This window comes from Pithys albifrons, chromosome 14 (genome assembly GCF_047495875.1).
Source record: "Pithys albifrons albifrons isolate INPA30051 chromosome 14, PitAlb_v1, whole genome shotgun sequence".
In the NCBI taxonomy this organism is placed as follows: Eukaryota; Metazoa; Chordata; class Aves; order Passeriformes; family Thamnophilidae; genus Pithys; species Pithys albifrons.
The window spans coordinates 1288671-1562134 of record NC_092471.1 but is presented as its reverse complement, the minus strand read 5'-3'; the positions used below and the strand labels follow the sequence as shown (position 1 = coordinate 1562134).

At 55.0% G+C, this 273464-nt stretch overlaps 15 protein-coding genes across 24 annotated transcripts; 7 read left to right on the top strand and 8 right to left on the bottom strand.

Annotated features, from left to right (window-relative positions):
* The first annotated feature begins 15401 nt into the window (after positions 1 to 15401).
* On the top strand, positions 15402 to 22761 carry CYSLTR1 (cysteinyl leukotriene receptor 1). Its single transcript, XM_071569272.1, has 2 exons — positions 15402 to 15433; positions 19699 to 22761. The coding sequence occupies exon 2, from the start codon at positions 19745 to 19747 to the stop codon at positions 20780 to 20782; it is 1038 nt and encodes a 345-aa protein (XP_071425373.1). The 5' UTR covers positions 15402 to 15433; positions 19699 to 19744; the 3' UTR covers positions 20783 to 22761.
* A 14862-nt stretch (positions 22762 to 37623) lies between these two features.
* On the top strand, positions 37624 to 83839 carry LOC139678392 (fibronectin type-III domain-containing protein 3a-like). The gene is made up of 27 exons (XM_071569185.1): positions 37624 to 37681; positions 43357 to 43472; positions 55734 to 55855; positions 58844 to 58919; positions 59762 to 59838; positions 61698 to 61941; positions 64128 to 64400; positions 65285 to 65340; positions 66482 to 66636; positions 66902 to 66961; positions 68893 to 69031; positions 69883 to 69936; positions 71054 to 71175; positions 72430 to 72604; positions 72819 to 72905; positions 73245 to 73383; positions 73905 to 73973; positions 74283 to 74401; positions 74502 to 74607; positions 75155 to 75330; positions 75863 to 75976; positions 76509 to 76658; positions 76987 to 77267; positions 78195 to 78407; positions 78942 to 79108; positions 79826 to 79947; positions 81354 to 83839. The coding sequence occupies exons 3-27, from the start codon at positions 55760 to 55762 to the stop codon at positions 81687 to 81689; spliced, it is 3606 nt and encodes a 1201-aa protein (XP_071425286.1). The 5' UTR covers positions 37624 to 37681; positions 43357 to 43472; positions 55734 to 55759; the 3' UTR covers positions 81690 to 83839.
* A 2130-nt stretch (positions 83840 to 85969) lies between these two features.
* TAF9B (TATA-box binding protein associated factor 9b) lies at positions 85970 to 92761 on the top strand. Its single transcript, XM_071569447.1, has 7 exons — positions 85970 to 86040; positions 86318 to 86399; positions 87097 to 87233; positions 87914 to 88048; positions 89046 to 89127; positions 89666 to 89779; positions 92491 to 92761. Exons 1-7 carry the CDS (start codon positions 85990 to 85992, stop codon positions 92652 to 92654), a joined length of 765 nt encoding a protein of 254 aa, XP_071425548.1. The 5' UTR covers positions 85970 to 85989; the 3' UTR covers positions 92655 to 92761.
* Positions 91825 to 96091, bottom strand: LOC139678555 (PDZ domain-containing protein 11). 2 transcript variants are annotated; one of them, XM_071569448.1, is made up of 6 exons: positions 95984 to 96091; positions 95783 to 95866; positions 95187 to 95243; positions 94724 to 94822; positions 94562 to 94622; positions 91825 to 93573 (listed from the first exon to the last, which is right to left on the bottom strand). In XM_071569448.1, the coding sequence occupies exons 1-6, from the start codon at positions 96068 to 96070 to the stop codon at positions 93539 to 93541; spliced, it is 423 nt and encodes a 140-aa protein (XP_071425549.1). In that variant the 5' UTR covers positions 96071 to 96091; the 3' UTR covers positions 91825 to 93538. The 2 variants fall into 2 exon arrangements, with proteins under 2 accessions (XP_071425549.1, XP_071425550.1); XM_071569449.1 differs by lacking the exon at positions 91825 to 93573 and adding an exon at positions 93580 to 93853.
* A 328-nt stretch (positions 96092 to 96419) lies between these two features.
* On the top strand, positions 96420 to 116053 carry KIF4A (kinesin family member 4A). Of its 2 annotated transcripts, none has more exons than XR_011699067.1 (31): positions 96420 to 96458; positions 96688 to 96818; positions 96908 to 97022; positions 97680 to 97870; positions 98137 to 98229; positions 99346 to 99512; positions 99700 to 99794; positions 99961 to 100080; positions 101183 to 101358; positions 102158 to 102219; positions 102867 to 103002; positions 103453 to 103511; positions 103651 to 103756; positions 104420 to 104485; positions 104762 to 104944; positions 105335 to 105438; positions 105656 to 105800; positions 106254 to 106364; positions 106899 to 106982; positions 107899 to 108012; positions 108154 to 108309; positions 108771 to 108865; positions 109284 to 109413; positions 110167 to 110337; positions 110703 to 110810; positions 111007 to 111075; positions 111166 to 111248; positions 111877 to 112026; positions 113629 to 113739; positions 114761 to 114868; positions 115313 to 115397. XR_011699067.1 is itself a non-coding variant. In XM_071569641.1 (31 exons), exons 2-31 carry the CDS (start codon positions 96696 to 96698, stop codon positions 115493 to 115495), a joined length of 3633 nt encoding a protein of 1210 aa, XP_071425742.1. In that variant the 5' UTR covers positions 96420 to 96458; positions 96688 to 96695; the 3' UTR covers positions 115496 to 116053. The 2 variants fall into 2 exon arrangements, 1 of the variants encoding a protein (XP_071425742.1); XM_071569641.1 differs by having other exon boundaries at positions 111147 to 111248; positions 115313 to 116053.
* A 618-nt stretch (positions 116054 to 116671) lies between these two features.
* On the top strand, positions 116672 to 119692 carry LOC139678666 (PDZ domain-containing protein 11-like). The gene is made up of 6 exons (XM_071569659.1): positions 116672 to 116801; positions 116902 to 116985; positions 117489 to 117545; positions 117819 to 117917; positions 118019 to 118079; positions 118905 to 119692. The coding sequence occupies exons 1-6, from the start codon at positions 116715 to 116717 to the stop codon at positions 118937 to 118939; spliced, it is 423 nt and encodes a 140-aa protein (XP_071425760.1). The 5' UTR covers positions 116672 to 116714; the 3' UTR covers positions 118940 to 119692.
* Positions 119693 to 122931: 3239 nt separating this feature from the next.
* On the bottom strand, positions 122932 to 135972 carry RAB41 (RAB41, member RAS oncogene family). Of its 2 annotated transcripts, none has more exons than XM_071569657.1 (8): positions 135772 to 135972; positions 134194 to 134252; positions 132508 to 132561; positions 127881 to 127989; positions 127568 to 127679; positions 125825 to 125918; positions 124121 to 124187; positions 122932 to 123232 (listed from the first exon to the last, which is right to left on the bottom strand). In XM_071569657.1, the coding sequence occupies exons 1-8, from the start codon at positions 135848 to 135850 to the stop codon at positions 123168 to 123170; spliced, it is 639 nt and encodes a 212-aa protein (XP_071425758.1). In that variant the 5' UTR covers positions 135851 to 135972; the 3' UTR covers positions 122932 to 123167. The 2 variants fall into 2 exon arrangements, with proteins under 2 accessions (XP_071425758.1, XP_071425759.1); XM_071569658.1 differs by having other exon boundaries at positions 127881 to 127986; positions 135772 to 135970.
* Positions 135973 to 136787: 815 nt separating this feature from the next.
* On the bottom strand, positions 136788 to 145174 carry ARR3 (arrestin 3). The gene is made up of 16 exons (XM_071569661.1): positions 145075 to 145174; positions 143488 to 143532; positions 143045 to 143075; positions 142718 to 142778; positions 142312 to 142356; positions 141812 to 142011; positions 141642 to 141701; positions 141336 to 141403; positions 140907 to 141042; positions 140732 to 140816; positions 140537 to 140609; positions 139880 to 140017; positions 139323 to 139406; positions 139022 to 139045; positions 138886 to 138943; positions 136788 to 137195 (listed from the first exon to the last, which is right to left on the bottom strand). The coding sequence occupies exons 2-16, from the start codon at positions 143502 to 143504 to the stop codon at positions 137088 to 137090; spliced, it is 1188 nt and encodes a 395-aa protein (XP_071425762.1). The 5' UTR covers positions 143505 to 143532; positions 145075 to 145174; the 3' UTR covers positions 136788 to 137087.
* A 3177-nt stretch (positions 145175 to 148351) lies between these two features.
* Positions 148352 to 158230, top strand: LOC139678656 (phosphatidylinositol 3,4,5-trisphosphate 5-phosphatase 2-like). Its single transcript, XM_071569642.1, has 26 exons — positions 148352 to 148753; positions 149285 to 149684; positions 150813 to 150876; positions 151479 to 151617; positions 151712 to 151853; positions 151943 to 152083; positions 152253 to 152340; positions 152474 to 152560; positions 152766 to 152873; positions 152963 to 153077; positions 153267 to 153373; positions 153560 to 153662; positions 154094 to 154290; positions 154556 to 154673; positions 154786 to 154882; positions 155054 to 155192; positions 155275 to 155374; positions 155657 to 155745; positions 155990 to 156071; positions 156174 to 156263; positions 156347 to 156463; positions 156547 to 156635; positions 156803 to 156890; positions 157108 to 157263; positions 157401 to 157488; positions 157564 to 158230. The coding sequence occupies exons 2-26, from the start codon at positions 149548 to 149550 to the stop codon at positions 158090 to 158092; spliced, it is 3210 nt and encodes a 1069-aa protein (XP_071425743.1). The 5' UTR covers positions 148352 to 148753; positions 149285 to 149547; the 3' UTR covers positions 158093 to 158230.
* A 1195-nt stretch (positions 158231 to 159425) lies between these two features.
* On the top strand, positions 159426 to 164092 carry P2RY4 (pyrimidinergic receptor P2Y4). Its single transcript, XM_071569644.1, has 2 exons — positions 159426 to 159558; positions 162451 to 164092. Exon 2 carries the CDS (start codon positions 162467 to 162469, stop codon positions 163586 to 163588), a length of 1122 nt encoding a protein of 373 aa, XP_071425745.1. The 5' UTR covers positions 159426 to 159558; positions 162451 to 162466; the 3' UTR covers positions 163589 to 164092.
* Positions 164093 to 164980: 888 nt separating this feature from the next.
* Positions 164981 to 169508, bottom strand: LOC139678660 (diacylglycerol O-acyltransferase 2-like). The gene is made up of 8 exons (XM_071569645.1): positions 169390 to 169508; positions 167774 to 167902; positions 167579 to 167686; positions 167282 to 167352; positions 166987 to 167191; positions 166411 to 166585; positions 166106 to 166308; positions 164981 to 165623 (listed from the first exon to the last, which is right to left on the bottom strand). Exons 1-8 carry the CDS (start codon positions 169427 to 169429, stop codon positions 165469 to 165471), a joined length of 1086 nt encoding a protein of 361 aa, XP_071425746.1. The 5' UTR covers positions 169430 to 169508; the 3' UTR covers positions 164981 to 165468.
* Positions 169509 to 170730: 1222 nt separating this feature from the next.
* Positions 170731 to 176210, bottom strand: IGBP1 (immunoglobulin binding protein 1). 2 transcript variants are annotated; one of them, XM_071569652.1, is made up of 6 exons: positions 176012 to 176210; positions 175105 to 175398; positions 173276 to 173471; positions 172316 to 172401; positions 171548 to 171660; positions 170731 to 171217 (listed from the first exon to the last, which is right to left on the bottom strand). In XM_071569652.1, the coding sequence occupies exons 1-6, from the start codon at positions 176197 to 176199 to the stop codon at positions 171069 to 171071; spliced, it is 1026 nt and encodes a 341-aa protein (XP_071425753.1). In that variant the 5' UTR covers positions 176200 to 176210; the 3' UTR covers positions 170731 to 171068. The 2 variants fall into 2 exon arrangements, with proteins under 2 accessions (XP_071425753.1, XP_071425754.1); XM_071569653.1 differs by having other exon boundaries at positions 170731 to 171214.
* Positions 176211 to 182614: 6404 nt separating this feature from the next.
* LOC139678663 (protein Wnt-11b-like) lies at positions 182615 to 190893 on the bottom strand. 3 transcript variants are annotated; one of them, XM_071569654.1, is made up of 5 exons: positions 190822 to 190893; positions 187985 to 188075; positions 184293 to 184567; positions 183391 to 183683; positions 182615 to 183052 (listed from the first exon to the last, which is right to left on the bottom strand). In XM_071569654.1, exons 2-5 carry the CDS (start codon positions 188007 to 188009, stop codon positions 182878 to 182880), a joined length of 768 nt encoding a protein of 255 aa, XP_071425755.1. In that variant the 5' UTR covers positions 188010 to 188075; positions 190822 to 190893; the 3' UTR covers positions 182615 to 182877. The 3 variants fall into 3 exon arrangements, with proteins under 3 accessions (XP_071425755.1, XP_071425756.1, XP_071425757.1); XM_071569655.1 differs by lacking the exon at positions 190822 to 190893 and adding an exon at positions 189488 to 189526; XM_071569656.1 differs by lacking the exons at positions 187985 to 188075; positions 190822 to 190893 and adding an exon at positions 184969 to 185164.
* A 3705-nt stretch (positions 190894 to 194598) lies between these two features.
* LOC139678658 (transforming growth factor beta activator LRRC32-like) lies at positions 194599 to 197271 on the bottom strand. Its single transcript, XM_071569643.1, has 2 exons — positions 197152 to 197271; positions 194599 to 196581 (listed from the first exon to the last, which is right to left on the bottom strand). The coding sequence occupies exons 1-2, from the start codon at positions 197254 to 197256 to the stop codon at positions 194599 to 194601; spliced, it is 2088 nt and encodes a 695-aa protein (XP_071425744.1). The 5' UTR covers positions 197257 to 197271.
* A 3922-nt stretch (positions 197272 to 201193) lies between these two features.
* EDA (ectodysplasin A) lies at positions 201194 to 267586 on the bottom strand. Of its 4 annotated transcripts, none has more exons than XM_071569648.1 (8): positions 267202 to 267586; positions 226247 to 226352; positions 211688 to 211717; positions 208083 to 208262; positions 206790 to 206824; positions 206646 to 206697; positions 204245 to 204375; positions 201194 to 202407 (listed from the first exon to the last, which is right to left on the bottom strand). In XM_071569648.1, the coding sequence occupies exons 1-8, from the start codon at positions 267481 to 267483 to the stop codon at positions 202156 to 202158; spliced, it is 1068 nt and encodes a 355-aa protein (XP_071425749.1). In that variant the 5' UTR covers positions 267484 to 267586; the 3' UTR covers positions 201194 to 202155. The 4 variants fall into 4 exon arrangements, with proteins under 4 accessions (XP_071425749.1, XP_071425750.1, XP_071425751.1 ...); XM_071569649.1 differs by having other exon boundaries at positions 204251 to 204375; XM_071569650.1 differs by having other exon boundaries at positions 204245 to 204366.
* Between the last annotated feature and the right edge of the window lie 5878 nt (positions 267587 to 273464).

Sequence of the window (273464 nt, the reverse complement as noted above, 5' to 3'; positions counted from 1 at the left end):
CAAGAACCTATTCTGAGCAAAGAACTGTTCTGAGCAAGAACCTATTCTGAGCAAAGAAGGATGTCCCCTGGCATGGAGAGCTGGCCCGGGCCCTGCCCAGGGGTGTTTGTGTGGGTGTTTCCTGGGATACCCAGGCTGGGTGGTGCTGACGTGGCACTGACGCTGCTGATTGTTCTCCAGGTGTGATGCTGGATGGAAGCCAAGGTCATCCCTGCTCTGGGGAGTCTCTTCATGAGGTGTTGGTGGAGAGTGGAGGAACGTCCCACAGACACCTTGGAGAGCAGCAAAGGGACAATCCACAGCCACGAGACCCTTCCCACAGCTCCCAGCCCTGTCAGAGATGATGTCCTGCTGCAGCCAGGACATGACAACAGGGAACTGAAGGCAGTGATGCTGCCTCATTTCTCATCAACAGGGAGGGTTTGCTGCCTGTCCAGCTCCAGTCCTGCCCTTCCCCTCATCGCTTTGATGCCTCAGGGTTTAGTGTGTTTTTTGTAGATTTTGGAACCACAGAAGTTGCATAGAATCTTTTGGGTTGCTCAGATCCTAAAGTCAGTCACTAAAGTTCTTTCCCACAAAATTGGGAGCTTTCTCATGCCCTGCCTTTGTGGGAAGCCACCTGTAGATAGCAGGAAGACAAAATACAAGGAGGCCTAGAGGTCCTGGAAGATCTCCAGGGGCCTGTTCTGAAGCCCCCCATGAGTGGGGCCCAGAGGGAAATGACAATCATGGTTGGTTATTAATATCTCATATGTAAATTACTAGAGAAGTTATAAAAGTTGTAACATTCCTGGTCATGGGGCTGCAGACCTTTGGCTGTGCACCTTGGAGGTTCTAATAAAGGTAACCTGGATATCTTTCTCCATTAAAACTGTTTTTGAGTGTCTGTTTTCACAGGAATAGGCAACAGCTTCTTGAAGGGATGAAGAGCTGCAGAAAGATAAAGCAGCTAAAATTCCAAGTGCCTCAGGGCTCTGGCACTGCTGTCCCACCTGGGGTGAGGCAGCCCAGTGCTGTCCCCCTGCCCAGAGCCCGATGGCACCCCTGGCTCAGCCCGGGGGCACTGCAGGAGAACATCTGCCAAAGCCTCTGGAAAGAGGGATTGGGCTGGTTGGTGATGAATGTAATTTGTGCTTTGATTTAGGTGCATAAAAATTCATGTCTGTGTTTGATTTTATTGAGCGAGCTCTTGCCCGAGACCCTCCGCAGCAGTTTTATGTCTTACAGCTTCTATTATATTTTACAGTTTCTGTTTTATTTCACAGTTTCTGTCACATTTGCTTCTTTTGCTGCCGCCAGGATCCACCAGGAGCCTCAGCTGCACGAGCGCCAGCCCTGCAGACACTGCCCCGCGTTCTCAGCGGCTCAACATTTCCCGACTGCGGAGAGATAAGGATGCCCCGGGCACCACCCGCCCCACCAGAGCGCTGCCCGCGGGCACCCACTGGGTGGGAACAGCGAGAAAATCCTTTCCCTGGGGCGATGGGAGGGTGGGGAGGGAAACCGGAGCTGGCTGTGCCCGTGGGGAGGGCAGGGAACTCCTGAACCTCCCCCCCTCCGTTAATCTTTACCTGGTAAGGACCAGCAGTGCCCACCACGCCCGGGGCTGGGGCTGCGCTGGGACCCCGGCCCTGCCTCAGGAATGCAAACACCTCCTTCCATTGATTTCTCTTTGGTGTCAGGTGATTGCCAGGATTTTTCCATAACCTGTTTGTTTTTGGCTACACCTTTGTTTGTTTGAAGGCTGTGCCAGCCCAGGGTGGGTACAGTGCCCTTTGCAGTTGGGGACTCCTCTTTTTTTCCCCTCAGCCACTGAAATGCAACTGAATTTAATTAGAATTCTGCAATAGGTGAGAAAATTTCTTCTGTCCAAAATACTTCTGAGCCCTGAGGATTTCCAGCACTCTTCTCTTGCTATCTCATAGAATCATGGAATGGTTTGGGTGGGAAGGGACCCTAAAGCCCATCCAGTCCCACCCCTGCCATGGGCAGGGACACCTCCCACTAGCCCAGGCTGCTCCAAGCCCTGTCCAGCCTGGCCTGGGACACTCCCAGGGATGGGGCAGCCACAGCTGCTCTGAGCCCAAACAAATGACAGCATCTGAATCTCTTGCATTTTGAGGCAGTTTGTTTAACAGGCTTCAAGATTTCGAGGAAACTCAGGGAAGACAATTTTCTTTGCAAACAACTCTGCAGCTTGGTCCTGCAAAGCAGGTCCAAACTCCTTCCATTTACCTGTCCCAAAGTGGTGCCATCCCGTTGTGAGCCCTGGGCTGATTTATGGCTCTGGCATGGACAGCCTGTGCTGCCCTTCTCATCTTTTACCTTAATTTTGTTTTCTCTCAGGTTCCTTGAGAAACCAGAGCAATTACTGCCAGATCTTCCTCCAGAGGTGTGACCTGAGTCTGTTTTACAGCTCTCTCAAAAACACAAGTTTCCTCTTTTCCAAAGAGCTCACCAGCAAAGGAAATAATCATCTCACTTGTTTGATTGCCTTTATTCTCCTTTTTTCCTATAGAAAGGAAATTACCTTTTAATGAGGGCAAATTACTGGTGGAATGTTTGTTCCTTTTGGGCAATAATTCCAGCTATAAAACAGGTTTCCAGGATTTCATCAGCCCACTTTGCAGAGCTGGCAGAAGAGATTTCCTTCCAGAGAACCAGGGAAAAGGTTGGTGACACATTCCTTTGTGTCTAAGGTACCAAATCTGTCAGGATTACAGGAAAAATGCATAAAGAGATGCTGGTGATTCATAAAACTGGTGGAATGTGCTCGCTGCAAGAACATCAATGCAACTCTCAGGGTGTTCTGGCTTCCCCCTTTGCTGAATGTGGGAGTCATCCTGGTGATTTGGGATGTGTCCTTCATCCAGGACAGAGGAGCTGAGGAGGAAAGTCCCCACAGCTGCCCATGGCAGGAGCTCTGGGAGTACCTTGAGAGAGTTTAGAAGGCCTCAGCTGCCAACTCCTGTAAAGGGGCAGTGCAGGGAGGGCCCAGGTGGAGCCCTCGGGTCTCTGGCCCTGCCCAGCCCTGCCTGCCCAGAGCCCTCCTGGGTGGCAGCTCATGGGTGTCTCTCTGAGCTGTGCCATGAGCAGATCTCTGTGCCCTTTGGCTTCTGCTCCCCCTGTGGGTTTGTCTCAGTCTGTCGTTGCTGTCCAGGCTCCCATGGGCAGCCAGGCTGGGCTCAGCTGAGCTCTGGGATCGTGCCTGCCCTTGACTCACAGCATTCCTCTGTGCAGCTCATCTCCAGGCATCAGCCTGGCAGGAGTTTCCCTGGAAGCCACTGACTTCCTCAGCGTTCTGCTGAACTCCTGCAGCCTCCCACCCAACTCATGCCCACCGTGCCCCTGCCTGGACTGTGTCCAGCACTGACATCCTCAGGGACCCCCAGCAGGAAGCCACACACAGGCAGTGTTTATCTCACTCTACTTTTTCTCACTTTGACCTCCCCAGTTGTCTCCCCACCCACCAGGATGAAACCAGAGGCCATGTGGGGCTGGAGTTCAACCACGACCTGGTGCCAGGGCCATTTCCACAATGAGGCACCAGCCCAGAGTGGCACAAGTAGAAGTAATGTTGTCCCAGGTCTCCCCAAATGCATCTTGCCCTGGAGAGGGGGTTCTCCAGCCTTTACAGCTCTGTGGCAAGTGGAAGCAGAACTAAAGCTCACAGCAGTGTGGGAGGTAAATGCAGAGTCACTGGAGAGACCCAAAGGAGTGTTTGGGAGTGTAAGAGGTGAGTGAAGGCACAGCTGGAGCGTGGCAGGATTTGAGCAGGAGAAGCCTGTGGGTCTCTGAGAGCTCCCTCAGAGCTGAGCTGGAAATCCCAATCCACCAGCAGCAGCTCTAATGCCACAATCCCTCTCCATCCAGATTATCACATTTCCAGTCATCACATAAAGCAACCCCTCATCCGTCATGAGCTGGAACAAGTGCACAAGGAATTCCTGGCCCTGCCTCCAGGGTTTCCCAGAATTCTTCTCTATGAACATTGACTATATTCAGTTGAAGTTACTTCAAAGACAGAAAAAATTATTATTTCTTTTATAAATAATCTTAAGGGCTATTTTGGGTGTTATTGTTGCCTAAGAGAATGAAAGGAGGAAACAAATTCTGTGCTCCCCCTGCAATTCCCGTCCCAGTGAATGTGTTTGATTTGGACAAATGACAAATGGTTTCCTGGTGGGACCACAGTGAGGGCTAAAAATAACTTCCACAGCAAACCAGTTAATTAAGAGAGAGACATAAAACCTGCCCCATTGCCAAACTTCAGGAGCTCTGAGCAGCCTCTCTCCAGCCTGGGAAAATCCCTGTGGACACACAGTTGTCCTCGGGGGGTTGTTTGGGTCTGTTTATGGATAGAGAGTTCAAACATTGCCAGGATTTCTTTGTGTTCCCATTTCACCTTTGGGATGGGCAGTGATGGAGCTGAGCCTGGGCAGGTTGAACCCACAGCCCCCTGGGAGCCACCCTGGCCCTTCAGGTCAAGCACAGCCCTGAAAGGTCACACAGCAGCTCCTCGTGAGCAATCACAGCTTAGCCAGTCCCCCTGGGCAGGAAGGGCTGGTGGGGATGTCCTTGATGGGTAGGGTGGGAAGGGATTGTTGGTGATGGCTCAGCTGAGGCTGGGAAAGCCAGCCTGGAAGAGGAGAACAGTGGGCCTGGCCAGGTCAGTTGGGATTCAGTGAAGGGGAAGGATAGAGTTGTTCGTGTATCAATTAGTTCTGGCCAAAATTAGTTCTGCCTCTCCAGCACAGCCTCAGTTCAGTTGTCCATGGAGAATCCCTTGCCTGTGTCCCCCCTGCATGTCCCTGCCCTCACTCCCATGTCCCCTGTTCATGTCCCTGCCCTCACTCCCCATGTCCCCTGTTCATGTCCCTGCCCTCACTCCCCATGTCCCCTGTTCATGTCCCTGCCCTCACTCCCCATGTCCCTGCCCTCACTCCCATGTCCCTGCCCTCACTCCCCGTGTCCCTGCCCTCACTCCCCATGCCCCTGGTGCCCAGCTCTGAGGAGAGGACTCTGCAGGACCTGGTGGGAGTCACCCCTCCTGTGGGGACAGTCCTACATAAGGGCCAAGCAGGCAGTGAGAGGTGAGTGTGTTGGCACCTTTCTTGTCTCCCCCAGCCTCTCCCTTTCCAGATTTGCTTTGTCACCTCTTGCCTTCCTTGCTCTCTCCTCTTGTCCTGTCTCTCCTCCCTTTTTGCATGTTGCTATTTCATTCCTTTAGTTTTCAAAGGTTTATTTTTTGATAAAATTGTAATTAAAATAGCAATTAAATTGCAATGAAAATGGCAATTAAAATACTGCAAAGCCCTTTGGTGAGCTTCATCTCCAAGCTGGGTCCTGCCAGGCAGCTCCTGAGCTCCTACCCTTGATGCTTTGCCCACTGAATCCTCCTGTTTTGTGGAACCACCAAAAGACAAACATAAAAAGCTTCTTTCTGGTTGGCAAGGAATTATTCTTAAACCAAATGATTTCTGGAGGGCCTGGCTCAGCCTGGGCCATGGTGTGGGTGGGCAGAGAGGTTACAGGTGGGCACAGGTGCTGGTTACTGGCCTGGACCAGCCCCTTGTGCCAATGGGCTCTGGAGGTTGGGAATGAGCCAGGACCAGAAGAACCCGACCCATCTCCTGGAGTTCCTCTTTCCTGTCCCCATGAAAGGTATTGGGAGAGTCTCAGTGGTTTGATTCTCATAAAAATCCTCAATTCACTGCAAAAACCAATTAGGGTTTGGGGTTTTTTATGGCAAAGATGGAGTTTTGGGCAAGTTGCCTGAGACAGGGTGTTGGTGCTGGTGGGAGTGGAGAAGAGCTTTGTACCCTCTGGGACAGCTGAAGCTCTTGAGATCCTGGGAATTAGAGAGGAAAATGTTGGTTGCTGCTCCCAGAAGTTCTGATCTTAAGAGCAGAGAAAGTTGGTGCCAGGATTTCTGGGGCTTGTTGCTTGGCAAGTCCCAAATTCTGCTGAAGCTGAGAGGATCAAAGCCCTGGAGAGTCTGAGGCTGGAGGAGAAACACGTCTGTTAGATGGGGCATTGCCACAAGTGTGGTGGGGGTTTAGGGCCCCACCAGTGTTTATGAGAAGGAACTGTCCTTCAGTGCCAGTGAAACTGCAGATGGTGCCACCCGTGTCCCCCAGACCCACCCTGGTGTGCCCAGGGCTTGGTGCCTGTGGTTACCCCAAGGTTATCCCCACAGCTGCACAGAGAGGGCTGAGGCATTCCCAGCTTCCTGGGGCTTTACTGGGATTTGCCTTTCCCTCTCTTTGGAAGAGAACAGTGGGATGTGTAAAGCAGGATGCAGGAGCCACCTGTTGCTCCTGGCAGTGGCTGAGGTGGTTGTGGAGGAGCAGAAGCACCAGGAGGGCTCCATGGCAGGGATGGGGCAGGTCCTGGCACAGCCCTGTGGATTTCCTGGAACAGCCAATCATCCCAAACCTCTGCAAAAGAAAAATAAAGGATAAACAACACTGATCCTGGTCCATGGAGTCCTGCTGTGGCTTGGGAAAAAGCATTGTGGGAAAAATCAGAAGGAAAACACAGGATAGAAGGAATAATGCACTAAAGTACAACTAAATAAATAATGAGGGGAGCCAAGAGTTCAGCTGAACTAATGGCTTGTGGTTCCTGCAGGGAAAGGCTGGGAGTTGGGAAAACATCTGCCTGATGCTTTTACAATTCTGTTTCAATTCTGTAGAGGTGGGAATGAGAGGCTGAAATTTGATTTTCGAAGCAATGGGAGGATGTGAATGTGATGGAAAATGAGAAGGCAATGCAGAAATCAGGTTTTAGGGCTGGGCACAAAACGCTCCATGTTCTGCAGGTGTTGCTGTCCCTGACCAGGGGGGTCTCCTGCCCTCCATGGGGACAGGCAGGAACAAAGCACGTGGCACAAAACAACCCTCCAGGACCTGCAGGAGGTTTTGGTGCACAAAGAGCCACAGACTAAACAGACAGAGCTGTCCTGGGGTGCTTTATATCTACATGTGCTCCAGGTGTGCAATTCTGGAACAAAACCTCAGAAAAATGACTTCAGGGAGCTGACAGGAAGTTGGGGAAAGACCAACGAGCTGTGTCCACCTGTGGCACCGACTCAGTGACCTGCATCTCTCCAGCTCACAGGATGGTGGAGCAGAAGCAGCACAAAGAGGGTTTAAGGTGTTCTTTCCCAATGGGTGATGAATTCCAGTGGTCCTCCAGCTCACTGTCTCTTGGCACTTGGAAACCTATTGGAAGAGACTGAAAAGTCACTAATCCCAACAGAATCATGTCCCAGTTTTGCAGAGCCTCACTGATCTCTGGACAGGGGATGTTGCTGGTCATCTCCCCTGTCAGAGTTTCCTTTTCTGGCAGTACTTTTGTATTTTGTGTGATTTTTCAGATGGTTGGACAAGACACCTGACCTTTGGAGCTTAAATCCCATGGCCAAGACTCAGAGTCAAGATGATTATGAAGCTTTAACCATCCATTCTAAAGCCTATTTATGGCATTTTCCATGCCTGGTCTGCACAGGCAGTTGAGTCATGGCAGGAAAACAGCCCAGTCCTCCTCCAGGGAGCATTTCTGAAAAAACCAAACACCAAAGAGCACCCACTTCTCAGAATATCAGATAAGAGCAGTCAGTTATGTAACTGAAGGGCTGACTGACAGCTCAGGGCAGTCACCTCTGTGCTGATAAGGAGCTGGGAGCTGGCCCAGACCAGACACTTCAGCAGAGACACGTGATGAAATCCAAGCAGGATGGATGGCACAGAGCTTGGGGAAGTTTGGAAGCACTGCAGAACAACTGGGTGGGCTCAAACCAGCTCAGTGGGTGCTCCAGGCCCACAATTCCTCTCTCTGAGTGAGAATGTGGATTCTTTTCAGGCAGATCCCCCCGTGACATTCAGGAAGTGAGAGGTGGGAACTATTCAAACCAAGAGTTCTGTTGCATAAAACTTCCTGGCGGTATCTGCCATGATCTGCTCTAGCAGCAGAGACACCCAGGGGCTGGGGGTGGCCCTGGCAGCGGGGGGAGTGCCCCTTCACAGGTTCCTGGCACTGGGGTGCCCTTATCTGAACCTCACAGTGCAACTGGAGCCTCTCAGGGTATCTCACCGCTCATCGGGGAGTTTCTCTCTGCTTTTTTCCTTTGAAATCAACAAAAAAAGAGACAAACCAAGCAATATGAGAACTTGAATGCTCCCAGAACAGGAAATTTCTAAGACTATTTCCTCTGGTGTCTGTCACCAAATCACTTTTCATATCTGATGCCCTGTATCCTCCACTCTCAGGCTGTGTCTGTTCTCATGTCCTTCAGCTCTCGTTGCCTTCAACCCTCAGGCTGCACTTGCACCCCCTTGGTTAGTTGTTAAGGGAACAGAATGTTGGTGGTGTTGTCACTGTGTGCTCCAGTTTATTCTGACTCCAGGCTGAGTGTTTGGGTTGGCATTGGTTCCCCTGGCATCTCCCTGGGTTGAGGAACCCTCTGCACTGGTGTGGACGTGTGTCCAACCCCTGGCACAGCTTCAGTCCTGCCTTCTGCCTCTCCAGGAGCTCAGTTAGGCTCTTGCCATGTTAATTTGGCTATTTTTAAATTATAACTTTCAAAAGTCTTCTCTCTCTTCCCCTTCATGCAGGACCCACTGGTACCTGGGCCTACCTGGTGTGTTCCCTTTGGGAATTGGGAGCCCAGGATGGCTGAGCTCCAACGGTGCCCACCAGTGCTCTCAGCTTGGATGTGGGGCCTTCCCTGGAAGTCAGGAACAGGATCCCCCTGACCCTCCTGAGAGACACTTTATACCTCCTGAATACAGCCCAGAAATCAAGGGATGTTGTCCTAGGAAGAAATAACATGGCACTTGGAGACATGGTTTAGTGGTGGGCTTGGCAGTGCTGGGCTGAGGGCTGGACTCAATGACCTTTGGGGTCTTTTCCAACCCAAATGATTCCCCAAAGCAGGGGAGCTGTGCCCTCCTGCAGGCCTGGCAGAGGCTGCCATCAGCAGTGTGGGCACAGGGTGTTCACTGCTCTCTTCTTTTGGGCTCTGCCACAGAAAACTTTGTGGCAAGAGCACCTTAAAAGGGGAAGTGTCTCCTGGACCAGCAGAGTCCCTGGCACGGACACAGAGCCAGGGCAGGCACAGACACAGAGCCAGGGCAGGCATGGCACAGCTGGGGGCAGGGGCTGCTCTGGGCACAGCTCGGGGCAGGGGCTGCTCTGGGCACAGTTGGGGGCAGGGGCTGCTCTGGGCACAGTTGGGGGCAGGGGCTGCTCTGGGCACAGCTGGGGGCAGGGGCTGCTCTGGGCACAGCTCCGGGCAGGGGCTGTTCTGGGCATGGCAGACATGGGGGATCCTTCCCTGGGAGGGTGCACAGCCCTTGGCACAGGTGCCCAGAGCAGCTGTGGCTGCCCCATCCCTGGCAGTGTCCCAGGCCAGGTTGGACAGGGCTTGGAGCACCCTGGGATAGTGGGAGGTGTCCCTGCCCATGGCAGGGGTGGCACTGGATGGGATTTAAGGTCCCCAAGTTGAACACAACCCTGCAGCCTGAGGATGGTGGTGCAGACAATGACTGGGCCAAAGGACCTTGGTGTGGCAGCTCCCAGGCACACTGAGCCCTTTCCCACAGGCTCTCCTGGGGGTTAAAGGATGAGGGAATTTGCCCTTGGAAGTTGGTCATGTCCTTGTGTTCCTCGTCCTTTTAGGGTAAAGCTGGGAATGAGAACAGATGGGCAGAGGTACCACCTTGACAAAACGGAATTAATTAAAGGGTTAATCCCGTGGCTCTGTGTGTTTGATCAGCAAACATTAGTTCTGCAGGTTTTGGCTGACCTGGTATTTCTCCTTCATACCTTTTAAGGACAATCTGGGTCTGATTTCCGTGGGTGCATCTCTAATCCCTACAGCAAACATGGAGCTGTTCTGCTGCAGGGCAGGATTTGGATCCTGGGGGTGGTTCCCAAGAACAGCCAGTTGGCAGGGGCTGCAGTCCTGTTCCAACAGGAGGGGGTGGATCCGGGCTCAGGTGCTCTGAGGAGTTTACAGGATGTGTTTTGTGTCCCAGATCATTATCTGCCCAGCCCTCACACCGGGCAGCAGCTCTGTGGCAAACCATGGGCTGGAGAAGCACAGGCCCATCAGCTGTAAAACCCCTTTGCCACCACTGGCAAGACTCCCCAGTGACAGTTGGGCTTTGGGGTTCTTTGAGGTCTTTGCCAGCCTTGATAATTCTATGATTCATTAATGCACATGGATTTCCCTTTCAGTTTAGATTTGAACAGATTTCCAAGGAATACAAGCCCTGGAAGGATATTGTTGCCAAAACATTCACATATTTTGATGATGTTTACCCCAATCCCTTCCCAAAAGGAAATGCCAACTTGCACATCCTATTTCTGGCTTCTTAGTTTGCTTTCCCAAAGAAGGTTAAAGCAGAATTTCCCCATGAGGAATGTTTTCCTGCAAATGGTCCCATTTTCCTGGGATAAGCTTCTTTTCTCATCTTCCTGTGACAAAGAACTCGGGTTGTTCACATGCTGAGAAAACTCTGCCATCAAAAAATGAACATCAGAGAATTAAAATGCTGCTTTTGTGGGTGGGAAAGACTTTCAGGAAGGAGGTTGTGAAGGTTGAAGTCACTGGTGACCTGCAAAGACCCTCTCACACAGTTCCAGTTTGAGGGCCAATAAATGCTCCTCAAGTCTGCCCCATTCTGGAAATAAATATTAGAAGGATAGAACAATTTGGAGAGATTTGCATAAAGTACAGAGTTTATATCAGTTCTACAAAGCCAAGAGAATGAGTAGAATTTTCCAGCTCCCGATAAATGAACCTTCAGGGTGGGAAAGTGTTTTCAGGCTGCTTTTGCCTGACTATGTGTCATCTGGAGGAGATGCTGGATGCTGCTTGAGTGGTGTCTCTGTGGTGTGACCCGTGCAGTGATGGAGACCCAGCTCAGCTCCTGCTGTATCTGCCCCATCTGCTGCAGCCTCGTGGCTGTGTGTGCAGAACAGGAAGGGGAAGCAGCACCACTCTATCAGCACAGCATCTCCTGCCAGGCTGGCTCTGCTCTTGACACGTTGGAACCAGAAAATACCCCAAGGAAATGCAGCTTCTCAAGGCAGCACCTCCAAGGGCTTCATGGTGTCTTTAACTTTTCTCTTCTCTAAGGTTGGTGACCACGTGATGGACTTGGGATGCTGATCCAACCCCACAAAGAGACCTGGAGGTGTTCAGGGTCTGCTGAAGCCAATTCCACAAAGAGACCTGGAGGTGTTCAGGGTCTGCTGAAGCCAATCCCACAGAACCTCCAGAAAGGTAAAAATTCCAACCTTCTCTTTTGCAAACCCTCGTGCAGTGTGTGGAGTGTGGTCAGCACATGGGCTGGTTCTCGTGGCTTGCTGAGTTCTTCCATCACCCAAACCACAGCAGGAGGATGTCTTGGAGTCCTTGTCTGGAGTTTTGGCCTCACAAATCATCCTTTGACTGAAACATCCTTTTGGTTTGCACAGTGAAAGGATTGGCGAAGGCTTGAGGGTCCCTAAAATCCCTATTTCCAGAAATATTCCCTGCCAGAAGAGCATGCAATGCCAGTTCTCTGTCCCAAAGGCCCCTCCAGAGCCAGGTGTGGATCAGTCCAGGTGGGAGGGGAACTGCAGGAACCCCACCAGGCACTTTGGAGAGGGGCAGTGTGGGCAGCTCTGTGTCCCTGCAGGTCCCTCTGTCACAGGGCACAGGTTCAGCTCCACTTCTCAGAAAAAGCAGCACAAACTCTCACTGCTGGCTTTGCATTTTGAGTGGAAACCACATGAACACTGAGAGAAACAGAAACAGCCTCATCCCTGGCTGATACCTTCTGTCCTTGCCCAGATTAATCAGCCATCCCCATCCTCTCCTCTTGTGGAGAGACAGCAGTGCTTGGAAAAACAGAATTCTCCAAATATCTGGGCTGACAAGGATGGGATTGGTGGACTGTCCTTGCAGTCCTTCCCTGTGGTAACTTATTTCAGTCACCTCAGAAGAGCAAGTGTTTTATTCCAAAAATGCTGACTAGGGGCAGCACTGAAGGTGTCCAACCATCTCACCCAGCTTCTCTCAGTCCTTTTTCCACAGCAGCTGCTCCAAAAGGTTGGATTTGCAGTAGGACCCAATCAACAGCTTCATGGTCTGAGGGAGAAGGGCTGAGGTTTCCTTCCCAGGAAGCTCCCCAGCTCCATCCTCCTCCCCAGAAATCAGGGAATGGGGAGCTGTGGGTTCCTGCCTGGGATGAGCAGGTTCTCCCAGCTGCCAGTCTGGGTCACTCAGTGATCCCAATCCCTCAAAGCCAAGAGGAGGTGGGGCCAGTGCTGGAAGTGTGACATCAACTCTCTGTGCTGGGTCCAGGGAGCAAACAGAGACAAGGTCTGGGTGACACTGAGGGGTGGGCCCTGGAGAAACAGGTGCCCCCGAGGGAAGGGACCCCTGCAGACACTGATGTAGTGAGAGAGCAGAACAAAATGGGATTCCACATCCTTGGGAAAAGCAGAAATTGCTTTTCCAGGGAAGGGGAAGCAAAGAAGGGGCAGCAGCTGCTGACAGCAGCACTTCTCAGGGTGGTTTGTGTCACCCAAAGCCTGACTCAGCCCCGGGGCTGGCTCTGGGCTCCCTCGGGAGGGGCTGGCCCTGACTGAGCACTTCCTCCCCAGGCACAGAGCAAATCCCACCTGTTTCAGAGTGACTGTGGCTGGCAGGCCCTGGGGCACAGCAATCCTGCTGCTAAAACACTCTTCCTCTCCACCCACACTGGGGTGACAGCTCCAAACCTCCCATTTCCCTCCAGCTCTCCCACCCCTTTGCAGTGGAAGTGCCCACCATTCCTTCACTAACCCCCATCCCGTGCTTTCCATGCCCCTTCTCTCCTTGGATTTCCCCCCTGCTTTGCCCCTGTGCTTTATCCAATCCTCACCCAGGCAGGGATGTGCTGGGCTGATGAGCTGTCCCTCAGCAGAGCACCAGGACCATGGCCACACACTTCCCAGCTGGACCAGGGCAGGCAGAGCCATGCCAGGGCCCCATGCCTGATTTCAGGCACCACCATGGTCCTGCTGGTCAGTGACAATCTGCTGGGTGGCACTGCCAGGGCTGGTTCTCCCCCGGGGCAACACAATCCACTCTGACTAACCTGGAGCAAGTCTGAAGTTGAGTTCCCATCCTCTTCACAGAAGATTCTGAGAGAAATGAGCTATTTTAGGAAGTCCCAGGAGAGGAAGGAAAAAGCAACATGCTCACCAGCTGTTTGTTTCATCATGAAGCACCATCTTTTTGCTTTCACCTCTCCAATAGTCAGAGTGAAAGAAGTTGCCCAGAGCTTTTTCACACAGTCTGCAAACTATTTAGGCTTTTAGGAAGTTGTCTGGAAGTCCTGCAGTGAAGAAATCGCCACCCAGTGTGCTGGACCAAGGACATTTATGACATCTGGTGAAGGCCTCAGCATCTTGGAGTTTGGTACCTGATGGAGCTGCAGGAATTTGGGGTCCAGGAGGAGAAGGCCATGAAGGGTCAGTCAGTGCTAAGTGACAATGTGACCCTTAACCCTACAACCTGCTCAGGCTTCTTCCAGATTTGGGTGGTCCCAGGCAGCTTTCCAAAGCCTGTACCCCTCATCTGTGCCTTTGTTCCTCACTTTATTTTCCTGTGGAAAGGGAGTCGGATTGAGGTCCAGCCTGAGCACCAAATTGCTCTTATCAGATCTTACGGAAACCATTTAATGGGCTTCTTCCTCACCCTCACTCCTCTGGCAATGGATCCTTTTGGGAATCCTCCACTTCCCTTGGTCTCCTCTGGGTGTCTCCCCTGTCCACTCCTGGCATATTCTTGGATCCATGTCCTTCACCCCTCCCGCTGCCCCTGCCCGTTCCTTGTCTAACTGCTCTGCAGTGTCCTCTGGAGCCTTTGCGGGTCAGACCCCGTGTCAGCTCAGCTCGGGTGGACTCTGCCTTACAGGGAGGCTTTGACGAGCCAAGCAGGACAAGGAGAGGGAGGAGGTGACCCTGTGTGGGTGTGAGGGACACTCACTGGTGGCACTGCCTGAAGCCTCAGCACTGAGTGGACTGAGGACCTTCCTGTGCACAGACTGGGGGAGCAGAGTGGGGGTGTCCTGTCCCACCAAGCAGTGCCAGCTGTCCCTGGGGATGGTCACCCCACAGCCAAGGAGCTCTCAGGGTGCTGTGGATCCAGCCTTTCCCTGGAGAGCAGAGGTCCCTGCGGTGCGTGGAGGTGTCAGGGTCCAGCCACCCCTCCCAGAGCACAAAAGGGTCCACGCAGCTCCACCCAGCTGGATCCAGCTCCGCCCAGCTCCTCTGGTGCTGGCATGTTTGTCAGGTACCCCAGTCCTGCCCCTGATCATCATACCTGGACCCCACCAAATCTGTGTCTTCTTGGCCACATCAGAGCTGCAGTTTGAGCTCCTCTTTGGGGTCCAGAGGAAACCCTTCCCTGCCCAGACCTCTGGCTGCATTTCCAGCACATCTGGAGCAGCAGCAGCTGCCTCCTTGAGCCCACACCAACCTCAGCCTGACCTCTCAAGTAGAAATCTGCTGTTCTGGAAATCCAGGGCAGAAAAGAAAAAGGAACAGAAAAAAAAAAGTAGAAGGAGAAGGAATAACAAAACCGAGTAGCAAAAAGCAGAAGGAATGGCCAAAAGAAGGTACCAAAAAAAGCAGAAGGAATGGCAGAATGGGGTAACCCCAAAATGTGCACCACAAGTAAAACGTGCTCCAGCACCAGCTCCCAGGGGAGGAGATTGCAGGTGTGAGGAGCTGCACAGCCTTGGAGGCTCTTGGAGGCTCTTGGACCTCCAATCTTGAAAATCTCCAAAACCTTAATTCCTTCTTAGCATACTGTGGAATGAGCATATTGTACATCCTCAAAAGAAATCCAATATAATTGATTGAAAACACAGAGTAGGACACCCCACACTTAAAATATTCAAAACTGAGAAAATTAACACTTCCTCCAGGGCAGGTTTTTTTACCAAGACTCAGTTCTTTAAAAAAACAATAATAGAAAAATATGCTGTATTTTGGGATTCTGGATGGATGGAGCAGGGAATTTGTGTTTTCTGTATTTTCCCTCTGACAAGAATAACACCAAAAATTCTTATAAGAAAATATTTTAAACCAGGTCAGTTGGCCCAGGTGCAGAGTTGAGTTCACTGCTAGTTCCGAGCAGTGGGAAACTCCCAACAGAGCACGACTGGTGAGGGCACACCAGGCTCGGGTGCGTGAGCACCGCAGGGACGCTCTAAAATCTTATTTTCTGGGAGGGTGGCAACCCCATGGAAAAGCTGAAGTTTTCGGGGTCGGGGTGGGACGGCGGGGCGGGTTTGGGGCGGATTTTGGGGCGGGACCGGGGGCCGCGCCCGGTTTAAGGACGGCGGGGATGCGGCGCGGGCAGATCCGCGCCCGCTGCGCTCCGGTAAGAGCCGTGCGGGGCTGGGGGTGCCCGGGGCGGGGGGTGGGCGAGGGGAGGGTGCTCTGCCCCCGGTGCCCCCCTTTCTGCATTGCCCCGACTGCAGGGAGCGAGTTGAGCCGGTGAGTTCCCCCGGAGCGCACTTACGCTGTCGCCCGCTAATGAGCTGCGACGGCGTTAATTAGTGTTCGCTGGCTGCGGGCATCGCTCCGGGCATCGCTCTGTGCCCGCGCTCCGGTCCCTCGCAGGGCAGTTGATGGCTGGGAGAGGCGTTTGTTGTTTTGGGGCATTCCCGCCCCTCCTTCCCAAAGGGGAATTCGGTTCCTTGGGACCGGTGATGCCTCATCACGTCTGTGCTTGGAACAAACGGCAGCAGCTGCTTTGGGACTGTGCTTTGGGATTGTTACTATATTTAGGATAATCTCCTGGTGGCCCCGGAGCTGCTCCAGGGCTGGAGCCCCTTTGGTGCCAGGCTGGAGAGCTGGGGGGGTCACCTGGAGAGGAGAAGGATCCAGGGAGACCTGAGAGCCCCTCCCAGAGCCTAAAGGGGCTCCAAGAGAGCTGGAGAGGGACTGGGGACAAGGGATGGAGGGACAGGACACAGGGAATGGCTTCCCACTGCCAGAGGGCAGGGATAGACGGGATGGGATATTGGGAAGGAATCCTTCCCTGTGAGGGTGGGCAGGCCCTGGCACAGGTGCCCAGGGAAACTGTGGCTGTCCCATCCCTGGGAGTGTCCCAGACCAGGCTGGACAGGGCTTGGAGCAGCCTGGGCTGGTGGGAGCTGTCCCTACCCATGGCAGAGGTGGGACTGAATGGGCTTTGAGGTCCTTTCCAACCCAAACCATTCTGGGATTCTGTGACAAACTGCAAATCTGTCTGGGCTGCATCAGACCTGGAGAAGAACAGTTGTTTAGGGGTTTGCTTCATTTGGGACACTTTTCTCACCATCACAGCTCCTCTCACTTGTGCTCATTCCCACTGAGCTGAATTCACCAGCACAGAAATAAATGGCTCAGTGAACTGTCATACAAATAAAAAGTGGCAGAGAGAAATTTGTCTTCAATCAGGATGCACACCTGAAGCCTCACGTAGCACTGCTGGTTTGTGGGATTCTTTTTGGTTATCGCACACAGTTCTAGGTGTGAAGTTGTCTCACACTGCAGCAGTTCCCGTCAGCATTGCAACCATCAGCTTTCCTTTTGGTTACAGAGAACATCCTTAATTATGTTTAGAAACACAGTAGTCATCAGGTCTTGCTTGTCTTTTGGACAAATACCTCAAGGGGTGTTTTACCATCTGTTTATGTCTTTAAGATTCACAGCTGAAAGCCTAAAGTTTAGTCCCAAACCGAGGTAAAAAGTTTATCATCCAGCTCAGTGAGGCATTAGGAAATGAGCACAAAGATTAAATCAGGAAACTTATCTGATGGTAAATGATGTTTCCTAATGGCTCTTTGTTATGGCTTAGATAGGGTAGAGAAACTGGCAGCAAGGGAGGGAAATCCTCAGCAGCAGGAATGTCACATCCCGTGCAGCTTTGAAGCAAAACAGGATTATAGAACCAGAGAATGGTTTGGGCTGCAGGGACCTTAAAATCAGGGACCCCAATTTGTCCCGACTTCTGCTTCTCCTTCATCCTGCCCATCCCTGCCTGGAGGAGCAGCCTCAGAGTGCCCCAGAGATCCAGCCTCGAAATCATAAACATCTTGGTTGTGTTTTGGGTTAATTTTTAATGTCTGAGAAACAACTGATACACGATGCCTTGGTAAGTTCAGAGATTTTATCTCCATCAGTTTTCATGAGGTAACTGAGCCAATAATCTCACTGTGTTCCTTCAGTGCATGGCACCAACGGGTCCTGCTCAGCATCAACCCAGCAACAGGAGCAATGGTAGTAATTCCCTGTGTCAGAATATCTTGACAGATAAATCAAGGACTGGGGATCATGCTGTGAATTGCAGTGGCCACAGACCTTCTGTGCATGTGTGACCAAAGTGGCCTGAAAAGTCCATTTGATGTGAAACCAGGTGAACTGTAAAAGGAGATGAATTGGATCCCCTCCCTCTGTTTTCTTTTCATCTCTCTTTGTCTCACCCCCTTTGTTAACCCCAGCTCAGGACCATCCATATGGGAGGACCAGTGCAGGATCTAAGGACTGGTGATCTTTGTTCTCTTTCTTTTCCACCTTTATTTCTCTCTTCTCTTGCTTTGTCTGGGCCAAGTGTGGCTTTCATGTTCTACCCCATATTGCAGTTTGTTGTGGGACTGGGGAGTATGTGGAAGTGTGTTGGGGCTCTTTGCCCAGCACCTTTGAGAAGGTGTTGTCAAATGCAAGGGGGTTTCAGCCAATGCTCTGGAGCCTCAGTCACAGCCTGGCCACTGGAGTTGAGGCAAGTGTGTAAGAAAAGCAGGAGGTCCCTGACCTGAGGGCTGGAGTCTGTTCAGTCTGATGAGGGTTCACAACACACCTCACACCCTCTGCAATGGTTGTGACAGTCCCCTCGCTGGTACCTGCTGAGCTTTAGAGTGTTTGTGGTTCAAACAATGCAAGGAATCACTTAAGAGAACAAACTTCCAAATAGCTGAAATTGGACTGAAACCCAGAAGCCTTGAGCATCCCAGTGTGGTTCTGAATTCCCAGAAAATCCTGGGAAGAGACAGTCTCTACTCTAATGCTGCCAAGCTGCTTTAAGAGATGGAAATATGTTTAACATCAGTTTTGAGCATATTCATGGTGCAGGTTGTGGGTTCTCATGACCAGTCTTGTCTCAGCTGTTGCTTTCACTTTTGCCTTTCTGGAGCCCTGTTGTTTTAGCCAGGACATGTCCTGCAGCTCTGGTCATCCTGGCACAGGCTGCAGGGGAGGGTCTGTGTTTGAACCATTAGAGACTGAGAATTAATGGGGGAAATGGGGAGAGGCAGAACTGAGCAGTTATCAGGGTCCAGGTCTCCTCCCTGTGTTTTAAATTTCATGGTCCTGATGCCACCTCTGGTTTTGCTCCTTTGATGAGCAGCTACCTTGGGTTGTGAGGAGTTAGGAGTTTTCCTGGTATTTCAGTGTACTGAGGGCTTGGCCTCAAGTTGCATTAGAGGAGGATTAGATTAAGAAAAAAATGTTTATGGAAAGGGTTGTAAAACCCTGGAACAGACTGTCCAAGGAAATGGTGTAGTCACTGTCCTTGGGGGTGCCCAAAACCCATGTGGATGTGCCACTTGAGGATGTGGCTTAGTGGGGCACGTGGTGGTGGGTTAACAGTTTTATTTGATGATCTTGCAGGTCTTTCCAACCTCAAGGATTCCGTGATTCTGTGTGTGAAAACGTAACTCTTTCCATCCCCAGTAGCTGGGGCCATGTGAAGAAAGGTGGCTGTAGTGGGTCATTATTATAATAAACAGATCAGATCCACGTCCCTTCCCAGCTGTGTGGGAGAGGTGGCAGGTTTTCTGCTATTTTGTAATGGAATATTATTTTCCTGTGCTGCTTTAAGTGTAAGAAAGATATTAAACCATTAGAGAGTGTCCAAAGGAGGCAATGAAAGTGGGGAAGGGCCTGGAGGGGCAGCGTGTGAGGGCACTGAGGGCACTTGGTGTGTTCAGGTGCCCAAGGCGAGACTGAAGGGAGATCTCATTGCAGGTACAACTTCCTCGGGAGGGGCAGAGGAGGGGCAGGCACTGAGCTCTGCTCTGTGGGACCAGGGACAGCACCCAGGGAATGGCTGGGGCTGTGCCAGGGCAGGGACAGCACCCCAGGGTATGGCTGGGGCTGTGCCAGGGCAGGGACAGCACCCAGGGAATGGCTGGGGCTGTGCCAGGGCAGGGACAGGGCACAGGGAATGACTGGGGCTGTGCCAGGGCAGGACAGGGCACAGGGAATGGCTGGGGCTGTGCCAGGGCAGGGACAGGGCACAGGGAATGGCTGGAGCTGTGCCAGGGCAGGGACAGGGCACAGGGAATGGCTGGAGCTGTGCCAGGGCAGGGACAGGGCACAGGGAATGGCTGGAGCTGTGTCAGGGCAGGGTTAGGTTGGATGTTAGAAAGAGGCTCTTTCCCCAGAGGGTGGTGGGCACTGACCAGGCTCCCCAGGGCAGTGGGCACAGCCCCAAGGCTGCCAGAGCTCCAGGAGTGTTTGGATGACCCTCTGGGGCACAGGAAGTGACTCTTGGGGATGGTCCTGTGCAGGGCTGAGGGTTGGACTCGCTGATCCTTGTGGGTCCCTCCCAGCTCAGCATGTTCTGGGATGCTGTGATCTCACCTGAGCTTTCATCCCCAGGCCTGACACTGGTCCCCAGGTGGTACTGCTGCCCCAGCGTGGCACCATGACGGGGGTGTTCGACAACTTGTCGTGCCACCACACCATTGACGACTTCCGGAACCGCGTGTACTCCTCGCTGTACTCCATGATCAGCATCATGGGCTTCGTGGGCAACGGCATCGTGCTCTACGTGCTGATCCGCACGTACCGGCAGAGAACGGCCTTCCAGGTGTACATGCTGAACCTGGCCGTGTCCGACTTCCTGTGCGTGTCCACGCTGCCCCTGCGCGTCGTCTACTACGTGCACAGGGGCCACTGGTTCTTCGGGGACCTGCTGTGCAGGGTCGCGTCCTACGCGCTCTACGTCAACCTCTACTGCAGCATCTTCTTCATGACGGCCATGAGCTTCTTCCGCTGCATCGCCATCGTCTTCCCGGTGCGCAACATCAGCCTGGTCACCGAGAGGAAGGCCAAGCTGGTCTGCGTGGGCATCTGGATCTTCGTCACGCTGACGAGCGCACCCTTCCTGCGCAACGGCACCTACCAGCACGGCAACAAGACCAAGTGCTTCGAGCCCCCGGAGAACGTGCAGAAGACAAACATGGTGGTGACCCTGGACCTCATCGCCCTGTTCGTGGGTTTCATCTTGCCCTTCGTGGTCATAAGCGTCTGCTACACCATGATCATAAGGACCCTGCTGCGCAACGCCATGAGGAAGAACGAGGCGAACCGCAAGAAGGCGGTTTGGATGATCGTCATCGTGACCGCCACGTTCCTGGTGAGCTTCACGCCCTACCACGTGCTGCGCACGGTGCACCTGCACGTGCTGCGCCTGCGCAGAGCCAGCTGCGAGGACGCCATTTACCTGCAGAAAGCCGTGGTGGTGACCCTGCCCTTGGCAGCTGCCAACTGCTGCTTCGACCCACTGCTCTACTTCTTCTCCGGGGGCAACTTCCGGAAGAGACTGACCACGCTGAGGAAGGCATCTTCCTCCAGCATATCACAAGCCTTCAGGAAAAAGTTCTCTGTGAAGGAGAAGGAAGAGGAACCCTTTGGAGAAAGCCAAAGGCAGAATGGAAAGGAAGTTGTGGCCTCTTCATAAGGAGGTTGACCTTCCCCTGAGATCTCAAGGCACTGGAGATCTCAGAACTCTTCCAGAAGACCTGATGGGGGCTTGCAAGCCTTTGATGTAATTAAATGTATCGTAATGACTGTGGACAGTCCATGGCTTGGTGGTAGAGCCACTGCTGGGACACCCACAGTCACATAGGATGAGTTATCACCACCAGAAAAGTGTTGATCTTCTGATAAACTCCTCGAAGCCTCTATTTGGGCACTTGCTTCATTTCACAGCCCTCCCCAGAGCGTTAATTCTCCCAGCCAGCGGGAAATGTAAACACGGTTTGTTGTTCACAGTGCTGGGGGAGCTCCTGACAAACAGCCAGGGCAGAGATTTCAATGCAGCTTCAAACAGCCACTCAGTTATTTACACAGCAGAGCCTGGGATAATTCCAGCCCTGCTCCAGCTGCTGCTCTTGGGATCTCAGTTCCGTGGGCACTGTGTGTGTGAGACTCACAGAGTGGGTACCTGGGGCTGCAGATGGGGATGGGCCCCTCTCCCACCCCAGAGCAGCTTTGGTGGGCAGCAGATTTGCCAGGATTTTCTGAATTCCCAGAAAAATCCATTCCATGGGATCAGTTTTCAAGTTGCAGTCTCCTCCTGTGCAGGATAACTTGGAATAAGGATAATAAGGAGACTTATTTCAGTGTGACTGGTCCTGTAGGAGTGCAGGGTCTGGGGAATCCCTCCAGCTCTTCAGGAGGTTTTAGGTGAAAGTGGAGCTCTGGCTGTTCAGTGCAGGATCAGATTTGCCTTTCTCAACATTAAGGTTTTTAAAAAATAATAATAGTAAGCAAAGGTCTCTCTGATACTTAATCCTGTTCCAAAGTGTTCACCTTGCCCACACCTTGCCAAAAAGGCAACCCAAGGCTCTAGGAAAGATCTCTAGGAAGAGCTGGAGATCCAGAATCTGAGTTTGGATGAGACTCGATGCTGAAAAATCATTGGGCTGTAAAGGAAAACTTCAAAGTTATGGCCAGAAGGAAACATTCCTGTACTTTTCCAGTGGATCCTGCAGAAAGGTAACGCTCCAGAGCTTGGCCAGAGACGTGCAAGCCAAGACAGAAACTGAAATTCACGTGGGGTTAAGGCTCTTAGCTGGGAAAGGCATTGATGAATGACCAGCAAGGATGTTTGGATATGGTATTTCTCAATGTTATCTTGAATAAAGAAAACAGTTTTAGTAGTGAAGAATAACAGTGAGCAAAAAAGGGGGTTTGGCTTGAGGACAGGGATCTGCTGGAGAAATTATCTGTGCAGATAATTGGAGTGGAAATTCACTCTGTGCACCACAGTCTGCACAGCCCTGGGCCACCTAAAAACCCCAAATTCACCTGCAGGACAAACTGTGGACGGGAATTTTCAAAGTCTGAAACTTGTAATGCAATTTGAAGGCTCAGTTTAGGGGCAGAGCTGCTCCTGCAGAGGAGAGTTCCAGTCCCCTCCAAGCCCATGGCAGGACAGAGCCCCTCATTCAAAGCCAGACCTGCAGATTGTTTGGGGAAAACAGGCAAGAATTGGCTAAAACGTGGTTTCAAGGGTCAGCACTGAGTGTCAAAGTTGTGCCTCCAGGGTTTAAAAGGGATTGTGCAACTGTAAATACAAATCCTCATGGGAAACTGTTCTGGAATATGGAGAAGTAATAGATCCACTCCCAAACTTTCAACACTGTACAGTAAAGCCAAATATGTGTGTATAGATATAAATATCTATATGTGTGTGTTGCTAAGCATTGTACCAGAGTAATTTTTAAACCTTTTGCCTTTTTTATTTGAATGAAACAAGGATTATGGCAAGAGAAATGGCAGCTTTTTTTGTGCAATATGAAAGATTTAAAGAAAAATAATACTGAAAATTAAATGAAAATGTTGCAAGCTGAATTTTAATAGTTATTGTTTCCTGTGTGTACAGTCTCTCTTACACATCCTTCTTGCCTACAATAAAATTTTTATCTGCACCCAGCACTGGAGTCTGGTGTTTGCTTAATAAGAATTGATAATGGTGCAGGGAACCCTCAGAGCAGCACAGGAGCTGCTGAGGGCTTGGGGGGACTCCCTGGCCCGGCATCTTGGGGTAAGTTTGGTGCAGCCCAACCTCCCTGGGCTCAGGTCACCACGTGGAGCTGCTGGTGGGGACCACTGGGAGCCAAAGCACTTCTGATGGCTCTTGGCAGACCTTGCAGAGGAGGAACAGCCCAACAATGAGCAGCTGGGACCTCAATGATCCCAGAAGGTGCATGGAGGGAGGGGATGCTCCAGGTGAGGCTGATCTGCTTGGGTGTCCCGTGTGGCCACGGGTCACACGAGGGGTCCTGCCTGGAGGAATCTGCTGAGAAGGAGGTTTCTCCTTGGCTTTTCCCCCAGCAGAGGAGGGGTCAGTTCTAAAGCTCCAGGTGAGCAGAGGAGGGGTCAGTTCTAAAGCTCCAGCAGAATGGAGGAGGAGGGAACTCTGCCCCGAGTTCCCAGGAGCAGCTCCAGGTGAGACAGGGGCAGTTTGTCCTGCTTGGGGCACAAAAAGTTGTCATCTTGGCAGCAAATCCGGAGCAGGGTTTGCTCAGGAAGAGGGACCTGGAGAGACATTCGTGCAGAGAAAGAGGAATTGTTACTGCGATGACGTGAGTTACAAACTGTGCCGTTTCCATGGGCTGTAAAACGAGACCAGAGCTGGGAAGAGGGGACCAAGTGCCACCCTGGTGCGGGGACAGGAATGCCTGAAAAGGAAAGTGAGGGGGCGGGTTTTTGCTCGAAACTGGACATTTTTCAGCTGCCTGTGCTGCAGCTCATGGTCCCATAGTGTCCCCTAGTGCCGAGCTGTTCCTCCAGCTGCTCCCTCTTGCTGATGAGGTTTCCTCCCTTTTTTTGGTCCAGCTCCAGCTCCTCCCCTGTCACATTGTCCAGTTTCCTCTGGCGTTGGCCACTCAGTCCTCTTCTCCTACTCCTGCCCACATTTTATTTCACAGTCTTTGCATTTCCCTCTTTGGCTTTTGTTTTTCCAGGAGGGGATGGTCCAGCAGGGAAGGACTCAGCCATGGAAGGGAACCCCAGCAGGGAGCAGAGTCCCCTCCTGCCCTGGGCTCCAGCTGCACCCTCTGCTTTCCCTGGAAAATACTGTTTCTCCATTCAAGGACTGTCCCTGCACAGACCGAAAGGCTCTCTTGGAAGCTGGTGGTGAGTCTGGTCCTTGGGCATCACCTCCTTGTGACAAATGTCCCACCAGTCTGGCCTTGGTGTGTCTGGGAAGGTTCTTCCTGATAACACCAGTGGAGCTCTGGGAGAAAAGCTCTGGAACAAAGTGGTGTCCAGCTGGGTGACCCCAGGGCAGTGGAATGGTCCTGCCTGTCTCCTACCAAAAGAAAAGGAGCATCTGCTGCTGCCACATGGGCACAGCTGTGAAGTTCAGAAACTGCCCAGAGGACAGACCCACCCCTGCTCTGTAAACTGTTCTCACATAAAACTCTTGCAGGATGTGAGAAGCCCTTCAGTTAATGAGCAATAAACTCCAAGCACTGGCAGTAAAGAGAGATTTCCTGCTCTGAGCAAGGTGCCTTCTGCCCCCATCGCCCCTGGGCAGGTATTTGGGGGCTGGAGGGTCTCAGTGCATTCCCACAGCCTGGATCCCCCAGCAGGGCTCTGGGCATTGAGATGCTGCAGATCCATTAGCAGGAGATAATTCTCGAGCTGAATCCTAATTTAGCACTTTTTTTCCCTGTTCCCCCTGTGGTCTGACACTGGGAGAGGCATTTCTGCCACGTGGCAGGAGGGTCAACACCAGGCTCTTTATCCTTCACCTGCAGCAGCAGAAGGTGTAACCTCGTCACTTGGGGGAAAATGAAGCTGCAGAAATGAAGGAAAGTCCATTGGATTTTAAAATACCATCAATGTAAGCAACCAAACATCTTAGAAACATTCCTGAAAGCAAAGCTGAGGCTGAAACCCAGCCTGACAGTGGGGGCTGCAGACCCCTGTCGGGGCTGGCAGTGCCTTGGCTTGGAGGAGCAGCCAGTCCCCCTCTGCCCCCTCTGCCCCGTGTCACTCCCAGGAAGCTCAGTGGAGGGTGAGCACACTCTGCCTCCACGAGAGAGGGCTCAGAGCTGCTGCAGGGCCCTTTCACCAAGAAAAATGGATGAGAAGTCCCCCCAAACTGGCCTTGAGCCGCTGCCTCCTGTCAGCAGCATCTCCTCCCACGCTCCTCGTGTCCTTCATCACCCCACTCACTGTGCCAGAGGTTCCCAGGACTCCAGAGCTGCTGTGGGCTCCTCCTCACCCCTTCCTGGTGCTCAGGTGGGAAGGGCATGGCAGCAGCTTCCCTACACACCCAGAGGAGCATCAGCACCCGTGTGGCAGAGCTTGTGGTCCCCAGTTTGGGGCAGCACCCGGGGAGAGGAGACTGGAGCAGGGCTGGAGACCCACAGCAGCCCCAGGGAGGAGGTGACCCACAGGACCTGCCCCAGAGAAGACCCACGAGCCAGGCACAAGGTCTGGGGGGGCCCAGGCTCTGCAGGACTCGAGGGGGACACGGGCTTTGTGCTGAGCTCAGGTGGATTTTCCACTTTTGGATGCAGCATGATGAGTCTGGTCAGGGTTAATCATATCCTGTGGTAGGAAAAACAGACCTCAAGGATGTGAATTACTTAAACAGAGGTGCTGAGAAAGGGATGTCAAAGCCCTGGGGACAGTCCTGCACATCCTCAGGCCCTGGGGACCTTGGGATCTGCCAGGAGCCTGTTCAGGTCCCAGCTGTGCTGCTGATAGCAGCTGATGGCAGAGTTTGCTCTTGCTGTAATTAAAACTAAAACTAATCATTAGAATCTGGGGTTGCTGTGAGGGTCAGCAAAGGCCCCTGGTGCATCTGCACAGGCTCTGTGTTGGTGGCTCCTCCATGGCAGAGGTCACTGGAGGGGCTGGGCAGGAGGATCCACAGCCATAGAAAGTGATTCAACCCCATTAAATGTGGAATTCTGGTAACTCTCTCCAGGGTGAGAAGTCCTGGGGATGAAACAGCCCCAGCTCCTTGAAAACATCCAGTTTTACCCTGAGTCTGCATCAATATGAAGACATGGATCTCCCTCAGTGAGGTGCCCCAGCTCGTGGGCTCCTCCACCAGCACTGAGCCCACAGCAGAGCTGCCCCTCTTGGGTTTTCCCTGTTTATTCCTGGTGGATGTTCCTCAGAAACAGCTGCACTCCCCCGAGAACCACTGTGGGCAGAGAGCAGGGAGGGCACATTTCATGGGTAAAGGGACCCTTAGCAGGGAGCTCTTGGAGGGAATTGGTAGTTGCGAGGGGGCAAAAGGAGAAATAAAGTGTATCAGCCATCAAAGCCAAAAAACCAAGAGAGTCTGACAAACATTCCTCTGCCACAACCCAAGGACAGCGATAAGGAAAAGCTACAGTTGAGAGTTACTCAAGAACTCAGAGCAGAGAAGCACAACAGCCCAAGTTTCAACCCCAAACTTAATTCAGTTACAGAAAAGAGTATGGAAGTGCCTCAAGCCCTGCTTTCCCTGGAAAAATGGAGTCTTTCCCAATTCCCAGCTCTTCATCCAAACTGAAGGATTAGGTCAATACAAGTCTCACTGTCCTGGGGCTGGAGAGACAGGGAGGAGATTTGGGGCTGTTTGAAAATACAGTAAATTGGGGTAATTTGTTGTTTCTTTCAATTTTTTGTTAAATTCTGGGGCTTTTCTCCAAGTTCAGTGCAGGAACACCACAGAAGAGCTTTGCCTTTGCCATCCCAGCTCACACAAACTGTGTGGGATCCTTTGGGATGGAGGGATCTACTTTTAAAGGTGTTCATTAATGGGTTGTGCCTGATTTTATACAGAAATACAAACCTGCTCATGCAAGGGCTGCACAGAAAAGGCTGAGCAACAGCCCCTGATGCTGGTGAGACATTTTCTGTTCCCCTCTCCAAAGACAGAGGGGTCAGGCCCCCCCGGGAGGCTCTGAGAGTGTTTCCTCCACCAGAAGGATGGTTTGAAAGCCACACAAGCTCCACTAAGAGCAGGGGTGCCCAAACCCCCCTGAGTGCCAAGGGGGCAGCCCTGCCCTGCTGAGGCCACGCTGCTGGCACGGCCTGGGGGGAAAGCTGAAGTTCCAGCCCAGAGGGGAAGTGAGAAGCACATTGCTTCACTTTCTGATGAAACAGGAGTGCTGTGGGGCTCTCAGATACGTGTGTTTGAGCAGGAACAGCCCCACAGAGCCCGGGGACACACGTGCTGTGGGGGAAGGACCTGGTGGCTCTCCTGGGGTCACAGCAGGACATTCACAGGTACAAATGCTTCCTTTCTGGAGGTTTCTCTGGGCTCCAGTAGAAATGTTGAGGATGAATTAGAGCAAAGGGTCATTTCAAACTTTCCATTGCATGAGGTGGTGGGAATGTTTTGTTTCCTGAGGTGGGACCTGCACAGCTCCCTGGTGGTCACGTTGGGGTCCAGCTGCCTCCCCTTTGGGGGAACTTTGGGCTCAGGGGTCCCAGATCCACTCCTGGCACACGGGAACTCATCACCCCCCTGCCAGCTCTAACACAAAACTGTCCTTGTTTCTCTCACCCCATTATCACAGGAACAGAACAACTCCTAAAGGACTGGGGCTCTTGACCTCCCTGCTAGGGAGGGACTGACTTACTCCCAAAGTGTACACGATGGACCAGGTCACTCTACACAGCCTTTCCCAGCTGGAATGTTCCCCTGAGATCCCCACCAGCCCAGGAGGAGCACCAGTGGTGGTGAGCAGAAACTCTGCCCAGCTCCAGGGTGTGCCCAGGGAAATGTCCCAGCTCCACACACTGCTCACACCTCACTCCATTCCTGCTGCTTTCCTCACAGATGAGCAGAAAAATCCATCTCTGGAGCATCACAGACACCCCCAGGAGGATCCCCAGGGGTGACCTCAGCCCCCCTCAGAGCCTCCCTCAGAGCCACCAGCCCCTTCCCCAGAGCATGGACACCCAGCAAAGCCAGTGCTCCGTGTTCCTGCCATGGAGATGGGGCAGAGGAGGGGCAGGCACTGAGCTCTGCCCTGTGGGACCAGGGACAGCACCCAGGGAATGGCTGGGGCTGTGCCAGGGCAGGGACAGGGCACAGGGAATGGCTGGAGCTGTGCCAGGGCAGGGACAGGGCACAGGGAATGGCTGGAGCTGTGCCAGGGCAGGGACAGGGCACAGGGAATGGCTGGAGCTGTGTCAGGGCAGGGACAGCACCCAGGGAATGGCTGGAGCTGTGCCAGGGCAGGGACAGGGCACAGGGAATGGCTGGAGCTGTGCCAGGGCAGGGACAGGGCACAGGGAATGGCTGGAGCTGTGCCAGGGCAGGGACAGGGCACAGGGAATGGCTGGGGCTGTGCCAGGGCAGGGTCAGGTGGGATCTCAGGGAAAGGTTCTTCCCCCAGAGGGTGGTGGGCACTGACCAGGCTCTCCAGGGCAGTGGGCACAGCCCCAAGGCTGCCAGAGCTCCAGGAGGGTTTTGGGTGATGCTCTGGGGCACAGGGGGGTGACTCTGGGGATGTTCCTGTGCAGGGCTGAGAGTTGGACTTGCTGATCCTTGTGGGTCCCTTCCAGCCCAGCATGTTCTGGGATTCTGCTGCCAACTCCCCAATTCCAGCAGCCTCCAGCAGGGCACAGCAGAGGGGAAGGCAGTGACAATTATTTGGGGAGGTGGGAAGGGGCCAATTGTTTTTTTTTTCCTTCTTTCTCGTGCACTAAAGTGTCCTCAATCATTTTAGTCACAGGTTCTCTGACAGAAATCTGCTCTGCCAGTCTCACACCTGCTCCTCACACCACAATCTCTCATGGAATGTCCCTGCTCAGACCTTCCCCCTGAGGATGGAAATCCAGACCTGTGACAAGCTCAAAATGCAGAGCATTAGCCCTGAGCAAACACACAGATTGCAGTAATGGGTCCAACATGGAGGGGTCCTCGAGGAGCCAATATCTGTATTTTTCACAGCTGCATTTTCACTTCTTCTGGATGGGTTTTTTCTTTCCTCTTTAGCCTGGAGTGCTCCCGATGGGCTCATGCCATGTGGCTGCTTCTTGTTTGCACCAAAGAACTGATTGGTGGCTGTTGTGCACTTTGACACTTCCCATGTGCTCCTGCAAAGCAGGTCTGCAGAGTCTGGGGTGTGGGGAGTCCCCTCGGAGCTGTGAGGACACTGATCCCACGGGAAGGGGACTGTGCTCCAGCTCCAAGATGTTCATGGCTGGGAGAGGAACCCCCAGTGCAGGGGCCCCTGGACCTCCATCAAGTGAAAAATAAAACATAAAACACAAAAATGGGGAATGGAAACAATCATGAGGAATGGGGTTATTGTAGGAGAGAGCAAGTAAAAGAGGTTGTTTGGGGACAGTGAGGAAAATGCCAGATAGGGAAGAAATAGTGCTCTGAAGAGAGACAATGGAGAGCTGGAGTGGAACAATGGGAAGGCCCTGTGGACAGGGAGCAGGGGGATCACACAGAGCTGCTCCTCCAAAGGTGCAGCAGCTCCCAGCACAGACTGCTCAGGGGATGGGCATCAAACCTTCTGTGCACAGGGACCTGGAGATCTCAGTGCTCGTGTGAGGCCAGAAGGGAAATGGGGTTTCACTGCCTGAAAATTGAGAGGGGGGAGTTACACAGTGGGCAGCAGGCAGGAAAACAGGTGAGGCTGCTCACCTGGGGGAAGGTGGGAAACCTGCTCCACGTGCCCACAGGAGGGAAACAGCCCAAAGGGATGAGCAGCACGGCACAGCACACCCGACATGGGAATATTCCAGGAATATTCCAGGCTGCATCAGCCCTTGGGTGCTGAGGGCTCCCCTGCAGCTCCCCTGCAGCTCCTGCTCTCAAAGCAGGCAAACAGAGAGCAGGGTTTAACTGAACCTCAGCCTTTTGTCTGACGGAATCAAATCAATTCCAAATGTGGAGATTTCAAGACAGGCCATAATTTTGTTACCATTCAGATTTATTCCACTCGCTTTCTTGCCTTTTTGTCCTTCCCCTCCCCTCTGCTCTCCAGAAGTTGGCTCTGATGTCTGTTCTTGCTCTCCAAAGACCCTTCACAGCTGAGTCTGATGCAGCAGGAAAGGAGCCCCTGCCCTGCCCAGGGAGCAACTCAGTCCTTCCAAAGCCCCAGTTTGGGATGAAAACACATGACTCAGGTGCTTCAGCATCTTGGAAGTGTTGTCTTTGTGCAGAGCAGCAGTAAAGCACGTCAGAGATGGTTTGTTAAACAGCCCCACTCTGATTTACAAGAGCTACCAGTGGCCTCCCTTTGGCTCTCTCCTTTCCCCACTGGAGCGAGGAGGAACATCCTGCAGCTGTACCATGTTGAAATTAGGGCTGTTTGAGCATTTCTGGGGAACCAGCTGGGAGGGTTACTGGGAGCTCTGAGCACATTCCCAGGTAAGCAGATCTGAGTGAGCCCCTGGGACCAGCCACTGCAGAACTGTCCCTGGGTCCCCCTGGCAGCGATGACTCCACTGCAGCTCCTGAGCCTGAGCCTTCCCCCTGCTGCCAGCCCCTCTCCCGTGTGCTCTGGGAATGCTGCAACACCAGGGGAGAGGCCAGGATGGGCCTCATCCCCCAAGGAGCTCATGTTTTCCTGCAGTTGTGTGTCCTGCCCTGCAGCAGAAGGTCTGGAAGGTGCCACGTTGCATGGGATGGGATGGGACCTGCCTGTTCCCAGCACTTTCTTGTGGCACAGTGTTCTTCAGCCTGTTTGGATTGGGGGATTTTTCTTCTTGTTTGTTTCTTGGCTTGGAGAAAGAGCTATAAATTTATGGGTAAACACAGCTAGTGTTTGGAATTGGACTGAAACTAGATGTTTGATTGCTATCTGGGCCCTGGCTGAATAAACTGAGGAGAAACCGAGCAGAAAGACCTTGCAGAAGTGGGAAAGGGCTGTGGGAGAGACCAGGCAGGTGGCCCACAGGCTTCCCCTCCTGTCTGGTGCTGGAGAGGAGCAGCTCCAGGCTGGGCTGGAAGTGAGGAACACCTTCCCTGCTCCAGGTTTTCAGGCCAGTGCTGGTGCTGGGGCAGAGCTGGAGGCTGTGGAGCCACTCTGAGTGGGGAGGGCAGGGAATGTTCCCAGCTCTGCTTCACATTAGATGTTATGAATTTTTTTTCCCTGAAAGAGTGGTCAGGCATTGGAATAAGTTGCCTGGGGAGGTGTTGGAGTCACTGTCTCTGGAAGTGTTCAGGAGGCATCTGGATGAGGCACTTGGGCATGTGGTTTGGGGGTGATTATGGTGGTTGATGGCTGGACTGGCTGGTCCTGTGGCTCCTGCAGACAGACAGACAGACACCTTCAGTGCCCAGGGAGCCTCCAGGCCCTGGAGATGCCCTTCCAGCCGCTTTCCCTCCTCGTTTCAGAGGCAGCTGGAGTGCACTTTGTTTGCCATGGCTGGTTGGCACCTGTTCCAAGCTCCCAGAGGAGCTGTGCTGCCTTTCTGTGCTCCCTGGGACCCTCTGGCACCTTTACAGGTGTCCAGGGGCAAGGTGGGAGCTCCAACCCTCCCTCCTGCACAGGAGGGCGAGTTCAGCTTTTCCTCCCTGCCCACAGGGAGCTCAGCAAAGGGCCAGGCTTTAACCCACCCTTCCCACCAGCCCCTGTGGTGTCTCCAATCTGAAGGAAGGGGCAGAGGGAGGTGCAGGTGCAGCTCGAGGTCAGGACACGCCGTGTTTGCTCACAGGCTGTTCCACACAGCCAGGGAGGGAGCCATAAACCAGGTGCTCTGCGAGAAGTGCAAATTCCCCAGCCTGGAACTTCAGCCCTCACCTCTTCCAAGAGCCATAAACACCAGGGATGTTTGTTGTGGGCCATGGAGGGCCTTTGGTTTGGCCGTGGCGGTGCCTTTGTGGATGCAGGGATGGTGTTCAGGGAGCACGTGGGGGATTTCAGGGGAAAACAGCTGTGCCAGGAGCTCCTGCTCTGGAGTGAGGGCTCAGGAGGGTTCTGGGGCCTCTGGAGAGAGAAGCACAGACAGCAAAATGTGGTGTCCACCTGCACCTCCATCCCCTGCCAGACTCCCCTGTCAGTCCCCTCTGGGCTGTCCATACTGATGCCAAGAATCTGTATTTTCTTCTTAATAGAGTTCTTTTTTTTCCTGTAAGACACCCCAGACAGTACCTCCAGACAGGACTGAAGCCACTGAGAGGGCAGAGAGTTCTGCAAGTATTGCTGAACCCCAAGCAAATCTCCAGATTTGAGTTGATTTCTTTGTTTAAAATGTCATTACTATTTAAGAAATCAGAGGCAAAGCTGCTCAGTGTGGGCACCGTGCAGGTACAACCCAGTGCCCTGAAGGCACCACCTGCTGGTTTAGATGGTGTTTAATAACCTTAAATCATTTCTGCTGCTGCTGACTTGCTCCTGGGGTTCAATGGCAAAGAAACAGCAGCCTGGGCAGGGCTTGGAGCAACCTGGTCCAGTGGAAGATCCCTGCCCATGGCAGGGGGTGGAACAAGAGAGTCCTCAAAGTCTCTTCCCAGCCAAACCATCCTGGGATTCTGTGGAACAGGGATGGGAGCAGCACCTGCAGAGGGAAATCCCCTCTCCCAGCACCCTCCAGGCTCTTCCCATTGCCCTGCTTTCCAAATCTCCAGCCTGAGTGCTGGTTTGGTCCCTCTGGGGCAGACCCTCGGCTGCAGAAAGCCCTCCCTGTTGCCCTGGGGTGGGCAGAGCAGTGCCAGTGCCAGTGCCAGTGCCAGTGCCAGTGCCAGTGCCAGCACACGGTGGGATCTGTGCTGCAGCATCACTGTTTGCTTTGAGGGTCCCAGCACAGCCCCTCCCAACAAGGTGCTGCTGGGTAGGGCTGTTTGCAAGGCTGCCCTGCCCTGCCCTGCCTTGCCTTGCCCTGCCCTGCCTTGCCATGCCCTGCCCTGCCTTGCCCTGCCCTGCCTTGCCTGGCTCTGCCCTGCCCTGCCTTGCCCTGCCCTGCCCTGCCCTGCCCTGCCTGGCCCTGCCTGGCCCTGCCCTGCCTTGCCTTGCCCTGCCCTGCCTTGCCCTGCCTTGCCCTGCCACACTCCCTTCCGGGCAGGACACCCCAGGAGCCTGTGGATAATCCCAGAAATCCAAGGGAATGTGTTCCCAGCCCGTGCTCAGCTCCTGAGGAAGGCAGGAGAGGGGAGGCTGTGCTAGACAGGAGTTACAATAACCAGGCTTGTTGTTATTGCTGGGAAAGGATGGAAACCCAAACGTGTTTATTCTGGGGTGGAACCAGAAATCCAGGAGAGCTGCTTATCCCCCTGATAAGTGGGGTGTTGGTTTGGAGGGGGGTTTATACATCCAGGTATTCACTGTGTCCAGCAGGTTTTTGTTATTCAACCTCCCCTCCCATGTCCAGAGTGGAATATGTTGTCATTGGAATATTCCTCTTATCTCTCTTTTCTCACCTTTATGTCAAAGGCTTTTCTTTTCTAGTTCTTCAATGCTTTTCATTCCCAACCCTGCTTTATTTTTATTAGCTCACCTACAGCAGTTGAATCAGCAAAGCAGAAAATAGAAATTGCAATGCCAAAGTTTCTACTGGAAGAATGAGCGTGTTTCTGGCACTGCTTCTTGCCATTGTTTTGTTAACACAGACTCTCCTTAACTCTCCTTTTCCATTTCAGAGCCTGCCCTTCCTTTACAAGCCCAGATTTCTTCCCATTTGTCCTGTCTTCCCTCCCTCCTGACTCATTTCCACTTCCCATTTGGGCTGTTTCTTTTCTCTTTCCTTTTCCTTTTGCCAAGTGTTCTCTGATCTTCTATTCTGCTATTTTTAATTCCTCCTTCCCAGGCCTGGATCCTCCCCAGCCTGGTGTCACCAGGGTGTGTGTCTCTGCCTCCTTCCTCTCCAGGCTGAAGGGACAGTCTGGGTGCCCATTTCCTCAAAATCCAGCTTTTCCAAACCCAATTCCCACCGAGCACTGCTGGCTCTGTGTGTGGAACCCTCTGTCCTTCCCGTCCTTAGGGCTCTCCAGGAATTGCAAAACATGATTAAAGCTCCCCTCAGCCTTGTTCCCTCTAATTTGTGAGCTGCTTAATGAGAGCCTTCCTGCCAGGCAGTTTGGTCAGCGTGTTCCCAGGGCTGGGGCAGCTCTGCAGGGTTTGGGGGCTCACCTGAGGGGCACAGGGGCACAATTCCCCCCTGCCCACACTGAGGGTCAGCCTGGCACGGGGGGCTCGGGGTGCCAGGGCATGTCCAGCCTCTGCCCCACCAGCACCCCCACGTCCCACCAAACCCACATCCCCAAAACTCTGCCAGTCATTCCGGGCTCCCTCCAGACCCTCAGTTTCCCCCAAGCCAAGCCAGCCTGGAAAGGCAAACCCAGCTGGGGTGTCCATGGCCCAGGGTGAGGCAGAGCTGCATCAAAGAGCCCCTCGGGGCCCCAGAGCCACTTTGTGCATCCAACCTCAGCAACAGCAGCTCCAGCTGCTCTGCCAGGGGCTGTTCTGGGCTGTTCCAGGCTAATCCTCAGTAGGAACTACCCCAAAAAAATAAGGAAGAAGTGCTGAGAATTCACAGGCTGCATGTTCCTCCTGGAGCATCCCACCCTGGAGCATCCCATCCTGGATATCCCACTCTGGCCATCCCAGCCTGGAACATCCCACCCTGGAGCATCCCACCCTGGCCATCCCATCCTGGAACATCCCACTCTGGAACATCCCACCCTGGAACATCCCACGCTGGAGCATCCCACCCTGGCACATCCCACCTGTGCTCCTTCTCCATCTGGCACATCCCACCCTGGCACATCCCACCCTGGCACATCCCACCCTGGATGTCCCACCCTGGCCATCCCACCCTGGCCATCCCACCCTGGAACATCCCACCTGTGCTCCTTCTCCATCTGGCACATCCCACCCTGGCACATCCCACCCTGGCCATCCCACCCTGGAACATCCCACCCTGGCCATCCCAGCCCTGCACCCTCAGCCCCATAGACTGCCTGGATGATTCCCAGTCTCAGCTGCAAACCCAACTTTCCCTCTCCATGTGGGTGTGGGGTGTGGGCAGCAAACCTTCGGTCATTTCTTTGCCTGATGTGGGAACAGCTGAAGCAATTGGAGTTCTAAAGGAGCCCTGGAGTTTCTGGAATGTGGGAGGTTTGAGGTCTTTTTTCCCGAGTCTCGCCAGCAATGAGCTACAACCCCAAAAGCTTTTCCATCAAAGTTTGCTGGAATGACCAAGGAGTATCTTGCTCTGATATAAAATATATTTAAAGTGGAAAATTAAGAGGAGAAAACTGATTTAACGAAAGGCTGGTTGGGTAAAGGAAAAGGATTTTTCCAAGGGCTAAAGCACTGTGTTATTACCTACAAAGGAATTCTTGTTCTGATCACACCTGGGGGGTCCAGTGGCCTTCAGAGCAAAGAATGCTCAGCATTCCCCCAAAAGACCTTCTTTATTCTGGCTATCAGACACCACCACTAGTCATAACTTGTAAGGTTTAGCTGGCCATGGATAAATACTGAGCCTGGGAAGTCAAAATAGTCCTTGAATCGCTGCCTTCAGCATTCACTTAATGCAGCCTAGTTTGAATTTCCAAAGCCCGTGGGATGGGTCCCTTTCAGAGCTCCCAAAAGCCAAGGCCAAATATTTCACTGCAGAAATTAAATCCCTGGGGCACTCCATGTGCCTTGCTGCAGATTAGGCAGAGCCCGTGGAGCTCTGAGATTCCTGAGATGGAGCGCTGAAGATTCCAGGAATTCTCTCAAAGGTGAAATGATTAACCAACCTTTTGTTCCTGGAGCAGCTCTGCACCCACAGTCCCTGGTGCTGCTCTGGCCCTTCTGCCCCTCCTGAGGTGTCCCCAGGCTTCACTCGGGGCTGGAATTAAAGAATTTCCTTTGGCATCATCAGTGAGATTAAGAGTTTAATATCAGGGACAAAGGCACAGTGGGGTTCACAGCAGGAGGAGCAGCTTATTTTTCCTCTGGATCCTTCTCTGAAGGTTTCAATCTATTTTATGGGCAAATGGAGAAGTTCTCACCAACAGCAGCAAAAATGGGATGTGCTGAGCCACCCAGTTTTCCAGGGAAAGGCAGAGCTGCTGCTTCTCTGGCCCAGAGTCAGCCCAGGAGTCACAATAAGGGTTGAAATTATGGAAGGGGTGGAAAGAGGAGGAAATTCAGTGCAGAGATTGTACCAATGACCTTGTTCAGAGGAAAAGCTTCCTCCTGTCTTTTCCACTTGGAACTGGCCACAGATTCAGCTACAAAATTTTGCTTTTCTGCTACAACCTGAGAATGATTTTATCTGGTTTTTCACTGTTTGCTCTCATTTGGCAGAGAATATATTCATCATTTTATGGGCCAGTGTGAGTAAAATTAATGGTGAAGTTACTCTGAGAGGGGGTTTGGACATTTATTTAACAATATAACCTATTAGTTGGCTCAAAATTCAGCAGCCCCCTCCACCTCCTTAGCACTGCCTGCTTGTTTCAGAAGATGGATGGGAATTTATTGTAGTCCAGGTTGTTCCTTGTGGCAAACCCCTTTCACCAGTCTCCAGAGAGAAATACTCTGACATTAAGGAACAATTATTTCCATTCATTCCAAAATTTCCTGTATTCATTAAAAATATACCTAAGACCAATGCAGGGGGAAGTTCAAGTCCATTTATTTTAAAAGGTCATTTCTTTATATGCCTGTTATATAGACATATATATATGCATTTATTCTATTGCATATAAATGTCAGGTTTGACCTTTCCCTTCCCAGCTGTGTGATCCACAGTTTCTGTGGAGCTTGGGTAAGAGCACAGCTCTCACATTGGATTTACATCCCCACAGAACCTGAATTGCACACGAAGTGCCCCTGAAATCACCACTTCAAGCAAGTTTGAGGCACATTTTGAAATTGTTTTTAAATGTACTTTTAAAGCACATTAATGGAAAAGTATTGTTGTAAACTGTCTGGTGGAATTAAGGTGGGAGTGTAGCATTTATTGGTACTTCAATTGACAGGGAAAATGGATGTACCAGGGGGGCTCTTCAGCACAGGGGGCTTGATCCTTGATCCTTCATCCTCCTTGGAGTGGGGATTGGTGTCCCCAGGGGCTTGGTGTCTCCAAAGGCTGGGGATGGGGGGCTGGCAGGGACATGGGGACTGGGGCTGTGTCAGGACACACAGGACCAGCCCCCTGGGTCCAACCATGCCCAGCACTGCCATGTCCCCAAGTGCCACATCCACAGGGCTGTGCAACCCCTCCAGGATGGACACTCCCCCCCTGCCCTGGGCAGCTGTGCCAGGGCTGGACAGCCCTTTCCAGGAAGGAATTTTCCCAATATCCAACTAAACCTCCCCTGGCACAGCCTGAGGACACCCTATGACCAAACCTCTCCTTGCCCTTTGCTTTACCCACTCGGTTGGTGGCATCACTTCGCTTTTATGGTCCTCACTGCCAAAGTTTTGTGTATTATGAGACAGTTTCAGGAGTCGGGTGCGTGCTGTGATCCCCAAATTGGGGTGACAGGCAGTGCCAGGGGGGATGGACAGTACCCAGGGAGGATGGACAATGCCCAGGAGGGGATGGACAGTACCCAGGGAGGATGGACAGTGCCCAGGGGGGAAAGGACAGTGCCCAGGAGGGGATGGAAAGTGCCCAGGGGGGAAAGGACAGTGCCCAGGGAGGATGGACAGTGCCAAGGGGGAAAGGACAATGCTCAGGGTGACACGCAGTGCCCGGGGTGACACGAAGTGCCCGCAGGTGCCCCCGCCGCGTGTCCGGGGCCGCCCCCCCGCGCCGCTTTCGGCGCGCTCGCAGTGCCGGGGCCGAGGAGCTGCCGAGCTGTGGTTGGCGCGCCCGCCCGCCCGCCCGCCCAGCCCCGGCCGGCAGGAGCAGCAGCGCAGGCGCAGTGCCCGCATTCCATGATGGCGGCGCGGGCGGGCGGCGGGTGCTGAGCGGCGGGACAGCCTCGGTCAGTGCGGGAGCCTCGGGCAGTGCGGGGGCTTTGGGGAGCCTCGGGCAGTGCGGGGGCTTGGGGGAGCCTCGGGCAGTGCGGGGGCTTTGGGGAGCCTCGGGCAGTGCGGGAGAGCCTCGGGCAGTGCGGGGGCTTGGGGGAGCCTCGGGCAGTGCGGGGGCTTGGGGGAGCCTCGGGCAGTGCGGGGGCTTGGGGGAGCCTCGGGCAGTGCGGGAGACTCTCGGACAGTGCGGGGGAGCCTCGGGCAGTGCGGGAGGGTCTCGGGCAGTGCGGGAGGGTCTCGGGCAGTGCGGGAGGGTCTCGGGCAGTGCGGGAGAGCCTTGGGCAGTGCGGGGGCTTGGGGAGAGTCTCGGGCAGTGCGGGAGAGCCTCGGGCAGTGCGGGGGAGCCTCGGGCAGTGCGGGAGCGGGGACGGGGCTTTGGGAGAGCGCGGAGAGCCCGGGGAGGGAGGCAGGTCTGGGGGGGACCTGGCGCGTGGATCAGGTGGGGACAGGATCCGAGGGGACAGGGTGGCACGGGCACGGGGTGGGATGGAGAGGATGGGATGGGATGGGGAGCCGGGGTGGAATGGACTGCCTGGATGGTATGGGGTGACCCGAGGTGGGATGGGGTGCTCGGGATGGGATGGGGAGCCTGGATGGGATGGGGTGCTCCGGGGTGGGATGGACTGCCTGGGATAGGATGGACTGCCTGGATGGAATGGGATGCCCGGAGTGGGATGGACTGCCTGGGATAGGATGGACTGCCTGGATGGTATGGGGTGCTCCGGGGTGGGATGGACTGCCTGGGATAGGATGGACTGCCTGGATGGGATGGGATGCCCGGGGTGGGATGGGGTGTCCCGGGTTTGGGATGGGATGTCGGGAATGCGGCCAGGCCGGGCTTAGGGCGTTCGGGACAGGAGGATGAGGAGGAGCAGAGGGGGCTCTGTGCGGGTGGCTCTGTGCGGTGTGCGCTGTGCGGGGATGCCCCAGGCAGAGCCGGGAGGATTTGGGGTGGATGCGGGGCTGGGGGGCAGCGTCTCTCGGACCGGGTTAATTAATGCCACCCCGCTGCACGGGCGCTCCCGATCCCGCTCCTCTACACCAGGCACAGATTGCCGTGTCCCTCTTGCCCCTTGCTGCCCTTCTCGTGCCACCTCTCGGGAAGGAGCAGCGATGGCGATCCGAGGCCGCTCCGTCCCCCCGCTCCCCCCTCGCCGCCCCCCCATCCCCGCTCGCAGCCGCTGCCTCCGAATGCCACGTAGCCTTCCTTGTGCTGTTCCCCTTGGCTGCTCCGGCTCCGGGCGCTGACACCTCCCCCGGCTCCTCCTGGGCTCGGGGCAGGGGGAGGTCACTGCTGGCACCCCTGGCTGGGCGGTGACCGCCGTGTGCCCTCCCCGCGGCGCTGTGTCCCCCCACTGTCCCCCCACTGTCCCCACTCAGCCCGGTCCTGTTCGCTGCGGCTCCAGCCCCGTGTGGCTCCCTCCCTACCCGGCTTTGGCGAGCAGCCTCCAGGGATTCTTTGCCCCAGCCTCAGCAGCCCCTCTCCCACCTCCCATTCGAGGTGTTCCGTGTGATAATCTCCAAAAACAGGGCAATAATGAGTTGCTGGCAGGTGTATTTGCTCCCTTCAGCAGCTCACTCGCCTGGTTTCTGGTTTTGTTTCTGTTTAAAACTTGGTTGGAATGATGGAAATTTTCTGCAAAGCTGATTTTTATAATTGAGGTTTCCATTTCCACCCGTTCTGCTGGTGGTTTATGTCTTTTCTGCCCCGTGGTAGTTCAGTTTTGAACACTGGCAGCCCTTCCCTGCTTTCCCTGCTGTCTGGCTGGGAATGTTGACACACTGATAAGCTCCTGCCGATCCACGTATGGCTGTGGCCGGTGATTCCTGATCTTTTCCTGATGTATTTATCTTTACAACACTTAGTTCAATAGGGAAATACTATCTCAGTCACAGATGGAAAGACTGAGGCACCGAAATATTTATGGCCCAAGGTCACACAGGAAGTATGTGGTGAGGCAGGGAATTGAATCGAGATTTCCTGAGCCCCAGATTAGCATTTGAACCAGGGAAGCATCATCCTCTCTGCATTTAAGCCAATAAATTGACCTTGGAGTTAAGATTCAACGCAGAAGAAAGTACTTTGTGCTTGGTTCAGTATCCTTGTGAGTAAGAAGCAAAAGCTGAGTTGCTTCCCACACTCACATTCCTTGCCTTGGTTTCTGTAATTTGTGGAAGAGGATAAGGTGGTAAATGGGGGAGATGTTGACTTTCTCAGGGCTCAGTGTGTGATCATGCATGTTGAAAAGCAGCCAGCTCTTACATTCTGCTCTTTAAGGCTTTTTACCTTCCTGTGTTCCAAATCTTGGAAAGTTTTGGAGTGCTGTTGTTGTCTGGGAGTTGTTTGTTCTCAGCTGGGATCGAATCAATCCAATTTTCTCTAGAGCTGAAGCAGTTGGATCTCCCATCTCAGATCCCTCACGCTGCAGCCTGTGGATAAACAGGGCTGGGATTGATGGCTCACACATCTCCTGGAACAAGCTCTTACAAGTTGTTCCCTTGTAGCTCAGGATTGTTGCAGCAAGTTTTTGGAAAACTTGGCCTTAGCTGGAGTTGAGCAGCACTTTGACAATGCAGGGGAATAATTTCAGCTTCCTGGGCTGTGTCTGTGCACAGATATCCGTTTCAGGCTGGGTTTATTGCCCTTCTCTTGGGACAGCTTATTTTTGGTGGTGATTAATAGTTAATTTTACTACAGTGGTTTTGAGGAATTGGATGTCAGAATGGCTTAAAACAATAACTCCTCGTGTAGTCACCTTCAGAGAGAATAAAGAGAACTTTGTCTGCACAAATCCCTTTCCTGCCACAAGCCACCATCACAAGCTGCATCTTTCTTTGATGTTGCACTGGAACCAAATCTGCAGCAAAGTTGGATATAAATGTTCTAGAGAATTGTTTTAACACTCTTTGGTTGGGGTTCTTTTTGGAGGGTGGCACTGGCATCGTGTTGCCTGGAGGGCTTTTCCTTCCTCTTTTACTGTTATTTTCAGGAAAAGTTTGGTGAATCCTTAAAATTTCCTATGGACTGTGCAGACAGGAAGCATTCCAGAATTCTGCTCCCAGGAGTGCCTGCCCTTGGGGGAGTTTCAAACAAATTAAAATCCACCTTTTTAAGCTTGGAAGAGGGAACTGACATTTTGATTTGGTGTCTTGCTGTTTCCACAACTTTGGAGACTTCTTGTCAAACAGTGGAGGACAATTCTTGACTGGGAAGACATTCTATAATATTCTGCATCAAAGTCAGGAGGAAATACTGCAAGAATGCCTCCCCTGGTTACATATTTTCTTAATTTCCTGTCATGATTTCATTTAATCAGGAGAGAATTTTCAATGTATCTCTGAAAGCAGATGAGAAAACCTCAGTGTCAGTAATACTGCAACAGCCAAGAGGCTTGAGGAAAAAAATCACATTTCTCACTTCTAATTTGGATCTGTCTGAAACCCACCAGGTCTGTACTCTCAGTGCCCAAACCTGTGCTTTGCTCTCCAGGTTGGTGGGTTTGGGAGCAGTGACTGGTTCATTTTTTCACCTGTTTTTAGCAGGTTGTCACGGAGCTTCCCCAGGTCAGGGTGGTTGGTGTTCAGCTGTTATCTTTGCTGCAAGCCAGACCTTCCCTGCAAAGTTTGGGATTCCTGAGTGAGGAGCACACACTGAACTCTTTCTTGCATTCTTGAAGAGCTTATTGTAAAAGCAGCAGTAATTTATTCTCTCAGTGGTGCTGACACAATCCTTGCTGTGCATTGACCAGCACAGACACACCACTGGCTCCCAGCCCTTCAGCCCTTTCAGTCCTCCTGGAAATCTCCCCTTCTTCCCAGTGTCCTGAGTGATGTGGAAATGCCTCCTTTTCCCAGGATTCGCTTGTCCAGCTTTGGGGTCTGGGGATTTCTAGGATACATTTTTGCCTGTGCCTTATTAAAAGTGTTTCAGTAGGAACAGGTGACTTCAGAAACGTCTTTAAGTGACTCCAAGTGACCTGGGCCCCTTCCTGGTGACAGTGACAGTGGATTGGTGTGTGGGGCTTCTCTGCTGCTCCCTGCACAGGCAGCTGCAGGCACAGGGATTCTGTGGAGCATTCCACTCAAACTGCACCACACACCTGCCTGGGCATTGCCCTTGGAGATTCCAGAGGGATTTCTGCCTGGAAGGGCTGGCCAGGCACTGGCAGGGGCTGCCCAGGGACGAGGTGCATGGGCAGCCATGGGGGTGACCAAGGACATGGCACTCAGTGCTCTGGGCTGGGTGACAAGGTGGGCATCGGGCACAGGGTGGGCTCCGTGGGCTGGGAGGGCTTTGCCAGCCTCAGTTATGCTGGAATTCTGTGTAAAACTGTGTTGGGAATTGACTGATCCTGTGTTTGGAGGGCCAGAACAGGGCTCAGTGTGCACATGGTTGAGGAACTGGAGTTTGGTGCTGGATGCAGCAGCTCAAGAAGGTGGTAATTTTTCTGTCATTAAATATAAAATCTTGAATGGCTTCAGCCACTGGCAAGGCTGTTAATTACCTTCTAGGGGAGCATCTTTAGTGGAATAAACCTGTGCTGCCCCATAACAGCAAACAAAAAATGGCTTTTTATGCTCCTTCTGAGAGGATTAGTGTGTGCATGACAATTAAATTTGGATATAGTCATGTACTTTTTGGAAATGGGTGTTTTTCATCCTTATAGTCATGTGAAGGAGTGGAGCAGAGACACAGAACAGGTAACAAGGTAAATACACTTCATATCCCAAGGCCATGTCTCATCCCAGTGTTCAGCTCCCTGTCCCTCAGCAGCTCCTGGCTGAGCTCTGCAGTGTCTTGGGGACCTGGGCAGTGTCTGGGCAGTGCCAGCTCTGCCCTTGGGATGTGCTGAGTGAACCCAGGAACACCACGGGAGCTCTGCTGGCTTTTCCCTTCTTCCTTCCTTCCCTCCTTCCTTCTTTCCCTGTGCCTGCTGTTCCTGTGCAGTTCTAACCATTGGCTGGCCCCTTGTGGCTCCTGCTCTTGTAGTGACTCTGACCTGTTCTCTGCACCTTGTTTTCCTTCAGACCTGGAGGGGAGACCTCATTGCAATTCCAGCTGCCTCGGGAGGGCAGAGCAGGGGCAGGCACTGAGCTCTGCTCTGTGGGACCAGGGACAGCACCCAGGGAATGGCTGGGGCTGTTCCAGGGCAGGGACAGGGCACAGGGAATGGCTGGGGCTGTGCCAGGGCAGGGACAGCACCCAGGGAATGGCTGGAGCTGTTCCAGGGCAGGGACAGGGCACAGGGAATGGCTGGGGCTGTGCCAGGGCAGGGATGGGCCACAGGGAATGGCTGGAGCTGTGCCAGGGCAGGGATGGGTCACAGGGAATGGCTGGAGCTGTGCCAGGGCAGGGACGGGTTGGATTTCAGGCAAAGGCTCTTTCCCCAGAGGGTGGTGGGCACTGACCAGGCTCTCCAGGGCAGTGGGCACAGCCCCAAGGCTGCCAGAGCTCCAGAAGGGTTTGGGTGATGCTCTGGGGCACAGGGAGTGACTCTGGGGATGTTCCTGAGCAGGGCTGAGGGTTGGACTCGCTGTTCCCTGTGGGTCCCTTCCAGCCCAGCATGTTCTGTGACTCTGTGACTTGCCAAGGCACTGAATGAACGTGGCTTTTTCTCCTTGCCTGCAGAGAGGAGCCTGAGGAGGAGCAGAGGAGCCTGAGGACACCCAGCAGCCAGTGCTCCCCCAGCAGCACCAGTGGGACACTCCCAGCAGGAGGAATTCCCAGGCAGGAGAGTGGCAACGGTAATTGCAACTCACTGGCCTTTTCTGAAGCAGTTTTTGCCTGCTAAGTCTCTAAGTAACACTTCAGGTTGAGATAAATATACTTGACAGACTTTTAAACTTAGGACTCTTCTTTCTCTGGAAGAAATTTCTGGATGATATATGGAATAATGAATTGGGAAAGGGAGAGCTGGTTGGGTTCTTGAGGTAGGAAGAGGTTCAGTGTTTTCACAGAAGGACTGTTGATTTTGTAGGGCAGCAGCCTTACCTGTATTTTCACATTTCTTACTCTTTCTCTCCCTCCCATCCCTTAGCTGGAAGTTTTATCTTGGAGAGAGCTGCATAATTTGCTTTAGGTAAAGAAGGTAAATTGTCCTTTTAGCAAAGTGTGTTTCCCATGGGGAGAACAGATGGAGGGGTGGCAGCACTGGGATTGTGCCTTCCCAGATACTCTGGGTTTAGCTGGAGATCATGGAGTGGAGTTTCTCCTCTGGAACTGGATCAAGTCATGGAGCTGACCTGCTGAAAAAGCAGGAGGAAATCTGTCAGAAACTCACCATGGTGTGAGAGCAAGAATTTCCCAACTTCTTTTTAATTGATGGGGGTTCCTGTGAGTTGTTTTCTGATGTTCAACACTGTAAGACCCTTGTCAGACCATGGGAATTGCACTCCTAGAATTACAGGCAGCCAAAAGTCAAGGTGAGTTTGGGAAGCTGTTGGCTGAGCAGTGTGTTTTCCGTGGGAGAAGAAGCAGGTGCAGTGTAAAGAAATCAGGAATCACTTTGTTGTGTCCAGAGGCACCCAGGCAGTTCAGTTTTGCTGTGAGGGGAATGTTTCTGCTGAGGTTAAATCCTCTCTAGTGAAGAATCAACTTCCATGTTATGAATATTCACCAAAATTCCAGTGTAATCTGCAAGTTTCAACTTTATGAGGAGCACTTTATCCCAGTTTCCTGAGCACAGCTGGGTCACAGTTCTGTAATGGAACTGAAAAATTACATTAAGAAATGAGTGATATCTCATGGATGTGGAACAGAATGTGGTGTGGAACTACAGTAGTGCAAAACAAGGCTCTGGGGGGGAATGCTGGAAAGCAAAATATGATCAGCAGGTGGATTTCTTACAAGATGCAAAGAAAAGGAAATGGAAATCATGCTGTGTTCTCCTGGAGCTGAGTAGGTATTTGGGGAAGAAAACCATTCAACCAGAGTAAATAGAAGCTTATAAATTCAGATGGAGTTTTTTAACCTGCTGTTCAGTGCTCTGTGTTAAATCCCTTCAGCACTGGTACCTCTTCAGTGGGGCTCAGGTGGTGTCAGTTCTGCTGAGTGAGGCTCTGCAGTGTTGCAGATCAGGGCAGTGATCAGTGTCACTGCTGTGTCACTTGGGCTGGCCCCAGCGGGTGCTGGAGGGGCAGAGGCAGAGTCTGGTGTTTGTGTGTGAGTTTGGTGCTCCTGGAGGACGTGCAGGATGGCCCAGGCTGGGTCTGAGCACTCTGTTCCAGCAGCACCTTTAATCTGCTCCCCCTGTGTGTTGTTGTCCACTGCAATGGCAGGGCTGGGAGTTATTTAGAGGAATTATTCAGGTTTGGAAGATGGTGTGTAAACAACAGTTTGGTGTGTTGTAAAGTGTCATTTTGCTTTTTACTGCCTGGATTTACTGCTCCTTCATCAGCTCAGTTGGTTAAAACTTGGTTGTAACAATGCCAAGGTCATGGGTTCAATTCCCTCTGTGGGCCATTGACTTGAGTTGGACTCGATGATCCTTGTGGGTCCCTTCCAACTCAGAATAGTCTGGGATTCTGGGATTTCTTTAAGCATAAACTTTATAAAAACTTACATATAAACTGTCATTCTTAAGTTCTTCAAAGCTGGTAATTTCCACTTCTGCTCTCTTGTAAAATGGGATGCTGTTCCCAAACATGCAGCAGATTAACTGATTTTCCAAGCCATGTTTAAAGGTGATACAGAAGGAAATTGTTTCAGAGTGTTGCCCTCCCTCAGCTGAGCTGTGTCAGGGGTTCTGTGCCCACCCTGGGCTGGCCCTGAGGGAAGTGCTGCTGCTCAGACCTCGTGTGGGTGATCTCACACTTACATTTTCCATGAACTCCAGAAATGCACATGGTCTGTTGCCACGGGACTGCTCAGCTGTGGTGATTAAAGTAATTTATTGGTGTGTTTTAGCCCTTGGTTTAAGTATAACCTGTTTTAACCAGAGTAATTTCCCTGCTCAGCTGAAGTGTTACAGCCTGAACCTCTTCTCATGTTGCACGAGGGAAACAGTCTCCAGTTTGTGCATCAAAATAATTCTTCCTTGCCTGGAGTTTGCATAATCTCTTCCAGTTTCAGGGAATCCTTTGCTTTCCCTGGGTGTTTATGGTTGAAGTCATGGTGTGTAAGAGGGTTCTGCAGTGGATCAGCCTTGTTTGTGTTGCTGTGCTGATGGGCTGCATCAGACACTTGATGGAAGAAAGGGCTGGAAAATCAGCCTTTGCAGAAACCTGGCACCAAACTCCTGCTTGGGAAAAGTGCTGGTTTTCCTCCTGTTCTGTTGGGTCAGACACCTCCCTGAGCAGTCCCATGGCAGGGAGCCTTTCCTGGAAATGGCCTTGTTGTGTTGGTTTTAATAATCTGCATAATTGGGCTCCCTGAGTCAGGCTCCAAGTAAATAAATTGTTGGAGATCTGGAATGCAAGGATTTGGAAAGGAGCTCTTGGGTCACCTCTGGCTGTATCACACCAGCTGTGCCTGCCATCCCATAATGCTCTCCAGCTGCATTAGGGGTTGCCCAGCCCTGGCACTGCAAAGGGCAGAGTCTGGGGGGCTCTGGCCCAACCCCAGGGGGTTCCACTGAGTCTGGAGCCCCCAACTCTGGGGCACTGGGATCTGCCACCCTGTGCCTGGGCCTCGGGAGCATCCTAAGAACAGCTTTGCAGTGACTGAACCCTGATTCCTCCCATGCACTGGGTGTTCCTCCTGCAGGGAGGGACTGGGATGGACAAGGTGCCATGGGATGGTGTGTTCCTGCAGGGAGGGACTGGGATGGACAAGGTGCCATGGGATGATGTGTTCCTGCAGGGAGGGACTGGGATGGACAAGGTGCCATGGGATGATGTGTTCCTCCTGCAGGGAGGGACTGGGATGGACAAGGTGCCATGGGATGGTGTGTTCCTGCAGGGAGGGACTGGGATGGACAAGGTGCCATGGGATGATGTGTTCCTGCAGGGAGGGACTGGGATGGACAAGGTGCCATGGGATGATGTGTTCCTGCAGGGAGGGACTGGGATGGACAAGGTGCCATGGGATGGTGTGTTCCTGCAGGGAGGGACTGGGATGGACAAGGTGCCATGGGATGATGTGTTCCTGCAGGGAGGGACTGGGATGGACAAGGTGCCATGGGATGGTGTGTTCCTGCAGGGAGGGACTGGGATGGACAAGGTGCCATGGGATGATGTGTTCCTGCAGGGAGGGACTGGGATGGACAAGGTGCCATGGGATGGTGTGTTCCTGCAGGGAGGGACTGGGATGGACAAGGTGCCATGGGATGATGTGTTCCTGCTGGAATGGATGTGTCTGCACACACAGCCACCATTCCTTTGGCTTCCTGCCAGCCTCTGACACGGAACTTTGCCCTTCCAGTCCAAAGAGGTTGGGAAATGAGCAGAACTTCTTTATTTTCAGGGGGAAAATTTATCATAAAACAGCTTGAATTTTACATTCCACTTCATTTTTGAGGGGTTATACTCAGTTTTCCAGATCCTTGACCTGGATTTCAGAGCCTGGGAGCACGGGCAGATCCCTGTAGGAACTTGCAGTTCCCAGCTGGGAAAACCTTGGCACACTTTGAAAGGCTTTGCTTCACCTGCTCAGGTCTGTGTTACCTTGAGGGGTAAAATCCAGCTGCCTTTCTGCTCTGCAGGGTTTGGGGTTGTCTGTCTTTGGTCAGAAATGTTTTTGGGTTACTTCCCAATGGACCACAGTGTGTGTTATTCCCATAGTTCCAAGTGATAACCATTGGAATATAGAATTTCCATAGTATGTTCTCAATGTGTAAATAAACTGGTTTCCTTCCAGGCCTAAAAAACCACAACAATACAGTTTTAAATTCAGTTAAAATTCAGTTTCACGTTTCAAAAATCATATTTAAAATAAATATGTTGTTATGTTGCATTTATTTACAGCTTTTTCTTACAGGCCTGAAGAATCCTTGCCAGAACATGTAATTCTCCTGACAGGTGGAAAGAAGCAGTTTTGCATTTATTTCATATTTTTTAGCATTGCTACAGCCATTATTTTTTAAAGTTAAAATAAGAATGAAACACTTTAAGGGCTGAGTGCTTTGAGGTGCTCAGTTCTTTCCTAGAAGCAGCATTAGGATGTTTCAGGAACTCCAGGGTTTGGGGTTATGGGACTGGTAACTTAAGGATCAACACACAAATGCTTAGGATTCAACTCTGCTTTTCTGGCAGTGAGAGAAAAGACATAAAATTATAACTGAAATTATGAAGGAAAATGTTTATCTAAAAGTTATGTCATGTTTGCATTATAGAAACTGTTATTGCAAACTCTCCAGGCCACATAAATAAATAATTCTGGGGACAGACATGGGCCTAATGTGAGCATATTGTAAAATTAGAGCTCAGATCAAACCTGATGTACTCTGGGCAGTGACAGGGTCTTTATTCCCAGCTCAGAGCTCTTTGCAGTGGAGTTTCCTTTGTGAGGAACAGCAGGAAGTTGTGCAGTCCCTGGAGGGTGGGCACTGCCCCCTCTGTGTGCCCTGGAATCCTCAGGGATGGGGCTGGAGGCTGGAGAACAATCCTGGGGGGCAGTGAGTGCTTCCTGGGGAGTTCTTTGGGGAGGCTGGAGAGGAGCAGTTGTTTTATTGCCTTCCTGGCACGGCCCCACCAGTGTCTGGTCCAGGTGGGCAAGGAGGATGGAGGGGATGCTGTCCCTGAGGCCTCTGCTCCCGCTGTCCCTGGTGTTCATCTGCTGGTCCAGGTGCTTCACAGGTTTTGGTGCCTCACAGGAGGGTTCCCATCCCAGTCCCACTGCTCCTCCAGGGACAGGGTTGGGGGCACTCAGGACTCGCAGTACCCTGTGAGGGGAGCACTAATCCTCAGCTAGAATCCTTCTTGCTGGAAGAAAACTCTGGGAGCAGAGTGTGGAAACCTGGTGCTGTGTTTGATTGCATTTTAATGTTTCCCTGGGCTCACAGACCTCACCTGGGCCAGCCAGACCTGCAGAACAATTTGGGGCTCTCAGCGCTCAGGATTCCAAATATCTGAGCCCATTTGTTGGGCAAGTCCTGAACATTTTCAGGATCACACAGAGTTGTGTTGCCCTTCTGGCTGGGAGCCAAACTTCACACGAGATGCTGCTGACAAGCTCCCTGGGGTGTCGTTATAAATTACTCCAACATTTTAATCCAAACATGTATTTAGTGGGGAACAGATGCCTCATGGAATGGTGGTGGTCCCTGCAGAGCTCAGCTCTAACTGAGCCTCTGTTCCACCTCCTGTGCCCTCATCCTGCTCAGTGTGAACCATTCCAGCCTCTGTTCCACCTCCCTGTGCCCTCATCCTGCTCAGTGTGAACCATTCCAGCCTCTGTTCCACCTCCCTGTGCCCTCATCCTGCTCAGAGCAAACCAGTCCAGCCTCTGTTCCACCTCCTGTGCCCTCATCCTGCTCAGAGTGACCATTCCAGCCTCTGTTCCACCTCCTGTGCCCTCATCCTGTTCAGAGTGAACTGTTCCACCTCCTGTGCCCTCATCCTGCTCAGAGTGAACCATTCCAGCCTCTGTTCCACCTCCTGTGCCCTCATCCTGCTCAGAGTGACCATTCCAGCCTCTGTTCCACCTCCCTGTGCCCTCATCCTGCTCAGAGTGACCATTCCAGCCTCTGTTCCACCTCCCTGTGCCTTCATCCTGCTCAGAGTGACCATTCCAGCCTCTGTTCCACCTCCCTGTGCCCTCATCCTGCTCAGAGTGAACTGTTCCACCTCCTGTGCCCTCATCCTGCTCAGAGTGACCAGTCCAGCCTCTGTTCCACCTCCCTGTGCCCTCATCCTGCTCAGAGCAAACCAGTCCAGCCTCTGTTCCACCTCCTGTGCCCTCATCCTGCTCAGAGTGAACTGTTCCACCTCCTGTGCCCTCATCCTGCTCAGAGTGAACCATTCCAGCCTCTGTTCCACCTCCTGTGCCCTCATCCTGCTCAGAGTGAACCATTCCAGCCTCTGTTCCACCTCCTGTGCCCTCATCCTGCTCAGAGTGACCATTCCAGCCTCTGTTCCACCTCCTGTGCCCTCATCCTGCTCAGAGCACACCAGTCCCCCCAGCTGGGCTCACATGTGGTCCTGGGGCATAGCAGAGCTATTTCAGGATTGGGATGATACCTGGAAAATGCTGTTTATTTGGAAAACTTGGGTGGCAGAGGCAGCCTGTCTTTTTCCCAAGGTTTTGGCACCTCAGAACTGGACAGGACAGACCTTTCAAATCTGCTTTTTTAGGAGTCATAAATAAAGCTGGGTCTTTTTGACAAGGTTATTCCTTACCCTGAGGTTGGGGATGACTTTTGTTTGGGTCTGTGGTTGTTCTTTTGACAACCTTTGGGGATGAGTGATGGAAAATTGAACTGGCAGGGTGGAATGTGTGTAAAATACTCAGTTTGCAGGAGATTTGGATTTTAAGGCATGGGAATAATTCATAATTTTCTTTATCAGAGAACATGAATTTTTCCCCCACTCAGACAAAATATGTCAACTATATTTTTGTATTTATAAATGTGATTTATAATTAGTAATTCTGTCAGTATAGAAAGGTGTAGTTGAAGCTTTGGGGTTTCCCACCCCACTGCAGTGTTGTCAGTGCAAACCCAGGACAGGCTGCACAGGGCACTGGACCTGGAGAGCAGGAAGTGTCTGCTCCATTCCCAGCTCTCCCTCCTGGACACACATTGTTCTTTCTAACTCAGGCATGCTGCATTTCAATAAAAATTCAAGTCTCCATTTGAGTAATAAACTCCTCAGAGCAGGAACTTTCTCATCTTAAATCCAGCACTGACTGTAATGAAAATTACAGTGATTTGGAACAGCTTCTCTCTGGGATTATAAACTTGTTTTTTGCTGTTTATGAAATGTGTTCACTTTCTGTGAGGGACAGTGGAGTGAAGCTGATCCTTTTCTATCCACAGTGTTCCCCCCATTTAGTTTGTGAGATACATTAAAATACTGGGAAAATATTTTAACATGAGACAACAGGATTTTTAAAACTTGCTGAATCTGTAACACCACAACACATTTGCACCATAGGTAATGTCCCATTCATTGATGTGATTAAAGGAGACAGTGCTGATGGAAAAGCTGTTTTTCCAGATTATTAAATATATCTTCTTTTTTTATAGAGCACAATCTTTGTTTTTCCATCACTACTTGCAAACTCACTGTAACTGCCCAAGAGAACCATCTGTAAGTTGTTGCTGTGTTGTTGTTTACTGTGACTGCTCCAGAAACTCTGGAGAAAACAGGAGGGATGTGTTGAGCAGGGACATTACTCTGGCTATAACTTTTTTCAATATATTGCCTTTATAGTTCTGTAGCTTTTCTCTTGTGCCATTGGAGTGGAAGTGCCAGGGTTGAAGGTGGCCCTTCCTGCCGAGCTGCAGGACTGGGATTGGGAACAGGAGCCTGGGAATGCTGGGAGTTCTCACAGGGAGTTCACTGAGCATTGACAGAGTCACCAAAGCTGGAAAGGACCTCTCAGATCATCAACTCCCAACTTTTGTTTGGTAGTCCCTGGAATCCCGTGTCTCCAGAACACTTCTCAGGTCCATGTTTGCAGGAGGAATTGCTTTTGTTTAGTTTAAACTGTTTTTTAAAGGGGAAATAAATGGAAATATTTCAGGTTTTTAGATGTGGGTGTGTTGAACAGCTAATCTGTGAAAGCAGCAGTTTTTAACTCAGAAATGTGATCTCCACCAGCACTTCTGTCAGCTCAGCTGAAACTGCCTCAGGTTTGTTTCTGAGGGGATTAATCCCAATTATTTTATTTTTTATGGCTCTCGTGCTCTGTGGGCTGGATTCATCCCTCAGCTCAAACCAGGGAATGACCTTTGGCTGGTGTGTAATAGAACCCCCTGTACAGAAATGAATCAGGTCAGAAATGCCCTTGCAAAGTGTAACCTTTCTAAAACTTAATCTGTTTAATCCCATACTGAGTCAAAAATCTGCAGGTCAGGGTGACAAAGCTGGAGAGACCCCTCTACAGTCCTGCTATTGATTCATACTTAATGATTCACTAAGTTACAGTAAATTCCTATAAATTACAAAATTTGCCTGGTCTTTAATGCTTCCAGATGGGATTATTCTTGCTTGTTATAGTCTAGAATTTAAAATTCAGTGTATTAGCTCATCTTGAGTGTCAGTGCAGCCTGTGAGTTCTCAGCACTTCTTCCTTAGTTTTGTCCCCCAACACTTGGGTAGTTCCTACTGAGGATTAGCCTGGAACAGCCCAGAACAGCCCCTGGCAGAGCAGCTGGAGCTGCTGTTGCTGAGGTTGGATGCACAAAGTGGCTCTGGGGCCCCGAGGGGCTCTTTGATGCAGCTCTGCCTCACTCTGGGCCATGGACACCCCAGCTGGGTTTGCCTTTCCAGGCTGGCTTGGCTTGGGGGAAACTGAGGGTCTGGAGGGAGCCCGGAATGACTGGCAGAGTTTTGGGGATGTGGGTTTGGTGGGACGTGGGGGTGCTGGTGGGGCAGAGGCTGGACATGCCCTGGCACCCCGAGCCCCCCGTGCCAGGCTGACCCTCAGTGTGGGCAGGGGGGAATTGTGCCCCTGTGCCCCTCAGGTGAGCCCCCAAACCCTGCAGAGCTGCCCCAGCCCTGGAAACAACAGCACAAGGACCTGGAGCTGCTGGAGAGTCCAGAGGAGGCCCCGGAGATGCTCCAGGGCTGGAGCCCCTTTGGAGCCAGGCTGGGAGAGCTGGGGGGGTCACCTGGAGCAGAGAAAGCTCCAGGGACACCTGAGAGCCCCTGGCAGGGCCTGAAGGGGCTCCAGGAGAGCTGGAAAGGGACTGGGGACAAGAGATAGAGGGACAGGACACAGGGAATGGCTTCCCACTGCCAGAGGGCAGGGATAGACGGGATGGGATATTGGGAAGGAATTCTTAATTTGTCTAGGAGGGTGGGCAGGGCTGGGCACAGGTTGGGCAGAGAAGCTGTGGCTGCCCCATCCCTGGGAGTGTCCATGGCCAGGCTGGAGCACCCTGGGACAGTGGGAGGTGTCCCTGCCCAGGGCAGGGGGTGGCACTGGATGGGCTTTGAGGTCCCTTCCAACCCAAACCATTCCAAGATTCTGTGTTGGCTTTGTGGGAGTGTGGATGGAGGTGGGTTTAGGATCCTGGAATCTCCTCCCTGCCCCTGCAGTGGTTGTTGTCCTCCACCTTTTCCCTGGGATTAGCCTTTCCCAGTGGCTGAGGGCCATGGGGCAGGGCTGGATTCCCTGCTCCAGGCTGTGGGAGGGTGTTGGGAAATGGCTTTTCAAGATAGAGCCCTGTCTGTTTTGTTTTGCAGGAAATTGTGCTGAGTATGTAATAACTTTTCAGGAATTCTCTTCTTATTTACCCAAATACCTCCTACTTCCTCCAATGAAATGGAGACTTTGGGGAGGTGAATCTGCTTTTATCATGTTTTACTTGCCTTGAAATGTTTTACTTGTTGATGTGGGAAGGGGTTGAGTCCCCACTGCTGCCCTGGGCTCCCTCTGAGGGCACTTCTGCTGCTCTTATCAGGGTTTCCAAGGAATGAAGCAGTGCTGGAAAACCCAAAGAACTTGTTTTTTTCTGATCTGTCAGGACATTCCTCTCTGTGCTCAGTGCTGTGCCCCTTGCAGCCCCCCCAGCCCAGCTGCACAGGGAAACAGCAACATGAGAGCCACGTGGAGCTGCCCAGAAGGGCTTGAGATGGTTTCAGGTCTGGCAGGACTTTATTTTCTCTGCCCTTGTGGAGGGTCCTGCTGGCTGGGGGGGGTTGGCATTAACAGAATGAGAGCAGTTGTTTCCTGATGCTCCAAGTATTAAGTTCCTCTTTGGAAAAATGAAATTACAGCACTAAGCAGGTAGAATGTGTGTGTAGGAGTCAGTGGAAATTGAACACAACCTGTGCCTTAGGCAGGAGATTAAGGGTTCTAAACCCACGTGGATGTTGGGGCTCTGCTCTACAGTTTGTCCTAAAGCCAAAGCCTCAGAAAATTAATTTCAGCCAACACAGAGGACGAGGACAGAAACTCTGAACCTTTATTTAGAAGTGCAGGTGGCTTTGGGACGTGTTTCAGAACACATTTTTCTGCAGCTGCTGATTTTGGGTACGTGAACATTTGAATGCAGGAGTTGCTTTTCGGTAAAGGGGTTTCCCCTTTATTTTGAGTACTAATTTCTGTCATCTTTGAGGTTCAGAGATGAAAGAAATTGGGACTATTGCATATAGAAAACAAAAAATGTTCATTTTGCTTGTGTGTAGTGAATTTCTGTTATGGCTCTTGAGACCTGAATCCAACCTGTGAAAATGGGGGAGTGTAGAGGAGGAAAAGCTGCCTCAGTTTTCCCAGTCCATGCAGGCATTTGTAAGTGCAATAGTTAAATACAGTCAGCTGAGTTGGTGTCCTTGGCTGAGGCCAGTCCAAACCTGACAAATAGGAGGTTATTTTATTCAGGAAATAAATAACATGCCATTGCAGTTAAGTATATTAAATATATATATATTAAGTATAACCTGATACCAGTTTAATCTTTGAGATCATGTCCAGCTCTTGCACCTTCATGTTTGGCCTCTTGAAACTGTGACTGGAGCAGACCTGGAAAACAATTTGTTTGTGAAGTGCTGTGGGTTCTTGGGAAGCCTTGAGGAGTGTGTTGTGCTGCATTTTGTGGCTGTGTGGTTGTATCTCTTACTTGGAGATGCTTTTGCAAACAAGGAGGAATGTGGGTTTGTCAGTGGGTTCCACCAGCTCCTTTACCTGCTCCTGTAAGAGGAGAAATCCCCATAATCTCAGCTTTATTGCAGACCCTTTCTGAACAAAATGAGTTAAAACCAGGGGAAATGCTCAGTCAGACTGGGATATTTCTCCCACTGTTGCAAATCTGGAAATTCAGTCCCACAGGTGCAGAGTTACTGAGGAGTTTTCCTCCTTTTCCTTCCCCAAACACTCCCTTTCCCTGCTGGTTGGAGGGAACTGAACAAGGACTTGGCACAGCCTGACTTGGTGCGTGCACAGATTCAGGGGGGATGTTTTCAGTTTGGTTTGGCTTTTTATTTTAAGGAATTGAACTGTCCTACCCACACTTTGCCTTCTGGTGTACAGGGGGTAATGGGAAGGGAGAAGGAAGTGTCAGCATTTCCTGTATCCTGTTATCTTGTGCTTCCTATGGTGTTGGATCAGCTGTACACTGAGAATCCCCCAGCACTGGGGCTGTGTGTTGATCTGCCATAATTACAGATTCTTCCCTGGAAGCCCACAGCTATGCAGCACTTTTCCAGCTGCATTTCTCCATGGTGCTCAGTTAAAGGCTTTGGTACAAAGTGCTTTTTGGGTTGTCTGAGGTCTTGTTTTCACCGTGTCAGGCTCTGTATGGAGGACACGTTGCAGCATTGCAGAAAATGCAGTTTGGGGGCTTTTTGGTCAGCACAGGGACTGAACTGTATATATGGCAGGTGCATGACTGAGCCTGGATCCTGAGATCTGGAGCAGAGGCAATGTAAGAATTGTAAGGGCAAATTCAGGGACAGAGTGCAGCATAAATGTAACTGCCCCCTCTGTGCAATTGCTGCACTCAGGTACCAGTTTCAGCACTCCTGTGGCAAGGGGAATATTCATGATAATTACAGAGGATAACTTTGGAAGCAGGATATGTGCTGCTTAAATGAAGGAGTTTAAATTGAAAAGTGGGATAATATTTGGACTACTTGAGTATTACACTCTGAATCTTCTGAGTTGGAAGGGACCCATAAGGAAGAAGTGGGAGCTGGGACATGTCATCCCCTCCTTGCTTTTAAGGCAGTCAGTCTGCCCAGTTTTACATGTGCAGTGAAGCCAGAGTAGTGTTTTATAGTGAATTCTGTCCCAAATGAAAGTCAGTTTTTGTGAAGTCCTCAGTGGGAGAGTTGGGGAGTGATGCAGTCTGACGATCCTCCGCTGCTGAGTTGGGTGCCAAGTTTGTCAGCTGAAATGGAGGCTTGTCTGGGGAAGGGAGGTCTGGCTGTGAGCTTGTCCCTGTGTTTCTGTTGGAGCAGGATGTGTCCATGAGCGGGCCCAGGAAATGATGGCCGACCAGCCGCCCCCCTTGGAAGCCACCCCGCTGCTGAACGAAGTGCCACTCCTGCCTCACATGGTCAACGGGGACAGCATCCAGCAGGCAAGTCACCCTGTCCTGACACCCTGGGGACAGCTGGGCTGGGGCTGCAGCGGGAGGACACTCAGCCAAGCCCAGCCCTGAGACACAGTTAGGGAAGGATGTGGTTCCCAGCACTGATGTCATCACTTACACAGAAGTGCAAATACAGAGAGGAAAAAATCACTCAGCGCTCGTCTGGGTGAAAGGAGGGTTTGTTCTGCACATGGAAGTGCTTTGAGATTGCACTGCAAGCTCTGGGGATCAAAGGGAAAACACAATATATGGGTTTAATAAAGCACTGAGGTTTTGGAACTCGTGTGAAGTAGTGAATAGAGGTTAGCAAGTGGCTGCAGTGCTCTAAAGCAAGAAGTCTGGTACAGGAAAATGAAAGGAAAGACCTTGGCTTCCTGCTGTGAAGTGTCTTCATTAATAATTACAGTGCAGGGGTGAAACCTGAGTATAATGAGTTGAAACTTCAGAGTTTTATTGGACACAGCCTGTCAGAAGTACCTGGTAGGATTAGAAATACAGGCAAAAGTGAAAGCAAAACAGGTTTGAGCCCCAGGTTGTGTAAGTTGTCAGTAAACAAGAAGTGAATTCTCTATTTGGCAGCATTAACTGAGCTCCTTGGGCTGTAAATGCTGAGGGACCTTCCCAGGCTCTGGAGACAGACTGTGAGTGCACCCAGAAGTCCAACAGCCATGCTGGTACTTGAGCACTGGATCTCTTCTAGGCTCCCTTTCCCACAGGTGTTGAACCAGATCATCTCAGGGTCCCTTCCCACCTGGGCTGGTCAAGGACTCTGCAGTAGCAAAGCACAGGTTTGAAGGATTTCTGTGCCTGGAGTTAAATAATCATTTTGTTGAAGCAAAGGACAAACTGCCCATTGCTTTAATCTGGTCAGTTCATCACCTCAAGTGTCTGACACCAACTGAAGTGGGAATTGAGGGGTTAATCCACAAGGGAGAATTGCAGGAAAGTTTCCAGGGGATAACAGTCCTGGAATAATTATGGTGACAGTGAACCCCTGGCACATCTGAATGTGCAGTGACTAAACAGGGTGCAACAAAATAGTGATGAATTACTGGGGGTCTGATACACAATAAAAGCTGGAAAACTTTAAAGGAGATACTCCTTAATTTGCATTGTTACAGGTGGGAAGGAGGAAAGTCCTGTGTTGTATTCAGTTTATTAAAGAAGTCCTTTTCTCTCTTTGCCTCAGACTCGAGATAAAAGTACAATGAGTGTCTGGGAATAAGTAAAGCTGTAGAGTCTCTAAGCTGTTTGTGAAGTCCTGGCAGCAGAAGGTGGAATTTCAGCCCCAGCCCAGCTGGGAGGTTACTCAGAACCTCGTGTTTTGTGTTACACGAGCAAAAGAGATCAAGGGAAAGAAACCAAGTCGATGTCATTGGCCCCTGTGCCACAGGGGTGGGTCAGTGTGTGCTGAACTACCCACGAGGAGGGGACAGTCACTGACATCTTTGGAACCTAGAGCAGAATGTTTGCAACCAGGAGAGGGGAAAAAAGGGAAAGAAAAAAGAGTTATGTCTTGGAGATGCATTTGAAGAGCAGGTTTGAAGTTTTAAACAGAATCTTGGCTTAGACTCTTTATTAATACAGATGATGTTTAATTATTTCACTGCCAGTGCTATAGAGGCCACTCTATATAAATAATAATTTATATAATATATAAATATTCTTTCTATAAATACAGAATTTGTATTAATTACAGGTTACAGTGATTTGTGTTCAGAAACCCAAGTTGTGTGTTTGCCCAGTGCCCTCAGTCAGTTGGAAGCAGCACCCAGTTCATCATTAGTTTCATGCTGGAAGTTTTCTGGAGGGTTTTTTTTGTTCTGAAAAAACTTGAGCAGTGGAAATGGTGTGAGTAAGGGATAAAAGCAGAGCCTGGTGCTTGGAAATAGCTGTCCCAGTGTGGTGGTGCACAGGACACCTGGAGGTGCTGGCAGCTCTGGGCTCTGCACTCCCCTGGCTCACCTGGCCCAGCTCCACTGGCTGGAGACACCGCAGCTTCCTGAAATGTGCCTCCCTGGAAGGTGGATGCAACTGCATTTGCTTCATTAAGTACAGTGAGTCATTCCTCCAGGACATTGCCCCTGCATTCCTGGAATTCCAGTCTGGAGCTGCTGCAGCCTGAGATTGCACCACTGGCTTGGGATCCTTTGCTCAGTTCGAGTTTCCTGAGCTGCTTCACTGAGTTCACTGAAACCTGTGCTGAAGATCTGCCACCTTCAGAGGCTCTGAATCCCCCAAAGGATCCCTCTCCTGCCTCTGGGGTTTGCCCTGGAGAATGAGCTTTGCTGAGGGGTTTGATCCCTGCCTGTGGAATCCCATCCCAGCAAACCTCTTCCCTGTGTAATGCAGTTCTGAACTGGCCAAACCCTCGTTTTGCTCCAGAGTTAGACCTGGGCCTGTGTCATGTCGTAGAATTCACTGCACAAGTTGCCATGTTGCAGTAAAATCCCAATAAAGCTGCAGCTGCCAGCACCTCCCTGAGGCTGCAGGGTGAGGTGCTGGTGTGTGGCACCCAGCACAGGGACAGGGTGGTGCCTGGGGGATCGTTCTGGCACATTCCCACATGGATTTGTGTGCAGGGGGCTGTGGCTGTGTCCAAACTGACCTGCACAGCCTCACTGGGAGTTGTGTTCAACTCCCCAGTTACACCAAAACCTCAGGTCGTTCATTGTTTCAGGAGAAGAAAAAGTTGTGGGAAACTACTGAAATTAAATGCTTAATTAATTATTTTATGTGTATCAAGGGAAGCACTTCTGGTGGAAATCAGAGAAAAAAATTAGTGATTTTGTGTCAGAGTATGAAAAAATCTCATTCTGCCACCAGTGTCTTACCTTGCTTTTCTACTCCAGGGTTGCCAGAGCTTTGTTGTTCTCATTAACATGTGGTAGAAGGAAGAGATGGGTTTTCCCCCCTCCAAATAATTTTTAAAATGTAAAATATCCCAACACCTGTTTTGTGTTTTGTTTCCTGCAGGTTATCCTTGTCCAGGTAAACCCAGGTGAAACATTTACAATCACAACTGAGGATGGGCACATGCAGTGTATTCAAGGTACAGGAAAGCTGAAACTCTGAATCCAAAGCATTTTGGCTCTAAAGTTACTGCCACCACTTGTTTCTGTGCTGTCAAACGTGGTTTAGGTGTTTTGCAGTGCAATAAATCAGTTTTTCCTTAAAGCACCAGTGAGGCAGCACTGGGAGGTTTCCAGGATTCCCTGCATCCTGCAGACTGTAATTTGTAAAAGCTGGTTTGCAGTGATCCTTGAATAGCTGTGTCCCCAGAATCCCAACTCCTGAATTTGCCTGGGATTTAACCCACAGTGAGGGAACCAACTTCAGCTGCCTCTGTGCCTCCTGCTCTGCCAGGAACAGCCTTGGCAAGGGCAATTATTGCTCCCAGAGGGGCCTGAAAATTCCTTTTTACCTTCTGGGTAAGTGACAGAAAATCTGAGTCAGGGCAAATTATCTCCTGTAAGTCAAGCTGAATTTATCAGTATTTCTATTTTTGACATATTTTTCACCCTTTCAAATGTTATTATATAAATGTGTCCATTCTGCTCTCATCAGGTCCCACACAGGAGTAATTCCTTTCAGCTCCATGTGAAAAATAATGTATTCTTATTTAAAATTTAAAAAGAAAAGTTACCAGAACAACTGTCTGCATTGGTACAGACTTTTGGCTGCCACAAAATAAGAGCAAGAATGATCTATACTGAATTTTGTGCCATCAAACAGGCACTGTTGGCAGCCTGAGGGGGTGGTTGGGATAAAGCCAATAGTCAGATGCAGTTGCTGGTGTTTCAGGCACCAGGGTGAGCTCCCACCTTTGGGAAAAGGTGTTTCCAGATGGGAATAACCAGGTTTGTTCAAATGTGGCCCCTTGTTCCTCCCCAGGTCCAGCTCATGTCCCTTTGATGTCACCAAATGGTTCCATGCCACCAATATTTGTGCCTCCTGGTTATGTATCTCAGGTAAACTTGGTTTATTCTCCTGTTTCATATTTTCCTATTACACGCTTTATATAATTTATAGATTTCAATTTATATTTTATTTTCTATATGGGTGGGGCTTTTTGATAATACTTTTCTTACTTAGTGACTATTTTAGCTGGCAAAAAAAAGCATTTCTACTGATTTTTCCATTGAACTTCCCAACTATTTCACTGTATTGTGGGCTGTGTCACCTTCTGTTCATGGAATAAAATGTCATCAGGTGTTCAGGTTTTACTTCTAGGCAGTAAAAGATACTTTTGTAAGAAAGATGGCTCTGAGTTGACTCTCTGAGCTCCATTAACAGGATCCACGTGTTTGGTTTCCAGCAGTCCTGTTTGCAAGGTAAAGGTGGGTGCCTGGGCAGTGCAAACAGTCCCAGCTGGCTGCAGGGTTTGTATTGTAATATAAGTAATTAGTGATAAATAATCAGAGTTTTCAGTGCCCCTGAACATCCAGCAAACCCCCCTGTGGGAGCAGAGTGTGAAGGGGATGTTAGTGATGCAAACACTAATTGCAGTGACTTGTGCCTGTGGAATGAGCAGGGCTTTGGGCTCTCCCAGCTTTGCTTTCCATTCTCATGGATTTTCCACTCCAGGGTGTTGTTCAGTCCCAGCAGATCAGACCTGCCTGTGGTATTTGAGCTGTGACCAGAGATACTCAGATTACCAGTTGGATTTACTTCTAAACTAATGCACTTGAAGGGGAAATATTTAAAACAAATATTTTCATTTGGTTTTGCAGACATTTTCAAGTAATGTTTAAAATCAGGAGCTTTCTGAGTAGGTTTGAAACCTTATTAAGTGTGTCCCTGGGTTGTGTTTTTGCACAGAGCTGCACTCTGGGCTGCTCCTCCTCTCAGTGGTGCTTTCATGCAGACCCTGAGGAAAGCTCCCCCAGTTCTATAATTCATCACTGTGAAATGGAGCCATCAGTGCAAGCAGTGCACAGCCCTGGCAGTGCTGAGCTGTGCAGCCTGAGAAATGCATTTATTTATTCTGGGTTTGCTGTCACCTGAAACCAGGAGGGTGGGTTTGTTTTCCCTCAGTTGTGACAGGGAGTGACAAGTTTTAAATGAACTTTAAATCAGACCCTGAGTCACTCAGGCTGTTCTTGTCTGATGCCTTGAGAGTCCCCAAAAAACTGGGCTCCAAGCTACGTTAGTGTGGGATAAGATAAAAGGTAGATTTTTTAATGTGTAGGCTTAGGGCCTTCAGGAATACATGGTGATGTGCCTCTCAAACTCTGATTTCCATGGGTTTCATAGTATTGTCCACCCAATCCCCAGTTCCCATCTCTCTTGGTCCAACCCTGACCTGCCCCTGGGCACACCCTGTCAGGATTTGAGTCTGGGGGACAGTGGGACCCTCTGTTCCTCATCTTCATCTTCCAGCAGATGAGACCATACCTGTGTGTGTTCCCAATGTGTGGAGGAGCCCAGGGATAGTTTTGGACTCTGCCAAGTGGACTGAAGCAATTCAGTGGTGCACAGGGTACCAGGGAGGTTGTGGATGTCTCACCCCTGGAGGTGTCCGGGGCCAGACTGGAGCAACCTGGACTACTGGGAGGTGTCCCTGATGGGCTTTAAGGTCCCTTCCCACCCAGACTATCCTGGGATTCCACGGCTGTTCAGCACTCTGGTGTGTGACTCAGCCTCTCACAGCTGGCTGCCTCCAGCTCCACATCCTTCCAGGATCACACGCTTGGTGGTTTCCCTGGAATTCTACCTGGGGTGCGAGTCCCTGCCCGGCCGCCCGTGGGGATGAGCCCAAGCACAGAACTCCCTCTGACCTGTCCATGTCTGTGTCCGTGCTGAGCTGTCCCCTCTCCCGCTGTGGCAGGTGGTGGAGGAGAACGGCGTGCGCAAGGTGGTGGTGCTGCCGCACTCGGAGTTCCACGCGCCGCTGGCGCCGCCGCCGCACGTGCCGCACTACCTGCAGCCCCCGCACGCGCTGCTGCCCCCGCCGCACGCCGTGTTCCCACCCGTGCCCGCACCCGCGCCCGCCGGGGAGCTGCCCCAGCACCCGCCCTTCCTGCCCCAGCACCAGCACCAGCACCAGCACCCGCACGTGTTCCCCGAGCAAGGTGAGGCCACCGCGGCTCCCCACGCACCGTGGGCTTGGGGTGTGTGGGGGGATTGGCACCGTGGGGCAGCCCTGCCATGGAGCCTGTGCTGGCGGCACTGCCCGTGCACAGGGGTGGTGTGAAGCTGAAATCTTCTGCTGGTCCATTCGGACACAGAATCACAGAATCCATTGGGTTGGAAAGACCTTCCAGATCATCAAGTCCATCCCTTGTCCAACTCCAGTCCCTTTACCAGATCATGGCACTCAGTGCCACGGCCAAGCTCAGTTTAAAAACCTCCAGGGATGGGGAATCCACCCCCTCTCTGGACAGCCCATTCCAATGCCTGAGCACTCTCTCTGGAAAGAACTTCTTCCTGATATCCAACCTAAACCTCCCCTGGCAGAGCTTAAGCTGTGCCCTCTTGTCCTACTGTTGTTTCCCCCCACAGCAACGACTCCCACAGCCTGACAGAGTTAATCCTATCACAGATTTCAAAGAATCACAGAATCATAGAATTGATTGGGTTGAAAAGACCTCCCAGATCATCAAGTTCAACCCTTGATCCAACTCCAGTCCCTTTACCAGATCATGGCACTCAGTGCCACGGCCAATCTCAGTTTAAAAACCTCCAGGGATGGTGAATCCACCCCCTCTGGGCAGCCCATTCCAATGCCTGAGCACTCTCTCTGCAAAAAATTTTTTTCTGATCTCCAACTTAAACTTCCCCTGGCAGAGCTTGAGCCCATCATGCCCCCTTGTCCTGTTAAGTTGAATGCAAAAGCAGGGTATGTGTGTATGGCCAGACTTCTCAAACACAGAGTTGGGAAGGGCTCACCCACGTGGGTCTGTCCTTGGAGCCTCGCAGGGGATTGTTCAGGTGAGGCACAACATGCACAGAACTGACCCCACCCTTGGCTCCTGAGGTTCATCTGCCACGGCTGAGGGAGCCTGGATGGGACAGCAAAGTCCATGGGACTGGAACCTCCAGCACCTGGTATGGTATTACCAGGAGGTCTCCCATCCAGGGACTAACTGGGCCTGACCCTGCTCAGCTCCTGAGATCTGATGGGACTGGGCATCAGGGTGGCATGGCTGCAGTTACATCCCAGGTACGGCTTTTGTGTGTGTGTATCTCCCTGACATCCAATCCTGTCAGATCTCAGGAGCTGAGCAGGGTCAGCCCCAGTCAGTACCTGGATGGGAGACCTCCTGGCAACACCGTACCAGGTGCTGGAGGTTCCAGTCCTGAGGACTTTGCTGTCCCATCCAGGCTCCCTCAGCCGTGGCAGATGAACCTCAGGAGCAAAGGGTGGGACCAGTTTCACACACACCTGAACAATCCACTGCAAGGACACACCCACGTGGGCAGAGCCCTTCCCAAACCTTCATTCCCAAGCCTGACCATGATGATGATGATGGTGATGACCTGGGAAGTGTTCTAATCCTGTGTTTCCCAGACATCCCTGCTTTTGGTGCTGTAAATGCCACAGTGGGGGATTCCACCTTTCCCTAAAACTGTGCCCTCCAAAACTGCTGTGTTTTGTCACAGCCTTGGCATGGAGGTTAGTGAAAATGTCATTGATTTGATGCTTGAATGTATTTTTTGAGTCTGAATATGACTGAAAAGAGAACAAAATAACATCTGTAAACCAACAAAGACAGTTATCTGTGCAGTTGGAGGTGAATTGCAAATCAGTCTGTATTTAAAAACTAAGTGAATCAATAGTTCAGTGAAGGACTGGGGTCCTGCTGAATTAAACCAAGCTGTTACCTATTCATGAGTTATTATATAACTTATATTATCATGATGAAGAGTTAAAACAGCAAGAAATTAGGCTATTAAGACCCTTTGCTATCTCAAGCTTAAATTAGTAATTAAGATGTTTAGGGTAAATGTTCAGTAGCCCCCCAAGCTGTGTTTGAAGAAGATGGTTTGGGTCCTTAGTTTGCTTATTTTTTGCAAATGTGGCTGTAGCAGGGAAGAAAAGCAGCTGTAGGGCAGGACCTGGAGCAGCTGAGAGGAGAAAGGCCTGAAGAATTCAGTTTCAAGGGACCCCAAATCCCTGCACCTCCAGACTGACAAAGCACAGGGAAGTTCCAGGGGGATTCAGCTCCTGATTTTACTGCAGTGATTTTCCCAGAGTGTTTCTCAGGTATCAGCTGAGCTGGATAATGAATATTGAACTCATCTCTCTCCTTCACAGAACCTCGTTCCCATGGAAGGACAAACTTCATCCAGAGAGATGAGAGGAGTCTCAAAATGCAGGAACACCTGAAGAAGAGACTAAAAGACAGACAAGCCAGTGGCCACACCAACAATAAACTGAACAGCCCTCCCTCCTCACCACACAAAGTTGTTAATTCCTCCAGTGCCACAATTCCCAATGGGAATGGGAAGGGACAGCAAGGGGCAGGAGGAGCACTAAAGCAGAAGCAGATGGGAAAAACAAAGGGCAGTCCAGATGCAGAGATGGGAGGTAGGTTGTCTTGAAAGGGGCTGAGAAATCTAAATTCTTTTCTAACAGGTCTGTAAGTTCATTGCAAAAACAGGTCCTGAATTTAGTAATTTCTTTGGCTGTTCAGGATTAGAGAAGGTCAGAAATCCTTTTCATTATGTTTAGATTTTTTTTCTCTAGAAATAACAGTAATGCCAAGTTTGTTCATTTGAGATTTATCAAGTAAATTCTGAGGAAGATTTAATTTTAAACCTTTTGACTTCCCTGCCACTTCTGACCAGGACTGATCAATATTCCAAGTGAGTGACCTGTGGGTACTTCAGACTTCTGGTGTCATTCTTTGGGGGACTTTTTGGCTGGATAGGTGCTCTGTAATACTTCAAGAAATGAGAAGATTTGAGCAGTATCTGCACAGGCTGCTGATTGCTGAGTTGTAATTTCAGCTTTTTAATACCTTAAGACCACTAAAATACCTCGTGCAAGTATCATTGTCTTTGCTGTTGGTTCAGACAATGTCAGGCCTCTTCCAAATTATGATTGTTTTGCCATAGAAATTCCAGGCAAGCACATAAGGCAGAGATAAGATCTTATTGTCATTTTTTTAACACCTTTCATTTTCAGAGGAATGTTTTTCTGTTGTCAGAGAAAACCCATTTGTGCTCAGATTAGGAAAAGGTCCCCTTTGTGCAGGATGTACTAAGAGGGTTTTTGTAACAGTGTTAGTTTTGGATAGTTCGTGTTTCTGCCCCTCACGCAGCCAAAACAAACAGGGGAAATGAACTTTGCACAATAAGTACCATTGTTAAAGTCCTAATGAGGCCAACTCCATCTCGTGGTGGCCTTTTGGTAACAGCCTGGCTGGCTCTCAGCGTTTGGGATTAATCTGGTTTGTATTTAAATTGCAGAATCTGACACAGAATCCAAGAAATGTGATACTCACTTGAGCATTGGCAAACCAGTCGTAAGTATTATCCTTAAATCCCATTATTTTCTGTGGATATGTTTTGTATAAAATAACTTGTGTCTTATTGATCCCTTTTTCTTTGTTCTTAATGGTTTGTTTTTTCAGTAGAGAAAATAAGTGTAGTTTAGTTGTCAGAGTTTACAGCTGGGAAGGGGCAGCCATGCTGTGGAAATTCACTGTTTCTCAGCTCTCTGAAGCTGCCTGACTCAGTTTCCCAGTCTGGAATCCCAGAATATTCCACTGCTGGAGTTTTCTGTGGTATTCAAGGCTTTAGAGCCTTGCAAACCAAGGGCCTGCTAAACTATTGCAGGTCTGTCCACACTTGAAACCATCCTTTGCTCAGCACAGAGGATTTAAGAATGTTGGGAATAAAATTGACAAAAATAGATCTTCTTTTTATGTTATATTGAGAAATTGGAGCAAATATTTGAGTATTTACAGACTTACTTAGGACATTGGAGTCTGGTGAGGTTAATTTAAATGTCTGTTTTTGGTCTTGAGCATGTTTAATGAGCTCTCCACTGCATTATCCACACAGCATACATGGGTTGTGTTCCTTCACACCAGCTTTTGAGGGGGTTTTGTTACACTGTTATTTCTTCATTGCTGCTCCTGCCATCTGTATTTAATGGTACCAGAGAGCTGTGTTGAGTTTGTCAGAGGGAGCTTGGAGTGTGGGAATTCAGCAGCAAAAAACTTGGACAAGGAATTTTAGTCTTGAAATCAGAGCCCCTTGCTGTCCTTTGGCTTAGTGGTTAAATATGACGTGAGGGTGTTGCAAGCAAATGAGGTGTCTGTGCCTGAACACTGGTCTGGGGGCAGCCCCAGGGCTCCACAGCTGAACAGTTGCTCCAAATGAGGGATGCAAATGGTGACACAGGAATTTTCTCTCCCTGCCCTGAGCCAGTGTGATGTGTCTGTTTGTTTGGTGATTGAAGGGGAAACCTTTACTGTGCTGGTTTAGAACTGAAAAGAGGAAATAATTGAAATTCAAATAATGCCTCGATATTTCCACTACAAAGGTAAAGAATTCCTCCAGAGAGGAGCTTCGTAGGCAAACTAGCCACACCATGTTGTTGACTAACAAACCTTTTCTTGCAGAAAGCAAACTTACTTGCATTATTTATGCTTTTAATAGGTTTCTGATATACAAGCAAGATCAGCCGTTCTGTCCTGGAATCTCCCAGTTAGTTCACAGAATGGAGAGAGCCATAGTCATAGTCCAGCAGCATTTACATTTGAAGTAGCAATATCCAACAGTGGTAAAAATGGAAAATTTAAATCTGTCTATGTGTAAGTTTAGTTTCTTCCTTTAAGCACAATTGCCATGTTTAAACCATTAACCAATCAGCAATCTCTCTATCAGGAGCTGTTTGTTGACTTGCAGACCTTCCTACTTCACATGAAATAAATTTTAAGTAATATCACTAAAGAGTTACGTGGACAGTGGGAAAATTAAATGTGCTCTACATGGTTTTGCTTTTCAATGAGCTTTGGGCCTGGAAGGTTTAAGGAGGAGCTGTAACTCTGCTTTTTGTTTGTTTTTCCCTTTTCACAGTGGGGAGGAATTAACAATTACACTTCCTGATCTCAGACCAGCAACTGATTATCATGCCAGGTATGCAGGAAACACTTAATGCTTTGGGAATTACAGAGTTACTGTGGCTTCATGGAAAAGGTGTGATCCAAACAGTTTGAGGAATACTCTGAAAAATGCCATGGCTGTGACACTATTTTTGCTTTCCAAATTCCCACTTACCTTCTGATTTCATTACAGTGTCACCTCATTTTCCTCACTATCATTTTCTCCGTCTCTTTGAGTTTCTCAAATACAAATTCTAAGTTACTCTGTGGTGTTCTCTGTCTTCAGAAGGGGATTGGACAGAGTGAAGGAGATTGTTGTAGGCTCAAAGCAGTGGTAAATGAAATGCTTTAGCCTTGAAATTGGCTCTGAAAACCTGCCTTGTCAGGCTGATTTGCAGAGGAGCTGGTGTGAAGTGCAGCAGTGCAGGCAGGAGGGCAATGGTGACGTGGGAAGTCAGGTGTGACCGGGACCAGACGTGACGGTCGGGAATTGCCACCCAGCAAAGAGTCTGGAGGGGTGTTGGGCTGCTCAGGAGAGCCCAGCTGGTTAAACAGCCAGGGGAGCCTGGGGAGGGGCAGCCTCGGTGCTGGGCACAGCAGGAGAGCAGGCAAAGGTCTGTTCTGGAGCTGCAGAAGTGTTCTGGGTGTGGGAGATGCTCAGCACAGCTCCACTCGCACAGTGTGTGTGGCTGGGGGGTTGTTTTCCATACAGACCAGCCAAACACAGAGAAATGAGCAGGACTGGTGTAGATATGAAACAATTACCATAAAGAACATGATTTTCTGGCCTGAGCAGCAGATGCAGCCTGTTCTAGTGTCTGAACTTCTGCACAAGTGTTGGCTGTGTTTGAATCTTGAGGTCCTTTTAGCAAAAACCTCGTTTCCAGTCAGGGATCCTGTTACCATTGGGGAGCACCTGCCTTAGTTTTCATCCTGCCTCCTGTGTGTGTTTATCACTAAAGTGTCTCCACTGGGACTGAGGGTAATGGTAAAGTGAAAGATGACAAGTGGGGTGTCCAGGATGAGCAGGTGTGATCCCTGTGTGATCCCATCCCTGCACTGTGTGGGATCAACAGATGTGATCCCTGTGTGATCCCATCCCTGCACTGTGTGGGATCAGCAGGTGTGATCCCTGTGTGATCCCATCCCTGCACTGTGTGGGATCAGCAGGTGTGATCCCTGTGTGATCCCATCCCTCTCTGTGGCATCAGCAGGTGTGATCCCATCCCTGTCTGGGATCAGCAGGTGTGATCCCACCCCTGTCTGGGATCAGCAGGTGTGATCCCTGTGTGATCCCATCCCTGTCTGTGTGGGATCAACAGGTGTGATCCCTGTGTGATCCCATCCCTGTCTGTGTGGGATCAGCAGGTGTGATCCCTGTGTGATCCCATCCCTGTGTAATCCCATCCCTGTCTGTGGGATCAGCAGGTGTGATCCCTGTGTGATCCCATCCCTCTGTGTGGGATCAGCAGGTGTGATTCCATCCCTGTCTGTGGGATCAGCAGGTGTGATCCCTGTGTGATCCCATCCCTCTGTGTGGGATCAGCAGGTGTGATTCCATCCCTGTCTGTGGGATCAGCAGGTGTGATCCCTGTGTGATCCCATCCCTTTCTGTGGGATCAGCAGGTGTTATCCCTGTGTGATCCCATCCCTGTGTGATCCCATCCCTGTCTGTGGGATCAGCAGGTGTGATCCCTGTGTGATCCCATCCCTTTCTGTGGGATCAGCAGGTGTGATCCCTGTGTGATCCCATCCCTGTCTGTGGGATCAGCAGGTGTGATCCCTGTGTGATCCCATCCCTGTCTGTGGGATCAGCAGGTGTGATCCCTGTGTGATCCCACCCCTCTGGGTGCAGACCCCCTGCAGCCACTGCTTGGGATGAGATGCATTTCTTTGCCAGCAGCTCTGTCCCCAGGTTTCCAGGTGCTCGTGCAGCAGCACCATCATTACCTGTCCTTTGTTCAGAGTTTCAGCCACCAGCAGCTCCACCAAGGAGGCGGTTTCGGAACTGGTGAGCTTCACCACCGAGAGCTGTGAGCCAGACTGTCCTGCTGCCCCCAAGCTGGTGAACAGAACCAAGAACAGCCTGAGCTTGCAGTGGAAGGTGAGAGCCAGGGCTGGCCGTGCAGTGGGACCTGCTGCATTCCTGTCCAGTGTGTTTGAGTTGGCTTGGTCACTAATCCAGTGTGTGCTGTAGGTGTTGCCTCTGCAGTTGCTCAGTTCAGACTGATAATGAAATGAGTATTTTCTTCCCCTTGCAGTTCTTGCTGAGTTTCGTGCCTGCAGCTTTACTGTGGCAGAGTTGGTAGCAGGTCTTTTACAAACTATTCTGTAGGAAAGTTCTCTTCTGAACTGGCAGAGGGGAAAGAATGGAGCAATTATATTTTTGCTTGGGTTCCTGAATGATAAATAGATACAACTTAATATTCCTGTAGTTACTCTGACCCATTCAAACTACATTTCTTTGGCTGATTTTGTGGATTTACATTTTTTAATCTGACTTTTGAGTATATACAGGATCTGTGAGCACTTGCTGGTAGCTCTGTGTTCTTGTCTTTTGATCCTTTTCTTAGGACTCTGCTGAAAATGGTTATAGCTATAAATGACTTAACTTGTATAATCTGTACTTAGAAAATGAAAAAGCTCCCAATTTATATGTCACAACAAGCACAAATGTTGTTCATCTGAACACTGACATTGCTCAGACAGTTGGTGAGCACACAGAGCAAGGCACAGGGAAAGAAGCTCTAAGAATATAATTTGCTTTATTCATAAGTTCAATATTCCAAACTATCAGAATTAAAAGAAGTAGCACAGCAGCTCAGAGCCTTGTTTTAAAAGGCAGTTGGATTATATTATATTAAATTGTTAAAATGTTGTTTTAATGTGTAAAAATATTTATAAAAGTACCAGCATTTGATTTTAACTTCTTTTTCCTTGTTTCTTTATTTTCAGTCCTCAAATGACAATGGTTCCAAAATAACTAATTTTCTTTTAGAGTGGGATGAGGTAAGACCTTTTCTAGTACCAAAAAAAATCGTAGGGACATCTGTAGAGCAATTATGCTTAAAAATACTCTTTGCTTATGTACAGCAGCTGTTTTGAGTGCAACTGCCCAGGGACTTTAAAGGGATAACTGATCAGTGTGAGGGGACAATGTGAAACTGCCCAGCTGTCATTCAGAGCACCATTAATTCCTGGGCTTCTTTAAATGGATGAGCATTTGTTTTATCTTGGGGAACTGTCACAAATGCCCCTCAGCTTTTAACTTTCTTCCTGAGATGTATTCAGAGGGATAAAAAATGTCAATATCTTCTGTTTTCAACTGCAGTTATTCCCATTTTGTCAAATCTACGTCATTAAAAATAAACTGATAATCCAAATAGGCCTTATCAAGAACACTCAGGGTGACTGTCAGATATTCAGGATGACCAGGATGACAGGAGATTTGGCATTCCTTAGTTTTACTCATTTCTTCTTAATTATTCCTAAATGATGAAATGACACTTCTGGTGGAAGCTGTCCCTGCCCATGGCAGGGGGTGGAACAAGATGGGCCTTAAGGTCCCTTCCCACCCAAACCAGTCTGGAATTCTTGATTTAGGAAGATGTGCAGTGAAGAAGCTGAACTTGGCAGGGATCACACAGAGCCTGGGCAGGGATCACACAGAGCCTGGGCAGGGATCACACAGACCCTGGGCAGGGATCACACAGACCCCGGGCAGGGGTTATACAGACCCCAGGCAGGGATCACACAGACCCCGGGCAGGGATCACACAGACCCCGGGCAGGGATCACACAGACCATGGGCAGGGATCACACAGACCATGGGCAGGGATCACACAGACCATGGGCAGGGATCACACAGACCCCGGGCAGGGATCACACAGACCCCGGGCAGGGATCACACAGACCCCGGGCAGGGATCACACAGACCATGGGCAGGGATCACACAGACCCTGGGCAGGGATCACACAGACCCTGGGCAGGGATCACACAGACCCTGGGCAGGGATCACACAGACCCCAGGCAGGGATCACACAGACCCCGGGCAGGGATCACACAGACCCCGGGCAGGGATCACACAGACCCTGTGCAAGAAGTGACTCTGGTTCTCATTTCTCCAGGGGAAGAGCGGACCCTTCAAGGAGTGTTACTATGGGCACCTGAAGCAGTACAAGCTCACCAAGCTGTCTCCCTCCACACGGTACGCGCTGAGATTGGCTGCCAAGAATGACATCGGCATGAGGTGAGGACCCTGCCGTGCCCCGTGCCATGCCCCGTGCCCCGCAGTGCCTTGTGGCCCCCATGCCCCTGCCGTGCCCTGTGCTGTGCCCTGCAGTGACCGTGCCCCCTCCACAGCGGGTTCAGCAAGCTGGTGTGGTTCTACATGGCTGAGACAGTGCCCCCGTGCCCCCCATGGTGCCCTGTGCCCCGCGGTGCCCCATGGTGACCATGCCCCCTCCGCAGCAGGTTCAGCGAGCTGGTGTGGTTCTGCATGGCCGGGACGGTGTCCCCTGTGCCCCCCATTGTGCCCTGTGCCCCATGGTGACCGTGCCCCATGCCCCCTCCACAGTGCATTCAGTGAGCCGGTGTGGTTCTGCACGGCTGGGGTGGTGCCCCCCATTCCCCCCATGCTGTGCCCTATACCCCATGGTAGCTGTACCCCCTCTGCAGTGGGTTCAGTGAGCCGGTGTGGTTCTGCATGGCCAGGGCAGTGCCCCCTGCACTGTGCCCTGTGCCCGTGGTGCCCACAGTGACCATGCCCCCTCCACAGTGGGTTCAGCAAGCCAGTGTGGTTCTGCATGGCCGGGGCGGTGCCCCCTGTGCACCCCACGCCATGCCCTGTGCCCCATGGTGACCGTGCCCCATGGTGACCATGCCCCATGCCCCCTCCACAGTGCATTCAGTGAGCCGGTGTGGTTCTGCACGGCCAGGGCAGTGCCCCCTGTGCCCGTGGTGCCCACAGTGACCATGCCCCCTCCACAGTGCATTCAGTGAGCCGGTGTGGTTCTGCACGGCCGGGGCGGTGCCCCCCGCGCCCCCCGCGCCCCCCATGCCATGCCCTGTGCCCCATGGTGACTGTGCCCCCTCCACAGTGCATTCAGCGAGCCGGTGTGGTTCTGCATGGCCGGGGCAGTGCCCCCTGTGCCCCCCATGCCATGCCCTGTGCCCCATGGTGACTGTGCCCCCTCCACAGTGCATTCAGTGAGCCAGTGTGGTTCTGCACGGCCGGGGCGGTGCCCCCCGCGCCCCCCATGCCATGCCCTGTGCCCCATGGTGACTGTGCCCCCTCCACAGTGCATTCAGCGAGCCGGTGTGGTTCTGCACGGCCGGGGCGGTGCCCCCTGTGCCCCCCATGCCATGCCCTGTGCCCCATGGTGACTGTGCCCCCTCCACAGTGCATTCAGCGAGCCGGTGTGGTTCTGCACGGCCGGGGCGGTGCCCCCTGTGCCCCCCATGCCATGCCCTGTGCCCCATGGTGACTGTGCCCCCTCCACAGTGCATTCAGCGAGCCGGTGTGGTTCTGCACGGCCGGGGCGGTGCCCCCCGCGCCCGCGCCCCCCACATGCCGTGACTGGGGTGTCACCTGGATGTCCCTGAGCTGGAGCCCCCCCGCCGGCGCCGCCCCCGGGGACCCCCTCGCCTACATCCTGGACATGGAGGAGGAAGGCTCTGTAAGTGCTGGCTTTGGTTCACCTCTACAGCTTCACCCTCCCTGGTGCTCAAATAGAGCTTTAACTCTGTTTTCCCTTTGCATTGCTGAGTATTTCGTGTAATTCGTGGTAAACAGATGAAGTTCAAGCTAAAAAGTCGTGATTGACCTGCCCTGTTTGTTGTTTTAGCTTAGAAATCAGTGACTGTGTTTGTCCTTGTTTTCCTCCTCCCCAGGGTTATGGGTTCCAGCCCCAGTACAATGGAGATGAGCTCTCATGCACTTTAAGAAACCTTAGGAGGAGCACATCCTATAAGTTCAGGGTTTGTACTGTATTTTGTTCCTAATTTAATGATGACTCTGCTTTTCTGGGTTTGGCATTTTTATACAGCTCAGACAGTGTATTGAGACAGCAGGAAATTACCTGTTGTCTCAACAATTACATGTTGTTGGAACAGGTTTTGGTGAAGTCCTAAAACAGATCAGATTTTTTCCACTGACTAATTCTGTTTGCTCTTAAATTGTTGTCACTTTTTGGTTGTTTTTTTTAATAGAAGAATTTTGTAAATCAGCAGCAATATTGCTGTCATTTTATATTGTCAGTAGATATTATTGTCATTAAACAAAGCATTTATTACCTATTCTTTTCCCTCCTGAAACAGCTCTTTGCCTACAACAGTGAAGGAAAAAGCAGCCCCAGTGAGGTGGTGGAACACAGCACCAATCCTGACAAACCTGGACCCCCAAGTAAACCAGCTGTAAAGGGCAAGATCCACTCCCACAGCGTGAAGGTTACGTGGGGTAGGTGCCTTTTGGTGTGTATGTGCAGCACTCAGGGGTGCACATTAAATTAGAGGGGAACTCAGGCTGATTATTTGTCTCTGCAGATATTGTTATTGCAGGAGAAATACTCAACATTACCAGAAAATGGTTTGGGGGCTGTGGTAAAAAAGTGGTGATTTCCTTCATTGATTTTAGAGAAGCTGCAGCTGCTGTCCTGATAATCTCTGGATGTGCTGTGATGCTTAAGTAATTCTTATGTGCCCTTAAAAGCTAAGAGCTGGTACCTGAAATTGGTACTATTTTCCTAGTTGTTTTCCTGTTTTTTTCCTGTTTTTTTCCTGGCATAATCATGATCCATAATAAAAAAATTGCTCTGAAAAATGTATTGTGACTATTTTAAGAACACTGATTTCTGTTTCTCTTTGAGTTTTCTCCTTGAATGTGTTCTACAGTCAGTGAATGTGTTCTCTGAGAAAGCTGATAACAAAACAATGCCAGGTTTTGTGATCTCCCTGGTCTGAGATGTCCCTCTCTTTCAGAACCCCCCAAAGATAATGGAGGATCAGACATCTCGAAATACTTTCTGGAAATCTCAGAAGCATCAGCTGGTAAGGAATCACCTTTGGGGGCTCAGGGTATGAGTCTCCAGCCCTGGAGGTGGTTAAATCACGTGTAGATGTGGGACTTGGGGACATGGTTTAGACTTGATGCCCTTGGAGGTCCTTTCCAACCTGAATGAGTCTTTCCTCACTGCTGGAGCCATCACTGTTTGCACACGTGTTGTGCTTGTTCTCTCTGTAATTAATCATTTCAAACTGATTCTGTGGCTTGAGTGTCTCAACAGTTGTGTGAGAGGATTTTCAGGGTGGGTTTTTGCAGGGGTTTTGAAGTGTAAAGTGTTTGATTTCTTTGCCCAGGAGGGAGATGGGACATGATCTACAGCGGGGCCCAGAGGGAGCACGTGTGTGACCACCTCCAGCCTGGCACCTCCTACAGACTCCGAGTTTCTTGTGTCAGTAAAGGGGGGGAAAGCCAGGTGAGGAACATGACAGTCAGTTTGCTGCTGGGAGCCACTTCTGTGTATGTTTGAGCAAAATGTTGGTGTCTCTGCTCTGAAATGTCCTGTCCTGCCCCAGGCCTCTGATGTCACGACAGTTACGACGCCAGCGGTTCCCCCCGGCCCGTGTCCTGCTCCAGCCCTGGCAGGCAAAGCCAAGCCCAAGGAGATCCCTCTGCAGTGGGGTGAGCACCAGTGTCTGAGCAAAATGCTGCTCTGGCCTTCAGTGCCCAAGAAAAAACAATCTGTTGAGATCATCAGGGAAAAGAAAGCTGCAATAAAAATAACGAGACGCAGTCTGTGCCCTCGGGTGGTTTGGGGGTTTGGGGTGGGGTTTTGGGGTTTGTTTTGTGGGGTTTTAAGACCAAAGGTTCTGATCACCTCTGGTTGGGTGATGCAGCATGTGCAACGTTGCAGTGGGACTTCAGCAGACATAAATATTTCCCAGTGAGAAATCTTCCTGCCTGCCCATGACTGGCACTTGTTTGGCAGTTTAAAAATCAGCTCTTGTAACCTCAGTAAAGGAGATAATGAAAAAGTAGTGAAGATACACTGTTTTGTGAAGAAAACAGGGAAAATATCTGAAAAAACACCCTGCTGGAGGCCATCTTAAACTCTCAGTATCTGGGGGAGAAAGCAAGCTTCATAAAGTGTTTCTGCTCAGATATATGATAAAAACTTCTAGAATTTAGAAATTAATAGAGGAAAAACCAGTCTGTTTTTGTCTCCTAGGCCCCCCAACTGTAGATGGAGGCTCTGACATTACAGAATATATCCTGGAGATGGCAGACTCTGACCAGGATGAGCGCAGGGCTGTGTACCAGGGCCCAGCAGCTGAGTTTGTGGTGACCAACCTGCTCCCAGGGAGGACCTACAGCTTCTGGATCCGGGCAGGGAACAGAGTCGGGGTAACCACTGCCTGCCACGTCTCATCTGCTCTGCACCACAGTGTGCAGGGATGGGGCTGCTGTGCCAGTCTCAGGATGTTTTGTAGCTTGTGTTCTGTGAAGAACCACTTAATAATGCCTTAGGAAAGTGTTTGGTGTGTCCCAGTGGGCTCAGACTCTGCAGCGGGTGGTGTGGGGACAGCACTGTGTGGTGAGGGGTGTGTGCAAGTCATGCCAGGTTGGAAAAAGGGTGGGATAAATGTTGGTTGCATGGAAGTCTTTGTGAAACAGTCCCCAGCTGCTTCTGAAAGCCAGATCCTGGCTGGGGGAGGGAGGAGTTCCAACCCTGGAGTGGAGGATCTCAGATACCCTGTGGGAATGGGACCAGCCTAGAGGGAACTCCCTGCAAGGGATCTTCAGTGGTGCTGTGGAACTGAGCACTGGACTTTGCTATTTATGGCTCTGTCATGTTAAAAATAATTTCTTTTCCAGTTGTACATCAGTTTTTGCTCTGGTGCTGTTGCTATGCTCATGCAGTTGTGTTTTGCTGCAGTTTGGGCCCCACTCTGACAAGGCAGAGCTCTCCACTGCCCCAGGCCCCCCCGAGCAGTGCTGCAAACCCCTGATAACCTGTAAAAGTGCAACCTGTGCTGTGGTTTCCTGGGAGGTAGGTGTTGATGGCTCTGAGTAACCCCCAAATCAGTGTCTGGCTCTCAGAATTGTAGTGACACATGTACAACACACAGAAATGGGAGAAATAATAAATGTAGAGATGGAGTGTATTAAGCTCATGCCTTTATAGATGTACATGTTGGGTTTGTACACTTTGTTTAACTCCTTTCAATCATGATGAGTTGGGTGACATTTAATCTTCCCCTTGTTATGGTAACCAATATGTAATAGTTTAGTTCATGTAATTGGTTGGAGACTGGGAGTGAATGAAAGTTTGGTCTGATCTGTGGTGGTGTTACAGCCACGTGTCACCTTTTAACAAGCTGGATTTAAAATCCTTGGAAAAGACCTCATGTGTCAGCCCCAGTGCTTCCAAAGGCTGGACTAGACAGCCTTGGAGGTGTTTTCCAACCCTAACAATTGTGTGATTGGCCCCCAGTGTCTCTGCTCAGTGAAGCAGAGATCCCACCCGTGTGGTGGGTGTGTAAGTGCAGCAGCTGAGCTGAGTTTCTGCTCTACCCCTGCAGAGCCCGGCGTGCAACGGTGCAGAAATCACGGAATACAGGCTGGACTGGGGCCAGGTGGAGGGATCCATGCACATCATCTACACTGGCCCTTGCCAGAGCTATGAAGTCAGAGGGCTCACACCTGCAACCACCTATTACTGCAGAGTACAGGTAGGAAAAGCCTTTTGGTGTCACTGAGCACACGAGTGAGTTCTTGCAGTTTGGAGAAAAACTTCAGCTAGAGAGGAATGAAGTCAGGTCACCTACAAGGTAATTGGGAAAGATACTTGCCCTTCTCCCCCAGTCCCTCCTATTCCCTGTATCTAGAAGAGAGTTCAGACCCAGAGTGCCATGGAATACCAGACACTTTGCTCACATTTTACTCTGGAGATTTTCCATTCTCTCCCCTGTTACTTCAAGACCACACAGAAGGGTGTGATAGATGTGACTGCCTGGGTAGCAAACAGCTTTGGTGAGCCATGCCTGGTGTGTTTTGCAGGCTGTGAACGTGGCTGGAGTGGGGCTGTTTGGGGACACGAGCGTGGTGACAACGCCCGCGTCGGTGCCGGCAGCCGTGGCTGTGCTGCACCTCCTGGAGGAGGAGCAGTTGGACATCTCTGCTCCTTTCTCCACGTGCCTTGCAATCCAGTGGGAAGAGCCCTGCTGCCATGGGGCAGAGATCACAGGGTACAACATAGAGTATGGGGAGAAGCAGCTGGTCACTGTGGGCAGGAGCACAACCCACGTCCTGGAGAACCTGCTGCCTGACACTCTGTACAGGTAATACCTGCTTTGTTCTGAAACCACGTTTGGAGGATTTCAGATCAGCAGCTTTGAGAGCAGTGGTGTGAATTTTAGAGCAATTTTTCATTCAGCTGAAAGACCATTTGCCTAATTTACTCTGTGACTCCAAAAAAAATCCCGGAATCGTCCTATCCAGCCAGACTCAAGGCGTGATGTTGGCAGGAGCTGAGTCCTGGTGTTAAATTCACATTCTGCCTCAAAGCCAAGGCTTAGTTCTAAGGTTTCTGGGTTTAGAATGTTCCATTGTTTCATATAAAGGGGTGATCAGGGTTGTGGCCTAAAGAGGATGGATGGGTGGATGGGTGGATGGATGGGAGGGAGGGAGGGATGGATGGATGGATGGGATGGATGGATGGATGGGAGGGATGGATGGGATGGATGGGATGGATGGATGGATGGATGGATGGATGGATGGATGGATGGATGGATGGATGGATGGGATGGATGGATGAGATGGATGGGAGGGAGGGAGGGATGGATGGATGGGATGGATGGATGGATGAGATGGATGGATGGATGGATGGATGGATGGATGGATGGATGGATGGATGGATGGGAGGGATGGATGGGATGGATGGATGGATGGATGGATGGATGGATGGATGGATGGATGGATGGGAGGGATGGATGGGATGGATGGGATGGATGGATGGATGGATGGATGGATGGATGGATGGATGGATGAGATGGATGGATGAGATGGATGAATGGACAGGTAATGAGTGTTCCTGTGTGACGTACTCAGGCTTGGGTAAAGCTGAGTTCAGATTTGAGATCTTCAGTTTTAATTGCTGACTGCATTTTAATTGCTTTATTGTTTGCAGTTATGTTCTGTACATTTTAACTCTTGCTTTATTACCCAGCATTTTTCCTGACTGTGTAGCTGCTCTCTCCCATTCCCAGAATCAGGATACAGGCCATAAACAGCCTTGGAGTCGGTCCTTTCAGTCATTCCATGAAAGCCAAAACCAAACCACTACCTCCTGACCCTCCTCATCTGGAATGTGTGGTCTTCAGCTACCAGAGCCTTAAACTGAAATGGGGAGAAGGGCCCAGCAGAGCTTTAATTACCAACCCTACACAGTTCAACTTGCAGATGGAGGACAGGTTTGGCAGGTAAGATCTTGTTCAGTTACTACTTTTTAAGGTATTTTAGGTATTCTGCCTCTGTTTGCACTAGTGACTCATTTGGGCATCCCAAAGTTTACCCCTTAGTTTGCAGCTTTGCAGCCCATCTTTCAGCCAGAAATGCTGTCAATAACTTGCACTTCTATTAGCTTGTAAACAGTAAATGCTCTTTACTATTTAAATAATAAATGTCTTAACATTTTCTTGAGTTGGGTTTTATTTTTCGGAAATTTTAAAACAAAGTTCAGTTTGCATAAAGGAAACACAAGGTGACCAGCTGTTCTTTAACTTGAAATGTCAATTTATTTGGTATGTTCCAGGGTCCTTCTCTTGATTCAGAGCAGGAGTTGGGTCCTGCATCCTCAGTGGGATGCCCAGTGTCCATTGTGCATGAGGGAAACCCGGGACACCCCCAGTGTGGTGTCACCTCTTTGTCCTGCAGTTGGATCCGAGTGTTCCACTTGTCCCTAGATATGTGTGACTGCTGAGCAGCTGATGGGTGTGTGCTGTGTGTGTTTGCAGGTTTGTCACAGTCTATAATGGTCCCTGTCACACCTACAAGGTACAGAGGCTCAGCGAATCCACTACCTACTATTTCCGGATCCAGGCCTACAACGAGGCTGGAGAGGGAGACTTTTCCCAAGTTTACGCTTTCACTACAACTAAATCTCCACCTGCATCTCTTAAAGGTGAGCTGACACTGCCCCAGGAACCTCTGCAAGCCACTGATGTGCAAGATTCCTGCAGCCTGACTGCCCAGCCCAGCATCTTTCCAGGGCTTTGTGGGACAGAGAGCAGGAACTCGCTGTGAGGGGCTCTGTGGGTATGAGAAGGGCTCTGCTGGTGTGGCCTCTCCTGCACTGCAGCTCTTCCACCCCTGACCTGAGCATTCTGACCTTTTGCCAGTTGGGAAGGCGTTTTTCAGGGTTATCCATCACTTGGTGTAAGTTACAACAGCGTGTAGCAAATGAGAGCACAGATAGTTCCTCTGATCTTCCCTTTCTCAGGTGAACATCAAAGGTTGTTGTTAAAATCATCCTGAGGATCAGAGTGCTGAGTGCCTGCAGGAAGATGAATTGTCTGAACCTTGTTTATAACATGTAATTTCAGCTCTGGACATGGGCAGAAATGCTGGTTTCTATAGTGATACAAAAGTGCTGCTCCTCTTTACAAGCCTGAGGCATCAGAGGCTCATCCTGTCACCTTGAAAACACAGACAAGTGTAACCTCCAAATGCTGCAGGGACCATTTTTTAAGCTTATGCCATGAAACATAGAGAAGAAAAAAATAAATCTTAATTGCTTAAAATTATTGGAATGAGTTCCCTCTAAGCAGGACAGTTCTACATTTGTAGAGACCACGGTTCTCTTTCTGAAACACCAACAAATCCCTTTGTTTTCCCTCAGCACCCAAAGCAAACCAGCTGGAAGAGAACACGTATGAAATCACGTGGGAACCTCTGCAGCCCATGAAAGGAGATTCCATTGTTTACATCCTTCAGCTTGCTGCTGGCAGAGAGTTTGATCAGGTACCTTCTGTGGAGCGTCGGGAACTCGAGGAGTTTTTACTTGTAAAAATTACTACAAACAAAAAGGTGTGGGGATTTCTGGTGGAAGGTGTCCCTGCCTGTGGCAGTGGGTGGGATGAGATGGCCTGTAAGGTCCCTTCCCACCCAAACCATCTGTGATTCCATGGTTTGAAGGTTGAAATTCTGTTTGGTGATGCTGGTGGCAGGAAGGCTTTTCATTTCAGAAAGGGTGATGTGGGTAAACACTGTTTTTTCCTGTTCTCCCAACAATTCTTTTGGCTCTTGATTCTTAAATCTCATGGTCTGTGCCATCACTGCCTTGTTAGTCACAGCCTCCTGTTTGTGGAGGAGCTTTAAGGAGTAATAGTAGTGCAGGGCGATTTTTTTCCTCATTTTTCTGAGGAAAACCAGAAAAATGTCAGTGTGGGGCATGGCAAGAGGCTTTGGATTAATCACAAATCCAAGAGTCAGGAACTGGCCAGAAATTTAAGCTGAGACTTTATTAAGTTTTTTGAAGAGAGTGACTGTTGTGTGCAGTTTTGGGCACCACAAGTGAAAGAAAGATATGAAGCCATTAGAGTGTTGAAAGAAGGGCAGTGGAGATGGGGAAGGGCCTGGAGGGGCAGCGTGTGAGGGCACTGAGGGCACTTGGTGTGTTCAGGTGCAAAGGGGGAAACTGAGGGGAGACCTCAGTGCAGGTACAACTTCCTTGGGAGGGGCAGGCACTGAGCTCTGCCCTGTGGGACCAGGGACAGCACCCAGGGAATGGCTGGGGCTGTGCCAGGGCAGGGACAGCACCCAGGGAATGGCTGGAGCTGTGCCAGGGCAGGGACAGGACACAGGGAATGGCTGGGGCTGTGCCAGGGCAGGGAAAGCACCCAGGGAATGGCTGGGGCTGTGCCAGGGCAGGGACAGCACCCAGGGAATGGCTGGAGCTGTGCCAGGGCAGGGACAGGGCACAGGGAATGGCTGGAGCTGTGCCAGGGCAGGGACAGGGCACAGGGAATGGCTGGAGCTGTGCCAGGGCAGAGACAGGGCACAGGGAATGGCTGGGGCTGTGCCAGGGCAGGGTCAGGTTGGATGTCAGGAGAAGGTCCTTCCCCCAGAGGGTGGTGGGCACTGACCAGGCTCTCCAGGGCAGTGGGCACAGCCCCAAGGCTGCCAGAGCTCCAGGAGGGTTTGGGTGATGCTCTGGGGCACAGGAAGTGACTCCTGGGGATGTTCCTGTGCAGGGCTGAGGGCTGGACTGAATGATGCTTGTGGGTCCCTCCCAGCCCAGCATGTTCTGGGCTCCCATGGGTGCAGGCGGTGCCCAGCTCTGCACACCCCTGTGCGGTGCCACGGGCAGTGCCAGGTGCTGCGCGGGGTGTGGCTCCATGCGAAGTGTCCCCCGTGTCCCCTGCCAGGTGTACAAGGGCCCCGAGACGTCGTTCCGGCTGCCGGGGGTGCAGCCCAACTGCGAGTACCGGGCGCGGGTGTGCGCGGGGCGGCAGAGCCAGGACGCGGCGGGCGCGCCGGAGCTGTACGGCCCCTACAGCCCCAGCACGGCGTTCTGGGTGCAGCGGCCGGCGCGGGGCCCGCCTGGCACGGACACGGGCACGGGCACGGGCACGGCCGCGGTGGCGGCGCGGGCCGGCTCGGCGCTGCGCGAGGAGCGCCTCATCGCCATCGTGCTGCTCTGCGGCTTCGCCGTCGTCGCCATCCTCTTCGCCGTCGTCATCCAGTACTTCGTCATCAAGTAGAGCCGCGCCCGCCCGTGCTCAGCTCTTGGACTGAAGCTCTTTGGGTGTTTGTGGTCAGTCCCAAGGAACATCCGAGCCGGAGCAGCCCCGGGCGCTCCCATCGCCGGCTGCCGCCGTGGGCAGAGCCTTCCAAACGCTGAGCACACGTTTCCTGTAGAAAGGGTGATCTGGGTCCTCTGCAGTCAGGGTGAGCTGTCAGGGAACAGCAGTAACTGCCTTACGGTGCACGGGGTGTGCACCCTCCTCCCCTCTCCCATCCCAGCCCCCTGGAGAGGGAAGCCATTGCTAGAACAGGCCTTGCCCAGCACCACCAGAGCAGCGGGAGCCGACGGCTGTTCCGTCAGGTTTTGTTGTAGTTGATATCCATGAAATCCATGAAATCCAGCAGCACGAGTGCTTGAGCTTAGAGCAGAACTGCAGAGCCTACTAGAGCATACCACATTTACTAGACTGTAGAAGGAAAGCAGAATATTGACTTAGTGATATTACTACTTTACAGTTATTTTAATATTTGGGGTTCAGTAATAATCATTTCAAGTGTTGGCGTAGAGGGTGCCAGTTTTTAGAGTTTTAATCGGAATCAATGCCAGCTGGAGCACGAGCAGGATGCAGAGGAGAGGCCCCTGTGTGACCAGAGAGTTCCTGCTGTCCTGAGCAGCTTTGGCCCAATCCACATTTCACTCTCAGTGCCTGAGAGAAAAGTAATTCCCTGTGCAGCGTGCTCAGAACAGCACAGGTGGTGTTGTCTTCAAGGAGAAGGAGTGCATTTATGATAAATGTTACACTATTTGGCTCAAACTGAGCAATTTTTGTACTATTATTAACCTGAAAAATAAAAATTTCAGCCTGCTTTTGGGTGCCCTTCTAACTTAATCCCAGCAATCAAATTGTACCTGAGAGAGCTCTTTTTAGATAACATTTCTACAATGTTTTAAACGACTTGCTACCCAGGGGTAGCAGCTTCACATTCCATGGTTTTCCTGTTGGGAATGTTCAGCCTGCTATGAACGTGTGTGAAACCCGTCCTGGTTGGCTGGGGGATATTTTTGTGGACACTGTGCACTACATTTGACTGTTGTGTTCCATCTGCTTGTGGATCCCAGAGGAGGAGCCTCCAGCTCCAGTAGGGAAAGAGTTGGAAAGCTGGAACTCACCAATTCCCGGTGCTTCAGGATGGGTCTGGCCAGCAGCCTTTGGAACATGCCACAGAAAGGTGGGTTTGGGGGATTTGGCCAATCTGTGGCTCCACTTGGTCCAGCAGAGGGTGGAGGTGGCAGAGCTCCAGTGTCCCCTGTCACGATTCATCACCTGAAGGGTCTTTGTCCTACGGCAGTTGAGGAATAACGTTGTGTCAGTTTGAGGCATTGTGTTGTATTTCAGATGTGGAAAACCTAAATTATGGCCCAGTAATGCTTAATCCTCTTCACAGTAGATTTATGGTGCAATCTGAAATTAATCTTTTCAAAACATACTCTGCATTTTGTACTCTATTTATTTTGATTAAGAGTCCTGGGAAAAAAAAAATGTATGTTTGAATGTATTGTTCTACTTGTAGCAGAACTTTAAGTTAATCATTTATTATATCATAGAAATCTCTCCCTCCAGTGTCAGAAAGAGTTTTATACAGATATTAGTCCTTAGTTTGCAGAAGAGTTTACAATCTGTCTTTATTTTCCTCATAGTCTCCCTTTAGCAGATAAACTGATAAACCAACCAGATAAACCCTTCAGAAATCTCCGTTGCCAAAGGGTTATTTCTTAACTCCTCAAACCAGCTCAGAGAGGGTTACTTGGCAATAATATTCCTGTTGGTTTAAAAGAGAAATTAGAATTGCAGGGTAAATACTAACAAGTCATGACTGCTAAAAATAAAATAAAAATCTTTTCTCATTGCCACAAAATACCACAATTCCAGAAATACCTGGGATTTTTACTGCAATATGGATTTTCCATCAGCTGTTTCCATCCCAGAAGGATGTACCCTCGTGGCATTAATGTATTTTAGGTATCCTCAGTTTTCTTGTATGGTCATTTTTGAGGTATGTCAAACGTATGTTAAAGCTGCCATGCATTGTATTACTAAATTGTAACTATCAAATAGATAATATATTTAATACAGCCAATAAATAATACAAATGTATTCAAATTTGACTCCGGGCTCGGGTGGTTTTGTGGGGTTTGGTGCCATTTGTGCCATGTGGAGTTTAAGGGGAAACAACGTGCTCAGTGCTGTTAAGGGCTGAATTAATTTTCTTCTGGAAAGGCTTTTTTAATTGTGGGACTTTTGGAATCTCACTGTCCTTTTCCTGCTGGAATGTCACTGTCCTTTTCCTGTGTCAGCAGTGGGAATTCCTGAACCCTTTGTGTGAGCTCAGGTTGGTGTTGGGACAGACCCGAGGGCTGAGCAGTGAATTGTCCTTTAGGAAGAAGGGAATGTGTTCAGAACCCAACAAAATAAGGAATTTCTTGCTGTTTTCCTTTCAAACACCTTTACAGGTTGTTTTCCTTACACTTGGGAGAGCAAAGAGCTGGCCTGGATTCTCCTCCACTGCCCTCCTGGCTCCTGGGGGAAGGAGAGGACTTGAGTCCTGTTTCCCAGGTTTGTGAGTAACAAAAAGGTCCTGGAAAGCAGAGAAATCCCTTCCCAGGAGCCTGGTGAGGAGGAGAGGATGGAAAGGCTCTGTTAGACCATCAGTGAGACAGTCGGACACAGCCCGGAGTGAGTTTGCACTGCAGGAAGGTCAGGGATGAGGAGCTGGGCTGGAAAAGCCAGGGATGGCTCTGGGAAACTGGAGCACATCCCGAGGGGCAGGGACAGCCAGCAGAGCAGGATGTGTCCAGCCACAGCCTCGGGAATTGCTCCATCCCCGGGAATGGGGCACAGGCAGCAAGGGGGGTCGGGCACAGCCCAAAGCTGCTCGTCCTGCTCTCCCTGCCCATCCAGAGCCTGTGGAGCCCCTTGGAGTGGGCACAGCCTGGCACATCCCAGAGCCTGTGGAGCCCCTTGGAGTGGGCACAGCCTGGCACATCCCAGAGCCTGTGGAGCCCCTTGGAGTGGGCACAGCCTGGCACATCCCAGAGCCTGTGGAGCCCCTTGGAGTGGGCACAGCCACTACCCTGCCTGGCACATCCCAGAGCCTGTGGAGCCCCTTGGAGTGGGCACAGCCCGGCACATCCCAGAGCCTGTGGAGCCCCTTGGAGTGGGCACAGCCACTGCCCTGCCTGGCACATCCCAGAGCCTGTGGAGCCCCTTGGAGTGGGCACAGCCTGGCACATCCCAGAGCCTGTGGAGCCCCTTGGAGTGGGCACAGCCTGGCACATCCCAGAGCCTGTGGAGCCCCTTGGAGTGGGCACAGCCCGGCACATCCCAGAGCCTGTGAAGCCCCTTGGAGTGGGCACAGCCTGGCACATCCCAGAACCTGTGAAGCCACTGCCCTGCCTGGCACATCCTGGCTCCTGCTGCCCTCCTGGGAGTGTTTGTTCGGGAATTCAGACACTTGGATACCTGGAAACAAGGAATGTTGTGTTGTGTCCTGCTTGCACCTCCAACAGGTCCTGCTGGGCGGGAATTCCACCTGAGCTTGGCTTCATCTGCTGGGAATTTGCCAACTTTTGGATAAGGGAAAGGGAAGAGAACAGGGATGTGCCCAACCAGCATCCGGCATTCCAGGCTGGGATCAGCTCATCCAAGGGGAAGGGGCACATCTACAGGGGATATCCATGGGCTGGAAACAAAGGACTGACACAGGGAGGAGGAGTGGGGAGGGGATTTACAGGGAAGTGTGGACATACAGGGGCTTTGCATGGGTGCTTCCATGGGAGGTCCCCGGGGAGGGTTATCCCAGGGAATGAATGGGAATGGGACCCCACATGGACCAGCTGGGATGGGCAGGGAACATGCTCCGAATGGCTCCAGATCTGCCACGGAAACAGCCTGGGAAAAGCTGGTGGATTTGCTTCCCGAGTGGAACAGTTGGGTTCAGAGCAGTGGGAATGTGCAGGAACGCACTGTCGCTGTCACTGATTCCTGGGAATGCTGGCAATTTAAAGTGGCCTTCAAAGGCAACAACAGCACACAGGGCAGCCTGGGGAAGGAGCCTGAGCCAGCCCGCGGGGCTGAGCGGCATTTGGGCCCAGGAATATTGATATTAAAGGAGATTGCAGCCCCGCCGGGCCTCGTCTCCATGGCAACGGCCCGGCCGCGTCTCCATGGCAACGGCCCGGCCGCGTCTCCAATAGCAACGCGCCCTCCCGGCCGCCGTAGCCGTGCGCGCCGCTCCGCGGTCACGTGAGCGGCAGCGATGGAGGCGGCCAAGATGGCGTCGCCCAAGAGCGCGCCCAAAGACGCGCAGGTACCGCGGGATGGGGAGCGGGAACGGGGAGTGGGAGAGCGGGGAGTGGGGAATGGGAGAGCGGGGAATGGGGAATGGGAGAGCGGGGAATGGGCAGTGGGGAATGGGGAGCGGGGAATGGGCAGTGGGGAATGGGGAGCAGGGAATTAGGAGTGGGGAATGGGAGAGCGGGGAATGGGGAGCGGGGAATGGGAGAGCGGGGAATGGGAGAGCGGGGAATGGGAGATCGGGGAATGGGGAGCGGGGAGCGGGGCTGACGGTCCCGTGTGCCGCGCAGGTGATGGCGCAGATCCTCAAGGACATGGGAATCACCGAGTACGAGCCGCGTGTCATCAACCAGATGCTGGAGTTCGCCTACAGTGAGCAGGGCCGGGCCGGGGAGGGCGGGGGGCGCTGCTGGAACAGGGGGGGCTGCTGGAACAGGGGTGCTGCCGGAGCTGGGGGGGCTGATGGAACAGGGGGGGCTGCTGGAACAGGGGGCGCTGCCGGAGCTGGGGGGGCTGCCGGAGCTGGGGGGGCTGATGGAACAGGGGGGGCTGCCGGAGCTGGGGAGCTGCCGGAGCTGGGGGGCTGCCGGAGCTGGGGGGCTGCCGGAGGTGCTGCCGGAGCTGGGGGGCTGCCGGAGGTGCTGCTGGAGCAGGGGGAGGTTTGTGTGTCCATGTTCCGGTGCGGGCTCTCCCTGGGAGACTTAACCCCGGGCTCGGTGGTGCTGGAGATCTTTCACTGCCTTAAAAGCAATCACGGCGTCACAGCCCAGGGTGGGTTGGGTTGGGAGGGACCTCAAAGCTCATCCCGTCCCACCCCCTGCCATGGCAGGGGCACCTCCCACCAGCCCAGGCTGCTCCAAGCCCTGTCCAGCCTGGCCTGGGACACTCCCAGGGATGGGGCAGCCACAGCTGCTCTGGGCACCTGTGCCAGGGCCTGCCCACCCTCCCAGGGCAGAATTCCCTCCCAATATTCCCCGTGCCCTGGCAGAGGGAGCAGTGACCCCGCAGGCAGAGCTGTGCTGGCAGTGCCAGCCCTGGCAGGGCGGGCTGAGCTGGGCTGTGCCCACAGGGTACGTGACCACCATCCTGGAGGACGCCAAGATCTACTCGAGCCACGCCAAGAAGTCGAGTGTGGACGCGGACGACGTGCGGTTGGCCATCCAGTGCCGCACGGACCAGTCCTTCACATCGCCCCCGCCGCGGGACGTGAGTGCTGCCCCTGTGCCCCCTGTGCCCACTGTGCCCGCTGCCCCCTGTGCCCCCTGTGCCCCATGTGCCCCCTGTGCCCACTGTGCCCCCTGTGCCCGCTGCCCCTGTGCCCACTGTGCCCACTGCCCCCTGTGCCCGCTGCCCCCTGTGCCCACTGCCCCTGTGCCCGCTGCCCCTGTGCCCGCTGCCCCCTGTGCCTGCTGCCCCCTGTGCCCCCCGCCCCGCTGCCCCCTGTGCCCACTGCCCTCTGTGCCCGCTGCCCCCTGTGCCCCCTGTGCCCACTGCCCTGCTGCCCCCTGTGCCTGCTGCCCCCTGTGCCCCCCGCCCCGCTGCCCCCTGTGCCCCCCGCCCCGCTGCCCCCTGTGCCCACTGCCCTCTGTGCCCGCTGCCCCCTGTGCCCCCTGTGCCCCCCGCCCCGCTGCCCCCTGTGCCCGCTGCCCCCTGTGCCCGCTGCCCTCTGTGCCCCCTGTGCCTGCTGCCCCCTGTGCCCCCCACCCCGCTGCCCCCTGTGCCCACTGCCCCCTGTGCCCCCTATGCCCGCTGCCCCCTGTGCCCCCTGCCCCCTGTGCCCACTGCCCTTTGTGCCTGCTGCCCCGCTGCCCCCTGTGCCCCCCGCCCCACTGCCCCCCACACCGGGCAGGACCCACAGCCCCCCACCCGCCGTGCTGTGCCCGCAGTTCCTGCTCGACATCGCCCGCCAGAAGAACCAGACGCCGCTGCCGCTGATCAAGCCGTACTCGGGGCCGCGGCTGCCGCCGGACAGGTACTGCCTGACCGCCCCCAACTACCGGCTCAAGGCCCTGCAGAAGAAGGTGAGGGCTCTGGGGTGGGGATGCACCTCCTGGGGTGGCACTGGGGGTGGCACGGTGGGTTTCCACACCTCTGGAAAGCACCTGTGGGCAGGTACTGCCCTGAGCGTGTCAGTGAGAGTTGGGAGCCGTCAGTGCTCTCTGTCTGCAGGACACACTGAAAATATTCTTGTGGCCAGTTCATTTGAAATGGAGAATGTGTTATAAAATCCATTGAGTTTTATAGCATTAAAGGAAAATCACAGGATCAGTGAGGCTGGAAAGGCCCTCCCAGCCCATGGAGCCCACCCTGTGCCCGATGCCCACCTTGGAATAGCCCTCCCAGCCCAGGGAGCCCACCCTATGCCCGATGCCCACCTTGGAATAGCCCTCCCAGCCCAGGGAGCCCACCCTGTGCCCAATGCCCACCTTGGCAAAGCCCTCCCAGCCCATGGAGCCCACCCTGTGCCCGATGCCCACCTTGGCAAAGCCCTCCCAGCCCATGGAGCCCACCCTGTGCCCGATGCCCACCTTGGCAAAGCTCTGCCAAGTCCATGGAGCCCACCCTGTGCCCGATGCCCACCTTGGCAAAGCCCTCCCAGCCCATGGAGCCCACCCTGTGCACAATGCCCACCTTGGCAAAGCCCTCACAGCCCCTGGAGCCCACCCTGTGCCCGATGCCCACCTTGTCCCCCAGCCCAGAGCACTGAGTGCCACGGCCAGTCCTGCCTTGGGCACCCCCAGGGCTAGGCACTCCAAACCTCCCTGGGCAGTCCTTTCCAGTGCCTGCCCACCCTTTCCAGGAAGAAATTCCTCCTGCTGTCCAGGAGGAACTGTCAGGTTGAACATCAGGCTGTCAAAGGCACAAGCCAGACTTTGGTGTAGATGTGAAAGGGTATTTCGTTCTTCCCTCTCAGTTGTTCCTGATTCAGAAGGAAAAGACTGACTTGGCTGGCAAACCCTGCGTGGCTCAGTGGGGGGATTTCCTCTCTTCCCTGACTCCCTGGTTCTCTGCCCACAGGTCTCCTCCACAGCAGGCAGGATCACAGTCCCCCGCCTGAGCGTGGGCACCGTCAGCAGCAGGCCCAGCACACCCACCTTGGGTAGGAACAGCCCCGGGGGGTGCCCCCCTGCATTTGATGAGGGAAATAAAGGGGAATCATTTAAGGCACTTTCCAGTGACTGAGGGACTGTTGGGGGGTCACGGGACTTTGTATTTTTTTACAGTTTCAGAAAAGTTAATTTAATAATTTAATCTTTATTATTATGATAATCTTTGATAGATATTTACATTACAAATGCTCTGTGCTTGTGATAAATTCTTTATTTAAGAGACTGTTCAAGAAATTTACTGAATTTTAAGGGTTTTTCCTCAGGGTCAGCATGACCCTGAACTAAACACAACTGTAAAAGATCCATTTTTAAAAGGTTCACAAAATTTAGGGCTCAGCCCTTGGAAATTCCTGTGTGTTTATGGTCTGGAATGTGCAGGGTTGGAGTTAATGTGGGAAGATGAGTCAGTGTGTGGCTCTCCCTGGAAATCTGGCTCTTCATACCCTGTGTATGCCCACAGGTTCCACTCTGGGAGCAGAGGGAGGGGTGTGTGTTGGTGTGTGCTCTGAGGGGCTCTTTGCTTTGCAGGTACCCCCTCGGCCCAGGCCGTGTCTGTGTCAGCCAAGGTGGGGGCTCCGGTGTCTCTGGCCGGGCAGCGCTTCACGGTGCAGATCCCGCCCTCCCAGCCCGCCGGCAAGTCAGGTACGGCTGGGGTGGCCTTGGCATGGGGCACAGGGGTGGTCACAGAGCCACAGAGTGCCAGCCCTGCTGTGGGGCACAGGGGTGGTCACAGAGACCCACCCCTGCCATGGGGCACAGGGGTGGTCACAGAGCCACAGAGTCCCAGCCCTGCCATGGGGCACAGGGGTGGTCACAGAGCCACAGAGTGCCACGCCTGCCATGGGGCACAGGGGTGGTCACAGAGCCACAGAGTGCCAGCCCTGCCGTGGGGCACAGGGGTGGTCACAGAGCCACAGAGTGCCACCCCTGCCGTGGGGCACAGGGGTGGTCACAGAACCACAGAGTGCCACCCCTGCCATGGGGCACAGGGGTGGTCACAGAGACCCACCCCTGCCATGGGGCACAGGGGTGGTCACAGAGCCACAGAGTGCCACCCCTGCCGTGGGGCACAGGGGTGGTCACAGAGTCTCACCCCTGCCATGGGGCACAGGGGCGGTCACAGAGCCACAGAGACCCACCCCTGCCGTGGGGCACAGGGGTGATCACAGAGACCCACCCCTGCCATGGGGCACAGGGGTGGTCACAGAGCCACAGAGACCCACCCCTGCCGTGGGGCACAGGGGTGGTCACAGAGCCACAGAGTGCCATCCCTGCCGTGGGGCACAGGGGTGGTCACAGAGCCACAGAGTGCCACCCCTGCCGTGGGGCACAGGGGTGGTCACAGAGCCACAGAGTGCCACCCCTGCCGTGGGGCACAGGGGTGGTCACAGAGCCACAGAGACCCAACCCTGCCGTGGGGCACAGGGGTGGTCACAGAGCCACAGAGACCCACCCCTGCCGTGGGGCACAGGGGTGGTCACAGAGCCACAGAGTGCCACCCCTGCCGTGGGGCACAGGGGTGGTCACAGAGCCATAGAGTGCCACCCCTGCCGTGGGGCACAGGGGTGGTCACAGAGCCACAGAGTGCCAGCCCTGCTGTGGGGCACAGGGGTGGTCACAGAGCCACAGAGACCCACCCCTGCCGTGGGGCACAGGGGTGGTCACAGAGCCACAGAGTGCCAGCCCTGCCGTGGGGCACAGGGGTGGTCACAGAGACCCACCCCTGCCATGGGGCACAGGGGTGGTCACAGAGCCACAGAGACCCACCCCTGCCATGGGGCACAGGGGTGGTCACAGAGCCACAGAGTGCCAGCCCTGCCGTGGGGCACAGGGGTGGTCACAGAGCCAGAGTGCCACCGCTGCCGTGGGGCACAGGGGTGGTCACAGAGCCACAGAGTGCCACCCCTGCCATGGGGCACAGGGGTGGTCACAGAGCCACAGAGTGCCACCCCTGCCATGGGGCACAGGGGTGGTCACAGAACCACAGAGTGCCACCCCTGCTGTGGGGCACAGGGGTGGTCACAGAGTGCCACCCCTGCCGTGGGGCACAGGGGTGGTCACAGAGACCCACCCCTGCCATGGGGCACAGGAATAGTCACAGAGCCACAGAGTGCCACCCCTGCTGTGGGGCACAGGGGTGGTCACAGAGCCAGAGTCCCACCCCTGCCATGGGGCACAGGGGTGGTCACAGAGCCACAGAGTCCCAGCCCTGCCGTGGGGCACAGGAATGGTCACAGAGCCACAGAGTGCCATCCCTGCCGTGGGGCACAGGGGTGGTCACAGAGTGCCACCCCTGCCATGGGGCACAGGGGTGGTCACAGAGTGCCACCCCTGCCATGGGGCACAGGGGTGGTCACAGAGCCACAGAGTTCCAGCCCTGCCGTGGGGCACAGGAATGGTCACAGAGCCACAGAGTGCCATCCCTGCCGTGGGGCACAGGGGTGGTCACAGAGCCACAGAGACCCAACCCTGCCGTGGGGCACAGGGGTGGTCACAGAGTGCCACCCCTGCCGTGGGGCACAGGGGTGGTCACAGAGCCACAGAGTGCCACCCCTGCCGTGGGGCACAGGGGTGGTCACAGAGCCACAGAGTGCCACCCCTGCCATGGGGCACAGGGGTGGTCACAGAGCCACAGAGACCCACCCCTGCCGTGGGGCACAGGGGTGGTCACAGAGCCACAGAGACCCACCCCTGCCGTGGGGCACAGGGGTGGTCACAGAGCCACAGAGTGCCACCCCTGCCATGGGGCACAGGGGTGGTCACAGAGCCACAGAGTGCCACCCCTGCTGTGGGGCACAGGGGTGGTCACAGAGCCACAGAGTGCCACCCCTGCCGTGGGGCACAGGGGTGGTCACAGAGACCCATCCCTGCCATGGGGCACAGGGGTGGTCACAGAGCCACAGGGAGGGCTGGGAGGGGAACAGCTCACCCACTCCCACCCCCTGCCATGGGCAGGGACACCTTCACTAGACCAGGCTGGCCCTGGACACTTCCAGGGAGGGGCAGACACAGCTTCTCCGGGCAGCCTGAAGTGGGAAATGACATCCCCTCTCCCCTTTCCAGTGTTCATTCCCATTCCCAGCACAGCAGTGCCAGCCAGACCATCAGTGTGTCTCACACCCTGGCTCCACCTCTGTGCCATCCTGCTCCTGTCCTCACCCCACAAGCATTTCCCCACCTTCTCCACTTCCATCTCAGGATCATTCCAGGCATTCCATCCATCCATCTCAGGATCATTTCAGCCTGGCATGTTCTGCCACCTCACTGCTTTATTGCTCTGGAAATTGTTTCACTGGGCGAAAATCCAGTCTCTGTTCCAGTCCCTCACTAAGTTATTCCCACTGGTGCCACAGCCACCCCGACCACCCCCACAGTGCAGAACGTGCTGATCAACCCGTCCCTCATCGGCCCCAAGAACATCCTCATCACCACCAACATGGTGTCCCAGGGCACTGCCAGCGACCCCAACCCCCTCAAGAGGAAGCACGAGGACGAGGATGACTATGACACCTTGTGATGGAACTGCAGCCCTTCCTGGGATCCACAGGGACTGGGGAGGGGGGGCAGAGCTGGGAATGTGGAGATAAAAGTGGTGTTTCTAACCCAGACTTTGTGTCTTGTGCAGGACCCCCAGGGTGGTCTGGGGCAGGTATATTTATCTATTCCAGATCTCCAGTCAGTCACAGCCCCTCAGGGACTCCATGGGCTCCTCTGGGGACCACTCTGTTCCCTTATTTGACATCCTTATCTTGGGGCCCCTGGTTGTAATTTCCATCTGTAATTTTCTTTCTTCCTGGAGGATTTAAGGGATGCAGTGGACATTTCCAAACATCCCAGCCCTGTATCCCGGGTCATTCCAGCTCAGGGGCACAAAGAGCCCAGTGCAGCCAGGGCTGGGCACTGGTTTGGGTGGGTTTTCCTGCTGGATCCCCCAGCAAACCCAGCAGTGCAGAGCAGGGCTGGGGCACATGAGAAGGAAAGAATTCCATGGCACCAGAGAAGGGACCAGGGGCATTTCTTGCAGGACAAGGCCTGTGCTTTGCTCAGGAACACTCAGGCCCTCGTGGTTTTACATCCCACAAAGGTTCAGGGCCAAGGGATGCAGGGGCAGCACAGCACTCCCCCAGGTCCTGCCCCACCAGGAGCAGGGATGGTGCTGGAGCAGCTCCCTCCAGACCCCACTTCCAGCAGCTGTTCCAGCCCCAGCTCAGCAGCACAGGCTCAGTCCCCTCCATGCTCCAGCCCAGGGAGTCTGGGCACCTCTCCAGGCAGGGAGGAGCTGCTGCCTGAGCAGCCCAGGGGCCACTTGTGCCTGCAGGGAGAGCTGGAAGGTGCTGGGCCCTCTCAGGGCTGGGAGAGCAGAGGGTGGCTGGTGCAGGCCCAGCCCAGCAGCAGCTCCTGCTAATGGACAGTGCGTTCCTTCTGCCGCTGGTAATCTGGGAGGGGAGAGGAGGGGCTGAGGAGGGGGAGCCCCCCAGGGCAGGAGACACCCACTCTGGGCACCCCTGCCCAGGCACAGGCAGATCTGGGGCCCTCTGCCTGGGCAACTGCACTGTTGCAAGCCAGCCACTCATTCCAGGGCATTTAGAGCAAAGCTGGTTTCAAATCCTCTCTTGCCCCACTCCACATTTTCCCTTTTAATGGCCAGTTTTCATTCTATGAAGAATCCTTGTCTGGCTTGACTCGTTCTCAGGTCTTACCCCTTCAATCTTTGACCTTCAGGGGTGCAGAGGCAGCAATGGGGAGCTGACACAGCCCTTCCCTTCCCTCCCAATACCAGCACCCCCAGGGAGGGCTCTCCACCCCTGGCACCAGTGCCAGAGCTCCCTCCTGTGTTCTCCATCCCAGCAGAATCAGCTGCTCCAGGAGCTCTGAACCCCCTCTGCCCTCCCCCACACCCCCTGGCAGCCCGGGGGGCTGAGCCCCCTGCCCGGGCTGTGCTGCCCGTCCTGCCCCTGCCCCCAGTGCCCGAGGGTGCCCCACAGCCCTGGGGCAGGTGCAGCCCTGGATGGTGCTGCCCCCAGTGCCCGAGGGTGCCCCACAGTCCCGGGACAGGTGCAGCCCTGGATGGTGCTGCCCCCAGTGCCCGAGGGTGCCCCCCAGCCCTGGGATGGTGCTGCCCCCAGTGCCCGAGGGTGCCCCACAGTCCCGGGGCAGGTGCAGCCCTGGGATGGTGCTGCCCCCAGTGCCCGAGGGTGCCCCACAGCCCCGGGGCAGGTGCTGCCCCCAGTGCCCGAGGGTGCCCCCCAGCCCTGGATGGTGCTGCCCCCAGTGCCCGAGGGTGCCCCCCAGCCCTGGATGGTGCTGCCCCCAGTGCCCGAGGGTGCCCCCCAGCCCCGGATGGTGCTGCCCCCAGTGCCCGAGGGTGCCCCCCAGCCCCGGATGGTGCTGCCCCCAGCGCTGCCCCAGCCCTGCCCCACTCACTGTAGGGGAAGTAGCGCACGCGCATCGTGATCTCCCGCGCCGTCTTCAGGATCTCCACGGCCTGGAGAACAGGGAGCTGGGCAGGGCTGGGCAGGGCCCGGGAGCCCCTGGGCCGGCCTGAGGGGCTGCAGGGCCCGGGCTGCCCCCCCTGCCCCCGCCCACCTTGCTGTGCTCGATGTCCTGGAAATCCACGTCGTTCACCGACAGCACCTGGTCCCCCTCCTGCAGCCCCGCCCTGTGCGCGTCCGAGTCGGGGATCACCTGGCACGGGGTGGCACGGGGGGCTCTGGGCACTGCCCACACACACAGCCCCCCCGGGCCCCGGGAGCACAGGGAATGCTCGGCCCCAGCGAGTCCAGGGTGGGAAGGGAGCGGGAAGTGGCCCAGGACGCTCTGATTGCTGTGGCCAATGCCGGGCTGGGCTGGGGCAGCTCAAGAGCCCCCGCACTGCCAGCAGCTCCCCAGGGAATGGGCAGGGAATGGACAGGGAATGGCACAGGGAATGGAGAGGGAATGGGCAGGGAAGGGCACAGGGAATGGAGGGGGAATGGGCAGGGAAGGGCACAGGGAAGGGCACAGGGAATGGAGGGGGAATGGGCAGGGAATGGCACAGGGACGGACACACCTTGGAGATGAAGATCCCCAGCTGGGAGGCTTTTCCTCCCCGGATGTTGAAGCCCAGCTGTGGAAAAAGCCACAGTGAAATGCACTCACCGAAACCCTTCTCTTGATCCAGGCCCCCTCCCCATTCCCATTCCCCTCCCCATTCCCAGGCCCCCTCCCATTCCCAGGCCCCCTCCCCATTCCCCAGGCCGCCTCCCCATTCCCCAGGCCGCCTCCCCATTCCCCCTCCCATTCCACATGACCGTTTCCCATTCCCCAGGCCCCCTCCCATCCCCATTCCCCTCCCATTCTCCAGGACCCTTCCCATTCCCAGGCCCCTTCCCATTCCCAGGCCCCCTCCCATTCCCATTCCCCTCCCATTCCCAGGACCCTTCCCATTCCCAGGACCCTTCCCATTCCCAGGCCCCCTCCCATTCCCAGGACCCCTCCCATTCCCAGGCCCCCTCCCATTCCCAGGCCCCCTCCCATTCCCATTCCCATTCCCCTCTCCTGCCATCGCGTCTCTCCCCACCCGATCCCGCTGTCGGAGTCCCGGGCCCGGCCTGGCCGTGCCGGTGGCCCCATCGCGGCTGTGCCGGGACGGCCGCGGGGTCTCACCTGCGCCCCGGGCGGCTTCTGGAGGGCGACGGTGCGGGGCAGGAACCGCGTGAGCTCGTTGTTGTAGTCGGGGTGGAACACGCGCTGCGGGGACGGGACCCTGAGCCGGGGCCGGGCCGGGGCATCACCCCCGTGTCCCCCCGTTGCCCTCCCCGTTCCCGGCCCCTCCCCGTTCCCGGCCCCTCCCCGTTCCCGCCCCACCTCGCTCGGCGGGATCCAGGCCGGGGGACTCTCGTACGGCGGCAGAAACACCACCGGGAAGTCGTCGTAGGGCGCGCGGTCCTCCATGTTGGCCGCCCGCCGGGACACGCCCCCCGGGACTCCCCGCGCCGCCATTGGCTGGGACTGCGCGCCGGCCCCGCCTCCTGAGTGACGCACAGGCACGCGATTGGGTAATGTACGGACGGCCCCGCCCCTCTCCCGGCTCCGGTGCGACCCTCTCCTGGTCCCGCCCCTTCGTGACGCACCGCTCCGTGATTGGTCTATACTCCACCCTCCGTGACGCATCGCCCTGTGATTGGCTCTGCCCCGTACCTGTGGGACGCACAGCTTTATAATTGGATAAGATCCCGCCCCTCGGTGACGTAGCGCGCTCTGATTGGTCGATGCCGCGCGCGGCTGGTTTGAGCAGCGACCGTTGCGGCGCCGCCATCGCAGCGCGGAGTGGCCGCTCCAGGTGAGGCCGAGCGGGGCCTGCACCGGCACCGGGGCCCGGAACCCCGAACCCCAACGGTGCCCTCCCCTGCCCTCCCCTGCCATCGCCTCCCCTCCCCTCCCCTCCCCTGCCCCGCCGCACGCCCGGGCGGCGCCGCCACGTGCCCCCGTTCCATCGCCGTTCTGCCCCGCTCCGTCCCCGCTCCCCGGGCCTGCTCCGTGCCCGGCCCGTCACGGCGCGTTCCCCGCAGGGCCGGCGATGCTGCGGGACGAGGACAAGGGCATCCCGGTGCGGGTGGCGCTGCGCTGCCGCCCGCTCGTGCCGCGGGAGAGCAGCGAGGGCTGCCAGAGCTGCCTGTTCTTCGTGCCCGGAGAGCCGCAGGTGAGACCCCGGTGCTCGGTGTGTGCGAGTGACCCCGCCCGGGGCTCGGTGTGACCCCCGCGGGCCGTCCCGTCCCGTCTCCCCCGCAGGTCGTGGTGGGCAAGGACAAGTCCTTCACCTACGACTACGTGTTCGACCCGTCGGCGGAGCAGGAGGAGGTTTTCAACACTGCCGTGTCCCCGCTGGTCCGGGGCATCTTCAAAGGTCTGTGCCCGCTCTGCACGGGCAGGGCTGGGCGCTCTCTGCGGCCTCTTGGCTCCTGAAGGCCTTTCCTTTTAAAGCAAGAGGGTTTCCATCGAATCTCAGAATGGTTTGAGTTGCAAAGGACCTCAAAGCCCATCCAGTCCCACCCCTGCCATGGGCAGGGACACCTCCCACCAGCCCAGGGTGCTCCAAGCCCCGTCCAGCCTGGCCTGGGACACTCCCAGAAATAAATGGGGCAGCCACAGCTGCTCTGGGAATTCCATTCCAGGGCGTCACCCCCTCCCAGGGAAAGATTCCTTCCCAGTATCCCATCTGGCAGTGGGAAGCCATTTCCCTTGTCCTGTCCCTCCAGGCCCTTGTGAAAAGTCTCTCCACAGTAACTCAGTGAGTTGATGACCAGCCCAGGAGCTGCTGGGATGGCTCAGCTTGTGCTGTGTCTGACCAGCTCTAGCAGAGCACCAGCCAGTCTTTAAAGAGCTCAGGGAATCATTTTTCTGTGTTTTGGGGGCTTTTCATTGGCATTTTGTTTCCTCCCCATTGCTGGCTGTGCTTGGAGCTGCTGCAGGTGACAGTTTTCTGGCAGGGTGGTCTTTGCAGCTGGTTCAAAGCCTGGTGTGGTGCCCACGTGACTGATCCAGGTGCCCTTTGTTCCCCCAGGATATAATGCCACTGTCTTGGCCTATGGACAGACGGGATCTGGGAAAACCTACTCCATGGGAGGCACCTACACAGCCAACCAGGAGCACGAGCCCAGCGTGGGGGTCATCCCCAGGGTCATCAGGCTGCTCTTTGAGGAGAAGCAGCAGAGGCAGGACTGGGAATTTGTCCTCAAAGTTTCTTACCTTGAGGTAAAAGTTCTGAGTTTCAAACTGCTATCAAGTTATGGATAAAGGGAGCTTTGGGGCCACCTCCTCCAAGTGATAAATACTGATTAAAGCATCACCTAAGACTCCAGAAATGCTTCTGGATTCTGATCCAAGGGGTTTTTCTCTAGAGACAGAATGGGTAGAATGTGATGCCCAATTAGCCATGATTTCAGCATCTCCCCACCTTTCTCCAGGGGGTTGTTCTCCTGCAGGGCTGGTAACTCTGAGCTGCTCTTGTGCTGTTCCAGATCTACAACGAGGACATCCTGGACCTGCTGTGCCCCTCGAGGGAACGCCCCTCCCAGATCAGCATCCGGGAGGATCCCAAGGAGGGCATAAAGGTCTGCTGGGGGGTGTGGGGGCACGAGGGGCTGGCATGGCAGGGCTGGGCACGGCTGTTCTGGTGGCACAGCTGCCTCACTGCTTGGGCATTGCCCAGGAAATCAGCAGCCACTCCCTCCTCTCAAAACTGGGCTCCTGAGCCTTAACTTCACTGGGGGTAACACTTTAGGGTTTGATGTTCATGGCCAAGTCCTGCTCTGCCCCTTTCTGAAGGGTGAGTAGGGTGATATCTGAGGCTGTTGCCCCCTGAGTCCCTTCACTCCAGGCCCTGCTGCCATTGCTCCTCAGCTGGCAGATGTGATGGGCAAAAAGGGGATCCTGAGGGGAGCCCTTCACTGCCCAAGAGATTTCCTCAGCAGTTTTGTCCAGCTGTGTGTTTGTAGCACAGTGCAGAGAACTCTTGTGCTGCTGCTTCCTCTGGTTCCCCGTTTTGTGGTTAAACTTCTGTCCTTTGCCTTTGTTCAGACAGTGTTAGTTGACCTTCCATTGTCCTTTGTGTTTCCTTTACCCAGTTCCAGTTTGCAGTGGGAATGTTGGATGTCTCACACATGGCTTAGAACTCTAAACCTGGACCCATTCTTGGGTTTTCTGTGTGTCTAAAGCACTGGGAAGTGACTCATCCATGTGTTTGGAGCAGCACTGGGATCCAGGGAAAGGGGCCCCCAGGGAAAGCACAACTTGCCAAGGAGCACATCCAGCCCTCCTGCTCATCCCCCCTGGGATCTGTGTCCCTGAGAGCTCCTCCCCACTGCTTTATCCACACAAATCCCCAACCCAGCAGCCACTTTTCTTCTTTCAGTGACTTTCAGCTTGCCCTGGGCCACCTGAGGGCAGCTCTGGGTGTCTCCATGGATCCCAGAGCCCAGCTGGGCCTCAGGCAGGCACAGGAGCCTGGGGGTTGTGTAGGAGCAGGTGGAAGAGGAGATGATGTGACTTCATGTCACTGATGTGGAATTCAGGACAGATTTTTCCTGGGGGGATCCACTCCAGGCCTCTGATTCTTGGGAATGGAGCTCACCTTGTCTGGTACAGCCTGAGGTGAAGGAGGATCCCTCTGGTGTAAGTGGGCATGAAGAGGAAGGAGAAGATAAGTAATGCCTTTTTCCTGGCTCCAGATTGTAGGGTTGACTGAAAGGAGTGTCAGCTGTGCCCAGGACACGGTGTCCTGCCTGGAGCAGGGCAACAATGCCAGGACAGTGGCAGCCACGGCCATGAACTCCCAGTCCTCCAGGTCCCATGCCATCTTCACCATCTGCATCGACCAGAGGAAGAAGAGTGACAAGTGAGTGGCACTGGGCAGCCTCTCCCAGCAGCTGGGGGGAGTTACCTCCCCAAATTCCATGACCCTGCCCCCTTTCCTGGTCCTTCACTCAGGGCAGCCCTTTGTCTCTCTGGGGTGTCTCAGCTCCTGGGCTGCTCCTTTCAAACTGCACCTACTGAGAGACTCAGACAGGTGATTTCTGCCCCAGGAACTGCAGTTTTCACTCCAAACTACACCTGGTGGATCTGGCTGGCTCTGAGAGACAGAAGAAGACCAAGGCTGAGGGAGACAGACTCAAAGAAGGTCTGTAGGCAAAGGACTGGCAGAGCTTGGGTTTCTAATCACTTTGGGGATAATAAAAGAACAAAGCAGTTCTTTAACCCTGTAATATGCTTTATGAAACCTTCCCACACTTAATAAGGGGGGGAGATGAGCAGTTTTTAGCTGCTGAGGTGGGGTCTGTTTGCAGGAATCAACATCAACAAAGGCCTCCTCGCCCTGGGGAATGTCATCAGTGCCCTTGGAGATGAAAACAAGAAGGGGGGGTTTGTCCCCTACAGAGACTCCAAGCTGACAAGGCTGCTGCAAGGTAAGAGACAGATGGGGACAAAGCTCAGTCTGTATTTTAAATAACATGATGCATTTTAAACAAAGCAGCAGAAAACTCAGCAGCCATCAAAGCACAGCTCAGAGCAGGAGCTGCTGTTGGCAAAGGGATTCATTTCTTTAGTTCCTCTCCTCCCTCAAGCCAGACCTTCCCTGGCCTCTTATTTTTAGGTTGCAAATGCAGTGAGATGAGCTCCTAAATGAGTCTTGCTCTCCTGCATCTCTGTGTGACAGGAGGAAATGAGGCAAATTCAGAGCATATTTTTGGTGGGGAAGATGAGAAGTTAAGTCTGGGAGCAGAGATCTATTATTGTACCTTAATTATAGCAACTTAGTGGATGATGTCACAGCCAGAATGAAGCTCAAGCTGTCTGTGCCTTCCCTGGGAGCCTCGTGGTTGATTTGCTGCTCAGTCTGAGTATCTGCTCTTTGTGGTTATTTGTTTTTCAATAGTTGTGATGATATTTTAATACATTTACCTAAATTAACCTGTAACATGGGCACAGTTTTAGCAATGAACTTACTGGTATGTTTATGGTCCTTTAAAAGTTTGGTAGAAAAACTCTTCCATGTTTTCCATATCTGAAAGTACCTGATAAACAACTGGGTTATTGCTGGATGTGGGGCCTTTTTTCTATCAGTAGTTGGAAGTAGCCATTATGTGGTGATGTAAAACTAAAGAATGGAAGGCCATTCAGTTTTTAGCCAATAATTCCTTAAATTGAAGAGAATTCTGTTGCTGGATATTCATGGAGGTCTTGGGCATTTTTGGGTGGGAGGAGGGAGGGGAAACCTGAAAGAATTAGGCCAGAAAAGGCATTTAACAGGGCAGTGATGATACTGGGGCTTCTGAGGTGAAATCTTTGGTGTTTAGAGCTGAGACATGACTTTGCCTTCCAAACCACCTCTTCAACACAGAACTGACTGGGCAGAGGAGACAGTGAGGACAGAGACCCAACCCACAGCTGGCTATTTTAGCTGTATTTTGGGGATGCACTTTTGGAGGTTTAATATCCTAATGGTGGTAAGTCCCTGATCAGTCTTGCTCTCTGAAAACTTTGCTTACCCCTCGTTTTCCTTCTCAGATTCCCTGGGAGGCAACAGCCACACTCTGATGATTGCCTGTGTGAGCCCAGCAGACTCCAACCTGGAGGAGACCCTGAACACCCTCCGTTACGCTGACAGGGCCAGGAAGATCAAGAACAAGCCCATTGTCAACGTGGACCCCCAGGCAGCTGAGCTGCACCAGCTGAAGCAGCAGGTCTGGGGTTCCCTCCAGGGCTTTGTGCCCTCAGCTCTGAGCTCAGCAACCAGCAGGGAAAGGCACAGGCTGCTCAACAACCAGCAGGGAAAGGCACAGGCTGCTCAACAACCAGCAGGGAAAGGCACAGGCTGCTCAACAACCAGCAGGGAAAGGCACAGGCTGCTCAACAACCAGCAGGGAAAGGCACAGGCTGCCCAGCACACAGAGAGCAGGTCAAGCAGCAGGTCTGGGGTTCCCTCCAGGGCTTTGTGCCCTCAGCTCTGAGCTCAGCAACCAGCAGGGAAAGGCACAGGCTGCTCAACAACCAGCAGGGAAAGGCACAGGTTGCCCAGCACACAGAGAGCATATTCAGTGTGCATCTCTCTGAGTGCTGTACAGGGAATACTTGAATGTTTCTGTAGTTTTACAGCAGCCATTCAATGCCAGAGAAAAAGGGTTGTGTGGGTGTGATTTATATTTCCCTTCCATGCAACAGATCGTTGTTTAGCCCAGGCTAAAGGCAAAGTTAGAAATAGTGATGGTTTGTGCCTTCCTGGCATCTGCTGCCCATGCCCAGCACAGAGTGGGAAGTGAAGAGGATTCCTCTGGTCACTCCAGAGGGAAGAAAAGGCAGCTTTTACTTGAGCAGTGAATTACCTGAAATTCTGGAGCACCACAACTGCTTTCCACAGGCAGTGGTAAAAGGAGAGTTATGGAGCAGGTGACTCAGAGAGGCCAAGGATCTGAATGATGTTCCTTCAACCATCAAGTTAATACATGGGAGAGGTTTACAAGCAGGAATTGTTTGTCTCTCCAGGTCCAGGAGCTCCAGGTGTTGCTGCTGCAGGCCCATGGAGGGACCCTCCCTGTGTCTCTCAAGTAAGATTTGTCATTTGCTGCTCCCTGTGTCTGGCACACACCAGGACAGGCTCTGGAACTCCTGCTCCAGGCAGTGCTGTGGAGGGAGGGCAGAGCAAGCTGGTTGCCTTTCTTCCCTCTTTTTGTTCTTTTTGTTGTGGTTACTGAAATTTCACAGGTTATTTCATTTTGTAGCAAACCCCTTAAGGTTACAAAGATCCCTTGCAGGAAATGAGAGGAACCAGGCAACATGTCCTGAGTAAATACCTGTTCCTCAGACCCAGTCATGTCTCTTTTCTTCACCCTCAGTGGGAGGCACCTCCATCTCCCTTGTTCTTAAAGGCACCAGAGGCAGGGAGGAGTTGGATTGTGTAGTTGTTGTCTTCTGAGGATGCCTCAAACTCCTGGGACATGCAGTTTGGAAATTCAGCCTGTATTACAGAGCTGTCCAGAGCCAGATTGGACAGGGCCTGGAGCAGCCTGGGCTAGTGGAAGGTGTCCCTGCCCATGGCAGGGGTTGTAAATAGAAGGTCTTTAAGGTCCTTCCAACCCAAACCGTTCTGGGATATTTATTGTAAATTATTTAGGAAACTTGGAAGTGATTTCAGTGTTGTTACAAACCTCTGGCAAAGTCCTGTTCCCAAACAAAGTGGTCCTTTCTGTTTCAGTAGCCTGGCACCCTCTGAGAACCTTCAGTCCCTGATGGAGAAGAACCAGTCCCTGATGGAGGAGAACCAGAAGCTGAGCCAGGGGCTGAGCGAGGCTGCTGGGCAGACAGCACAGATGCTGGAGAGGATGATCCTGGTAAGGTCCAGGGACCAGGGAGAGCTTGAAGCTCCAGATGAATCAGTAGCAGGTCCTGCTCTAATTGCATATTGACAATCTCTCACTGATGTTCTTTCACATTCAAGTCAGTGAGAACCAAAGCTCTGCCAGAATCTGCCTATAGATCTGGAAGTTCAGTGGGGAAAAGTAGCCATGAATCTTTCAGCTCTCCTGTTGCTGTAACATTTTAAATACCAGCATTGCACACTTGTGCTTTCTCTTCCCCATCCTGTTTTGCTTCACTTGCCTTGTAGTATTCCTGAAAACGTGCTGTTAAATCTGAACAAACTGGTGGCCATGATCATGCAGGACCTTCCAGTGCATTGATTTGCCACACACTGCCAAGATCTCTTTCGGTGCCAATTAATTAGTTGATTTCTGGCTCCTTATCTTGCTGCTGCCATTGAGTGTAATTCTGCCCTCCCTCAGACAGAACAGGAGAACGAGAAGATGAATGCCAGGCTGGAGCAGCTGCAGCAGCACGCGGTGTAAGTGCCTGCACAGCCCCTGTGCTGGCAGGGCCTGGGGCACTGCAGACAAGGGGGCTGTTCATCCAGGATCCCTCTGTATCCTGAGTGGGGAGGGTTGTTCCCTGCTGGAACAAACATGCCGTGGCTTTGCTCCCAGGTGCAAGCTGGACCTGCAGAAGTTGGCGGAGATGGTGGAAGATGAGGAGCTGAAGGAAAACGTGGAGGTGATTCGCAACCTGCAGCAGGTGCTGGCTGAGTTCCAGGTAGGGCTGGGGCCAGGGAGGGAGGGCTGTGGGAAACAGGCTGAGTGATGGAACCTGCAGTGCTGCTGCTGCTGCTCTGCCCAGCAGTGATTCCACTCTGCAGACACTGCTCAAGGAGCCCAGGAATTCAAAAGCATGAAGTGACTCTTGATATGCACTTGAAAACTGTCCTGGTGTGCTTTTAAAGCTGCAGAAAGGCCACTTGTGAGAGACAAGGAAGAGTCTCTGTAAAAGATTCCACCAGTGGGGCATTAGCATGGATTTACAATCCACAAGTTGGATGGAATGTTATGATCTTGGTACTTCTAATAAGCAACACAAATTACAGAGGCCTGACATTGTTAAGTAGAAGTTGCCAGATCTTTGTCTTACTGAGGACCTCAGACACTTGTGGGGGAGGCAGACACATTCCCAGACTCCTTCCTCCTGGGAGGAGTGGCTGCCAAGGCTGGAATTCAGGGAAGGCTACAAGGAATGGCTTGTCCAAATAGGCCAGGAGGAGTTTGGTCACTTGATTCAAGGAGGAAGACAGTGATCTCCTCTCCCCAGAGCTTTCTGACTAGAGCAGAATCACACTGTATTTTGTCATAACGTACCAACAGGATGTTCAGCTTCATTTTACTTCCCTTTTCACCAAAACCTTCCTCTCTTTGTCCCCTGTAGAGTGAAAATGCTGCCACAGCAGAAGCTGCTGCAGAGATGGGAAGCCCTGAACAGGAGGCTGCAGGTGTAAGTGAGGGGCTCAGCAGTGCAGGCCCTGCCTGGGGCATGTTATTCTCTCCTCATCACTTTTATCTCTTCCCTCATGCTAATTTTTTAATTTAAATGCTTGATAAATAACCTGTCACTCGTGTATGAGCTGGTTTTTTAAACCCTTTAATTGCTGCTCCAGATCAATAGCCTGTTCCCATTTCTGAATACCTAATGTAGACAATGAATTCAAAGTGCTCTGCAGGAACTGAGGGCTCTGGATGGGCCTCTCCTGCTCACTTGTGTCTCCTCCAGGAAGCAGAACCAGGCCAGGATGCCAAGAGGTCCTCGAACGACTTCACCCAGCACGCCCTTCGCCAGGCCCAGCTGTCCAAGGAGCTGCTGGAGCTCAACAAAGCCCTGGCTCTGAAAGAAGCACTTGCCAAAAAAATGGCTCAGAATGACAATCAGCTGGAGCCCATTCAGTCCCAGTACCAGGTAAACTTGGGATCCTTCTGTTCATCTTCTTTTTCCCAATTGCTGCAGACCCTCCATGCTGGGGAGGGAAGGGAGGAGCCCCATCCTCTCCTGGACATGTCCTGATGTGGGTCTGTTTATTCCTTCAGCTGCCCCTTGGGCACCTTCCCCTGCTGTGCTGGGCTCTCCTGTCTCTAGAATTATTCCAGAATCACTTTGGCACAAGAGTTCTGTGGCCCACCAAGGCTTCAGTGTCTGAAGCAGCCCCTCATCAGTGACCCCCACACTGATGAGGTTTATCAGTCTGCTGATAGCAGTGTGGTTTCTCAGGGTTTCTCTGTCCTCCAGCTTTGTCTCAGAGTGTATTTTCAAGGCTTTTCTTTGGAGGCTGACTAATCTTGTGCTTCCTAGACCAATATCAAGGATCTGGAGTTGGAGGTCAGCAATCTGCAGAAAGAGAAGGAGGAATTGGTCCTTGCTCTGCACAATGCCAAGAAGGATATCAACCAGGCCAAGTGAGTGTGACTGTGTTGGCATGTCTGAAAATCCAATGGCTTGCACTTCTCCTGCCTGTAAAAGCTTATTTGATGTAAATGTGTCCCTTTAACATGCCAGGAGAGTTGTACGAGCTGCAGAGCAGGAAAGGTGCCACACAGAGTTAGTTTTAACCTCTCCTGAGGTGTCTCTGGAGCTGGGGAGCCTTGGCTGGGGTTAAGGGCTGGTTCCTCGCAGGCTGAGCGAGCGGCGGCGGAAGCGGCTGCAGGAGCTGGAGGGGCTGATCGCTGAGCTGAGGAGGAAGCTGAGCGAGCAGTCCAAGCTGCTGAAGCTGAAGGAGTCCACGGAGCACACGGTGTCCAAGCTGCACCAGGAGATCAGGGTAACCCCCTCCCTGCACCTCTGACTGTGGCAGGGCAGGCACAGCAGCTCCCAGCAGAAATCACTGTGTCTGTCTGTCTGTCAGGCTGAGGGCAGCAGTTCTGGGCACGGCTCCTGTGCCCGTGTGACCACAATTGCTGGTGTAGCACAGCAGGCAGGTGACTACTGAGATTTGGAGGAGTAAAATAACTCCAGAGGGTCTTCTGGCTCTCCTGATAATTTATTGCCTCAGCCAAATCACTTGGCTTCAGTTTGATTTCTCTCAACTGTGCATGTTTTGTTCTTCCCTTTATGCCTAAAAATGAATCCCTGGGTTTTAGCACTTGGAGTGTCCTGAGAGGGAGCACACTGAGATTTCCCTCTCCCCCCACCTGACAGACACAAGGGCAGTGATGGTTGGAGCTCCCCAGGATGTAAATCCTGGACAGCTCTTCAAGCCTGTCATGTTTTTCAGGAAATGAAGCACCAGAGGGTCCAGCTGATGCGGCAGATGAAAGAGGACACCGAGAAGTTCAGGCAGTGGAAGCAAAAGAAGGACAAGGAAGTGATCCAGCTGAAGGAAAGGGTGAGCAAACAACCCCCCCAGACTGCACCTCCCTCCCATGAGTGAGACAAATCAGTTAAGTGTTTGCTGCAAGGTTTGTTTGACTGGGAAACTGCTGAAACCCAGCTGGAAGTGCTTTGAAGAGAAGGTTGGTTCATATGGCTGACACCTTTCACCAGTTGTTGTGGATGGACTTGTGGCTGGACATCTTAAAGATGTTGATACTTTTGTGATTCAGCTCTGAGGCAGAAGCAAAAATATTCAATATTTGAAGTAGTTAAAGCTCTGGAGTTTGGCCCCAGAATGGGAGGGATTTTAAACTTTCAAAGGAATGTTGAATCTGCAGGTTCATAAAATCCAGCTGCTTGTGGCATCCACTGTAATGGACAGCAAACATCTGGAGTTCTGCTCCCACAGCAATTCCTACCCCTCAGTGCCTTGGGATGCTCTTGTGGCCTTCGGTCTCATCCAGCCTTTAGGCTCCTGAACCTTTGTCATGGGAAGTGTGGAGCCCCAGGTGCCTTTTCCACCTGTTTCCATGCTGTGTCCCTGCAGGACCGTAAGAGACAGTACGAGCTGCTGAAGCTGGAGAGGGATTTCCAGAAACAGGCCAATGTCCTGCGGCGCAAGACAGAGGAGGTGAGGAGCCCCCGTGTCCTGTCCCTGGGGCAGGGGGGGGACAGGCACACACCTCCTGAGGGCAGTTGGCAGGATGGAAAGGAGCTTTTCTCTCTGTAGAGAAACCCACACCTCTGGCTCGTGGCCTTTGAGGGGTTCTGGTTAAATCTGCTCCTTAAAGGCTAATTCCACTCTGGGCATCAGGTGCTGTGGAAATCCTTCAGACACAGCCAAGCTCAGAGGTGTGAAATGAATTTGGGTGGGGATATATTAGACTGGAGTTCAAGTTCCTTTCAGGGTGGTTGTGTCAAAGAGATGCATCTCAAAACCTTCATTTGGGATGTTTTCTTCTGCTTCTGAGGCCTAGAAGTGGGTTCTCTCTAACCCAGGACTTGTAGCAAGGAAAAGTCGAGGACTGGAGGCCTGGACTCAGTTCTAAGTGATTCTGTTGTACTGCCCTTGTGCCCCACTGTGCCTGGGGCTGGGACTCCCTGGTGTGTGAGGAATCACAGACTTTGAATATGCCTGGGCTCAGTTCTAAGTGATTCTGTTGTACTGCCTTTGTGCCCCACTGTGCCTGGGGCTGGGGCTCCCTGGTGTGTGAGGAATCACAGTCTTTGAATATGCCTGGGCTCAGTTCTAAGTGATTCTGTTGTACTGCCCTTGTGCCCCACTGTGCCTGGGGCTGGGACTCCCTGGTGTGTCAGGAATCACAAAGTTTGAATGTGCTGTACCACACACATCAGTAGGGGAAAGCATTACAGAATTCCCAGACTATTCTGAGCTGGAAGGGACCCACAAGGATCAAGGAGTCCAACTCTTAAGTCAATGGCCCACACAGGGGATTGTACCCATTACTACAGCCAAGGTTTAACCAACTGAGCTGATCTCAGGAGAGGTGCCCGAGCTCCTGCTGAGTCCTGGGGGTGCTTTGCAGGCAGCAGCTGCCAACAAGCGGCTGAAGGACGCGCTGCAGAGGCAGAGGGAGGCCGCGGACAAGCGCAAGGAGAGCCAGAACCGCGGCCTGGAGGGGCTCTCCGCCCGCATCAAGGTGGGCTGGGTTTGGTGCTGGCAGGGGAGGCACAGGGAGCTGCACTGGGATGGGCCAGGGGCTCTAAAACCCCTCCCAGGGCAGGGCTCAGTCCTGCAGTGAAGCTCCCTGAGCCCCTCTCCTGGTGGTTTCCCTTTCCAGAGCTGGCTGGCGAACGAGGTCGAGGTCCTGGTGAGCACCGAGGAGGCTCGGAGGCACCTGGCAGACCTGCTGGAGGACAGGAAGATCCTGGCCCAGGAGCTGCAGCAGCTCAGGGAGAAGAAGGATGCTGGGGACAACCCACCACCGAAGCTGCGGGTGAGGGCACTGCCCTTCCCTGTGCCAGCCCTGTGGGGTGATGTCCCTCTGCTGTTCCCCTGTGCCCTCAGGGATCCCCAGCCTTGGCCTGGCTGGGGAAAAGGGTTCACATTATTATCCTGTGGCATGGCAGGGACTAGAGGTGCTGATGTAATTATTGCAGTGGGGGAACCACCATCCCTGGTGATGTCCCAGAAACGTGTGGCTGTGGCACTTGGGGACATGGGTCAGTGGTGGCCCTGTGAGGGTTGGGTTAATGGCTGGGCCTTTGAGGTGTTTTGCAGCCTCAGTGACTCTGAGGGCTGTGAGTGGGTCACACCCCTTACCAAGGGCCTTGTGCCTCTGGGAAGGAGCAGTGGAATTGCAGCTCTGGAGAGAGCTGGCTCCTCTTTGCTGGGCTGTCTGTAAAGGTGTGATTTCCTCCCCTGCTCCTCCCTGTGCCCTTGGCTGTAATTCCTCAGAGAAGGACCTACTGCCTAACAGAGCTGCAGTCCCCAGAGGTGGATCTCTCCATATCCAAGCAGATAGCGAGCCTGGAAACTGAGATGGAGCTCAGGTAAGGCCATACCATCAATCTGATCTGCACAGCCTTGCCTCTGGTTTTTCCCTCTTTTCCATCCCAACCCTTCTGTGAAAGGGAGCAGAACATAAAACATGGATACACTGACACTGGGAACAGTGAGAGGAGAGCGTGGGGTTTTCCTGGCTTGGATTTTTCCAAAATGTAGGCATTGCTCAGTCACCAAGACTGGATTTTTCTCAGCTGTTTGTGAGCACCTCTGTGTGAGGAAAACCTTCCACTTTACTTTGAGAATGTGAAGGGAAGGCAAAACTCCCCAGTGCAGCAGTGCAGGCTCCAGCTGCCCAGACAAGGCATCAAAATTGTAACTTGAACTATTTTACCTGTTACTCTGGGAACTTTAGCCCTGGTTTCATCCTGTGTTGTGACCCCAAATCCATGGATTCCTCCCCAGGAGTGCCCAGATTGCAGACCTGCAGCAGAAACTCTTGGATGCAGACAATGGAGACCGTGCCAAGCAGCGCTGGGACAGCATTGCCACCATCCTGGAGGCCAAATGTGCTGTCAAGTATCTCCTTGGAGAGGTAAATGCTGGATTTTCCTATTTTACCTCTAAAGGCAAAGGCTCTAAGTTTGCCTAGCCAGGAATGACCAGGAATGACTAAAGGAATTGGAATGGAACACTTTCTTGTACTGCATGAGGTTTGTTTCCCTCAGAACTTTGGATTAAAATATTCTGCACTGAGCAGAGAAATCCAAAAAACAGGGAAGAGGGGAATGGAATAGATGAGTCTGGAGATCCCAGGTAAAGCTGTGCTTATGGAAGGATTTATGGGAATAGCAAAAGGGAGAAAGCAAATTATGGAAGAGGAAGAGAAAAAAGTACCAAAAATACTTCCTGAACAAGGTGGGAGAGCTGTCTGAGGTCAGGGGCAGCCCAGGAATGGGTGTGGAGACAGGACAGGGTTGGACAAGATGGGGATAGAGGAATAGGAATTGGGTTAATGTGGCTTCAAGGGAAGAGCAAGTGAAGGACAATCATCTGTCACTCCCTGGGGTTGGAAATAAAGGATAACAGTGGAAAGGAAAATACTCCAAGTGCTGGAGGGAAGGCAGGTGGATTTAGAACTGTTAGCAACACTTCCTGCTCCCTGTTCTGCTCTTGCAAACTGGTTGTCAGGGTCTGGCTCTGCATTTCCTCTGGTCTCCTTATTGCTGGTGGCCAGTCCAGTTCTCAGGGTGGCTGGAAATCACCAAAATGCTTCACCTCCAGCCTGCAGCACCTTTCCCACCGTGGAGTCCCTGTCCCAAACCATCACACTGCTCTTGTCTTCCAGCTGGTCTCCTCCAAAGTTCAGGAGAGCAAACTGCAGAGCAGCCTGGAGCAGGACAAGGCCACCTGCTCTGATGTGCAGAAGATGCTGATGGAAGAGAGGAACCACGTCGCAGAGCTGGAGGCAGAGTTCCAAAACCAGCTGGTGATGCAGGAACAGCAACACCAGGAAAAGGTAAAACACAAGTCAGGGAAGTCTTGAACTGTGGGGCTGTTTTCCCAGGTCTGCTCAGAGGTAAAGGGGAGTGCTGAAATCAAGCTGGTGCTGTCCATGAGATCAGATTTAGACTTTTGCAGGTGATGAATCAAAAGCCAAGTCTCCCTATTCATCCTGTGCCCTGGGCAAGTTACTTTATCCAATAACTCTTTTTGTGCTTTAAGGATGTTACACCTGAGCACAAGATCACTTTTTCAGTAGATCAGGGTGGAATAATGCTGGAAGTGGCAGAATCTTTGTGACACTGCCAAGGCTTTTGATGCCTGGACTCTGACAGGTGTTCCTTCAGGAATTCATACCTGGTCTTTCTAACTTGCTTTTAGGTTCTGTTCCTGCTCAGCCAACTGCAGCAAAAAGAAGCAGCAGAGAAGAACTGGGAAGATTCCCTCAATGAGCACGAGAAGCAGCTGCAGGAGCGACTCAGGTTCCAGGTCCAGTGTCTGGCTGTGGCTGGGAGGGAGGGTGTGGCCCTTTGGGATTCCTGGTACTGGGAACAGGAGCTTTGGAGTGGGGAAGGGGCAGGACTGTGAGAATTCCCTTGGCAGGGCAGAGTTGCTGTGCAGGTCTAAATAACTCTAGTTTTTCTCTACCTTCAATGAAATAAATTTCTTCTTGCATTGCAAACAGGAGGAAGAGCTGGAGAAAATGAAAGAGGAGAACCAGGAACTTCTCCAGGAAAATGACTCTTTGAAAAAGGTAGGACCTTGAGAGGTTAATGGCAGTTGATTAATGTATTTTGCAAACCTAATTCTTGTCCCTTTTACCAGAAACTGCTGCTCCTCCAAGTTGTCAATGGCCAGAAGCTCCAGCACATCCAGCAAAGGTCACCTGATTCTCCAGATTCTTCTTTTGAATATATCCCACCCAAGGTAAGATCCTGCACCCTTTTCATGCTTGGGTTATAGGTGCATTCTTCTCCCAAGTTAATCTTGGCTATTCATAATTTGGATTCTTTCTCCTAAGCTGCTTTTTACGAGGCAGCTCGTTCTGTTTATTGAAGTTGGCCCCTTCAGTCCTTTTCAGAACACTCAAAATTACCTTGCACTAGTTTTTTGATTTAAAAAAAAGAGCAAACCAAGCCCAAACCTGTTCCTCATTCTGATTTTGGCTGGCTCTATACCCTCCTTCACAGTCCAGGTGTTTTTCTGTAGCATTCCCAGTTGTGGAGCAAGGACTGTGTCTCAGCAAACAAAACCATGGCCTTGCAAACGGCCAAATTAGTGCTGGGAGGAAGAAATCATTTAAAACTATTTGAGCAAGACTGACACAAATGTTTTTTGCCATGTGATGTGACAAACACGACTCAGACTCCCAAGGGTTTGTCACCACAGGGAGTTCAAATTGACCGAATTTTGAATCCTGACCATTTAGTGGTTTTCCTTGTTCCTCACCCCACACCTTGTGGGCTGGCTGAGGAAGGGGGCTCTGAGTACCTTAATAACATGTTAAATATGAACTGAATGCACTGCCCTGCCCCTGCTGACTGCCCTGTGCCAGCCCAAGGCTCGCCGGCCCACCACGGCCAAGCCGCGGCCGCCCAGCCCGGAGATGCACGTGGAGGAGCTGCTCTCGGACTCGGGGGACTCCGAGGACTCGGACTGGCTCCCTGCCAAGGCAGGCAGAGTGCCCAAGAAAGGCTTCACGGGGGTAAGAGCCACTCACCTGCCATGCAGGGCCTGTATCCCAGCACTGTGTGTGCAGAGGGCAGTGCCACAGGGGGTTCCCACTGTGCTGGAAAGCCTTGAAGTGACGGCATTGTTGGGTTGGGTTGTTCGGGATCCTCTTTCAGACAGGGCAGAGGTTGTGTGTACTCAGCACCTCCTGCCTGCAGAGTTCTTCCCTGTATAAGTCACCTTCCCATGGAATGTGTGTCCTGTCCTGCTGCCTGTGCCTGGCCTGGCCTCTGCTTCAGAAATAGCCCCAACAACAGAGAGAGTTCCTTCAGGGAACCTATTTTAGGGCAAACAGAAAGGGTGGCCAGTTGTGCATCCCTGAGTCCTGTTCCTTCTGGGGATCTGCAGCTTTGAGTCAGTCCAGGCCTGGAGCTGCAGATAATTCTGAGTGGGCCTGTGGCTCACATAATTCCTGGTGGGAATGATTTGGGTGTGCAGAACATAAGTCACTGAGCCAAGGCTCCCCTTTGGGCTGGAAGCTGGACCTCCCCTCTGAGATGTGTTTTTCCCTTGCCACAGAGGGGGAATTAATAATTATTATTATTACATATTTCACTGAGTTCTGAAAACATCAGCAGTTACCACAGAAAAGCTTGAATTTTAAGGCCAGAATTAGTTCCCATCACTGGAGCTCATCAGCCTGATGATAAAATCTGAGCTGCAGAGGGTTGGGGGAGTTTTTTGGGCACGTTGTAGGAAGGAGGGTTTGACACTTGGCTCTGCAGTTCATTTGTGTAGCACAGTGGGAATCCAGCAGAAATCAGTGCTCAGGTCAGACCTGGAGCTGTCCTGGGTGTTCTGCTGCTGCTTCCTGTGCCCACCTGGGCAAAGGCCGTGCTGATAAGCCATGAAATTGCCAGGCTGGGGCACCTCTAGCTGGGGGGGGGCTTGTGGCAGGGTGGCTGTCCCCCTTCTCTTGTGGAAAGAGGCACTTCCCCCTGGGTTTCCCTCCAGCTGTTGCTGGCTGGTTTGACTGGCACAGAAACAGGAATCCTTTGGGGTGCCCTGAAGTCAAAGCCTGAGCACCCAAAGGTGCTTGTCCTGGGGGTGCTGCAGCAGGAGACAGGTCTGGAGCTGGTAGGATTGTATTCCCTGTTCTGGGCTGCAGGGCTGGCACTGAAGGGAGGCAGTGCTGCCCCTGAGCTGTGCCCCCTGCCCCTGAGCTGTGCCCTCTGCCCACTGTGCCCCCTGAGCTTTGCCCTGTGCCCACTGAGCTGTGCCCTCTGACCGCTGTGCCCCCTGAGCTGTGCCCGCTGTGCCCCCTGCCCTCTGCCCCCCCTGAGCTGTGTCCCCCTGCCCCTGAGCTGTGTCCCCCTGCCCTCTGTGTCCCCCTGAGCTGTGTCCCCCTGCCCGCTGTGTCCCCCTGAGCTGTGCTGCCTGCCCACTGTGCCCCCTGAGCTGTGCCCCCTGAGCCCCCTGCCCTCTGCCCCCCCTGAGCTGTGCCCTGTGCCCACTGTGCCCCCTGAGCTGTGCCCGCTGTGCCCCCTGCCCCTGAGCTGTGTCCCCCTGCCCACTGTGCCCCCTGAGGTGTGCCCCCTGCCCTCTGCCCCCCCTGAGCTGTGCCCTGTGCCCGCAGTGCTCGTGCCGTGGCCGCTGTGGGAACCGGCAGTGCGGGTGTCGCAGGAACAGGCTGGGCTGCACCGAGCACTGCGGGTGCACCGTGGCCTCCTGCAGGAACAGGGAGCAGGTGAGTGGGGAGGGATGGGGATGTGGGGATGGGGATGTGGGGATGTGGGGAGATGGGAATATGGGGATGTGGGGAGATGGGAATATGGGGATGTGGGGAGATGGGAATATGGGGATGTGGGGAGATGGGAATATGGGGATGTGGGGAGATGGGAATATGGGGATGTGGGGAGATGGGAATGTGGGGATGTGGGGAGATGGGAATGTGGGGATGTGGGGAGATGGGAATGTGGGGATGTGGGAATGTGGGGATGTGGGAATGTGGGGATGTGGGGATGTGGGGAGATGGGGATGTGGGGAGGTGGGGATGTGGGGAGATGGGGATGTGGGGAGATGGGGATGTGGGGAGATGGGGATGTGGGGAGATGGGGATGTGGGGATGTGGATGGGAATATGGGGATGGGGGTCATCAGGGGTCACACAGGCGCAGCTGGTCAGGGCAGAGCACAGACACCCTCCTGAGACTCTGTAGCTGTCACAAAGTCAGTGTTTGAATGATTTTCACTACAGGACCAGGCTCTAACACTGAGCACAGACCTTTAGGAAGCATAAATATATGTGTATATATAAATTAAGACACACATATGTATATATATTATATATAAAATTATATATATAGCAAGAGAGATAAATTGCAGCCTGTGTGTCTAAATAAATATGTATATGAAGTATTTTCTTTAAATTGTGGATCTCTGAGAGCATCAAAAAGTTTTGTTAATAATTACACATATATCAATAATATATACCTAAGAATAGTGTCTGTGAACATGTAGATGTTTATAATTAAAAATATTACATTAGGTTATGTGTTTTGTCCAATGGTACAGGCTGTGTATGTTATTGGAGTAAAAGGATGTCTGAGAGTACATGAATAGAAAAGAACAAGCCAGGAACGTGTGTCTAACACTTGTGGATGTAGACATATATAAAGGGCACTTATGTGTCATTTAGGGGTATTTATTAGCTGTTGGTGTGAGGGAGGGCTGGGTGTGATCCCAGTGCTCACACTGTGCTCCCCTCAGGAGGATCCCCAGAGGGACTCAGATGGCTCCTTGAAGCTGGAAGACCCCACAATGGTGAAAGCAGGAGAGAGCTTCTTCCAGCCCCTCTCTGCCACTCCAACCACAAAGGTATCCCAGGGCTGGAGAGGGGAGCAAAGTGGCTGAATTCTTGTTTTCACACTGAAATGTTGCCACACAGGTGTGCCCTGCCTTCCTGCTGCACCTTCCAGCAAGGAGAGATGGGAACTGAGGAATTTGCAGGATAAAATCCTCTGTCCATGTTCAAACTTACTGTTGTTAAGCTCATGGTGTTTTCTGACTTGCCTCATCTCATTCTGCCTCAGCTAAATAAATTCCCTTATCCCACTGTTCCCACAGTTGCAGCTGTTGCCTCTTCCTACTCAGTCTTGGTCTTTTGTCAAAATATTTGTCTTTTTCTTGAGCTAAAAATGAAGCATCTCTTGAGGTTGGGCTGGCAGAGCCTCTGTCTGTGCTGCCTCCATGCTCTGGGCTGAGCTCAGTGGCTGCTCCAGCAGGGACCAGTCCCAGGTTTCTCCCTCACTTTCCCAACAGGTCCTGCAGGACATCACAGACAAGGATGTGCAGTCAAGGTCACCCAGCTCTGCTTCCTTCCTGCCCCTGATGGACGAGGTGGGCCAGGAGAACCAGATCTCCTTTAACAAGAGGAAGAAGAGGTTGCTGAGCAGCATCAGCTTCTTCTCAGGCTGCACCCCCATCAAGGAGGAGTTGAACTGACCTGCCCCAGAGCTGTTCTGCCCCTTCAGGCCACATTCCTGGTGCCCTGGGAAGGAGTTGGGCTCTCCTGCTGCAGCAGAGGATGCCTTGACCCTGCTGGCTCCTGCCCTCAGCAAGGCAGTCACACACTGGGGCTGGTAGTTGTGTCTGTACATATTTGTGTGTGGGGCCTGCAGGGAGGGTGAGAAACATTCCTCTGGAATTCCTGGAGGGAGGGGAGCTGATTTACCAGGTTCCTCCCAGCTCCTTCCCTCCTCCTGAGCTGTGAACACGGGGAACAGTTTAGTCCATAGTCCTGACAGAACTTGGCCTTTGCACAGGAGATCTGGTCCTGTCTCTCCCTAGAGAGCCTGAGGAACTGTTCCAGCTGCCCTGGCAGATCCAGGGAGGGAGGAGACACGGGCTGTAGTCTTAAACCAGCAGCTAAGAACGGGTTTGGGTTTCTGGCTGGTTTCTGCTGGTCTGTCCTTATTCAGTGAAGTTAGAAACTTGTCCCGTGTGAATAACTGAGGAATTTTAACTCTTGTTTTTAGTTTCAATAAAGGAATTAGTCAAATGGCTTTGACTCTGATGTCATTGTGTCCAACAGCCCTGCCCCACTCTGGGCTCTGCACTCCAACCCCTTCCAGCAGTTGCTGTGCTGCCCCTGGGACCAGCTCAGCGCTTTTCTGCCTCACCTTACCCAGAAAGCAGAGTCCAAACATGGTCTTGCTGCTTTCCTTTTTGAGCCACAGCATGAAGAAAAAGGGATGAATGTGTGTGTGTAATACAAGTGTGTGCTGACTTATATTACAAAAAGCGGGCTTAGTTATAATTGAGATATTATATAGTGTTGTAATTTATTTAATAGTGTATTATTTCCTAGATTTCACCTGCAGCTCCGCTCGGTGCTCACACGGCCCCGGCCCCGCCGCGACGCTCAAACCGGCCCCGCGCAGCGACGGCCAATCAGCGTGTGGTGCGTCACCGAGGGGCGGCTGAAGAGCCAATCACAGGTCGGTGCGTCACCGAGAAGGGAATGCAGAGCCAATCGCTGAGCGGTGCGTCACGAAGGGGCGGGACCAGGCAAGGGTTTCACCGGAGCCGGGAGAGGGGCGGGGCCCTCCATACACTGTCCAATCGCGTGCCTGTGCGTCACTCAGGAGGCGGGGCCGGCGCGCAGTCCCAGCCAATGGCAGCGCGGGGCGCGCCGGGGGGCGTGTCCCGGCGGGCGGCCAACATGGAGGGCCGCGCGCCCTACGACGACTTCCCGGTGGTGTTTCTGCCGCCGTACGAGAGTCCCCCGGCCTGGATCCCGCCGAGCGAGGTGGGCCGGGAACGGGGAGGGGCCGGGAACGGGGAGGGCAACGGGGGGACACGGGGGTGATGCCCCGGCCCGGCCCCGGCTCAGGGTCCCGTCCCCGCAGCGCGTGTTCCACCCCGACTACAACAACGAGCTCACGCGGTTCCTGCCCCGCACCGTCGCCCTCCAGAAGCCGCCCGGGGCGCAGGTGAGACCCCGCGGCCGTCCCGGCACAGCCGCGATGGGGCCACCGGCACGGCCAGGCCGGGCCCGGGACTCCGACAGCGGGATCGGGTGGGGAGAGACGCGATGGCAGGAGAGGAGAATGGGAATGGGAGGGGGCCTGGGAATGGGAGGGGAATGGGAATGGGAGGGGTCCTGGGAATGGGAGGGGGCCGGGGAATGGGAGGGGAATGGGAATGGGAGGGGTCCTGGGAATGGGAGGGGTCCTGGGAATGGGAGGGGGCCGGGGAATGGGAGGGGGCCGGGGAATGGGAATGGGTAGGGTCCTGGGAATGGGAGGGGGCCTGGGAATGGGAGGGGAATGGGGATGGAAGGGGGCCTGGGGAATGGGAAAGGGTCATGTGGAATAGGAGGGGGCCTGGGAATGGGAGGGGGCCTGGGAATGGGGAGGGGGCCTGGGAATGGGAGGGGGCCTGGATCAAGGGGAAGGGTTTCGGTGAGTGCATTTCACTGTGGCTTTTCCCACAGCTGGGCTTCAACATCCGGGGAGGAAAAGCCTCCCAGCTGGGGATCTTCATCTCCAAGGTGTGTCCGTTCCCGTGCCAATTCCTGCCCATTCCCCCTCCATTCCCTGTGCCCTTCCCTGCCCATTCCCTGGGGAGCTGCTGGCAGTGCGGGGGCTCTTGAGCTGCCCCAGCCCAGCCCGGCATTGGCCACAGCAATCAGAGCGTCCTGGGCCACTTCCCGCTCCCTTCCCACCCTGGACTCGCTGGGGCCGAGCATTCCCTGTGCTCCCGGGGCCCGGGGGGGCTGTGTGTGTGGGCAGTGCCCAGAGCCCCCCGTGCCACCCCGTGCCAGGTGATCCCCGACTCGGACGCGCACAGGGCGGGGCTGCAGGAGGGGGACCAGGTGCTGTCGGTGAACGAGGTGGATTTCCAGGACATCGAGCACAGCAAGGTGGGCGGGGGCAGGGGGGGCAGCCCGGGCCCTGCAGCCCCTCAGGCCGGCCCAGGGGCTCCCGGGCCCTGCCCAGCCCTGCCCAGCTCCCTGTTCTCCAGGCCGTGGAGATCCTGAAGACGGCGCGGGAGATCACGATGCGCGTGCGCTACTTCCCCTACAGTGAGTGGGGCAGGGCTGGGGCAGCGCTGGGGGCAGCACCATCCGGGGCTGGGGGGCACCCTCAGGCACTAGGGGCAGCACCATCCAGGGCTGGGGGGCACCCTCGGGCACTGGGGGCAGCACCATCCAGGGCTGGGGGGCACCCTCGGGCACTGGGGGCAGCACCATCCAGGGCTGGGGGGCACCCTCGGGCACTGGGGGCAGCACCATCCCAGGGCTGTGGGGCACCCTCGGGCACTGGGGGCAGCACCATCCAGGGCTGCACCTGCCCCGGGGCTGTGGGGCACCCTCGGGCACTGGGGGCAGGGGCAGGACGGGCAGCACAGCCCGGGCAGGGGGCTCAGCCCCCCGGGCTGCCAGGGGGTGGGGGGGAGGGCAGAGGGGGTTCAGAGCTCCTGGAGCAGCTGATTCTGCTGGGATGGAGAACACAGGAGGGAGCTCTGGCACTGGTGCCAGGGGTGGAGAGCCCTCCCTGGGGGTGCTGGAATTGGGAGGGAAGGGAAGGGCTGTGTCAGCTCCCCATTGCTGCCTCTGCACCCCTGAAGGTCAAAGACTGAAGGGGTAAGACCTGAGAATGAGTCAAGCCAGACAAGGATTCTTCATAGAATGAAAACTGCCCATTAAAAGGGAAAATGTGGAGTGGGGCAAGAGAGGATTTGAAACCAGCTTTGCTCTAAATGCCCTGGAATGAGTGGCTGGCTTGCAACAGTGCAGTTGCCAAGGCAGAGGGCCCCAGATCTGCCTGTGCCTAGGCAGGGGTGCCCAGAGTGGGTGTCTCCTGCCCTGGGGGGCTCCCCCTCCTCAGCCCCTCCTCTCCCCTCCCAGATTACCAGCGGCAGAAGGAACGCACTGTCCATTAGCAGGAGCTGCTGCTGGGCTGGGCCTGCACCAGCCACCCTCTGCTCTCCCAGCCCTGAGAGGGCCCAGCACCTTCCAGCTCTCCCTGCAGGCACAAGTGACCCCTGGGCTGCTCAGGCAGCAGCTCCTCCCTGCCTGGAGAGGTGCCCAGAGACTCCCTGGGCTGGAGCATGGAGGGGACTGAGCCTGTGCTGCTGAGCTGGGGCTGGAACAGCTGCTGGAAGTGGGGACTGGAGGGAGCTGCTCCAGCACCACCCCTGCTCCTGGTGGGGCAGGACCTGGGGGAGTGCTGTGCTGCCCCTGCATCCCTTGGCCCTGAACCTTTGTGGGATGTAAAACCACGAGGGGCTGAGTGTTCCTGAGCAAAGCACAGGCCTTGTCCTGCAAGAAATGCCCCTGGTCCCTTCTCTGGTGCCATGGAATTCTTTCCTTCTCGGGTGCCCCAGCCCTGCTCTGCACTGCTGGGTTTGCTGGGGGATCCAGCAGGAAAACCCACCCAAACCAGTGCCCAGCCCTGGCTGCACTGGGCTCTTTGTGCCCCTGTGCTGGAATGACCCGGGATACAGGGCTGGGATGGTTGGAAATGCTAATTATTAAGATGGAACATGCTAATTATCAGCAAATCTGGGTGCTGATGCCTGATGGGATCACATTGTAATGGCTTTGGGACAGCCCTGGCTCTGCCCTTCTCTTTCTTGTGGTGCTTTTCACTTTATCAACAAAAACTATTAATAAAATTAGTACAGCAACCCAAATCCAGCTTATTCCCACTCAGGGAGTCTTTGTGGAGGGCTGTTTGTTCCCACCCTTGGAGAAGGCTGGGACAAGGCTCAGCTCCAGCCTGCAGGTGGAAATGTGGGATCCACAGGAGCTGCAGCTGTTTCAGGCTGGTTTTCCACTGACTCTGCTGGGAGCCAGCCCTGATTAACCTGGAGGGTGTTCCAGCACTGCCAGGAAGGGGCAGGAGCTGCCCTGGAGGGTTTATCTGTGGTGGCACCAACACAACTCCAACTTCCTGGGGCAGGACACTGAGGGGGAGTAAAACACACCAGAAAGAGATTTACACTCAGAATTAAAAATCAGCTTTTATCTCAGTGAACTGAGCACCCTGGAGACCCCACTGTAACAACCTGGGAAGGCAAGGCAGGAGCTCTTCTCCTGCCACAGGTATCAGATCCCATGGGCCATTCACCCCCCTGGTCTCACACCATTTCCCAGCACTCCCATGTTTTTTGGGGAAGGAGGAACCTCAGTGCTCAATTTGTTCCTCCTGCTTCAGAGCAGCCCCTGGCAGGAGCTCCAGGCAGGTCTGCCCTGCCCTGGGCAGCTCCTCCCTGCCACTGCTCACAGGGAGTGACTCAGGAGCTTCCCTGGCCAACAGGAAAGAGTGGATTCCTTCCCCATTCATGTCTGGGGTACCTTCATCATCAAAGGATTAAGGCCACCACAATGTTTCATCCTCCAGAACTCAAGGGATAAAGGGGTGATTCTGATTCTGGTGGGAAAACAGCTCCAGCAACACTGGACTTTTAAAGTGACTTACCAAACTTCATAGAACCAGGGAATTGTTTGGGTGGAAAGAGACCTTAAAAGGTTCTTCCTTATCTTGGGAGTTCTGCCAGATGTCCCTGTGGCCTGTAAATTCTGCTTTCCTTGGGCCCACTCACAGTGGTTGGTCCTTCCCAGGCTTTGTTAAACCTCCCCAGGACTGAGACCACTGAAACATGTCCAGCCCTAAACCTTAACAGGGCAATTCGAGCAACAAGTGATTTGTCTTTCCAAGCCCTGACCATCACTTGTAGCTCACTGGCTGCTGTTTCACTGATTAATTCTTTCTTGCTGACCTGGCTTTAAGGTAAATGAAGATCAAACACTAAAGAACAGCCCTTTTAAAGAAAATCATTACATACTCCACATTTTGCAACAATGTCAGCAAAGTCTTTCCAACTGTCTCTTCTCTGTTCCTCCTCCATCTTTCCTTCCTCCTCCACCTCTCCTCTTTCTGTCCCTCCTCCTCCTCTTCCATCTGTCCATTCCTCCTCCCTCATTCCTCCCTTCTTTCCTCCACTCTCCCTCCTCCTCCTCCTCGTCCTTCCCCTCTCCATCCCTCCTCCTCCTCCCCCAGGACAGGCAGGTTGCCCCTGGCACAGCCCCTGTGGCATCAGCCCAGCGCAGGTGTTGGTGAAATAACTTTATTTACTTGGTTGTGATACAGGGCTGTGTCAGACAGTCCATACTCAGAGTAATAGTCACACGTACTCGCTACAGCTACGAGACAGCGGGGCCGACACACACGGCATTGAACACACCAGAGGACAGAGGGAAGGGACTACTCCATTTCACTAATCACCCCCCACCCGCCAGTGGGGTCTCCCCTCCCTGCCCGGACAGCGGGGACAGCAACACACACGGACACAGCGACACCAGCGATTCCCGAGGGTATGTACAGGGAAGGGACCGCCCGGCACCGCCTCCGCCGGGGACAGGGACACTGCACAGGGAGGGACCCACAGCCCAGCCCAGCCCGGGGACAGGGACACTGCACAGGGAGGGACCACAGCCCAGCCCAGCCCGGGGACAGGGACACTGCACAGGGAGGGACCCACAGCCCAGCCCAGCCCGGGGACAGGGACACTGCAGAGGGAGGGACCCACAGCCCAGCCCAGCCCGGGGACAGGGACACTGCAGAGGGAGGGACCCACAGCCCAGCCCAGCCCGGGGACAGGGGCACAAATGCCATCCCAGGGCTGGCAGCTCCCAGCCCGAGCTGCCCCTTCCCTCTGGCCCGTGTGGTCAGGGACAGGCTGGCAGGGGAGGGCAGGTACTGGTCACACCGTGCCCAGTCACTCTCTTGCCACCAGCATCGTCCCAGTGCCACAGGCCGGGGGGAAGGACAGTGGCATTGTCCTCTCTGCCAAATGACAAAGCTCCTGTCTTCTGTTAGGACAGATGGACCCAAAAACCCCCAGTAAAATCTCTGAAAAGCTCTGAAAACCAGGGGCAGAGGAGGCATTTCCCAGCTCCAGGGCTGGGAAGTGACACCAGAATTCCCCTCAGGAGGAGACAATCCCCCATTCCTGCCCCACTCCCACAGTCAGTCCCTGCCACCACTCCCCTCAGCCTTGGCAGCTTAAAAACTACCCCAGGGGTGAGGACTGTGGGCCCATCCCAGAGTTCTGCTCCAAAGGCAGGGGCAGCTGGGGCTCATTCCATCAAGCAGCCACCCAGGAATGAGAGTGGAATGCTGCCCTTCCATCTGCTCTCCTGCTCCACAGGAAGCAGTTCCCCATCTCTGGAATGAGGAACAGGAGGATGGAGATCAGGAAAGGAGCCTGAGCAAAATCCATGACTCCCAGGGCAGGTATTGCCCCAGCAGTGATGGACTTCATGTCTCTGCTCTCCAAATCCCTGAGGATCTCTCCCTGCCCATCCTGATGCTGTAAAAGCCTCTGTTCCTTCCTCCTACACCAGCACTCACCAAGCACCAACATCCTCTGGATGGGAAGAGATTCCAGCTGAGGAGAGCAGGCTGTGGGGTGTCTCTGCTACACAAACAGGAGCAACAGGGCCAAAGCTTTCAGAGTTTGGGGCCTTCCAGTGCAAAGTGTGACACAAGGGGCAAAACTTGGAAGTTGTGAGCAAGAGTTAGCCAGGATCATCCACAGGAAGGGGAAACCAAGGAGCTAATGCTGTGTGTGCCCTGCAGGAAGCAAAGGCTTGGAACACAGAACTGTGTTGTCCAAAAAGGCAATGCTGAGTCCAAGGGCCTGGTTTAAAGGAGCAGCCTTCCCAGAGATGTGGGGATGCAGGGCAGACAGGGCTGGAGTGGGCAGGGAAGTGGGTGGGATGCAGGGCAGGAGGGAAGGCAGGAAACCCACCCCCAAAGCTTCATGTTTGTCTCCCCAAATGTGGCGGCTTTTCCATGGCATTCACAAGATACATGTGAGCAGGTGGGCTCGAGGTGGGGAGGAGGAGGAGAAGGGGAGGAAGGAAGGGAGAGAGAGAGAGAGAGAGAGTGTGTAAAGGGCACCACGGTGCCAAAGTGCAACAACATAAAAAAATAAACTCAAAAGACAGGACACTCATTCTGCACTCAGGGCTCATACCATGCAGTGAGAGGGGCGGCCGGGGCGGCTCCCCCCAGAACCAGGAGGTGGCTCTCTGGGGGCTGCTCTCAGCCCCAGGAGGTGCCTGGGCAATGAGTGATGGGCTCGGGGGCTGCAGGGGCCGTTAGCAGGAGCAGCCGCTCTCCGTGACGGGCTGCTCGGGAGGCTTCTCTAGTTTGATGTCAATCACTGCAGGAGGCAGTTAAGGAAAGCACCCAGTTCAGGGAAACAGGAAGGGCAGAACAGGGAAAGGGTTGGTAGCAGGCCCTGTGTGGTGTCTGAGCAGAGAAGGTTCTGCCTCAAACAGGATGAACTGCAAAACCAGAGGACTTGGCTTGCTGAGGCCCTTTAGAGGGTGGAGCCCAACTGGACAGGCCTGTGCAAAAAGAATAAAGAATGATGGCACTTTAAAACTATACAAATTGCATCCTCAGTTTAAGTGGAGAAGCAAAACCTGTTTCAGTTGCCCTTAGTCGTGTACATTTATCTACAGCCCATAAACAGGGGCACAGAATCACAGAATGGGTTGGGTGGGAAGGGAGGGACCTTAAAGCCCACCCAGTGCCACCCCCTGCCATGGGCAGGGACACCTCCCACCAGCCCAGGGTGCTCCAGCCCGGCCTTGGACACTCCCAGGGCTGGGGCAGCCACAGCTTCTCTGGGAATTCACCCTCCCAGAAAAGGATTCCTTCCCAATATCCCATCCATTCCTGCCCTCTGGCAGTTTGAAGCCATTCCCTCTGTCCTGTCACTCCAGGCCCCTGTAAATAGTTTCCCTCCATCCTTCCTGCAGGCTCCCTTCAGGTTCTGGAAGGCCACATTAGCTCACCCTAACCCTTCTCCTCTCCAGGCTGAACAATCCCAGCTCTCCCAGCCCTTCCTGACAGCAGAGCTGCTCCAGCCCTCTGAGCAACTTGGTGCCTCCTCTGGACACTTTCCATCAGCTCCACGTCCTGTTCCAGCCACGCCAACCCCTGCCCAGCCCCGGTAGGGCCCATCCCCACCATGTGCCACAAAGGGTGAGTGAGCCCAAGCCAGCAGGAGGGAACTGAGCAGTTCCCTGGCAGAGAAGGATACTGTCCTCTTTGCTCTTCTCTGGTGTGCTGTCCATCCCAGGTAAGGCAGCGGCCACACGGCGGAAAAGCTGCAAAGCAGAAGAGGAGGCTCAGGGCAGCTCAGAGAAAATGCCCCTTAAAAACACTGTTTTACAGCAGAACTGGAGTCTGAGCTGGACAAAGCTGTAGGTGGGCACTTCAGCAAGCAAAGCAGTGAGCAGCAAAGCCACAGGAATTTTATCTGGGAAATTAGACTTTGTTAAGGATGTTATTCAATGCCTACAAAACAGGCAGCTTTATTTTACCTGTTTGTGCTTGAACAGAGAAGGGAATTAATTAGTAACAGTTCTTTCAGGGATTCATGGAACAGCTCCCTCCTGCACTCACTAACCATGTCATTTACCATTCCCAGCCTCTGTTTCTGCACCCAGTGATGTCACAGGGCACATCTGGGGATTTCTGAGAGTCACCTCACAGGGTTTAAGGAGTCTGTGCAGTAACATGTTTTACAGCCCATCCTCTCAGTTCAGTCCTGCTGCCCTTTCCTGGCCAGAACAGCTGGTTCAGATGAGCTGCATTCAAGCTATTAAGGATGTGCCAGAGCTGGGCAGGACTCTTATATCCCCATAAAAACCAGAAAATGGTTTTGCATAATGTCTGAACTCAATGCTTGGAGCTCCTCCTGCTGCCATGACACAGCCCAGGCACTGCCAGGCTGAACTGCTGCACAACCAACCAGAGGAACCATCTGCTACCAATGATTTTCCTCACAGCAGCTTGGCAGGGGCTTCTCATCCAACCCCCAAAGTGTGTGCCTTGGAAAATCAAGGTCCCAGCAAAGTGCTGCAGTTGCCTCCCCCTAATCACAGAAGCTCTCACTGCAAACACCCTCTGGGGAAATAAAGCAACAGGAGTTAAACCAAAGACCAAAGTGGATTCAATCCAGAACTGCCAAAAAACCAAGCCCAAAGTCTCCTAATCCCACTGGGGGTTCTGCTGACCTGCTGGTGTGCAGCAAACTGGGGAGGGTTTCCCAGCTGACACAGCTCCTCACCCCAAGCTCTGTCACCCCTCCTGAGCCAGGGCAGGGTGGGGTCACAAACTCACAGACAGGCAATGGGCACAAACAGAAATATGACAAATTCTGCTTAAATGAAAGATTTGAAGGGTTTTTTTTGCTGTATGGCTCATCCAACACTGGCAGGCTGGCTGGGGACAGTCTCCATCCTTTGAGATATTCCAAACTCAGCTGGAGTCAGCTCTGGGGAGCCTGCTCTGAGCATGGGGGCTGGAAGAGAGGAGTTCCAGAGCCCCTTCCAACCTCAGCTATTCTAAGGCATTCCAGGATTCTCTGTTGCTTGCAAACAGGAGGAGCTTACAGTGATGTCAACAGTGATTTCAGCAAACACTGCATTAACTGGTAACAAAACCAAACAAATTCCACCTGACTGGCTCCACGAAACAGGGAATTTTCCCCTTCCCATCCCTCAGTATATTCTGGGGTTAGTTCTCCTTTCCTTCAAGGTTTGCTGAGCTTTGAGGGGGCATCACTGACTCGACAGGAAAGGAGCTTCCACCACACAGAGCTGATGGGGATCACTGGGCAAGACACATCTCAGGGGCTGCACTGAACAGGCAAATCCCTCCTGGATCAGGAACCCCAGGCAGGAGCCACCACACCCAGAGCAGTGACAGAGCCCTGACTCAGAACAGAGCACAGAGGTACCTGTTTCACGTTGTATCCAGTCTTTGCACTGGTCTCAATGAACATCACATTCAGCTCTTTGGCTCTCTGTTCACCTTCTTCTGTAGTGATTTGCCTGGAGAAAGGTACCAACAGGAGCAGAAAGACAGAAGGAACAGGAGGAAGAGTTAGAGATGTCTGTGACTGAGCTGATGGTCAGGGGGGCTGCTCATGCCCTCAGAGGGCACAGCCCACCAAGGGACACCTCAGCACCCTCAAGGATTTATGACCCCCAGGTGGGAATGAAACCAGCCCAGGGAACACCTGGGGTCGTGATCAGCACAGGATGAAGTTTGTGCAGCACATCTGAGCCTCTTTCACAGCACCCTCCAGAGGAGGAAGAACCCCACGTGCTGCACCTGAGACAGGAATGCCCCCAAGCCAATAAAAGGGAATGGTGTGACCCAGAGATTCCAGAAAGGCTCCAGCAGCAAAGACAGACTGGAAGGAAAGACCTGGAATTGCATCTCTGAGCACCACCCTGGACACACCTGTCTCACAACCAGATCCTGCTTTAGCCCCAGTTTCAATTACATCATATTCAGTTCTGGGGCTTTTCTCTCACCCTCCTCTACAGAAACCCATCGACAGCAAGGAGAACAAATCACAGGGCAGAAAAACCAAACCAGAGAAAAAGAGCCCAAAAGTGAGAAAAAGAAAACTGCAGAGAAAAAAAAGAAACGAGCCTGAACTGGAGCAACAGTGGCTGGAATGAAAAACTTCACAGGCTGCACTGAACAGGAGCAGGGCTATTTTTAGTCCAGCTTTTTGGCCTCAGAACTAAACTGGGTTTTCATCAGAAGATGAATGCCTTCCATACCCTGTATTCTACCTCAAAAAATGTCACCTGTGGCTTTGTCCAGCCTTAACAGGCACAGCATTTCAGGCTCACACAGATCCAACTTCCTTTGAAAGGAAAGGCAAGGCAGCTTTGTTACTGATACCTGGATACACACTCCAGTTCCAAATTCTAGCCCAGACCAGGACCAGTGTCACACTCAACTGCTGTGGTGGAATGGAAACACAAAACTACAAACCTGTGCCCTTCTAAGAGCCCAGTACACTGGTTATGTTGGCTGAAATCCTGGAGGACTAAGAGTTTTAAAGCAAAATGCTTGATCCCATGTTCTGAATATTCAGTCTGGGTGATTTTACAGGTCTAATTAAATTTTGGGTCTCCTGAGGAGCTTTGCTTTTGTTAACCTGGTTTCACCTCTCGTGGCCACAAGATCACAGTTTGTGTTGTGTATGATATGAAATTTATACCCAGAGAAATCTGTACTTTGGAGTGATCCTGCACAAGCTTGTGCTGACTCTTGTAAGGAGGAGAAACAGCCCTGAACTCACAGCTGCAAGTGCAGAGAGCTGGGCAAGTTGGATTATTGAAAATAAGGAGATTTCCTTGCTTTGGCAAAGCAGCTTTTTGGCTTTACCTCAGCGTGAAAAGAAAAATCAGACAAAACACATTACTGAGAAACAAGGTGTAGAGCCACTTAATTTCAGTAAAGAAATTTTTTAGGTGGATTTGTTTTAACCAAAACTATCTGTAGAACAGAAAGAGGGAACAGCTGTTGCTGCAAGCAGAGATCTGAATTTCCCAATAGGACATTTATGTTGTGTTTCAAATCAACAGTTTTAAAATCACTGAAAATGAACTGTGAGGAGCAGGCTGGGCAGGCAGCCCGTGCTGACCCTGCCCAGGCAGAGGGTCCTGCTCCCCATTACCTCTTGTCTGCCAGGTCGGTTTTGTTCCCCACCAACATGATGATGACGTCGCTCCCTCGCTCTGTCCGAACGTCATCGATCCACTTGGAGGTTTGCTGGAAAGAGTTCAAGTCTGCAGGGAAGGATGAATGGAAGTGTGAGCAGAAAACTTCTTTTCAGAGAGTGGAAAACACTTTGCTTGTCCTCGGGTGCTTCTCCAGACATCCCCACCCCTTGAACTGTCAGAGGAGCAGGGAGGGGGCACCACTGCTGGCTGCCAGGGTGAGCTGGCAGAGCTGTGCCCGGGGGCTCAGGGCAGGGGGGCTGCACTCACTCGTGATGTCGTAGACCACGACGGCGATGGTGGAGTCGCGGATGTAGCTGGGGATGAGGCTGCGGAACCGCTCCTGCCCCGCCGTGTCCCAGAGCTGCAGCCGCACCTGCTGGGCCAGGGGAGAGAGCAGGACACCGGCCCTCAGGGCAGGGCATGGCACCCGCTGCAGGGCACGGCACTGCCACCCGCTGCAGGGCATGGCACCCGCTGCAGGGCATGGCACTGCCACCCGCTGCAGGGCATGGCACTGCCACCCGCTGCAGGGCACGGCACTGCCACCCACTGCAGGGCATGGCACCCGCTGCAGGGCATGGCACTGCCACCCGCTGCAGGGCATGGCACCCGCTGCAGGGCATGGCACTGCCACCCGCTGCAGGGCATGGCACCCGCTGCAGGGCACTGCCACCCTGCCAAGGGCATGGCACTGCCACCCACTGCAGGGCATGGCACTGGCACCCGCTGCAGGGCATGGCACTCACTGCAGGGCATGGCACTGCCACCCGCTGCAGGGCATGGCACCCGCTGCAGGGCACAGCACTGCCACCCACTGCAGGGCATGGCACCCGCTGCAGGGCACTGCCACCCTGCCAAGGGCATGGCACTGCCACCCGCTGCAGGGCACGGCACCCACTGCAGGGCACGGCACTGCCACCCGCTGCATGGCACTGCCACCCGCTGCATGGCACTGCCACCCACTGCAGGGCAGGGCACTGGCACCCGCTGCAGGGCATGGCACTCACTGCAGGGCATGGCACCCGCTGCAGGGCATGGCACTGCCACCCGCTGCAGGGCACTGCCACCCGCTGCAGGGCACTGCCACCCGCTGCAGGGCATGGCACTCACTGCAGGGCACTGCCACCCACTGCAGGGCAGGGCCCAGGTTATCTGTTTGGTGCAGGTGACACCCTTTGAGGGAAGGGCCTTCAGAACCTGTGCAGGTCCCACAGACACCCCTGATGTGACCTGAGTTTGCTGCAGTATTTCTGTGGCTTCTCATTTCTACAAGTCAGGATTTGTGTGCACCCATTTTGGAGGGGAAAATATGAGTAACCCACTGTGGAATACCAAGAACTAACCCCTAAAACCATGAGCTGCAGGATGGACTCTCACCATGGCTCTCTCCATGTGCCATTTGGGATGCCCAACAGAGCAATAATAACTAAGCAATTTTATCATGCCCTCAGAAGTACCTGAGCATGTTCCTTCAGTAACACAAGAAAACTTAGGAGCCTCTCAGTCACTGAGAACAAAGAGCAGGAGCAAGAAAATAATGAAATTATTTGCACAGATCAGCCCGTTGCCAAAGTCTGATGAGATCAGCAATCACTTAATTACTTCTGACATGTCTGGAAGCTGTTAAGAAACAGCCTGGACTGGCAACATTTTCCCACCTGCCTGGATCATCCTGTAGCTGTACAGTGAGGACAACGATGCCAAGCTGTGCCTCCTGCCCTGCTGCTTCCCCCAGAGAGGTCCCAGCACAGCTCAGTGCTGCTCACACCCAAACAGGGCAGTTCTATGCCAGTTTGCACCAAACCAGGAATTCTCCCAGAAAAGAATCAGCTGCAGGACTGGGAGAGAGGCCACGTCATTACCTGACCTCACTATAGAGGATAAACCATAGCAGGAGTCTGTTATTTGTTAAGCACTTCAGCTAAGGAGTGAAACAAATCCCTGGTCCTCACTGTAATCCTGTTTGGGACAGAATAAAAGTGGTTTTTCCACCTGTGTTCTTTACTTAAATTTTGTCCACATGGTGTTGGGTCACTGGTATAAATCCTGATACTGCAGAGGAACAAAAAACCCCAACAGATCCACTGGAATCAATAACAAGGAGTTACCATAAAATAATTCCATTCATATCTTCCCATCTTGTACTAAAACATTCATGCCAAGAGTCTTAGAGAATTTCCTTCTGAGCTTGTTTATTCTTTAGAAATTACTGTAGTTGCATCTCTCCTCTTTCAAAAGCTGAATGTGAATCTCCAGTTGTATTTTTCAACCAAATGGGAATCCTGAATCCTCCCAAGTCACTCCACAGCTCCTGCTGGAATGGGTGTGGAGGTTTTACCTACTCTGACAGTGCTCCTGTGCTTTGGCCCCTGAAGCTCTTACTTGGGTAAGTTACATATATATTTTTTTCTTTCTAGTTAATCAGAAAGGAGAAAAAAATCATTCTGAAGTTAAAAAACAAAAAGAAGAATCGTTTTCCAAAGGCTTCCAAACACTTGTCATTGCAACCAGCCCAGACACAGGAATCCCCAATCCCTGCTCAGCCAACACCCCCAGCTGGTTTAGCTCTTTTTGGGTTCCACCAGCACCTCCAACACACACTAAAGCAGGGTCCCTGCAGCCCTCTGGCTCAGTACCTGCTTGTGATGCCAAGGACAATGAGAGGCACGGCAGAGTCACGGGTGGAGCTGGGGAGGAGGCTGAGGAACCTCTCCTGGGTGGCTGTGCCCCACAGCTGCAGCCTCATCTGGGAAATGGAGAGTGCAGGGGAGGGGAGGGGGAGAGCAGGGAAATGGAAAACAAAACCAAAACTCAAGTGAAATAAAAACAAATGAATAAAAAATAAATTGCAAAGCAAAACTAAGGCAACAAAAGGAAAAGTTCAAATGGAACAGAAACATGGAAAGAGGCAGCAACACTCCTGAGTCTCACAGTGACCTCAGCCCACACACTCAGAACATCTCACACAGACCAACACCACCAACAGCCCCAGAAATCCCTTCTCACACCACCTGGAAATGCCTCAGAGATCCTGCCTGCAGCTGGCCAGAGGTGTGACTCCTACCCCTAAGGAACACACCACCAGCTATGGATGACCCACTGCAAAGCTGGAGGTGGGAAACACAGGAGTGGGACAGGAGCCACAACACCCCCCACCCCCCAGCCTGGCTTGTCTTGCACTTAAATCCAACAAGGCTGGGAAGATTCTGACACACAGAAAAGGAAATGCTGCTCTGGCTTTAGGGAGTGAGGGTGTAGCTGTCACATGGCACTGGCCCTGCAGAGCCAGGATTGAGGATGGGGATTCTGGTGGCTCCAGTTCACCAGTGCCACAGGTCTGCACACACTGGGAATGAAGGTCACACAACTGCCCCCTGTGGGAGGTGGGTTTGAAGAACCAAATTCCACAAGTATTTCATAGAAACACAGAATCTCAGAATGAGTTGGGCTGCAAGGGATCCTAAAGCTCAACCAGTGCCACCCCTGCCTGGGCAGGGACAACTTCTACCAGCCCAGGGTGCTCCAAGGCCCATCCAACCTGGCCTTGGACACTCCCAGGGATGGGGAGTCCCTTCTGCTGGCTTGTCCAGGCCATGTTTAGTGCTGAGTGATGGAGCACAGGTGTGATCCCAGGACACATTATGTGCTGCAGGGACATACCAAACCCACCAAAGCCCACACCCCAGCTGGAGGCTCAGCATTCCTCATTTCCATCCCAGAAATCAAAGCCTAGTGCAAAATACAACAGGAGACACATCTGAGGAATTATTTCAGTGTGTGAATCTTCCCAGCTTGTGTGTTTGGATTTGTCCCTCTCCTCTTATCTCCATTCCACACCTCTGTTATTTGCACAGGCTTTATGGGCTCTGGGGATCACTTACTGAATCAGGAAAAACAACAGTATTCCAACATTGGAATGAAAATGGTACTTTCTGGATGGCAGTGAACAACATCCTGACCTACATGGCCACGAGAGATCAACACTACACTGCTGGAAACACACACAGACATTGCAGTGTGTCCTCACAGGGGTCAAGCAGCACTCCCAGGACCTTTGCCTTCCTCTGCCAGCACCACTGAAGAACATTATCCAAGCAGCTCCTCCCAAACAAAGGTGAAGGAAGGTCTTTTCTAAGAGTGAATCTCTGCTGAGATGGCAGAGAAGCTCCCAGGAAACTCATCACCCACACTGGGCTGAGACTTCTCTGGAAGCAGCAGACCCAAAGCAGCACACAGGCCCATCCCCTCCTCCCCCAGCACTGTCCCACTCTTCACACAGCAGCAAAACCAGCAAAGAAAGGAAACAGCAGCAAAACACAAACAAAACCACAAACACTGAAAGGCAGGAGAGGGGTGTGAGGGGTCTCTATGCAAAAAGGCAATTCATGCAGGATAAACCCAAAATTGCATTATTAGAGTGGGTCAGAACTGAGTTACAACAGGAGTCTCCTGTGAGGAGGGACAAGGTCTCACCATGAACAACTTCAAGCCTTGGAACACCAACTCTTGTAGAACTCCCCTCACTGACCTCAGGAGCTGAACTTGATGATCCTTGGTGGCTCTTTCAGCCCAGAATGTTCTGTGACACCTGAGGTCTGCTCAGCCCTGTTCCCACTGACAATCCCAGAGGATGAGCTGCAGATTCTGGGAGCCAACCCCACCCAATCAGGGCCCTCCAACAGCCAGCCCATTCCCTGGGATGGGGCCATTTGCTTGCCCCAGTTTTCCATGGAACAGTTTGACTTCATGCTGGAGGTATCAGATCTTGGGAGGTGCACAAAGAGGGGGTCAGTGCTGTGACTGAACAAAGGCAGGTTCTCTGGAGGTTCCTGGGGGATTCCAGGGGAGGAGCCCAGCCCTGCAGGTCCCACCCCTCCCACCACGCCCCGCTTACCGTGCGGTCCTCCAGGTACATTGTTTTTGACAGGAAATCAATGCCAATGGTTGCCTGAAAAGAAGGGAAGCCTCAGTGATGCCACCTGCCTTCCAGCTGCTGCAGAGCCCCCACTCCACACAAACTCCCAGAAACAGTCACACACTTGTTGTTAAGCTGGTGAAGGGATTTCCCTTCAGCAGGGTGGTATCTGCACCAGCTTCCCTTCACAGCATTCCTCCCACAAGAACCTCCCTCTCAGGCTGGGTTTTGGCCTCAGCCATTCATGTATCTCAACACAGAACTCTCATGAACTGGCAGCTCCTCCTGGCCCACCCCAACTCAGTCTGCTGAAAATTGTCTTATTAGAAATAACCAAAAGGTAGAACAAATGAGATATGTAAGTTATGGGCAATTCAAAGCCAAACCCCACATTTATTCAGGGCTTTTCCCTTCCAGTGACACTCAGAAGCTGCATTTCCCAGGCAGCTCCTTCTGCAAGGCTCCATCCATTCACATTCCCAGTGCTGCAGCAACTCCAGTAAAAAGACATTTAAAATAATGTACTAAGTTGGATGCACTGCCAGGCCCTTCAATCAGCAGCTGTGCCAGCCCAGGAGAGCCCCAGGACACAGCTCTGGTGTGGCAGATATTGCTGGTTTAGACATGGATTGTCTTCAACCTTAACACACAGCACGTGCTGGGAGGGCTCCAGCACACAGGGGACCATGGAATAAGACAAAAGACCACCACAGTCAGTTCTGGGAGGCAGAACTGATTTCTGGGAGGCCTGTTTTGTAGACAGGACGTGGTTAATAAAACCTAATAAACAGAAAAATCTTTGCCAGCACCTTACAAAAGTCAGGAAAGGAAACACAAGAAGCACAAGAGGATCCAGTTCCAGGGAATGATTTGTCCTCCACTTAAAACTACCCCAGTCTAAACCAGTAACTCTTTCTGGCTGAACCAAGAGACAACCTCTAATCTCACCTGCTTTGAAAATATCTGATATTCCCTTGAAATACTTCTAAGAACCTTTGATGCAATTAATTCTTGCTAAAGATCTTCAGGCCTCTTACACATCTTCTGCTTTTCGTCTGCAGCCTCTTCATCCCCACCCTCCTCTTTCCCTGCCAAGACTTCCCTGGCTTTTCCTATCTTTAGTCTTTTAGTTAAAAAATAGTAATGAAAAAAAAAGAGACAGAATATACCAGGCTGACTTCCTGCAGATCCATCTATACCCTCCAGACTCAACTACTCCTACTTAAAAAGATGCCAGAGACCAAGAATTAGCATAAGATATTCCTGTCTTATTCATCCTCTGTTTCCTGAGCTTCCCATATCCATCCCCAGCTATCCTGAGCATCACCTTCTCCAGCAGCCAGACCCACAATCAGCCTTTGTCCCCATTTTCCTCAAGGCTTCTCACATATCCCAACAAGATCTATCACACAACCAAACAGGATCCAAACAGCATCCAAGCCCTGCTGCCTTTTGTACACTGAATTTCCTGACATCATCCTGGGTGCTTTGGTTTAATCCCAAAGCCTCACCTCCATTTGCTGGCACTTTCCAACCTTTGATATGATACTTCACTGACGTCTCATGGATCAATGTGCTTGGCCCTCAAAGGCATCAATTTCAACAGCAGGGAGGAGATTTACCAAGAAATAGATTTAAAAATGAAAAGAAAATCTTCCCACATACCTGGTAAGTATTGTCAAAACTGTCATACATAAACCTGGTGATCAGGGAGGTCTTCCCAACTACAAGAGAAGAGAAAAATCACTTTCAAGCAGTGGGATAAAACCCCAGCACTGCCTTGGGAGTGGCACCGATCTGAGAGCAGCTGCCAACCTCGGGCTGTTCCAGCTGCACCTTCCTGGGAAGTCACTGGCCAGGAAATTCATTCCCAGAATGACAGGGGCAAATCAATCTCTGCAGGGCCAGAATGAATCATGGTCATGGTCTGCTCCTCAAACCAGGTGTGTTGTCATGCAGATAACAAAGAACTGGTTGTTTGCTTTGAGCAAGCAATAAATCTGTTTTGTTCCTCGTGCTCTGCTACTTATGTAATCCCCAAGTCTGGGACACAAACAGCAAAACAAAGCAGGTGACATCCCAGTTCTGCTGCCTTTGGCTGCACGGGAAAGCAACTTCCATCCTTTCTTCCTTTCTAATGAGATTTTAGATACAGAGCAAACTCTGCTGGTTTGCTTCAAAACTTTGGATGTACATCTCCAAATGTTATCAGGACACAGAGTGAAGAGCTGATATGAAACAGGAAACAAGGATAAGATCTCCAATTCTTGCTCAGGAAGCCAAGAAAAATTCAAAGGACACGGATGGGAAAGTGAAAAGGAATTAATTGCCTAAGAAGGTTGTGAAGTCCTGCACATTGGAGAGGGTCAAAATCAGGTTAGTCAATGTCTACCAGGAGCAATGTCAACCCTGCCTTGGAAAGCAGGAGAATTGGAGAACTTCAGGAAATTCCTGCAGGAGCTGCAGTTCTGGGGTCGAGGGAGAGGTGGGCAGTGAGAACCCAGGATGGGTTGGGTTGGGAGAGACCTCAAAGCCCACCCATCCCCAGCCCTGCCATGGCAGGGACACCTCCCATAGCCCAGGATGCTCCAACCCGGCCTGGGGCACTGCCAGCAAAGACCACCACGATTCCAAGGAAAACACGCCACCCATCCATCAATTATGCGGGATGGGGCACAAAAGGGAGTCAGCTGGAGGCGAAACACGAAACGCCGCGGACGGAGGGGAGCGGAGCGGGGCCGAGCACGGGGCTGGGCGCGCCGCGGAACACCCGGGACGGACCCGGGACGGACCCGTGACAGCCCCGGCGGGGCCAACCGAGCCCCGGGCCCCGCCGGACCCGCGCCCCGCCCGCGGAGGCCTCAGGCCGGGCCGCCCCTCCCTGTGCCCGGCCCCGCACGGCTCGGCTCCGCATCCCCGGGCCCCGCACGGCTCGGCCCCGCATCCTCGGGCGCCGCATCCCCCCATCTCCGCATCCTCTCGGCTCCGCGCGGCTCGGCCCCGCATCCCCAGGCCAGCATCCCTCCGGCCCCGCACGGCCCCGCATCCCCAGGCCAGCATCCCTCCGGCCCCGCATGGCTCCGCATCCCCAGGCCAGCATCCCTCCGGCCCCGCACGGCCCCGCATCACCGGGCCCCGCATCCCCGGGCCCCGCACGGCTCCGCACGGCCCCGCATGCCCGGGCCCCGCATCCCCAGCCCCGCACGGCCGCGGCCGCCGCCCCGGGCCCTGCCCCGCGCTCACCGCTCTGCTCGCCCAGGAACACGAGCTTGAACTTCCTGAGCGGGTTGCCGAAGTCGCCGCCGCTGCCGGGCGCGGACATGGCGGTGCGGGGGGGCCGAGCGGGAGCCGTGATGGGGACAAGGAGACAGCGCCGAGCGCTCCTGCACCACCGCCCACCGCGTCACCTCCGGCACGTCACGGCCGGGCCCGCCCCGGGGAGGGCCGAGGGGCGGCACCGGCACCGGCACCGGCGGGGCGGGCACGGAGCGGAGCGGGCATGGCGGCGGCGGGGGGGGCGTGGAGATGGGAGGGGGTTGTCATGGGGACGGGAGGGGTTGCCATGGAGACGGGAGGGGGTTGTCATGGGGACGGGAGGGGTTGCCATGGAGATGGGAGGGGTTGCCGTGAGGACGGGAAGGTGTAGCCATGGCGATGGGACGGGGTGCCATGGAGACGGGGAGGAGTTGTCATGGTGACAGGAGGGCGGCTGCTGGGGCGATGGAGAGGTTGTCATGACGATGGGGTCGTCATGACGAGGGGTGTACCGGGATGGGTGTACCGGGATGGGTGTACCGGGATGGGTGTACCGGGATGGGCCCGAGTGTAGCCGGGACTGACCCAGCTTTACTGGAATGCGCCCGGCTGCACTGGGATTGGGTGTACCAGGAAGGAGCCCAGCGCTGTACTGGGCAGGGTTGCACTGGAGGGGGCTGGCTGTACTGGGATTGGCTGTACTGGATTAGGCTGGCTGTACTGGGGATGAGTGTACTGGAGGGGGCCCAGCTGTACTGGCTGTGCCAGGGCAAGGCCTGGCTTTACCGAGCATGGGCTTGGACTGTACTGGGAATGGGCCCGGCTGTACCACAGATGCACCTGGGCTGTACCAGGGAAGGGCCTGGCTGGTACGGGCTGCACTGGAGGGTGGACAGGAGCATCTCCCCTGGGTCCTGCAGCACCTCATCCCTCCACAGCCCTCTGCCCACCCAGGCTCCCCCCCAGCCCCGGGTGGTCCCCACACAGCACGACACGGAGCCTGCTCCGGGCACCAGGCGGGTTTATTGAGATCAGTGTCACAGACCGTGCTCAGCTGGGCAGTGACAGACACGCTGGGCCAGGGCTGCTGCACCTGCCCTGTCCCTGTCCCTGTCCCCTTGCTGGCACCATGGGAACAGGGGGCACGGGGGGAGCTCCTGCCACTGCTACCGGGGCTTGCAGGGGGTGCCAGGAGCCCGGGGAGGAGGGGGCACCTATGGGGGCTGAGGGGCTGCACCGTGGGCGGCACAGCAGGGAATGCTACGGGCAGCTACGTCCCAAACCAGGCCGGTGGGACCAGCAGCTTAACTCTCCTCCTTCTCAGCTTCCTCCTTCTCATCTTCATCATCCTTCTCTCCCTTGAGCTTCTGGCGAGCAAATTCCTCGATGACAATGTCCTCCTCACTGGAAGGGAGAGCAGAGCATGGTGAGAACACAGGAGGCACCACAGCGAGGAGGGGAAATCCCTGCTGGGCCCCAAGCCCTGCTCTCACTGGGGAGAACACGGTGGTCACCCTGGCCCCGACACCCCCCAGGAATACTCAGGTCACTGAGAGGCACAGCCTGACCCCAGCACACAAAGCCAGACCCCATCACTGGCTCCACGCCGAGCCTGTGCAGCTCAAGGAGCTGGGCCTGCAACTTATGCTGCTTTATAAGAAAACAGTTTGCATTGTCAAGGGGAAAAAGGGAAGGAAAAGAAATTAAAGTGGAGACAAAGAGCTGAGTTACCTCCTTGTGAAATGTGAGCGGTGGGTGACAGCGAGGGAGAGCCACAAAGTGAAAGGAGTGGGAAGAAAATGGAAAAAAAGAGTCAGCAAAAGTGATTCCAAAAGCTTGAGAATGTGAAATGACTTGGCAAAATGTACAGGGAGCCATGGTGGGGACAGGCCAAGAGATTTGCTCCTCTGGAAGTTGAAATATCCTTGGTGAGCTGGGAAAGGGATAGTGTGAGGGGGGTTGGTGTGACAGCCTGCAATGGGAGCCTGGGCTTCCAGGGCCCAGATCCCAGTGCTCCTGTCCCACTGTGGGGTGTAACCAGACACAAAACTTCTGAGGCTTTCCAAGCCAGGCCTGTGGCTGCCAGGAGTGGGTTTGGCATGCTATGGCTTCCCAGAGGGAAGCAGCTCCTGCAGTGGCTTCAGCTGGAATGAGATGGTGTGGTAGGAGGAGAAGAGTTCTCTGGTACTGGGGAGCATTTAGGGGGACAGGGATGTGACTTCCAGCAGCCAAGGGACCTCATTGTGGGGACCAAGGCCTTGGGGACAATATGTCCAGGGGTGGCACTTAGGAGGAAGAGCATTTCTAGCTGCTTCCAAGGGACAGGGCGAGGTCTGGGCTTGCAGCAGGAGTGGCTGCAGCAAGGGGAGCTGCAAAATAAACCCTGAAGTTTGCAGAACATGTGCAAAGCCAAGGATTTGATTCCCCCTGGCCTGCGACTGCTCCTGCTGTCTGTGCTGATCTGGGAATGTCTGCTGTGACATGGGCTCAGGGCTTTGAGGCCTGGGGGGTTTAATCCAAGGGTGTAACCTCAGGCTGGAGTGGGGCATCACATCTATCTGGGGTGGATCTGTGTGCTTTATCTGTTAGAGGGAACATGTCTTTACCTTGGCTTAGCTGTAGTCCAGTGACAAGCACAGCAGAGGGAGAGAGGGATGGGGAGAGAGAGACATGCAGGTTAGTACAGAAAGGACAGTCCAACTGACAGCTCTTCATAATGCCTGGGTGTTTTCCTGGAAAGAGGGATTTTGGGAAGGGTGCTTTGAGGAAAACTGCTCCCACCCTGCTCCAGGACACAGGGTGGGTGCAGCACAGCTGGACAGCTGTGCCCATTCCACAGGAGAACTGCTCCCACCCTGCTCCAGGACACAGGGTGGGTGCAGCACAGCTGGACAGCTGTGCCCATTCCACAGGAGAACTGCTCCCACCCTGCTCCAGGACACAGGGTGGGTGCTGCACAGCTGGACAGCTGTGCCCCTCTCACAGCTGGGGCAGAGCAGGGCCCTTTGCCCAGAGGTCACTGTGTCAGGGTTGCTTTCAGCAGTTTCTCTCTGAACCAGAACTGGCTCTTCCTCCCGTGTTTTGGGATTATCCCACACTCTACTTACAGTCATCAGGCTTCGGGTGCATGAGGATGACGGGCAGCTCGACACCAACATCACTGGAAGGAAAAGCACCTCTGTCAATAATCCCCCCTGGCACTGCCCTGTGCCCAGCCCCACAGGCAGCCCCCCCTTACCTGGAAGTGAGATCCCCCAGGATGCTGTGGCAGCAGGAGAGAAGGGACAGAAATCAGCCAAGGCAGAGCAGGGGAGGTGTTAGACTTTGCTTTATAGTAGGGTGGAAGATGATTGATGGTAGAGGTGATGGGGCCAGAGGGCTGGGGGTCAGAGAGCAGCCCAGTGCCCCACAGCCCAGGGGAGCAGGGCAGGAGTGAGGGGGTCAATGTGTGAGTCCCCTCTCCATCCCTCTGGGGGTGCAAGATCCCCCAGGACACGCTGAGGGGGCAGATCCTGATCCCTGTGCCCACAGAGCCTCACCCTCCTCGGGACACCACCAGGTTGACCTTCACTTTGTAGGACACCAGGATGCCCAGCACCTCCTTGTCCATGCCGGGTCTCAGGCTAGGAGAAAGGCAGAGAGGAGCAGTGAGGGGGCAGTGCTGCCCACAGATTCCACCCACTGCCCCACAGCAGCTCCCAGGGCTGTATCCATGTCCTGCTACCCGTGGGGTGCACTGGGGTTTAGCAGGAGAGGACAAAAGGAAAAGAGAGGGAAGAGCAGAGCTCTTGGCTGAAGCCACAGAGCAGTTTCTGGAGGCCCCTGGAGCTGCCTGAGCTGGGATTTACTTCCAAGGAAGACCCAGCTCTGCAGAGGGATCCAGGGGCTTTGAACAATGATGGACTGGGAGGCTACACCTCTGCTACAGGAGGGAGTGGTGGGTCTGTGGCCGTGTCACAAAATCCCTACATTTTCCAGCTGAATGGGGTGGGCTCAGGCACAGGAGGTGTGAGTGACCCTTCGAGGGAGCCCAGAGCATGCTGAGCAGTGGGAAGCTGTGGGAGTGGGGAGCAGGGGGAGCCCAGGCAGCTCTCACAGGGTGGTGGAGGCCAGGTTGGTGTCCTCGTGCTTGAGCTTGCCATCCAGAGCGAGGCCTCTCTTCTGCCGGTTGGCCGAGAGCATGGGGGTCACTGAGTACGTTTTGGAGAAGGTGGAGTTGGCTGCCACGGTCTCACTGGAAGGAGCAGTGGGAGAGGAGAGCTCAGAGCCAGCACCAGCCTGGTGCGTGCTCAGCACACCCTGGGGATGCTCCAGGCACCTGTGCACAGCCAGTCCCCCCACCCTGCCCTCCCCACACAGCTGCCAGGGCCTGGTTCCTCCTTTTGTTCCCCTCTACAACCACTTCTTTTTTCTCCCTGCAGCCTTTTCTCCATTCCTCCTCTGTCTCAGGGGTGCAGAGGCTGTGGCTGCCCTTAGAGATGCAAAGTGAGGGGAGGAAGAAGCCAGGGGGCAGCTGTGCACCTTCCCCAGGGACCTCCCTGGCCTCCACCAGCTTGTGCTGGGGCCACCAGGTCCACAGCCCTCCCTGTCCTCTGCTTCCTCTTCCTCTGCACCTGCTCTTCTAACCCTGATACTCCTACTGCCTGGTGTAAAACTGTCTCCCACTCCCTCTCCCCATTCCTCTCCCGTCCTCCTTCTCCTTCTTTGTCCCTCTGGCTGAGATGCCACATCACCACCAGCCCCTTTTCCTTACTTTATCTCCTCAGAGCACACAGTCTTGGTGTATTTATCCAGGGAATAGAGGACCACGTCTGTGGTCTGATCCACTGAGGGGAGACAAGAGGGGGTTGTGTTGGTGTGGCAGAGACACAGACACGCTGTCCCCATCCCCAGTGGGCAGGCTGGGGTGAGGTGGGTGCAGGGGAGTCCCCCTTGTGCTCTCTCTCACCTGCTATCTTAATTTTTTTCACCACCTTGTTGGTGGTGTTGTTGATGTTGACGGTCACATTGATGGGGTCTCCGTGGTAGTAGATCTGCAGTGGGAAGAGGTTTGGTTACTTGACCAGGCAGCCTTGTCCCCCTCCCTGCGGTGGCTCGAGCCAGGGCACAGGCTCCCTGCTGACCTCCTTGTCCAGGGAAGCCTCGAGGTGCAGGGGCTTGTCCGACATCATGAACTGGCGCGTGGTCTCAGCCTTGGGGGCCGGCCCGGTCTGCGCGGGGGCGAACTGCACCTTGCGGATGATGAGGCGCACGGAGTTCCTGGGGGGGAGATGCTCAGCCCCAGTGCCCCCCAGGGACGTGCCACCCCCCTGCCAGGGGGCACAGCGACTCCCCTTGGGCAATTCCGTGTCTCCAGCCCAAGGGTGCAGGTTGCCACCTGCCTTTAGGACGTGGCACAGAGACCACTGCCCCTGTTTTGGGCAGAACTCCCCACCCAAGCATGGCACAAACTGACTGCAGACCCTTGGCCCCAACTCCAAGCTGGTCACCCCCAAAAATCCTGGGGTTCCATTTTAGGGCCATGGGGCAGAAAAGGGATCCCTTGAAAATACCTCTTGTGAATTTTCTCCTCCAGATTTTCAGCACAAAATCCTTTCACCTCGAAGTCCACACCACAGGCCTGGGGGAACACGTGTGGTCACTGAGCTGGGGGGGCTTGGAGCTGCTTCATTCCCCTCCTCCCTCTGCTGCATTCCAGGAGATCCTGGTGCTGGCTCCAGCCATCCTTCCTCCCCACCCCTCACTCCACGGGCCACGTCCCCACGAAAGAAAATCAACTCTTGTTTTTAGCACCCCACAAGTTAATGCTCTCCAGGGAGGAGAGGTCCAGGGGACATGGGGCAGGCACAGCAGCTCACCTTCCCCACATCATCTGGCCCAGGTTGGAGGGTGATGGAGCAGGGCAGGTTGGTGGCAATCTGGACAGAACAGGGAAAGAGAATAAAAAAGGAAATAAAGAGCGTGCCCAGAGGTGAATCCCAGGGCACTGCACTGAGGAGACGGGCAGGGAGGGCTGAGCAGCCCCTACCTCGAAGGTGAAGGGGTAGGCATTCTCCCCGAGCTTCTTCATCAGCTTCTCCTGCAGGGGAGTGAGGGTTTTGGGTGCCTGGTCTGGCACGGGTGGGAAGATCTGGGTGGTCTGCACGTAGATGTCCTTCCTGAAGGTCAGGCCGATCACGTCCAGGTCATCGCGGCCGTAGCGAAAGGCGCAGGTGAGGGTGACGTACACTGAGAGGGCAGGAGGGGACCAGGGAGGGTGGCACAGAACGGGGCACGGCGTGGGCAGAGAGGAAAGAAACAAAAACTGTTTTAAGAGCTCTGCCTCAGAACTGTGACTGTTACCAGGACTGGGACCTCAGGCACTGGATATGAAGCTGACAGGGCTCGTCAGGTCCTTCCTCTGCCGCGGCCCTGATGTACAATGAGCTGGAGGCAACACTTGAACCTGAGCACAGCCCCAGGCTGCTGCTGAGCTCTGAACTGGCTTCCACTCCCTGCCCTCACACCGTGGGCTTTCTGTGTCAGTACCTTTCCTGTCCTTCAGGTACTCCGGGTCGATCAGGCAGACACCATCTGCAAACAAGCAGAGAAAAGGAGAGTGAGCTCAGCCACGGGGGCAGATCCTCACTAAGACATGGCTTTTTAAACCCAAATAATCCACTTTGCAGCTGGAAGGAGACCAAGGGGAGCTATTGGTCAGGGGTTGGGGATGTCTCCTCCAGCATCTCCACCAGCAGCTTGGCTGGGTTGTTTTGCAAATGGCCTTTGTCCCTTTGCCCACCATTTTCCTTAAGTGTATTTGCAGGAAAACAGGATGTTTGCACCTTCTGCTCCAGTGGAAAGCAGAGATAAACAGACACCAGCACAGGGACTGGTGTCCCCAGTCTCTCCCTGCCTGTGCTTCCACCCCCATGGTGGGCACAGACCCACTCACCTACAGATTCCACTGAGTCCACGTTATCCACAAAGTCTCTCTTCCCCAGGTAGATGGACAGCTAGAGGGAAGAAGGAAGCAGGTTAGTGTTTGCCATGGAATTGGCCCAAATTCTGTAGCCCTGAGCTGTGTGGTGGGGCTCGTTACCATGTTGGACCTGACAACACATTTTTTGGTTTCTATTTTGAAAAATGAGTCCTGCAATGACATCATGGCAGGCCTGGCAGTCGGACCCCAGCCTGGGTCCCATGGGCAGATCCACCCTGGAGAATCCCACCACAGGCTGCACCTGGGCTCACCACAGCTGGGGACAGGACATGGGCTCACCTTGCTGTTGGGGCTGGTCTTCTTGAACACCCTGTGGAGAAAGCAGAGACAGATATTTGGGAATGCCTTGGACAAGGCTGGATGGAGCACAGGCCATTCCCGAGGCAGGGAGGTGAGGATTTCCCTGTGAACATGATGCACTACCAAGAGCTACACCAGAGCCTCCCTGGGGTGTCCTGTCCCTGGGGAATTCAGTGTCCTGCACATTCAGAGCCAAACCCACCCCGGGGGATGTTGTGCTCCTGAGCTCAGGGAGGCCATGGAGGAGAGGAGAGGGTGGATTTGCTGTGTCTGAAGGGTGAGTGAGAAGCACCAACACACAGAAGAAAGAGGAGGGACTTTGCTGGCTCCATGGCAGCTCCCTCTGTTCCTCTGGCTGCTCCTGCCCTGCAGTGCCCTGCTCTATCCCAGTTATAAATACACACATAAATAAAGACACTTACTTTGCTCCTTGTGCCATTTTCAGTCAGCGGCTGCTCAGGTGGGATCTGTGGGGAGAGGGGAGGGGAGGTCTGGGGGAGGTGGTGGGCAAGGGGCAGCCCTTGGCCAGTGCCACCACAGGACATCCTCCTCCACATCCCAACAAACTGCAGAGCCCTTGGGATGTGACCCTGCTGGGCCTGTCACCCTTGCAGAGCTCAGGAGCTCCAGGTTCAGCTGGGGCTGCCCAACTTTGGGGCAGCACATGGGAGCAGCTGGAGAGCTGTGTCTCCATCAGCCCCTTGTCCCTGGCCAAAGAGAAGATGAGGAGGACATGGGAGAGAAAAAGGGAGAGTGATGCCCCAGAAATCAATCTGAAAGTGAGTAGGTTTATATTAGAGATCAGTAAAAAATCTGGGAGAGTGGGGAGGCACTGGAACAAATTACTGAGAGAGGTTATGGATGCTCATCCCTCAAAGTGTTCAGGGTAGGGCTGGACAGGGTTTGGAGCAACCTGGTTTAGTGGGAGGTGTTCCTGTCCATGGCAGGAGGGTGGAATGAGATGGTGCCTTCCAACTCAAATAATTCTGTGATTCCATGAAAACAGGAAGAACGGGGGTGACTTCAAATGGAGCAAGTTCAGTGCTGGGCAAGGGAAAAAAATGAACAAAAGGCCTTACAGAGATTCAATTTCAGGAATTTTTCCTGTCTGCAGGAAATTGGCTGTCGTGGTGTAACAGCAGGAATGGGCTCGTTTGTGCTGTCACTCACAGGAATGTGAGGAAAGCACAGGGAGAAAGATCAAAGGAAGCTCAGCTGCCCTGTGGAAAGAGGGGGCTCAGGGCACACGGCCCTTCCATCCCCATCCCTTCATGCCAGGAGCATCCCTGGGGCTGCCCAGCCCTGCCCTGCTGCTCCCTGGGTCCTGCTCTCCAGCCTGGGCTCCAGGATGAGCCTGGAAATACCACATGGATCACCAGCCAATTCACCAGGATAAGAGGTGGGATGAGCTCAGCTTCTTAAGGTCAGGCAGCTGCAACACGAGCAGAGCTTAAGCCATGCAGGATGGTAAGTCCCAGGGGCACGTGGCCAGAGGTGCCTCTGGACACAACACAGGGTGCTGGTGAGAGAGGAGGAGATGATCCTCTTTCCCATGGCAGGAGGAGCAGTGCCAGGCTCAGGATCTTTGATGCCCTTGGGTGCTGTGGGCTGGGAAGCTCAGGAATCCTCCCCTGCAGGGTTTCTTGGGCAGCAGCAGAAGGTGTGAAGGGAGCAGGAGCAGAGAGCTCAGTCCTCTCCAGACCCCAGGAACTGGGGATGAGGCATTGAAATGTGGAGGAGAGAAGAGCTGAGCTCCTCCCCTGCACCTCCCAGGCCCCAGAGAAGGGATTCACACCCCTCCTGGCTTGGCTAAACTGTCCCACACTGCTGCCCAGCCCCTCCACCATGGCCTCTGGCTCAGTCACACTGAGAGCCATTTTGTCCACATTTTACCCTTTTAGCCCCAGTCCACCCTCCTTCCAGCCACAGTCTGGCCCCAGGGTCCCTGTCCTGAGTGTCTTCCAAAGCTCAGAACCCCAAAGCACTGGCAGGGCCCAGGCAGCACTCACCTGGCAGGTGGATGGACAGACAGACACACTCCTCTTCCTCTCCCAGCACGTCCCAGTGCCACCCAGTCACTACGGGCTGCTCCCAGTGCTGCAGCTTCTTATATCCCCCCTGGCTGTCCCTCCCCTGGCATCTGATCTCGCCCACTCAGCCTTGGCTGGGGGTGCAGGGGGTGTGTGTCTGTGTGGGAGAGGGACTTGCAGGAAGAATCCTATTAGTTGATTAATTGGGGAGATGCTTCATGAGTAAGAGTGGCCTAAAAATACCCCTGGTGCTGGAGCCCTGGGAAAGCAGCTTATGGGGATTGGCAAAGGGCTTAGGAGCAAGGTGATGGTAATTGAGGTGGAAGCTCTGCTCCTGGTGGGAAGGGTGCAGATTCCCACAGGGGCCCTCTCCAGCTGCTCCCATGGTGAGTGGAGATGGGCCAGCCCTGGGCATGAAGGTGGATGGAAAAGGCAGAGGAGAGTGAGGGACCTTTCCAATGTTCTCCCTTCCTTACAGACCTGCCTGGCTGGATAACAGATGGATGGAGACACAAAGAGTTTCCTGCCGTGCCCACGTGGTTTGTCACCTAGAGGTGACCTGCCATGGCCCAGGGCACATGGGACACCCTCACCACGGGGCACAAGTTGATGGGGTGAAGGCCTTGGCAGGGTTCACTCTCCCTGAATCACCAGGGAAGTCCAGCCAGCCCTGGATGGTGAGACACAGACCTGCCCCTGTCCCCCAGTGCAACCTGCTCAGCCCGGGTCATTTCATAACACAGGCTGGCCTTGCCTGACCCAATGAACACATCATTAATTCAAGGTTTGCTGCTGCAGACAGCAGACTGTGGGAAGCACAGAGTGGTTCTGCCTTAGAGCTGCCAGGAGAGCAGCATTGCCACTGCCAGCCTGTCTTGGCCATAACCCGAGGGGGGGATCCCCTTCCCACAGGGAAGGCTGCAAGATGCTGCCCTGGACTGGCTCTTGGGATGTGTCACAGAGCCCAGGGGCAGCCCACGGCAGGTGCAAACTGCTCCAGCCAGGTCCCACTCATCCTCCTCTCCTCCAATATCCCTCCTTGCTCACACAGGTGCTTTGCTTTGGGGATGCACTTGGCTCTGGCTCAGCCCCCAAAGCTGTGCCCTGAGGTCAGGATGTCCCTGCTGTACCTCCATCCCAGAGCTGGCAGCACCTCCTCCCAGCAGCCTGGATGTGCTCAAACACCTTTGTCACCTGGGTACCAACTCCTCCCTAACACAGCCCACCTGTGCCCCGAGTCCCTTGGGCTACCAGGAGCCACTGAGAGCAACCAGGAGCCTCCAGAGCATGCCAGCCCTGCTGCCACGCCTTTATCTGCCAGCACACGTTCCCCAGGGCTGGGACTTGTGATCTCTAATTGCACACAGGAGAGCTGCTTAGGCTACAGATTAACGGGCACTATTTCTGCCACAGTCAGGGGGACACGTGAACTGTGACCTTCAGGCTGCTGGGTCAAAGAGGAGGAGGAGGAGGAAGAGGAGGAGGAGGAGGCAGCCCCACCTGGACACTCACTACCTGGCTGGGGATTGGGACACCTAATCCTGAACTCTGTGTTTGTGGCTTGTTGTTACACTCCCAGTAAGGGCCCCGTGCTGCTCACCAGGGCCGTGGCTGTGGGGTCTGTCCGGCACGGCTGGATGGACAGCAGAGTCCATTGTGGGTGGCTTCAGCTTGACTTAGTCCCAGCTGGATGGATTCAGCCTTCCCCAGGCTGGGGGGCAGATATTTCCCCTCCCCAAAGCAGTGGTGAGGTGGACAGAGACCACATCCCTTCCCACACTGAGCTCCAGACCAAGCACCGGGGAAGGAGGCAGTGCTAAAAATAACAGGGAAATCAGAGAGACCTTCTTCCTTTTTCATGTGTAAGAAATGGCCAAAGGTTCCTCTCATCTGCCTCATCCCACCATCGCTGCAGGTCCACACAGTGTGAGGCACAGCTCAAACAGCCTCTTCCAAAGGGGCAGGACACCAGTGGGCATGGGGCTGGTGGAGCGTGAGGGGGCCTGGCTTCATCCCTGTCTGCTGATGGACAGCACCCTGGAATGTCCTGCCTCGCCAGGGAAGCCTCCCATGCCCCTCTGAAGGGTATCTGGGTGCAGCTGGAGCCCCCCAGGAACCTGGCACCACCGACCCCACATTGCCTCCCAAACTCCACCTGTGCCCGGGTGCTGGCAGAGCTGCCCAGGTGCCGGTGCCTCTGGCACTGTGCACTGCAGCCACCTTACATAAACACTCACAGCAGGTACTGCTGATTTCCCAAAGCCCCTCAGAGCTCCGGGGCTTCCTCCCTGATCCAGATTAGGAGGCGTGGATGGCATTAATCGGAGACAGGCACCTCCGCGGCTGCCGGGAATTACTGCCTGCTGTTAAGTAACAGGAGGGGGCAGCGCTGCTGGCATGGGGGCTCTGGCAGGGTGGGGGGCTCTGGCAGGGTGGGGGGCTCCAGCCACTGTCCCTGCACAAACCCACCACCACTGTGCGTCCCCAAGGCAGGTGCTGGTGAGAGACTCACCCGCTGCCACGTGGCCCAGTCCAAAATCAAAAGGACTGCCTGACGTGTTGGTGGCCTGGCCACAGGTTCCTCTTGAGGCTGGGAATCCAGGAGGAAGCCTCCCAGGGGCTTTTGGCATGTCTGCCCTGGTGGCTGGGGCAGGAGTTGGTGGGCACCGTCCCTTGGCATTGGCTTGTGGCTGCAGGGGGCGGTTTGTGATGCCGAGGGCACCGTCTGGCCAGGAGAGTGGCCTGGCACAGCACTCCATCCTCATCCTTATCCTCCTCCCCCAGGATCCCAATGCCCCCTCTGCCCCAGAAGCCGTGATGCTGCCAGGCACTTGGGCAGCAGACGGTGGCTGCTGGTCATCTGTAATTAATTGGTGCTAATCACCCTGCGCAGCTCAAGCCCCAGCACGCGTGGCCGCTCGCTCCTGGCCACGAGGAGCAAACCCTCTGGGGCTGCACCAGGAGCTGTGGGGAGCCCCCACTGCCTGCAGCCCTGTCCTGCTGGGAAAATCCTCTCTGCTTCCTGACCCCTTCCCAGGAGTGCCAGAACCTTAATTCCCTTCTGCCTGCAGGCAGGGCACGTGGGGTGACATGAGTGCCATCGTGGGCACCTGGTGCCCACAGCAGCTCCATCTCCACACAGCAGGTCCCTGCCCACCTGTTCACCACCCCAAACACATTTCAGGGGCTTCCTGCTGTCCCTCACTGCTGGGGTCCCTTCTCCCGGGGTCCCACCTGCCCCATCCATCATTCCTGAGGCACAGCAGGAGCAGGGTGGAGGCAGAGCCCGCTCCAGGAGCGCTCCCTCTGCCCCTGCCATGCCCAGCCCGTGGGGCTGTGCCTTACCCCAGTGGCAGGGCTGGAGCGAGAGGAGGAGCGAGGAGGAGGAAGAGAAGGAGGAAGAGCTCAGCCACAGAGCGAGAGGCACAGGCCACCGAGCGTGTGGGACTGGGGTTGTCAGTGTGGGCACTGCCTGGCCTCATGGTGCCACCCCAGCGGGCAGCGTGATGGGCAGGGAGATGCTGTGACCCACTGCAGGGAGCCCAGAGAGGCCGGGGCTGCATCACTGCTCTGCTCCTGCCTGGCTGCACCCAAAGCTCAGCTCGCTGCCCACACACCCCACAGGAGCCCCAGGAGCCCCCACGGCATCTGAGGGACGGTGAGTGCTGATACAGGGACCTCTCAAGGAAATGGATTTTATCCCTTCTCCATAAAATCATAATGGTCTTTACTCTTTTAATCCGAACTGCTAACTTTGCATTTTATATTAATTTTGGTTTTAGCTTGTACCTTAGTCTGTCAGTTCTCTTAACCATGCATAGCTTTAGACAGAGGAATTTAACCCTGGAGCTGTAGGATGAACTTTAAGAAATAAACCAAAATCCTGTTTAGATCAGAGGCTGAGCTGTAAGAAATAAACCAAAAGCCTGTCTAGCTGTAACACTGTTTAGTTAAAAGGAAATATAGAGCTGCAGAAATAAGAGCAGCCCATTAGAGCAGTAAAAATCACCCCAAATCTATTACTTAACTTTGGGGAGGGATTATCAGTGTGTTGGATGAGGTCAGACCTCTGTGTGCCCCTGGGGCACCAGCATGGCCTGTCCTGCTGTGCCCAGGGCAGGGTGGTGGCTCCAGGCTGGTGTCCCCACGGGACACATCCTCTCCCTGACTGTCCCTGTGCTCCCTGCAGGCTGGACCCTTGGCCATGAGGACCATCCAGACCCCCAGCCCTCACCAGCTGCCCTCCTGGTCCTGCTTCTGCCACGCTGCCTGGCACCCATGAGCATCCCCTCAGGGGCTGCCCATCACCTGCTTGGACCCACAGCCAGCACCGCACTCGGGAACTAGGAGACCCCCACACCACCCCCTGCACCCCCCCTTGGGGGCCCGGGGATGGCCAGCAGCCCCTGCTGAGCTGGATGTGGGGCTGGGACAGGGACACAGCACAGCAGGATGGCAGCAGCCAGCTGGTACCACCGGGACATCAGCAGGGTGGTGGCCGAGGAGCTGCTGGCCAGGGCCGGGCGCGACGGCTCCTTCCTGGTGCGGGACAGCGAGTCGGTTGCAGGGGCATATGCCCTCTGCCTCCTGTGAGTCCCTGCTCCTGGCTTCTCCCTTGCCCCTTGCTGGCATCCCTCTGTCCCTCTCCCTGCTCCAGGCACTGCCAAAACCTCATGGAAGAGCCAGTGGGGTGGGTGGGGTGCCAGCTCCCCAGCACCAGGACTTTTGGGTGACCCGCGGGCCAGAGCAGTGCAGCACCCATGTGGAGCCCGGGCCAGCTGCCCTGCCAAGCACTGTGGCTGCCAAAGGGAGAACCCAAATCCAGGCAGGCTGAGACATTTTGGGCTGTCCACAGGCCTGGCCACAGGTGTGGGAGCAGGAGAGACTGATCCCCACCTCCCTCTGCAAAAGCAAACATTCCCCCTCCCTCCACCCACCAACGTGGCAACATCTGGACCTTGATGCCCACTGTAAGCATGTTCATGCTGGAACTTTGGGGCTGCATCCCCAACATGCAGCCTCTTGCCATCCCTGCACCTGGAAACAGGTGTACAGCCCCTGGGAGCTGCCTGCTGGGGCTGCCTGCACCCTTCCTGCCTGCACCCTTCCTGCTGCTCTGCAACCTTTCTTGCTGCTCTGCACCCTTCCTGCTGTTCTGAACCCTTCCTGCTGCCCTGCACCCTTCCTGCCTCCAAGTGCACACCTGTGCCAGTGGGTTTGGCAGGATGCCCCCTCTCTCTAAATTACTCACACGTGGTGCTGAGGGACACGGGGGCTGCAGGGCCCAAGCTGGAGTCCAGGCTGATGACACAGGGTGGGGGCACAGCACGGTGACACAGGCAGGGATGTGCAGTGGCCTCAGAGCGGGTACAACGAGCAGTCACAGCCATGGGAGTGCAGGAATGGGCTCTGTCTTGCACAAAGCCCTCAGTGCCACATGGAACCACCGAGCTGTGGGTGCCCCAGTGAATGCTGGTGGAGTCCTGGCTGTGCCACGGCTGTGCCATGGCTGTGCTGTCTGGGGGCAGGGGGACATGCCCAACCTCCCTGCAACAGGCTCAGCCTCCGAGTGGAAGGTGATGCTCTTAAATGTGAGCCCACTTCCTCTCTCTGCAGAGGGGACAGGGTGTTTGCTTCCAGGCTGGGTCCCCAGCGCTGCCACGTGCCCACAGTGCCCTGGCCAGCGTGGTGGGGGACCCTCTCCTGCTCTCTCCCAGGTTCCAGAGGCACGTCCACACCTACCGCATCCTCCCAGATGACGAGGGGCTGCTCTCCGTGCAGGTGGGGGTGTGTGGGGTGCAGAGCAGGGGGTGCCCCCTGCCCTGGGTAGTGCTGCTAAGCTGGGGCATGGGCAGGATGCAGCTTGGAGGGCCCGGGGTGCCCCTCACCCTCACATCCCCAGCCAGCCCCAGCCTGTGGTTTTTTTCTGCACGAGCTGCAGGATGTGAACACTTTGCAGCCACTTCTTCAGCTCGAAGGTGCCTTCCCACAGCAAGACGATACTCTTCCCCTTCCTGCCACTGTCCCCTGGCCCAGCCTGGCCGCAGAGCCCCCACTGCCATGGTGTCTGTCCCCAAGGTGTCTGTCCTGGCTGTTGGCTCAGCCTCACTTCCCCTCTCCAGAGTCGCTTCAGGGTTTTGGTACCCAGCACTCTGTAGCTTCCCTTTCTGTCCCCTAGAAAGGGCAACCTGGGGGTGCCAGGGAGAGTCCCTGCCTGCTGAGTGAGGCAGATGTCTCCACGCTGCTCATGGGCCCTCACCCCATGGCTGAGGCGTCCAGCTGGAACCTCCAGCTCACTGGGATGCATTTTGGGGGACGGGCAGGCTGGGGCTGCCCTTGCAGAGGATGGGATGTGATGGTGCTTCCCTCCTCTGCCTCTCCAGAGCATCCAGGGCATCCAAGCCCAGTGTTTCCACACTCTGCCCGACCTCATCAGTGCCTACCAGCACCCCAACAATGGGCTGGTGACCCCCCTCCTCTACCCTGTGCACCGGGCACGGCAGGTGCCCGATGAGGACTCGGGTGAGCCGGGGAGGGGACGGGGGGGGGGGGCGGAAGGTGTGCCAGGCTGGGAGTGGGGAGGGGTCCCACTGAGCTGGCTGAGCTCTGCCCACAGATGGGGAGGATGGCCAGGGCTCTGGGCATGCAGCCAGCACAGTGCCAGCCATGGTGGGCACGTGGGCCAGCGCTCCCATGACCGGCCAGACCCACATCCCACAACAGCTGCACCAGAGGCTGCAGGAGCAGGTTCACAGCAGGTAATGCAGCCCTGCCCACCCTGGGCTGGCTCAGAGAGCTGGGATGGGCGTGCCTAGGGGAGGCATCTTTATGTCCAACCCTCTTGCAGCCCAGCCAGCGACTTCATGGGCTTCCTGGCCGAGTACCTGACCCACCATGTGCAGCTGGACCTGGAGACCCTGCACCTTGGGCACCCACAGCTGAGGCACCTCAGCACCATCCTTGCCACAGCCTGCCGGGCACTGCACAGGTCAGCAGCCCAGGAGGGGCAGGGCTGGATGGGGGACACCCCCCGGGGACACTCACCTTGTCCCTGTCCCCTTGTGGTGGCTGAGGTCCCCTTATGGTGGCTGAGCGCTGCCATCAAGGCTCAGGAGATGCCCACACTGGCTCTGACCTGCTCCTCTCCGACCCTGCAGTGAGATTGACTTCACACTGGTGGGTCTGGAGACACTGGGCAGGGTGTTCGACCCTCCCATGTCCCCTCACAGTCCAGCCAGGGAGCGGGTAAGTGCCCCCCCAGCCCCTGCTGCTTCCCCTGCCAGAGCCCAGAGCTTGAGGTGGAGCCCAGACCCACTGGGAGGAACCCACCGGTCCAGTGTCACTGTGATGCTCCAGAAATATCCATCCTTCTCCTCAGAGTCTCCTGCCCAGTGATCCAGACCTTGAGGTGCTCCTCCACAAGATATCCGCTGTCAACCATCTCCTCTCCTCGCTGGAGAAGAAGGTGTCTGCCCCCACGCCATGGTGCAGGGGGAGGCACAGCCATGCCCCAGGCTGGGGGGTTAATCCAGCAAACCCCTCACCTAAATTAAACCCTCCAGCAGACCACGCTGCTGGTGGTGGCACAGCCCTGGGATGCCCAGTGGGGCAGAGTGCCAGGGCTGCCAGTTAGCCCAGGGCCCCCAGAGCAGTGCCTGTCTCTCTGGCAGGTGCTGAAGTCGCTGCAGGAGACGGTGTCGAGGCACAACCTGGTGCTGCCCAGCACGGTGGCAGCTCCCCCACCATCTGCCAAGCCCCTGGCTGTGCAGAGCTTCGAGGTGAGGGCAAGGGGCACAGCAGGGCCCTGGTGTCACTGCTGGGGCAGGGCAGGTGTGGGACAGAGCTGGGAGCACGTCCCCATGTGCAGGTGAAGGCGGGCAAGTCACAGCGCGTGGTCCTGATGGTGGACGTGGAGTCGGGCACGGTGACCATCACCAAGAGGGGCAGCAGGTCCCCAGAGGAGCTGATCCCACAGGACAAAAGTAAGGGACTGCTGACCCCCCATGGGCTGCCAGTAGGATTCTTTGGGGATGTGGCACTCCTGGCACAGGCCTGTTGCTGGGCTGATGGGCCACAGCCCCTGTCACACCTCGAGCCTCCATCCCACGCTGCCTGCCACCCCCACAGTGGGAGGTGGGGGCCACCACTGCCCCCTGACACCCATCATTCAGTCCTGCAGCTGATCAAATACCAGAGTGTGCAAAGCAAGGTGAGGTTGGTGTGTGCCAGGGAGTCCCAGAAGAGCCTGAGCAAGGACTTCGTCTTTGCCAGCGCACGGGTAAGAGACACTGGCTGTGCCCACGGTGGCTCCTGGCGAAATACAGGGGCATTGGAAGCAGCAAATGGGTGGTCTCAGGGCTCAGACCACCCCTCCCATGCCTGGGTGTGATGCCCCCCTGATCCCAAGGTGCTGTGCCTCCCATCTACCCCTTTGGGACCCTGACACACCCTCCTCATCCCTCAGAAGCGAGAGGCCTTTTGCCAGCTGCTGCAGCTGATGAAGATCCAGCACTCCAACCTGGATGAGCCTGAGCTCATCTCGGTGTACGTTGGGACATGGAACATGGGTAAGGGGCCAGGAGAAGGTTATGTTGTCCTGGGAGGCTTGTGGTGAGCTCAGGTGGGGTTTGGGAGGTGAGATCTGCAGGGAGCTGCCCCAGGAAACCTCAGGTCTGAGCTGGTCCTTGGTGGGAGGAGGAGGAGGCTGGAGAGGACACCAACCTGGCTGCTTTTGGGTTTGCCTGTCCCATCATGACCCACTCACCAGGTGGGCGCGGAGGAAACAGGAGCTGGGATACTGGGAGGGTTTGGGCTATAAACCCAGCATCATTCTGGGATGGATGGGGGTGAACCACGGGGCTGGCACAATGTTTCCCACCCCCAGCAGCTCCTGGATGTGCACAGGGTCTGGGCTGGAGTGGAGCTTGAGGAGCCTGGCCCGTGTCCCCTCCATGGTGACCCATGTCCCCTCCATGGTGACCCGTGCCCCTGCCTGCAGGCAGCACCCCACCCCCCCGCTCCCTGGCCTCCTGGCTGACCTCGAGGGGCCTGGGGCACACGCAGGACGAGACCACCGCCTGCATCCCCCACGACATCTACGTCATCGGCACCCAGGAGAACTCGCTGGGCGACCGCGAGTGGGTCGAGTTCCTGCGCGCCTCCCTCAAGACCCTCATGGCCATCGACTACCGAGTGGTAACGGCCCAGACCCCCCAGCTGTGCCCCCAGCAGCCCAAAGCCATCCCCAGCAGGCTCAGGGGGCTGGGTACCAACAGCCCTGGGGCCTCTCCCACCCCAAATGCAGCCCAGGGATCCTGCTGTGCTCCGTGGGCTCCATGAGTGCCCTGCTCAGGGGCCAGGGGTGGCTTGGCTGACCTACCTGCATCTCTGTCCCCGCCACACCTGGCCGTGGGGCAGTGTGGGGGACAGGCAGGCTCAATCCTTGCCCCACCCACCACAGGTGGCCCTGCAGTGCCTTTGGAGCATCAAGATGGTGGTGCTGGTGAAGCCAGAGCACGAGCGGCGCATCAGCCACGTCCACACCTCAAGCGTGAAAACTGGGATTGCCAACACGCTGGGTAGGGATGGGATGAGATGGGATGGGATGATGTCCAGCATGAGGGGGCAGCCCAAAGGCCAGAACAGGACCTGTGGGCTCCCCCAGAGCTCAGTGGCAGCACATCCCTGCAGGAAACAAGGGAGCTGTGGGCGTCTCCTTCCTTTTCAATGGGACCTCCTTTGGGTTCATCAACTGCCACCTGGCCTCTGGCAGTGAGAAGACCCACAGGTGATGGAGGGGCTCAGAGGGATGGGGCTGCCCCAGGGCAGGTGGGTGTCTCAGGGGCCTGGAGGAGCCCTGAGGGGCTGAGGGGATGTCCCTGTCCCAACCTGGCAGGGGCAGGATGAGGATGATGTGTCCCCCAAGTGTCTCACACAGTTCTGCCATTTCCCCCCGCAGGCGTAACCAGAACTACAGTGACATCCTGCACTCCCTGGTCCTGGGGGACAAACGTCTGGGGGGCTTCGACCTCACCCTGCGCTTCACCCACCTCTTCTGGTTCGGGGACCTCAACTACCGCCTGGACATGGACGTGGAGGTGGGAGCCCACAGGGCCCACTCTGGGGATGGCAGGGTGAGAGGGGCCCCCGGGGCTCACCAACACTTCCCCCTCTACACAGGACATCCTTACTCATTTAACTAAGAAGGAGTTTCAAGCCCTCTTGGCTGTCGACCAGCTCACCTTGGAGCGGGAGAAGAACAAGGTGTTCCTGCGATTCAGTGAGTGTGGGGACAAGGGTGCTGCTTCCCTGGCTGGGACAGCAACATCCAGGGTCCCCACAGCCCTCCCCGTGTGCCACCTCCAGCACTCGAGGGTCCCCTGTCCTGGTGCAGCCCTGCGTAAGGTGCCCAAAGCCTGGGGGACCTTGATGTGCCCCATGCCAGGAGTGCCAGCTGTTGGTGTGAGCCCCACGTGGGGGCTGTGACACCCCACAGGAACAGTTGCTGTGGGGACAGGCAGGGACAGTGGTCCCCATGCCATCTCTGTGTCTTGACTCCCAGGTGAGGGTGACATCTCCTTCCCCCCCACGTACCGGTACGAGCGGGGCTCGCGGGACACCTACGTGTGGCAGAAGTTCAAGCCCACAGGGGTGAGTTCCCAGGGCTTCCCTCCAAGCAGAACATCACTGGGAATGGTGACTGCAGAGTGCCAAGGGGCTGCAGGGTGCCAAGGGGCTGCAGGGTGATCTCAGCACCCACACCTCCACCATCCCATTTCCTCCCCAAAGGGGGTCTGGGAAAGAGGGAACTCACTTTTTCTGGTGCTGGGAGGCCTTTCTGAGCTGGGGGAGTCACACACGAGAGGACCTGAACCAGCTGTTTCCCCATTTCTAGGTGAGGATCAACGTCCCCTCGTGGTGTGACCGCATCCTCTGGAAGTCACACCCAGAGACCCACGTGGTCTGTAACTCCTACGGTGAGTGAAAACCCAGGGGTGGGGGAGATTGGGGTGGCCAGAGCTGCCCAGACCCCAGGGTTTGGGGACTGTCCCCCCCAGCTGCCCCCTCCCACCACCCAGGCTGCACTGACAACATCGTGACCAGCGACCACTCACCCGTCTTCGCCACCTTCGAGGTGGGAGTGACGTCGCAGTTTGTGCCCAAGGAGGGTAAGGAGTTGGGGTGTGCCACCCCCCGTGCCTGGTTTGGGGGGAGCCCTGGCACACGCTGACCCACTGGTACGTGCCTGCAGCTCCTGGCTCTGGCCCCGAGGCACTGGCCTGCATCGAGTGGGAGAGCATCGAGGTGATCCTGAAAACCACCAGTCGCAGCAAGTGCTACATCGAGTTCCACTCCTACTGCCTGGAGGGTGAGGGGGTGCCTGCGGTGCTGGGGGTGCATCAAGGGGGTGAGCAGGCCCTGCTGGAGCTGTGCCCCTGCTGTCCCCCACAGAGATGCAGCGGAGTGGGGAGAACACCTTCCAGAACTGTGACATCCCTGGATTCCTCAAATTGGGATGGTCCTCGAAGCACCTGCCTGTGGTACACGGAACTGCAGCATTCGCCTGCCTCCCACTCCCATCCCTCCGGCTGGCTCTGCCCTCTGAGCCCCAACGGGTGCTGGGGGCTGTCACCAGCCCCTAGGACAGAGCCTCCCTGTGCCACCCTGCCCTGCACAGCCCCTCGAGCACCCCTCTCTCCACTTGCAGCTGAACCCCATCCTGCCAGACCTGGAGTACTTGGGGGACCAGCACCTGCTCCTCAGCATCAAGGGCGTGGAGAGCTGTGAGTCCTACGGTACGTGTGGGATGGTGACACAGGGACACCGTGGTGGTGTGGGGGTGCCAGGCACAGCTCCTACAGGTATCAGCCTGCTGGGTGTAAGGTTTGGCAACTGGAGTTTGGCAGGAGGGATGCTGGCACCCAACCCATACCAGAGTGCTGCTGCACATGAGGGGCTCACCTGCCCCCCAGGCCCCTGGGGGGCTGACACAGGTGCCCACCGTGCCCCCAGGTGAGTGCTGCATCGCCATGAGGTCAATGATCAGCAGCACAGCCCAGCAGTTCGAGACCTTCCTCTTCCACCGTGGTGAGGAGACGGGGTCCATGCGCGGCTGGATGAGAGTCCGCGTGCCCACGGACCAGTGCAGCACCCGGGAGAGGCTCTATGGTAAGGGGGGCACACCAGCCCCCTGCCAGCGCTGGGCATGGGGCTCAGGGACCCCCTGGGACAGGGCGTGGGAATGCCTGTGCCCACACTGCCCCCCGGGACCCCCGAGGTGAGGCCAGCCTTGGGTGCCTTTGCAGAGTGGATCAGCTTTGAGGAGAAGGAGGAGGATGCTGAGGCGGTGCCAGACCCTCCGACGTGCCCCAGGCAGCCCCCGCAGCGCCCCAGGTACCCGAGCAGGGCTCCGCCCCACGCCGAGCCCCGGCCCCGGGGGATGCTGAGCCCTCCCCACTGTGTTCGCAGGAGCCGGCCCCGCAGCCTCCCCGAGGCGGCCACCAACTACACCAACCCAGCCTACTTCATCTTCGAGGGGGTGCCCAACACGTGGGGGCCGGGCCCCGGAGAAGCCCCCCACAAGCAGGCAGAGAGCCCGCTCGGGGGCCAGCGCTGCTGGAGCCCCCCCGAGCCATGGGCCCGTTCACCCTCAGAGGGGGAGCGGTGCGGTGGCCGCCCCCGCCATGGGGCACCGAGCCCGTCCCGTGGGCACCCACTCAGCCCCCCCGGCGCGGGCCACCAGAGGAGACCCAAATCGGCCGTGCTGGCGAGGGACGCGGCGGGGCCGGGGGACCGCTCGCCGCCGGCGCTGCACCTCCTGGGCAGAGGGGACACGCAGGAGGTGCCACCCCGCCAGCCCCACCGCGCCCTGGAGGCCGGGAGGTGCCCTCCGTGCCGGGAGGTGCCCAGGCCCCTCGGGGCGCGGGCAGCGCTCGGGGCTCTGCACCTCGAGGCTCAGCCCCGTCCGGCGGCCGCCCCGCAGCCCGCCAGGATGTAGCGGAGCCGTGCCCAGCCCGGGCAGCTGCGCCCTCCTGCCCGGCCCAGCCCTGCTCAGATGGCATTCCCAGAGGGCTTTCCCCACCGCAGCCGCTCCCGAGAGTGCGGCGCCCGTTCCTTACAGGATGCCCATCGCTGTCCTGGTCCTGAATAAAGTCTCGGGGACCGCGTGGGTTTGCACACCTGTCTCTGTGCAGGGCCAAGAAGAGCCAATCCAGGAGGGAAAACACCAGCTCTCGAAGTCCCGGCTGCTCCAGGGCATTGCCTCGCACCTCCCACTCTTCCGTGGGGCACCCCGCACACCCCAGCCCTCCAGGCTGCCCTTGCCCGGTGTCCGTGGGGGTCCCATGGGCTGGCTCTGCCTTCAGTGGGGAATCACGGTGGCACAATCTCCCTCTGAGCGTGCCCACTCAGACCTGCACATCCGGGGTCCCCCGTGCCCTCCTTCGATGGCCAAGCAACCCCGGGCTCCCCAAAACCAGTCCCCCAACCAAACCCTCGCCCCTCCGCTCCCCCCAAGCCACCCTGCTCGTGCCCGTGGTCCTCCCACACTTCGGGGTGCCCCTTTGCCCCCGCTGAGCCCCACTCATCGCCAACCTGCCGGGTGAGCTCCGCATTCGCCCTTCGTCCTCTGCGCTCGCAAAAGAGATAAAACCTCCGGGGCAGCACAGGGGGTGGGGGACACGCTACCCCCAAACACAGGGACACTCCGTCCCGCCAGTGTCCCGCTGCTGCGACAGCCAAGGTGGCCCCGGTTTTGGGGACACGATGCCCGGGCTGGCCTCAAGGTGGCACTGGCCACCTTTGTCCCCAGGATGGCCCCGCAGGCCTGGGGGACAGCGGGGCAGCGCCCCGGGGTGCGGGCACTGCCGGGACTCGCGTGGGGCAGGGGGGCCGCCGGGGGTGGGCGAGGGGCCACGGCCCACATGGGCGGGGGGACATTCCATGGATCTGGGGCTATGGCCCTTGCGGTGAAGGGACCACAGTCCCCATGAGTGAGGGGCTGTGGCCCCACGGGTGGGGGGACACGGCCCCACGGATGAGGAGCTGTGGCCTTTGTGGCTGAGAACAGCGGTCCCCATGAGTGAGGGGCTGTGGCCACATGGACAGGGGACCGTGGCCCCCGTGGACAAAGGGCCATGACCCCATGGGAAAGGCCCACAGGCCCCATGCCCAAGGGGCTGCTGTGGGAGCTGTAGGTGGCCCAAAGCCTGGGAGGACGATGGAGGGATGGGAGACCCGCGAGGCTGAGCCCTGGGGCAGCTTCTGCTCCTGCCTCCGCCTCCGCCCGCCTCCAGCCCTGCCTTTCCTGGGCACTTTGCTCCCAGCCGTGGGAGAGAGGGAGAGGGCACGGCACGGCAGGGCACGGCAAAGGGCGGCCCACAGCCCCTGGCCATGGCCCCCTGCGCCGTGGGGAGAGGGCGCTGCCCGGGGGTGCCCCACTGCTGAGAGCCACCAGGGCCGCAGGTGAGCGGGGCAGCCGAGTCTGGGGACAGCAGCAGCCTGGACAGCCCCACAGTGCCAGCCGGGCTCCGGGGGTGAGGGACTGTGCTGGGATCCCGGGGCTGGATGGGGGTGGGATGGGGGTCAGCGGGGTCTCCTCACCTCTCCACCATCCCCAAATCCCTCTGTACAGTCTCCTCCCTAGTGTGCCACCTCCCTCTGTCACCAAGGTCCTTCATCCCTCCCAGTGTGGCCACCTCCTCTCCTTCATCCTCCTCTTCATCCCCCAAATGACTGTCTCCTCACAGGGCCACGCTGCCCTGGGGCTCTTGTGGCTTAGCCTGGCACCGTGGGCTCCTGGGGGACAGGGACAGCCCACCCAAGGGGGGCTGGGAAAGGGGTCACCTCGGGATGTGGTGGGCAGCGAGGGGAGTGCCTGACCTCTCTGGTGTCCCCGGGGACATGTCCCTGGTGCCTGGCAATGCCAGCAGAGCATGCTTTGGCTGCTCTTCCAGGGAAGGGAAGGATTGAACTAGGTCACGTCTCCCCTTGTGCTGGGGCTTTGGCTGTGCAAACCACGTGGCGATTAGGGACAAGGGTCCTTCTGCAGGATGTTTTGCACAATTTCCCCTTGTTTTGCAATTTCCAAGAGCTTAGGCGAGAAGAAAAGCCCTGTTTTTCCCATGCTCCAGCAGCAGCTGGTCCCTGGCTCACCCATCCCTTGGCGGCTGCTCCGAAATCCACTCTCCTGCCCTCCCTGAGCTCCTGTTGCTGCTCCACATGCCCGGCTCCACCATCCCCTCCTGTCCCAACAGCAGGACTTTGGCTCTGGGGCAGAGCCTGGCTCTGGTGCTGCCCGGCTCATTCATTTCACTGGTGCCTTTCCAATGCCCCCGTGAATCCCCAGGGCTGGAAGCCACTCAGGTGGAAATGGTTAAATCCTGCTGCTGACCATGCTCAGGCTCTATCAGCTGCCAGAATCCGGGTGCCTGTGCTCTCCTCTGAGCAGCCCAGCACCACACAGGTGCTCAGGGTTTTTCCTTATGCATTTCCCACACCAGATCACTAATTTTTATTTACTACCTTTTCCTAACTTGGTTGTTTGCTGACCTGTGCCATGGACTTCAGGCACTGAACCCTGCAGCACCTCCCCTCTGGTCAGGCTCATGGCTTTGTGCTCACTTGCACTCAGAGGCTGGAAGAGGAAAACAAGTCTTCTGGTCCCTCATGTCCTCAGCAGTGTCACAGCCTGGGGACATGCTGGGCTGGGACCAGCAAGACCAGCACAACACCCCATGGGACCACCAGTGGCACCACGCTCTGGGGCTCCGCCTTTCCTACCAGCTGTTTCCCCTCCTGGTTCTAGGAAAACAAACCAAGGTCTTCCCACTGTTAATGTTTGATCAGGACCTGCCTGTTGCTCCCTGAACTCATCCCTGTAATAAAGGCAGGATCTTCCCACAGCACTGTCACAGGGTGGGAGCCACGGGGAGTTTGAACTCAGCCCAATGTGGAGGCTCAACCCACAACTCAAACACAGCCCATGGACCATGGCTGGAGGGGCCACGGCCACCCCCTGCCCATCTGCCTGCTGAGTCATTTATGAGCATCTCTGCAAACCCAGGGTGTCTCTGCAGGTGAGGTGTGGCAGGGACAGGATGGAGCACGGCCCAGCAGATCCCACGGATACGCCCTGTGGAACACTCCTGCACACCCTCATGGCAAAGGCAAGGGGCAAACAGGAGTGAGATGATGAGGGAACCAAGGGATGGAGAAACCCAGAAGGACACGTCCTTCCCCCTTATACCACTGACACCAGCATCTTGCTAATATCCAGCACCTCCCTGAGCCCCAAGTCCTCCTTCGTCCTGGAGCCTGGACCTCCTGGGTGAGCTCTGGGCATCAGAAACTGGAGATGCACCAGCATTCCCTCCAGCAGATCTGGTTATGGCTACACCCTTGTCTCCACCAGCAGCACAGCAGATGGTCCTGCTCCCAGGTCACTCATCCAAGCATCCACCCTCAACAGAGGAATTGCTTCACCAGGGATGGAGGCAGATGTGAAGGAGTCCATGTGTCAACAGCCTTCCCTGGTCCTTTGCTGGACACTGTGAAGAAGAGGGCTCTGAACTTCAGACATCTGAGAGGCGAATGTGACCTTTTGACAGCTTGTCCTCATGCTGATCTCCCAGGAGGATGCAGATCCCAGCCTTTGATCCTAATACAGTGCAGGAGGAAATGTCCTGCTTTGTTAACTTGCAGTGCCTTGAGCTGGGACTTGGCCCCAGCACAGCCCCTCTCCTCAGGACTTAGCTCATCCCTCTCCCAGGGAGAATACCCAGCAGCTGAGGCCCCTCACCATCCAGGGACACTCTCTCCCAAAGGCTCCTTTACCATCCCCCGAGGATTTCTCTGGGCCACAACATTCCCCCAGACAAGCCTTTCTTCTCCTCTCGCCTTTCTTCTGTCAAGGAGCCCTCTGGGAGAAGCAGCAGCATTGTCAGGATGGTGCCAATTAGGCTGAGGCAGCTTCCAAGAGGCTGTGCTGGCCCGGCCAGGGGCTGCTGTTGCTCATCAGCTCTCATTGTTCGCCGCGCCGTGGGGCTGCTGCCCGGCGGGGCCGGCGCGGTCCTGTGTCCCCGGCACGCTCCCGGCCCCGCGCGGCGCGGGCGTCCCTGCGCCCTCAAAGGGCTGATTAATGGGTGTCACCCCTGGCACTGCGCAGGGAGGGTTTGCTCAGCACCCCCAGTCCCTGTAAGTCCCAAGCACATCAGCTGAGAAAAAACAGAGAACCATCAAAGTGGCCGAAGCTGCTGGAGGGGGGCAAAATCTGGCATCTTTGGCTCCCTTCCCTGCTTTGTGTCTGACAATGGTCGGCATCGACGACTAATGTGCTTTTATTAACTGCTCCCACAGATCTGGCTCGGAGGACATGGCCACTTCAGGGAGGACGTTCCCAGTTGCCCTGTGGACACCGACGCTGGCTCCCTGGTCAGGAGGCAACACCACTGCAGTGGCCGAGGCAAAGTGTGTCTTCAACGAGGAGTTCAAGTTCATCCTGCTGCCTGTCTCCTATGGCATCGTCTTCGTGGTGGGGCTGCCCCTCAACTCCTGGGCTCTGTGGATGTTCATCTCCAGGATGAGGCCTTGGAATGCCACCACCACCTACATGGTGAACCTGGCCGTGTCTGACACCCTCTATGTCCTCTCCCTCCCTACCCTGGTCTACTATTATGCCGACCGCAACAACTGGCCCTTTGGGAAGTGGCTCTGCAAGATCGTGCGGTTCCTCTTCTACGCCAACCTCTACAGCAGCATCCTCTTCCTCACCTGCATCAGCGTCCACCGCTACATGGGCATCTGCCACCCCATCCGCTCCCTCAAGTGGGTGAAGACCAAGCACGCCCGCATCATCTGCGTGGGTGCCTGGCTCGCTGTCACCATCTGCCTCATCCCCAACCTCATCTTTGTCACCACCAGCTCCAAGGGGAACAACACCCTGTGCCACGACACCACCAAGCCTGAGGAGTTTGACCATTACGTGCACTACAGTTCCTCTGTCATGGCCCTGCTCTTCGGGCTCCCCTTCCTGGTCATCGCCCTGTGCTACTGTCTGATGGCCAAGAGGCTCTGCAAGTCCAGCTTCTCCAGCCCCAACCCGAGGATGCCCTCTCACAAGAAACGCTCCATCAAGATGATCATCATCGTGCTCGCCGTCTTTGCCATCTGCTTTGTGCCCTTCCACATCACCCGCACCCTCTACTACACCTCCCGCTACTTCCAAGCCGACTGCCGGACCCTCAACATCATCAACTTCACCTACAAGATCACACGGCCCCTGGCCAGCATCAACAGCTGCCTCGACCCCATCCTGTACTTCATGGCTGGGGACAAGTACCGGGGGCTGCGCCGGGGCAATGCCCAGCGGCTCCGGCCCCTGCCCACCAGCAACCTGGCCCTGGTGTCGCCCTACATGGACACCCTCACGGACGGCAGACACATTGCCAGTGTCACCCAAGGCACAGGGACAGCACAGAGCGCAGGCGGGTGCTGAGGGGGCTCCAGAGCCTGGAGATGCAGCCCCTCTGGGCTCTGGGTGGGCACCCCGAGGTCCTCAGACCTGCCCTGCCCTGCCCTGTGGTCTCTGCCCCTGCAGGGTCAGTCCCAGTCCTGCCCTGGGATGCTGTGGGAGGAGGCTGCTGGTGCTGGCTGGGGCAGGAGAGCACCTGTGGAAATGGGAAGGACACTGAGGAGGCTGTTTGGGGGAAGCAGGCTGATGTCCCACCCCTGGGTGCTCCTGGGGACACAATGGGGGATGCCAGGTCACTAAAGAGAAGGGACACCAGGCCCTCCCTGGGCAGGCACAGCTGTCCAGACTGCTCCGTGTTGATGTGCAGGGCCTGGACTGAGTCAGGGGATGGAGCCCATGCTGAGGTTTCCCCGTGCCTGGTTCTCAGAGATGTCCCTGTCACATCACACCTCTGACCTTGGCAGAGGAGTAGAGATGTGACACAAGACACTTGCTGCTGTCACCCCTCAATAAAGCCCCTTCCCCAATGCTCCAGCCTATTCCTCTCTGTAGCAGAAGGAAGAGGGACAAGCTGCCCACCCTCACCCCAGAGAGAAGCCACCCACCACCATGACACTGGGCAGGTCTGGAGCGATGAGCCAGTGACAGCCCTGGTGACAGGAAGGTTCTCGGAAATGTGCCTTTATGGGTGTTTGCTCCTCAAATGTTTACCCAGCCCTTTTGTTTGACCAAGAGTCTGAACAGAGGAACAGACCAAGATCAGTGTCAGCACTGTTGACTCTCCCATGCCAGCCTGGCAGGAATGGACAGGAACATGACTGTCCCCACTGCAGGGAGCCCCAGGAGGGGCTGCCCCCATCTGGAGGGGCCGTCCCCATTGCCCCCATCTGGAGGGGCCGTCCCCATTGCCCCCACCTGGAGGGGCCGTCCCCATTGCCCCCCCCAACTCTTGCCAGGACATGCCTACAGAAGGGACACCCAGAGCATCATTGGGGCGTCACCCCCAGCCATGGCCCTGGTCACACACAGCTAATTCCCACCAGGAGCTGCCCAGGGGAAGGAAAGGACCCCAGGGATGGCACCCCCAGGCACTGTATCCCCATCCCACCAACAGCAGTGCCCAGACAGCTGCTCACTCACTGCTGAGCTGAGAGCAGAGACAGCAGATCCCCACCCTGAGCCCAGTTAACCCAGCAAGGGCAGTCTCCTCCCATTATATCTGACATGGCCCAGGTGCACCCAGGAGCTGATGGGCTGCACCTGAGCAGTGCAGGAGGCCCTGCCACGTACAGCCCCAGCTGAGGATGGGCCTCCCAGGGAGGGGACACTTGGTGGCAGGTCCACCCACATGGGGAGTGCAGAGCTCTGCCTCAGCCCTGCCCATCCCAACCCCCAGAACACACACAGACAAGGGTGGGGAGTTGGAAACCTGTACTGGGAACAGAGGTGTCTGAAAAGGCTCATCAGAGGCCCCATGGTCCTGGCTGAAGCCACTTCCACAGGTCCCCAAGTCCAAGAGTGTCCCATCTCAGGGTGGGATGTCCCACATGGTGGTCCCACTTGCATCAGGATGTCCCCCCAAAGACCCCATCTTGATCCCTCCTCCCATGACACCCCCTCCCTCGCTCGTGGTGATCTGGTTATTTTGGGGGACCATGCCCATTGCTGGCCCCAGCCCCATCCAGGGGACAGCTGTGTCACCCGCAGCCCCCCCAGACCCCTTCCAAGGGGGACCTTTTCCCAATTTCCCTCTCACTTCCTCCTCTCCTCCCACCTCCCGCTCAGGTTTGTCAGCCGAAGGGGCGGAGGGCCGGGGTGGGGACCGTCCCCCGCGTGTCCCCGTGCAGGGCCGGCTGAAATCCCCCCCCGAGGAGCCCCGGAGAGCCGGGCCGGGCCGGCGGCGCTCAGAGGATGTGCAGCTCGTCTGTCTCCGACAGCCCGTACTTGGTCTTGTTGTCATTGAAGAGCTTGAGCAGGGCTTGGATGTACATCTCGTGGTACTTGTCCACCAGCTCCCGGCTCGGGTTCTGCACCTTGGGCACCGCCACAGGCTCCCCCACTGCCAGGGGGCACGGGAGAGGGTCAGGGGATGCGGGAACGGGATCGGGTCGGGGGTGCGGAAACGGGATCGGGACAGAGGATGCAGGGACGGGATCGGGTCAGGGGATGTGGGAACAGGATCGGGTCAGGGGATGCAGGGACGGGATCGGGACAGGGGATGAGGGGACAGGATCGGGTCAGGGGATGTGGGAACAGGATCGGGTCAGGGGATGTGGGAACAGGATCGGGTCAGGGGATGCAGGGACGGGATGGGGACAGGGGATGTGGGAGCGCGATGGGGGCAGGGGATGTGGGAACAGGATCGGAACAGGGGATGCAGGGATGGGACTGGGACAAGGAATGCAGGGATGGGATCGGGCCAGGGAATGCAGGAACGCACTCAACTTGTGGGGACACGCCCCGAGTGGTGCCTTCCAGCACCACCACCACGGGCTGCCCCTGCCCTGCCCTCCTCCTGGGCCCCCCACCCCAGGTGCTCACCCACGGTGGTGATGGGTCTGGCGTAGGGCAGGAAGCCCCGGGAGCGCTCAGAGGTGAGGCCGCGTCCGTAGAAGACACAGGGAGCGAAGCCGATCATCTTCTGGAAGCGCCGCTGGATGCTCCACATCCAGCTGCCCTCCTCAAAGACCACCTGGCGGAAGAGATCGTTCTCCCCAAAGGAGAAGGAGGGGACGAGGAAGGCCCTGTGGAGGGGACATGGTGGGAGGTGACGGGGCGCCGGGACCCCCAGGGACCCGCGGGCAAGCGGTACCCACGCCCCACCCGTGCCCCCCCCCGTGACCCACCCGTGCTGCAGGGCCATGCGCACGAAGCCCTTGCGGTTCCGGAGGATGAGCGTGGTGACCCCGGGCCGGCAGGACAGCGACTCGGCCGCGCCGCCGATGACGATGGCCACGGCATTGCCCGTGCCGTTCTGGGACAGCAGGTACCCGATGGCACGGCGGGTCACCGGGCACAGCCCTGCGGCGGGACGGGCACCCCAGCTGTGGCACCGCCTGCCTGGCAGCGCCCGGGACAGGGACACAGCCAGGCAACCACCGGGGACCCCACCAGGGACCCCCGGGGGGGGGGGGGGTCACACCTGGCAGGACCATGTTAGGGACAGTGCAAGGGCACCCCCTGCTGTAGGCAAGGTGCAGGCAGGGCACAGGTAGGGCATAGGAAGGGTGCAGGCAAGGGACAGGCAGGGTGTAGGCAGTCTAGGCAGAGTTCAGGCGAGGTGAGGATGGAGTTCAGGCAGAGTGCAGGCAGAGCACCACCCCTGCCCCTCCCACTCCCGGGAGCACCATCACTCCTGTGTTTCCCTCAGAGGGACCCCCTGCCCGTGGGCACCGCAGGCAGGGCTGGCAGGGGCTGCTCACCCCCACTCATCAGGTACTCCCGGAACAGGGGCAGGCGGAAGTTGCCGGCCAGGGTGGTGAGGAAGGGGCGGATTCCCGGGAACATCTCCTCGAAGCCCGTGGAGCCCGTGATGAAGTTGCAGAAGGCGCCGACGCAGAGGATGCCGTGGGGGTGGGAGCCGATGATGTAGTTGTGACTGGGGGACAGGTCGTGTGTCTTCACCAGCTGCAGGGACAAAAGGGGTCACGGGGACGTGGCACTTTTGAGTGGTGCCACCACCACCAGCTGCAGGAGCATCCCGTCCTAGCACGGTACCTTCACTGGAAAATAATCCCGAAAGTGCTTCCACACGGTCCATCGCCGCAGGCCTGGCATCCTCCTGCCACCTGCAATCCAGGGAGGGACCACAGCACATGATGCCCAGCCCAGAGGGTGGCAGGATCCATGGAAAACACCCTCCATGGACCTGCTGCACCCCTCTTCCCACTGTGGTGCTGATGGTGTGGGAGAGAAGGGAAGGAGCAACCGGGACATGGTGCTTCCCAATCGCCAGGCGGGACCCACTCTCCCTCCTGCTGCAAGGCTGGAGGAAGGGGGACATTCCCACCCCACCTTTCTCCGGTGTGTCCCAGTCGAAGATGATCCAGGCCAGGTAGAGTGCAGGGATGGGCCAGAGGCTGGTGAACAGCAGGCAGATGAGCACCAGGAGGGTGACAGTTCCTGTGGGAGCCGGGCAGGGGGTGAGCAGGTGTGACCCCCGCGGGCCCCCCACAGCCCCCTGCTCCCCCCCTGCTCCCCCCCACTCACCCAGCAGCAGGAAGCTGAGCACCCACTGCAGCACGGCGAGGAGCTGGAGCGCAGAGCCGATGTCCCGCTGGGAGGGCCAGGGCACGGCCAGCAGAGTGCGCAGCGCGGTCTGCAGGCTGGCACGGCTCCCTGCGGAGGGGCACGCGGCCCCCGGCCCAAAACAGCACAGCTTGAACACAGGCTGGGCCACTGGGCGGGCAGGGAACACCCAGGGGGGCCAGGGTTGGGGTATGGGGCGAGGTGAGAGGTGGGATAGGAAGGAGGAGCAGCTGGGGAGGAGCGATGGGATGTGGTGGGGTGGAAGGGGGGATGTCATCCCCAAAGAGCTGTGGACCATGCCAGGAGGTGGCCCTGGGCAACCAGGGTGCTCTGGGGAAGACTCCAGGCTGAGCACCCCAACCCCAAACGCTCCATGCACCAGCAGAGCCAAGCACACCAGCACATCCTGCTCTGTGACAAGCTCCCGAGGGCCGGGACCTTCCCCATGCCCTCCTTGGAGTGCTCAGGCTCACAGAGGTTTTGGGGATTTCTCAGCTGGCACAGCAGGGAGGCCCCACCCCCCCAGCAGGTGCCAAGGACGGGGGCTGGGGCTGAGCTGGGGTGGACAGGGGTGGCTGTTCCCAACTGTCCCCACAGCCTGGGACACTCCAGAGCTGCCGCCATCCCACTCACCCCCTGGCCCCTTCCCTGTGGATGACCTTGGTGAACTATTAACCATCCTGGGCTGGGTGCCAGGATCCAAACTCCACACAGAGCCCCAGCCCTCCTCCCGAAACGGGCCCGAGGCGCCCCTGCTGCCAGTGCCACTCCCGGCCAAAGGTCCCCCATGGCCGAGACCACCCGGCACAGCCACCACAGACACCCCGAGTGTCACCAGAGCCTGGTTTTCTTGGGAAAACAGCCCAAAATCTGTGTGTTGGTCAGCAGGATGCTCAGGGTGAGACAGGAGCAGCCCTGACCCCCTGGCTCCCCAGACCAGGGACTCCCAGGTTAGAGGAGAACCCCCAAACTTTGGTTCAGGAAGCTGGTGGAGGTTCAACTCTTCCTGGCTCAATCCAAACCAGGAATGGAACAACTGAATTAAATGAAACACTGGAGCCAACTCCAGCTTTGGGGAATTTTGTCCCTTTCTCCCAAGTAGTGTGACAGGCTCTGAGAGATCCCTTCCACCCATCTCACGGTCCTGCCATTCTCAGCTTTCCAAAGCCCGTTTTTTTCCCAGGGAAGACTTAGAGCTTTTCCAGCAAACTTGTGCCCACCAAACTGTTGTTTTTAGCTCCCAATTCCCATTCCCAGAACTCCATGAACATCCAGACCACACAGAGAACCCCCACAGCTCCACTGCTGTCCCCGTCCGCAGCGACAGGAGCCTCTGCAAACCCCAACATTTGGAGCTTGCAGTGCTCTGGAGATTCTTATGGGAGTAACATTCCCACATTTGTCAAAAATTCCATTCCTGTTGAGCAACTCTACATTTTCCTCTGGAGTTATCCCCAAACCGGTCCCGGCACCCCCTTTCCCCCCAGCCCTCCAAAGCAAGTGCCCAGCAGTAACAAGGAGCTCCCCGTGTTGCTGGAGCCCCAGGACCCGCCCCAGCCCCCCTGGGCATGTCTCACCGCTGAGGTTTTGGGAGCAGGCGGCGATGATGGTTTTCATGGTGGCGGGAGCTCCACGGCAGCCCCGGGCTGGGCGGGTGGAGGGCGAGTTTGGCAATCACAGAGGGCGCTGGGCTGTGTGTCCAGAGGCTTTAACAGCTGACCCAGGTCCAGCGGCCACTGCCGAGGGGAGGGACCCAGCCCTGGGTGTGGGGCACGGGCAGGAACTGCTGGTCCCTGGGAAGGTGAGGGGCACACCGAGGACGAGGAGCTGTCGCTGTGCCGGCGCTCGGTGCTCCTCGGAATGGCCCCACTGCCGGTGCCAGGGGGATCCATGGGGGCTGCAGCCCCCTGGGAATGGCACTGCCCACGGTCTGGGTGTTTCACAAACACTGCCATGCTCAAGCAGTGTAAGACCCCACAGAGCCACCCAAAAAGGTCATCCCAAAGCTCCACACAATGGGAATGCAGCCACCAGAACCAGCAGCCAACACCGTCCCCTCCTCTTCCATCCCTGCAGGAGGGTTTGGGGGGAAAATGAGAAAATAAGGAAATAAGAGCAGCACAAAATCAGCACTGAGATGGAGCTTCAGGCCAACAGCCCAAGGAAAAGTGAGAATCCACAGGGACTAAGTAATTAAAGCTGCTTTTCAGGATCCACCTCTCCAGAGGTGCTCACTAGAAGTGCTGCCCAAGATCAAGTGCAGGAAATGGAAAATCATGTATAGGATTGCCTGTGGTGGTAAGAAACAAGTTTCCTGGGAGATCTGGAAGCCACAAACCCCACAAGCTGCTCCTGTAAACTGCAGACACTCAGTGCCTGGGAGAAAGGAGTGACCACATCCACTGCAGGCTGCAGCTTCCCCTCAGCTGTGCCCAAATCACGCTGATAGGAAGGAAACCTCCCAAACTGAGGATCCCCATCCCAGGGTAAGGAAACTCTGGGCAGGTAACACTGCCTGCTGCAGGTGACACACCCAGTGCCAGCCAAGCTTCCTTTGGTTTTTCATCCCAATATTTTAACAGGTTTAGAACAAGTGCCAGCCCACACCTCCAGCTGTGATACCTCACCTTCCTGCCCAGCAACACCCCTGTGTGCCAGGGCAGTGCCAGGTACAGCAAACCAGGTGTGCCCTGTCCTCCTTCATCCAGGATTGGTGCCAACAGCCATTTAAACCAGCTCCAGAGTGGTCCAGGAAAGGTTTTACCCCTGTCAGGGTTGTTCTGCAAGATTTCAAAGCACACTGACTACTTTGCCTTGTCCCAGTGGGCTCCATGAGAAGGGTCCAGGGCTGGGCCCCACTGGCCTTACTGGCTCTACAAGAGCCCGGGATGAAGAGCAAGGGAATTTCACAGCAGGAATTAGACAGCACAAAGAGAGTTTATTTTGCTTAAAATAGAGGAAAAAAAGAAGTAATAAATACATCCACCCACAATACAAAGAGCAGTTTCCAAATCCATGGACCTCCCTCCGGGGCTGCCTCTGCCTGGCAGCGCAGAGGGAGCCTGACCCTCACTGAGCTCTGGGGCGTCTCCCAGCACGACCAGTGCACCCAGTCTGACATGGAATGAAACCAAAGCAAGGGGTCACACGTGCTCCTCCCATCCTGCTCCGGAGCGTTCCGGGCACTCCACATATGTACACTATTCCCTCCTCTCTCTGCCTCTCCAGGTTCTTCTCCCAGGGTGCCAGGCCCTGCTCAGCCCATGTTCTGCCGGTTGCCGTAGCCTCGGGGGTGTGTGTCCTTCCAATCATCCCAGTTCCGAGCTTTCTGAAGGGCTTCCTCATCATCCTCTTCCTCTTTTTTTTCCTGCTGCTGCTTCTGCAACTCTTCATCACTTACACCTGCTGGAGGTGAGGGACAGGGAGGAGATCCCAGGTCAGGTTCTCCAAGGAGCAGCCCAGCCTGGAGCTGGGCCAGGCAGATGGCAGGAGTGAGAAGCATGGAATGGTTTCAGCTGGAAGGGACCTCAAAGCCCATCCAGTCCCACCCCCTGCCATGGCAGGGTCACCTACCACCAGCCCAGGGTGCTCCAAGCCCTGTCCAACTCGCCAATACAATGCAGTTGTTCTCCTAATAAATCTTGGGCTCCTCCTCAGCCGGGGGGTGTCCCACACTCTGCACACACCACCCCTGCTCCTCCAGCCCCTCAGGAGCCTTCCCAAATGCCCCCATACCTGGTGCCCTCTGAGGGACGCTCTGCCCGGACACGATTCCCTGCCTGCGGCGCTGCTCGTACCAGTCGTCCACAGTCATGGTGGGCAGCCCGGGGTAACCAGCCCCAAACACCCTGCAGAGGACACAGCCAGAACAGGGAATTACACCCCTCACAATGAGCACACACGGACAACAGGCACAGCACTATTCCATAATCCAACCTGCACTAAGGAGTTGAGGCATGTTATCAAGCAGGGCTTGAGGAAGGCTCTGGGGTGACCTCACTGTGGCCTTTCAGTACCTGAAGGGGCTCCAGCAGAGATGGAGGGACTCTGGACAAGGGATGGAGGGAGAGGACGAGGGGGAAAGGCTTCCCACTGCCAGAGGGCAGGGTTAGATGGGAGATTGGGAGGACATTCTTCCCTGTGAGGGTGGGCGGGCCCTGGCACAAGTTTCCCAGAGCAGCTGTGGCTGCCCCATCCCTGGGAGTGTCCAAGGCCAGGCTGGATGGGGTTGGAGCAACCTGGGCTGGTGGGAGGTGCCCCAAGATGGCCCTGGGACCTGAACTAGATACATGGAAAGATCAGGGAAAATTATTTCTCAAGCAGGACAGGAAATCTGGTTTCTATCCCACATTGTGCTTTAGCTGCTGAAACTCCTGCCAAGGATCTCAGGGTGCCACCAAGAGGGGCGCAGACACAGAGGCTACAGCTGGATTTCTGCACCTGGAGAGTGTTTCAGTGAGAGCACTGCCCCAGAGGGTGTTCAGCAACCCCAGCCCAACGTACTTGGCCTGGGCAGCGTCGCGGGTCAGGATGAAGGGCCTCACTGGAGCCCTGGCGGGCCGGGCAGGGCCGTGCGGAGCCGCTGGAGCCTGGAGGGCAACAACAGTCACAGCTGTGCAGGTGACAGTCCCACCCTCTGCCTCCCACCCCCAAGGGATCAAAGGTTTGCAGAAGGGAAACACCTCAGCTCTTACAGCAACACCCAGGATGGACAACGCAGGCCTGAATCCGGTTTAAATCAGCAATTCCATCTGTGCCCTCCACAAATCACTCCTTGTGCCTCTGTGACACTGCTGGGACCAAGGCAGAGCCAACAGGGCCAAGCCAGCTCAGGGAGGGAACTGCTCATCGCTCCAGCACCCAACGTGGAGTGCTCGGAGCTTGTCATTCCCACTGGGACACCAGGAGGAGCCCAGGCCTGCAGTGCCAGGAGGGACCCACCCAAAGCAGCCCTGCCAACAGGCTGGGCAGGGCTGTGCCAGCTCTGATTTCCTGCAGGCACCTCGGGTGGCACAAAGCCTGGGGACAACACTCTGCACAGGGACTGCAGGTCAGTGGGAAGCTTCTGTCATTCCAAACAGGCTGATATTCCCAGGTGTCTGTAACACCTGGACACGCTTCACACCAGGAGTGGAGGTATAAAAGACATGACAAGGGGCTTATTTTAATGTACAAAGTGCTCTTCAGAGTCAGAGGCCTGCAGAACCCAGCAAAAGCCCCTGCACAGCCCAGCTGAGCTCTGCCATTCCAAGCTCCAGCATTTCACAGGCCATGACTGCCTGGAATGTGTGGCAGCAGCAGGCAGGGACCAACCCCAGAACTGGAATTAAAGCAGCCCCCACCAGCCCATGCTGGGACTGAGCTCAGTTCCAAAGGAGTTTCACAGAACAAACTCCAGCTCTGCCACTGAACCCCTCTGGGATTCATCCACCCAAGCCATGCCCACCCCAGGGGATCCCACACCTGTCTGGCTGCATCCCTGCTCCTCAGGATCACCATCTCCTGCTCGATGCTCTCCAGCTCCTCCAGGCTGGTGCTGATCCATTTCTGGATCTGCAGGATGTGGAACTCCCGGATCTGATCCTCATCTGCTGTCCCCCCCTCCACGAAGCTCCTCATCGAGGCCAACTTGTTCTCCAGCTCCTTCTTCTGCTTGTACCTGTCCCAAAGGGGGCAAAGTGGCATCACTGCATCGTGTTTGTCTCTCTCAGCCCAGCCAGGGTGTCTTTACCACCCTCTGTCAGAGGTTCAACACCACTTCATGCACTTAGGAAGAAAACTGTACAAAAAAATGGAGGGTGTGGAAGTTCCTGTTGGAATTTCAGCCCCTCTTGTCTATTAAAAGCAGCTGTAAAATCACATTAAACTTAGAGGTGCCTCAATTATTTTATTCTTCTCTTAAACAATTAATAATTCTTGAAAATGGAAGCCTTGCAGGTAAAATTAGGCAAGCCTGGGAATATTCATCTCCTGGACAAAGCAGGACTTGAACCCATCAGCTCCTTCCCTGAGAAAACAAATGGAGTGGCTATTTTGAATTGCTCCCATGTGACACAAAAAATACCAAGAATCTGCTTAATAAGAAGAATAAATCACTTTTCCAGCTTCTGTCTCAGGTGGTTTTGTGTTTGCAGAGGTTTTTTTTAATATAATTTCAGCTTTCTGGACTTTTACACCTATTTGGGAATTAGTTATAAAAGGAGGAACAGATAATACACTTTCAGACTAAATCCTTGTGTCCCACCCTCCTGTTTTTGAGTCACCTGAAGAGTGAACAGTGAGAGACAAAGATTAGAAACCTCTGAGAGGGCAAAGAGCACACAAGAGTCACTCTAGAAAAGAAACCCCTCCCAGCTGGAATCCAAGTCATATTTTGGGTCTGTACAACTTAAGCAGGTCCAGCCCAATCTGGACTATTCAGTGTTGCCTCAATTATAGAATGGATTGGGTTGGAAAAGACCTCTGAGATCAGCAAGTCCAATCCTTGATCCAACCCCTCTGAGATCAGCAAGTCCAATCCTTGATCCAACCCCACTGTGATCACCAGCCCAGGGCACTCCGTGCCCTGGGCTGGTGATCACAGTAGGGTTGGATCAAGATGTGGATTCTCACTCAGTGCCCTGGGCTGGTGATCACAGTAGGGTTGGATCAAGATGTGGATTCTCACTCAGTGCCCTGGGCTGGTGATCACAGTAGGGTTGGATCAAGATGTGGATTCTCACTCAGTGCCACATCCACAGAATCCACTGGGTTGGAAAAGCCCTCTGAGATCATCAAGTCCAACCCTTGGTCCAACTCCAGTCCCTTTACCAGATCAGGGCACTCAGTGCCACGGCCAAGCTGAGTTTCAAACCCTCCAGGGATGGGGAATCCACCCCCTCTCTGGGCAGCCCATTCCAATTCCTGATTATGAGCAACTTCCTGGCCAAAATCCCACCCAAAGCAAGACAAAGTCACCAACCACCTTTTCACCAAGCTCTACTAAACCCACTGGTAGGAAAATTCCCAGGTGGGAATTTTGGACCTGATTAAAGAACTAATTATAAGATTAGTTATTTCAAAGATAAGATTCTGTCAGCAATTTTCCCTCAACATCCCAGAAAGACACAAATGCAGCCCAGGCTGGGTGGGGTTTGGACTCACCTGGTTCATGGAAGGTGTCCCAGCACTGAACGAGCTGCTGTGTCCCTTAAAATGCACATTTTGTGCTCCAGCCCTCCCCACACCCAGGGAAGCAGCAGCAGCTCCTCCCTGCCCAGCCCTGCCGTGCCTGGGGCTGCCCCTTCTCCCACCTCTCGATCTTGGCTCTCCTGCTCAGGGCCATGGCCACGAGGCCGGGCTGGGGCTGGGGCTGGGTGGGCGCGGCGGGGCCGCTCCCGTCGCGCTCCTCGGGGGGCAGCAGCGCCGCCCCCAGCCCGTAGCTCCGGCAGAGCCGCAGGAAGCGCAGGAAGTGCTCGCGGGCGCTCTGCAGGTGCTCCAGCCGCCGGCTCTGGTCCACCTGCTTCAGAGTCAGCGCCCCCAGCAGCGCGGGCAGCAGCAGGAACTTCAGGTCGGCCGAGGCGATTTCCTCCAGCTCCTCGTTCTCACTGCAGGGGGAGAGCCGGGAGAGGCGGGGAGTGAGCTGGGAAAGGGCTGGAGCGGCTGACGGGGCTCAGCCTGGAGAAAAAGGGGCTCAGGGGGCACCTTCTGGCTCTGCAATCCCTGCCAGGAGGGGGGAGCGGGGGGGGTCGGGCTGTGCCCCAGGGAACAGGGACAGGAGCAGAGGGAACAGTCCTAGGGGAGCTTTAGGCTGGACATCAGGAGGAATTTCTCCATGGAAAGGGTGGGCAGGCTCTGGCAGGGGCTGCCCAGGGAGGTTTGGAGTGCCCACCCTGGAGGTGCCCAAGGCAGGACTGGCCGTGGCACTGAGTGCTCTGGGCTGGGGGACAAGGTGGGCATTGGGCACAGGGTGGGCTCCATGGGCTGGGAGGGCTTTGCCAAGGTGGGCATCGGGCACAGGGTGGGCTCCATGGGCTGGGAGGGCTTTGCCAAGGTGGGCATCGGGCACAGGGTGGGCTCCATGGGCTGGGAGGGCTTTTCCAAGGTGGGCATCGGGCACAGGGTGGGCTCCATGGGCTGGGAGGGCCGTGCCAGCCTCAGTGACCCTGTGAGTGTGTCCCGATCCCGATCCCGATCCCGGCCGGGCCGCGCCGCGCTCACCTGAACAGCTCCAACTGCGCCACCATGGCGGCCGCGCGCTGCAGCGCGTCCAGGCCCTGCCGCACCTTGTCCTGCACTGCCGGAGCTCCCGAGGAGGGCTCGGTGCCCGCCTCCAGCTCGTCCCAAAGCCGCCGCCCCGCCGCCAGCAGCTCCGCCAGCCTCGGCCCCTCCGCGCCCGCCGCCGCCATCGCGGCCCGCCCACCGCTTCCGGCGCCGCTTCCGGCCCGCGCGCGCATGCGCAAGGCATGCCGCCATCTTGGGGAGGGCACGGCCGCGGAACTGCGCGGCGCCATGTTGGGGAGGGCAGGGGAGCCATGATGGGGAGGGCAAGGGAGCCATGATGGGGAGGGCAGGGGAGCCATGATGGGGAGGGCAAGGGAGCCATGATGGGGAGGGCAAGGGAGCCATGATGGGGAGGGCAAAGGGGCCATGTTGGGGAGGGCAATGGAGCCATGATGGGGAGGGCAATGGAGCCATGATGGGGAGGGCACAGGAATGGCACAGGGAGGGCACTGGGAGTACACAGGCGCCATGGTAGGGAGGGCACAGGGATGGCACTGGGAGGGCACCAGGCCCAGGGAGCTCCGCCATGGCCGCCCAGCCCGCTGGGATCCTGCACAGGGCGGAGGGCGATGGGCAGGGGCGGCTCGGAGGGGCCTCCAGAGTCCCACATGGATCCCCTGCCAGGGGGATATCACATATTGTAATAAATTAATATTCATGGTAAAATGTAATAATGCAGTGTAATTGCATTGTAATAAATCACTGTGCATGGTAAGATGTTGCAACAATGTCCTGTAGTTGTATAAATACACCTGTTTGGGCATCAGTGCTGGAAGTGTTTGCAGTGGAACTGCCCCCCTTCCCTGCACAGAAATAACCCCTTTGCTGCTAATGCACAAAAGCCTCTCTTAGCAGTTTATTTCCAATCCTTTTGGCTTCACCTGCCCCGCTGTGTCCCCTCCTGGCCCCTCCTGGCCCTGAGGGGTGCCCAGGGCTGGTCACTGTTGGGTCCCTGCAGGGGCAGGAGCAGAGGAGGGAGCTGGGAAGGCTCATCCTGTCCTGGTCACCCCACCCAGCACACCCTGTGCGGCCCCTTCCCCTCCTGTGCTCCTGACAGGCTGCCCCAATCCTGCCCCACCACCCCCCCAGGTGCCACATGGGTGCAAAGGGCACTTCCAGAGCCCACCCCAGGGCTCCATGAGGGACAGAGGAGGCTGTCCCCAATCCCCCCCGGCCACTGTCACAGCCCAGAGCTCCCCAGTGGGTCTCATGGCTCTTACTCACCTCTGGTGATTTGTCCCTGTCCCTCACTGAAGATCCCCACGAGGACAATCCCTGTTGTTGTTTGTCATCCTCAGAGCAGGGTGACATTGCTGAGCACCCCAGGGATAAAGGAGAACAGAGACAGAAGGGGTTTTCCTCAAGTACAGGCATTTACTCATGGGTGAGTCTCATGGTGTGACAGTGGAGGGACCAACCATCCCAAAGGTCAGAGCAACATCCCCCAAATATTTCCAGCAGTCCAGGCTGGACGGGGCTTGGAGCAACCTGGTTTAGTGGGAGGTGTCCCTGCCCGTGGCAGGGGGTGGAACTGGATGGATTTTAAGGTCCCTCCCAGCCCCAAACGTTCCAGGATTCTGTGGGATGTTGATCAACAGCTGAGCCCCATCCTGGGCATTCTCCTCCCTTTGGCTCAGCTCTCTTTGGGAAGAGCACAAGGAAAAGCAGGTCGAGGTCCTGACCTGCATTCCAGTCCGAGCTGCAATCCAGGGCTGTAGGGAAGAAATATCCTGACTATCCTTGAACACAGGGTCATTCTTATCCCAAAATACTGACTGACCAGCAGCTGTCCTTGCTCAGATTATCCCCCAGGAATGAGCTGTGCAGCATCCCCCCATGAACAAGGAAATAAAAGGAAGAATAAGTAGTTGGTGTTTCAGCAGCAAAATCAGGAGTCCATGGAAATAAGTCACTTTTCTCCAGACTTTGCACAAGTGTGACCAGCAGCAAATGATCATGTTCACACCAGTGGTGCTCCCTTAGAACCCAAATTAAAGTCAAGCCTAACTGAGAGGAGCCTTTCCAGAGCAAACCCTTAGCCTGGATCTCGTCACATTCCATGGAATGGGATGGTTTTCTTCCCTGCACAAGCCATTTCTGAGCCCTCCCTCCCCTGTCAGCTCAGAGCACCAGAGAGCAAAGGGCTCCTGCCAGGGCTGTGGAGAACTCGGCTCTGGGGAGTCTCATTCCCAGAGAGGGGGATCAACAAAACCCCACCAGACACTGGGGGAGAATGGCCAATGACAGGAGTGTGGAGGAGGCAGGTCAGCCACGGCAGCAGGGAGGGCTGGGGCAGCAGAGGGCAGTGCCAGCAGGGAGGGCTGGGGCAGCAGAGGGCAGTGCCAGCAGGGAGGGCTGGGGGAGCAGAGGGCAGTGCCAGCAGGGAGGGCTGGGGGAGCAGTGGGCAGTGCCAGCAGGGAGGGCTGGGGGAGCAGAGGGCAGTGCCAGCAGGGAGGGCTGGGGCAGCAGAGGGCAGTGCCAGCAGGGAGGGCTGGGGCAGCAGAGGGCAGTGCCAGCAGGGAGGGCTGGGGGAGCAGTGGACAGTGCCAGCAGCGTGGACTGGGGGAGCAGAGGGCAGTGCCAGCAGGGAGGGCTGGGGGAGCAGAGGGCAGTGCCAGCAGGGAGGGCTGGGGGAGCAGTGGACAGTGCCAGCAGGGAGGGCTGGGGGAGCAGAGGGCAGTGCCAGCAGGGAGGGCTGGGGCAGCAGAGGGCAGTGCCAGCAGGGTGGGCTGGGGGAGCAGAGGGCAGTGCCAGCAGGGAGGGCTGGGGGAGCAGAGGGCAGTGCCAGCAGGGAGGGCTGGGGGAGCAGAGGGCAGTGCCAGCAGGGAGGGCTGGGGCAGCAGAGGGCAGTGCCAGCAGGGAGGGCTGGGGGAGCAGAGGGCAGTGCCAGCAGGGAGGGCTGGGGGAGCGAGGGCAGTGCCAGCAGGGAGGGCTGGGGCAGCAGAGGGCAGTGCCAGCAGGGTGGGCTGGGGGATCAGAGGGCAGTGCCAACAGCCTGGGGAGGACAAGGAACCACCCGAGGGAGTGTCTGGAGGGCTGGGAAGCCACAGCTGTCCCAGACATGGGTGCTCTCGGTTTGGGGGACACTGCCTGGCATTATCCGGGTCCTGAAGGGCTCCCTGCCAGGGCTGGAGGTGCTTGGGGTGGAAAAGGTGTAGAAAGCTCAGGAAAAACTTCCTTGCCCCAGTTTCTCCAGGGGAGTGTTGCTCAGATGTGCTGCACCCACTGGAGGGTGATAACTGGGTTTCCCATTTCCCCCCTCAGCTTGTGCTGGCCTGGGCTGGGGGAAGGAGTTCCATGTTCCCCTGGCACCTTCCCACTGGTTTTTCCATCCAAACAGGGTTATGGAGAGAAAACCCAACCAGAGAGTGGACACCCCCCATCCCCTGGGGCCAAGCACAGCGTTTGTTCCCACTGGATCCACCCTCTGGCACCCGGGGGACGTTCCAGCCCCACAGATCTCACATCCCTGCTAATTCCAGGTGTGGGCCTGGATTCCAACACCTCCCAGCAGGGCATTGTCACTGAGATGTCACCTCCTTCCTGCCCGACCCTTTGCACCCTCCAACTAATTGCGGTGCCTTCTCCTTTCCCGCGGGACACAACCGGGGCCGGGATCGCGGGTGGGGGACCCCTCAGTGCTTCCCCAGCGCTTCCCTGGTGGGCTTGGAGTCAAGGAGGGATGGGAGGAGTGGATTGTGCATATTCAGCACTTGACCCTGCCTTTTCCCAGGCAGAAATTCCGCTGGGAGCTCCCAAGGAGGGGATCGTGACACTCCCCTGGGCATTCCTTGCTATTGTGGCTCTCTCCTCCACCCCGGGCCGTGTGTGTTTGTAGTTACCAATTGCAAATCACATTTCCCACCCTCCTGGCTGGAGCTGTCGCTCCACAAGATCCTTCCCCTGTGTCTCCCTCTCACCAGCTCGTTTTGCGATGCTCCGGGGACAGTTCGAGCCCCTGCCGGTGTCGCCTCCTCTGATCTGGGATGCGCTGGCAGCTGGACGGAGGAAAGGTATTTAAACAATCCTCCTAATTAAGTACCTGCATCCCTCCGGACACAGAATCTGCAGCTGCTTTGCAGCCTGGCAGCCGAAACTCCCTTTTCCGAGGAATGCCGAGGGCTGGCCCTAATTGCATTTTAAAAGAAAAACTCGAGATAACTTTTGGCCTTGGGCAGCTGCGCTGGAAGTCTGGCGGCTTTCCTGGGAAGGGAGAGCAGCAGGCAGAGCCAGGCAAGGGCTCATTAACAGCTGATAGGGAGGCTTAACTCGCTCCTTTAACTGCGAGAGCTCAGGCTCAGCCTCCAGCTCCAGGACCATCCCAAGCCACCCCGACTCTCCTTCACTGCTCGCACGGAAACCTGGAGCACATTAAGGGGAGGGGATGGTTTGCAAGAAAAGCTCATGAATTGATTCCGTGACCCAGCAGAGACTGTTAAAAATGATTGAATGATTATGGAAATGAGTAATCGTCCAGCTGGACACGGGCTGAGCGGGGCCAACTCCATTCAGTGGGAACACCAACAAAGGGAGCAGCACACGGAGCTGGGGATCTCCAGGTCCTGCTGGGAGCTGCAGCAAATCACCCGAGGCTTCCCATCCCAGGCACCTGGGAGGTCTCCACAGCACCTGTGCATTTGGGCTCAGTCCCTCTCTCTCAAGGACTGCACGAACAGGAATCTCCATCCCATCCAAGCACTTGGCTGGATTCCTCACGAAGGGAAATGTGGGGCCACCAGAGCCCCCAGCCCTGGCTCCCAACTCCTCGCTGTTCTCACACAAACAATCCAGCCCACATTCCCAAGGATCAGAACATAAACCTGGACTGCCTCAGTCTCCAGCCACCAGCCCTGCATCCCAGGAAGGCAAATTCCTTGCTGGCTGGTTGAAGATCTGAGGAGGCAGGTGAGAAACCCTTCCATGTGTGCCTGGGAGCTGAGGCTGGCAGGGGTCTGTAACCAAAGGCAGATTGGGGACTATGAGCAGCAGAAAGAGTTAAAAGTGACCTGGCCCTCAGCTGTGAGTAAGGAAAAGTGTGGACCCAGGGCTCTGTGGGCCCAGGGCTCTGTGCACACAGGGCTCTGTGGGCCCAGGGCTCTGTGGGCCCAGGGCTTTGTGCACACAGGGCTCTGTGGGCCCAGGGCTTTGTGGGCCCAGGGCTCTGTGCACACAGGGCTCTGTGCTCTCCTTACAGCCTCGCCTTCTCCAGGGCCAGCTGAGAGGGAGATGAGGGAGGAGAGTGTCCTACAAAACAAGGCATAGAGAGTTATGATATGACACATTTATTTAAAAACACACACCAGAACCCACTTATAGGAAGTACAGAGACTAAAGGTTCATTCTTACTTCCCCAGGACCCCTCCAGTCCGGACCTCCAGCACATCTGGTCCTGAGGGAGCAGAAAGAATGGGTTGAAGACCTCAGCGGTCCAAAAGAAGGGGCAGGAAGGACAAGCCATGAGGATTCCATGCCTTGAATGGGCTTCCACCTCCAATGGGAGCCCAGTGGGCAGAACTCCAGTGATGCCATGGTGGGGTTGGTAACCCACAGCTGGCAAGAGCAGTTTTGCCAGGCTGCCCACTTAATACACACATGGCAGGAGCAGTTTTGGCCTGTTTTGGCAGCCTCCAGGACCTCTCCTGTCCCTAGTCTGTCTGCCATCAGTGAAGGCAGCAGCCTTGTCCATGCAGGTCTTGGGGAGGATGGACAAGTCCTGGCTCCTGGAGCAAGGACTGGGTCAGTCTCCAAGCCTGGCCTTCATTCTGATGCTGCAAAGGGCACTGGACCAGAGTTTGCTCCAGAGGTGTTGGGTGAGCCCATGGCAGATTGTGCCCAAAGGAGCTGCCCATGACCCCCTGACCCAAAGCAGCTTTCTGCCCCTGCAGCCTTCTCCCAGTGGATAACTCTGGCCCCTTCCCATCCATCACTCCTGGCTTTCAGGCGCTGTCAGAACCTCCTGCAAAGGGACAATGGCAACCCAGGGTCCCCATTCACCCTGGAGAAAGGGGCTGTTCCTGTGGAGTGATCAATGGCTTGTCCCAGTTGGAGGCAGGGCTGGGCACTCCTGCAGGAGGGCAGCCTTTGTCCTGCCCTCAAGGTTGGCTGGACACTCCCGCAGGAGAGCAGCCTCTGTCCTGCCCTCAGGGTTGTTGGACACTCCCGCAGGAGAGCAGCCTCTGTCCTGCCCTCAAGGTTGGCTGGGCACTCCTGCAGGAGGGCAGCCTTTGTCCTGCCCTGAGGGGTGGCTGGACACTTCTGCAGGAGGGCAGCCTCTGTCCTGCCCTCAAGGTTGTTGGACACTCCTGCAGGAGGGCACCCTCTGTCCTGCCCTGAGGGGTGGGTTGGACACTCCTGCAGGAGAGCAGCCTCTGTCCTGCCCTGAGGGGTGGGTTGGACACTCCTGCAGGAGGGCACCCTCTGTCCTGCCCTGAGGGCTGGCTGGGCACTCCTGCAGGAGGGCACCCTCTGTCCTGCCCTGAGGGCTGGTTGGGCACTCCTGCAGGAGAGCAGCCTCTGTCCTGCCCCGAGGGCTGGCTGGACACTCCTGCAGGAGGGCAGCCTCTGTCCTGCCCTGAGGGGTGGGTTGGAAACTCCTGCAGGAGGGCAACCTCTGTCCTGCCCTGAGGGGTGGGTTGGAAGGGACTGGAGGCTTCCCGGGATCTCTCAGGCTAACATTTTCCACGTCAATGAGACTGGCCAGGCTTCCTGCACAGCCCCCTCCTTCCTGGAGCATCCCTTGGGGTGGGAGTCTGGTCTCCAGGTGTCCAGCTGTGCCTGGAGGGCACCAGCAGAGTCCTGGGCTGTCACTTGCAGACGTGTCTGTGCACCGTGCGCCGGCAGGTCCTGCACACCACGGAGCAGCACCAGCGGTACCGGCAGTGGCACCGCTCCTGCACCTCCTCCGTGTAGGTGTTGTAGCCACGGCCACAGCACAGCAGGTCACAGCTGGCACTGCCCACCGAGCTCTTGTTGCACTGCCTGTGGAGGGGAGGGTGCTGAGCTGGGGGACCTGCCCCAGCCTTTCCCAGAGCTGGTTTGCCCATGGGAGGAAGCAGCAGGATCACAGAATCGTGGAATGGTTTGGGTTGGAAGGAACATTAAAGCTCATCTCATTCCAACTCCCTGATGTGGGCAGGGACATCTTCCACCAGCCCAGGTTGCCTCAAGCCTGGCCTTGGACACTTCCAGGGATGGGGCAGCCACAGCTTCTCTGGGCACCCTGTGCTCAGCCCACCCCCACCAGCTCCCCAGCACGTGCTCTCAAACCCAGCAGCACAGACAGACATGAAATTAGAGGCTGAGTTTGATCTTATTACCTGTCCTGTGTCCCCAGAGACCCCAGCTGGAGATTTGGGGTGCAGTAGTCAGGGGAGTTGATGAGATAAACCAGATCTGTCTCTGTCACTGGCCTGGCATCCATTTCCTTGGGTATCAGCTGCTTCCTGGGCCCCACGAGCCGGTGGGACACCTTGATGGCTGCCAGGTACTTGGCCTTGAGCTCAGAGGCAATTTCATCCAGGCTTGACAGTCCCTTCCAGCAGGTCTTCACCGAACAGGAGCCTGAAACACCATGGCATTTACACTTGGTATCCAGGGAGTCACTCAGCACCTGCAGGGACAGGAAAACAGGGGAGTCCACTTTCTCCTGGTACCCACTCTGTGCACTGACCTGAAAGGGCATTGATGGGAAGTTTAAAGAGATGGAGGGGCTCATACCCACCATCCTGGACTGCAGCAGTCCTGGGTGGCTCAGACCCACCATCCTAAGGGGCTCATACCCACCATCCTGGACTGCAGCAGTCCTGGGGGGGCTCATACCCACCATCCCGGACTGCAGCAGTCCTGGGGGGGCTCATACCCACCATCCTGGACTGCAGCAGTCCTGGGGGGGCTCACACCCACCATCCTGGGGGTCTCAGACCCACCATCCCAGACTGCAGCAGTCCCAGGGGCTCATACCCACCATCCGTGGGGTTCAGACCCACCATTCCAGATTGCAGCAGTCCTGGGGGGCTCACACCCACCATCCTGGGGGGCTCAGACGCACCATCCTGGACTGCAGCTGTCCTGGGGGGCTCACACCCACCATCCCAGACTGCAGCAGTCTTGGGGGGCTCATACCCACCATCCCAGACTATGGCAGTCCCAGGGGCTCACACTCACCCTTCTGGGGGCTCCCCCCCGCCCCCCCAGGCTGCCCCGGGGGTCGCACACCCACCGTCCTGCCCACGGCGCTGTTGTGCAGGTTCACGGCGTGGCTGCCGGGGGTGCCCGTCCTGGCGGCTCTGGCGCTGTCTGCGAAGGCAGCCCCGAGCTGGAGGCCGTAGCCCAGGTTGTCCCCGCAGCCGCCCCACCTGCCCCCCGGGCCGGGGTCCCCGGGGGGGCCGGGGCCGCAGGAGCACAGCGGGAGCTCTCCCGAGGCGCAGGCACGGGCGATGCCATGGGCCACCGTGGCGGCTGCCAGGGCGTGCACAAAGGCGGCTTCCCGGGTCCCTGCGAGGGAGAGGGGCAGAGGTTCTTGCTCCCTGCCCAGCCAGACATGCCCCTAAAGACCTCACAATGCAGACAAGTTGGGGTTTTTTAAACCTTGCAGCAGGGTAAAGCCAAGCCTCCCGTTTTTCTTGCAGCGTGTTTTGGAGCTGTGCCCCTGCCCTGCATCACCCTGTCCCTGCACAGCCAGCCTGGCTCCCACTCCGCCCGTTCTGATGGAGCTGTTGGAAATGACTGTCTGTCACCTCCCACGGACGGAGCTGCACAGTGTTAACACCATGAGAAGGCAGCAAATTTACTCCAAAATAGACACCACCCAAGGCAGAGCTGACCCTGAGCAGCTGTAAGTGCCACCCCGTGGGCAGAGCAGGGGGCACGGACACGGCGGGAGGAACATCCTTTACCTTTGAGCAGGTCAGGGCCGAACCTGGGGGCTCTCTGGATGGAGGAGCAGTTCCACCTCATGTCTGCAAAGGTCTGCTGGCACAGGGCCTGCGTGTGGCGGGCAGCCCGCACGATGCTGGGCATCACCTCCAGGTGCCGGCGGCACAGCTGGAGCTGCTCGGGCAGCAGCAGCCGGCACTGCTGGCTCTCGTTCCAGCCCAGCCCGCCGTGCGCCGGCAGCCCGCTGTGGGGACAGCGCGGGGTCAGCGGGGACAGCGCGGGGGACAGTCCAGTGGGGACAGCGCGGGGTCAGCGAGGGGGACAGTCCAGTGGGGACAGCGCGGTGGGGACAGCGCGGTGGGGACAGCGCGGTGGGGACAGCGCGGGGTCAGCGAGGGGGACAGTCCAGTGGGGACAGCGCGGGATCAGCGGGGGGGACAGTGCAGTGGGGACAGCGCGGGGTAGGGGGGGCGAGGAGGGACAGCACGGGGGTCAGTGGGGGGGGGGACAGTGCAGTGGGGACAGCGCGGGGTAGGGGGGGCGAGGAGGGACAGCACGGGGGTCAGTGGGGGGGGGACAGTGCAGTGGGGACAGCGCGGGGTCAGCGGGGGGGACAGCGCGGGGTCGGGGGGGCGAGGAGGGACAGCGCGGGGGTCAGTGGGGACAGCGCGGGGTCAGTGGGGGGGGGACAGCACGGGGGACAGTGGGGAAGGACCAAGAGGAGCTCCAAAGAGGGGCACTGGGAAGGGGGTTCTGACTCACAGCCACTGGATGGCTGCACAGAGGCTCAGCTGGCACAGCAACACGGTGACAGCGGGGTGGCCCATGGCCAGGAACGGGCTGGGATGGGGATGGGATGGGGCTGGGACTGGGACGGGACTGGGAGCGGGGCTGGGGCTCGGCCCCACCGCCCCCTTTTATAGCAGCCGAGGCAGGTCCTGCCCCCGCCCCGGGGAGGGGAACAAAGGCAGTTTCGGTGCCATTCACAGCAGGACAGGGCCAAGGAGGGGGCGGAGGGGGGTCCTGCTGTTGCTGGCAGCGATCAGCCCCCAGACAGCACCTGGCAGGGGTTAAGGGAGGAGCAGTGCAGGGTGTTCCTCCAGCACTGCCAAGGCCACCACTGACCCATGTCCTCAGGTGCCACATCCAGGGGTGTAACTCCACTGCTGCCCTGGGCAGTCTGTGCAACCTTTTCCATGAGGAATTTTTCCAGCTAAACCTCCCCTGGCACAACCCAAGGCTGTTCCCTCATGTCCTGTCACTGGGAGAAGAGCCTGACCCCCCCTTGGCTCCAGCCTCCTTTCAGGTAGATGCAAGCTCATAATTTCTGATTTCCCCCCTTCATTTTCTTTTTAAAAAAGCTTAAAACCACATTCACTAGTTCAGGTTAGGGCTGGCAGGACTGATGGGGTGATGAAGCTGCCCCTGCCTGGGCAGGAGCTGCTCTGGGCTGACACCCACGGGTGGCACATGCTTGTCACAAGGTGAATTTCTCTGAATCTCTCCCTTCCATGAGTACAGAACCAAAAGTGCTGCTTGGTGCTGTGAAGACCTTGAGGAACCAGGTAGGCTGGTTTTTTCCCCCAGTGGGAAGTGACCTATGAGACACAAGCCCAGCTGACACCAGGTTTTGGAAACAGTCAGAGGTTGAAGACCATTCTTTGGGCTTTCACTTTCCCCCTGCCTGTGCAACTTCCCCTCTCATGGGAAGGTGCTTTTCCTTGACAGGGCATGACTGGGTGTTTGGGTCATCTCCCCACGACCTCTGCCCTTGACAGGACAGGGCTGGGTGGTTTATTGTCTGCTCCTGACCCCTCTTTGACTTGGGATCACGTGCAGGACAACTGGGACACACAGCGTGAATTGTTGACCTTCCCAAACTATTCCCTGGGGATGCAAGGGCCAAAGTGCCCTGTGCTGAAGCAACAGCCCCCCAGGAAAGTGCTGGGAAGGTGCTGAGGCCACTCCCAAATCCCAAGCAGAGTTATAAAGGGATGAATTAAAGGGCAGAGAGAAGAGAAGGAGAACAAGGAATAACCCAAGTTGATATTGCCTGAACACCAAACCCCACGTTTTGGTTCCTGGCCCCAGAATGAGGACTAGGCAGAATAACAGGGTGCCCCTTTTCATGGGATAAGGTGGCACTGCCCACACCCTGTCCTGCTCCCACACTGCAGCACCAGCCACAACGGGGTCCTCCAGCCCCTGGGGGATCCTGCTGCCCTCTCCTGCCCCTGGGGGATCCTGCTGTCCTCTCCTGCCCCTGGGGGACCCTGCTGCCCACTCCTGCCCCTGGGGGATCCTGCTGCCCTCTCCTGCCCCTGGGGGACCCTGCTGCCCACTCCTGCCCCTGGGGGATCCTGCTGCCCTCTCCTGCCCCTGGGGGACCCTGCTGCCCTCTCCTGCCCCAGCTACTCCCCATGGATGGGCAGGTCAGGCACTGGTTCAGGCCATCTGTGATCCCAGATGTGGGATGTGTCCCTCACAGCCTGCAGGAGCTCAGGCTCCAGCCACCCACAGGGGATCCATCCTGGGGAGCCCCGAGAGCCTCCTTCACTCTCCTGATGGTCCCAGACACAAACCAAGCACCACAACTGCTTGTAGAACCATTTACTGTTTCACATCACCATTAGGTGATGCCCATGGAACACTCTGCACTTGCTCTGGGAGGAGCTGTGGCCAAATCCACAAACCAGCGTGACATAGGAGTGCCTGGGAGGGGCTGGAGCTGCTTTGTGCCTCAGGGAAAGCACCAGGAGAACGAACAGGGAAGGGTCCCACCACTACCCAGCTCACACCTCCCATCTGATCTGCTGGAAGGACGTGCTGCCCACACAGACCCTGAGCTCTGGGACAGCCTCAGTGCACCCAAAGGGGCTGGAACCCACCAGCTCTGTGGGACAGGTGACAACTTTCTCCATTTTCTGCAGGTTTTTGGATGGTCAGCCCAACTCAGCTGCTCCCTCCCCAGCCCAATGTCCCTCCCACCATCCCTGCTGCTTGAGGAAGCTGCTCTTTGTTGTGCTCCACTGGTACCTGAGGGCTGGTGCTGCTGTCCCATGTCAGGTCACACTCTGCCTCCAATCCCAGGTGTCAGAGATGAACCTGATCCTCTTCTCCAAGGGCTCTACAATGAGAAACCACCCCAGTTAACTCCCATCACGTGCTCATACCCACCACAGGACCCCGAGGGGGAGGTGGAGAAGCCCCAGGAAGCTGCACCCACTGTGGGACTGGGTGCTGTTGGGATGGGGTGATGGCACCTCGGGGTGCTGTGCCCTTCCTGTGTGACCAGGGCTTGGTGCAGCCACACCTTCCAGGGCCTTCCCCACGGAATTATTCCTTCTCTTTGGTGAGAGACCAAGGTCAGACTGGCCTCCCCCAGCTTCCACCTTCCTTGGGTCAGTTCTCCTGCCAGTCCTCAGAAAGTCCCTGAAATTCTTGTCACACCTCACCCTCCCCATCATGGCTCTTGCAGACCCCTCTCCTCCCCTGACACACAGACACAGAGTCCACACCGTGCCCCTCTCCCTCCACCCTGAGCATTTTGGTGTTATGAAGTCAGATTCCCCAAGTTCCCTTTTCAGCCTCAGGCCTCGAGGGGAACATTGAGGGGAAATCTGAGCAGCTTCTGGAGGGATCAGGAATTTTCTGACCAGGAAAAGCTGCTCTGGTCACTGTTGGGAGATGCCTGGGTGGTTTTTTGGGCAACACATGCTCAGTGAGCAGAGGGAAGGCAGAGGTTCATCAGGCACATGCAAGGCAGAAACTGCCAAGCACAGGCAATCCTGTGTTTTGGGAAGGTCTGGGGAATGGGCTTTAAGGTCCCTTCCAACGCAAACCATTCCATGATTCTAAGAGGTTCCCAACCAACCCAGCCCCATCCCCTGCACAAGGAGGGAGCTTTAGCTCTGCGCTGTCAGGGCCAGAGGGGAGGGGGGATATTGCCACCTTCTGGCCACTGGTTTGGCTCTTAAGGGCCACCACCTGCCCTCGGGCCCCTGGAGAAACTGCTGCCACCAGGGCTGGAGCCAGCATGGAGCTTTCCCCCTTCAACCCTGTGCCATTCAGGTAAACGCCTCTCCAAGGTGAGGGTCGTGTCTGGCTCTGGGACCTGGAGCAACTCCAGCAGGTTGCCAGGACCACACTGGGGCTGGGTGGCAGCTGGGAAGGCACCTGGGTTGGCACCTGGGCCCCCAGGAGTTCAGCAGTCAGGAGCAATGCTCAGGAAGAGTTGCTGGAGAGCAGGAATGCCGTGAGGAACACACAGGGATGGGCAGGCAGGGAGGGACTCACTTTGCAGGTGATGGGAGAGTGACCGGCCTGGGGAGAAGGGGATTAGTGCCACCCCATCCCTTCCTTTGGGATGTGCCAGGCACGGGCAGGGAGGCAGTGCCGGCACAGGGAACTGTGACACCAGTGCCCTGCCCAAGGGTGCCTCCCACGAGAGGTATTTTTACCAATCCCTCTTCACAGAAAAGTTTTGCAACGACTGAATAGTAGGAAAAAACTGAAACCTTCCTTTTAAAGCAAACCCACCCCTTCTTCGAATGTCAATTCCTCTTCTTAGCTCATCCTTGAAACAAGCAGAGGGTGAGTGCTAAAAATACCCCTTCCTTCCCCTTCTGTTCTGGGGGAAGGAGGGAGGCAGGAGGGGATTCCCAGCCCTGGACAGGCTTCCCTCCCTCAGCCCCAGCTGGGGCTCCATTGGTGGGTGCTGAGCAGGGGCAGAGCAGAGGGAGCAGGGAGGGACATGGGGAACCTCATCCTCCTCCTGCCTGGTGTTGGCCACCCTGGGGACACAGCTGGGATGGGGGGACACACAGCTGGGATGGGGGGGGGACACACAGCCGGGATGGGGGGGGACACACAGCCGGGATGGGGGGGGACACACAGCCGGGAATGGGGGGGACACACAGCCGGGATGGGGGGGGGACACACAGCCGGGAGTGGGGGGGGGGACACACAGCCAGGGCAGGGAGGGACACACAGCTGGGATGGGGGGGGACACACAGCTGGGATAGGGGGGGACACACAGCTGGGATAGGGGGGGACACACAGCCAGGGCAGGGAGGGACACACAGCCAGGGATGGGGGGGGACACACAGCCGGGATGGGGGGGGGGGACACACAGCCGGGATGGGGGGGGGGGACACACAGCCGGGATGGGGGGGGGGGACACACAGCCGGGATGGGGGGGGGGACACACAGCCGGGATGGGGGGGGGGACACACAGCTGGGATGGGGGGGGGACACACAGCCGGGAGTGGGGGGGGACACACAGCCGGGAGTGGGGGGGGACACACAGCTGGGATGGGGGGGGGACACACAGCCGGGAGTGGGGGGGGACACACAGCCGGGATGGGGGGGGGACACACAGCCGGGAGTGGGGGGGGACACACAGCCGGGAGTGGGGGGGGGACACACAGCCGGGATGGGGAGGGGGGGGGGACACAGCCGGGATAGGGGGGGACACACAGCCGGGATGGGGGGGACACACAGCCGGGATGGGGGGGACACACAGCCAGGAATGGGGGGACAAGGAACAGACCTGGGGTGGCTCAGGGCTTGTCTGCAGGCAGAGCTGACTCCTGGGATGGAACCATTCGTGGAGGAACACCAAATAGTTGTCCTGGATAGCCAAAGGTTTGTGTCCCTCTCCACCAGGACTTGGACAGGGGCCAAAGCAAACACCCATGGGTGGTTTGTGACCCGTGTAAGAACATGGGGACCCCTCCCCACCCACTGTCCCAGCTCCCAATGGCTCCCAGGCTCAGGTCATGCAGCTTGGCATGGGACCTTCCAGGGGTTTCCCTGCCATCAGTGTCCCCTCAGGCCCCTGGTGACCTCAGTGCTCCCCACCCCACACTCACCGACCACCAACCACATGAGGAGCCACATCCCCAGGCCCGGGGGCTGTGGCAGTGACGCAGGTTGTGGTGGCACCGTGGTCATGTGGCACTGACGTCGCGGTGAGAGGCAGGTCCTGCTCCCCAGCCAGCTCCTGCCACGTCCCAGAGGTTGGGGATGAGACCCCAGCTGCTGGTGGACACTGGGAGTCTCCTGTCTCCTCTGAAGGCTGAGGCACTGAGGGTCACCCTGGGTGCCAGTGCCCACCTGCCCTGGAGCTCTGCTGACCTTCAGTAACACCTTCTCCCTTCCCCTTTCCAAAGCAGTGCCAGAGTCAGGAGCACAGACGGGGACTGAGGGACTGGCTCCTGCCAGTTGATCCCCTCTGGAGTCACTTCCCAGCATGAGATGTCCCCACAGCCCTCCAGGGTCCCAAAACTGGGAGCAGCGACCGTGGGGCTGCATCTGCTGGGAGGAGAAGCACACCTGGTGACACCTCCTGTGCTGCTGTGCCAGAGCTGCCTGTGGCAGTGTCCCCGTGCCCAGGGCAGGCTCTGCAGGCACAGCTGGGCTGGGGGATCCACTGCAGAACATGTGGCAACATCTGCAACACCCCCAGCCCGGGGAAGGGATGCTGCTTGGGCAGCACAGGGCTCTGCAGGGCAGAGGGGGCACAGGGGGACACGTTCCACATCTGGAGGTCCCAGCCTGGCCAGAGTTCCCCCAGAGAGGAGGAAAGTGTCATGAACAACACGCCCGATCTCCCCCTCCAGGCTGGGAATGGCTGCCAGGGGAGCTGGGCACGGCTGCCAGGGGAGCTGGGCACGGCTGCCAGGGGAGCTGGGCACGGCTGCCAGGGGAGCTGTGCTGGGTCACAGGGATAACGGGAAGCAGTGACAGCACAGCCCCAGGGATGGGAGGGATGCATGGGTGGGTGTCCTGGAGGTGTCACCAGCCTCCTGTCCCACCCCAAAGCTGTGGAACAAGCACCACATTCCCTATGAGCACATCCAAGGCAGCCCAGAATGGGGAGCACGAGGACAGAGATTGATGAGATCACTTGTCTTTGGGAATGGGCACTGCAGCAATGTCAGGAAAAATAAAAGAAATGGGACCCCAGCAGCCCTTCTGGAAGAGGATGTACCTTCAGTTGGGTAAAACAACAGCCTGAAGCGCGTGCTCTCCATTACCAGGTCGGGAAGACTGAGGTTCATTTCTGCTCTGCTGGACACAGAGATGAGGAGTGTTCTCCCCTCTCTGCTGGGCTGGGGTGGCCTGAGGAGTGAGATCTGCTGTCAGCTCCCAGGATATTCCTCAGCTCTGGAAGGGAGTGAAGCTCTGACTTATCTTCATGGAGAGAAAGGGGAAAGAGGAAAAAAGAAAAAGGGAAAATTGTGCTGTAACTGAGTTGCAGAGAAGGTAATTTCCACCTGGGTTAGCAGAACAGCTCACTGGAAATTTTTGATATAATCTATTATTCTATGGAAATGCAGATCCAGAGAAATGTGAAGGCTTTCCACTGGAAGGAATGAGTTCTGCTGGATTTCTCAACGAGTTCTCTAGAAAATTTGTCAATGGTCACAACATTTCACCCACTGCTGCTTTTTCTGTCAGACCAAAATTTACACTCCTGCTGCCTCCCAGCCCGACTCAAATGCAACATTTTTGGCATCCTCACTTTATTTGTTCAAATTTCAATATTCCACAGATCTTTTACCCTCCTTTTGGATCAGGAAAAAGTTTGAGATGCCAAGACACGCCTGGGATAGGGCCACCATTTCCCCTGGAGCCTGGGAAGCTCCAGCTGAGGGGCAGGACACAGGACATGCCTCGGGGTTCTCTTGGCCTCGTGCTGGTTCCTGCCGATGGGAACGGGGTTCAGTCCCACCTTGTCCCCTGTGCCAGCACAAGCCCTGGGTGCTCATCCCATGCCCTGCTCCTGGCCAAGCTTTTCCTGTGACTGGGAGAAGGGGACGTTGCCCTTGGCACTGACATGGATTCAGTTCTTGTCAAATCAACGAGGCACAACCTGGAATCCTGTTTTTCTTTGCTTTGGGAAAGCAGAGAGACATCAACAAAGATCATAACCCAGCACACCATTTCCCTGGCTCATTTTCCATTCCTTCACAGCCCTTCCTTTTCCTTGGAGGTTTTCCTGTCTGTTTTAAGCTTAATTTCCCCTCCCCAAGCTCAGGCTGTCCCACAGCCAGGCCACCATCCCTCTGCCCCCTTTCCTTAAGCTTTACAGAATTCTTAAGTTTGGAAAACTCCTCTAAGATCATCGAGCCCAGTTATGTGCCTTGGGGCCCCTTCCCTGCGGGTTAAAACCAGCACCACAATCCTTCCTCCTATTTTCAGCACATTTTTTAGCAGATGCTTTAATTCCAGGAGAAACCTTCAGGCATCAGCAGCCAGTTCCCAAGTGCCACCAGCCCCCCCAGCTGCTGCTGCTCCCGGGGCCAGGATTCGTCCTGCGTCAGCAGCGCTGGATAAACACGGTCTGGGAGCGCTCAGGGGCTCGGGGCAGTGCCTGGCACCGAGTGCCCGGCAGTGCAGGGTGTCCCTGAGCATCCCGTGGCACGTGGTGTCCCTGCTGGTCCCCAGCGTCCCTCGGTCACCCAGCCCGGGGTGGCTGCAGGGCCCCAGCCAGCCCTCTGGGAGCTCAAAGGTGCTGGTGGGAGCAGGAGGAGCAGCAGCTCAAAGGGAAGGAGGTTTCCTGGTGACAGCAGAGGGAAGCACAGCCTGGGAAGGGTTAACAGAGGGCACAAAAATGCACCAGAAACACCCAGAGAAGGCAACAGCATTCTGGGCTCTGGGCAGGGGGTCCCAAAGTGTCCCTGTAATGTCACCGAGTGCTGGGCTGGGAAAGGAGGCTGGCACAGTCCCTGCTGCCACGGCACTTCCTGGCACACGGGAATGCAAATCCCTGCCCCAGGGGTGTGCTGAGCTGACCCACCTGCTGTCACAGTCCTTCCTGGGCACATGGGAATGCAGGTCCCTCCCCAGGGAGCTCAGGTGCCACCCCAGGACAGAGGACACTGCTGGGGAGAAGCACAGAAGACACCCAGGCTGAGACCAGTTGTCCCTGCCCCTGTCACTTCAGGGGTCCAGACACCAAGGGTGAGATGTCCTGCACCCACCTGAAGGGCTGGTGACAGCTCAGACTCCCCTTCTCTCCTTCCCACGACCCCAGTGGGTGAGGACACCCACAGCAGTGCCAGCTCCACAGCACCACTCAAATGAAAGCCGGGCAGGGAAAGGCAGCAGGAAGATGAGCAGGGACCCACAGAAACCCCCTCCCCACCCCATTCCCATTCCCATTCCCATTCCCATTCCCATTCCCATTCCCATTCCCATTCCCTGCCTGCTCCTCTCGGTACTGGGGAACGCTTCAGGAGCAGCAGCAGGTATTTAGCAGAGCTATTAAACCTTCTCCAAAGGCAGACAGGGGCTGGTGGGAAACACTCAGGTGGCCCCAGTGGAGCCAATTCCCATTCCACAGCAGAGTGTGATTGGTTTGGAGGGAGGGGGTGATCAACCCAACCAGCCCAGGGTGATGGGAATGTGATGACACTAAAAATCGTGTGTTTGTCTTCTTGCAGGGGATGGGAGAACCTCCCTTCTGGAGAAGGAGAGGTGACCCAGAGCCCACCTCTGCCCAGCCCAGAGCCCAGCACCCACCACACTCCCATCACTGGGTTCACAAATCCCGCAGGAACCAGTGAGAAGATCCAAACCACAACAATATGATTAATGTTATTAATAATAATTAGAGTTCTGACCGATGGCTACAGTTCTGGCTACACTTTGGTGACCATGTCTGGTGGGCTGTCCTCAGCTGGCCCCTCTCCTTTGGGATGGGGCGGGGACACCCCCACCCTGTTGCTCCAGAGTCCTGCACATTCCGGAGACTTCTGCCCTTTCCTCAGGAGGCAGAAAACTGTGGCACAGAGGAGGGAAAGGCCCACCAGGACCACGAGCAGAGCCAGCGAGCCGGTGCCCCGGGGCCAGGGGCAGAGCCACTGGGGAGAGCTGGTGATCCTGGCAGAGACGTTCTGGCCGCGGTCCTGGAAGGTGCACTGGGCTTGGTGCAGGTCCTGCACGGCCACGCCGGCCGCACGCAGCGAGTCCAGCCAGCCCAGGGAGCAGCAGCTGAAGGGGTTCCCTGCCAGGGACACCTCCCTCAGCCCGTGGGCCCAGCTCCCCAGCCTTCCCAGGGTCTGCAGGCTGTTATTCCGAACGTCCAGGCTCTCCAGCGGGGAGCAGGACAGACCTGCAGGCAAACTGCTCAGCTGGTTCCCCGCCAGGTCCAGGACTCGCAGCGTGCCCAGGCAGGGCAGCGCTGCCCTGCTCTCGTCCATCTGGTTGCCCCTCAGAGAGAGCTCCTGCAGGGAGAGCTCCAGCCCTGCCAGGGCTCCTGTGGGCACAGACAAGTCCCTGTTCCCTGACAGGTCCAGGGAGAGCAGTGGGGTCCTGTGGAAGGCGTGGGGGCACAGCCTGGAGATGTTGTTCTCACGAAGGCTGAGGCGCTTCAAGCGAGGCACGTTGTAGAAGGGGGTGCAGGTGACTCCAGGGGCTGGAATATGAGACCCCCCTTCCAAATCCCCTCCCTGGTCACTTCCCTGGCTCTCACAAGGCTGGAGGCTGTTGGAGCTCAGATCCACCGTTTCCAGCTGAGGCAGGGAATCGAAGAACCAGCGTGGCAGCGCTCGGAGGGCGTTGCTGTGGAGGTCCAGTGAGCGCACAGAGAGCTCGGTGTGCTGTGGGGGAGCAGGAGAGGGGGCAGCAGGCTCTGTGCTGTTGGTGAGAGACTCCCAGGCCACCTCCTGGAGACAGTTCCTAGCCAGGCTGAGGCTGTGCAGGGAGCCCAGGCTGTGGAAGAAGGTGAGTGGGAACAGCTCCAGGCGGTTGTTGCTGAGGTCCAAGTCAGCCACACGTGTCAGAGTGGCCGGGGGGTGCTCGGTCCTGTTGAACATCCCCATCTCCTCGTAGGGCAGGACAAAGTCCTCTGGATGGTGTGAGCCTGGGAGCAGGGAAGCAATAAGGTTGTTGGAGAGGTTTAAGTGTGTGAGATCACGGGCTTTGGGGAGCTCTGGGAAATAGAGGAGTCTGTTATGGCTCAAGTCGAGCACTTGGAGCAGGTAGGGCTGCGCTCCCTCCTCGGGGGCGAAGAGCTCCAGGACGTTGTGGCTGAGGTTTAAAACTCGCAGCTGTGTCAGGCTGAAGCCAGAGATGCAGTGGATGGAGTTCAAAGCCAAGTTTACCACCTCCAGCTCTTGCAGAGGCTCAAAAGCTCCCTCCTGGATTTCCATGATGTAGTTGTTGCTGAGGTCGAGCCGGCGCAGCCGCGCGGTGCTCCGGAAGGTCCCTGCCCACAGCCTGGTCATCCTGTTCCCAGAGAGATCCAGCACCCTCAGGCTGGTGAGGTTGCTGATGTACCAGCCTGCCATGTGGCTCTCCAGGCCATTCACCGACAGGTCCAGGACCTCTACGTTCCTGAGCACACGGAAGGCTTCCCCATTAGCCAAGAAATTGCGGTCCAGGTGGTTGGATCCCAGCAGGAGCGAGCGCAGCCGGGGCAGCTGGGCCAGGGTGGTGGCTGACACGGCCTCCAGTTGGTTGAAGCACATATCCAGGTACTCCAGCTGACCAAATCCTGGCATGTAGCTGCCTGACAGGTTTTGGATGAAGTTGTTGGAGAGTTCAAGGTGCTTAATTCCTTGTCCAAGCTCCTTGGGAAACTTCTGCAGACCGACTCCTTTGCAGGACACCCTTGTGGGGCTCTATGGAGAGACAGGAGAGCTGTGAGCAGGAGGGGGGCTACAAACCACAGCTCCAGCTGAGCCAGCTGCTGTCCAAGATGGGAATGAGCAACTGGAAATGAGGACAGATCACTCTTCCCAGCCCATTTGGTTCAGAATATCCCTGTTTAGGCAGAAGAAAAGTGCTGGGGTGGACTCCACCTTCCCTCTCGCTCCAAACTGGTTTCCTCTGGAATTGGAAGCATGGATGGGGAGCAGCTGATTTCCCTCTGGAGAGACAGAAACCAGCTGTTCCCCACCCAAGCTCCCAGCTGCCTCACTGACATCCATGGCAGCTGTTGGAATCCCTGTGCCTCATCCTGCCTTGGAGTGTCTTGGGCACAGCAGGGACATGGGAGCAGGTGGGTGCTGGGATCGACTCGCAGGGGACCGGTCCAGAGATAGAAAACAGAGGAGAGGCTGGGAAGGTTAAAGAGCTGGAGGCTGGAGGGAGGTGAGAGCCACGGGGAGGAGATCCAGAGGGATGCTCACAGCCCCAGTGATGCTGCTGGAGCCATCCCAGCCCGGGTGCTCCTGGGAAAACAGCCTTACCTGCTGGCAGGCCATGGCCCTGGGCCTCGTCTCCGCACTAGCCCCGGCTCTGAGGACGGCTGGGAGCAGCCAGAGCAGCAGGAAAGCTCTGTCAGCCACGAGCATGTTGGGCTGCGGGCGCTGCCAGCCCGTGCCGCTCCTCCGGCGCTCTCGGCGAGCTGGGCACGAGCCAGGCACTGTATAAATAGGCTTCGGGATGGGATGGGGGAAGGAGATAAGGCATGTGGGTGTTCTAGCTACGGAAGTGGGAAAAGAGACATAGGCTTGCAGAGGGGGAAAAACAGTGCAGAAAGCCACAGGGAAGGGAAAGAGAAAGGGCGGGGTGGGGAGGAGGGCGCTCAGGTGATGGGGGACCGAGTGTGACAGCAAACGCCAGGAGGCAGAGGTGGCACTTGGGAGAGCCGAGAGGGTTTGGGGGAGTTCTCCTGAGCAGCTTCCCTGTGCTAGGAATGGGCTGTGCCCTGTGCCAGCTCCTCTCGGTCCCGCAGCTGGTGCCGGGGACACCGGGAGCTCCCTGAGGCAGGGACTCATCCCCCGGCTGTGGCCACCGGGGGTCACCGTGGGGTTCTCGGCATCCCTGCGCCGCAGGTGAGCTCGCCCCACCGAGAAATCCCCCTCCCCACGCTGTCCCAGCCCAGCCCGGGGACTCTCCTGCAGCACCTGCCCCTCCTGGGGAAGCACCGGTCCTTGGGGCTTACCAGCCCTTCCCGGTGGGATGTGCAGAGTTGAAAACACCCTCCTCCTCCTCCTCCTCCTCCTCCTCTTCCCCAGGAGTCCACTGTGCTGCTAGTGGTCCTCGCTGTCACCTCCTTGTGTCCCCACCAGGACGGCTGCCTGGTCACCTCCTCACCCAGGGCACGAACCAGAACTGTCCCTGCAGCAGCTCCAGGTGGGATCTGGGCACCCAGAGCTGCACCCACCCACAGGGGCTTTATGGGGTGGCATCTCTGCTGGCACACTCCCCGGGGATGTGTTCATGGGGTGATCCCCAAAATGCAGTTTTGGGCACAGCGTGGCCCTTCCATCCAAAGGAGCCACTCCAGGTTGCCAAGAGGTTGCCCAGGGATGTGGAGTTTCAGCTGTGGAGCTCCTGCTCCAGTCCTAGAGCTGTCTAGCAGGAAATAAAATAATTACATAGACATAAACCACATAAATAAATAAGTAAATACAGAGACTATATATATCCACACACACATACACATCTGGAAGCAGCAGCAGCAGCCTGGCTTCTGCTGTGCTGGCCTCTGACCCTGTGGCAGCCAGGGTGGTGGGGGACACTTTGTCCCTTTGTCAGGGTGTGGCTGAGACTCCAGCAGGACCAACATCCCCAGCAGGCAGGACAGGGTGGCACCCCCCGAGGGCAGGGCTGGTGCCCTGGGCCGATGCCCCGCAGGATGGGGCTGCTGAGGCAGCTGTGAGCACACAGCACATCTGGGCAGATGTGAGATCCTGCCAGGGAAACACCGACCTCTGGGTGAACCCTCGGCCCTCATGCCCCACCAGCAGTGAGTGTGGAGCCCAGAAAGAGGAACAGACACTGCCCCAGCCCACGGTGTGTCCGGCCCTGGCACTGCCCGAGGAACCCCAGCCCCTCCTGCACCCCTGTGTTGCTGGGCATGGCTCTGCATGGCCCGAGGAACCAGCTGAAAAGTCCCTGATCGTGTGGAGAATCCCTGGGCATGTGCATTTGCATCCCAGGGCTGTGAACTCCCTTCTCAGGAGCAGCCGGTGCAGACCAAGAGCCAGCTGAGGAACCTGGCAAAGACTGAGGGGCTTTTCTGGGATTGTGCCAAGGGCAGGGTGAAGCAGGAACAGGGAGAGATCTGCTCCTGCCACCACAGGCTATCCTGTGCTTCTTGCCCCCCCTGCCCTTTACGCTGCCTCCCAGGGCTCCAGAGGGCTCTGTTCCCCCTGTGGCTTTCATGGGAGAGGACTCCAAAGGGTGTGAGGAATGAGCAGCAAGACAGAGGTGTGGAGGAAAAGGGATAAATCCACCTGCCCATGTCCCAGCTGTAAGGGGGTGACAGACACTCCGAGCCAGGGCATTCTGAAAGCAGGGAAGTACCTGGTTATCCAAGTCCATGGATCTGGGCTTCTTTCCAGGCATTCCCCTGATGCAGAGGGCAGGAAGGTGCATCCTGAGCAGCTCTGTGCCCAGTAAGGGGATGGTGCCTCTCACACCCCCAAAAGATGGAGGTGCTTCACCTTTCATGTCCTGTCAGTCAAGCACAACCAACACTGCTGTGGCTGCACAGACCTTCCATGGAAACTTCCATGGAACTTCCATGGAAAAGCTTTCTTTGCCAAGGCCACCTGCAGTCAGCTGTTCTCTGCTGTCCATGTCTCCCAACTCCATGTCTCCAACTTGGCTACACGGAGCTCCCACTTGGGTGTAATGTGAGCATCAGAAAAAGCCTGTTAACACATCCCATACAGGAATGACTCCCTCCGGCACCCCAGGCATGCACCAGAGGGAAATTCCATGCAGGAACTGCTCCCTCCTGCTCTCCTCCCACGTCCCAGGCACCCACCAGAGAGGGGACAGTGATGCAGGGCATTTATGGAGCAAAGGGATTCTCCTTCTGCCTGCCCCTGCCCGCAGCCGTGGAGCACATCCCAGATCCTGCCAGTGGGGGACAAGGAATGCGAACTCCATCCACAGCTCTCCCAAAGCCCCTGTTGTTTATGCCTGCCCCCAGCCTTGCTGCTCAGGCCTGTTCTAAAGCAATTCTGTTAACGATTTGCTTAATGTTCTCACTACACACAGTTGTCCCCCTTCATTCTTGTCAGGGGAACACGTCCTTCTTAATCCATTTTAAAGGAAATAAACCACAAAGCCCAGAGAAGAGCCCCCAAGGCTCTTGCCAGTCCAACAAGTTGAGGCTGAAGGGAGGAGAAGCCACTAAAAAGCCCGAGCAGCCCATTTGTCACGCAGTTGTTCTGCAGCTGCAGGGCTGCTGTGAATAGCGAGGCCGCGGCCAAGGCGGCACCCCCAGCAACAGTTATCTCCCCGAACTGCAACTCTTGGCAAGGGGCAGCACTCACTATGGAAAAGGGATGGAGCCGGGAATGCTTCAGGCAGGGTGCACATTCCTGTGGCCACAGCAGTGCTGGGACATGTCCCTGCCACGTCCCTGCAGGTGACCAGGGCTGACACCTCTGTGTGCAGTGGAGCCATCCTGGAGATCACGGAATCACAGGATGGTTTAGTTGGGAGGGACCTTAAAGATCAAACAGTGCCACCCCCTGCCATGGGCAGGGACACCTCCCACCAGCCCAGGTCGCTCCAACCTGGCCTTGGACACTTCCAGGGATCCAGGGGCAGCCACAGCTTCTCTAGGCAGCTGTGCCAGGGCCTGCCCACCCTCCCTGCCAGGAATTCCTCCCCAGTATCCCATCTAACCTCTGGCAGTGGGAAGCCATTCCCTGTGTCCTGTCCTTCCATCTCGTCCCAAGTCCCTCTCCAGCTCTCCTGGAGCACCTTTTAGGCATTGGAAGGGCTCTGAGGTCTCCCCAAAACCTTCCCTTCTCCAGGCTGAGGATGTCAGTTTGGGACTCGTCTCATTTGCTACATGGACTGCAACTTCCCTCCCCTCTTGAAAGCAAAAACAGGCTCTGAAAAGAAATGCAGGGAACCAAACCCCCAACCAGGAGGAGCCCAAGCCAAGGGCTGACACAACAGCAATTTGCGCTTCGCCCTCTGCTCAGCTCCAGCACATCTTATGGCTTTAGGTCTCCCCAGCTGAGGGGAGGTAATGGAGAGAGTTGCTCAAGAGGCCAAAAGAAACAATAGTGTCCCAGCTCTTCTATTAGTCACCAGAAATCGAGTTATGACTAGACTCAGCAGGGCTCAGAGAAAAGAAAAAGTGGTGACTTCATGCTGGACCAGATTTTAAAATACGATTTTTTTTCTTTGCTAGAGACTCCATCACCACTTATTTGAGGTAGAAGGATGCCAAAAGGACAGGGGTGGGGGAAGGAAGGCTAAAAACCACATCTAAAAGCAGGACAGTTGCTATTAAAACAGAAAAAAAAATTAAATTTCCTGTTTGAATATTTTATTCTTAAACATGACAAACTTCCTCCGAGTGTTCTCACAAGTACTTGTGTCTGCTCTACCAGGCTCGGTGAAGCCCGTAGAAATGTGTTCTAGTTTGCAAAATATTAATTAAAAAGGACGAAACAAAAACAAAACAAAGAACCCCCCAAACAAAACACCCCAACCAAACAGAACGTGCTGTGACAGCAGCAGTACTTTAAGGCAGCCCCCGGTGGGGCAGAGTTACCTCTGGGGTAAGGGCAGGAGCTGAAAGGAGCAGAGGCCTGGCCCCGGGAACCGGCGTTTTCTTTGGGATTTGGTGGTTTTCTGGAATGTGGAGGCAGTTTCCTATCTGCTAAGCCTGCTCTAGTAAGGACTCCTCTTCCTCTCGCACTTCCTGCTCTCGCTTCCAGGCTCTGGGAAGAGGCACTTCCTCGCCCGCTCTCCTGAGGATGAATGTAAACACCACGACCCTGTGTGCCCTCCTCCCTCCGCTCCAGGTGCCCCGGGAAGGCAGGGAAGCAGCGAGCCCCTTCCCTGCTCTGGGAGCTGCAGAAGCAGGAGCCTGGCTGGGAGCACTGGGGCAGGAGTGTCTTCTCCCGCCACCCCTGGGATGCTCTTGCTAGTGCAACATAAAGCAGAGACCCACAGCTCTCCCAACAAGCCTCGTGTGAAGATCACAGAGCAGAGTATCAGTGCAGTAATACTTGAAATACTGAGACAAGGCAGACACAACAGCCTTTCTTCCTCACAATGCTTTTGCAACCAGCTTTTTTTTTTTTTTGATCCAAGTCTCCACGCAAGTCACAGAGGACAATTGTGCTTCCTGCATTCACATATAGGAATAAATAGCTCTGGATCAGTTTTCTTAATGGCCGGATTACAGAACCCCCTGAAATACTGATACGCTTATGAACAGCAGCACTGTGCAGTTCTGTGAGTATCCTTGGCCATGCCAAGCTCCTCTAGGATGCTGGTGCATCTCCCAGGCGTATGGCCCCAAAGAAAGTTGTGTGCTTGCTCATGTTGATGGAGATGTCAGCATGGACCATCTTCACCGCGATCTTCTGCCTGGCCTTGAGGAGGCAGACCCCGGCCGTGTAGCAGGTATTGAAGTTGGTCTTGCCGGTCTCAATACTCCGAGTGCATTGCAGAAAGGGCTTTTCATCCACCACCACCTCATAGCTGGCAAAATCTGTGAAGTTTATGTAGTATACCTGATGTGAAGCAGGGAGAAGAAAGGTGTTAGGGAGGGGATTGGTGCATGGGGAGCAAGTCCACGTTCCTGCCGGTGTTCCCTCGCTAATGAGCCCCTCCTTGGCTCTGGCACACCTGTACTCGTGGGAGGTTGGCTTGTGTGAGGCAGAGGAAGCCCAAGCCAACCAGGACACTCCTGTATTCTGCTTCAGACTAAGCATGCAAGAACCCCTGAAGACACACGTGTAGGACCGAGCTATGAATCCTGCTAATTACAGGGAAAATGACCCGCACAGGTCAGTGCAGAGCCCCCTGTGTGCTGCAAACAGCTGCTCCTCCCACAGACACACACACACACACTGGACTGAAGGCCTCTTGCACTTACCTGGCCAGTCCTGCTTCCCGGTGCCATGAGCCTCCTTTAGTGGTGACATCAGAACTGCCCTAAGGTGTACTGGGAGCTGCCTCCTGAGTAACTGGACTCCAGGTGCTTCCAGAGGCACAAGCTATTCCAGGAAAAACGCTCTCCCAACCTCCACAGCTTGGAAGGAAATCACCCTACAGTGTTCCTACTGATTGAACTCCCAGGGCCAGCACTCGAGTCCCTGTGACTCAACTATGCCTTACTCAACCCTCTCCCCCATGCTGATTCCGAAGAACTGCCTCAGGATGACCTGTCCAAGGAGAAGTCAGTCCCAGGGAGCTGCTTCTTCCTGAGAGATGAAATCCAGCCATTTTGGAGGAATCTGCTAATTCTCCTCAGTCTGCACCCTGTGACCTCAGGAGCTGCACAGGACTGAAACCCTTTCCTCCTGGAGGGACCATGGATGATGAGGCTTCAGAGGCCCAACACTGTGGCAGCAATGAGCACTAAACACTTGGGAAACAATTATACTTTGGCCCATGTGGAGTTATTTTTCCTGTCCCCATCCAAATCAGACATGTCACCAGTTCCATGGAAGAGCACCTGACATCCACAGCCCACTTCATCCAACTTGGTAAAGTCCCAGAAGAGTTGCCAACTGAACACAGGCAGGAGGAACTATCAGGAGCTTGGAGGAAGGTGGAATTTGCTTAATTGTGGTGGTCACACAGAAACCCTCCTGTCACGCTAAAATCAGTTTTTCAGCCCACAAGTGGGTGCCACCTGAGTGCCCTGGCAGGGGAGAGCCCACGGCTCACACTCCCACAGCTCAGTGGTTCTGACTGGAGATCTGTGAGGCAGCAGGAGCAGTGTGTGAAGTGACAGTCCTTCTGCTTTGGATTTGAATGGGGAGAGGAAATGCTGCCTTACCAGCTGGACACTAAATCAGCATCCAGAAAATTATGGCTTTGTTTGGCCCTTTCTGCAGAAGCAGGTGGGGACACCCATTGCTGGGACCAACCAAAGTGGCAGCAGAACCATCCTGGGATGAGGCTACACGGAGAAGGTGAAGCAGAACAGAGTTCCCTGGGCTGCAATTTGGCCAATCCACCTGGGCTGAGACTCCCACGCTTCCAGAGAGTGAGATGGCTTTGAAATGACCAGAGTTTGCCTGGGTTTGGGTCTTACACATCTTTCACAGCACAGAGCAGAGCGTCCTGTCTGCAGGGAGGTTTGGCAGGGCTGGTGAGTGACTGCACAGAGAACTGGAGGATGGAAAAGGGGCACTGGGGCTGTGGGATGGGGATAACCCATCTCTGGAGGGTGAAACCTGTGTGAACCTCCACGCCCTCCTGCGTCACGCCCCCAGAGCCGAAGCGGTTACAAGGACACCCAAGCTGTTGGCATTTGGCTGCTGTCTGGAGCCCTCTCGTGGTTCATGCAAGGCTTCCATCGGAACACAAGAATAGGAGTTAGCCTAGGACCGTACTCACTTCTACCTGACTATAGATGAAGTATGTGCCGTCCACCAGTACCTCCAGCTCCCCGCTGCGGGCATGCAGCTTAAACACCTTGGGGTTCATGGTGATGCGAGACCAGTCATTGAGGACTCCACCTGAAAGATCTCAGTATGAGAGAACGGCATCACTCAGTACCTGTCAGAGGAGAAGTGTGGGAGCACAACAATACAGTCACATTGCAAGGGGCACACCCACGGCTGGCACAGCCCCGCTCCAAACCCGCCCAGTTCGGTGGGACAAGCCCACAATTACAGGCTAGTCTGGGACAGCTGGGACTCCTCTCTAGCTCTGATCACCCCACCACTTGCTGGGGACACCCATTTCCTGCAGGGAACAGCATGACTGGGGGGCAGCTCTCCTTGTCCTTGTCCAGGGTAGTTCTCCCCATCCTCAAAAATCAGTGTACAGCCCTTTGTGCTGTGCTGGACACAGACTTCCCTCCCCAGGGCTGGACACAGACTTGCCCCCTCCTGACACTGACCTGAGCTTAGTGTGTCCCTTCCCATGGGAATGGTTATCACAGAACCAGCATGGAATGGTTTGGATTTGAAGAGACCTTAAAGATCAATCACCCAGTGCCACCCCCTGCCATGGGCAGGGACACCTCCCACCAGCCCAGGCCACTCCAAGCCCTGTCCAGCCTGGCCTTGGACACTCCCAGGGATGGGGCAGCCACAGGTTCTCTGGGCACCTGTGCCAAGGCCTGCCCACCCTCACAGGGAGGAATTCCTTCCCAAAATCTCATTTAAATCTACCCTCCTTCAGCTTAAAGCCATTCCTGCCCTGTCCTGTCACTCCAGGCCCTTGCCCAAACTCCCTCTCCAGCTCTCTTGGAGCCCCTTTAGGCACTGGAAGGGGCTCTGAGGTCCTCCCAGAGACTTCTCCAAGCACATCCATGTGTGGAGACCAGCTCAGGGTCCCACAATTGATTTTAACTCTGTTGTTCCTTGAATTCACCATCCCTGACTTACTCACCAGCACTATTTTAACAAACACTTTGCACTTCCAAGGCTTTTAAAAGCCAAAATAACAACAAAGTAGGAAACTGCAGCACATCACATCACAGCAACCCCCAACTGGGGTCTCTCCACACAGTCAGGGATTTAAGGATCCACCAGCCAGTCCTCTGGCACTGGGATAACTGGCAGCATGGGCAGAGCTCTGCTCCCTGGATGGACCCAGGGGCAGGCTTTGCTGGGAGCCCATCCCTGTAGGTGCCTCAGTTTATCAGATCCCCCTCTTTTCCTCCCTCTCCCCTCCCTGCCCCCCATCCAAGCCTGCCAGGCTGCAGCTGGACAGAATTCCTGGCTCACAGCACCAGATTGTTCCTGAGCAGCAGGGAAGGACACTCCCAGGGCATTCCCACTCTTAGAGAGCAGCAGATCCTCTGCAAACTCTTCAGCAATAAAGAAAGGGATCATTGCTGTCTGAACCCAAGCAAAGGGCATCTCTCCCCTCATATTGTTCCTGGCAAGGGCTGGTTTCCTTTCAGCTTTGGGGAGCTGGGAACACACTGCCCTCTCCAAGAGGAATTCCAGCTCCCACTCATGGCTGCTGAGGGAGAGGCAGCAGTGGCCAGCCCTGCTCACCCCACGTGTGAGGCAGGAATTCATGGACAGGGGTCCTGCAATCCCCACCCCTGGGAATCTGGGATGGGCTCTGTGTCCCAGGGCTGCCCGTGCTCCCCGGGGAGCTGCACGAGGGCACTGGGGAAGGTGACAACACACCCAGCTCCTCCCCAGCACAGCCAGAGCAGGGAGGCAGCAGCAAGGGATGAGCCCCAGCTGTTGGCAAAGAGAGCAGCAACTTGAGGATGTGAATGCCTTGGCAGGAATTGGGATAATGGCCTAAGGGCTGCTGGGGGGAAGGAGATGCTCCAGGATCTTGGGAAGAGCTGGTGGCCTGGGCACCTCCCTGTGCTCACACCATGGCACCTTCCCGTGCCTTAAATTACTGGGAAACTGGAGAAAAATGGGCTAATGGGGATGAGGGAGGACAAGGATACACTGAGGGATTAAAATGGAATGGGAGGGAAAAGGGTTGGCCATTGAGGGGCTGGGGGACACAGGTGGGACAACAGCAGCTGGAGGAGGCACAAGAGCACCTGGAGCTCAGGGAGAGTCAGTGGAACAGAGTTAGTGGGATGTGCAGGACAGGGATAATCCAGGAGACAAACTGGAGTTCAGGGGAAAGGAGGATGGAGACTCCACAGGACTCTTCTCAGGGTTGTCTGGACAGGGAAATTGGACTGTCCTTGGGATAACAGCAGGGAAAATCTGGGAGCCAAGTTATGGGATGGAATTAGACCCAGGCACGAGGCCATGGGTGCAGGATGGGCCCTTCCCAGTAACCACCAATATCAAGAGATCCTTACCATTCTTCACTTGGATCGCTGAGCCTTGGCCTTGAAGGTGGACCACAGCTGGCTGCAACATCAGACACACCATTAGCAAATGCAGGCAGGAAATGTTTACAGGAATCCCCTCCAACCCAGGTTTTCCCTGGAACATCAACCCACCTGGCTGTCTCTGGAGCCACCCTTGTCTGCAGCACCTGCAAAAGGCAATTTCACATTGTTAAAGAGCAAGGCTGAGTGAAGAATCCCACAAATAAAACTTCTCTTAACCCCTAATAACCACTAACCCCTCATTTTTAACAGGAGGACAGAACCACAAGTATGGGGTGCAGGTAATACTAAAATATATAAAATATAATATCAAAAAATATAAAAAATACATAAAGGAAAAAATCATCCTACATTTCCCTATTTTGTTCCTGCATTTCTGTCATCAAAATTCAAAATTCAACCATTATTCAACCAGTTTCCACCAGAAGGAAAAACTGCACAACCCTCTCCCTGCTCTGTAGTGGCCAAAAGCCTCTTGGCCAGGATGACAAGTTTCCCTCTGCAGTAGCTCAGGTCATTCCTTGCATCTCAGCTCCAGGCTGGAATCTCCCTTCTCCAGGAGCCAAATCCCTATGAATGGAAGATGCCTGTGGCAGGACACCAGAGCTGAGGGCCCCCTGCTGCTCCTGCCCCTGCCCAGGCAATTTAAAACCACAGAATCCCAGAAATCCAGAAGGGTTTGGGTTGGAAGGGACCTCAAAGATGATCCAGTTCCAACCCCCTGCTGTGGGCAGGGACAACTCCCACAATTTCTGAGAGAAAAACTGAGAAGTCTCCAAGTTTTTCTTGGAGCCACGTGAGCTACAGGGTAATAGCCCTGACATCTCTGAAGATGTGCTTATTAATATTAAACTGCTCAAGCACACAGAACAAACACTGCTGATGGGAATGTCCACCAATCTGCATTTTAGAGAGTGATTAAAATCAGGGATTTTAACAAAATAATTGGTCCATGACTCCAGGGAGAACTAACATGGTGCAGATACAAAGAAATGGAGAAAAATGGAACCAAGAACTGCAGGAGAAAAACATTTTTATGTGGATGGTAAGGAGGGGAGGGAAGGGAAGGGAAAGTAGGGAAGGAAGGGAAGGTGTGGGAGGGAAGCTCCAGTGGGTCCTGCCTCCTGGGTCCTGATGCAAAGAATCACGGAATCCCAGCCTGGCTTGGGCAGGAAGAGACCCTAAAGCTCATCTTGTTCCAACTCTTGTCACCTCCCCCTAGACTGGGTTGCTCCAAGCCCCCTCCAGCCCAGCCCAGCCCAGGACACCTGAGCCCCGCTCCAGGATGCTGTGCCAGCCCATCCAGATGTTCCTCAGCTGGGCACACGGAGCCTTTGCCCTCCCCGTGCCCGCTGGCACCTCCTGTGTGCCCAGCCGTGGGCACAGCAGGGGCAGAGCTCTCACCTGAGGGGCCCTGCAGCCCGGGGGGTCCCTGGGGGCCAGGAGGGCCGGGGGGGCCAGGGGGGCCCATGACGGTGGTGCCGGGAATGCCGGGGATGCCGGGAATGCCGGGGGGCCCCTGCGGGCCGGGGGGCCCTGGTGGCCCTTGGGGACCGTTGGGCCCTGGAGGACCAGCCTTCTTACCTGGAAAACACAAGGGCAGGGGTTACCCTGGGCATGGGAGACAGGGCACACCCCCAGGGGCAGCGTGGCCCAGAGCTGATCCCATCCCTGCAGCTCTGGAATGCCCCTGGGCATGGTCAGGATGCTCCAGGGATGCTCCCACACCCCCAGGGGCAGTGTATCCCAGAGCTGATCCCATCCCTGCAGCTCTGCAATGCCCCTGGGCATGGTCAGGATGCTCCAGGGATGCTCCCACACCCCCAGGGGCAGCGTGGCCCAGAGCTGATCCCATCCCTGCACTCTGGAATGCCCCTGGGCATGGTCAGGATGGACCCAGGGATGCTCCAACACACCCGGGGGCAGCGTGGCCCAGAGCTGATCCCATCCCTGCAGCTCTGGAATGCCCCTGGGCATGGTCAGGATGCTCCAGGGATGCTCCCACACACCCAGTCAAGGCTGCAGTGTTAAAGCCCAGATGAACCACTTCACAGCTTTCCAGTTTTGTGGTTTTTATGGCAATCTTTCCTACCTGTTGCATATTAGGATGAGGAGATGCTTCCCATGGCTCGGTCTCCTCCAGAGGGCAGTTCAGAGCTGAGCTCCAGCTCCTCTCCAGCAGTGCTGGGGGAACCCCCACACTGCCTGTGCCTCAAAGTAATTAAATATTTGGGGCTCTGGATGGAGGAGTAGGGGAAGGACCAAGAAGATGGAAGCACTGGAGAATTGGTACAATCATGGAGTCCCAGAACAGTTTGGGTGGGAAGGGACCCCTGAGCTCACCCAGTGCCACCCCTGCCATGGGCAGGGACACCTCCCACCAGCCCAGGTTGCTCCAAGCCCTGTCCTTGGACACTCCCAGGTCTGGGGCAGCCACAGCTTCTCTGGGCACCTGTGCCAGGGCCTGCCCACCCTCATGGTAAAAACTTCTTCCTTAAAATGATCCTCAAACACATCACGTGGCCCCAGGAAGAGAAATGGCCCAACCACATCAGTGACAACTCGTTACCCACAGTGGACTGAACCAAAGCCTGGCTTGTCCTCAGCTGATTTTCCAGGTCCCTGACAGAAATTATGTTCCTTTGATGTAGTTTTTAAAGTGCCAGTTTGTCACAGCTTTTCTGCCAAAGAGCATAAATGGAGCAAAATCACTTCAATTGCTGCCACGAGGTCCCCAGTAGGACAGAATTAAACACTTTGCTACATGACAGCAGCAGTTGGGATATGAAATTATGGTTATTGGAATAGTTTCTGAGTACATTTATGTACTGGTTTCTCGAGCAATATCTGTGTCTGTAGTGGAATAAAACTATAAGGAAAAATGTATCTGTTTTAGTTAGGACACAGGGAACTCTCCAGATGACTTAGCCAGGAACAAGGGCACATGGACATCAGTGTGGGACAACTGAGTGGGTACTTTAAACATCCAACAAAATAAGTTAAAATAAACAGGGGTGAGTAAAGTGACACTGGGGTCCCAAAAAGGGGGGGAAAGGTCTAAGGGGACAAATCTCCACAGGAGTATTTCTGTCCACATCAGCAGCCATGGCTTCCAATCCAAGCTGGCCACGATCCAGCCTTCCCCTAATCCAGCAATTTTCCCCCTCGGGATGAGGATGCTTTGGGACTGCCCACCTTGACTGACACCCATCGCCCTCTCCCCAAAACACACTGATCTCCTCTCACTCCCACGCCCCAGGCCAGGCCAGGATCGTGCACAGGGAGCTGGGAATGCTGCTGCTGTCACTCCTGCCTTCCCTTCCCAACAGGGACACAAACTCCAGCTGGTTTAGCTCATCTGCCTCCCAAGCCTGGGCTGCTGCTCAGGGAGCTGCTGAGCAGTGACACAACTGCACATCCCACATTTTCGGTGCCTCCCCCTTTGCGTTGCTTCAACTGTTCCTCTGCCTCCTCAAAACTCACTCCTGAACTCACAAGGCAAAAGCTACTTGATTTATTTGCCTGAGGGGACCCCAGTTCCCCTGTCAGCTCCCCAGGGAGGGTCCCAGCACCCAAAGCCCAGCCTGCCAGGTCTGGTGTCGCTCTGAAACTCCCAGCAAGCAGGACCAGGGAGTTCTCCCTAATCCTCCCTCATCAAACAATCAGCTGTAACTCCAAAAAGAATTAAATGTGACAATACCATAAAACTGCACTATTTTATACAGCTGTATATAATACAGCTCCAGGAGATCCCCTGCCCCTCTGGAACTGCTCCCAGCACCGCAGCCATCAGTTGTTATTAGCTGGGCTGATTTAATGTGGGTTGAGGGTTTCGGAGCTTTGTTAGGACAAACTCCTCCAACATAAAATTTTATGATGCTTCTGAGCATCAATCTAAATGAAGTCGCTCACTGGGGCCTGTTTCCACCTCTCAGCTGTGGATTTGGAGTTTGCATCCAAGGATTACAGTGATCTGATGTGTTACTGCAGTGGGACAGGCATGGAAAGCTCGGCTGCTCCTGCTGGTGGTGCTGGGGATGGGGGCTGGAACAGGAAGGGTTCCTGAGGGACAGAACTGCTGAACTGCTAATTGTTCTGTTAATTAAACACACATTAGCTACAACAGGTAGTCAGCAGAGTTGCCCCTGCAGCAGGAGGGTCTGGGCAGGAGCACCTGCTGCAGGTCGATGTGTGAGCCCCTGGATGAGCTCCCTGGGCTTTGAGGCACCACGGCCCCCAGTTCCACACACCTACAGCCTCTGGGAGCATAAAACAGCTGCTAAAACACTCCCAGGAGCGCCTGGATGGTTCCAAGAAGCAGAACAGGTCACTGACTGTGTCTCCCTGGAACTGAGACTGCAGCACATTTATGAGGAAAAGGCGACAGAACAACCCAGCCCCTCTGACTCGCTCAAACTCCTGGTACTCTGTGACCAGAAGTGTTCCCCAGGAGCCCCACAGAAACAGGGATGGCACCAGGCACCTCATGGAACACGTGGCTGCTCCAGAATAACCCAACTCCCAATAATCCATCAATAGGGGCTTCAAACCCCACCCAATTACCCACTGCAGACTGGGAGGAAAATCACCAAGTCAGACCAAATGCCTGTGGGCTCAGCAACACTCAGAACAGGCTCATAAAATGGTCAGTGTGAGGTTAACACCAGGAAAAGTGGGGTGCAAAGTGTGTCTGTGGTGAGTTTGGGGGACCTGAAGGAGACCCCAACCTGCAGGGTGAGGATGAGGAGCAAAGCCAAGGCTGGCAAACAGCAAGTGGCTCCTGATGCTGGTTCATGACTCAATTCCCCCTAATCACACCACCTTCAGGATGACTTGTACACAACCAAATGAACTTCTTTCAGTGTTTCAGAAAGTTCTGAGGGGTTGTGGGTGTTATCCCTGCCCTTCCCACAGCTGGAAGCTGCTGTTGTTCCTCCCCTCGTGTTGCCCAAAGAGAACTCACAGCTGGGTGACAAAGCACAGAAAGGAAAATTCAAACTCAAACTTACCCTTTTTCTTGTTTTTCACTGAACTTGGACCTACAAGGAAAGAAAAAAAGAATATTAGTGAAATTCAGGGATCATTTCTGCAGAGCAAATCCCCACTGCCATTTTATTTTCCAAGTGGGCAACGGATGCATTTGTGGCCCATGAGGCTGCACAGGGATGGTCTCAGCTGAGGGCAGAAACCCAAATATTAAAGCATCACAGAGAGGTTTGGGTTGGAAGGGACCTTTAAAGATCATCTGGTCCAACCCCTGCTGAATCCTTGCGAGCCAAGTTGTTTAAAAATAAGAATAAAATACTAAAAAAAACACAAAAGCAAAGAATCATTAACTGGCTGTTTTAAACAATGGGAACCCAAAGCTCCCTAGCACGAAGAGAAAATATTTACAGTGAAGCTGAGAAATGACAGGACTTTTTGAGCAGAGGCTGAAGTGTGAAACATGTTCCATTGCTTCCCCAGGAATTAATCACGGATGGGAATGAAGTGCAAAATTCCCCAAATATTCCCTCGCTGTTCAGCAGTGAAATCCCTCCCAGACCTGGGGTTTGGCACATGCTGACCACTGAAATCACCTTTAACTGACAAGGAATTGTGACAAGTGGAAGGTAACGAGGTTGCTTTGAGTCTGAGGTGATGGAAAAAGGCAAATTCCCAACAGCAGTGCCTTTTTTCCATGATTGGTTAAGAGGAAAGAAGGGAGAAGGACCAGAGAAATACTCAGCGACCTCACTGATGCCTTTCCACAGGAGTATTGATTTCCCTCCATTATGCTCTTGGGTCATGGGAAAATCATGGAATTACCTATAAAAGGCACTGTCTAAAAATGGTGTTATCTATGAATTTTAGGAAGAAATCCTTCCCTGGGAGGGGGTGAGGCCCTGGAATGGAATTCCCAGAGAAGCTGTGGCTGCCCCATCCCTGGAAGTTTCCAAGGACAGGTTGGACACTTGGAGCAACCTGGGATAGTGGAAGGTCTCCCTGCCCATGGCAGGGGATGGAATGGGACAGTCCTTAATGTCCCTTCCCACCCAAACCAGTCTGTGGCTCTGATTTAAATTATGATGTCTGCTAATCTGCTATTTTTGTACAACATTCCCAGAATTAAAGGAGGTGGACAGGACACCACAGGTTTCCAACAATTCCATCCCAGAGCTCCCCAGGAAGCCACAGCAGCAGCTCCACCACAAGCAGAAGAACCCAAACCCTCCTGTGCTGGGCAGACCAGCTCCTCTTTCTGCACCTCCTGAGCTCCACCAGAAGGCACCAGCTGGTTCACACCATTGCCAGCACCAAGAAAAAGTGTCCTTTAAACCCCCCAGGCCAGGCGGGCGCAGCCCTGGGAGTCACGAGAGCCACGGCACGTTCTGGATCTCACACCCGGAGTGAAAGTCCCAGAGCTGCGGCCAGGCAGGCTCAGGGGGGCTGCCTGCACCCAATTAGCTTCAAAGATGAGTGGGGGAATAAGAACCACATGGCAGGGCAATGTTCACAGGCCATATTACAACACACACATCTGTCCCAGGCACGGCACAGGGAGATGTTACAGCCCTGCCAGGGAAGCTCCGACACACACAGAGCACTCCTGACACGAGGGGGAAACCAGCACTGGGAGCCTTGGGAGCTTCTGAGGCTCTGGGGTTGCATCTGTTCACCTCCCCACAGCAGGGGGGTGATTCAATTGTGGCACACAGCTGAAGGTTCATCTCACAGAGCAGAAGGCAGAGTTTTCCTCATTTGTGCTCAAAATGGTCAATTCAAGAGCTCTTGCTCAATTCAGGCTACAATGGTAACAGATCACTGAGCCTGAGAAGCTGAGGGGCACAGAAATTTCAGATCAATACTCCCTGGGAACAAAAGGTGCTGAGGCACAAAGCCTGAAAACCCGACTTGACACACACTGTCCCAACAGTGATGTGCAGAGGAGAAAAATCATAATTAAAAAGTCCTTTCTGGCAGGATTTTCAGAGGCCACAACTGAATATTTAAGCACTAGAGCTTGTGAAATGCTGCAGTGGTTGAACACAGAGATAATACAGTTGTAATATAATGGCTGTTCCATCCCTGGCAGTGTCCAAGGGCAGGTTGGATGGGGCTTGGAGCAACCTGCGATAGTGGAAGGTGTCCCTGCCCATGGCAGGGGGTGGAACTGATGGTCTATAAGGTCTCTTTCAATCCAGTCTGTGATTCTATGAGGTATTTGAGCCACTGGTTTTCTGTTAATTGAAGGGTAAATACCTACAGGGCAGGGAAGCCTTTCCTGGACTCTCCTCCACTGTCAATCCACCTCTCCATCCCACTCCTCCTGTGGAGAGGCTTTGGGACTCAAAGCCTGTTACCCAACCCACAATATTTGCTGCAGTCCCATGGAGGCCATTAGATGATTCCAAGGAAGGTCTGAGGAATGCTGTTTTTGAGGTGATTCCCCACTTACCCACTGAAGCCACTGCTGCTGCTCTCAGGTTGCTTTGCCTGACTTGAAGTGTTTAAGCTCCCTGATCTGCTCCTAACATTTATAGCTCCTTTCCCTGGATTTCCTGTAGGAAAAGCCCCTGAATCCTCTGCAGAAACGTGGGCCAGCTCTATCCTCTGCCAGCTCACCCTCCATCCCAGGACAGGATTCCCAGCAAAGGGGAGAGCAGGAATGTTGCCCACTGGGCTTTGGAGCCCCTGTCTCTGAGCAGCATTCCAGAGCTGGACTTCTCCAAAAGCTTGTTTTCCACAACAAAATAAAAGGGAAGGATAACAGGAAAGGAGGGCACATCAAGCCAGCAAGAGTGGCAAACTTTGAGGGAAAGGCACAAGCAGGGAAGACATCTCTGCATGATGACAAAGCCCCAGCCCAAACTCAAGGGCCACCCTGGAATCCCACAGAGCCAGCACAAGTGGAAGGCTCCAGACAATCCCAAATCACTTCTAGCAGAAACACAGTGGGGTCAGACACAAACTTCTCACTTTAAGATGAAGAAAACATTTGCCAGAGACGAGCTTTTGGTGTGCAAAGGCACAGCTGTGGCCCAGCAAGCAGCAGAAGACATCTAACCATGCTTCAGGGAGCAGGTTCCAGCCCAGCTCCTGCAGCCCCACCATCTGCTGGAACACTTCCAGGGGCCTCAGAAAAAACCAGATGGTGATGCAACCCAAGGATATTACATGTGACATGTTTTCCCTTATAAAGATTAATGGAGTTTACTCTCCCCCCCCGATTCCTCTTTCCTCACGCTACACACTGCTGTGATTTACTATAAATACAGAAATACCCCAAACTTCTTTAAGACATATGCTGATATAAATAGGATATTAAAAACCCCTGAGTTCCCTTATTAGCTGTGTGTGTGTGGATTAACAAGAAATAGTTTAAATTCCTGCAAAACAGTTCAAACTGGTTTTATTGATGGCAACAGATCTTTGTAATTACACCTTTTTTATATAAAACCTATAAAAGGTTGACCATTACAGAAATCAGTCAAACAAAGGACACACCTACAGAGGCTGCTGAATGTGCTGGAATTCCCAGTTGCCAGGAGCAGAATGAAGCCATCCAGTGCCACAAGCAGGTTTTAGCAGCATCATTCCATTCAGAACAAAGACACCAACTGATGCCTTCAAGGTGTTCCTCCAGTCTGGGGGAGGTTTGCAGCAACCACCACCCTCAGACACCCATCCATCCTTTGTAGGCTGGGCCAGCCTGTTCTCAGAGTTCCCTGATGGCCCCTGGGATTATTAAGGTGTTCCTTGTCTATTTTCCTGGCACTAAGTTATTATGGTATATCATCAATCTTCTTACCTAAGCACCAGACTGGTTTGGGAAATATCAACTGAGCCATCTCTGTGTTTCCATCATTATTCTGCCCTGAGACATGAGAGGGTGGAGGGACTGAGGAATTATCTCCATCCCAGGGTACAGCCACAATCAGAGACAAAGTCCTGGGGATTATTGAGATGTGAACCCATAACAGAACCAGCACAACACTTCTCATTCCTTTATAAAATACACATAAAATGGTTAAGCCACAGAATCACAGAATGGTTTGGGTGGGAAGGGACATTAAGGATCATCCCAGTTCACCCCCTGCCATGGACAGGGACACCTTGCACTGTCCCAGGCTGCTCCAAACCCCATCCAACGTGGCCTTGGACACTTCCAGGGATGGAGCAGCCACAGCTTCTCTGGGCACCTGTGCCAGGGCCTGCCCACCCTCACAGGGAACAACTTCTTCCATATATCAAACCTAAATTTCTCCTCTTTCAGTTTGAACTCATAACTCCTTGTCCTATCACCAAAATTCCTGATAAGAACCCCTCTCCAGTTTCCTTGTCACCCCTTCAGATACTGGAAGGAGGTGGAGTGTCCATCCCTGGAGCTGCTCCAGGAATGACTGGCCATGGCACTCAGAGCTCTGCAATGGGGACAAGGTGGGCATCGGGCACAGGGTGGGCTCCATGGACTGGGAGGGCTTTGCCAAGGTGGGCATCGGGCACAGGGTGGGCTCCAGGGGCTGGGAGGGCTTTGCCAAGGTGGGCATGGGGCACAGGGTGGGCTCCATGGGCTGGGAGGGCCGTGCCAAGGTGGGCATCGGGCACAGGGTGGGCTCCATGGGCTGGGAGGGCTTTTCCAGCCTCAATGACTCTGTGATTCTGTAAATCCAACCCTTCAACCAACATCTCTATCCCTGTTTGACCAATAGTGAAGGTGCAAAGAGAAGCTCAAGTGTTACCTGAGACCTGAAGCGATGACGACCCTCCTGCTGCTCTGGGTGTGAGTTGTCCCAATGAGCAAGAGCAAAACCCTCCAAAATTCAGTTGTTTCCTTCACAGCTCCAGTGCAATGACATTTACTTCATTCTCATGGGTAGGAGATATGCAAAGCTTTCCAAATATTCTGCAGCATGGCCTTATTAATGCCAGACTATGGTGGAGTTGGGGAGAAGGGATGTCAGCTCCCAACACATGCCTAATCTAGAACATGTGCTTGGGGGAGGCTTGGAACCAACATGTTTCCAACATTTTCAGGAAATTTGGTCTATCCAGATGAAAGCTTCTTGGACCCTACTGAACTATCAGTCAGTGATACAAACACTGGAACAAGAGGAATTTTTTCCCTTTCCCTGAAACAGAAAGTGCTGCTTCACCAACTCCAGACAGAAAGGCAATGGGTCTTGAAGAGCAGCTTTGGCATTATTGCTCCAGAATATTCAGAAAATAGGATTAATTATAGATCTAGAACAATATTCCAGAAGTAAAACACGTCGTGTGCCACTCCAGATTTCTGGTGTGTCTTGTCAGAGGGGTGGGATGAGGAAGGGGAATCTTCTGCTAAGCGTAGAGGAAAGATGCTGGACACACTCACAAGGAGAACCCAGTCAGGGATGTGATGCCCTGGTACAAACCAGGAGAGATTTCAACAAATCTGAATAGAGAGAATGTGTTCTGTAGGAAAACAGGGAAAGAACTCCTTGTAGAAGGAGGGGAAGGATGAAACAGCACTTGGTGTGTTCCTGTGTCAGGCAGAGCCCAGGGCCATCCAGCTGCCCTTGGCCACCACTGCTGCTTCTCTCCTGCTTTCATTTCAGTCTTGTTTTAAACCTCTCCATGTGTGAATACAGGCACCCTCAGTGGTCTGTCTCTGGCTACATCTTGCACTGAGAAGCTCCACCACAGCCCCCCTACAGCTGTTCCCTCCCTGTCCTCCCACAGCAGCTCCAGGGGGATCCCAAGGGATCCCCTCCTGCTGCTGCCCCCGCCCTGCCCCGACACAGCCCAGGCACAGCTCCCTCTCAGCACCTTTGCCCAGTGCTGTCCCCCCTGGGGTACAACTGCTGAGCCCCCAGAGCTGCTCAGGGCCAGTCCCTGGCTGGCAGCTCTGATTGCACACCCTGCCCCACACCCAGAGCCAGTCTCCTCCAGCCTGGCAGATCAAGGAGAGCTTGCAGCTCATTTTGGACTCTTCTGGGGCACTCCCTTGGCTACATCCACTTCTTGAGGCAATTCTTCATCTCTTTGATGGACTTCTCCCATTCTCCAGGGGACGTGTCCTGCACTGGGGTCACTTCTGGGCTGCTTGGCCAGAGGGGGTGAGAGGAGCTTGTGCACCAACACCAAGGGCTGAGAATCCTTTCTCTTGTGGTGGGTTTGGTATGAGAGTGGCCTTGTGCTGCCTCCCTGCTCCTCTCCTCGCATTCCACCAAAGGACAAGCCTCCCTCCATGTGTCATCCAGATGAGCAGACGCTGCTGCAGGAGCTCCATGGATCAGTAGCTCCCTCCCCACTCCTCTGATCCCATCCAGCAGCCTCCAGTTCAAGCTCACTGGGCTGAAAACACAGCCCTGGATCCCCTGGAGCAACACAAGATGCCAGAGCCACAATCTCTCCTCTGAAACAGCTTCAGATGACACAAGATCTCAGTACAGAACAGGTTTTTTTGTTGTTGTTGAGAAAACTTTTTTTTCTTCTGCCATTCCTCAGAGATTTTTGCCTGCTTTGACAAAACCCAGGACTCTTCAGGGAATAACCTGGGCAGGCTCCTAAGGACAGTTAAAAGCAAAGACACAGAGATAATGCCAACAGCAACAGTAGGTTGGGATGTAGTTTATCCTGAATTTCAATCATAATCAAGGGGAAAAAAAATCTTGTTACTGGAGTTCAAGATGGTCAGAACTGAAGAGTGAACAAGACACAGACCTAAGGGACCATCAGTCATCAACCTACTCCAGGTAAAGGTGCTGCTGAGCAACCTCCCAGCAGGAAAGGACAGAAGGAGGATGAATCAATGTAGCTGCTCTCATGAATTCAGCAGGTTCTTCCACCTTAAAAAGGATAATGGGCCTGAAAGGTCATCAGGTGCTGTTGGAAAGGAGGTGCTGGAGCCCCTCCACAGAAACTTAAAAGCTTTTAGGCATGAGGAAAAACGTGGGAACAGGATTGTAGGAGAACCAGGCTGGAACAGCAACCATCCTATAGAGGTCTGTCACCTCTGCTGGTGTCACCTCTGTCACAGTGCTGGCCCTGTCTAGGGGGGAGGGATGGCTGCAGTCACCTCCCAGGGTCCCCTCCACAACCTCAGCTCTGCTTCTCCAACATCCAGAGCTCAGCTGAAACCCCCTCCTTGCTGCTTTCTCGAGTAAGGCAGAGGTGCCCTGACTCACTGCAATGGGAATTTCCATCACTTCACAGGCCACAACGAACAACCAGGTTAATTCATCTCCTCCACCCCATCCAGATCCACTCTGGGATTGGTGGCAAGGCACCAGGACAACCTGCTGGTACCAGGGAGGCTCTGAAAAAACATCTCCAGGCTCTGCTGAGTAGGTGCAAGGACACCACAGAGCAAATGTGGTCACGAGCAAAGACAAACCCCTGCTCCCAATTAACGACAGAGCCACTGTTGCTGGCAAACGAACATTGCTCTGCCTCCTCAGCCCCCCGAGCCAATCACACAGGAATCTCCACCCTTCCCAGCTCCCTCCCACATCATCAGGCCCAGCCAAGTTCCTGAGGTTCACACCAGAACCTGTGGCCTTCCTATTTCATTTTCCACACTCTCACTGGCTCTGGCAGGAGGAGCTGATGTGCCTTTTGTTTCCCTTCAGCCATTTGGGTTGGATTCCAAGCGCTGGGTCCGTAAGCAGAGCTGACAAACAACATCACTGGTTCTAATTCGAGTATCTCAAGGCTTTTTTTGGCTCTGGCTGGACTCACAAGGCTGATGTTCTGTACACCACTGCACCCTATTGCTTCCTTTATCAATGCCACAGATTGGAACCCAACAATTTAAAGCATAGTATTACAGCTGTGTTTTTATTCTGTTTGTTTTATTCGGTTGTTGCTTAACACAAAACACTCTGACATTTTTAATCACATCCCACTAAGATAAACAACTAACATATGTCATGAATTCCAGCAGAAATGATTCCCAAGTGGGGCTGCAGCAAGGTCTGAGCTCAGCCTACGAGAGGCTCTCCCAGATCGTCTGCTGGATGTCTGAAACGCCCTTCCCACCACGGATATCCATAAGGGATCAGGGCAGGTGGAAGGAAATCTCTTGGACTGTCTCGTCCCTGCAGAACTGGACATGTTTTTCTCCTTCCCATACGTAATTCTGTCTAATTGGATGGAAAACCTCTGCAGGCTGAGCAGCTGCCTGTGAACTGATGGTTTAATTACATGGAACAGCGTGGAATTCATATCCAAGGATCTGCCTGTGTGCATCCACACGTGCTTATATGTGGATAACTCTGAAAAGGGGGGTCACCAGTCTCCCCAGTAACAACGGGCCCTGCTGGACCAGCAGCTGGGGAAGGGCCAAGAGGGTCAGTTCAAGTTACAGCACAGCCCATGGCAGACCAAGGAGCCATCAGGACAGCTCTGCATCCCAGACCATGGCAGACCAAGGAGCCATCAGGACAGCTCTGCATCCCAGACCATGGCAGACCAAGGAGGCATCAGGACAACTCTGCATCCCAGACCATGGCAGACCAAGGAGCCATCAGGACAGCTCTGCATCCCAGACCATGGCAGACCAAGGAGCCATCAGGACAGCTCTGCATCCCAGACCATGACAGACCAAGAGCCATCAGGACAGCTCTGCATCCCAGACCAATGGGAGACCAAGAGCCATCAGGACAGCTCTGCATCCCAGACCATGACAGACCAAGAGCCATCAGGACAGCTCTGCATCCCAGACCAATGGGAGACCAAGAGCCATCAGGACAGCTCTGCATCCCAGACCATGGCAGACCAAGAGCCATCAGGACAGCTCTGCATCCCAGACCATGACAGACCAAGAGCCATCAGGACAGCTCTGCATCCCAGACCATGGCAGACCAAGAGCCATCAGGACAGCTCTGCATCCCAGACCATGACAGACCAAGAGCCATCAGGACAGCTCTGCATCCACCCCCAGGGACAGTCAGTGCAGGAGTCTGACAATGCCACCGAGGGGACACTGACCAGAGGATTCCTGCTCCTCTCCAGCCTCCTGAACATCCCCAGCAACTCCAACTCTTCCAGTGGGCTGGAACTCTTCCCCAACGCCTTATCCGAACCAGACGGGAGGTACCAGGGAAGGACAAACAGGCCCCAGAGCAGCTCCACGGATGGAACAAATCAGCAGCACCTCATCACAGCTTTATAAACATCCAAAGAATGAAGCAGGGCTTCTTTTGGAACAATCCAGATCCCAACTGGAAGGGCTGGAGGAGAAGGCGGGAGGCAAATGGAGGCATGGAGGGGTCAGAGCACACTGACCACTGTGAACCCCGAGGGCCAGGACAATTCCCCATCCCAGCCACTGCACAACTGGACTTGCATCTCTCCCAGCAAGTTAATTGCTGTTCATATTTAACATCCAGCTGGGACAGCAACAGGTCAGTGAGGAATTCTGGACCCCAGCAGTTGACAGAATCATGGCATCAGACTGATATGGGTGGGAAGGGACCTTAAAACTCATCCAGTCCCATTTCCTGCCATGGGCAGGGACACCTCCCACTATTCCAGGTTGCTCCAAGCCCTGTCCAACCTGGCCTTGGACACTCCCAGGGCAGCCACAGCTTGTCTGGGCAACTGTGCCAGTGCTGTCACAGAGCAGGAACCAGCACATGAACATCTCTCTGGGATTTAAGGTACAAAACCTTGCTCAGATCCCTGTTACCAAAAGCCTGGGAATAACATGTAGATAAGGATCAGTAAATAAACTGCAGTCTTAATTTTATCACAGTAATAACAAATACTGACAGAAATGTCCCAGGAAAGGGATGAAGATTGTCCCCAAAGAGTCAAACACCACCAGAATTCTCCCATTTAGGGGGAAATCACCGAGAAGTCCTGGGGAAGCTCAGTCAGAGCCAGCACTGATGGTGAGCCTTTCCTTCTGGGAGCGTGTCCTGCGCTCCAGTCTCCAGGAAATGCTCTGTATTTACTGCCTGCTCATCACCATGGTTGCAGAGCACAATGAGGCTCTCTGCCCTGCATCCATCTGCGTTTCTGGGAATGCTGCGGCTCTGGGAATTGCCCGGGGCCGGCACAAAGGCACCGATTGTTCTGCAGCCTCAGGGATGAACCTGCCCTTTGCACAGGAGAGGAAGCCGGCAGGAAAAGTGGCTATTGTGGTCTGGAGAGCAGAAAAAAAAGGGGGAAAAAAGTCCTAGTGCATGGTCAGCACTGCCAGGGTGGGGATGGGCATGGCTGGGACGTGGCACCTGCGGGATTGGGGCTGCCCAGCAGGAGCCAAGCACTCCCAGCCAGGCTGGCATCAGCCACCTGCTAAACCACCTGAAAAACATCCACAAACCACTCTAAGAGCCAGCCTGGCATCAACCACCTGTTAAACCATCCAAAAAAACATCCAAAACCCACCCTAAAACCACCGTAAAACCAGTCTCTGGCATCAGTCACCTGCCAAACCACCTGAAAAACATCCAAAGCCCACCCTAAAAAGCCAGGCTGGCATCAGTCACCTGCCAAACCGTCTTAAACCCACCCAAACCCCAGTCTAAAACCACCCTAAAACCAGGCTCTGGCATCAGCCACCTGCTAAGCCACCCTAAAACCACTCAAAACCCACCTTAAAACCAGACTAGAAGCCAGGCTGTTGCATCAGCCACCTGCTAAACCATGCAAAAAACATCCTAAGACCACCCTGAAAACACCCTAAATCCACCCTAAAACCACTGTAAGACCATCCTAAACTCACCCTAAAACCACCCTATGATCATCCTAAAATCACTCCAAAACCACCATACGAACCCCAAGAGGATGAAACTCTGGATGAAACGTGGCTGGGGCATCCCTTCCAAAGCCCAGGTAGAGGCAGGGCTGGGGAGGAGCTTCTCCTCCCTCAGAACTGAGTTCTCCTCTCAACCAAAGCCGTTTGCAGAGCTGAACCCTCGAGTTCTCCTCCAGGACTTTCCTCTGCAGGAAGAACTGCCAAAGTAGTAGGAACCAAATTGTTGTCAGCTTAAGGACAGCCATCTGCTCAGGCTCTTCCCAGCTGCCCTGCTCTGAATCAAAGCCTGGATAACAATCCCTGATGTTTCTCACCAAGCTCAGTATGAAAAAATCTAGGAAGGGAAAAAAAAAAAACCCAGAGAAACCAACAACCCCAAATCCAAAAAGCAAAAAAGCCAGAAAGCAGGAAAGCAGCCCGGCAGGGATCTAACTGGGAACAGAGATGAAAGTAGGAGAAAAAGAAACCATTTTATTTGTTTAAAACAATGTTTTTTAAAGAGTCCTACTGACATCTGCTTTGTAAATGCTCTGTCATTATTTATAACCTCAGGAGCACGGAATTGTCTCTGTAGTTCCAACCATGCTACTCCCAGATTTGGGCTTGGGTAGCAAAGAGCCAGCAGCATTTTTACTGGCACTCTGGGAATTGAGATCTAACATTTCATACCCAGTTTATTTAAAAGTGGACTAATTTAACATTCTTGATGGTTCCTTTTAGCACAACTGTTGCTAATTAGCAGCTCTGGAATGATTTGTTCATGTGGGAGCAACAGCAGCTCCACAGCAGCACAAAAACACCAGGGCAGGAGGGAAGGAGGGGAGAGGGAAAACCAAAAAGAGGCATTGGAGAGGGTCAGGTTTGAGGGAACTAAAGGAAATGAAGCAACAGGTGGAGTTGGTAACACAGAGGAGAAAAATCACAGTAAAAATAGAGGGTAAAAGGGACAACCCCTGAGAATTAGGAAAAACTGGAGGTGGCTTTTAAAGCTGGGCAAAGATTGGGTCTGGTGGCACAGACAGGGAAGGGGCTTAAAGATGATGATGCCAGGACTGGGACAGGCACCAGCCCCCAGTAATGCCACAGGGTGTCCCAAGGCTGGACAGACAGAGGGACAGGCCAGGCTGGCACCTCAGCCAGGACACAACCCTGCCTGCTCCAACTGGCCCCAGGGCACTGTGTGTGGGGACACACAAACAGAAATGGAGCAAACCCACCATCAAACACGTCAGGCAGGTCAGAGGGCTGAACCCCTCAGAGGGGCAGCCCCTGGAATGCCAGAGCCACACTGGATCCAACAGGATCCAACCCATGGCTTTGACCCTCACACACAATTTTTCTTGGGTTTCTTTTAACAGAGAGGCACCAAAGCAGCTTTGCTGCTCGTGGTCCCCCATGTCCCACCCTGTGCTCTGGGCACAGCCAGGGCCATCCCCCTCCCCTGGCTGCACAGAACCAGCTCTGCCCTGTCCCAAGCCCTCCTTTATTTCACAGCAAAAGACCTGAAAGCAACTTCTCCTAAAGAAAAAGCTTCTAGGAGAGAAACCAGGTTACTCCTGATGTTCATAAATCATCAAAGCCAGCCTGTTGTGGGCACCAAGATGAGCAGGACTGGGAGAGCCATGAAGGGGATGGAACAGCCTCCCTCCAAACGCCTTCCACACGGGGAGCACTTCGGTCTCTCACTGCATGTGTGGAAGGACTTGAAAGTTCATCAAATTAATTCCAGACAAATATTAGCGAGGCCTCAAGTGGAAAGCACATCCCCTGCCTTCTGGGAATTTATAGTTCATCCACTTTTATCTTTGGGAGGCTCTTTGGAGATCAAAGATTTGACCAACTTTCCCTTTGCAAAACTCACAAAGAAAACGGTGTAATCGTGGCTGTGACATGACTGTATTTATTAGAGCAATGATTCATTGATTCACTGCCCTGCTCCAGCCCCCAGATTCCTTCACACAGGTCGAAACAAACAGCACCAGCTCCCCAAGGACAGGCTCTGTTTGTGCACTGATTTCACGGTTGTTACAAGGTCAGTCCCTGCCCTGGCAGCTCTCCCTTGTTAATGCAGCTCTGCCCAATAAAACCAGCATGGCCAAACACGAGGCATCCTCAGGGCATCCCCATCCTTGCCAAAGCCACCAGGAACATGACCTGTCCCTCTGGCACCTTTCCCACCTCCATCAGCTTTGGGGTCAAGATCCCTAATTTACAAAAGGACCCAGCAGAGACTCACAGGATCACTGAGGTTGGAAAAGCCTTCCCTGCCCACCTTGTCCCCCAGCCCAGAGCCCTGAGTGCCACTGCCAGTCCTGCCTTGGGCACCTCCAGGGGTGGGCACTTCAAACCTTCCTGGGCAGCCCCTTCCAATGTTTAAGGACCCTTTTCATGAAAAATCCCCTGCCCTGCCCTGTCCCAGCCTGAGGCTGTGCCCTCTGCCCCTGTCCCTGTGCCCTGGGGCACAGCCCGACCCGCCCTGGCTCCCCCCTCCTGGCAGGGATTGCAGAGCCAGAAGGTGCCCCCTGAGCCTCCTTTTCTCCAGGCTGAGCCCCCCCAGCTCCCTCAGCCCCTCCTGCTGCTCCAGCCCCTTCCCCACTCCATTCCCTTCCCTGCACTGGGTGAGCTCTGCACTTCTGGAGTGACTCAACTCGGAGCATCCAGGGAGTTTAAAGGAGCTCTGGGGAAGGAATGCCAGTCCTGGATGAGGAGCAGGACCCTCGCTAGACACCAACTTTCAGCATCTCCCCCTCCCCTGCAGCGTTTCTGCACATCTGGCAGTGCAAAGGCAGCCTGAGGGACGAGGCTGATCCTCCCAACATCTGCCCAGCCCTCCATCAACACCCCTCAACAGCCAGGGGGAACCTGCTCCCGACCCCAGGACTGCTGGAGACACTGGGGTGGATTTCAGGGAGCTGGTGGAAAAGAACTCAGATCCTGCCTGAGCCATCTGAGCACCAGAGCAACAGCAGCTCCAGAGGTGATGGAGCACACGGAGCTGGAATCACTCAGGCAGTCTGTGCCAAATGCATCATCCCTGTCAGCATCCTGGGGAACAGGAATCCAGGGAGCTTCCCCAAGCTCTTTCTTGGAGCAGAGCCACAGGGAAATGCTTTTCCACTGTGAAATTGTGAAGGTTTCAGGGGAGATGGGAAACTCATGGAGCTGGACAGAAAAACTGATGCCAGCCAAGGGGTTTGTAACAGAGCCAGGACTCGGGCTCAGCAGGCACCCAGCCCTGCACAGGGCACTGCCCCACAGTGCCTGCCCACTGCCCCTGGCACCCCGTGCCACCCCTGCCATCCAGGCCTCTCTCCTCTCCATAGCAAAGGGCACCTGTGCTTTCCTGCAGGTGGGAAGCTTGGGAGCTCTTCCAGGAGGAAATGCTCATGTCTCAGAGTCGTGACAACCACAGAAAGACAGGACTGAAAATTAAATTCCTCATGCTGAAATCAGGTACTTTTCCACTCTTCTAATCCAACTCTGTAAAACTCTGAGTTCCCTTTACACAGGCTTTGACCCCACCTGAGACTGCACAGCACTGCAAAAGCCCCTTGGAGCAGTTACATTTCGTGATCCAGATGTTCCCAGCTGTTGGTTGGATTATGAATAGCTCCTTGATGATTTTAAGCAGAGACAGGTGTGCAGAACAACAAATAAAGGCATAAAAGGACAAATTACAGCCTTAAAGAGCACAGAGCTCACTGTCAGAGGAGTCAAGGATGGAATTCCTAAGCAGAGCTAATTCACACCCAATCACCTGACCTACAGCTGCAGAAATCAGAGCTCCTGGAATTCCTCATCTGGAAGGGAACCAAAAGCAGAGAAGCTGAGCAGGACTCACCGTCGGGCCCTTCGCTGCCTTTGCTCCGTTTGTTTCGGCGCACGCGTCTCCCTTCCTCTCCCACCTGCAGCTTCTCCTCGGGGTGGAAGAAGTTCAGCAAGGCCAGCTGCAAGAGGAAGGACAAGATAAGCATCTTCAGCCAAGGATTGGAGCCTGAACACCAAATCCCTTCCATGAGGGAGAGAGCAGGAGAGCCCAGGGAGATGCTCAGGGATGTTCAGCTGCTCCCAAGGAGCTGAGTCCCCTTGGAAGTGCCCTAAAACTTGGGAAAACTCACCTGAGGGGTTTCAGCAGGGAGAGTCCTTCCCCCAGCAATGGAGATCTATAGCTGGAAATCATCAAACACCCCAAAGGCCTACACAACCATTTCTAATTATCCTCTGTAACATTTGCTCAATCCTGGAGCTCTTTCCCCAGCACTACTCACTGCCAGTAAGTTTTCCTCTTTCAAGCTCTCTTCTGCAAGTCTTATTAGCTACTGAGCTTCAAAGGCCTTCAGGGACCTTTAAATCCAACCAATATACCACATAAATTAACACTTCAAACCCAGAGCAATGACATTTATAACACAAGCTTTGCCAAGAGGCCAAAATTTTATGCAGTGACCTCCTATTCAGGAAAAACTTGCTGCTGCCTTCAAAACTCTGGAACAGTTTTAAATCAACATCCTGACCCAGAAATTGGAATTTGGGCTAAGAAACCAGTCTCCAAACTACCCCTGGGCACGGCAGCTCATCACCAGTGGTGTTTCCCCCAGCTATTCCCACTTCATAAATTTAGGAATTCAAAGATTTATTAGAGACCAAACACCTTCTGTGTGTTCCTGGATCCACCAGCAGGAACTGCCCTGACCAGGATGAGGTTTTTGGTGCACAGAAACCCCAGCACAGCTAAGCCATAAATACACAGAGAACCCAAACACAGCCCAAGACAAGAACCAAGAGGCTTCCCAAAGCAGCCCCAAAGGTTATCAGGCACGTTATTGTTCTGAGAACAAAACCTGTGGCATCAGAAGCATCTTTGAAAGAGCAGAGAAGAATAAACACCTCCAGTGAATGGCTGGCTAAGCCCACAGAAGTCCCTGTCAGCAGCAAGAATTGCTAAAGGCCACTTTGTTCTGAGCCCCCGGGCTCTCACTCCCCTCTCCAGGCCATTCCCGAGTTATTTCCCCCTGCACACACCTCCTCCCAACCTCAGAGCATCCCATCCTGCTCCACTCACAGGTCACACCTGCATCTTGCTTTCCCCCCACACGCCCCAGTGCAGCCCCAGCGAGGGGATGTGGCTGGAAACACTCTGGGTTCCCACAGAGAACCCCCCAAAGTGTTTCTCACCCTCCCAGGGTGCTGCTGCCTCACTCTGGCCATGTGCAGGTAGGTCTGCCCTGCCTGCAGAAGTCCTGGATTTGTGTCACTGCAGTGATGTGGTGGCAGAAAGGACCCGGAATGCTGCGGGATGAGGTGGGATCAGCTCCCCAGAGCCTCTCCACGTGCACCACTGGACTTTTAGACATCCCCAAAAAGCACCAATGAGTCAAACTCACCTACCTGAGCAGGGACAGTCACAGGGCTGGATGGAGAACTGAAGGCTTAGTTTACAACAAGGAGTGAACAGTGACAACAAGGAATAAACACCTTCCTAAACCTCCCCATCCCACGGGGCACAGGGGCAGGAGGCTCCTCTGAGCAACACCAGCCCACCTTGCCAAAGCTCCCCATCCCACTGTGCTGCCCCTGGCACGGGGCACAGGGGCAGGAGGCTCCTCTGAGCAACACCAGCCCACCTTGCCAAAGCTCCCCATCCCACTGTGCTGCCCCTGGCACGGGGCACAGGGGCAGGAGGCTCCTGTCAGCACCACCAGCACCCTCTCCCTGGCACAGCAGAGCAGGGCAGGGGAGGAGCAAAAAGTGAATTTTCTTTAAACCACTTATTTAACTCAGGTTGAAACATTGCAGAACTAATCAAAGTTCCAGTTCAGGTTGCAACATCAATGAAATGCTGTTGGGATCCCTGACTGGAGCATCACCAAACACAACGAAATAGAGGCACTGAGGATGGTGGAGCACCAGCCCGTGGGGATGTGCAGCTTCCTGCCCCAGACCCTGAGGATGTGGCCAAGTTTCACACCAGCTGCTCCCAGTGCCACCTCCAAACCTGGCATTGCTCATCCTGAGAGGACTGTGCAGTGGCACAGCCCCAGTGGTGGCAAAGCAAACAGGCTCTTCCTCCAGGCTGAACAAGCCCAGTCGCTGCTCTGCCCTCACTCAGGCTTTACTCTGGTGTCACTTGTCACTCAGAAAAACACCCAATATTGGCTACAAGTGATCTGCACATTAAACTGGGTGTTTCTAATAAGCCTGAGTCAGAAAGGGAACTGACAGTGAGGGTGAGTGACTGAAACACACCTCTTTACTTACAAAATAAAACACTAAATCCAGCATTTCTTATTGGGACATGGTGACCACACCAACTTCTGCTTTGAGACAACTCCCACAAAACCACCTTTTCCTGAAGAAGTGACTCCACACTCAGCCTGGGAATGGGCACAACTGGTGTGAGCAGAGGGAGGGTCTGTCCTAGGGAATGATTCCACAGGGCTTCAAATTATGCAAATAATGGCATTTAACCCTCAGGGAGGGGCTCAGAGGTCTGGGCAGGCAGGGAGGGAGCTCAGGGGATCAGGGGCAGGGCAGAGGGTGAGGAGCCTCTTGCAGCCCCCCCAGCTCAGACAGAGCCCCTGCAGGGGTGAAGGTCAGGGCTCCCCCGGGGGGCTCAAGGGCTCCCTTGTGGGGGGCTGCAGAGGGAGGGGGCACTGGGGCTGCTGGCACAGCCATGAATGCCTGGCTGTGTCTGGCTGGCACCACTCAGAAGGGCAGCACTGCCTCTTCCATTCACCACCCCTGAGACAGCAATAACACACTGGGAAGAAACTGGGCAGGCCCTGGCACAGGTGCCCAGGGAAGCTGTGGCTGCCCCAGCCCTGGGAGTGTCCCAGGCCAGGCTGGACAGGGCTTGGAGCAGCCTGGGCTGGTGGGAGGTGTCCCTGCCCATGGCAGGGGTGGCACTGGGTGGCATTTAAAGTCCCTTCCCAGGCAAACCTCTGCATCACCCTGCAGCTCATGGCCTGTGGCACCATCCCTTCTGGGGAGGACCAAAAGGAATTATTACCCAGTCCCTGATTTCACTGAAACTCCTCATCCTCACAGCCATGGAGAAGTGACTCTCTCAGCCTCACACACTCCTGAGGACCCCAGCACACACAGCTGCTCCTCTGGGAGCAGGAATTGCCCTGCAGGGCTCCACCACAGAGACAGAAAAGCCTCAACAATCCTCCTGTCCCTCCTCTCCCAACCTAAAGCCTCGAATTACCCTCAGTTTCAGAAACAGCATTAATTTTAGAAACACCATGTAAAGTCATTACAGCTCAGTCATTTTAATCAGGAGAATCACTATAGGATGCAGAAAGGTCAAAAAGCCAAGAGAGGAAAACTCCCAGGGGAAGGCAGACCTCAAAATAACCTGGGAAACAATAGCAGGGGCAGGTCCTGCCCAGGGAATCGCTCCTACCTTGGCTTCCCTCAGCAAAATAAAGCAAAACAAAGGCACACACACACAGAGCTCGTTCTCCCTGCAGAGCCAGCACTGGGAACAGGGGCCAAAGCTGCTCTGGGATGGGTGTCCAGGCAGCACTGGGGGAAATCCCAAAGTACTGGGGCCTGTAGTCACTCAGAAACTCCTCTGGTTTGTAAGGATGGACATGGCACACCCTACACAAGGAAAAATAAAGTAATGGAGGGGGTTTATAAAGATATATGTGGGTTTATATATATGGCTTTTTAAGTTTCCATAAAACAGGAAGCTTTCTTCAGGCTGGGAACCCCAAATGTACCCAGAGTTATGGCTGGACACACAAGCCACGTGCAATAAGGAAACCAAAGCCTGGGGGCTGCAGTAACCACTAAAGTGGCATCTTTTAGTGCATCATCCTGTAAATTAACCACATCCCTCAGAAACACCTCACAGGAATGAAGCACAGAGTCCCAGGATGGTTTGGGTTGGGAGGGACCTTGATGGCCACCCAGTGCCACCCCTGTCATGGACAGGGACACCTCCCACCAGCCCAGGGTGCTCCAAGCCCTGTCCAGCCTGGCCTTGGACACTCCCAGGGATGGAGCAGCCACAGCTGCTCTGCCCAACCTGTGCCAGGGCCTGCCCACCCTCCCAGGGCACAATTCCTTCCCAACATCCCATCTAACCCTGCCCCCTTAACTCAGAGCCATTCCTCCTTGTCCTATCACTGCAAGGCCTTGTCTAAAGTCCCTTGAAGAGCCACAAAACACCAAGAAAATGGATTTCCAACAGTCAACCAGCTTGAAAATAAGAAAAATGGAAAAATATAACCCAACCTGTGCAACAATGTACAAAAGGTGGATTTTTCCTTAGGCAAAGCCAAGTTGGTAGGAAGAACAAGTGTCTTCCCCCTGCAGGTGCACAAGCCCTTGTTGGTGACAAGTGTGTTCCTTCAGAGCATCTTTATCACTAACAACACCCACAAGGATCCTCTGCATCCAGTGGCTTTCAATTCCTCCTGAGAAAACAAGCCCAGCCAGCTTTAGATCTCATCAAGAAACCCACACTCTGCTACAGCTCAATGTCTTAAAGCACCCAAGAAAACAAAGCATGAAATCATCCCCTTGCACGATTGTTTGGGGTATTGTTAAAGTCAAATTCCCTCTTCGTTTGCAGTTTGGAGCTCGTTGCTGCGAGGAGCCTGACAGCCAGCCCAGGCTCTGCTGCTGCATTCTTTGCAAGCACTGCTGTTGTTTTTGTGGCCCTCTGAAGTGCAGCCATCAGAGGTTGTGGTTCAGAGTAGCAGCTACTTGAATATCAGCCCCATTGTCCTCCAGAAATTCGCCTCTGGTAACACGTGGTGCAAAAAAAAATAATCAAGGAGATAATTTATTTTCAAGCAGACTAGAAAGAAGCTTGGGGAGTAGCTTTGCTTTTATGAAAAGAAACCCCATTCAACATATTCTAAGTCTTGCTTTTGTCATCATTCCTTGCTCCTCATAAAAATGCAAGGAGTGAAAGAGTAAACAATTCCCATTTCAACATGGCAAAACTTTTGACACCATGTCTTGTCTGCAGGACAAGCCACAGCCCCGAGTGCAGAGCTTGTGGAAGGGGATAAATACCACGGATTACACACTCTCCACTCCCCCAGAGCTGGTGCTCCCAGCCTGGCTGACCCTCCCCAGGGTCTGGAGCAGGTTACACACCCCCACCAACCCCTGCACCAGCTTTTTGCCCTGTGAAGCTCAGATGTGATCCCTGACACCCAGAACTCCTCTGTTCCCTTTTGCTCCTTGTCTCCCATCTCCCCTCCCAACACCAGCCCCAGCCCTGCTCTGCCCCTGTTCCCCCTGATGGCCCAGGGGCACAGACCACCAGCCTGCAGGGGATGTGACCCCCAGCACAGCCCCAACATGTGCACAGGAGGATCCTCTCTGGGGCTTTCACACCCAATGGGGATCTTCAGAAGCTTTTTCCACCCAAAGCTATTCCACAATCTAGAGAACAGAAGCACCAGTGGTGCTGAGGAGCTCACCCAGGTGGGAAAAGGAACTGAGCACCAGGCAGGAACTGTAACAGCAGAGCCACCTCTGCCCCAATATTCACGAGGAACTTCACCCCAAGTGACAACCAAGAGCCAGGAGAGTATTTGACCACTAGAAAACAGGAATGGCCTTGGTAGATGGTTCATCTCCTCGTACATGGAGGTGGAGCAGGAATGCCCCAGACCAGGGGCACAGCATCAGCTCCTGCCAGCAGGCAGGAACTCCCACCCTGGCACACCCACAGTCCTTACCACAACACCAGCACTCCTAAGAAGGGGGTGTGAGGTGCTCTCAGCCTGCTGAGCAGCTCTGCCCTTGGGCTGAAGAGGCTCTGCACAAGGACTGTGCAATCCCTGCTTGGAGAAGGCCAGGTCTTCCAGGGACTGTGCTGACAACCACTGGAGAACAATGGGAGAGAAGGCAGCCCATTTTCCCAAGCTTTGACTGGGATTTTAACTTCATTCCCCAGGAAAGCCACTGGATTTGCAGCACAGAACACCCAACCCCATTGCCAGCTCTCAGTCCAAGCCTCATTCCACAGTGATGGACACAGGGAATTCACTGCCATTGGAGAGGGCAACACACCTTGGACACTTCCCTTCAGAACCAACTCCTTTCCTAAACCTTTCCTGTCCCTTCCTCCTTCTCAGGGGTCACAGAGCTCTAAGTAGATCCACACCAGTAGTTCTCACCTCATGTTCTGCAACTCCAGCTCCAAAAAAGAATTTCCATTTCCTCTAATCTAAACCTTCCCCATCTAAAACTTGGATTATTTCAATAAGCAACATCCCAAATATTTGTATTTCCACCACTGATTCAGCTGAACACACCACTGGCTTTTCACTTCCTGCTGCCTCAGGGAGCCTGGAGCACAGGGATGTCCCCTCTGCCAGGGCAGGAGCAGCAGGCAGGTGGATTTGCCCTTCTTGGGAGAAGGGAAGGGTGCAGCTCTGGAGAAGGAAGGTTCTGGCACTCCTTCAGCACAGGGAGAATAACTTATGGAATCCTGAGAAAACAATTGCTGTCAAAACTCTCCACAGAAAATCTGTTTCAGTGTAAAATGGAACCAGGTGCACAGTCCAAGGGCGGGTTCCACACACACAACCAGCATCACCTGGGTGACTGTGACTTGGTTTAGGAGGCCATTTGTCCAAGCCCTTGTCTGCAGACCCCTTTCCCTGGAGCTGCCCCGAGCTGGTGCTCCCACAGGGACCGTGGCTGGAGCCAGGATGGGATGGACACGACCCCAGCAGTGCGGCCGCTCCAGCCACGGCAGAGCCTCCCACTCCTTCCACCTGTTGGCTCCGAAGGGAAAGCTGAAACACAACCCAGATGTGAGGAGAGCGAGGTCAGAGCTGAGTTTAACACCCTGTGTGAAGACACCTGCAGTAAATATTTTACTGGTAGCAGAGTAAGAGGTTCCTGCTGCAGCTCCGGGTCCTGCACGGCAGAGCTGCGGGAACAGCCCCTCGCTGGGAACACTGAAAGGATCAATGTCAGTGCAAGGTAAGGAACTTAAATCAGTTCCTTTTGCCTCCCAAGGAAACCGAATTTAGCTGTGAACCAGTGCCAGGCAGGATCTGCTGTCTATTAGCAGGAATTCACAGTTTTTCACATTTTAATTAGCCCTCGTGGTCCTTCTCAGGCCCCTTTGCAGCCAGCTGGGCTGTGTCCCCCCCCACATGGAGCCACAGTCTCTCCTCCTGCAAACCAACAGCAATTCTTTCCTTATTTTAGCAGTTATATTACCAAAATATGGCACTTTTATAAAGCACAGCACACACTTGCTTTGGGAAAATCCAACCTTCAGCCACTCAATGCCAAACATACTTTTCCCTTCTGCTTTCTCCACCTGCACCTTTGCTCTTGCTTTCCATGACCTGCATCTTCTCCAGCACACCCAGGCCAGCACGAGGCCATCAGCACCATCCTTCCCAAGGCCACATTCCCTAAAAGAACTTCCCCCAGTCAGGGGCTGCTCCAGCAAAGAGCTTGAGGGCTCTTGGGCCATTCTTCAGTTCTCTGGGATTTATCCTTTTATCTACACTCCACACAAACCCATTGCTGGAGGTGGGACCAGTGGCAGGAAAGAACTGGTTTGGATTCACTCCCTGAGATGATCCCTATGGGAGAAAGCTACAGGACAGAGTCTGTCACACGCTGGAACTGATGAACTCCACCCTGCCCTTGCTGTCAGGGCACTCAAACCCTTTTTGTGGGAAATCTTCAAAAATGTTCATAATTTTGAAACCTTTTTGCTGTTCAGATAAATGGGGTGTCCAAGGTTGGAGCAGCCTTGGAGCACCCTGGGCTAGTGGAAGGTGGCCCTGCCCATGGCCAGAGGGTGGAACTGGATGAGCTTTAAGGTCCTGTGCAACCCAAACCACCCTGAGATTCCACAATTCCATGGAAAGGTTTTACCAACATTTTTCCTTGCTCCATAACAAACCCAAGGCTTCCTCTCCAAATGTTTTTTTCCTTTCAGCACAAGGGCTTTAAAATCCTGTTTTCTCAATCTGGATGTTAAATTTGGCCTTCAGCTATGATTAATTTTTATGACATTTTACTGGAAGGAGAAAGACGGAAGGGGAGGAAACAGGAGGAGGGAACTGAGTAGCCAAATCAGACTCCACTGCCATTAAAATGAAAACAAGTCTGGTGTTCATGTAACATCCATGAAATAACCCATCCATGGAATCCTACATCCAGTACAATAAACAGCCCACCAAGCAATGGGAAATAACCAAATTATGACCTGCCCATCCACCTGGAGGGTGAAGATTTTCGCAGTGATTCCCATTCCTGCCGGAGCTCCTGGAGCTGTGCTGGGAGACGGCGCCTGCCCAGCTAATTCTGTACCATTAATCTGCTCAAATAAATTATGCTTTGTTGCCTAATTAATCAGATCCACTGCAATTAACATCAAGGAGCCCGTGATCTCATGCAGAGGGGATCAGCAGCTCTGCAAGTGCCTGTTGTGCCGCAGGGCAGGGCTGGGTGTGGTGTCCTGGTGTGCCAGGGATGGCCCTTCCATGCGGGCACTGCCCAGCTCCAGCTGCCACAGTGGCAGCACGGGGGGCACAGCAGGGCCAGGGGGGCAGGAGGGGATGTCCCTTGGAGCCCTGGGGCTGGGCAGCACCCAGGGGCTGCTCCCCACGTGGCACTGGCCAAGCTGCTCTGGGGAAATGCAGTGCCTGCCAAAAACTGGAATGATGGAGTCATGGAATGGGTTGTGTCAGAAGGAACCTAAAGATCATCCCATTCCAACTCCCTGCCATGGGCAGGGACACCTCCCACCAGCCTAGGTTGCTCCAAGCCCTGTCCAACCTGGCCTTGGACACTCCCAGGGACGGGGCAGCCACAGCTGCTCTGGGCACTCTGTGCCAGTGTTTTACCATCTCATTGCAAAAATAACCCAAATTGTGCTGCTGTTCAGTCCCCTCTTGGCTTGGCTTACCCTGGAAATCCTCTGGATTCAGGAGCAGCTCCCACAGCCCTGGCACCCCCAACATGGGGGAAACAACACCCATGGCACATCATGTACAGATCCTTCTGGAAGCCAAGCCTGTGGCAGCCTGGCCCCTCTGCCAGCTGTGCCACCTCCTCGCCCCCTGAACGTGCTCTGGGTTATCTGGGCAGTGAGACAGCAGAGGATGCCCAGGGACCTCCCAACCCACCCTCCACCTGCAGTGGAACAGCAGCAAACGGAGCCCTCACTGAAGGATGAGCTGCACAAGAAACACCAGGATGTGCTGTAGAAAGGGAAACGACGGGGAAAGAGCTGGGAGGGATTCAGGAATGTGAATTTTCCACAGGCCACTGTCTCACAGCAGCCCCGAGCACATCCCCAGCCGTGTGCAGGCTGGGCTGCTGCAGGGACCAGAACAGCACTCCCTGCTCCCTCCCCACAGGGCACAGCACTGCTTGTCATGCCCACAAACCATCCCCAGAGCCCCTGAGCCTGTGGGCAGGACCTGCAGGGCACAGAAGTGCTTTCCATCCCCACAAACCATCCCCAGAGTGCCAGTGCCTGTGAGCAGGACCTGAAGGGCACAGCACTGCTTGTCATGCCCACAAACCATCCCCAGAGCTCCTGAGCAGGACCCACATGGCACAGCACTGCCTTCCATCTCCACAAACCATCCCCAGAGCTCCTGTGCAGGACCCACAGGGCACAGCACTGCCTTCCATCTCCACAAACCATCCCCAGAGCTCCTGTGCAGGACCCACAGGGCACAGCACTGCCTTCCATCCCCACAAACCATCCCCAGAGCTCCTGAGCAGGATCTGAAGGGCACAGCACTGCCTTCCATCCCCACAAACCATCCCCAGAGCTCCTGTGCAGGACCCACAGGGCACAGCACTGCCTTCCATCCCCACAAACCATCCCCAGAGCTCCTGAGCAGGATCTGAAGGGCACAGCACTGCCTTCCATCCCCACAAACCATCCCCAGAGCTCCTGAGCAGGACCCACAGGGCACAGCACTGCTTGTCATGCCCACAAACCATCCCCAGAGTGCCAGTGCCTGTGAGCAGGACCTTCAGGGCACAGCACTGCTTGTCATGCCCACAAACCATCCCCAGAGCTCCTGAGCAGGATCTGAAGGGCACAGCACTGTTTGTCATCCCCACAAACCATCCCCAGAGCCCCTGAGCTCACAAGCAGGACCTGCAGGGCACAGAAGTGTTTTCCATCCCCACAAACCATCCCCAGAGCTCCTGAGCAGGACCTGCAGGGCACAGCACTGCCCAGGGGACTGTGAGGCTGAGCAGAGGAACCCCAAGATGTTCTCAGCAAACCAGCCTCAACTGCCCCATAAGAGGCCCAGCAGCCCCAGCACAAGGCAGAGGGGCAGTTTGTGCAAGCCAAGCCCTTCTGCTCCAGGTTTTGAAGTGCTGAGCACGACGCTCATCCTCAAACAGCAGCAGCTCCAGAGCAGCTCCCACGGCGTGTTCGGGGCCACCAGACCAGCCAGATGTTCCCAGAGCCAGCCCAGCTGCTGCACAGCTGCCTCCCGGCGGGCTCTGGGCTCAGAGCAAGCCCCTCATCACATGCTCTTACTTTCTGACGCCCAAAGGAAAGGCTTTTGCACAGTTTGACTGGTTTGTTGAGAGGAGTTAAAGTAGTTAAGTGGTATTTGAAGCTGGTGGATAAAGCCTGAGCCTCTGCAGCAGCTGCTTCTCCACTGTATGGACAAACTGAGGCACTGGGAGACTGAAAAATCTGGAAACTAAAAACAAGGAGTTGGGGTAAGAATTTCTACACAGCTCTGTCCATGCCCCATTCCTAAAATGAGAACTGAGCTAACTGGGACTGCTGGAGGTGCCCAGCAGGAAAAGAGGCAATTCCAGCAGCACAGAGCAGGGAATTTGCTACCATAGAATGGTTTGGGTTGGAATGGACTTTAAAGTCCATCCCATTCCAACTCCTTCCACGGGCAGGGACACCTCCCACCAGCCCAGGGTGCTCCAAGCCCTGTCCAGCCCAGCCTTGGACACTCCCAGGGATGGGGCAGCCACAGCTGCTCTGGGCACCTGTGCCAGGGCCTGCCCACATTCCCAGCCCAGAATTCCTTCCCAATATCCCACCTATCCCTGCCCTCTGGCAGTGGGAAGCCATTCCCCTTGTCCTGCCACTGCAAATCCTTGTCCAGAGTCCCTCTCAGTGTCCCACAGAACTCGACACACACCCTGGGGTGGCACATGAGGGTCTCAGCCAGGCACTCCCCACACTCCCCCGTGACAGGGGGCACTGCTGGAGTGAAGGGCAGTTGGGAGAACAGCCCCCTCCCGCAGCCAGGGAGTATTTTCCTGCTTTTCTGTGCCAGACGAGCACTGACATCGCCTGGGGCTCAGTGTTAGAAAAAACAGAAAATACTGTTTACAGACAGGATTTTGCAACTTCTCCAAATGTCACCCTGGGTCACATTTTGCCCGTGATGGGGACACCAAACCTGAGGGAAGCTCAGAGGGCTGTGGAGTGCTGGGGGTGCCCCACGTGTGCCCCCCCAGGCTGCACCCGGACACAGACACAGCCCCACGTGCTGAGGGAGCATCATCAACCTTCAGAGGGCTGGAAACTGAAGAAGGATGGAAAATGTTTAGCTTTTGCCAGGAAAAAGTATCAAATGTATCCTCATAGGATTTTTCAGACAGTTTGGTTTGGGTTTGTTTGTTGTATTCTTTTTTTTCCTTCTTCTAAAGCTGAAACTGGTTTCCTAAATCACGCTGGACAGACAAACAACCAGGGACACCACACAATTCAATACCCAAACAAAGATTATTCCACTGGTCAGCTTTTGCTACAAATTGGATAGATGAAACCCTTCATTTTTTTATAATGATCAGCCCTGTTGCCTGCAGGGCCCTGGAAGGTCAAGGGCAGGATCTGGCAAAAATCCCATTTCTGAGGAGCAACAGCAGCAGGGACCGGCTGGAAGCAGCAGGGCCAGGATCCCCCCGGGGCTCTCAGGGTGATCCTGGTGTCAGGATTTATTCCCTGAGCCCTGGGAGCAGCCAGGCTGGGAAAGGCTCCCACACAGCCCAAATGACAGGGATATTGTACCATAACCTTAAACAAACAAAAGCAGAGGAGAGGAGGAGGAGATGCTGCCGGGAACTACAAAGGGCAACTGTAAACACACCAGCAGATAAAGCAGATGGATGTTTTAAACAACCATTTGCACTGGAGAAAACACATGGGATAAGTCCCTGAGCCCGCAGGGAATGAATTTACTGCAGGCAGAAACCACGTGGCACAGTCAAAGCTCCATTTATAACCATTACCTGCTAAGCCTGAAAAACCCACAAATAAAATCCAGGACAGCAGAAATCGGTAACAATGCAACAAGGAACAGCAAATGACTGAGGATGCCACGAGGACAGGGATGGGGGAATGCCGGGGCAGAGAGTCGGGGATGGGGGAATGCCGGGGCAGAGAGTCAGGGATGGGGGAATGCCGGGGCAGAGAGTCAGGGATGGGGGAATGCCGGGGCAGAGAGTCAGGGAATGCTGGGGCAGAGAGTCAGGAATGGGGGGAATGCCGGGGCAGAGAGTCAGGGATGGGGGAATGCCGGGGCAGAGAGTCAGGGATGGGGGAATGCCGGGGCAGAGAGCTGAGGTACCCAAGGTGAGAAATGCTTCTGGTGGGTTTATCTCCAGATCAGACACTCAGCACCCCAAAGCAGAGGGCAGTGCCTGGTCTGGATCACACCAGACTCAGTCCTGACCTTCCTTTGCTTTTCAAGCACGGAAAACAAGTCGATTTTTATTCTTAGCCTGAGGAAACACAGGGATGAGATGAAAAGTGAGTGAGACCAGCAGCAAGAGGAACCAGCCTCTTGGAAGGAGCTTCTAGAAGTAGCAAAGAATGGAAATTACCAATAAAACAGCCTTAAAATGCATTACTTTGGAGTCACACCACAATTTAGATGATGGCACTTTGCTGGCAGCTCTCACTCCCCCAGCAGCTCCTTCACCTCCAGGCTGGGGCTGAATTTTCAAATTTAAACAATTAACCCACGCTCAGGGAGCCAGGAGGGGAACACACTGCTCTGGATCAGAGGCAATCTCCAATAACAGAGGCACCCACTGGACTAGTTCAGATACACTTGGCAATACTGGAATATTCCAGACCCCCAAAAAAGCCCATTTCCCACTTTTCTTTGCTCAAAGTGCTTTGCTCTGCCTCCACATGGCAGCTCCACACACAGGGCTGGGATCAAGGGGGACACTCCACCAGGAGAGGATCCCAGGGAAATTCAGGAACCCTGATGATCCCTCTCCTTGCCAGATGCTCACATGTATCACTCCCAGGGAGAGCACAAAGCCAGACAACTTTATGCAGCGAGGTCACCACTCAAAAGCAGGAGCCACCCAAGGCCTCTTTCAACTTTTAGAGTCAAGGAATAAAGAGAAAAGCAGAAAGAACATCTGAGAGAGATGAAATATTGCCCAGCACCCCAACAGCACCAGGGGTGACCCCCCAAAGCCAACTCCCTGCTGAAACACCCCTCACCTGGGCGTGCAGAGCACCCTGAACCTGCTTCCTGCCAGGTGGGTGCTGGCACATCCTGCTCTGGCTCTGCCAGGTGGGTGCTGGCACATCCTGCTCTGGCTCTGGCTCTGCCAGGTGGGTGCTGGCACATCCTGCTCTGGCTCTGGCTCTGCCAGGTGGGTGCTGGCACATCCTGCTCTGGCTCTGGCTCTGCCAGGTGAGTGCTGGCACTCCTGCCCTGCACAGCTCCCACCACGGGAACCAGCCACAGGCTGTGCCCCTGGGACTGGCTGCTCTCCCCCTCCGGGCAAGAGCTGTACCTGTTCTGGGCACTTCCCACGCTGATTCCCCCACTCAGGAATTAGGCAGAAAACCCAACCAGAGGCAGAACAGCCCAGAGCACCACAACAAACAGCAGCTGCTCTTCACCCCCCTGGGCCAGGACAGGCACGAGGGGGTTCATTAACACCCTCTCAGAAGGGCTTCACTTCAAGTATAGTCTCAAGCTGCTCCAGGGGAGGCTCAGGTTGGACATCAGGAGGAATTTCTTCCTGGAAATGGCTGTCAGCAGCTGGAAAGGGCTGCCCAGAGAGGTGGTGGAGTCTCCACCCCTGGAGGTGCCCAAGGCAGGACTGGCCGTGGCACTCAGTGCTCTGGGCTGGGGGACAAGGTGGGCATCAGGCACAGGGTGGGCTCCAGGGGCTGGGAGGGCTTTGCCAAGGTGGGGATGGGGCACAGGATGGGCTCCATGGGCTGGGAGGGCTCTGCCAAGGTGGGCATTGGGCACAGGGTGGGCTCCATGGGCTGGGAGGGCTTTGCCAAGGTGGGCATCGGGCACAGGGTGGGTTTCAGGGGCTGGGAGGGCTTTGCCAAGGTGGGCATTGGGCACAGGGTGGGCTCCAGGGGCTGGGAGGGCTTTGCCAAGGTGGGCATTGGGCACAGGGTGGGCTCCATGGGCTGGGAGGGCTTTGCCAAGGTGGGCATCGGGCACAGGGTGGGTTTCAGGGGCTGGGAGGGCTTTGCCAAGGTGGGCATTGGGCACAGGGTGGGCTCCAGGGGCTGGGAGGGCTTTGCCAAGGTGGGCATCGGGCACAGGGTGGGCTCCAGGGGCTGGGAGGGCTTTGCCAAGGTGGGCATCGGGCACAGGGTGGGCTCCAGGGGCTGGGAGGGCTTTGCCAAGGTGGGCATTGGGCACAGGGTGGGCTCCAGGGGCTGGGAGGGCTTTGCCAAGGTGGGCATTGGGCACAGGGTGGGCTCCAGGGGCTGGGAGGGCCTTTCCAGCCTCAGTGATTCTGTGATATGAAAAAGCACCACCTTCTGCAAGCAGAACACTGAGAAACTTTGGGCAGGGGAAGTGCAAAGAGTGATGGAAGCTGCTCTTTGCCCCTTTCCAAGTTTAGCACCTCCAGCACCTCTCACAGCCCCTCAGCTCTGCTGCAGTTAAAGCTTCATCCACATTCCAGCATCTCCTCCCCAAAGAGCCCCATCCCCAAACCCAATATATACAATATACATATTAAAAGAGCAAACTCTTTACCAATACTTGTCAAAAACTGGTACAAAAATAGAGTATAAACCCACAACCCCCAGCACAAGGCTTCCCTTTCCCACTTTCCCAGGGACACCCTGCCAAGCCTCCAAGACAAACCCAAGAGATCTGAGGCTGTCACTCAAGAGTGGGTGATGAATAACGCTGGGTTAACAAATAATCCCCAGAATGGCTGCTCTGCTCCCCACTCCCTCCCGTCCCTGCCCAGACTCGCCCCCAGCACAGGCTCCAGCTGGTGCTGCAGCCACACAGTGACACCCTCACAGCCAGGTCTGGGGGCCAAGGGACCCACCCGGGGTCCTGTTCAACCCAGGGCACACCAGCTGACCAGGGTACTCAGCCAAAAATCGAGTCTCCATTGCCCGAGTCAAAAAATGCCACCTCAGTCCCCCCAAACTTCAACAACATTGTTCCAAACTTGTCACTTCCAAAGAAAAAAGAAAGAGAAGCCAGAGGAACTGACAGCACATACAAGGAAAATGTGCTCTTAAACCCCACAAATTTCAAACTCTGACATGTAACAGCAGCTTATCATGTTACCAAACCTCTCTAACTCCCAGTTAAAAAAGCTGAACCACACAATTATCAAACTCCTGTGCCTTCAATGTTTTCACCACTTCCCTTTTGTTAATCACTGATTGAGAGACTTCAACTTCAAACCCCCACACAAGGCCCTTTACACTCAAAAGCAAACAAAAGGAGAGGGGAAAAAGCTTTATCCCTGCCTCAAACTCACTAGTTTGGGCTTGACAAATCCCTCCTAAAGCAGCAAAGTGCTCCCTGCACAGGCACTGCTGCAGCCAAATGATCCTTCTCCCCACTTTATCCCAAAGTCAAACATCTTGTGCAAAACTGAATCTTATTTTCTGTACAGCTGCAGGACCCAGTGGGTGAAGGGCTGGATTTCTCCTGGCAAATCAAACCAAAAAATCAAAAAAAGAATAAAAAAAGACTTAAACAAGACACAAACCATGAGCTCTCATATGGCTTGAGGTCATCTTTGTCTCTCTTCTGGTAGAGGGACAATGCTCATCTCAAGTGTATTGAGTGGCTGGGGCAGAGATCAAACAGAGAAGCAAGGAGATAATTTATGATAATGAATAGCAAATGAAAATTGAAAAGAAATTAGGATTAGGAGGGAAAAAAGGGCTCATTGAACTGTAAGCTCTGTGGAGGCATCAGCATCCTTGGGCAGGCACAGGAGCTGAGCCCCCCCAGCCCAAGGGCAGGACCTGGCACAGCAATCCTGGGGGCAGGAGGGGGGTTTGGTGGGGCATTTGAACAACCTGCAGCCACCCCACCCGTGGGCAGGCTGAGGGCTCAGCATCATCTCCCAGGGGTGGGATGGGTGGGATGGGGAAGGGGATGGGGATGGGGACGGGGAAGGGGACGGGGAAGGGGACGGGGACGGGGAAGGGGACGGGGACGGGGACGGGGACGGGGACGGGGAAGGGGACGGGGAAGGGGACGGGGAAGGGGACGGGGAAGGGGACGGGGAAGGGGACGGGGAAGGGGACGGCAGGAGTGGTTCCAACAGCCCCAACCAAAACCTGCCCATGGGCTCGTGCTGCCTTTCACCAGCCTGGACTCAGCTGTGCCCTGAGAGCCTTCACAGCAGGGGCTGCAGCAAGAACACACACAAACAGTGCCTGAACAAGCACAGAGCCTGCAGAGAAGGGGGAAACAAAGAGAAAGGTTCTGGAATCCTCTGGCAGGGATGGAAACAGATTCTGTATCAGCTGATCAGTGTTCTGGCGTCCTTGAGCTCTTCAAGGTTTAGTTTGAAACAGTGAGAAGCAACCAGTGGATGGAGGAGCAAGAGGAGATGGAGATAAAAATAAAAATACTTAAAAAGAGAGAATAAATCAACATGGAAAACTACCTGCTACAGTGACAGAAATTAATTAATTAATAGCTGAGTTGTGCATGACCCACCTGAAAAAATGCAATTTCCATCACCATTCCTCGAGGTCTCAGTGCTTTTACTTCACTTCTCTCAGTGTTTTCATGCCCTCTACACAACCAGGTCCTTGTTGGTGGTTTTCACCCCGATCCAGAAGGGATTTCAGGAGGAAAAGCCACTTCAGGGTTATCAAACTGCCAAGGAGGTGGCAAAGACCTGAAGTTCCCAATCCACACCATCAGTACCCCCATTTTCATCCTACAACCCTTTGGGACAGATATTTCTTTAACTTTTTAAGCTTTTTCAAGCTCCAGCCTCCTGAGGAACATCCTCTACAGCAACATCTCCCTGAAGGGGGTTTGGACAGAACCCTTGGGGTGCTGAGCACCAACCTGGGGGCGTGGATGACCCTCCACAGCCCAACTCTCTCGAGCAGAGCCCCAGACATGCTACACCCTACTTGGTCACCCTTTTGACTACCAAAACTTCCTGCAGACCAGCTGGATCCACCCCCAGGAGCCCACAGGCCATAAATCCTGGCAGCCCTGACCCCAGGGAACACCCACTCACCTCCCCAGCAGCTCCAGCCCAACACATGGACCCCTCTGAGCCTCGGGCCCAGACGCTACAAATTAGCTCTAACTATGCAAATCACAGCCATAACACTAAAAACAAAATCCCAAACAATAGAAGAGAATCTAAACCTCACCCAGAGACCATTTTCTTGCAATATAATCTTTTTGTAACACTTCCTGCATAAATCAGAGCAGCAATGGCCTGGGTTTGATGACTTCATCTGGGGATGAACATGTGGAAGGCTCTTCTAGTGCAAAGAAAGCTCTTCCAGAATGCCCTTGTCCCTGGGCACCACCTCCAGCCCCCTGGGAATGGAGGGGATGTGCTGCAATTCCACCCCCTTCATCCCCAAATCAGCTACAGGGTGACTTTCCAAACCATCCTAAAACAATCCCACAATGGTTTGGGTTGAACGAAGGACCTCAAAGCCCAACCAGTCCCACCCCTGCCATGGGCAGGGACACCTTCCACTGTCCCAGGTTGCTCCAAGCCCCATCCAGCCTGGCCTTGGACACTCCCAGGGAGCATTTCCATCAATCTATCTCTGTCCCACTCCACACAAACCCCTCAGTGCCTCCAAAACATTGTCAGAGCATGGAAAGCAGAAAGCCAAGGCACTGCCCTGCTGGCAGCAGGTGCCAGGTTTGGGGGCACTCACCCTTCCCTCCCAAATCAGCAAAGCTCCCCTTCAACAGCCTCCTGCAAGTGACAGCCCTGCCCTCCCCCGAGCTGCTCCAGCACTTGGGGATGCCTTTTTTTCATTAAACAACTCATTCCAAGTCGAGGGCCTTCCCTAAATTTAATTTGAGCTAATCACTTTCTTGCCAAAGGAGGAAAACAAATCAAAGGTTTATTGGAATGCTATTGAATTCAGTGCCTGTAAATTCAATTTCTAGCTGTACTTTTGTTTAAACATTTCACGGTGTTAATTACAACAAGCCATGCAAATTAGTCTGCCAGTGGAATAAAAGGCCTGTTATAACAGATAATAAATAGCTTTGAACCATAAGCTCATTAAGATGCTGTTTAAGTGCAGGTCAAGATCAAAATCTTCCTCCCCAAAGCAGGAGGAGGATGTCTGGGGCAGCACCAGCTGCTGGAGTGGAATGTCACATTCTTTCCAAAGGAAGATCCTGGAGCAAGAGGATGGTCTGGAACCCAAACCCTCCGTGTCTGCTCTTGGGCTGCAGCTGAGCCAGTGCAGGCAGGTCCCAGGAACACTGCACGTTATTTCTGCTCATCCAGGACCAGTCAAATGCCAACTCTGGAAAAATACATTATTTCTTTGGTTGAATCACTGACATCCTCCAAGCCCTGCTCCCCTTTTTCAGATCCATATGGAAAAACAGGTGAAGTGCCAAACACCTTCCTTGCAGTACCTGCAGGAGAAGCTCAACATCTCTCTTTTCTTCCACCTGGATGCAATAAGGTTCCACTTTAACCTGCATCTCAGAGGACACTGGAGCCCAACACAGCCCAAGGAGAGGCAGGAGGAATGGAGAGAGCTGGAATTCTGTCTTTACAGGACCTGGGAAAGGTTCCACAGACAGGGAGCTGAGCAGCAAAGTTTTCCTTCTGGTCAGCTCTGGGATAGACAGGGCTTTGAGGACACCTGGTTGCTCCTCCCCCTGTGATCCAACAGCCTGAGACAGAGGAATGTCTCCTGCCAGCATGTCCACAGCCCTGAGAGCTGCTGCCACAGAGCCAGAGGAGACTCTGCACTTCCAAGGGGGAGCAGGTGATCCGCTGGGCTGAGCCCCAGCAGCAGCCAAGGCTGGCGTGGGACTCTGCTCTGCCACAGGGAAAACTGCCCAGCAGCCAAGGGCTGGCACACAGAGCCCTGCCCAGCCCACAGGAACGTGGGAATGCCCCCCAGCCAGAGCCACCCCAGCCCAAGGGGCAGCTCTGAGCCCTGCCCCTGCAGAGCAGCAGCCACACACCAGGGCTGAGAGGGGAACAGCACCTGGATATAGTCAATGAGCACAAGGAAAACCTCTGTCTCACAGGGGAGTGAGACAGGAACATGAACACCAGCACCCTGGTCAGCCCTGAGCTCTGCACCTCACCATCCTTACCTGGGACCCATCTCCAAACTGGCCAGGCCTGCCCAAGCACCAAGACCTTGCCAGTGCTCCTTCCCTCCTGCCTTTTGGAAGGACATTGGTCCCAGTGCCAGACCCTGGTGCTCACATCCCCTGCCAGGGGACGAGAGGTGGCACAGCCTCAGCCTGAGGAACATCCCTTTCCTCTGTGCAGGGCTCAGGGGGCTCATCCAGAGAGAAGGATGTGGATCCTGTCTGTGCTGACAGCTCCCAGCAGCAAGGTCACCATCCTGCTCCCTGCTGGGAGAAGGTTCAGGTGCTGTGTCTGCAGCTCCAGCAGAGAAGCATCATCACAGCTGGGGAGCTCACAGGTGGGTCCTACAGGAACTATCCTCTCCTCACTGAACAGCAAATGAAGCAACAAGAAACCCCACCAATCATCAGTCAAACAAGTCTCTCAACACCATCACTGGCTGTTCTACAGACTCAAGCCATGTCCTGCCTAAGGGAAAAGAAACATTTACCACAGAGGGACCACCACCCACAGTCCTTCCAGGCACCATCTCCCTGCTTTCCTCAGGCAAGGAGAGGAATCCTGGGCAAAGCACCTCCAACTGCTCTGCTCTCCAGGGCCAGGCAGGCGGCAGATGTTCCAACATCTGGCACATCAATGGCTCCCCTTGATCCCTCTGCATGGACATCAGCCCACTGATCTCCTGAGCTAACATGGAGTTCAGAACACAGCACAGGCAGGTGTCTTCCCCCCCAGTTGGCCTTTTGGCTCTGTTTTAAAGGAAAGAAGAGCCACCAAGAGCTGCAGGGAAGACACAGAGCTCTGGCTGGAGGTGACAGGGTGGCTCAGCACACCAGGCCACGTTCCAGCAGATCTGGGGGGAAATGTGGGCTCAGCCACCTCTGCCACTTTGGCCACAGAGGCTCCTCAACATCAGCATGTTCTCATTAACAGACTGGGGTGAACAACTCCCCAGTCAAAGCATCTTCCCCTCTGAAGGGCTCTTGCAAGAGTGAAATCCACCCAAAGTGGGTCCAAAACAGGATTTCAAATGGAAAGCAAAGTCTGGAGCTTTGCTCTTAGCTAAATTTGTAGTCAAAAAGGAAGAGCCTTGACCAGATTCTCCAGGTATATGAAACAATCACAATGTGGAAGAGAAGAAAGAGCTGAGATTTGGGCAGAATTATTCTTCTCCTGAGTGACAGGGCAAGAGGAAACGGCCTCAAGTTGGGGCAGGGAAAGTTTAGGTTGGATATCAGGGAAAATTTCTTCATGCAAAGGATTGTCCAGCCCTGGCCCAGCTGCACAGGAAAGTGCTGGAGTTCCCATCCCTGGAGGGGTTTAACAGCCCTGTGGATGTGGCACTTGGGGACAGGGACAGTGGTGGCCTTGGCAGTGCTGGGGGATGGTTGGACTCGAAGGTCTCAAAGGGTTTTCCAACCTAAATGATCCTGTTATTGTATGAAACAAAAAATGAGACCAAGCCCAAAGAAAAAGGGGAGTTTGGAGGCAAGGTGGGGGCACAGAACAGGGCTGGGCCCTTCTGGGGCACACGAAGGTCTGAAGGTTGGGTTGGTTCAACCCCAGTGTCCATGGAGGGCTGAGATGCCTCCAGCTCCCAGCTCTGGAAACATAAGTCTCATTTATCCTCCCTGGAAAAGTATGGGCAGCTTGAGAGGGATCTGGTAGGTTTGTGCTGTAAAAAGAGAATGGCACAACACAGACAGAAGGAATTTTCCATTCAGCATTAATTTGTTTCCATTAACACCCAATTCCATGGCTCACTTTTAGAAGAAAAGCCCTTTTGTTACAATTTCAGGGGCTGAAAAGGCCAATGAAGGCCTGAAAATCCTCCTCCCCAAACAATGGCTCCTCTACATGAAACTGCCCACAGAAAGGAGCAATGTCAGGGATTATATCCCTGGGGTTTCAAAGTCACCTACACATGGAGCTTGGTCTTCTCCTGCCATAAGTTATTTTGTCATCACCACAGGGAATTCCACGGAAAAGCAGCAGCCATAGGAATAGGAATAAACAGCCCCTTCAGGAATAAACTCCTTCCATTCTCTGCATACTTTGCAAAGAATCCTCAAATGGTTTGGAGTGGAAGTGACCTTAGAAATCATCTTGTTCCAACCCCCTGCCACGGGCAGGGACACCCTCCACTAGCCCAGGTTGCTCCAAGCCTTGTCCAGCCTGGCCTGGAACTCCTCCAGGGATGGAAAGGGAAAAGCACAATCCATAACTGCAACAAGGAAGGAAGTTCACTTAAATCAGATTATTAAAGAAATAAACAGAAAGGTGACTCTGCCCTTCTTCCCTAAAGACCAACCAAAAAGGGAAGTGAAACAAATGCTGTGGGAGTCCTGTAGGTGAAAAGAGGAATAAAAGTCACTTACCAGGTTGCAAAAGGGTTTTTTTGAGATGTCTCTATGGTTTGACAGATGAAAACCTGGATATTGTGAACTTCTGCTACAGAGTAGATGCAAACTCTGGGAAATCCAGAAGCAATTGCAAATACTGACTTCTGATAAATATATTTGAACAAGTGAAAGGAAGTTTGGCAGAGGAATATGATTTTTTGGAGCTGGACAATGCAGCCTCTGCACACAAGATACCCTGAGCCTGTTACTAAGTATCACAAACCACTTCCCTTTGGTTTCCTACCCTCTTTCTAAACCCTTTTATGGTGGATTTGAGTTTTTCAGCAATTTCCAGCCAGCTGATACAAACCTGCTGATACAAACCTGCCAGCCCTACCCTTGCCATGCCACGGGGGCTGGTGGGGCCCTGGCACAGGTTGGGCAGAGCAGCTGTGGCTGCCCCATCCCTGGGAGTGTCCAAGGCCAGGTTGGACAGGGCTTGGAGCACCCTGGGCTGGTGGGAGGTGTCCCTGCCCATGGCAGGGGTGGAATGGGATCATCTCTCAGATCCCTTCCCACCCAAACCATTCCCTGATTCTGACACACTGAGATGGGGGACAAGGGGCAGGAGGGACCACAGAGCCCCGAGCCACAGTTATGGGACAGCAAACCCCCAGAAGAGGTGTGACCATCCTGCCATCCCCCATGACACCACTATGGGTGTCCCAAGGGTGGGACACAGGCAGGGAGCAGGGAAACCCAGCCCAGGGAAGACTCCCAGTGCAGGAGCTGGGAAGTGCCAGCAGCTGAGCAGGGCCAGGTGGCTCTGAAAGAGGGAGGAGAAGGGGATGCTCCAACCACCTCCCGGGGCCTGGCAGCTCCCCCAGGGCAGGGAGCCACCCGCAGGGCACGGGGACACCGAGGGCACCAGGGACACTGCGGAGCACACAGCACCCTCCTGGGAGAACCAAGGGATGGGGGACAGGGACATCCCACAGCCCAGCCGTGCCCACTCCCTCCAACCCCCACCCCTGGGCATTCCCAAAATCCAGCAGGCATCACTCCCTGCCCCTCTCCCTCCCGCCTGGCAGGTCCCACATACGTGCACTGCACTCTGCCTTTCTCCACAGCCCCAAATCTGCTTTGCTGAAGGTTTTGAGTTGTTTTTTGTCTTTTTGCTGGTTATTTTTTTTAATACTATGTTTAAAGTTGTATATTGTTCCAAAGTTTCCTTGTTTCATGTCATTGTTTGTTACTGTGTTTGAAAGTTGGCACATATTTGTTCAATTAAAGATTTATTTGCACTATTTGTTGAATAAAGATTATTCTTGCTAAAAGCTAAATAAAGTTTCATAAAAACTCACACATCCCATAAACAAAATACAATGTCCTTTCCAAAAAAGCGTTGCACAAAACATTTCAAAATCACTCAATTCATTATACAATAAATCCACACACAAAATAACAGGACCTTGCCAGAATACATCATAAAATCTCATTACAACACTTTCAGAGCAGAGCTTCAAAGCAGGAACACAAAGGCTCCACCAGCCCCTCAGCCCCGAGTGCCGGCGCGGCCAGAGTGGCTCTGCGGTCACTGCGGCACCTCCAGCAGCACCCCCGGGTGCCACCCCGGCACCTCCAGCCCCGGGGCCTCCCCTGCCATGTCTGCACCCTGTGGCCCTTGGAGTGGAGATGCCACTCACGGCCGGAGCGGCTCTGCGGTCACTGCGGCACCTCCAGCAGCACCCCTGGGTGCCACCCCGGCACCTCCAGCCCCAGGGCCTCCCCTGCCACGCCTGCACCCCATGGCCATTGGAGTGGCATCTCCCCATGCTTGGAGTGGAGATGCCACTCATGGCTGGAGTGGCTCTGCGGTCACTGCGGCACCTCCAGCAGCACCCCCGGGTGCCACTCCGGCAGCTCCAGCCCCGGGACCTCCCCTGCCATGTCTGCACCCCGTGGCCATTGGAGTGGCATCTCCCCATGCTTGGAGTGGAGATGGCACTCACGGCCGGAGCGGCTCTGCGGTCACTGCGGCACCTCCAGCAGCACCCCTGGGTGCCACCCCGGCAGCTCCAGTCCCGGGGCCTCCCCTGCCACGCCTGCACCCCGTGGCCATTGGAGTGGAGATGCCACTCACGGCCAGAGTGGCTCTGCGGTCACTCCAGCAGCCTCGGCACCTCCAGCAGCACCCCTGGGTGCCACCCCGGCACCTCCAGCCCCAGGGCCTCCCCTGCCACGCCTGCACCCCATGGCCATTGGAGTGGAGATGCCACTCACGGCTGGAGCGGCTCTGCGGTCACTGCGGCACCTCCAGCAGCACCCCTGGGTGCCACCCTGGCACCTCCAGCCCCAGGGCCTCCCCTGCCACGCCTGCACCCCATGGCCATTGGAGTGGCATCTCCCCATGCTTGGAGTGGAGATGGCACTCACGGCCGGAGCAGCCCCGCGGTCACTCCGGCAGCCTCGGCACCTCTGGCAGCACCCCTGGGTGCCACCCCAGCAGCTCCAGCCCCGAGGCCTCCCCTGCCACGCCTGCACCCCATGGCCCTTGGAGTGGAGATGCCACTCATGGCTGGAGTGGCTCTGCGGTCACTCCAGCACCTCTGGCAGCACCCCTGGGTGCCACCCCAGCAGTTCCAGCCCCGGGACCTCCCCTGCCACACCTGCACCCCATGCCCATTGGAGTGGCATCTCCCCATGCTTGGAGTGGAGATGGCACTCACGGCCAGAGTGGCTCTGCGGTCACTGCGGCACCTCCAGCAGCACCCCTGGGTGCCACCCCGGCAGCTCCAGTCCCGGGGCCTCCCCTGCCATGTCTGCACCCCATGGCCATTGGAGTGGAGATGCCACTCACGGCCGGAGCAGCCCCGCGGTCACTCCGGCAGCCTCGGCACCTCTGGCAGTACCCCCGGGTGCCACCCCGGCAGCTCCAGTCCTGGGGCCTCCCCTGCCATGTCTGCACCCCATGGCCATTGGAGTGGAGATGCCACTCGTGGCCAGTGTCACACAGAAGCCACCAAGCCACAGGATCACACGGGGGCACTGCCGGTGCCACCGGAGCGCCCAGAGCAGAGCCCACCCAGCACCCAAACCCCACAGACCCTGCCAGAGCCTGGCACACCAACAACCAGGTTATGGTGGTCATGGTTGTGAGCTGAGAAACAAATCCTCTAAGTCTGCTCTGGGGGTTGGGGTGGAAATGCTGCTGTAACACACTTGGCAAGTTCCAGCCATGGAAACCCATCCCTGGACCTGGTGACAGACCCGGGATCCACTTCCAAAGGAAAATGGCAGCCCCACTGGCTTGTTTGCTCCTGGCCAAATGCCAGCACTGACCATGGCAAAGGCACAGGCAGCACCAGCCTTTGGGCACCTCAAACTGGCACAGAGGACAGTGGCACTGCCACCTGCCCTGGGCACACCAAAGCTGGAATCAGAATACGCTGAGCTGGGAGGGACCCACAAGGACCACCCAGTCCAACTCCTGGCCCTGCAGAGACACCCCAACAATCCCACCCTGTCCCTGTCCCACTGTCCAACCCCTCCTGGAGCTCTGCCAGCCTCAGGGCTGTGCCCACTGCCCTGGGGAGCCCGGTCAGTGCCCACCACCCTCTGGGGGAAGAACCTTCTCCTGAGGTCCAACCTAAAGCAGTTGCAGGCAAACCCAAACCCAAGTGACCCCAGCGCCAGAGCTGTGCCACCACACACCATCCCTGTCCCTGAGCAATCACAGCAACACCTGGCTGTGAAAAACTGACCTCTTCATTTACAACTCCACAACACCAAAATTCTTCCCCCAGCCAGAATTTGGAAGTTGGAGAGGTCTGGGGGGTCTTTTTCCCAGGTTTTAAGTGCCAGAAGAGAAGCCCCCAGCGCTGAGGGCTCCCGAAGGGCGATCGCTGAGCACCAGCTCCGCTCCCTCCGGCAGAAATCCACAGCTTTGTGGATGCACACACCTACTCCCCTCTGAGCACCAGCTGCCCATGTGGATCTGGTTAGTGGGAGAGCTACTCCTCAGCAGCGCTGGCAAATCCCCTGGGCAGGTCCCAGAGGGCGAGGGAAGGGATGACTGAGCAGGCAGGGCGAGGGCAGTGGCCAAGCCTCGCCTGGCTGGGTGTGACAGAGCACCCAGGCTCTGCTGAGCCAGGAAAACTCCACAAGAACACTGGGAAGAACCTGCTGAGAGAGAGTGATGAGGCGATGGAATAGCTTTCCAAGAAAAATGGATGTGGGGTTGGCTCTGCTGCCTGAGCAGCAACGGGGAAGCAGCAGAAAAGGTTCCTTCCAACCCCAACCACTCCATGATTCCGTGATAACAAAGACCACAGCACTGATTCCCTGGCTCCTGAAAACCCAGGTGCCAACAGACACATTTTCCACCTGGAAAAGCTCCTTTAGTTCATTAAAACCAGCTGCTAAAGCTCATGCCAGAGGAGGAGGGACAGCTGAAGGACAAAGAGCCCTAAAACAGGTCTTGGTGAGAAGATCTGAGGTACTCAAAGGTCACCCCATCCCAAAGGAGGGTTAAAACTCTGCTTGTTCCTGCCATTTCAAGCACATAATCCCTTGCATTAGTTGCTAGAGACGCCTCCCTGCCTCCCTCCCAGTTCTTGGTGCCTCTCTGGTCTCCCCAGGCAGAGCAGGATGAACTCATGGTGGTTTCCCAATCCTGACCGGGGGCTCCGGGAGCTACTGGCAATACATTTAATAAGTTATTATGCAAATAAAAACTGGCCACGGCCAAGTGAAATATGCTGCCTCTTCAAGTCCCATCTGCATCACAGCAAGGATCTCAATGAACTTTAAAATCCTTATTGTCACCACAATGGGCAATATTATATTCTAGTTTGGATCTGTTCCTTCAGAGCATTAGCTCCCATTTGTAGATATTTTTAGATTTTCCTATCCCACTCCTCATTATGAAACACTGAGCTGCAGATTGATTTATTTCTTAAAAGCAAGTTGCTGTTTTCCCAATAACAGATTTAACAAATTTGTTCCACCTGTTCAGTTATGCTTCCAATGTCTTTTTTGTGGTTTCATTGAAGTTTTTTTTTAATCCAAACCTCAAAGACTCCAAACTCAGCATTAAAAGACAAGCTCAGCATCATCACTACCAGTCACAATTCAAATGCTGCTCCAAATTACTGCAAGCTTTCATTTGTAAGTCGATACAGACAGCAAGATTATGGAGCTTAATGGCTGTGGGCACAACCACACGCTCTTCCAGGGGCATCCTCCTACTGGAAATCCTACTGCAGTGGAACAGGGGCTCGCTGCGTCTTCCTCCCCATCTTCCTCCCTCACCTCAGCCAACCTCAGCCCCTCAGCAGAGCTATTTAAACAGAAATAGAATAATCCTTCACATATCCACCAGAGCCCCTCAAGCCCAGGGTTTTCCATCCCTTTATCATACCAGCATGAGCAGCTGTGGCTGCCCCATTCCTGGAGTGTCCAAGGCCAGGCTGGAGCAGCCTGGGCTGGTGGGAGGTGCCCCTGCCCAGGGCAGGGGGTGGAACAAGTTGCTCCCATCTAGACCCACTGAACTCCTTCTAAGAACAGCTCATCAGCTTAAACAACCAATTTTGTGTAACCTTAATTCACAACTGACCATGTAAGGAGCCCAAGTCTTAAAAGAACAGTTTTCAGCTTCCCCAAATCGTGCTCAGGAAACACCTGAGGGGCAGCATCTCAGGGCAGCGATGGCTGTGGCCAGGGGAGCCCACGGGGGAGCCCCAGGGTCAGCCTGAGAATTCAGCCTCATTTCTATGCAGAGAGTTCTGCTCTGGAGGTACCACAGGGAGAAAAGAACACCAAGATCCTGTATGAAATAACTCAAGTCCTTTCAATCTGAAAACAGACAACAACAGCAGGGCCCGAGAGTGAATAATCACAGAATCATTTAAATGGAAAAACCCTCTGAGACCATCGAGTCCAACCATCCCCCAGCACTGCCAAGGCCACCACTGTCCCCAGGTGCCACATCCACATGGCTTTTAAATCCCTTCAGGGACAGTGTCTCCACCACTGCCCTGGGCAGCTGTGCCAGGGCTGGACAACCTTTTCCATGAAGAAATTTTCCCTAATATCCAACCTGAACCTCCCCTGGCCCAGCTTGAGGCCATTTAGTCTTGTCACTTGGGAGAAGAGACCGATCCCACCTGTCCACAACCTCCTTTCAGGTAAGAGAGAAGGTTCCCCTGAGTTTCCTTTTCTCCAGGCTGAGCCCTCCCAGTTCCCTCAGCTGCTTCAGACCCTTGCCCAGCTCCATTCCCTTCTCTTGTTGAGAGGGTCCCCACACTGACCCAGGGTCTGAGGGGCCCCAGCAGTGCCCCAGTCACAGTCTGCCCCTCTGTGGCTCAGATACTCAAACAATGAGAACCACCAGCCTTGAGGTCTCCAGACCACAGTCTGCATCAAGGTCCAGCACAGACCCCTGTAGCCCCCCCTCAGAACTACCCCTGAGGTCACCACCGAGGCTGAACCCCCCCCCAGTGACACAGCTGGACCTCTCTCTGACCACCCAACCCCCAACACAGCCATCAATCCCACCCAATACTCAGTCCAACACTCCTTGACTTCCATCAAGGTGACACTGGAAGATGCAGCAAAGCCCAAATGTCTTTGGAGCCTCCTGACCAGCAAAGTCCAGCTCTGCTGACCTGAAGACGCAGCAATCAGCCCTTCTCAAACACACTGATGGTTTTGCTCCCCCATGGACAACAACCCTGGCAGATCATGTTGGAAAAAACCCCTTTAATAGACACAAAGGCCAAACTCAGCCCAAACCATCCACCAATTCGTTATCTCCAAACGAGCAGCACAATCCACCGCACCTAAAGCTAAAGCCAAAGCTGAGCACTGGGCACGACTCCTCCTTCATCCTTCTGCAACTCAAGCTGTCACATCTCCACTGGCTTCCAGTCGACCTACATCACTCCCATTATGGTGTCAAAGCCATCTCCACACCAAGCCCAGCTGAACCAGACCACCTAAAAGCCACCACAGCAGCCGCCGCCGGGGACACGGGACCAACAGGGCATCACGCAGGACGTGAACAATCTCTCCCATCTCTAAACCGCTGGTAACCACCATAAATTTTCCCTACAAAGTCCAAGATCTTCAAACCCAGAGCACCAGCCTTAAAAGGCCCCATCCAGGCAGCTGCCCTGGGTTTTGTTCCCGCTGTTGCATGGCAGGCGCCGTCAGCCTGACATGTCGCGACAGGAGAGCCCTTCGGGGCCGCGGCCAGAGGAACCCCCGGCTGCTCTCGCTGCCAGACCCCTCCTCAAAGCACATCTAACTGTGCTGCTCCCCCACAACCAACCTCTTTACCAGCATGAACACTCCAGCTGGGTCCGTTCGGGGCAGGACTGAGAATAAAGAGGAGGGAGGGCAGATTTCTGGGGGCAATAACTGCGGCTCTGGGACCGTGGGCATATTTCATGGGGAGATGGCAGCTGCTCACACTGAGGGCAGAAAGGCATGTGAGCAACACAAACCAAAGGAAAATGTCCCCACTGCCAAGCATTTCTGCCAGGAATACAATCCCAGTGTCATGTTTCTTATGCCCTTCCTTGTACAATAACCCTCGAAGGCCACACTTCCAGAGTTTTATTACTTGGAATTTCACATGCCAGAGTTCACAGAGCATCCCAGACACCCTTTGGACCAGCTTCACTGAGTGCCTTTCTGCAAGATCCTACTGAAACCAAGGGGAGCAGCTGGATCAGGACCAACATCAGCACTTTATAACCTGAAATAAACCATTATTCCTGACTTTTCAAGTCAAAGCGTCCCCAGTTCTCACAAATGCAGTTTGGCTTCATCCTTCAAACACACACAACGACCAGAATGGAGGGGATGGTGGGTGAGCACAGGGCACAGCTCCCTGATCCTCCCAGAAACATTTATTACTCTTTAATAACATTTAAGACCAATTCCAGACCCAGCTCCAGGCGAAGGTGAAGCCCAGTTGGGGTGGGGGTGAAATGGCTTTTGGGGTCACAGGAAAGGCTGCACAAGTTACTCCCCTCCACGCCTTCCAAACTCAATTTTTACTGTCCAAGCCAAATGTTTCCTTTAGTTGTTCTGAAACCTCCTCCAAGAGCCTCACAGACTGAAGTTAAAAAGCACAACAAACTCAATTGCAGTGTTTTCAAAACTTTGTTTCGTGCACTATCTCACCACACTTGGCCTCTCTCCAATTAACCACTAAACGCCAAGGAGTCAAACAAAGAGCAAAAAATCATTTGTTATCTCCAAGCTGCATCTGCTGACAAACCCTGCAGTGCGTTTTTGTTGCTGTTGTTCTCCAGGTCTGGGCTTTTTGAGCACTTAATGAGAACAAAATCGTTTGGTAAATATGTCAGGAGACCTTCCCTGTCAGCCGTCGCCTCGGGCTGTGATTTCTCTTCACAGACATAAAAATTTTTGCTATTTGCCAGATTTCAGACAGCACCCCTGGATCCCCTGGAAGATACCTGGCTGCTGTTGTACACCAGCAGCAGAACATTTAACTGCTTCAGTTCCAGCTCCTGACACCAGTTTGGACCCACATGGCACCTGCACTGGGACCTGCCCAGAGGTGACAGCCCAACCACCCCATCTCCATTATCATTTATGACTTGGGTTTTCAGCAGCTTCAAACATGGGGAAAAATGGTTTTGAGTCAGTAGGGCCCAAAAGCAGAGAAGCTCATGGTCAGTGAGGGGGGGGACACCAGCCCAGGGGTCTCTGGAGTTTTTCTCCTGAGCCCACCTGCAACCACCTGCACACAGCTGGGCTCAGAGAGACTTCAGGAACCAGCTAGTCAATATTTCAGCCAAAATCCCTCCTTGGTCCAATATTTAGGTACCAGAGGAGAAGAAATTGAATTACTCTCAGCTAAATGTGACACTCAGCCCTCACTCAGCAGTACAATTGCAGAGGGACCTCATGAGAAGTGAGGATGGAGAGAGGGAACATGAAGCATCACTGAGAACCTCCAGAGTCCACATCACTTCCAAACAGCCCAGTTGTCCTGCAAAGCAGGAGCAGAGCAGCCCAGCAGCTCAGGGAGGAAAGAGTTGACAGCCCTTTGCTGCATCCAGCGTCATTTTCCTTGGCTAATCCCGGCTGTTGTTGGAAACGGGTGCCAGAGGGATCGGCTGAGCTGAGCCTGCAGGAGAACACTCTGCATTTAACACTTGACGACCTCAGGTCCCCAGAGCTCCTCCTGCAGCCCCAGCTCGGCTGGCACACGGAGATGGCACACACATGGAATGGCCCTGGTGCCTGGCACAGCCCACGGACTGCCCAGCCCGGCTGGCACCCCCAGCAGTGGCAGTGCCATTCAGGTGTCTCTGGGGTGGGATCCTGGGCTCCCCTCGGAGCGAGCACCAGTGGCCAGACCCTGCTCCAGGACTTCACCACCCCCTGGGCATTCACAGTGAGGGTGATGCCAAGGTACCAGGGGCAGCTGTGGAGCCCAGCACAGCTCCCAGCCTCCATGGCACGGTGGTTAAGGGATTTAGGGATTCCCCTGCTCCACCTGCTGCTGGTGCTGTGCCTGAACTGAGAGCCTTAAAGACCATCTCGTTCCACCCCCCTGCCATGGGCAGGGACACCTCCCACCATCCCAGGGTGCTCCAAGCCCTGTCCAACCTGGCCTGGGACACTTCCAGGGATGGGGCAGCCACAGCTGCTCTGGGAATTCCATTCCAGGGCCTCACTCCCCTCACAGGGGGGAATTTCTTCCTTGTAGCAACCTCCTTCTGGTTTAAACCCATCTCCCCTTGTCCTGTCACACCAAGCTCTGAGCAGACCAGGAATCTGAGTTGTATTCTGAGCCAAAACAACTCTTGTCTACAACAGGAATAAACTCCATGTTGGCAGTAAAAATACTGTTAAATACAAGATTTATTAGTCCTTTAAAAACGACAAATAACATCTTTAAACTTTGCCTTCTCCACCATCATTTTCTGACCTCAAAAATCTCCCACAATTTCCTGCAAGGGCACATGGAAGCAACTCCTGCCCTTGGATGGGATCAGCTCCTTCCCAGGAAGAGTTAACAGCCAGACTGAGCAAGCACCAACAAGCCCCTCCAGCCACAGGCAGCCAACTACTCATTGGGTTCATTATCACTAAAAAGATACAAACAGCTGCACTGTAAGACCCAACTATTTTCTTCACGGGTTTCCATCCTGCTCTCTGGATGTACCTCATCAGCTGCACGTCCAGGAACTCCCAGTTTGATCCAATTTTTCTGCCACAGGGTATGTTTTATGGGAAAACGTGAGAATTCAAGCTCTCCAGGCAGAACTGCTGCCCCTCCTGCAGCCCCGGGAACAGCAGCAACTGCAGTGAAAAAGTAAAATAAACCCTCAGTTCTGAGCCTGAACTCTCATCCTCTCGGCATCGAGGCAGGTTGGCAACAGTTCCAGCCACCAGCTTTAAATGCTTTATCCCATTTTCCTACCCCATGGGAAAATTAGAATAAAGTGCTGGTAAAGGGCAGCAGTAGCTCAGCAACTGTTTGAAAAGTTGAAGGAAATAATTGCTTCAAAATTATTTCCTGGATTAATTTCACCGAGCCCAGCACGTGGAGAAGACTGGAAGGATCCCACAAGCCTGTTTAGGCCATTAGTGCCTGTCCCACACAGGGTCCCATCCTCACACTTCCCTGGGAAACCCAGGGAAAGCCACTCACACTTCACAGAGCAGAAAATAAAAGGAAGAATTCAAAGATTTATTTCTTTTTAGAGAATATAAATGTTATTGTCAAATAATAATGATAGTCCAAGGTTTTAATGTCATTTTTTTGCCCTGCTGAACAGGGCACACTGGTCTGCTCTCCTCTCTGGGAAGTAATGCCAACATCAGTCAATTAAAGTAAGAAATGGAAAAGGGAGAAGAGACAACAGGGAAGTTGTCCAGAGCAGCTGTGGCTGCCCCTTCCCTGGGAGTGTCCCAGGCCAGGCTGGACAGGGCTGGGAGCAGCCTGGGCTGGTGGGAGGTGCCCCTGCCCATGGCAGGGGTGGCACAAGATGAGCTTTAAGGTCATTCCAGGGCAAACATTTCATGACTCTGTGGTTACAAGATGAGGTTTGTGCAGGACCACAACCCGTCACAGCATCTCTGCCACCCACACATCACTCCCAATTCCAGAGCCAGGACCTGCTCCGAGGTGGATTTGACTTCCAGAGCTGCATTTTACTTCCAGTGCCGACATAATAAACATCCTCACTGTCTCCCCTCCTGGTGCTTTGTGCTCTGGAGAGGCTGAAAGCCCAGAGGTGCCATGAATTGCAAAGAGGGATTAAGGACAAAGGCAGCACTCGAGGGACCCCATTGCCCTGGATGGGATTTAACCCACTGTGGCACCTCTCTGGGACACCGGGCACTGCCAAGGAGCGGAAACAGCAGAGACAGGGAGGGTCTGACCTCCCGAAGCCACAACTGCACCCTCTCAGTGGCTGTGCTGGCTCACACATGGGCAAAGCCCAAGGCAGGTCTGGCAGGAGGGTGAGCCTTCCCCAGCCCTCTCCTCCTCCTCCTCACTGCTCCTGGAAGCAGCTGGCAGCTCCCAGCCCTTGGATCCGTGTCCTGCTGCAACACGCAGTGACCACAGCACAACACAATCCTGGCCATGCCAGCAATGCCAGTGAGAAATGCCCACCATGGCAACGCCACGTCACACACCGCCTATGGCAGCAAAGCCACCACAGCAAAGCCACCCAGCCCAATCCCCTGCCACCCAACCCAACCTCCTGCCACCCCCAGCCCAACCCAACCTTCTGCCACCCCCAGCCCAACCTCCTGCCACCCCCAGCCCAACCCCCTGCCACCCCCAGCCCAACCCCCTGCCACCCCCAGCCCAACCCCCTGCCACCCCCAGCCCAACCCAACCTCCTGCCACCCCCAGCCCAACCCAACCTCCTGCCACCCCCAGCCCAGCCCAACCTTCTGCCACCCCCAGCCCAACCTCCTGCCACCCCCAGCCCAGCCCAACCTCCTGCCACCCCCAGCCCAACCTCCTGCCACCCCCAGCCCAGCCCAACCTCCTGCCACCCCCAGCCCAACCTCCTGCCACCCCCAGCCCAACCTCCTGCCACCCCCAGCCCAACCTCCTGCCACCCCAACCTCCTGCCACCCCCAGCCCAGCCCAACCTCCTGCCACCCCCAGCCCAGCCCAACCTCCTGCCACCCCCAGCCCAGCCCAACCTCCTGCCACCCCCAGCCCAGCCCAACCTCCTGCCACCCCCAGCCCAGCCCAACCTCCTGCCACCCAGTGCCCAGCCAGAGCCACCCAGCTCAACCCCAAGCTGTGCAATGACACCTGACCCTGATGGGCCCCTCCCAGCACAGCAGATTCTGTGATTCTCTGTCATGCCACTCACAGCCCCATGCCACGAGCCCCCTGCCATGGCAAGGCCATGCCACACACAGCCCCACACCATGCCATGCCATGCCATGCCTTCCCCTGACACGCAGAGCCAGGCAACACCTGCCACTGCAAAGCCACACAACAAAACCCCAGGACACACAACCCCAGGCCATGCAATGCCCTTTGGGGCAGGGTCATACAGTGCAGAGTCAGGCCATACAACCCCATGACATTCAACATCCACCACTGCAAAGCCACACGACCCAGTGCCCATCGCTGTTTGCCCACACTTCTCCCAGTACAAACTGGAACAAACTCCTGAACAAACCCAAGCAGAGGCACTTGCTGGTGCCAGGGTCCTTCACTGCCTGGTTGCTCTCACTCTGTGCAGAGCTAAAGCACTTGCAGCCTCACATGCCACCTCCAGTGGCTGGCAGGGCCATCCCCAGCGAGCAGAGGTGCAGCCTCAGCAGGAGCATCCTGGCACTCCCCTTTTGGAAGGAGTCACAGCCCTGGCACCCATCAATGCGATCCTGCCTCGTTAGGAGATCCTGCCTCGTTAGGAGATCCTGCCTCGTTAGGAGATCCTGCCTCGTTAGGAGATCCTGCCTCGTTAGGACTTAGAGCAGCATTTCATTTGGCCTAATGGAAAGAGCTCATTTCCACAGGCCCCCATCTGGGAGTGATTATTCCTGGTGTAGCAGCATCCAGGCCGAGTGGCATGGGCACCATTAGCACACAAACCCCAGAGTTTAACAAGAGAGCACTTAGCACTGCAACGGCCCCATAAAGGCACTTTACTGTGTTAAAATCGCATCCAAATCTCCCTGTAATTCCAGGCTTGTGCCCAGTGGGTCCTGACAGATTACACCTCTTCAGAGACACACTGACACTCACACACTGCTCTGAGTTCACTCAGTGCTCCACATCCCCCAAGCCCCCTCAGCCTCTCCCAGACTGGTTACCTTCTGCAGCCAGACACCTCTAAAAATAACATCCTCCCAAAGTGTTGAAAGATATTAAAATATAAAGCCATTAACATATAATAAGCCTGGAATGAGAGCTCCGCATGCTCTGAAGCTCTCAGGGTTTGGCTCCCAGTCAAGAAAAATATATTGGATTAGTATGAGAGCAAAATTAGGATGGTGTGCAGTTTAATTAGCATTACAAGACACTACATGTGTATGGGAGAGCAGAGAAGATTTATGTTATTGTGCGGTAAGAGAAATAATGTTAAAAGGTTAGAATAATATGGGTTTGATACAGCGCTGTGTACTCTGGGGTTAAGGAAAGATAACCCTGGAATGCCACTGAGTGCTCTTAAAAACCCAGGTTTGAGGATTTGCCAGTGAACTCCTCAAAAAATTGTGGAAACCTCCTGCAATTGGTCACGGGTCAGTCAAACACTCACTCTGGCAACAACAGTGTTGTGTGTCAAGGAATTCAATAAACGCTGGTCAAATGTCCTGGTCCTCACACCCAGTCACAGCATTTGTGCTTCAGAAAATGCTAATAAAGCAAACACAGCTCAGCTGGGGAAGGGGACGGCGGGGCAGAGCTGGCAGGAGCCTGGAAGGGAAGGAGGCACCACATTCCAACAGGGTGCTCCCTGCTGCTGGGGCCGTTCCCCTGTTCATCACATTTCTGTTCCCAACAGGACATCAGGATCCCCACACTGCTCCATGAGCTGCAGGCCCTCCTCCTCCTCCTCCTCTCCTTCCTGGGCATCACTGGGTGCATCGCCCCCTGGTCCCTGCTGGCCACAGCTCTCAGCTGCCTGTGCTCCCCAGGGCAACAAACCCCCTCTTGTCGTCAGAAACTCCAAGACAGCAGTTGGAATTTATATTTTGTATTTTCCAACTGCTTCCTCTCTCCCAGAGGATTTTTCTTTATTTACCTCCTCACCCCTGCCACCTCCCCACACTTTGGGGGTGTCCACACAGCACCATAAATCTGGGAATAAGGATGCTGGGAAGATCCTGACTGAGTTAAAGATGTCCCTGCCCATGGCACAGGAGTTGGACTCAATGGCCTGGAAAGGTCCTTTCCACTCCAAACCATTTTGTGATTCTACAGTTCCCAGGGAGCAGCCAGGCCGTCCCCACACAGCCAAAGGAGTCTGTCTGTCCTCACAGCAGGAATTAACCCCCACACCCCCAGGGATGCACCTCCAGCCCTCAGGGCACAGCTCCTGCTGTATTTAATCTCCCAAAGGATGCAGCACACCCGGAGCCTGGGCCACGCTCCTGCCACCCTGGACCATTTGAAAAGGAGAAGTGATGGATTCATGCCAGAGTTTGCACGGAATGTTCACAGGCACAGCAGCAGGAATAGGTTTTCTATCTGATATCAGGCAGCCCCTGTTCCTGCACAGCCCCCAGAGCTTGGGCAGCCCCAGGAAGGTCTGCCAAGGACAGGCAGATGGAGATGTGCACAAAGGCAACCAGAGCCCTGCATGAACCAGACAGGGCTCCGTGGGCTCCCCTTATGGCCCTGGGAGAGCCTCCTCCAGACACAACCAGGACCACAAAGTGGAATTCGAGGGAAAACCCACCATGAAACACATCTCTAATCACCATCTTCCTTCTGCACAGACCCAGCATTTCCACAGCCTGGGATCAGAGTTGTGAAATGCCAATCCACATGTCCTGAGCAGGTATTTCAATGTCTGAGCCCGAGGATACTGTGCCAAGGCCGCTTCCAGAAGAGGCTGATGCTGGAGAAGCGTTTCCAAGACACTCTGCTCAAAGCTTTCAGCACATTGCCAGGTTTCAGTTCAGCCCTGAGCCACCACTGCCAGCACAGCCTCCTGGCTCTGGGGGCAGGAGCCAGACTGGGGATGAAGGTGCATGGATGAGCTACAGGTATGTTGGGGTGGGAGAAGCCTCTGAAGCAGCTTTTGCACCTTTAGACCCCTTGACAGCACATTGCAACAACTGCACCCGAGTGCTGCCCCTGACTCTGGAGCTGGGACTGACAGGAAAGGGCAAAACAACTGCAATTTCACATTGATGAGGGAAAAGAAAGGAAGAAATTCTTCCCTGTGAGGGTGGGCAGGCCCTGGCACAGGTTGGGCAGAGAAGCTGTGGCTGCCCCATCCCTGGGAGTGTCCAAGGCCAGGCTGGATGAGACCTGGAGCACCCTGGGCTGGTGGGAGGTGTCCCTGCCCATGGCAGGGGGTGGCACTGGATGGGCTTAGGGGTCCCTTCCAACCCAAACCATTCTGGAATTCTCTGCATGTAATGCCACAGTCAGGAATGCTGACGTGAGCACTACTCAGAAGTGGGACCATCCCTTGTTGGAAAGGTGAGGAGCAGAGCCCAGGAACAGACACCGTGGCACAGACAAAAGCGAACACCAGGAGCAGAACTGCTGCTCAGCACATTTTTTTGGATGACTCAGCACCCCCTGCTCCTCCCCCCCAGCCTCAAGTGCCTCTACAATTAGTTTGATCTGACAGAACTGATGGTATTTGATCCCATTCCAGAGACAGCCTCTGGCAGCTTTTCCGCCCATCTCGGGACACTCTCGGGGCACGCGCTTCGCTTGGCACTGCCCGAAAAACAAGTTTTGGCAGATAATGTGGCACAACATGTATTTGGTTGCAGAAAAAGTGCAGCAACAATGCTCTGCACAGCTCAGACACTACAGCAATGATGTTTTGAAAGCAAAATACAAATTAATTTAGACCTAAGATACTCCGAAGGGCAGGAGGCAGTGCCTGCTGTGGATCAACAGAGCGGAGCCACGAGCACTGCTCAGCAGAATCCCCATCCCATTCCATCCCATCCCACAGCACACCCATCCAAAGGGATTACTTGGATTTTATACCACCAGCCAGTGCTCCCCAAACCTGCTGTCACACCTCAGAGCACTCAAAGAGTGGATGAATTAAAGCAGCACTAACAACCCTCTCATCTCGCAGCCAACACAGTGATGCAACAGCCGGCGGGTTCTGGGACAAAGATGTGGACTACAATGCCTCACCCTCTGCCATGGAAAACTGCCCTTGGATCCTAAATGAGTTACACATTTGGATACCCTGTAAGATGGGGAAGCAGGGCCTTATCGAGTTGCCAAATCTCACTCCTGTCATGAGGTCATTTCTGGCATGTGGCCAGGTGAGATTTCAGCCAAAATCTCAGTGCTGACCATCACTCCCCATCCTTCCCCCCTCAGGTCAGGAAGGCAGGGGAAAATCAAATAATTTTAAAAATAAAGGAAAAAAAGGGTCAGGAAGGGCAGTGTCTTTTGTTTTTAAACCAGCCCGAACAATCACAACACACGAAGTCACCACTTGGCCTCTTCCCTGACAACACTTCATGGTTCGAGGGCTCAGAGCTCCATGGTCTGCAGGATGCTCAGCCCCCCCAACACATCCCAAGCCTGACTGTGGCCCCCAGCAGAGAAATGTCACTGACCAGACCTCCTGACTTCATTATTTAGTAATTCTGGCTTCATTTTTGCAAACATTATGTGCACAGGACCATACTTTGGGTTTACCAGCAGCACAGCCTGGAAAAGCCTCTGGGAACTCCTCCCGTACCCGAAGCCTGAGGAGAACTTTGTAAATAAAGCTGTTTGCAAACACCTCCTTTCTTTGCTGACAGGATGCACTCACAGCACCCCAGGGCACGGAAAGTGGTTGTTTTCAGCTGCGCATCAACTCAAGTAAATGGCAAGGCAGCAAATTTAGCACGAAACGGGTGAGCAGCATTACTACAAACCGCATTAATCACACTTTGTCACGACAGTCCCCGACCCGGGCGCCGAGGTGCCAGCAGCACGGGACATCGGGACATCCAGCCCTCCCCACGGCCCCACCACCAGCAAACTTTCTCTCACAACCAACTGCTTCCACACATCCCAAAGATCTTTTCATCTTAAGCCTGACAGGCCAAACGCAAAAGAAATAAATAATTAGCGTTACCTTATCTGGAGCCCGTCAGCTGTGCCGAGCCGCGCCTGGATCTCCGCGCGCATCCCAAGACAAATTACCCAGCCCCGTAATTTATGAATGCCTGAAGTATTTGCCCTGGTATTCCACTATACACTCGCTGCAAAGCGGAGCGCTAAAGACTAAACAGATGCAGCGATAACACGACAGGCACTCCGGCCGCGTGCTGTGCCAGGGCAACCCAGGAATCCCAGCCCGACACCGGGCGGCTCCGGCTCACTCTGTGTTTGTTGACACTGCCGAGCAGAGCAGGGAGAGCCGAGAGCGATGACCACGGGCTCGGCTCCCCCAGGGCAGCGCTAAACTGGGCTGGCACTGCGGGAGCTGCGGGCTCCGGGCAGCGACGGGAGCGATGGGAGCCCCAGCGCGGCTGTCCCGGGGCAGCCGAGGCCGAACCGCCGCCCGCTGCCAAGTTCGAGGAAGAGTTTCCAAACTCGCCGCTTTATCAAACCTATTTTTGTCCTTCCCCCACACACAGAGTGATAACCAGCAAGGCGAGGACCGCTGGGGAGTGCTGGGGTTTGGCGTCTCCCTCCGAAACCCCACTGGGACCCCCCGGCACAGCCCCCCAGCACCTTTGGGGAGCGGACCCTCCGCTCGGGAGGCTCGAGGGGGAGGAAACTCCTTCCTCCAGCTTATCCTGCTCGCAGCGAACTTTCGCGCCTGGAAAAAATGAGCTAAGTTTGCAAGCAGAGGCCCCAGCTCCGCTCCGGCTCCGCCGGACGCTCTCGGGACAGGCGACCCGGCCGTGGGCTCGGGACAGCCGTGGGGACCAGCGGGACACAGATGCCAACCTGTCCCGCACGGAGTTCGGAGCTGCTGCGGGGGGCACAGAGAGGCACCACCGACACGGCTGATGCACCTGGGCTGGGGGGACACTGAGACCACGAAACCCATCACGGGCGAGCGCAGGGTGCGCGGGGCCGGGATGCGCAGAGCCGCCCCCGGCCACGGCTGGGCTGTCGGGACCGCGGCTGTCGCGACATGGAAGCGGCGGCAGCAGGTGAAGCCCATCACCCCCGGCCCGGGTTAGTGAAATCGCGCTCCCCCCGCGCCTCAGCCCCGCACCAGAGACGGGGCTTTTCAACCCAAACGAGACCAAACCGTTCCCAAGCGCCCCGGGGAGCGGCACCCGCGCCGGGGGATGGAGCGGGGCTGGAATAGGAATGGAGCGGGGCCGGAGCGCGAATGGAGCAGGGCAGGAGCTGGAATGCAGTGAGGCAGGACGGGGGTCGGAGTGAGAATAGAGGTGGAATGGAGCGGGGCTGGAGCGGGGCAGGAGCTGGAACAGAGCGGGGCAGGAGCGGAGCAGGAGCTGGAATAGAGGGGGGCAGGAGCGGAGCAGGAACTCGAATGGTGCGGGGCTGGAGCGGGGCTGGAAGAGGAATGGAGCAGGGCAGGAGCTGGAACAGAGCGGGGCAAGAGCGGAGCAGGAGCTCGAATGGAGCGGGGCTGGAGCGGGGCTGGAATAGGAATGGAGCGGGGCAGGAGCTCGAATGGAGCACGAAGGGAGCGGGAGCGGATCCCGAGCCGCGCGCAGCCCCCGGCCCGGCCGGACCCACCTGCTGGCGCCGCTCCGCGCCCTCGGCCGCTCTCTGCGGGCGCCCCGGGGCCGGGGGCGCTCCGGGCGCTGCCGCCGTCCCGTCCCGGCGCGGAGGGGCCGCGGGCTGCGGGCCGCGGTCGCGGCGGAGCTCGGAGCGCAGCTCCAGGTAACAGCCCAGCGTCAGGACGTGCAGCGCCAGCGACAGCGCGAAGAAGCCGAGGAAGAGCCGCCAGCTGCCGCCGCCGCCGCCGCAGGAGGAGCAGGCGCGGGTCGCCGCCGCCGCCCTGCGCTCCGCGCCCATGGTGCGCTCGGGCGGAGCCGAGCGGGCCCCGCTGCTGCTCCCGGGGCGCGCCGGGCACCGCGGGCTGCGCGGCCGGGCCGGGCCGAGCCCCCGCCAGCGCCGGGCGGGGCGGGGCGGGGCCGGGGGGCGGGGCCACACCGGGGGGCGGGGCGGGACCGAGGGGGCGGGACCGGGCCGGGCACCGGGCGGGGCAGGGTCACACCACGGACGCTCCGGTGGTGGGCGGGGCCGGTGGTGGGCGGGGCCGGTGGTGGGCGGGGCCAGGCAGAGCCGGAGCCCCGCCCCGCCGCGGGTAGGCGCCCTCCCGGTCCCCATCCTGACCTGGATCTCATCCCTGTCCAGATCCTGATCCCTGTCCAGATCCTGATCCCGGTCCAGATCCTGATCCTGACCCCTGTCCAGGTCTAGATCCCAATCCCTGTCCAGGTCCAGGTCCTGGTCTCTGTCCAGATCTAGATCCAGATCCTGTTCCTGGTGCCGATTCAGATCCAGATTCTGGTCCAGATCCTGATCCTAGTCCCGGTCCATATCCTGATCCCAGTCCTGGTTGCAATCCCAATCCCGGTCCCAATCTCAGTCCTATTCCCAGTCCAATCAGCTGCGGGTGGGCCCTGTCCCTATCCGAGTCCTGATTCCAATCCCAGTCCCAGCTCTGGTCCCTTTCCCAGCCCCAGTCCCAGCCCAATCCCGGTGCGGTTGGACCCATCCCGCCCCGTGCCCAGGGACAGCAGTGGCAGCACTCCCCCTCCATTCATTCCCAGGAGCTTGGGCGCTCCCGGTGTGGAGCAGCTCCCTCTCCATTCATTCCCAGGAGCTTTGGCTCTACCGGTGTGGAGCAGATCCCCCTCCAATCATTCCCAGGAGCTTTGGCTCTCCCGGTGTGGAGCAGATCCCCCTCCAATCATTCCCAGGAGCTTTGGCTCTCCCGGTGTGGAGCAGATCCCCCTCCATTCATTCCCAGGAGCTTTGGCTCTCCCAGTGTGGAGCAGATCCCCCTCCATTCATTCCCAGGGGCTTTGGCTCTCCCAGTGTGGAGCAGATCCCTCTCCATTCATTCCCAGGAGCTTTGGCGCTCCCGGTGTCAGCAGATCCCCCTCCATTCATTCCCAGGGGCTTTGGCTCTCCCAGTGTGGAGCAGATCCCTCTCCATTCATTCCCAGGAGCTTTGGCGCTCCCGGTGTCAGCAGATCCCCCTCCATTCATTCCCAGGGGCTTTGGCTCTCCCAGTGTGGAGCAGATCCCTCTCCATTCATTCCCAGGAGCTTTGGCGCTCCCGGTGTCAGCAGATCCCCCTCCATTCATTCCCAGGGGCTTTGGCGCTCCCGGTGTGGAGCAGCTCCCCCCGCGGTCCCGGCAGAGCCCCCGGCGCGGGGCTGGAACAGGGGCAGGGGCAGCGGGACCCCCTGGCTGAGGAGGGGGACCCCCGGCTGAGCCCCCGCAGCACGGGAGCAGTTCATTGATGGTTCACAGCCGGGGAAGCAACGAACAAAACGAGTCCGCAAAGTCTTTGCAGGTTCTATCACCAGTCAGAGGGTTTAATTGATAGCGAGATAGATAATGAGATTAATGAGGTGCTGTGCCGTGCTCTCCTCCTGCCACGGGCTGCAAGGAAATTGGAATAGAGCATTAGAAATCACCTGAGCAAATCAGAGACGAGGCCTGAGGAAAACAGGATGTAATTTGGGAAAATAAGAGGAAAAAAAGAATAGACCAAGGTGTTAATGGAGGGAGGGGAGGCTGCGAGGGGAAGGCAGGAGGTGGCACTGCTGAGGGGGATCCAGTGACACAGAGCAGGGCAGCTGGGGAGGGAAGTGCTGGGAGGGATGTCAGAGCCATCCCCAGCTCTGCAGGGAGGGCCCACACCAGGCACTGTCACCAGCACATCCCTGGGATCGGGGTCCTGATCCCCCCAGGGTGCTCCCGGGCAGGTCCGTGTTCCCTTCATCCCAGAGGCACGGGGAGTGTCCCACAGAGCTGTCCTTTCCAGGAAAAACCCTTCCAAGTCCTGGAGGGGCAGCATCTGGGAGTCGTGGGGTCTCCATCCCACAGATCACAGCCATGAGAGATCCTGTGCTGGCTTTGTCCTGCCATGGGGAGCAGGATGGCCTTTCCCAGCCCTTCCTACCCTTGTTTTCCCACAGGAGGGTTTTTCCTTCGAGTTCTGTGTAATAGACCTGAAATTACTTGAGAGTCTCTGTTTGTGTTTAAGAAAGAAATGTTTCCATAATATTTGTGAAGAAACAAACGAAGCATCAAGCACTGCCAACCCCAACAACTGAGGAGCAAAAAGCAAATAAACACAAATGAACCCTCTGTTCAAAACTCTGTAATTATTTTAGGAACATTCATAATTATTTGAGTGCTTAGTGTTGTTACTGGTTTTCATAAAATCACAGAATATCCTGGGTTGGAAGGGACCCACAAGGATCATTGAAGTCCAACTTCTGCACTACCAAAATCCTGTTTTTCAAGGTCAAAATCCCAAACCAACCATACATTGACTTGCCCAGACTTGCAATGGTTTTGTTTCATTTTAAAGAGTCATTTATGTTACTTTTATGGAGAATTTTAGGGATCAGGTCACCCCTGTGGCTGGGGCAGTGGGCAGATGGGAGCTCACCATTCCTGCCTGGATCCCACCAAGGGCATTGGCAAATCCTCAAACAGGGATTTGTGCCTCCTAGAGCAGATCACTCAGCATCCCACTAATTAAAAAGGAGCCCCATCTGATGATGTAATTGATATATAATTAATATGTGTCATCCCAGACCTGAGAGCTCCTCACACACAGACTGATGAGCGCCACAGTCGATGGTTCCAGTGGTTCTCTGCTGTTGTATTTTCATTTCTCCTCTTCTGAACATTCATCCCCCTTTGCTCCATCCCTGATTAATGCTGGTACACGGATGAAGAACCTCCAAGGTGTGTCTTCCACAGCCCAAACTCATCACTCCAAGCAGTCTTGGTCCAGGAGAGGAGGACCAGGAACCAGAGGATGGGGAAATGCAGCAGCAACTGGGATTTGTGATGCTCTGGGTGGGAAAATAAAGAGCAGTCAAGAGGGTCCTCAGGAGGGTGGGCAGAGGCTGAGGAGAACACTCAGAGGACACGTCTGGAATGGCTTTTTCTCTTGGTTCCCTTGATGTTTTTGTCCCAGCATCACCTTCCCATCCCAGCAGGATTTAACCAAAGGTGGCAGGAACCTGCTGTGGCTTAGGGATCTCCCTTCCCTCTGGAATGGGCACAACTCTCTGCAGAGCACAGGGCACTCCATGGCAGGTCCCACTTCCCTTCTCCACGAGAATTCCACAGAGCAGGGAGTCTCTTAGAGGGATGTTGTAAAGCAGATCTGAGCCCATTCCCCATTTATGTTTTGGCAACAGCTGTGATTCCTGCAGCAGCAACAGAGGGGATTTTAGTCTGTGTGACCTAAAAGCTTTGGAATTCCTGACTTTCCTTTGAGGAAAGCTCTGCTGAACTGCAGGAAAGCCGGGCCTTGCTCTCTCAGTGGTGTCAGCAACAATGTGAACACAGTAAAGTCTCCTGAATCTCGAGGTCCTGGCGTGCCCACAGAGCATCCACAGGTGTTTACAGGCCCTCAGGTTGGAGCATCCTGGTTTTCTGGAGCCTCCACACAGCCCTACAGTTACAATTCCTTTTACTTACTGAGATCCAAGATGTTCCATACAATCTGCTTTGCTTAAGGCTGTTTTTCCAATAACTATGATGAGCTCTGCCTGTGCAGGAAGGTCTGTTTGTGTCCAGCTGCTTCCACAGGGTATGGATTGAGCGATACATTCATGCCACAAGAGCAAGATGTGCTAAGGAACCGTGTCCATGGGATGCCTCCTTCCTGACTCTGTGCTCTTCCAAGATTGTCCCTCTCAGGCCATCACTGTCTCTCTCTGATCATTCTCTGGTCCCTCCCTTTTTACTCTGTGAATTCTTAGAATCTGTGGCAGCCCCAGCCCTGGAATTGTCCAAGGCCAGGCTGGAAGGGGCTTGGAGCAGCCTGGTGGAAGGTGGGAAGGTGTCCCTGCCCATGGCAGAGGGTGGCACCGGGGGGGCTTTTTACAGCGTGTCCTTTTTACAGAGAGCAAAGTAACCAGTCTGTTGACTCTTCCTGTGCTTATTTTCGTGTTTTCCCCCTCAGATTCTGCCTCCTGAGCACCAGCAGCAGGGTGACATCTCGTTCTCCTGCCCAGACAAGCCTGTGCTGTGTGTGGAGGCAGAGCCTGAGTGCTCTGGCAGCTCCTCGGTGCCACCACAGACCACGCGGGGGCTCAGCCCAGCCTCAGCTCCTTCGAGAGGGGGCAAGGGAGATGCTGCTGTTGGTTCTGTTTTATGTTTATTTATATGTTATTTGGACTAATGAAAACCAAATGTTCGGAATCTATTCAGTCCTTAAACTTTTATAGGCTCATTGTCTTTATTTTCAGCTGTGCAGCCGCGTCCTGGCTCTGCCTGCCCGGGCACATGGCGGTGCCGCCGGTGCCCAGCTCAGCTGTGCTCTTACTCATCCAGCCTGGAACAATGATGTCCCTCCCCCGTTATCCCCCCCTGTGCCCCCTGCCCCCACCCCTGGCAGGGCCAGGCCATTGTCCCGGGGGTGCCACTCTCGGGATGTGCCGGTGCCAGGGAAACGAGACCCATCTGTGCCTGGAGGAGCAGCCGTGGCACGGGAAAGGTGCCCCTGCAGAGAGCCCTGCAGGGCCTGCCCTGCACCTCGGGGTGCAAGGAAAGGAGCTGTGCCCCAAAGTGACCCTGACCAGGGCCCACAGGCAGGGGGCTCCTCCTGCCCACCCTTGGCAGGGCTGTCCCCAGGCTCCAGCATTCCCTGTGCCAGGGTCTGGTTCCCGTGCTGGTGTTGGCTCCTAGGCTGGAGCCAGTGAACCCAGTGATCCTTTCCTGGGATTCTCCTGACCTGGTTTTGGGGAGCACAGCTCTGGATTCCTTGCTCCTTGGGGGAAAGGGGCCATCCCACACAGTCACACTCTGCCCAGGTGAGACCCCCAAACCATCCCCGTCCCCACCAAAACCAAGCAGTGACCCCCTCACAGCACAAGGGCCTGGCAGCTGCTTTGCCCCCACACTTGGGGCTTCTTCCAGTGCCTAAAGGGGCTCCAGGAGACCTGGAGACAGACTTTGGGCAAGGGCCTGGAGTGCCAGGACGAGGGGGAATGGCTTCCCACTGCCAGAGGGCAGGGGCACATTGGACTGGCACCCTATTTTGGGCACAGGGAACTGGAACCCCACCTTCAGGATTGTTGTGTCTTCTCCAGCCAGAAGGAATTCTGACAGGAGAGGTCCTGGAAACCCCGTGCCCAAGTTTGTGCCACGTGTCCCTGTTCCAGCCTCCTTGGCTTCTGCTTCTCTCTCTAGAGATTTAAATTCCATGGATAAGAATTTGAGGTAATTTGTGCTGTGCATTAACAGAGACAAATATAAAGTGACCAAAATCCTTTGGAGATGGAGCAGGGCCACAGCCTGAGCCCCAGCATGGAATCCCAGACTGGGCTGGGCTGGGAGAGACCTTAAAGCTCAGCTTGTCCCACCCCCTGCCATGGGCAGGGACACTTCCCACCAGCCCAGGCTGCTCCAAGCCCTGTCCAGCCTGGCCTGGGACACTCCCAGGGCTGGGGCAGCCACAGCTGCTCTGCCCAACCTGTGCCAGGGCCTGCCCACCCTCACAGCCAGGAATTCCTTCCCAGTATCCCACCAAACCCTGTTCTGTGTCAGGGTGAAGCCTTTCCCCCTTGTCCTGCCACTCCAGGCCCTGATCCAAAGCTGAGTTTTGGCCTAAACTGGAGCTTGTAGGTATTTTGGGTAAGGCAGGGCGAGTCCAGGGTAAAGAACTGAAGCCCTGGCTTTAAAAAGGGTAAATCCAAGGAATTTATATCAAAGCAGGAACAGCCATAAGGAGAACACATGGAAGTGCCTTTTTCTGCTCACAGCTTAAGCGATTGGAAACTGCTCCCCAA

Coding starts and splice junctions, on each gene's coding strand:
- LOC139678555 (XM_071569448.1), bottom strand. CDS start 96,070: ATGGAGGACCGCGCGCCCTACGACGACTTCCCGGTGGTGTTTCTGCCG. Junction 94,823..95,186: donor TGGGGATCTTCATCTCCAAG/GTGTGTCCGTCC, acceptor ACCCCGTGCCAG/GTGATCCCCGACTCGGACGC. Junction 94,623..94,723: donor AGGACATCGAGCACAGCAAG/GTGGGCGGGGGC, acceptor CCTGTTCTCCAG/GCCGTGGAGATCCTGAAGAC.
- LOC139678660 (XM_071569645.1), bottom strand. CDS start 169,429: ATGAAAACCATCATCGCCGCCTGCTCCCAAAACCTCAGCG. Junction 167,353..167,578: donor CTGGGACACACCGGAGAAAG/GTGGGGTGGGAA, acceptor CCTGGATTGCAG/GTGGCAGGAGGATGCCAGGC. Junction 166,586..166,986: donor GGAGTACCTGATGAGTGGGG/GTGAGCAGCCCC, acceptor GTCCCGCCGCAG/GGCTGTGCCCGGTGACCCGC.
- ARR3 (XM_071569661.1), bottom strand. Junction 142,779..143,044: donor AGACCAGCCCCAACAGCAAG/GTGAGCCCATGT, acceptor TCTTCCCTCTAG/CTGTCCATCTACCTGGGGAA. Junction 137,196..138,885: donor CGAAGCCTGATGACTGTAAG/TAGAGTGTGGGA, acceptor TGCTCTGCTCTC/CCTTCCAGTGAGGAGGACAT.
- EDA (XM_071569648.1), bottom strand. CDS start 267,483: ATGGGCGCGGAGCGCAGGGCGGCGGCGGCGACCCGCGCCTGCTCCTCC. Junction 208,263..211,687: donor AGTGAAAAACAAGAAAAAGG/GTAAGTTTGAGT, acceptor TGTGTTTTCCAG/GTAAGAAGGCTGGTCCTCCA. Junction 206,825..208,082: donor CGGGCTGCAGGGCCCCTCAG/GTGAGAGCTCTG, acceptor TGCCTTTTGCAG/GTGCTGCAGACAAGGGTGGC.
- LOC139678656 (XM_071569642.1), top strand. CDS start 149,548: ATGGCAGCAGCCAGCTGGTACCACCGGGACATCAGCAGGGTGGTGGCC. Junction 151,618..151,711: donor GGTGCCCGATGAGGACTCGG/GTGAGCCGGGGA, acceptor CTCTGCCCACAG/ATGGGGAGGATGGCCAGGGC. Junction 157,264..157,400: donor CACCCGGGAGAGGCTCTATG/GTAAGGGGGGCA, acceptor GTGCCTTTGCAG/AGTGGATCAGCTTTGAGGAG.
- LOC139678392 (XM_071569185.1), top strand. CDS start 55,760: ATGATGGCCGACCAGCCGCCCCCCTTGGAAGCCACCCCGCTGCTGAAC. Junction 58,920..59,761: donor GCACATGCAGTGTATTCAAG/GTACAGGAAAGC, acceptor GTTCCTCCCCAG/GTCCAGCTCATGTCCCTTTG. Junction 66,637..66,901: donor AAATTTAAATCTGTCTATGT/GTAAGTTTAGTT, acceptor CCCTTTTCACAG/TGGGGAGGAATTAACAATTA.
- KIF4A (XM_071569641.1), top strand. CDS start 96,696: ATGCTGCGGGACGAGGACAAGGGCATCCCGGTGCGGGTGGCGCTGCGC. Junction 104,945..105,334: donor CCATTCAGTCCCAGTACCAG/GTAAACTTGGGA, acceptor TGTGCTTCCTAG/ACCAATATCAAGGATCTGGA. Junction 114,869..115,312: donor CTGCCACTCCAACCACAAAG/GTATCCCAGGGC, acceptor CTTTCCCAACAG/GTCCTGCAGGACATCACAGA.
- RAB41 (XM_071569657.1), bottom strand. CDS start 135,850: ATGTCCGCGCCCGGCAGCGGCGGCGACTTCGGCAACCCGCTCAGGAAG. Junction 134,253..135,771: donor GTTCCTGGGCGAGCAGAGCG/GTGAGCGCGGGG, acceptor CTTCTCTTGTAG/TTGGGAAGACCTCCCTGATC. Junction 127,990..132,507: donor TGTACCTGGAGGACCGCACG/GTAAGCGGGGCG, acceptor CCCCTGGCCCAG/CAGGTGCGGCTGCAGCTCTG.
- CYSLTR1 (XM_071569272.1), top strand. CDS start 19,745: ATGACGGGGGTGTTCGACAACTTGTCGTGCCACCACACCATTGACGAC.
- IGBP1 (XM_071569652.1), bottom strand. CDS start 176,199: ATGGCGGCGGCGGGCGCGGAGGGGCCGAGGCTGGCGGAGCTGCTGGCG. Junction 175,399..176,011: donor GCGCAGTTGGAGCTGTTCAG/GTGAGCGCGGCG, acceptor CTCCCCCTGCAG/TGAGAACGAGGAGCTGGAGG. Junction 171,661..172,315: donor CGCGACGCTGCCCAGGCCAA/GTACGTTGGGCT, acceptor TGTCCTCTGCAG/GGTGTTTGGGGCTGGTTACC.
- LOC139678666 (XM_071569659.1), top strand. CDS start 116,715: ATGGAGGGCCGCGCGCCCTACGACGACTTCCCGGTGGTGTTTCTGCCG. Junction 116,802..116,901: donor CCTGGATCCCGCCGAGCGAG/GTGGGCCGGGAA, acceptor CCGTCCCCGCAG/CGCGTGTTCCACCCCGACTA. Junction 117,546..117,818: donor TGGGGATCTTCATCTCCAAG/GTGTGTCCGTTC, acceptor ACCCCGTGCCAG/GTGATCCCCGACTCGGACGC.
- LOC139678658 (XM_071569643.1), bottom strand. CDS start 197,256: ATGCTCGTGGCTGACAGAGCTTTCCTGCTGCTCTGGCTGCTCCCAGCC. Junction 196,582..197,151: donor GGGCCATGGCCTGCCAGCAG/GTAAGGCTGTTT, acceptor GTCTCTCCATAG/AGCCCCACAAGGGTGTCCTG.
- LOC139678663 (XM_071569656.1), bottom strand. CDS start 185,092: ATGCCCAGCATCGTGCGGGCTGCCCGCCACACGCAGGCCCTGTGCCAG. Junction 184,568..184,968: donor CGGCCCTGACCTGCTCAAAG/GTAAAGGATGTT, acceptor TCTCCCTCGCAG/GGACCCGGGAAGCCGCCTTT. Junction 183,053..183,390: donor TCTCTGGGGACACAGGACAG/GTAATAAGATCA, acceptor TCCCCTCCACAG/GCAGTGCAACAAGAGCTCGG.
- TAF9B (XM_071569447.1), top strand. CDS start 85,990: ATGGAGGCGGCCAAGATGGCGTCGCCCAAGAGCGCGCCCAAAGACGCG. Junction 87,234..87,913: donor CATCGCCCCCGCCGCGGGAC/GTGAGTGCTGCC, acceptor CTGTGCCCGCAG/TTCCTGCTCGACATCGCCCG. Junction 88,049..89,045: donor TCAAGGCCCTGCAGAAGAAG/GTGAGGGCTCTG, acceptor CTCTGCCCACAG/GTCTCCTCCACAGCAGGCAG.
- P2RY4 (XM_071569644.1), top strand. CDS start 162,467: ATGGCCACTTCAGGGAGGACGTTCCCAGTTGCCCTGTGGACACCGACG.